The sequence below is a fragment of the Prionailurus viverrinus genome, chromosome A3 (assembly GCF_022837055.1).
Source record: "Prionailurus viverrinus isolate Anna chromosome A3, UM_Priviv_1.0, whole genome shotgun sequence".
Lineage (NCBI taxonomy): Eukaryota > Metazoa > Chordata > Mammalia > Carnivora > Felidae > Prionailurus > Prionailurus viverrinus.
Genome location: NC_062563.1, coordinates 20853461 through 21116326, shown reverse-complemented (window position 1 = coordinate 21116326; position 262866 = coordinate 20853461). Strand labels below are relative to the sequence as shown.

Below are 262866 nucleotides of genomic sequence, written 5' to 3'. Positions count from 1 at the left end.
AGAGACTGGAGTAAGGTGGCCACAAGCCAGGGAACGCCAGAAGCCACCAGAAGCTGGAAGAGGCAAGGAAGGATTCTCCCCTTTCATAGGGCGTATGGCCCGGATGACCCCTTGATCTGGGTGTCACCAGTGCAGAACTGGGAAAGGATAAATTTCTGTTGCTTTAGCCACCACGTTTGTGATCATTGGTTACAGAAACAGATGTCCAGGTTGAGTCTGGGAAGGAATCTGAATATGGGTGGGAAGTTTTTAAGCCATAAGGAAGCAGATAAGTTGCCCACAAGATAGAAGATTCCTAGAAGGAAGGGTTTGGAAAGGGCACAAGACCAGAGCTGACAGTCCTGGAGAGGATCCCCTTCTGGGGATGAGGGAGGCCCCGAGGCTGCCTGAGATGGTGTAGGGGGAAGCACAGAAGGGGCTGGCGCTCCGAGACTTACTACAGCCAACAGAGGATCAGAGGAAGCTTGACCACGCAGCCGTGCCGAGTACTGCAGAATGCCTCTCTGCAGCGCCTGGAGGGGGAGCCCCCGAGAGACTTGGAGACCCGCCCAGACCCTCTCCCTGCCCTGCTCCTTACCCGTATCCTCCAGCTGAGAGTTGTTCAGGTAAACCTAACACGCTCAACTATGAACATTAGTAACACTGTAGCATCCTAATGGGGATCTGCGAGAAAAGACCAAATCCAGAAAATTCAAAGTCAAGCTTGTTAGCAGAAAACACTGAGGGAAAAAAAGCCAGAGGAAGATTGCAATGTGTCATTCAGACATGAATTAAATAGGCAAGCACATATAGTCGGGAGGGTACCACAACAGAAATGGAAAGCTTTGGGTAGAAATGACCAGATGGATGTGAAATGGGAACTGACAGGACCCAGGAAAGAAACTGAATAAAACCGAAAAACGATCTCAGAAACCTAAATCCAAGATGCTCAAGGGGGAAGGTACTCACCCGGAAAGAAAGAAAACGAAATAACCAAATGAGAGAGAATTAAGAGAAAGTTACAGATAAGGCAAAGGAACCTGAATCAAGCTGAACATCGTTGAAGAAAATTTGACTGTGTTGAATTTTATATTGTAAAGGAAGAAGAGAAACAATGGAACGAAATTCATGTTTAAAGGGTAATTGAATAATACTTTACCCCTTAAGAGAAAATGTTCTGAATAGAAGTACTGCAGAGACATGCTGTGTACATGCTTGGGAAAACTGGCTCAGAAGTGCCAACTCTAAGAAAATCCTAGCCAAATAAGTCCTCTGGGCCTTCAGGAGAAAAGACAAAGTGATTTGCACTATAAAGGAAAATTAGGTGTCATCAGACTTTCTAAAGGCACCGTATAACACTAGGGAGTTGGCAAAAGAAATTGAATAATGATAAACGAAAATGGTAAAATATGCTTATTTGAAAAAAAACCACAATAACATTTAAGAAATACTACAAAACCTGCTAGCAAAAGACCAACAAAAATTTAGTGGAACGAATAGAGAAAGAACAAATACATGAAATAAGGACATAATACTAAAACAAGAAAAATCAGAACTGTGGGACAAGTCTTTGCAAATACATTTGAAAATATAGATAAAATCATCATGTTTTAGGCAAATATTTACCAAGACTGACCCTGATAGAGATCTATAAAGTTTGGAAAGGCCCATTTCCATACAGAAACGACCATTGTCACAGAGCTGCCCCCTCAAAAAGGCTCCTGATCCAGTTATGTTCACAGAATTCTATTAGCCTTTAAAGACCAGATCCTTCCAATGTTCCTTATTTTCAGAGCATAGAAAACAAAAGAAATTCTCTACATTATTTTTAGGCATAACTTCTATCCAAATCCGATTGCATGCACATGCACACAGACCCACCATAGCCCAGCCTCCCTTAAAAATATCAGTGAAGTAAACACAAGTCAGTTACTTACAAACGGAATCCATCAGCACATGAAAGGATAATACGTGGTGACCAGGTGGTTTTTACTCCGGGAATGCAAGCGTAGCCACCAAATACCGAAAACCTCAGAGTCTTCACACAAGGTGTATTTCGTATGCTGTGTGTCCAGTGAATGTCAGCATGTGCGTGTGGGCTGGGGGTGGGGGGCATGCACTGTCCCACAGAATCATTGCACGCCATCTTAGGATTCTGCCATCTCAATGCAAAGGAAGGAACCAGGAACATCAGGAGTCCGGTCCTGGCTCCGAAATGCTTCCACCAAGAACTGACGTTATATATAGCACACCTACTCAAGATTTCTTTCATTGGCCAGAGCACATAATTTAGCCTTGTGTGATTTAGCATTCCATTTTATCTCCTCTGGCTACTTATGTCTCTGTCATTCTTGAAAGGTGATGTAGAAGTTACAGTGTACATGCTTAGCTTATCATAGTCTGCCATTACTTAATTCTAGAACACTTCACCTACAGTGTAAGAATGTTGTCACATAGAACTCCATTTTTCACATTGGAGAGTTGCTGTTGGTATCATGTGCTTTGCTATTCACTTATGGTGTAAACCCTGTAACACATTTTTAATTTTTTAAATTTAGTCGGTAGTCTTGGAGAAATCTAGAAAGATAGGGTTTTACCTGCATGTTGACTCTTACTGGTCAAGAAAGTGATGGGGGGGGGGAGGGGAGGCTTCCTTGGCTAGAGTACTCGCACATTCTTCTCAGGAAATGCCACAGGACAGGCGGAGGCTTCCTTCTGGAAGGAAGATTTTGGAAACCATCTAGAAGAAGTGTACTGGGATTCTCCCCATAGCCATTCCCCAACCTGGACAACAAGAGTTGTCTGGAAGATGCATTCACCTGCTTGGTTCTTTCCAGCCTGAGTAACATTTTGTTGAACACTTGGCTGGGAGGGGGCTGTATTGGATCCTGCCAGCCCTCTCCCAGCCTGGACAACCATCTGGGGATTGCCCGGGAGCCAAGTTGATGGGCATTCCTCAGTCTAGACGAACCTCTGGAAACTCTTCAACTTTAGTTTGGGAGGAGGAGTTTACTTGATGATCATTCCCCACCTTGGAACACCAGCAGTTCTTTGGACTGGGTCAAATAGAAGTGTTGTTAAATCTAGAAGGCGTTATCCTTGCCAGCAAATGTCCATGCCCTCGTCAGTATTCACAGTAAAGGATGTTCCAAGAGTATGAACTGAGGAAGTCTTTTTTTTTTTTTTTTTAATTTTTTTTTTTCAACGTTTTTTTAATTTATTTTTGGGACAGAGAGAGACAGAGCATGAACAGGGGAGGGGCAGAGAGAGAGGGAGACACAGAATCGGAAACAGGCTCCAGGCTCTGAGCCATCAGCCCAGAGCCCGACGCGGGGCTCGAACCCACGGACCGCGAGATCGTGACCTGGCTGAAGTCGGACGCTTAACCGACTGCGCCACCCAGGTGCCCCTGAGGAAGTCTTTTTGTTGATAGCGGTCCTGTCAGGCTTTGTCATAGGCCTTCCTGTCAGCCATTGTGAAAAGGCACACCTAGTTGCTAAAGTACACAAATAAGAATCTGAATAAAACCAAAACATTTACAAAGACCCCCCCCCCCCGCCCCGAGGAGGAGGAGAATCTAGCCTCTTCTTGGCAGCTCTCCCCACATTCTGGGTCTGACAGTAGGGAAGCTCTTCCAAGATTATTGAGGTAGCTGGGAAGTCTGGGGACCTGCCAATTACACCCAGTTCATCCTGGCATCCCCTCTGTGTGGTGAGGCTTGGGTTTTGGACATAGGATGAGCAAACAGACCTGTGGTGCCCCCACTTTGGGGGTGCACCAAAGGTGACGTGGATGCAGAATATCCCGAAGCCTCTTTTCTGAATTTGGGACTGATGTTGGAGAAGGACCAGAATGAAAAGAGCTTCCAGAGAGTCTGCTTGGGTGAAGAAGATAAAAGCAGGGGGTGGCCGGGGAAGGTGAAGTTCCTGGGCCTTGGCCCCTTGTGAGCTCTGGGAGCAGAGTTGGCAAACTCCCCAAAGTTCTTTTCCTTTCCATCTTCTGAGTTTCCAGGCCTGCTCAAGGCTCGACCTTGGGAATGAAGATCTTCCTCATTGGCAATTTCTAGGGAAGAGACTCTCAGAAAGAAGGAGGCGGTCCCTCTTCCCCCTGAGAGTTTGGAAAAGCAGGCACTCTCCTGAGAGCAGCAGAAAGCTGTTTCAAAGAGCCCGTTCGGATAAAATGCGGGACTCTCATCCTGCTCTGATTTTGGCTGCAAATGTTATTTGTAACAAAGGACTCTCTTAAGTCATCTGGGTTTCAGAGAAATGTAATCGTGCTGTAAAAATAAATCTTCAAAAAGGTTGGTATCTTTAAAAATTAAAAAAAAAAATGTGATTGGTAGCTTTGCTTAATTATATATTGCCCAAATAATAGCATTTCATTTGACATATCTCTGCTTAAAAATGAAGGTAAAACTATTTGTCCGTTGTCTGTATTTGCAATTTCCCTCTTCTTCTTTCTCCTCTGACTATGACTTTGAATTAACAATACACGCTTTGTATATTTGGCTTTGGAACTGTGTATATGTTACATGCAGTTATAAAACAAACCAACTTTTTATTCACAATGTGAGCACAATCCTTAAAAATCAAAAGCAGAGTGGCACAAGTGAACCTCATTATCAAGTTGGCAGCTTACTTACACAGAGGGGTCTTAGTTTATGTCTTGAATGAGGTGACTTTAATTAGGTGATTTTATTTTAAGTGACTTTTTTCACAGCAATGAAGAAAAAAAGTCCAGTAAGTGAATGTACATCTTTAGTGGGATATAGTCTAAGAACAAAACAACTGTAAGCAAATCTTGCTGTTTTCAGCAATTATGTTGTTAGTAATGGCATTGGTATGGCTATTCTGAAGATATGAATATATATATATACACACATATGTATACATATATACACACATATATGTGTATATATACATATATACATATGTGTATATATATGTATACATATATATGCAAATAATTATGTTAATGTTGTTAGAAACCAACATTTCCAGCCTAACAGACCAGAGATAAAAATATAAAATCAAAAATTAAAAGTCCTATAATCCTGAATTTGGATCACAAGTATCAGAGCACATGATGTATTTTCTCTCTGAACATAGTACCGTCTTACTTGAAATAGGATCTAGAAATAATGAACAACTCAGTATCAAGGAACACCCCCAGTGTGGCTTCCCATTAAAAGGAACCAGGGCTCATTAAAAGGCACTGTTTCTTATTAAAAGGAACCAGGGCTCCTTGGAGAAATGACGGCTTCCTGTTCTGGGGCAGGAATTATACAAGATGAACCTGGAAAATCTTGTTGCATCAGAAAGCAAGGAAACTATCAAAGATTCCCAAAGACTCCCGGGTCGTCTTGAAAGAACCCAGGAGCTAACTTGAAGTGGCTCCCACTGGCCAAGGAATGAGATCGTTGGAGCATCAGAAAGAATACAGATGAAGGGTTAAAGCACATCAGATGTCGAAATCCATGAATTCATCATTGGTAATCTTTGGAGGAATCAGCTCATAATTTTGAAAAGGATATAAAGTGAAAGAAGCAGGTATTCATCTTGCCTTTCCCGTACCAAATGTACCCCATGGTAAACAGATACATGACAGGGGAATTTTTCTTTATAGAGGATTCCCAGCTAATAGAAGAAGAAGGAATGATAGAATACCACCATTTTCCAGGGCGCCCGGGTGGCTCAGTCAAACGTCCAACTCTAGATTTCAGCTCCGGTCACGATCTCATGGTTCACGGGTTTGAGCCCCGCATCGGGCTCTGCGCTGACCGCACGGAGCCTGCTTGGGATTCTCTCTCTCCGTGTCCCTCCTCCACTCTCACGCTGTCTCTCGGTCTCTCTCAACAATAAATAAACATTAAAAAAATAAAATTAAAGGGGCACCCGGGTGGTTCAGTCGGTTGAGCGTCCGACTTCGGCTCAGGTCATGATCTCGCAGTGTGTGAGTTCGAGCTCCGCGTCGGGCTCTGTGCTGACAGCTCGGAGCCTGGAGCCTGCTTCGGATTCTGTCTCCCTCTCTCTCTGCCCCTCCCCTGCTCACGTTCTGTCTCTCTCTCTCTCTCTCTCTCTGTGAAAAATAAATAAACATTAAAAAATTAAATTAAAAAGCATTAGTACTCTCATTTAGCCTTGTTTTGTTTGTCACATAGCGATATGTCTTAGATGTCATTCCACGTCGTTGCATACGGAGTGGCTTCTTTCTCATCTTTGAAAAACGTATGTATGTGTATATGTGTCACAAACATGACAACTCCATGAGAATGTGATCAGCATGTCCATGACCTATATATGCTTTCCCCACAAACAGTAGCGTGTTATGCACAGTATAACAGTATATCTTGGAAATCATACCACATCAGTACAAAGAGAACCTCCGTGTTCTTTCTTTCATCTTTGTTTTTATGTTATGTTCCATGGATAACTCATTCACAGCCTTCTGAAAAACTGCCCCCCGACCCTTTGCCCTTTTATACTAAGAACTGTGGTAAGAATTGCAAACATTTTCCTGTAATGGGTGTTTGTCATTTGACTTTTGTTGAGGTATTTTTCCATGCATAATTCTTTATGGTCTCAAATCAAGCAGTCTTTTAAAATTGCTTTTGGGGGGCGCCTGGGTGGCGCAGTCGGTTAAGCGTCCGACTTCAGCCAGGTCACGATCTCGCGGTGCGTGAGTTCGAGCCCCGCGTCGGGCTCTGGGCTGATGGCTCGGAGCCTGGAGTCTGTTTCCGATTCTGTGTCTCCCTCTCTCTCTGCCCCTCCCCTGCTCATGCTCTGTCTCTCTCTGTCCCAAAAATAAATAAACGTTGAAAAAAAAAATTAAAAAAATAAATAAATAAAATTGTTTTTGGGTTTTTTTTTTAATTTTTTTTTCCAACGTTTATTTATTTTTGGGACAGAGAGAGACAGAGCATGAACGGGGAAGGGGCAGAGAGAGAGGGAGACACAGAATCGGAAACAGGCTCCAGGCTCCGAGCCATCAGCCCAGAGCCCGATGCGGGGCTCGAACTCACGGACCGCGAGATCATGACCTGGCTGAAGTCGGACGCTTAACCGACTGTGCCACCCAGGCGCCCCTTGCTTTTGGGTTTTATCTCATCTTTAGAAAAGCTTTACTCTGAGATCATGAAAAAAAATCTTATGTGTTCTTTCCATGTATTTAGTTCTTTTAAACCTTTTAATGTAAAAAAACATAATGGCATACAATATAAATGCATATAACTTAACAACTTGTTAGAAAATGAGCACCTGTGTAATCATGGTGGTCAAGAAACTGAACATTGGCGTCCATGCCCCTCCCCGGAAACCCCCAATATGACCTTTCCTGATCAAAATCTGTCCTTTTCCCTTGTTAAGAAGCCACTGTATCAACTTCTAACATATTCTTTTTTGTGCTCTCTATAGTTTTGCCACCTAATTGTGCATCCCTAACCGTGGTCTTTAAGACGCATCCCTGTTGTGGGGCACCTGGGTGGCTCAGTCAGTTGAGTGTCGGGCTTCGGCTTAGGACACGATCTCACGGTTCGTGTGTTCGAGCCCCGCATCGGGCTCACGGCTGTCGGCACGGAGCCTGCTTCAGAACTTCTGTCCCCTTCTCTTTCTGCCCCTCCCCGGCTCATACTCTCTCAAAAATAAGCATTAAAGAAAAATTTGAGACCCATCCCTGTCGCATGTAGCCGTGGTTCGCTCATGCCCGTTGCTCTGGCGTATTTCACTGCGCGCATGCATCATGATTTATCTATCCAGTTGGAGTTGCTGTTGGGAGGTTTATGGTAGGACTCCAGCTGAATTACTTTTCGGATAACTAGCCAATTGTACCAACAATATTTATTAAGTAATCTGTCTTTTCTCCACTGATTTAAATGCCACCTTCATTATTTATTAAATGACCTTATATTTTGTGGTTTACTTCCAGACTCACTCATCTGCTCTATCCGTCTCTCTGTCTGTTCCTGAATTCATAATGAACTCTTACCTTGTTGCACCCTTTAGAACGCAGAATTCTCTCTCTTCTTTTAAGGACTTCAACATTTTTTTTTCCTGCATGATCCTTGGAATCAGTTTGTGAAGTTCCAGAAAAATCCTGTTGGAATATTTATTTGCATCCCATTAAAATTACGGCTCGAGAAATGAGAGATGGTATCTTTCCTTTATTGACTCTTCCAGCCCCAAATGGAAAAGTGCCTTTTTCCTTTGTTCAGGTCTTCATGTCATGCAGTAGGACTAGACCAGGTTTATTCATATATTTCCTGCACATTGTTTGTGAAGTCAGCTCATTCATTCGAACATTTGAATGGCATTCCATGATAGTTCATGTCACGATTTATTCAACGATTCTGCTTTTAAATAGCGTTTGAATAGCTCTGTTTCTAAACTTATTTTTTTTCATCTTTGTTTATTTTTGAGAGACAGAAAGACCCAGAGTGTGAGCGGGGGAGGGGCAGAGAGAGAGGGAGACATAGAATCCGCAGCAGGCTCCTGGCTCTGAGCCGTCAGCACAGAGCCCGATGTGGGGCTCGAACTCACGAACACGAGATCATGCATGACCTGAGCCCAAGGCAGACGCTTAACTGACTGAGCCACCCAGGCGCCCCTAAATAGCTCTGTTTCTGAATTTATTCCCTTACGGATCACGCTGCAGTGAATATCCCCGCACACGCGCATATTCGGAAAGGATACACTCTGCAAATGAAGTTGCTGGATGAGAGGATGTTTTAAATGTCGACTGGTCGGTCGGGGCGCCTGGGTGGCGCAGTCGGTTAAGCGTCCGACTTCAGCCAGGTCACGATCTCGCGGTCCGGGAGCCCAGAGCTCCGCGTCAGGCTCTGGGCTGATGGCTTGGAGCCTGTTTCCGATTCTGTGTCTCCCTCTCTCTCTGCCCCTCCCCCGTTCAAGCTCTGTCTCTCTCTGTCCCAAAAATAAATAAACGTTGAAAAAAAAATTTTTTTTTAATGTCGACTGGTACTTCAAAGCAATGTCCCAAATGATACAATTTATACTCTTTCTACAGGTAGCCACCCATTTTCCAGACTTCAACAGATCCTGCATATTTATAACTTTAAAATCTTTTTCTAATGCTCAGTACATTATATCTCACTGTGGTTTTAGTGAATAGCTCTTTGATTTCTGCTTACCTATATTTCTTCTGAGCATTCCCCATTTATATCCTTTACCTAGTTTGACATGGGACATACATATCTTTTCCGTACGGGTTTTGTATATGCTATTTATTTCACGTACGAATCTTTTATTAAAGTCTGGAACATTTAATTCTTCACTGTCCGGAGTTACAGTGTTCTAATTTTCTCCATAAAGATCTTATGTGGGTTTATTATTCCTAGACACCTCCTAGATTTCATTGCTATCGTATATGGCATCTTTTTTTTTAAAAAGTCTATTTCCTAATTGTTTGTTGCCAGCATGTAGGAATGGAATTGATTCGTATCAGTGATGCTGTGTCCACCAGCCCCACAACGCTCCCCTGTTAGTCCTCAGGACCTGAGTGAGAATCTGTTGGACTTTACTTCTATTTAAAAACACATTTTTTAAGTTTTTATTAATTTCTTTGGAGAGAAAGAGAAAGCACGAATGGGATAGAGGCAGCGAGAGAGGGGAGACAGAGAATCCCAAGCAGGCTCCGTGCTGTCAGTGCGCGGCTCGAACCCACAAACCGTGAGATCATGACCAGAGCCAAAACCGAGAGTCAGATGCTTAACTGACTGAGCCAACCCAGGCGCCCCTGGATTTTTAAACGTAAAAAATCAGACATTTCTAGTGTCATGTGAGCAACAGGTAGTTAAGCCTTGTGATGTAGAATCCAGGAAGCAGGGAGAGGGAGACAGAACTGCAGAGGCTGGGAGAAAGTGAGGAAGCAGGACAGGAAAGAGACGGTCGAGAGAGACAGGGGAACTGGGAAGACTGCAGGTGTGGGGGTAGTGGCCAGGGGGGAAACAAGGCGTTGAGTTAAGTGTTCCTGGGAAGTTCGGGTCTGCATTTCCTTTCATGGCATTTGAAAAACAAAAGCTGGGTTATTTGTAACATTTTGGGGCCTGTACTGTGCTTGTGTTAACTCCAGCAGTGCTTTGGGATTGGCTGTCACGGATCCTGGCTTATACCTGCTACGGTCATGCACGGACCGAGCCCAAGACTGTGTGCCTGGAGCAAAGGAACTAAAGAAGAAAGGAAACAGGAAGAATACTGTATGAATATAATGGAACAAACAAATGGACTGCAAGGTGGCAACATCGTGGCTATTTTTTTTAATGTTTTATTTATTTTTGAGAGAGAGACAGACAGACCGTGCGCAGGGAAGGGGCAGGGAGAGAGGGAGACACAGAATCCGAAGCAGGCCCCTGGCTCTGAGCTGTCAGCAAAGAGCCCGATGCGGGGCTTGAACTCAGGAACAGTGAGATCATGTCCTGAGCCAAAGCCGGACACTTAACCGACTGAGCCACCCAGGTGCCCCAACATCATGGCTATTCTAATTAAAGAGCAGTGTGCTATCCTGAAAATCTAAACAAGAATATGGAGATAAAAATATACCAAATAAGGTTCAAATCTATAATGTCCTTGATACTAAGCAGAGGACTATAGCAAAAAAGTAAAATTATAATAATAACATATTTATTATTATACTCCTTATCTATTTTTATGATTTTTAATTTAAATTTTATTTTACTTATTTTGTATTTTGTTATGATATTTATTAATTATTGTTATTCTTGCTGCTATTGTTGTAGCTTTCTAGATGGCCAGACCTGGGCTGGAATTCTGGGTCCTCCACTCACAGGCTGTATGAACTTGGGGAAAGAAAGTCAGTCCCTGGGGTTGAGAGGTCAGTGAAGAAGGCAAATCTGAGACGAAAACATGCACGCTGGCTATGACCATGGGCAATCCAGGCCCCAGCTGGGATTCCTGGGACAGGTAGGGCGACAGGGTCATTCTCTGCCCAAGGTCTCCCATCCTCAGGTATACTCCAGTTTTGTGCACAAGGTGGCAGTGTTCCAAGCTTGTGCAGGCGTGCTTCTGGAGCGCCTGCTCGCATCACATTTGCTGATGTCCCCCTGGCCACAACAAGTCACTGGGACAAGTCCCAAGTCCACGTGGGAGGGGGTACACAAAGGCGTCAATACTGAGAGACGTGGTTCATGGTGAACCGTCAATGTGACCGCATTACAACGTAATGGACAATGTAATGTGCAAGGCGTGCTGGGCCCTCGGCCTCCTCACAGTCTCAGGTGAGACCGTCCCTGGAGCAGCCAGAGCATAAGCCGGTAAGACCAGCAGATGGGACCAGAGCTGGTGCAGTCTGAATCATTGCAGGGGTTGATGCTTTGATAGGAGGGTTGAACCAAAGTGGGGGTGGCACAGAGGAGGCCATCAGAGGCCCCGGAGGGTAAGAAGTGACAAACACAGGCTCCGGAGCAGGCAGACCTGAGTTCAAGTCTTGACTTTGCCATTTACTTGTTCATAGCTCTGGGTTGCTGACTTCTCCGCTTTGGCCTCTTCATCTACAAAACTGACCTCGAGGGTTAAGGATTAAATGAGACCAGTAGAACTTAGCTTGGCACAAAGAAGCGGCCCATGAGTGGCAGTGGTTGTGGCCAGGCTGGCAAGAGTGGTGGTGAAGATAATGATGGTCAGCGATGACCCGGGACAGAGGTCAGGAATGCTCTGGACGAGCAGTGACTCTGGACGGGTGAATGAGGGTGGCCTATTAGAGCAGAGCGGGTGAGGGCATCCCGGGCAGGCAGAACAGTGTGTTCAAAGGCACGGGGGTAGGCTGGGTCTGATGTGCTTAACAAACTGTGATGCCTTTGGAGCCTTTGGTGCAACAAGAGGAGGCGGGGCCGTGCAGCTTGTGTTTTCCCAAGATGGCCGTAGGACTGTCTCCCATCCCACATGCTCTTCTGACAGTGTGGCTGTTATAGGCTGAATTGAGTCCCCCCAAGTTCATATGTTGAAGCCCTAACCCTAGTATCTCACAATGTGGAGATAAGGTCTTTAAAAATGTGATTAAGGGGGTGCCTAGGTGGCTCGGTTAAGCGTTGGATTTCAGCTCGGGTCATGATCTCACAGTCTGTTGAGTTCGAGCCCCACGTCGGGCCCTGTGCTGCCAGCTCAGCGCCTGGAGCCTGCTTCAGATTCTGGGTCTCCTCCTCTCTCTGCCCCTCCCCCACTCACACTCTGTCGCTCTTTCCGTCCAAAATAAATAAGCATCAGGGTGGCCCTAATCCAGTTTGACTGGTGCGCTTATAAGAGGAAATGTCGACACACAGAGACACAGGGGTGGGCACACAGAGGAAAGACCATGTGAGAACAGAGCAAGAGGGCCGCCATCTGCAAGCTAGGAAGAGAAGCCTCAGGAGAAACCAAACCCACTGACACCTCCATCTTGGACTTTTAGCCTCCCGAGGTATGGGAAGTAGATTTTTATTGTTTAAGCTGTTCAGTCTGTGGCATTTTGTTATGGCAGCCCTAGCAAATGACCACAGTGACCTTGACATTCCTCCCATCCTGTGGCAGTCCTGTTCTCTCCCCTTGAGGCTGGGTGGAGACATTCACGCTTGAAGCAAGCTGCCATGTTGCGAGGAATCCCACGCTCACATGGAAAGACCCCACGTAGATGTTCCTGTTGCGGACCTAGCTGAGGTCCCAGCTGACACCCAGCAAGGACATCACACACTGAATGACGACACCTCCAGGTGATTCCCGCTCTGAGCTGTTGAGTCACCCCCAGCCCCTGAGTCTTCCCAGCTGACACCCCAGACATGTGGAACGGAGACAAACTGTCCCTACTGTGCCCTTTTCAAATTTGAGATCCACAATTTATGAGCATAATAAAATGGTTGTCTGCCCCATTAAGGTTTTGGGGTGGGTACATAGCACCATGAATTCCCAAAGGCTCTTCTAGAGCAGCTACCGTGAGCCTGGCTCTCTCACGGAAAGGCACAGACCGCCCCTCTCCATCCAACGTTCTCCCCAGCCTTGAGGCAGAGCTGCTGCTGCCACCTGGTGGCCAATAGAGAGAATGCGAGACCTACTGTTCTCCCTCACGAGCAGCTTATTCTCACTCATTCATTCAGACATTCACAATCCCTGATGGCGGCGGGTCAAGTGTAGTTTTAAAAAGCATAATCTGGGGGCGCCTGGGTGGCGCAGTCGGTTAAGCGTCCGACTTCAGCCAGGTCACGATCTCGCGGTCCGTGAGTTCGAGCCCCACGTCAGGCTCTGGGCTGATGGCTCGGAGCCTGGAGCCTGTTTCCGATTCTGTGTCTCCCTCTCTCTCTGCCCCTCCCCCGTTCATGCTCTGTCTCTCTTTCTGTCCCAAAAATAAATAAAAAACGTTGAAAATAAATAAATAAATAAAAAGCATAATCTGGGGTGCCTGGGTGGCTCAGTCGGTTAACCATCCGACTTTGGTTTAGGTCATAATCTCACGGTCTCACGGTTTGTGACTTCGGGCCCCGCATCTGGCTCGTTGCTGTCGGCGCAGAGCCCGCTTTGGAACCTCTGTCCCCCTCTCTCTCTGCCCCTCCCCAGCTCGCCCTCTCTCTCTCAAAAATAAATTAAAAAAAAAAAAAAACATGAAAAAGCATAATCTAACACTACTGTTTCTTGTATGCGTTTGTCTTTGGTCATGAGATTTCATTTACGAGTCCCCAATCCCTTAAACTTTCCTTTAAAATCCAAAATTCTCTGAAAAGTGAAAGGTTTTCATCAGTTTGCAAAACTCGCTCAATAGCTAGACCTAATCTGAACTGACATGAGGCCATGCATCGTCTCTCACTGACATTTCACAGCAGAAATATCAGTGTTTGATTATGGGGTGCTGCCCTAGATTCCCTCTAGGGGTATTATATAATAGCCCTGGTTCTCAAGTGTGGTCCCCAGACCAGCGGCATCAGTATCGACTGGGATCTTGTCAAACATGGAACTTCTCAGGCCCCACCCCGGACCTGAATCAAAAACTCTGGGATGGAGTCCGGCCATCTGTGCTTTAACGACCCCGAAGGGTAATTCTGATTCATGTTCAAGTATGAGAATCACCGATACAGAGTATATGCACCACATTATATTTATGAAACCCCAGAGCCTGAATTCCAGAGCACATTTGGTTCCCATGGTTTCAGAGAAGAGATTCCTTGCAGACTTGTATTTTGAAACTTCAAGTCACGTTAAAGGAAGCCAGGAAACTTTTATGTGTAGGAAAGAGGGCGGGGCTTCCTTGTAGGCCTAGAGAAAGGATGATTGATAATAATAAAAGCTAACTTTCTGAGTGTTTATAACCTGGCGGGCACTGTGCCAAGTACCCGGGCTCACCAGGTCCACACAATGAACTTAGAAAGTAGGCATCGTTATCATCCCCATTTTATGAATGGGAAAACTGAGGCGAGGGGCGTGAGCAATTACCAAAGCACGGAGAGGACCCCCAAAGGAGGCCCTGGGCTTCAGCGGAGGGATACCGGCAAATCACAGGGCCTTGTTTCTTCAGTGTTCCGAAACCTGCTGGTGCCTCCCTTTGGCTAAGCTCTACGAGAAGCCAGAGAACAAGGGAATCCCTACGGCTTAGCCCACGGTGGTGCAGAGCAGAATAGATCTACGGGGGCCACTGTTTCACACTTCTGCGGCGAGTGTATGTTATCATAACTGGCTGCTGCTGTGTGTTTAAATATAAAAGTATCACATTGCAAGGATCCATTTGCAACTTGCTTTCGTTTTCACTCACATTTTTGTTTTCTGGATTTGTCTGTGTTGACACAGGTAGCTCTGTTTTAGTTCATTTTCTCTGTTGTCTAGAATTCCATCGTCATAAAAGAGCCCTTCGTAGGGGCGCCTGGGTGGCCCAGTCGGTTGAGCGACCGACTTCAGCTCAGGTCATGATCTCACGGTTTGCGAGTTCGAGCCCCGCGTCGGGCTCTGTGCTGACAGCTCAGAGCCTGCAGCCTGCTTCGGATTCTGTGTCTCCGTCTCTCTCTGTCCTCCCCTGCTCATGCTCTGTCTCTGTCTCAGAAATAAATAAACATAAAAAAAAATTTTTTTTAAATAAATAAAATAGCCCTTTGCTTATTGATCTCCAGTCCCCTGTCGGTAGATATTCAGAATGTTGCCCATCTTTTACCATTACAAATCAAACTACAATAAATATTCTTAGACCCCTCTTTTCCTACACCGGTGGGAGCCTTGCTCCAGGCCAGGTCCTCCTAAAAGTGGAGTTTCTGGGTCACAGGACACGCATATCCAACTTTTCCAAACAAGTGCAAAAGTCCTCTTCAAAGTGGCTGTACCGGTGTTGGGTTCCCCCTCACTCCAAGGGATTCCTGTGTCGTATCCCTGGCCTGTTCCTCCCTTGAGAGGAAGGACTTGCCTTGCCTTTCTGCCGGCCGGCAACCTTTCTCGCCTGGGTGTTTTGCTTGCCTTCGCTCAAGAACGCAGAAGCCGAGCCTCCTGTGTGGGGATGAGCGCTGCTTCATCTGCGGAGCCTGGATTTCTAGCATTCCGCCAGACCCTTCCTCTCTTGTCCCAGGCGTAACCCAGGACGAGCGCTTTGGCTTTCCAGCGTGGGTGTTACCACTCAGGAGTGGAGAACGACTTTGTTTGCTCCGGGTGGTCTCTGTCCTCCCCCAGAGGCAAAGAGTGCCAGCGGCCAGATGGACACAGAGCTGAGGGCCACCACGGCGACCACAAAAACACAAACCTGAAGCTGCCCGCTGTCCAAAATGTTGCCGCATCCGGGAGCTGTTTCTTGAACCCCGGAGCGAGCTGGGACCGGCGGCAGGGCCTCCGTAAACCCTTCCCACACCTTGTGAAGCAGGATCCCTTCATCTTCCCTGTGCTCCTCCTGCAGACAAAACAGACCTGGCGCCTGCTGGGGGACGCACCCCACCCATCTGTCCGCTGGGAGAGGACAGGACAGGACAGGAGACACACACTGGGGACTTAAACTGCAGAAACTCCTTTTCCCACAGTGCTGAAGGATGGAAGTCCGGGATCAAGGTGTCAGCCGGGTCCTGTCTCCAAACGCAGTCACATTCCGAGGTCCTGAGGGTCCTCCCCACATTTGAAGGGAGGGTGGGGGGGGGGGTGGAGCGGGAAACACCATTCAACCCCTCACACTGTCCAAACGGGAGAGGCAGACATGAATCCAATGGTGACAAAGAGATGTGAAATGATAGCTGTGGTCCCGGGGACCATGAGAGCCAAGGCCAGGGGGTTAAACTGAGACGCTTCCGGGAAGCCTTCACTGAGGAAGTGACATTGGGGCTGAGACCCGAAAGACGCGTGGGGTTTCAGCAGAGAACGAGGGAACAGGATGTTCCAGGAGATGGGAGTACCGTATCTGCAAGGTGTTGGGGAACTGGAGGGCAGCCAGTGGGGGGCGGGGGGGTGCTGTTAGTTGGGGGGGGGACCTCCAGGGATGGCGAGGCCCTGCGTCAGGGAAAAATCACCTGGGCACCCCTTAAAACCACAGACCCTGGGCCTCACTCCAGGCCCACGGAATCCGAACCTTCAAGGGACGGGGCTCCGGGATCTGCATTCCTTCCCAGTGTCCAGATTTTGTTATTTCGAAAAATATCAAACTCGCAGAGAAATCGAAAGCGAAGTACAAGGAACCTTTGAATACCCTTCACCTAGATTCACCGATGGTGAACACTTTGGCACATTTAGGCTTTTCTTTCTTCCTCATTCACCCTCCCCTTGGCAGGCATCCCCGAAGAATGAGGGAAGGAGCCGTCCTCCATGACCACAACACCGTGATCGCATCTCAGAGTATTAACGTTGCTTCGGTAATGGCATCTCATATACACACAAGAGCTAAATTCTCTATCGTCTACAAAATTCTTTTGTAGCCCTTCACTTCCTCAATCCAGGATCCGACCAAGGTCCACGCTTTATGTACTTTTGGTTGATGCCCCTTTACTCCCTCTTAATCTAGAATAGCTCCCCACCTTTAAATAAAAAAATTAACTTTGTAAAAGAGAGTCCAGGCTGGTGGAATGCCCCACATTCTAGATTTGTCTAAATTTTCCTCATGATTAAAATCAGGTTAAGTATTTTTGGCAAGACTATGCCATAGAAGGTGATGCGTACGTCATATTGCATCACATCAGGGCACACACACAATGTCAGGCTGTCCCATTCTTGGCGAGGCTGGGTTCCATCACTGGGCTGAGGTGGGGCCTTCTGGATCTCTCTATTGTAAAGGTGCATGTCCCCCTTTTTGAATCAGTACATAATTTGGGACGTGGTCATTTGAGCCACGTGAACATTCTGTCATCCAGCAACTTTTTACTCAGTGGCTCTAGCATCCGTTGATGACCCTTGCTTCCTCAGTTGTCATTATAGTGGTGACCGCGCGGTGACATCTGCATTTTTTTTTTAATTTTTTTTCAACGTTTTTTATTTATTTTTGGGACAGAGAGAGACAGAGCATGAACGGGGGAGGGGCAGAGAGAGGGAGACACAGAATCAGAAACAGGCTCCAGGCTCTGAGCCATCAGCCCAGAGCCTGACGCGGGGCTCGAACTCACGGACCGCGAGATCGTGACCTGGCTGAAGTCGGACGCCTAACCGACTGCGCCACCCAGGCGCCCCGACATCTGCATTTTTAATAAGTGCCCCAGGTGATTCTTTTACTCAGGAAATTTGGGAAACCCTGCTTAAGTCAAGGTAAGAGTTGCAGGAGAAGATCACTATGGCATTGGCAGCTGGAGGCATTAGCTAAGACCTGTTGTTCTTAGGGGATCAGTTAAAATGCATATTCCTAGGACTGTATTACACCAAACAACGAAAAAGCATTGCCAAAGAGAGGCCTGGGGAGCAGTGTATTAACACCCTCTTCCTCCCTGTGCCCTAGGTAATTCTGTGCTCTGTGAACTTTGAGAAACACAGACTTAGGTGGTGATCCTTAGCCTGGATGCACATTACATTAAAAAACATTTTTTTTTAATGTTTATTTATTTTTGAAAGAGACAGAGCATGAGCGGGGGAGGAGCAGAAAGAGGGAGACACGGAATCCGAAGCAGTCTCCAGGCTCTGAGCTGTCAGCACAGAGCCCGACGCACGTCTTGAACTCACAAACTGTGAGATCATGACCTGACCCAAAGTCGAACACTTAACCGACTGAACCACCCAGGCGCCCCAAGGATGCACATTGCATTTTCAAATCACCTGGGGAGTTTTTGTGATCCCTGTGTATACGTGTGTGTGTTTATTATTTTTTTTAATGTTTATTTTTGAAGAGAGAGAGAGAGCATGAGTGGGGGAGGGATAGAGAGACACACATACACACACAGAATCTGAAGCAAGCTCCAGGCTCTGAGCTGTCAGCACAGAGCCTAATGCGGGGCTCGAACTCACAAACTGTGAGATCATGATCTGAGCTGAAGTTGGACCCTTAACCACCCAGCCACCCCGATAAGTGTGTGTTTAAAAGTAGGAGCCCCATCTCCAGACTCCGATTCAAATGGCCTGGGGCATCCATCCTTTCCAGCGCTCCCTCAGTGATTCCAACGTACCGCCAAGATCGAAAGGCACCGCGTTACGAGAATTCTCTGTAAACGGAATATAAAAATGAAATCCCGCCCGCCCCCTCCCCCAGTCACCCTGAAACTCACAGTATCCCCAGCACGGAGCTCACCTGCTAGCCGAGAACATCTAGTGTTCCCTCCGCACCTCTATGGGGCTCCCACTGTGTGCAAACATTTCTGACCGTGCTCTTTGGGAAGCTTACAAAAGAGGTCGAAGAAAGGTCACTTCCCTCAAAAGCACGAGGACGTGGGAAAACACACACACACACAAACCCGTGCGAGTATCGTACAAAAGGAGTTTTACCGACCAGGAAACTGACACCCTGGAAGGGGAAATGACCACCCAGCAGGTTCACAGTGGAGCCAGGACGCTTACCCAGCATGCCTTTCTACCGCCCTGGCTCATTTTCCCCGGAGCCCACGCTGCACCCTCTGCACTCCCTGCACTCCTGCCGACACCTTCGCCAGCAGCACCTGCCTCCCAGCAAGGCTCACGGGGGGCCAGCCATCGCAGGACGTATTTGTTGAATGAATGAATGTAGCCAGCCCGGCACCTGCCCACCGGCGGGCATTAAGAACCAGTGGCTCAAATAACCTCGAAAATGAATCCCTGTGAGTGGGATGAGCTCATTCTTCCCACAGACTCAGGAGCCTCTGGGCCTTTCTTCTCCTGGACCCCTTGCTTTACCTCATAACAACCATATAATGAACGCCCGTTCTACCTCCTGTGTAATTATGTAACTGTGAGTTCACTTGAGCTGCACTTGACTAGTGGGAAGTTACGTAGATATTTAATTCTGTATTTGTAAACACCGATGTGTCAGATTTCATATGTTGGGGCCAATCCGTTTATTTTTAGGTCCTCAAAGATTTCCCGCCATCTATTAGAATGTTCCTTGGCCTTGGACTGTATCCTAATGTCTCATAGACCATAGGTGAGCTCAAAATATAAAGCAGGGCTTTCGTGCCTGGGGACAGGGGACAGGCTGGGAGACACCGTCCTCTGGTTGCTTTCAAGGGACCAGTTTAAGTTTTTTTTTTTTTTTTTGGTGAAAACTTTATTGCGATCCATATACTGCACAATTCACCCACTTAAAGTATACAATCCAGGGGTGCCTGGATGGCTCAGTCGGTTAAGCATCCGACCGGCTCAGGTCATGATCTCACGGTGCGTGAGTTCGAGCCCCGCATCAGGTTCTGTGTTGACAGCTCAGAGCCTGGAGCCTGCTTCAGATTCTGTGTCTTTCTCTCTCTCTCTCTGCCCTTCCCCTGCACACACTCTGTCTCTCTCTCAAACATTAAAAAGATTTAAAAAAAAATAAAGTGTGCAATCCAGCGGGCTCTGGTATATTCATAGTCGGGCAGCCATCACCGCATCGGTTTTAGTATTTTAATCACCCCCAAAAGAATCTAGTGCCTTTGATCAATCACGCTTCCCTTGCCCCCCAAACCCTCTCCCAATTCCAGACAACCACTGATCTACTTTCTGTCTCTATACATTTGCCTGTTCTGGACATTACCTACCGGTAGAATCGTACAACCTGTGGTCTCGTGTCTGGCTTCTTTCGAGGTGCATCCGTGTTGTGGTATGTATTGGTACCTCACTCCTCTTGATTGCCAAGTAATACTGCACTGTGTGGACATATATCGCATTTTATTTACCCATCCAACAGACGATGGACATTTGGGCTGTTTCCACTTTGGTGCTGTCGTGCGGAATGCTCTGTGAAGGTTCGTGCACAGGTTTGTGTGGAGGCATGCCTTTATTTCTCCCGGCTGTGTACCGACCAGTCGAATTTCTGGATCATCTGGTAACTCTATGTTTAACATTTTGAGCAACTGGAGGGCCGTTTTTGAAAGCAATGACCCCATCTTACATTTCTACAAGCAATGTATGAGGTGTCTAATTTCTTCACTTCCTTGCCAGCCCTTGTCGTTTTGATTACAGCCTTCCTATTAAGTTTGAAATGGGATCACATCCTAGGTTTGATTTGCATTTCCTTGATGGCTAATGACGTTGAGCGTGTCTTCGTGCACTTACGGGCCACTTATGTATCTTCTTTGCAGAACTTGTTCTGGAAGCATGCTTGTATTCCAAAGCACTTGTATATCAAAGCAAATTTCCCTGGAAGAAATAAGGGACACTCAGATGATTCATTCCACAACCCAAAAATATTCATATAAAAATGATTAAAATACAGTAATGTAAAACAAAATAATAAAGAAAATACAAAATGTGAAGAAAAATAAACAAATTAACCCGTACTTACCTTTGAAAACCTTCCTGGCTGGTGTGCGGGAGACAAGAGAGAGGAGGGTTATTGTGTAGGACGACTGTCACTATCACTAATGGAGTCACTGCTATCTGTTGGCTCAACGGAATCTTCTGCACGGGGGCCATCGTAGACACTCGCATGGATGTTGACCACAGTCATATACTGTATGTAATGTAACTGGCAATAAGGCAGCAGAGGAAAGGGTTTCTATCTGCAGGCAGCCTGACCTCGGATGAAGCAAAGCATTCCTAAGCTTACTCTTGTATGGGAAAGCAAAGGACTGTCCCTAGATGCTTTGAAGTGACAAAAAATACAGTAGTGCCTGTTGTGGGCACCTTCCAACGTTCTGAAAACTCACTGATTTCTGCCAAGCACTGAGGCGTTAAGACCAAGCATCTGAGCATGAGAGACAATCACCCAGAATCCCTCGGGGAGGGAGGGAGAGGGAGAGAAGAACCATTGGCTCAGTTGTGATCATGTGACTTTTGGCATCAGGTACTACTTGTATTGCAAGACATCGATTGTTTAATCAAGTTAAAATTTATTAGAAATGTTGGCCCATCTGGAAGAACACTCGTAGAACGAGTTACTCGCAGACCAAGGTTTTTACTGTTTGCCTTTTTATTATTGAGTTGTAAGAGCTCCTTACATATTCTAGATACAAGACCTTATCAGATGTATGATTTGCAAATCTTTCCTCCCATCTGGTGAGCTATTGTATTAGTTTGCTAGGGCTGCTGTGACAAAATGCCACATTCTGGGTGGCTTAAACAACAGAAGTTTATTTCTCACAGCTCTGGACGCTAGAAGTCCAAGATCAAGGTGTTTGCAGATTTGGTTTCTCCCAAGGTTTCTCTCCTTGGCTTGTAGATAGCCATCCGTTCCCTGTCTATGTCTTCACAAGGTCTCCCCTCTATGGGTGCATCCCAGATGTCCTTTTCTCCATTTATAAGGACACTAGTCACACTGGATTCAGGCCCTATCCTAAGGGCCTCAGTTTGACTTAATCACCTCTTTAAAGGCTTGTTTCCAAATACAGTTAATTCTGAGGTACTGGGGGTTGGGACTTAGACATGTGAATTTCGCGGGGACACAATTCGGCCCATAACAGTTACTTTCTCTTCACTTTCTTGATGGTGTCCCAAATTAAAAAAAAATTTTAATGTTTTTATTTATTTTTGAGAGAGAGAGAGAGACAGAGCGTGAGCAGGGAGAGAGAGAGGGAAACACAGAATCCGAAGCAGGCTCCAGGCTCTGAGCTTTCAGCACAGAGCCCGACGCGGGGCTCGAACTCATGAGTTGTGAGATCATGACCCGAGCCGAGCGGGACGCTCAATGAACTGAGCCACCCAGGTAGGTACCCTGATGATGTCCCAACTTTTTTTTTTTTTAATTTTTTTTAACATTTATTTTTGAGACAGAGAGAGACAGAGCATGAACGGGGGAGGGTCAGGGAGAGAGGGAGACACAGAATCGGAAGCATGTCCCAACTTTGGAAGCACAAACTTTTTTTTTTTGGTAGGACCTGACTTCTCTGTTTTTTTTTCTTTGTTGCTTGCGCTTTAGGTGCCACATCTAAGAAGCCATTACTCTGATGAGGGTTTTGCACCTTTAGCTCTTACGCGTCAGTCTGGTCTGTTTTGAGTTAATTTCTGTACACGGTGTGAGGTAGGGGTCCAGCCTCATTCTTCTGCACAAGGAAATCCATTTGTCCCAGCGTGACATCCAGTTGTGCATGAAAAGATTTGTTGAGAAGATTATCGGTTCCTCGTTAAATCGCGGTGTCACTCTTGTTGAAAATTAATTGGTCGTAGGTGGAAGGGTTTATATTTGGACTCTCAGTTTTATCCCATTGTCTGCATATCTATCCTCATACCCATACTTCACTGCCTCGATTACTGTAGCTGTGTTTTGAAATCAGGAAGCGTGAGTCCTCTACGTTATTCCAAGTGCACCGGAACTTTTGGCATCAGATACGGTGAAAGGTGTGAATGAACAATACAACATGGGAATTTGGGCCCATCCTCAAGGCTTCATGTCAGGAACTTAGGCTCCAAGTTCAATACCTGCCTTAGATGGATTCCCGCCCTCTGAGCCGACAGCTCTTCTCGACAAATCAACGGAAACATTCTGTGGAGAACAATGATCCCCTTGGGTTATTTTAAACATCGCTTTATGTCTTCTCCCCCACCTGCTCTGCTCTCTAATTGCTCCTTCTGAAACAGTGTCATTCACCACTGGATTATTAATGAACTAAGAGGGAGCAGGGGGGTGGGGTGTGAATGAGGGAGGGGGCTTTCAGAGGACTTGAGGGGCCCCAGGGCCTGGAACAAGCCCAGCCCTGAGTTTTTCACCTTCCCCAAGGAAGGTTACTGAGTTGCCTTAGCAAACAGGAAATCCCTAAACTCAGGTTCTACCCGCCACCGCAAAAGGACATTGCTAGTGTGATGGCCAAGAGGAATTCTTCCTTCAAACTGGATTGCTGGGACGTGAAAAACTGTGCATCACCCCCAAACTCCCCAAACTTAAACTTTGTCTGCACCATCACTGACTGGCCCTGGGCTGCCTGGGGCTCTAAGCTGAGGCGGAGAAAGCTCAGGAAACAAGGCCCTTTGTGGACAAGAGAATTCTATTGTTCTAAAGCCAGTGTTCAGGGAGTGTGGATTCCAGAGAATGTTTTGGTATGGGTTTTTTCCCTTTGTTAACTTTCTCTTCTCTTCCTGGGGGGTGAGGTGGGGAGTAGGGCCCTCTCAACAGCCACGTAAAAATAGTTAGATCCTGTAAAGAAAAAAAAAAAGAAAAAAAAAAGATGGTGTTCAGAGTGCTGAGGCCTTCAGCCCCGGAAAGAGGCTCGAATTCGATGATCGAAACCTCCTCGGTGTGTTTTGCTTTTCGTTTTTTCATTGTTACCACTAGATCTCCGGAGGGCAGCCCCTTTCTGGAGGCTGCACACCTCAGACAGTGACGGACGTCAGCGGAGGTACGACCACTTCCTTCCTCCTTCGCTTAGCCTCCTTTCTTTACACAAAGAGGAAATGATGAGAGTCCGTGTCGCAGGCCACAACCCCCAAGCTCCCACCGATCTCTCCTCACCCCCCACCCCCGCCCCGTCTGGGGAACCTGCCCCCACAAACCTGTCCCCAGGGCAAGGCCTAGTTGGGCTTCTTGAGGTCCCGGAAAGGCTTCAGACTCAGGCTGCGCAGGCCTTCGAGGTAGGAGACCTGGGTTTCTGGCACTGGTACTGATTCTGTATGACCTCGGGCAGGTTACTGCTCCCCTCTGGGCTTCATGATGCCCTTCCACGAAATGGGAGCAGGAATGCAGTCCTGGGCTTCCCCCTTTCCGCGTTTGGTGATGGTGAGGAGAGGGCGTGGAAAGGGGGGAAGACTGTAAGGACCACTGTTCCGAAGCCTGGCAACGTCCATGGCCCTCGACTTCCGCTGCTCAGCGGAGGGGCCCGCACCCCCAGGGTGCCGGGACCCTTCTGCGAGCTCCCAGGGCGGCGGGAGGAGCGGGGTGAGCGTGCCCACCCACTTCCCCGGAGCTCAGGCCCCGCCTAGGGGGAGGAGCCGAGGGGCGGCGCGGAGGCTGGCGGCCGGGCTCAGCCAGCTTCTGTCGCCGCACGGGCAGCTGCGGCTCGGGGACCGACTGACAGAGCCAGGGCCGGAGCCGCTCGGGGCCGGGCTAGGGAGAGCGGGTGAGTTCCCCGGCGACGCCGCCCCTCCCTGGCTGGAGCCGGCGGGGATGAGGATCGCGGCGGGGAGGTGGTCCCAGCCGCGGAAGGTCTGGTTGGGGGTGTGTGGGGCGCGTGGGCCAAGGGCCGGCGGCTGGAGGTAATTGGGGGAGGGGGCGCTGGAACGGCGGGTGCGGGGAGCGCAGGCCGGGGAGTCGGGCTAGGGTGGGGGCGTTCTACGGGTCTGGCGCGCCTACGACGAGGCTGGGGTAGGGGGCGCATCGGCAGGCTGTTGGCCGGGGCCACCCGGGCCCGCTCTTGGGGCAGCCTGTGGGATTTCGGCTGCTTCTGCAGGGGGTGGCAGTGCCGCGAAGCGGGAGCCACAACCAGCATCAAACGGCCGGGGCGCCCAGCCTCGGGGCCCGCCGTGGGGGCGCCGCCCCCTCGCGTGGCGGCGCCAGATCCCCGCAGGGAGCGCTTCTGCCCGGGCGGGAAAGGTCCCCAGGGCGGGCGCCCCCGCGTGCGGACCCGCCCCGCCGCTGGCTCCAGCTGACAGCGCCCGCCGGCCCCGGGAGACCCCGCGCGCTCCTTCCCCGCGGGAGGTGCTCCCGGCCTCTCCAAAGGGCCGCCGTGCGCGGGCTGCCGGGTCCCCGCGCCAGGAGCGCGCCTCTCCTCCCGAGTCCCGCGCCCCGACTCCGGCCCGAGGAGCGCCCCCGAGAGCCTGGGATGGGCAGAACCCGTGCAACCCGCCCCAAAGAGGTCGCGCGGAGGGGTCTGCCCAAGGTCACCCGGAGCGCCCAGGCTGAGCTGCCCAGACGGCCCGAGTGGAACGCAGGGAGGGGGAGGCGCCCGCTGCCAGCCTCCTTTCCCTGATGCAGACTCCCTCCCTCCCTCCTCCTCCCCCAGTCTGGACCCGGCTCCTCGGGAGCCGCTGCTGATGCAGCTCCCAGCCCCGAGCGGATGATTGAGCCGAGGCGAGCTTTGAATCCGGTGTTCCCGGGAGGGCCGCGCTCAAAGCCTGGGACCCGGGACTCCCGGGCACTCGGGAGCGGGGAGAGAGGTGGCTGCATAAGCGCTTCTCAGAACCGAAAGCCGAGCTGCTTGCGCGCCCATGTGATTGGATTCCACATAATGGGCCCCTGTTCTCGCTGTCAGAAGCGCTCACCAGCTCCCCGCGGCCGCGGGCACCAGGTGCCGCCTCTGAATCGCCCTCTGTGGAGGACCCAGGGCCCCGAGGTACCAGGCTCCCTTTCCCGCAGGGCTGTCTCTGGAAGGGGCCTGTCATTAGCCGCCTGAGCCCACGGGGTACTTTCCTGAGTGCCCTGCCATTTCCTGCGGCTGGTGAAACAGCGAGGGGGAAAACCCTCCATCTGGGAGGCTTCCCCCTAGGTTGGTAATAAAGCTTCTTAGCTCAGCCAGTGACTGGCGCTGGGCTGGAAGGCAAGGCACTTGGTCTCCAGGAGCCTCAGTTGCCTCTAAGACAATGGGGCTAATACTCAGGCTGTGGGCAGGGGTGGCGAGGGGACCCACGTGAAGTGCTTGGTGCAGTGGAGCCGGTTGGGAGGAATGCTCTTAGGTAAATACTGGCGCCCTTCCTAGTGGTTTTGAGTGGGGTGTGTCTCTTTTAGGCAGGAGCAGCCCGTGGAGTCCTGGAGGGTGGTTCTGCAGGGGCCGGGGGAGTTTCCACATCTTCCCCCAGCTTGGTCACAAAGCTCCAGCCTGCAGGCGGCTTGTGGGCCCTGGTGAGCGAGTCCTTTCAGCTCGCCGCCTGCTCACAGAGCCATCCCACGCAGATTTCCCCGGCCCCTTCTCTCCCCCCTGCCAGCAAGATGCTGGAGACAAGATGTCACCCAGGCCACTCTGGACGTTCGACTTTGAACCCTCTGGTCAACTGGAGCGTACCCAACAGTGTCGCCCACCCTGCAACCTTCCTGACCCGTTTCCTGGTCCCAGCCTCTGCAGTGGCTCCTTCGGGAAGACCAGTTGACCCTCCCTGTCCCTCTGTCAACCTCCTCCCACTGGGACATTCACCTGCACATTCTCTGGTTGGCGTGCGGAGGCTCCTTGCCTCCTGGAAGGACACGCGGGCGAGGCCAACGTATGCTCAGACTTCATTCTGGTCACTGGTGCTGGAGGGAAGGTTAAATCCTAATCTAGCCGCTAAGTCTGTTTGGGAGCCTGAGGGACAGGGGGAAGGGGATGCTGACACAGGAAGGTGGGATTTTCCCCAAGGCCAGAACCTTTCGGCTGAGCCCATTTGGACTCATTGGAAACTAGGGCCTCAGTTTCTTTTCAAAACCAGTCCCATCCCCAGAGGGACCTTTCTCTGGCCAACAGAGGTTGCAGCTAGCCTGGTTTTGCAGCTGGCGGAAGGCACATTCCTGGATTCCCGTGCCGTACTTGGACCCTCAAGAACCCCACCCAACCTCGCTGCCTTCCCCCAACTAGCTGCCCCAGCCTGTACCCTGCCTGCACCTCGGACTTGAACCATTTGGCGTATAGTGGGTCCCACAGGGCATTCTGCCAGCAGAGATCAGGACGACTCTTCTTTAGCCCGAGCACATCTTAGAGGCTGGGCTCAGGGAGGGCTTGGACCAGCCTGCCTCCTGCAGAAAGCTACAAAGTTTGCAGACCACGAGCACCAGGCAGGTTTAGTTCAAATGATAGCTCGATACTTAAAAGCTGTGTGATGACAGGTAAATTACTGCTCTCTCTGAGTCCTGGTTTTCTCATCTGTAACATGGGAGCAAATAGTACTGCCTACTTCGTGGGGTTGTGAGCATTCTGTGAGATAATAATGCACAGAAAGTGCTTAGTGCAGCACCTGGTGTGGGCAGGAATGCAGGAAATGATTATCGTCACCATCACCACCATTTCCTCCTCTGCCTTGGGCTGTCAAAGGTCCCACCGCCTCCAGTCTGGGGGAGTCAGACCTCTTCTGCCTCTAGCTCTCAGGACAGGGAAAGCCTCTTGGCTGGGGAGGCCTGACTCCTGGGAACTGGAGTCCAGCATGGGCCTGTCCCCAGGAAGTCTGTGAGTTAGCCTCTCACATCTGGCTGCCATTTTCCAGGATTTGTGGGTTCATTCGATAGATGTTTACTCCATTGTAGACCTTGTGCTTAGCGAGGGATTTCAAGATGAATCAAGCAGCAATCAGGGCTCCCCTCTGCGGGGGAGACGCAGGCCTGGAAACAGATAGCGAGGACACCGTGGATTAACAGCTTCACTGGTGAGAAGGGGAGGGGAGAGCCGAGCGGCGGGTGGACAGGTGGCCGGGGCTAACCAACCCAGGTTTCCCTCCTGAAGCTGCCACCTTGCTGCTGGCTGGTGATGGACAGATGCCTGGGTAAGAAACTCAGCGCAGGGCCTTTTAGATATTAATCAGAGCTTTGCACATGTTAGTTGCTATTATTACTAGTCTGTGATGACCGATGACAGGTGGGCAAGCTGCTGTGGGAGCGCGTCGCGGGTCTTCGGAGACAGTTTTCCAGGTGGCGGGTACTAGAGGGGCGGGCAGGCTGAGCAGAGGGAGCGGCTTGCGCAACAGCACAGGGGCTTGAAAGCGCTTGGTGTCTCTGGGAGCAGTGGGCAGAGGCCGCGGCTGGAGTGCCATCACCATAGGGCGTGACGGACGCTGGGGCGGCAGGCGAGGCCAGGGAGGTGGGCAGAGGCCATCCTTCCGAGGGGTCCCAAATGATTAAACACTCGCTGACCCGAAGCAGGCACCCTGCGGCCTGTGGAGGGCTGTCCGGTTGCACACCCAAGAAAGTCTAGGATTAACTTCTGCACGGGAGGGAGGGCTGGCCCCGGGCTCATCGGCCAGTATGTTAGCTGTCCCTTCCTCTTCCTTCTACTAGGAAAGCACGGAGATCCCCTCCTTCTTCCCGAGATGCTTTTACTACTTCTTCATCTGTTTCTCTCTTCCTGGGACTCAGTAGCTCATTTGAAGGAAGGGGATGTACGTGGAGGAAGTGCCGTGATCTGGCTCCTTGTTGATTATAACATCGTACCAGGGGCCGGTACGCTTCCTGGAGGCTGGTCACTGTCCAAGGTCTTTGCTTTGCATTGCCATGGAATGCTCATACTGACTTGAAGTGGATGCATTTATCCCTGTTGTACAGAAGGGGACACTGAGGCACCAAGGGTGAGGCGATTTGCTAAGGGGCCTGGGGCTCCTAAGTGGCGGGAACTCATGTCGGGGGTCTCCAAAGCTTCCACGTGCTGTCCTGTACCACTTCACTCATGCTCCTTGTAAATCGCTAAATGTTTCACTCATGCAGAACGTCTGGTTTCTTCCCCTGTGTACCCTTGGATGCTGGGCAGTAGGCACTTTGGGGATGGGTCACGGTGGGGGGTGCTCTGGCTTCCTGGACACTGCTCCCTTCTCTCCCTGCCTTGATTTTTGGGGAGGCCCCGTGGGCAGGCATTTGGCAAAGGGGAGGAGGTGTTCTTGGATGTCTCGGAATTCAGGGCCGCATCCCTTGGCCCGTAGGGTCCCACGAATGTGCCTTGAGGCAGGCAGTTTGTAACCTCATTGATGTGGCAGGTGGTGGTTGAGTTCTACCGGGACCCCCTAGGAAGGAATGAGTCTTTTAGGAGGGCTAGTCAGCACGTCGCGTGACCTTACCTGTTTTCAGAAGGCAAAGGCTCAAATTTCCTTTTCCGTAGGAGGTGGAGTTTAGGGCTGGGGTTCAAATCCAGGTTCTGCCTTCCACTGGCTTTGGGGCCTTGGGCAATTTCTTCGCTTCCTTGAGCCTCAATTTCTCCACCTGGAAATACAGATCATATATACTATATACATAATATGTATAATTCGGAGTTGTAATAAAGACTTGTAATCATACAAAGAAAACCTGGCTTCCACGTCGTAGATAACGTCGGTATAATATCCACAACATTGACCTGTGTGGTACTTATCGTAGTTGTGATCATATGGTTATTTGTGGTCATTACTTTTTGAGTCTGTCTTACTCGCTAGACCAGTGGTTCTCAGCCGGTAACCGTTCGGCCCCCAGGAGTCCTTTGGGAATGTCTGGAGACATTTTTGGTTGTCACAACTGGGGAGGTGCGGGGTGGGGGGGGTGCTACTGGCGTCTAGCGGGTACAGGCCAGGGATGCTGCTGAATTTCTTACATCACACAGGACAGCCTTTCATAGCAAAGAGTCACCCAAATGTCAACAGTGCCGAGGCTGAGAAAAGTTGCACTGGGCTATGAGCCTCATAAGGTCAGTGACTGTGTCTAATTCATTCAGCTCTGTGTCCCCGGTTGCCCAGCATGGAGCCCGGTACATGGGAGACAATCAATATGCATTAAAAGGATGAATGAGGACTTGGAAGGCCTTGTGTCCCCTGGAGTCCCAGAGGTTTGGCTTGTAGGACATTTTGAATGGGCAGGAGAGATTTAGATGAAACTGAATGATAAATGGCCAGTTGGTGATGCAGGCCAAGGAAATTCAGACCAAGCTATTTTCCTTCGCCAGCAGGTGCTGGGGGGCCCAACTGATCTGAACCATTGCTGCAGTGACCAGTGCATTTTGGTCACGTGCCCGTAGGACTCACCTTTATCTGGACGAGCCGGCCGGGGCAGGCGAACTAGGTGCCGACAAGGAACGCCCTGTCAGCGGGGCCCTTGGGATTTGCCAAGCTGGGCCACAGCTGCTGTTGCCTTCCTGTTTTTTCCCTTTCTGGTGGAATGAAGGAAACCCACTGAATGGCTATTTTTCCACTGACATTTACAGCAATGTGATAGGCTTTGGATTAATGAGGTCAAGCTCCAGTGTGAAATCTGCCCGATAACTTGAAGCTGGGCCAACAGGAAGACACGGCTTGTTTTCTTTGGGCTATTTGATGTCTTTGGATGGCTTTGGCCAGGGAAGCAGGGGTCACAACTCCGTACAAAAGAAGGGAATGTTTTTACGCCCCAGAATTCTAGAGGCTGGAGTTGTTGTCTCTTTTTCAGTTCATTGGGAAGGCTGATTTTAAATTTTTTAAAATGTTTTTATTTATTTTTGAGACAGAGAGAGACAGAGCATGAGCAGGGGAGGGGCAGAGAGAGAGGGAGACACAGAATCCGAAGCAGGCTCCAGGCTCTGAGCTGTCAGCACAGAGCCTGATGCGGGGCCCGAACTCACTGACCGTGAGATCATGACCCGAGCTGAAGTCGGACGCTTAACCGACTGAGCCACCCAGGCACACCGGGAAGGCTTATTTTAATGCCGACTTAGAAATAAGTAACTCATTTGAGCAGAGGTTCACTGTGAGCCCTAGGCTGGCTGCCGAGCATGGATCTGGGCTATGCAAAGCTGTTTTTCTGGGGCTCTCTGGGAGTCCAAAGGAAAAGATCGGCCCCAGAGGGTGCTTGGACAGGTTAGAGGTGCGCACGAGTTAGAACTTATTCTGATGGGGGACGCCTTCTTGGACAATGTGCCTCAAACTTGCTCACGAGTCATCTGGGGGTTCCTGTAAAACGCACAACCTAATTTAGTAGGTCTGGGTCCTGAGTGTCTGCATTTCTCACAGGTTCCCAAGGGGGAGCCATTCTGCTGGTTTGCCAGCTGTACTTCGAGTGGCAAGGGTCTGGGGAAGCCCACGTCTCCAGGGGAAGGGTCTCTGGTGTCACTCGCGCAAACACAGCAGCATTCAGCTCGTCACTCCTGTTGGCCCAGCCATCTGCTCTGCCGGCTGGCTTGCAGGGGCACCTGTTTCTTGCTCCCCCTTCTCCGTGTGTCCAGGCCTGGGACCAAACATGAAAACGAGGCCGCTTGCTCCCAAGGGCAGGAACAGGTGGGGACGTCTGGTGCTTCCAGAGATGTGTGTCCAGGGACATGCCGTTCCCGCGTCACTGATCACCTGGGGCTTGTTGAACATACACATCCTCAGGCCCTGCTTAGCCCAACCCGCCTGTATCAGAACTGGCCCGGCCCTGGGAATCTGTGTTTGTAAAAAGTGGGCCAGGAGATTCTGATCCACAGCCAGGCCGGCAGAGGGGAAGCCGGGAGGAAAGATGTGGAAGTGAATCGCGCAGCAGGCGTGATATGTGAGGTTGTGGACTTGTGCACTGCCCGATGGCACAGGGAGGGGGCAGAAACCTCGCCGGCCCCACTTGCTAAGCTCTGCACCCTGCAGGGTTGCATCTGCCTGGAAGGAAGGACACCTTTTTCTTAATCGTAATAATAATCGTCAACATCTGGTACGTATCACGAGGCAAGCACTGTTTATTTAACCCCTTTAGTCTCATCCTCGCAAACTGTAGAGGGGGCATTACGGCGACCTTGATTTTACTGCTGAGGAAAGCGAGGCACAGAGAGGTGCAATGACTTACGTCAGGTCACATGGCCATTAAGTGCGGGAGTCAGGATTTGAATACAGGACGTCTGGCTTCAATGTGCTGGCTTCAACGAAGCTAACGTTTGCTCGATAAACTCTATCCGCATAAATCATTATGTTCTCTGGCTTTTCTCTGGGCAAAAATGCCGTTGCGCTTCGGGGCTGTCCCGACTCCGAGGAAGTGCCTTTTTCTATTTCTTTCCCAGGTAGGGGAAAGGCTAGCGGTGGCCTTGGCCGTCCCTGGAGTCAGGGACATCAGCATCCGTCACGTCTGCCCTGGGAGCATCCCTTCAGAACAGAGGGGATAGGTGTGCAGAGTCCTGGGTCATTTACGTCCCTGGGGCCTGAGCTCACCCAGATGACTTATTTACGTCTATTACTTACTTAGGCATCCCTAGCCTTTACTTCTTGGCACTGGTCAGAGGCCCCATGTACCTTCCAGCTTGGTGAGTTCTCAGAATTTCTTGGCTCCCAGACTGATTCAGAGTCTCAATCAAAACTGGCTTTATTTTCTGTCATCCAAGAGCAACTAAAGGCACACATTCCCATATTTATTTCCTTCAGGGCTCTTGGCCCTTCTCGGTGTCTGTCCCTGTTTCCAGGTTCCTTTCTGGAACTCTGTAGACATCATTGGCGCCCCATGAACTGGACAGAGAGCCAATGTTGCTTTACAGACGTTGCCTATTGCTGTATAAAGAAATAGGGAAGATTTTCTCCAAAATTTCATTAGTTATCTTTTTTTTTTTTTAATGTTTTTATTTGTTTTTGAGACAGAGAGAGACAGAGCATGAGCAGGGGAGGAGCAGAGAGAGAGGGAGACACAGAATCCGAAGCAGGCTCCAGGCTCCGAGCTGTCAGCACAGAGCCCGATGCGGGGCTCGAACTCACGGACCACGAGATCATGACCTGAGCCGAAGTCGGACGCTTCACCGACTGACTGAGCCACCCAGGCGCCCCAGTTATCTTCTTTTACATATAAAGCCAAGCTTTCGTTTTCTTATTGCGGCATTTGATCCTGTTTAGTTATAAAAAGAATCCAAAATCATTGTTAACATCCGAATAGTACAGAAATGTGGAAAACAGAAAGTGAAATGTCCCCACCCATCATCTCCAGCCCCTCATTTCTTTTCCCCAGAAGAAATCCCTGGATGTTTTTGAAACTTTCCATAAATGTCTTATATACATATGTACAAACCCCTATTCATTTATGTGTCTGTCCTTTTCTCTTAACACACCTCTGCAGCATGCTTCTGAAACTCCCCCTTTCAGCTCATTTATCTTAGCACATGTCAACCTACCTCTGTCGCTAGGGCTATGTGGTACTCCAGGAATAAGCATTTATCGTAATGGACTTTCTAGTTCCTTGTGACAGTGAAGGTTGTTTCCAGTTTTTCTCCTACTAGAGCTGTGAAGTCACAGCATCCTTGCCGGTGCAGCATATCTCTTTGTACCCTGGCGCGATGTGATCCCTGTGGAAATTTCCCCGCAGTTTGAACTATGCTGGGCATCATCAAACTCTCCTCCCAAGAGGCCAGACCACTTTCTATCCCCTCAGCCGTGTGTGCAGATGCCTCTTCCCCACCCTCTTCCCGCAACTATGGTTTTGCCAGTCCAATAGGAATAAACTGGAACGAATGTTTCAGGGGCCACGTTAATTCTGGTTTTATAACCTTTTAGACTCTGCCTACATAAGCATTGTTAAATATTCAAGAACTACATTTTACCTGGCCTTAAGCTTGGGATTAGCGATCTAAAATTAAACGAAGCCAGTTTCTGCCCTCAGGTTGATCCCTGTCTTCTGGGGGAAGCAGACACGTGGAAAGATAAAAACCGAGCAGTGTGGTCCAAGCGTGCCAGAGGGATGCGTAAACGAAGCTAACGTTTGCTCGATAAACTCTATCCGCATGAACATCACAGACGAACTTGTAAAATACAAGTTCATTGTCCTGAGGGAAAAAGGGGTACTTGAAATCCTCAGAAGAAAATGACTTGGTTAGAAGCAGAAAAATCCTCCAGCTTACCCCCAGTGGGGGCAGCAGAAGAGGCAGGCAGCTAGGAAGGGGGGGAGATAGGAAATTTTCAGAGAGTCGTTTTGGTGGTTTCCGGGTTTGCTCATGGAAACCCATCAGTCCGGAGGAGGTGGTGCAGACTCCCCACGGAGTCTGTAGCACTCATTACTGATCACTCATGCCCCGGTAAACGAAACGTGCACATTAGTCCAGAAAGAGTGAGAGCAAAGGAGCAGAAAGCTGGATCCGAATACCCACGACCCTGGCCCTCGCAGAGGCTGGCCGTGGGTGGCAGGAATGGGCGGTTTCCCCAGGGGTTAGGAGGAGGCGAACTCCGGATGGTACCTGCCGTGGGGCAGATGCACAGAAAGGGTATTCAGTGAATGAGAGGACATCAGAGATGCCTCTGTTTTGTAAGCGGGCCTCCTACTTGAAAGGAACAGGACCATTTAGAAAGGGGTATGATCACCTAGTCTGCCCACCTGTGGGGAGCCAGGCCATAGCTGTACATTTGCTTTGGGCCACGGTCCCGATGTCTCTTCATTCACTTGGGATGGTTTAACTACGACACAAGGTGGGGAGCAGTTGAGAATATCTGAAACCACGCTGTGGGGATGAACATAAGCATCACTTTACAGCAAATCACCTAAGCGGGGGCACACAGAGCCCATGAAGCTAGGGGCAATCTTATCCCACCCTTCTGTGGCAGGGGCCCCGGGAGGGGTGTCCTGGGTCGACTCCTCAGTGTTCCCCCATTCCCCCCACCAGCCAGATCTATTTTGTCTGGTTTGATTCTCCAGCGCTGGTTCCAAACCAGGATAACTCCTTGTGACGCATGGATGGAATAATCTCTGAATTTTCAGCCTCTCGGTCTCCTGACTTCCTGTCCACTGTCCTCCCATGGAACACCTACCGCGTGCTGGGGTGGCTGTGTGGTGGGACATAAAGGGGAATGATATGTATCCCTTGTCTTTGGAGGGCATCTCGTCCAAGGGAAGAGGCAGATCTGAAACTAACAATTACTACAGAGGGTTGAGCGCCACAGGGGAGATGTGGTCACGTGCCTTGGAACTGGAGAGGAGGAGAATGAAACCCATTTGGCCCAGGGCAGATAAAGAACAATCCAGAGGGAAGAAAAGGAGCATTGAGACAATACTGTGTAAAGGAGACAAAGCGGGTGTTGAGCTTGGTGCCTGGAAAGCACTTCAGGGATGATGGATATGATCCCAGTGCTTGTAGCCGCTCTCAGAGAATGGGGAGTCTGCCAGGTGGAGGGACAGAAGGGTGATGCCACCCTGTGGAACAGAATGAAGGAAGGTGAGGAGGGGGGGTGTGGTGTAGTGAAAACTGTGCGGGCCGTGGAGCGGAGAAACCCGAGTCTGTGTTCAGATCCTAGTTCTGCCCCTTTCGAAGTGTGGCTCGGGCCATTCAAGAGTAGCCTCCATTTCCCAATTTGTCCGTTGGGGACAATCGTGTCTGTCTTTCAAGGCTGGCTGTGTGGATTGCAGTGAATCCGTGTGCGGCAGAGTCTCGAGAAGCAGAGTCTCGGCCCCTGGGGGCTACCATTGCTGAGGCATGAGGCCATCGGTGTGGTTCTGGTAGCTGGAAAATTAAGCGTTAGCAGGTTGCGGCTGGGGAGGGAGGTTGGGCTGGCCCGAGATAAATCTAAAATGCCCGGGCCAGACACCAGATGGGCTGTGAGACTGAGGCGTCTACCCAGGACTCTGGAAGCCATGGGGAGCCATGAAATGCTTCCTTACGAGGGAAGCGCTGTGGCATCGGACTTGGTTTCAGAATGACCACTCTGCCAGTGGTGTCTGTGGTGGGCCGGAGGTAAGGGAACCACTTTGGGAGATGCTGCCTTCCCCGATCCTGTCTTGGCAACCCACAGCTCACATTAGCCTGGTGAAAGTTCTGGTGAGTTCTGCAGTCAGGCACTTCCTGGAGAGACAGTCTAGAGTAGCGGTTCAGAGCATGGGCTTTGGTGTCAAGGCCAATGTGGATGTGGATCCTAGCCCTGTTGCTTTCCTGGCTGTGTAAACTTGGCAATCTCTTAACCCCCCTGAGCTGTGGTCAACCCTTCTATAAAAGGAGGGCTCACAGTACCTTCCTCATAGACTTGTTGTGATGATTACTTTTTTTTTTTAAGTAGGCTCCATGCCCAGCGTGGGGCTTGAACTCACTATATCAAGACCTGAGCTGAGACCAAGAGCCAGAAGCTCAACCCACGGAACCACCTGGGCACCCCTTGTTGTGCTAACTGAATGTGACAGTGGGGACGAAGCAAGAAAGCTAGCTCTAGGAGTTCACTAAGTGCCCAATAAAAGCTGATCATCAGAATTTTTAAAATCACATCTTTGACCATGAAACCCCGTTCCCCACGTGACACCTATTAACCATCTCTGGAGCTGCTGGTGTTACGACAGAAAACATCTTGCTTTAGACTTTTCTGGAGAAGCAGCAGCACTGTTTGCTCCAAGAAGTAGTAAGGAGGGTTGCCAAGTTCTAACACAGTGGTTCTTGGATGTACATTAGCCCAACTGGGGAGCTTTTCAAAATGTCAATGCCTGGCCGAGACCAATTAAACCAGAATCTCTCGAGGTGGGACCCACACACATCGGTATTTTTTTTTTTTTTTTTTAGTTTTAATGATTTATTTGAAGATTTTTTTTTTCAACGTTTATTTATTTTTGGGACAGAGAGAGACAGAGCATGAACAGGGGAGGGGCAGAGAGAGAGGGAGACACAGAATCGGAAACAGGCTCCAGGCTCTGAGCCATCAGCCCAGAGCCCAACGCGGGGCTCGAACTCACGGACCGCGAGATCGTGACCTGAGCTGAAGTCGGACGCTTAACCGACTGCGCCACCCAGGCGCCCCTTTAATGATTTATTAAGGTAAAACAAATATAGGAAAGTACACAACCCTGAAGTGAATGAATCGTTCACTGGCTGCCGATGCCCAGATCCTGCTCAAAAACCAGAATGTTACCAGTATTCCTGCAGCCCCTTTTAGGCCCCTTTCCAGAAGCTCCTCCACCCCAAAACCACTATGCCGATCAATTGCCTGCTGCTGAATTTCACCTAAATGGAATCGTATAGCGTGCACCGTTGTGTGTGTTTGGCTTATTTTGGTTAACGCCGTGAGAATCTTCCATACTGACGGGTGTAATTGCGGATTGCCCCCTCTCCTCACTCTACAATGGTTCCTAGGGTGACTGAGCCATTCTTCTCTAGACTACCGAGGGTGGGCATTTTGGATAGTTTACATACCTTAGGACAATCACAAGCCGCGCTATTGACATTCTTATACGTGCCTTTTGGGGAACGTATGCAGAAATTTCTGTTTGGGTATACTTCTAGGAATGAAACTGCTAGATTAAAACTGCCGAGCAGTTTTTAAAAGTGGTGGTACCAATTTATATCCCCAGTGTATAAGAATTCTTGCCAAGAGCTGCTATTTTCTGTCTTAAAAATTTTTTTGGCCGTGCTCGTGGATGTATAGCAGTCTTGCTCTGCGGTCTTAACATAAGTTCCTAGCACCTCCAGGTGATTCCAACGTGTAGCCGAGTTTGAGAACTTCTTTCCTAACAGGTTTTGAAAAAGCAGGGAGCGCCTGGGAGGCCCAGTTGGTTAAACGTCTGACTCTTGGTTTCAGCTCAGGTGATCATGATCTCACGGTTCGTGAGTTTGGGCCCCACATTGGGCTCCACAATGACAGTGCAGAGCCTGCTTGGGATTCTTTCCCTCCCTCTCTCTCTCTCTGCCCTTTGCCCGCTCACATGCTCTCTCTCTGTCTCTCTGTCTCTCAAAATAAACAGAGAAAAAGGAAAAAACCTCTTAACACAACAGGATGAAGAAGGGCCTCCCCGTCAGCTCCCTCTGATGTCTGTACGTAGAGTTTTTTACGGACCCACTGAGTGTAATCAGCCACTGGGCCATGCTTTTGCTGTGGAAGGAGACTGCGGAGGTCTGACAGCCTGCCCCTCATTCCTGTGTGTGCTTTTTGTCGGGCACATGGTGCCGTCAGGAATGATCTGGAAGCTGGAAAGAGGCCACAGTGGGACTTTACTCTCTTTTCCTACTTGAAGACCTGAAAGAGAAGGAAAAAGGAGCTGAGAAGGGGCTAGTGGTCTAAACAGATGTTGTCAGATGACCGATCTGGTCTTTGGGACCAGGGTTTAAGATTCTGTGTTGTGTTTTTGCCCCTCAAAGCTTGCCCAATACCTGGCACTTGGAAGGTACTCAAAAAAGGGTCACTGCACTCAGTATGAGAGAGAACTTCGTGATCGTCCTTAGTGGAAAGCACGAGTCAGGATGCCGAGGAAGGCGTTGGTGGGGCTTTAGCTGATCTCATGAAGAGTTTGGGTTTTCTTCTTTGCTGTGTTGATAGTTTCTATTTGCTCATGTCCTTTTACACCCTCGAGCAAAGTTACAGGTAGCTGCTTTAAATCCTTATCTGTTGACTTCCAACATCTGAGGCATCTTGGGGTAGATCTCTGTTGATTGCCTTTCCTCTTGACTTTGGGCCACATTTTCCTGTTTGTTTTTAATTTTTTTTTCTAGTAATTTTGGATGACATTCTGAACCATTGTGAGTGAGACTTGAAGAGACCGTTGATTTTATTATGTTCCCCAGAACGGTAATGATTTCCTTCGTTTGTTTTATCAGGCAGTTAACTTGACCAAACTCAAACTCTGAACTCAGTTTCCCCTGTGTGGACAACAGCTGGAATCTTTTGTCCTGTTCCTTTGGTCTTAGCTGAGCTGCTTGGAACCTCCCCCCATACGTGCGTCATTCAGAGAAACCTGGGTGGAATTTATAGTCAGAATTCGGGGCTACTGTCCTGTGGCTATTTTCTGAGACCTGTCTCCTCACTTTCCAGGTGTAGTTACTTGAATTCTGCCCTCTAATTGCTCAGACAATAAGAGCAAAGGTCTCCATCCACGTTGTAGCCACCATGAACGTTAACTGGGTTCTGTCCTTGGGGAAAACCCTATGAAAACACGGAAGTCACCATTTCCTTCTTTCGGATGTTGATTCCCCTCTATTTTCTGTATGCTTGTAATTGAACAAACCGAGTGCCTTCTGATAGATGTGTGTGTGTGTGTGTGTGTGTGTGTGCGCGCGCGCGCGCGTGTGTGGTTTATAATAATTATATGTGAGAGGCTACTCTGCCATTACCTAAAGCAGAACCTTTCTGATCAACAGTTTGGTTCATTCAGGGACTCTCAGAGCCCCCTTATTTTACTGCCTAGCACATGGCAATAAATACTTATTAATTTATTGAGTATATGCATGAGGTCTTAAGTTAAAAAACAAAAAATGAAAGTGAATCACGGGAGAAAAACCGCCAGAAGAAAATCCTGAAACCAGCTCCCCCCGGGTGACACCAGGTATAAGATGGGGAGGGTTTTCGGTAATTTGCTGGGGGCAATGTCAAGTGCAGGGTTGTGATTAGGGCCCCAGACGTCTGAGGATAGACCGAAGTGGCTCACGAAGCGAACCTGTGTTTTCATCGCGAGGAGACAGATTCAGCTGTGACAGTAACATCACTTTCAGGGCATCGCGTCTGTGGCTCACTGAGAACTGACCGTGTTCGGTGGAAATACAGCTGGTCAGAGGGGAAGCAGAGGTCTGCCTGGAGTGCTGCACGCTCCAGAGGAGCCAAGGGGAGAGAATCAGAGGGGAGGCTGGCTGGCGATCAAAGAGCAGAGGAAGGAAAGTAATGAAAGGCAGTCCAATGCGGCTTGTTCCTCGCCGCGTGCTGACCTGGGAGGTCACAGACCCAGGACAGAGGGACTTCAAAGGCTACCTAATGCACAGAAGTGTCATTTAGTGAAACCCCGGGCATCTGGAAACTTCCTGGCTAACTCTACTGAATTTCATCTCGTGGAGAGGAGAGGAGAGGGGAGGAGAGGGGAGGAGAGGAGACAGGACAGTTGCTGGTGGGAATCTGGCCCAGGAGCTGTTGGGGGAAGTAAAAATGAGAAAGTGCTCACCAAGAAAGGGAAGGCTGGGCCCACAGGGGTTTAGGAAGGCAGTTTTATGAAACTTAGGGTGAGTTTACAGTTGACCCTTGAACAGCACAGGTTTGAACTGCATGGGTCTACATAGCCGTGGATTTTTTTTCGATACAGTACAGTCCCAGAAGTGTATTTTCTCCTATGAATTTCTTTCTTTTTTTTTTTTAACCTTTATTCATTTTTGAGAGAGAGAGAGGGAGAGAGAGAGAGAGAGAGAGAGAGAGAGCATGAGCAGGGGAGGGACAGAGAGAGAGGGAGACACAGAATCTGAAGCAGGCTCCAGGCTCTGAGCTGTCAGCACAGAGCCCGACGTGGGGCTTGAACTCACAAACCGAGGGACCATGACCTGAGCCAAAGTCGGACGCCTAACCAACTGAGCCATTCAGGTGCCCCTCTTATGAGTTTCTTAATAACATTTTCTTCTCTCTAGCTTCCTTTATTGCAAGGATACGGAATATAGTACATATAACATACAAAGATGCATTAATCCATTGTTTATGTTATATTATGTTAACAGTAAGGCTTCTGGTCGACAGTGGGCTATTATTTTTTCTTTTCAAGCAGGGGAGATATTAAAATTACCTAACCATCATGGCACAGGCATAGACCAGTCAGAAGAGAGGCTAGCCACCAACAACCAGAATATCAGCCCTCCTTCCAAGTTCCTTACCTCTGAGTCTCAGTCTTCCGGTCTTTGAAATGGGAACAATACCTCCACTGCAGGGTTGGTGCAGTGGTTCCAAGGGCCATTACATGGAGAGAGCCTGATATGTGGGGAGTGCACTGTGGACAGACGCTGCCCTTGTCACTTTCCATTGTTTATCCCTGGGTTAATTTCTTCTACACATCTTATAGCTTCTCTGATGTGATACCTTAGTTTCATTAAGTCATTACATTTTACTTTCTACTGACTTCACTAAATATTTGTTTTAGTACAAACTCAGCTGTTCGTTTTCTTAGTCAAAGCGTCCTCCTGTCTCCTTGATCACTAACACTGTGGATTCTCTGAAATCTTGCATTTCATGAGGAAGGTCTTTTAAAGTTTATTTATTTATTTTTGAGAGAGAGGGGGAGAAGGGAGAGAGAGAGAGTGCGTGGGTGGAACAGAGAGAGAGAGGGAGACACAGAATCCCAAGCAGGCCTCATATTGTCAGTGCAGAGCTCGATGCAGGGCTCGAACTTTTGAACTGTGAGATCATGGCCTGAACTGAAATCAAGAGTCAGAAGCTTAACCAAGTGAGCCACCCAGGGGCCCCATGAGGAAGGTCTTTTAAGGCAGTTCAGGTTCTTGTAGGGTTTTCCCTAGTTCCTTCCTCCTCTTCTTCCTCTGCTTCTCCTCCTCTTCTTCTTCTCCCTTTATGTACATAGACTTTGGAATTAAGCAGACCTGGGTTCACATCCCAGCTCGACCACTTATTGGTTGCATGGTCAAGGTGGCCACTCTCCGCCTTGACCTTCCCTCCTCTTTCTTCCTTCCTCCATTGTGGGACTTTCTCTCTCTCTCTCTCTCTCTCTTTTGCTGTCCTCACTTCCTCGGCATCTTCTCTAAACCTCAGTGAACAAACAATATGAAAAACTCCTTAAAATTTCCATCTCTGCTACTTCCAATTGGCCGAGAACATCCCTGGCCCAAAGGGGAGGAGAGAGCTTGCTAGTTTCTGAAGTGGAACAAGAGGTCTTGTTAGGAAGCAGACCACAGTCCCCTTCTTCCTTTATGTTGGCAGTGGTGTTGGACCCGCGATGTTTGGAACGGACGAGAAAGTGATCCCGGGCTTGTAGTAGTGACTCTGCCCCTCCCCCTTCAAGAATGGACCCCATCCCGTCACCAGAATGTGTATCTCCTACTCTCCAGGGGCAGAGCTGAGAGAGGTGGCGGTCAGCTCGCAAGCTGCCCTCCTTTGCTTGAGCTGGCTCAGCATACCCTTCCTAGAATCCGGATCCAGCCAGTTTAAGGGGTTGGTTCTTCATTCTACCCCCTTGAAGTGATTAGAGAATAGAGTGAATTATTAGAGAGATTCCTACTAGAACCTAAACTGCGATTTGAGGGGCCCTTCCACTCAATCTGATAACTTTCTAGATGTTTGTGTTTAAGGATTTTGAACAACGGGGCAAAGGCGAGTGTTGAAATCCAAGGTTAGGCAAGCATGCTCCCAGGTGTGTGCTCAGTAAGCATGCAAGCCACTCCCCACTGCTTTATCCGTGGCAGACATTACTAATCGATCCCACCACTCATTTCCTCCTGTTGTCACACATGGCCCCATAAACCCTGCCTTCACAGCGCTCCAAGTAGCCATCACTAACCTGAGAGCTGGTGCAACAGAGAAAAGCTTAGCCTGGGCTGTCAAGAGAGAAAGCTTTACCGGGCAGAAAGAGGCAGGCGGAGAAGACAGAGGCCACTCTAGGCTTAGCCAGTGTGAATGGCCATCCCCTGTTGAATAAATGTGTAACCCAGGAGGGCATTTTGTGGCCACAGGTGGCCTCCTTTGGAAAAGGATCCTTCCAGCTGCAAAGGGAGCTTTTTCTCTCCCTGCAAAGAGAGGGGGTGGACCACACTCCCTGAAGCCTGGAGAAGCAGTATGTGTAATTTGACTCCTGTTTCCCCGTGCTTAGCTCTTACATAAGCTTCTTTAGAAGCCTGGCTGTTTGGTGCAGCACTGTCACTGTGACTGACTAATGTTCGTAGACATCATGTCAGCTTTGTGTGTGCCCCATCCTTGGCACCTTCCCTCTGGCCCCTGCAGCCTCCCCCACACTTGACATTCTTATCCAAAAGTACGTGGGCCTCTCTGTGGGTTCAGGTTCGCGGGGAGAAACTCAGCATGAAAGACTGATGTGTGCATGGGTTTTCCTTCACCTGTTCGAGCTGTGGTTTCCTGTGAAGCTTTCTTGGAGCTGAGCCTGTGTGAGCTGCCTCACCATCATGGGCAGGATGAATCCGAAACATCGTCAGTCAGTGTCTACTTGGAATAGTCCTTACAGACTATCTAGCCTGGTGGTTACCAAGTTCTGGGCTGCGAATGTGCATGATGGAGTACTTGCTCCTAACACAGATGATCTGCCTGCCGGGCCAGGATGGGGGCTCCCTGGGACCGTCCCACCTACCAGCCCGCATGGGTGGTGGGACCTTCCCTCTCAGCAGCCTCGTGAGTGGCCTTGGAGGGGACCCCAGCATTGTGCCATGGCTGGGCTTTGTTCAGTTGTCAACGTGAGACGATTTTTCCCCATGCCAGGCTGATCCTGCTTCTTCATTTTGCTGGTCCATGATCCCAACCCTGTCCTCTAGAGACCTGGAAAATAGCTCATGGCTTTTGTTAAGGCCTGGTCTTTTCCTGCCAATATGGCCCAGCCAGTTCAGTCAGAGGTCCACTGGGCTATTATTATCCCCGGTGCTGGGTAAGACTCTTCTCCCAAGAAAGTTCAAGCTGTGCAAGTTACTTGATCCCTCCTTGTTCTTGCTGAACTTGTGGGCTTTTGAATCCTGCCACCCTCCCTCGCCCTGGTTCCCCTCAAAGTCTTGCCAAATCGGGTCATGGTAAACGGGCTTCAAGAGACAGTGACAAGTCAGGGCCGAGCCCACGGCCGTCACTCAGAGGTCCGAATGAAGGAGCCCAGCTGGGAGAGGCAGACTTGAGGAGCAGGCCGTTGGGGACCCGAGTCCCCAGACTTAAAACCAGGATGTCTGTCTAGGATGACTGTGCTTGAAGTCTAGAAGGTACCTCCCAGCAGGGATAGGAGAGTGAGTCCATCACATCCCATGAGGATGGGGTTGAGGGTGACCAGGCTCATTTCTTTTTTTTTTTTTTTTTTTTTTTATTTTTTTTTTCAACGTTTTTTATTTATTTTTGGGACAGAGAGAGACAGAGCAAGAATGGGGGAGGGGCAGAGAGAGAGGGAGACACAGAATCGGAAACAGGCTCCAGGCTCCGAGCCATCAGCCCAGAGCCTGACGCGGGGCTCGAACTCACGGACCGCGAGATCGTGACCTGGCTGAAGTCGGACGCTTAACCGACTGCGCCACCCAGGCGCCCCGACCAGGCTCATTTCTAACTCAGGTAGTTGGAGCACCAAGGGTGCCGGAAGTCTCTTTGCTCATGAGTAAGGCATTTTTATACTGGGGCAGGGGAGCGGGGTGGGGGTGGGGTGGGGAGGGTGGGGTGGCGATGCTGTTATTCAAAGATGCGTGTTGCGGAAGGGTGGGGGCGTACATCCTTTAGGAGAGAAAGTGGGTCCCAAGTGAGATCCAAGGAGGAGGGCAAGCCAGTGCTGTTTGTTTTGTTTCCCCCTTTCCCTTGTGCTCGACAGCACAGGAAGCGCCAGGAGAAAGCACGCATGGTCTTCCTCTAGGATCCCGCCAATATTGTGTGCAGGAGAATAGCCGAAGAACAAGGAAAAGAAAAAAAAATCTTCACATTTTAACGGCGTGAACTTTGAGACGCCGTCTGACTCATGTTTTGAAGGCTCTTCAATTTGAATTCACCTGCCTCCGTGTTGTTTTTCTCAAGCGCGACTAGGCTCGGGTCCAAACAGGGGTCAGCCAGTTTCTCCCCTGGGATTAAGGACTCCCAAGGCCCGGGCCCCCTGCTCCCATCTTGGGGCGGGGGGCGGGGGGTGGGGCTGCCGATAGAACCTGATAGAACGTGGCTTTGGCCTTCCCCCTCTTCCTCGAGGCCGGCCTTCAGCGTGGGGCCCCAAGTTGAGGCCGCTGTGTCGGGCAGTGTGCCCCAGCAAGAGGCCACTCATCTTGCTTCAGACAACAGTGCCTTCTGGAAGTCCAGAAGCCCCTAAGTTAAAGGACCCTCTTTTCCCTCTTCCTACTCCCAAGTATTGGTTCCTTCCAAAGGCTGGCTTCCGGCGGCCACTGGGGTTCATGTTTCCACTTCAGGGGCAAGAGGAAAACAGAGCTCCTGACTGGGGCAGTTCAGGTCACGTGCCTACCCCCAGCCAATCACACCTGGCTGGGCTTTGGCCCTCGCTGACAGGCTCTGGCCAATCAGGGCCCAGCACAGAGTAACCCTGAGGAAGCTACAAGGACCACGAGCAAGCACACTGTGCCTTTCAAGGGACCCATGCCTTTCTTCCTTGTCTGGTTTCCCCAGAGACCCATCATTCCCCAAACGACGCTCCTGTAACGGCCGTCTTCTTATTTTCAAGGAGGAAGGGGTTCTGTAGAGTGTCCTCCCCAGCCCCCCTTCCAGCTTGCCTCCAAGCCCCAGCAAACTTCCTCACCCTTTTCCCCTCAAGGCTCAGCTTTCTGGAGTGCAGCCCCTGTTCCCGCAGGTGTATACCGACTCAGTTTCCCCCTTAGCAGACAGCAAGGGTTAGTAGAGGCTCCAAGAGAAATCAAGTTCAGATTTTGTCAGACAGGAATCAGAGGCGGAATCGAGGCTCACCCCGGATGCCTGTCCTGCCCCGCCGAGGTCAAGTGGCTTGGCCTCAGACTTCCGGCTGCCCACCCTCAGCCTCTTTTGTTTCATCCGCCCAGACCTCATACAGACACCTGTGGGAGAATTAAGTGCCTGCCCTATTTCCCCCTGCTTCTGATTTCTCTCCTTATATCACACACACACTTCCTGGGTGATCTCACCCCAACCTGGCCTCTGCAGACCGCTTCCACACCTGCCTCCCTCGCCAGCCTGGCCACGCCACTGACTTTCGGCCGCATGTGCCCAGCTCTCTGCAGGATGGCCCTTGTGGACGTTCCCGCAAAACACTGGGCTTCATATATCTCCGTGGGGCTCGTGTTCCTACAAATGAGGGCCTCCTTGGGGATCCCTTTTAAGCGCTGATGATGCCGTTGGTCTCCCAGGTCCTGACGGTTTGGGCTGCGTCCCCATCACCATCCAGGGCTTCCTCTGAGAGTGCGGACAGGTGCGCCCAGGTCTCGGAGGGGGCCGGTCCACAGCCCATAGGAGCCGGGACTTCTGTGGGCTGCCCCAGCACCCAGGCAAGTGCCCTGCCTTGGGGGCCGCCCAGCTGCTGTGTTAGCAGCACGATGGCAATTCTTTAATTAGACCAAGCAGGGTTTTCTCGGACGGGGGTGGGAGGAGGTGTGTGGGTCTATTGGGGGAAACTGGGTCACCTGAAAACCAGCAGTCAAGAGGGAGCTGTCCTGGAGCTCCAGCTCCAGGGAACCTGGAGGGGTGAGGCAGGAGGGGCTGGCAGGGAGAGCAAAGTCAGAGGAAAATGTGCTCTGGCCCCTTTTATTGGCCCTTGGGAGGCACCGTCCTCACCTTGCTGCAGGGGGCTGGGCAATTGCCCTTAATTCTGTCCTCCCGAGCACACTGCCCTAGCCAGGGAGGACACTGCAGTGAGTGCCTTCTGTCTGCCTGGGGCCTGATGCCATCTATCCAGTGGCTAAGGACTGTGCCTGTCTTTGGCCCTGCTGTACCCCTAGCCATCAGCACAGTCCTGGCACGCGATAGATACCGATACCCAGGAAATATTTGTCAGATGAAATCATGAGTTCACATGAGTGCTTCCCTTATAAAATTGTCATTGGCCATCAATAGCCCGCTGGATATCCCAAACGCCAATCACTTACGATTTTTGTCAGCATTGAGTGCCATCATTATTTCATACTTTTGGCAGCCACCTTGCTAGTTTTCCACGGAAGTGGATTCATTTCAAAAGGAAATTTTGTTTATTTATTTTATCACCACCATAAATAAACAGTAACTGCGAAAACAAATCCACAGAAAACAAAACAATGTTTTCGCGTTCTATCCCCAACGCTCTGAGCCTGAGGCCCGCCTTCTCTTTGTTTACAAGGGAGATTGACAGGGTTATAAGGATGTTTAAGGTCTATGAGTACCCCACGGACACTGTCTCCTGGAGAAAATCTGATGGATTAAAAAAGAGGCGAAGAAGAGAAGTTGCTCTTTCTCTGAGTTCCCGTGATGTTAAATCTTGTCCCATACTTTTGAAAATTTTCTTGGGGTGGATTCTCTTTCCACACTTAGGGAAACACTTGGCTAAGAAGATGGCTGGGGGTCCTTAGAAAAGGATTAAGTGCTTTAATGAACAGGATAAGTGATTGGTATGCTTCTTATCTTTAGTCTTGGCAGGCTTTGGGTACCTCTCACTTAGTGGGTGATCAGTAAACACTCAATATTGCAAAAAGGAATAAGTGTGTACAGAATGTGAGGGCCAAAAGCAATCTTGTGGAATACTCAGGCCGATCTGACCGAAGGGGAAACGGCGTTCTCCAGTGAGTGATGGAGAATCTGCCGCCTCCTGAGACCACAAGCCCCTCGCTGAATTGTTTGTTGGGCTGCTCTGAGGACAGGTGCACAGCACTGCGCCCCTGTGCCCAGTCCTGTTCTTCCCTGGGGAGATACATAGACTCTCTTTTCTTTCTTTCTGGGTATTTGGAGACTGCTGTCTCATTCTGCCTCAGACGGGGCTCGCGAACTCAGATGACCACAGGAGCCGGCAAAGTGATGCCAATTAGTGAAGGAGGTCAGGTGGGGTAATGGGTGGGAGGGTAGTGTCCCTACCTGCATGGGACAGTCCTCCTCCGCATCTGCGGGTTGTTGCCGCGTGAGCCCCGTGTGGCCGATGCTGAGATGGTCTAAGAAAACCTGAAGATCTGATTTTGGATGTTAAAGGTTCAAGTTGTAAACATTAGCAATACATTACAGCGTGATAAAACACGGTGTGGTCCAACACCCAACCAGCTGGCCAGCCAGATGCGACGTGGACCAGGGGGCTTCCCAGTGAAGTCTGGCCTCTCGCCACAAATTGCCCCCCCCCCCCGCCCCCCCCTTTCTTCTTTTTGGGCTGAGCAGCCCATTCTCCTCAAGCCGTGACTGTGGGTGTTGGTCCCTAGAAGTCCCTCCATGGTGGTCAGCCCCCCTGCATGCCTTTAAACACCGCCCAGCTTCCTCTCTGCCTGTGTCTGTCCTTTTCATCTGGCAAACTACTGTTCCTCATCATTCCCTTTTTTATTTTTTAATTTTAACGTTTATTTATTTTTGAGAGAGAAAGAGAGAGAGTGTGAAAGGGAGAGGGGCAGAGAGAGAGGGAGACACAGAGTCCGAAGCAGGCTCCAGGCTCCGAGCTGGCGGCACACAGACCGACGCGGGGCTCGAACTCATGAACCCCAAGATCATGACCTGAGCCAAAGTCGGATGCTTAACCGACTGAGCCACCCAGGTGCCCCCCCCCCCTCCTCCTTAATGGTTGTCCCCTGCTCTGGAGAGCCTTCCTCATAACCCCAGGCGGACTGGCTCTTCCATTTTTTAGCTAGGATGTGACGCTAGGTAAATTACTTAATCTCTCTGTGCCTCAATTTCCCTCTCTGTGAAACGGGGATGATGATAGTACCTACCTCATTAGATTGCCAGGAGGATGAAAAGAATCTGTAGATACACTGGTAGACAGACAGAAGACAGACAGACTGGGGTTTCCTAGAAGGTAGAGCTAGTCCGTGTTCCATCTCTGAAGCAGGGCTTGTCACAGAGCAGGTATGCGTTCAGCGTTTGATCACTTGAGGAAGTGGGGAGACGTGAATATGTGGTCCGCCAGCTCTGGCCATCACGATGAGATGATGTGGTTGTGAATACAGCGCTTCCGAACTCCCCGCTTTTGAAAAAGGCAACCAAAATATCTATCTAAATGGCTAAAATACGACACAGTGACAGCACCAAATGCTGGTGGAGGAACCGGAAGGCTCATACGTCGCTGGCGGGAATGAACAATGGTACCGTCACTCTGGGAAACAGTTTGACAGTTTTGTTTTGTTTTCACATAGAACTAATCATGTCATTACCACATGGGCCAGCAGTTGTTCTCTTGGGCATTGGCTCCAAAGAAGTGAAAACTTGTATTCACACAAAGCTCGCACATGAATGTGATAGCCCCAAGCTGGAAAGAGCCCAGACATTCTTCGGTGAGTAAAGGGTTAACACACCGCGGTACATCCGCACAATGGAACCCTACTCATTTTCGAAGTGACAAAATTCTGGAGATGGGGACCAGGTTAGTGACTGCCAAGGGCAAGGACGGGAGTGCTTTGAGAGAAGGGAGGTTAGGGATCCTCGGGTGATGGAGCTGTTCGTACCTCGACTGTGGTGGTGGACACACAAACCTACACGTCGGATGACGTTGTGTAAAACTAAACACACAAATGAGTTCATGTAAAACCAGGGATTTAAAAAAAATTTTTTTTTTAACCTTTATTTATTTTTGAGACAGAGAGAGACAGCATGAACCGGGGAGGGTCAGAGAGAGAGGGAGACACAGAATCTGAAGCAGGCTCCAGGCTCTGAGCCATCAGCCCAGAGCCCGACGCGGGGCTTGAACCCACGGACCGCAAGATCGTGACCTGAGCTGAAGTCGGACGCTTAACCGACTGAGCCACCCAGGCGCCCCTTTTTAATTTTTTTAATGTTTGTTTATGTTTTGAGAGAGACAGAGACAGAGTGTGGGAGGGTCAGAGAAAGAGGGAGACACAGAATCTGAAACAGGCTCCAGGCTCTGAGCTGTCAGCACAGAACCCGACGCGGGGCTCAAACTCACGGACTGCGAGATCACGACCTGAGCCGAAGTCGGACGCTTAACCGATTGAGCCACCCAGGCGCCCCCACGGATTTTTTTTTTAAGTTTATTTATTTATTTTGAGAGAGACAGAGAGAGCACAAACGGGGGAGGGGCAGAGAGAGTGGGAGAGAGAGAATCCCAAGCAGGCTCTGTGCTGTCAGCGTGCGGAACCTGACCCGGGGCTTGAACTCATGAAACCGTGAGCTCATGACCTGAGCAGATATCAAGAGTAGGACGGTTAACCGACTGAGGCACCCAGGCGCCCCAAGCCTATTCTGAATGGATTGCTAGGTTGTGTCAATGTCAGGGTCCCTGGTGGTGATCTTGTACTACAGTTTGGCAGGATGCTATCATAGGGATAAACTAGGTAAACGTTGCCTATTATTTGCCACAACTGCATGTGCATCTACAACATCTCAAAATAAAAATTTTAATAAATTAAAAAGCATTGCATGGGGGCCGCCTGGGGGGCTCAGCCGTTAAGCATCTGACTTCCGCTCAGGTCACGATCTCGCAGTTGGTGAGTTTGAGCCCCACATCAGGTGAGCACGAGCCCCGCGTGGGGTGGGCTCGTGCCTCCCTTCTGGTGAGCTCCAGCCCCGATTCAGGTAAAACACAAGCCCTAGGTGAGCCCCACTTCTCTCTCTCCACCCCCGCACTCCCCTCCCCTCATTCATTTGCATCTCTCTCTCTCTCTCTCTCTCTCTCTCTCTCTCTCAATAAAGAAATAAAGCATTGCATGGTATTCAAAGCAAAACGAAACAAAAAGTAACCAAAGGCTGTAGGCCTGCTGTTTGTTTTTGTTTTTTTGTTTTGTTTTGTTTTGTTTTTTTGCTGAGTCTTACCTTCAGCTTCTGTTTACATTTGAATCAAGTTTACTCGGACCCTTAGGGCTTTTGCCCTCCAACCTGGCCAAGCCAGCCCCTTCCCCATTTGCTTGTCTGCCCTCCAGACTGGGAGCTGGAAGGGACCGGAAGAACAACCTGGCCCAACCTGAGCTCCCAAGGGTCCAGGCTAAGGCTGAAGCCTGGTCTTTAGCATCTGGAGGATGGACAGTCTGGGAGCAGAGCAGGGAACCCAGAAGACCAGTGATCACTTCCTGAAGCCCAAGGCTATCCTGACCCCTTGGGACCAGCAGGCATTAAGGCATTATGCAAATGCAGACCTGCGCCAGTCTCCAGTCTAATTACCCAACAGCCCACAATCATCCACCAGCCTTGCTGTGGCTTCCCGGATGGGCTGCATTTACATGTCCCTGATCTTCTTCCTCCAAGCTGTTTCTGCTGTTAGTTGTATAACCCTTTTTGATCAGCTCTCTTTATTCCTATCAGTTCTGGGAGGTGGCTACAACATTATAAAGGCGGGAAAACAGGCTTAAAGAGGTGCGAGTGATTGTGCCAAGACCCTTTCCCTGTGTGTGAGAACCCATAGGGTCTGTGCTGAATGAGGGACAGGGACCCGCTGGAATGAGATTGAAATTTTGTCGACTTCGTGTTGTCCAGGAATCTATGAGAGCAAGAGATGTGATTTGTTTATTTATTCTTTAAAAAAAAATTTTCTTTAACCCTTATTTATTATTGAGAGACAGAGAGACAGAGCATGAGCAGGGGAGGGGCAGAGAGAGGAGGAGACACAGACTCCGAAGCAGGCTCCCAGCTGTCAGCGCAGAGCCCTACGCGGGGCTTGAACTCACAAACCGCAAGATCATGACCTGAGCGGAAGTCAGATGCTCAACTGACTGAGCCACCCAGGCGCCCCTATTGTTTATTTATTCTGAGAGAGAGAGAGAGAGCACAAGTAGGAGGAGGGCAGAGAGTGAGGGAGAGAGAGAATCTCAAGCAGGCTCCTAGCTGTTAGCATGGAGCCCAATGTGGGGCTCAAACCCACAAACTGTGAGATCGTGACCTGAGCTGAAACCAGGAGTCGAGGCATAACCGACTGGGCCACCTAGGCGACCCACAAAAGGCATGATTTAAAAGAAAAATTTAAGGTCACCCAAGGAAGAAAACTTGAACTAAGATGTTCTAGACTCCTGTAGGTAGGCAATTACCAAACTTGCCGAAAGGGGTCTTAGGACCCCTTTATGCTCTTAAAATTAAGGATCTCCAAGAGATTTTGTTTTTGTGGATTATATCTGTCAGTATTTACCATATTATAAATTAATACCGAGAAATGTAAAATATGGTATTAATTCCTTTAAAAATGACCAAAACCCTTTATGTGTTATAGCAGTATAACAAGCTCCTTATATGTTATAACACTATAACAACCTTCTGTGAAATAACAATGCAACCCCAAAAAAGCAGTAATTATGCGGCGCGACGGAGTAATCACGCAGCTAAGGCTGCAAGGGTCACCATATTGCCAATAGATAAGTGTATCAAATCAACGCTTTGCGCCCTAGACTTCCTCAGCGTTATAGGCCAATTATATCTCAATTTAAAAAAAGGAGTAAAAGAGAAAAAGCAAGTGTTCTCAACACGGGGCGAGCGACACCCTCTGATCGGTGTTTTGAGCCTGACCGGCGTGTCCATCTGTGTCTCTCTCCCCGCACAGGCCCCACCATGAGGCCCCAGTCCCGCAGGAGCCCCCGCGCTCCGCTGGCACCCGGCGCCCCGCGCTAGCGCCCCGCCGGGGAGTGGGGAGGCGCCAAGGCCATGGCCAGCCACGTGGACCTGTTGACGGAGCTGCAGCTGTTGGAGAAGGTGCCCACGCTGGAGCGGCTGCGCGCCGCCCAGAAGCGCCGGGCCCAGCAGCTCAAGAAGTGGGCGCAGTACGAGCAGGACTTGCAGCACCGCAAGCGGAAGCACGAGCGGAAGCGCAGCACGGGCGGCCGGCGGAAGAAGGTGTCCTTCGAGGCCAGCGTGGCCCTGCTGGAGGCCTCCCTGAGGAACGACGCCGAGGAAGGTAGGCCGCTCCGCCCTCGGCCCCGGGCGCCCCCCCCCACCCCCCCCCCGGGGCTGGCCTCCAGGGGCTGCGTGGCGGAGGGGTGCCGGCGGGGGTCTGGCCCCCTCCCAGGTTTGGGCAGCCCCCCGCAGGTGCTAGCAAGGGCGCTTACTTCGCGGGGCCTGAATTATCGGAGACTTTTTTTTTTTTTTTTAGCCTTTGGCTGATGAATTTCATGCTGATTTCCCTTCCTTCCGTGAATGTTTAGGCCCCCCCCCCCCCCTTGCGCATTTCTATTCCAAGTGTGGTGAACAAATTCGATCTGGTCTTGCCCCTCCAAGAGCGCCATACTCGAGGATCTTGCATTTAAGGCCCTGTTGGGCGCCCCACCAGCGCCCAGGGCGCTCTGTGTGCGGTTGAGTTTTGCCTGGCCTTGGCTGCAGAGCCGGGCGGGTGTAGAGCGGTGGTTAATAGCACAGGCCGGAAGTTAGATTGCCCTCCCTTCTGAAGCTGGCTTTGTCTTTTAGACCCGGGGTGACTCTGGCAAGTAGGCGGCTCACTTCGGCTCCCTGTGCCTTAGTTTGCCCCTCTGTAAAGTGGGGATAAATGCTAGTATCCGCTGCAAGGCCTTGCTGTGAGCATGAAATGAGGGAATACCCCCGAGTTCTTGGGCATGGATAGTCCCTCATACTGTGTGAGGAGTTATTAGTATGTTTTATTTTATTATGTTATGACTATAGTTTATTTCATTATATTTATATAATGAATATGTATATATATAACGTTTGTCTAATATACTATTTATATGTGTAATTATGTTTATACATAGAGTGTTCATAAAGTCTGGAAACGGACAAATATATACAATGTTGTCTAGGACACTTTCACTCTATAAAGCGAACAAATAAATGAGCACGAACACACATAGAACAAACAAATGAACACGAGCACATATAGATACACTCATAGAATCCGTTTCCAGATTTTATGGATACCCTGTACTTGTTACAGGCCTAAAGACACGTGTAATAGGCACCCATGTTACAGATAGGGAAACTGAGACCCAGAGAGGTTCAGAGCCTTGACCGAGGTGGCAAAGCTGGGACCAGAAAGCTCAGGATGCCAGCTGTTGTCGCTGGTCTCATGGCCTCGTGGGTTTGTTTCCCGTTATATGAATGACTGGAGGATCCATGATTTGACCAAAGCTCTCTTCTCTGAACGTGCCTGGTCCTTGTGCAGCTGAGGTTTGCGTATGTGTCCTGTGCCCCCTCCAGTCCCCTCCTTCTGTACAGGAGTCCTTTCTGGCTGTCCCTGGAGAGGCCTAGCCATGCTTCCTGGGTCCCTCTGGCCTCCTGCCTCTGCACACCCTCAGACACGTGGTGCTAAAATAGTTGTTGAAAGAGGGACGGCACTTTCTGCACTAGAGGGTGTTGGGTTTTTCGCACATTGCTCCTCAGGTTCTAGCACCTTCTGAGAAGCACAGTTCTACTGCCCCGGCTATGGTGTTCTGGGAACTGAGCAGAAGCATTCCCGGAACTACTCAGCTGGAAACCGCGCAGCTGAGAGCCTGGGGTGAGCAGCCTGGGGGGGGTGGGGGGGGAGAGAGAGAGAGAGAGAGAGAGAGGGAGAGGCTTGAAATGTCAGGCTCGGGGGACCGGCCCTGCGAGGCTCCTTCCCACACGAGATTTGCTGGGTGACTCGGCAGACCCATCCCACTCAGTGGGCGACACATCAATGATGTCTGATTTTTGTCGTGGGTGGCGGTTCATCATCTCTTCTTTTGCCGCTCGTCTTTTCCTCCCTCTTTCCCTGACAAAGCCCCACTCCCCTCCCTGAAGGGGCTCTGTGAGCTGGCTGACAGCTCAGAACAGGGGCGCCTGCCCGGCCCCAGCGTGGGCCCCACACCCTCATAGGCGCCCACGTGCCGCTGAGAAGGAGCCCTGGGCTCGGGGCCAGGACCGCGAGCCCCCTTGGCCTTGCGTGCGATCTTGAGCGGCTTGTTTCACCTCTCTGGTCCAGTTTCTGGGTCTGTAAAATGGAGTTTTGAACCTTGTCCTCAAGGGGGGGGTGTGGCAAGAATTAGACAAGATGCTGAATGTGACAGCTGTCTGAAAAGTGACGCTGAACGCAGCCCCAGGGTGGTGGGCATTTTAACCCACTTTTCCCCTCTGTGTGTGTGTGTGTGTGTGTGTGTGTGTGTGTGTGTGTTTTAACACACTTTTTAAAGAATCCAAATATCCATAAACACATTCTTCTTCTAAAACTTAACACGGAGGCATACACAGGGTCCCTCCCTCCACCCCTTCTTTCTTTCTGTTACTTTGATGTGCTTCCTTCCAGGCGTTTTTCTCATTTACCTGTGTGTTTGTAGACTTGGAGAACTCGAGAGGCCAGTTGGGGTTTTTTGTTTTTCTTTTCTTTTTTTTTAATGTTCCTATATTTTTGAGAGAAAGAGAGAGACAGAGTGCGAGTGGGGGAGGGGCAGGGAAAGAGGGAGACACAGAATCTGAAACAGGCTCCAGGCTCCGAGCCGTCAGCCCAGAGCCCGACGCGGGGCTCGAACTCATGGACCATGCGATCGTGACCGAAGTCAGACGCATTACCGACTGAGCCACCCAGGCGCCCCTGTTTTTGTTTTGTTTTTACCCAAGTGATGATACACTGGATACGTTACTCTGCAATTTGTTTTTCCACCCACGTTTTCCCAACGTGTCTTGGAGGTGTTTTCATGCTGGTACCCCGGGATAATAGATCTGTATTATTCTTTTTTTTTTTTTTTTAATTTTTTTTTTTAATGTTTATTTATTTTTGAGACAGAGAGAGACAGAGCATGAACGGGGGAGGGGCAGAGAGAGAGGGAGACACAGAATCCGAAGCAGGCTCCAGGCTCCGAGCTGTCAGCCCAGAGCCCGACGCGGGGCTCGAACTCCCGAACCGCGAGATCATGACCTGAGCCGAAGTCAGACGCTCAACCGACTGAGCCACTCAGGCGCCCCATCAGCAGAGTTTTTGAACTGGTTCCTCACTGATAGGCATGGAGGCTTCCTCAGTAGTTTTGCTTTGGCCCAAGTGAACGTTCCGTGCACACAGGCAGCTGTGTCTCAAGGACGGATGTGGGAAAATGGAAGAGCCGGAGGCAAGGACATGTGTATTCAATTTGAATGAGCAAAGTGCTGGCCCCTGGGGCCAGCCGAGCGAGGGTGGACGGCCAGCATACTGGGCGCTGTGGTGGGCCGTGGGGTGGGGTGAGCGGTCCCCCCGGGGTCCTCAGGCGGCTGGGTTTGGGCAGGGGCGTGAAGCTTCCATCAGGCAGCCGGCAGTCTGGCCGGGCTACGCTCAGCTCCCTGGCAGCATGACAGAGCCCGCTGCTCCCAGCTGGCTGCGATGGTTTCTATGTGCCGGTGGAGCTGGTGTTGGGGAGGCTGCAGGGGCGTCAGCTCGCGGCGGGATGGGAATGGGGGTGGCAGCTCCCCCGCTCCCTTCAGCTCACAGCAGTGGCTGAGTCAACCTTCTCCACCTGCCAGGGCAATGTGAGTCGACCCAGAGAAAGGCAGCGTTGGGGAGGGACTCTCTGTATTTCCTTCTCTGGCTCTGCATCGCCTTCAGGCTAACGTCCGGGCACCTCCTTGGCCTTGGACCTGCCTGAACCCCACCCTCAGGCGCCCTCTGCCCAGCATCACCCCGTCCTCTAGCCATCTCCTGCTCTTCCCATACGCCCTGCGTTCTCTTACCTCCCCGCCTTTGTATATGCAGACCCCTCTGTCTGGAACACTCTTTCCCCTGACTCCTGTAACCCTAGGGGTTGGGTCTTGAGTCTTGGGGAGCTGTCTGTGAGCCTTCTCTGTTACTAAGCAGTAACTGAATAGACAAGCTGGCGTTTACTGAGAGGCTGTGCAGTGTCGTGGCCAAGAGTAGGCACTCCAGAGCCATTTCTCCAGGATTCAGATCCCACCTCTGCTGTGTCCCAGCTGTGCAACCGTGGGAAGGTTACTAAACTTCTTGGGGCCTCAGTTTCCCCGTCTGTGAAAATGAAGATGATATAATACAGCTGCCTCAGAAAGTTGTCCTGGAGCTGGGGAGCCGGGGTGGCTCAGTTGGTTAAGCGTCCGACTTCGGCTCAGGCCATGATCTTATGGTTCGTGGATTTGAGCCCCGCGTCGGGCTCTGTGCTGGCCGCTCAGAGCCTGGAGCCTGCTTCGGATTCTGTGTCTCCCTCTCTCTTTGCCTCTTTCCTGCTTGAGCTCTGTCTCTCAAAAATAAATAAAACGTTAAAAAAAAGAAAAAAAAAGTTGTCCTGGGGTTAAATCGACTTTACAGATGTTGGGGTGGCATGCTAAGGAGTAGATAAGTGCTATAAATTGTTGCAATTCTGCATTATGCGTGGTCTCCACTTACATAATCCATTACTAGTATATACACCGATTGTCATCATTACTATTATTTATCGAGTGCTTACTTTGTATCAGACATCATCTCAGTTCATCCTCACAACAACCCTCTGAGGTAGAGAGTCAAATCCCATTGTTTAAAAACAGCTCTATTGAGTTTTAATTTACATATCGCAGAATGTGCCCATTTTAAGGGTGCGATTCAATGATTTTCAGGACGTTTACAGAGTTGTGCGCCCATCACCACAACCCGAGTTTTGAACATTTCGTCACCCCAAAAAGGCACTTTGTGCCCATTTGTAGTCACTCCTGTCCCCAGCCCCAGGCAACCACTAGTCTGTTTTCTGCCTCTGTATCTTTGCCTTTTCTGGAATGTTCCACGTACATGGACTCAGCTAATATGCGATCTTTTGCGATTGGCTTGTTTCATTTAGAGTAATGTTTTCAGGGTGCGTTCAGGTTGTGGCATGTATCAGGACTTTCTTCCTTTTATCGCCCTTTAGTATTCCATCGTGTGGATATGCCGCATTTTGTTTCTCCGTTCACCGGTTGAGGAACATTTGGATCGCTTCCACCTTGAGTTATGATGAATAATGCTGCTAAGAACAGTTGTGTGCAAGTCTTTGTGCGGATGTATGTTTTTATTTCTCTTGGGTGGTTACCTGGGAATGGAATTGCTGGGTCACATGGCAAATTTCTGTTTAGGAAACCGCTAACCTGTTTTCCAAAATGGCTGTACCATTTTGCGTTCTCCAACTTCAGTTTGGCTATGTCACTTGCCAAAGATCTCTTAAGTTTTTAGTGTCAGACCTGGAACTTGAACCCAGATCTGGTGTCTCCGAAGTCCGTGCTTTTAGCATCTCCTGCTTTGGATTTTCTTGAGAAAGGGAGAGAGCCACTCACCTGTGGTTCTGATCTGTCTCTCCCGGGGCCTTAAAGCCCTGCTGCTTCTGCTGGCCTCTTGGGCCCTTTGGATCGGAGGGGTCCCCGGATAAGCTCTTCATCCCTAGCTGTCACCTTTTCCATGGCCACATGAGCAAGCCTCTGTGGAAACCACCGAACATTTGTTAAGTTGTCAGGGCTTCTGTTCTCTCAGAATGTGCAGGATTTTCTTTATGGAAACTCTGTTCACATTCCCAAAAAAAGTTTGAGTGGTTCTTCTATAGCCTAATTTTAACTCTTCAACTGTTATTCATTCTCACGGTAAAGGTTTTCAAACTTTTTTTTTTTTTTCAAGCAGTGGAAACTTTTATGTGAAATTATGCAGAAACTCAATGTGTAACATGCGCGAAAGAGCCAGTCTGGCTGAGGTTGTTGGGGGGGGCAGGTGTTGTGGCTACTGGCCCCTCATCCACCATCTGCCCTTCGGACCTCTCCCCAGCACGCAGGTGCACCGGCAGACGTCTGGCCTCCGCATGTTGTGCTTAAACGGTCAACTCATCCAAAGGAAATACAGGTCTGACTTTCACTTTTGATGATTTTCAAAAGGCAAGTTTCTCTTCTCTTAATTATAAAGATCATTCATCCTTGTAGGAAATTGTTAAAGTACAGAAAAAAAAAAAAACCATTAAGACAGTAACATCAAGATACCCAAAACAGCAACAACTATCAGTAACATTTTGGTATTTTCCTATTACTCAGGGTCCCGATAGGAAAGAAATGGTGCCCTGACATGAGGTAGTTTGAGAAAAGTTTAATAAAGGGGCAATGGCCAAAAAGCTTAGGGCAATAGTTCTCAACCTTTTTGGTCTCAGGGCCCCTTTATATTATTAAAAACTGAGCACTCTTAAGAGCTTTTGTTTACCTGGGTTCTGTATTGATATTTACCACTAGAAATGAAAGCTGAGTAATTTAAATAAACATGTGCTCATTAAACCATAAACACCAAGTTATCTATTGTTATCTAGACGCTAGTTATTAGTTATCTATTGCTACATAGTACAGGAGCTCAAAATTTAGCAGCTTAAAACAATAAACACTTACTGTCTCACACAATTTCTGTGGATCAAGAATCTGGGGCCAACCGAGCTTGGGTGGTTCTAGCTTAGGGTCTCTCATAAGGTTGCAGACACCCCAAGGCCTAATGGAGCTGGAATAGCTGTGTCCAAGATGGCGCACTCGCATGGCTCTTGGCAGGAGGCCTCCGATTCTTGCCATATAACCCTCTTCACAGGGCTGCTTGAGTGTCTTCGGAACATGGCGGCTGGCCTTCTTCAGAGTGAGTGATCCGAGAGAGCAAGGAGGAAACCACAATGCCTTTCATGATCTAGACTTTTAAGTCACATATCATCCCTTCTGCCATATTGTGTTCATTAGAGATGAGTCACTAAATCGTTCAAAGGTAGGGGGATTAGGCTTCCCCTCTTGAAGGGAGGAGAAATGGTGGGCATGTTCCAAAACTACCACACATGTTAACATAAATGTTTTTATGAAAAATACTGATAGTTCTCAAAACAAAAAACATAGAGTAGCCTTGTTTTATGCTTTTGCAAATCTTTGTAAGGTCTGGCTTAAAAGAAGGTGGCTGGATTCTTTTTTACTCTGCTTTTGCTTCTCTCTGTTGTGATATATTATTTTGGTTAAAGTGAATGGACAAAATCTTACTTCACACAGATATGTTGGAAAATAGAGGAAATATTTTAATTGCCTTTTCAGATAATTGTGGACATTCTTTAATACTCAACTAAACTCAACAGGTGGTAGTTTTTTCTTATTTTATTTTATTTTATTTTTTATTTTTTAGTTTATTTTTATTTGAGAGAAGGATAGAGAGCAAGCAGGAGAGGGACAGAGAAGGAGACAGAATCCCAAGCAGGCTCTGCACTGCCAGCACAGAGCCCGATGTGGGGCTCGAACTCACGAATTGTGAGATCATGACCTGAGCTGAGGTCGAGTCAGACGCTTAACTGACTGAGCCACCCAGGCGTCCCAACAGGTGATAGTTTCTTGATGATTAATCTCAATGTGGAACCTGAAACCATATGAAGTTTTAGCTTTTCTTAATTTTGTTATGTTAAAATCCATTGGTGGCTTTGCGTTTTGAATGTCTCTTTTATCCATACCTATTTTTTTTTAATGTAATGTATTATCTGTTAGAAAATATTAGCTCATTTCTTGGGGGATATTACACCAAAAGTACAAGCAACAAAAGGAAAAAATAAGCAGGTGGGCCTATATCAAACCCAAAAGCTTATCCACAGCAAAAGAAACAGTCAACAAAAGAAGAAGCAAATTACGGAGTGGGAGAAAGTGTTTGCAAACTATGTATTAGATAGGGGTTAATATCCAACATATATAAAGAACTCATACAACTCAATAGCAGAAGGCCCAAACGATCCAATGAAAAACGGGCAGAGGACCTGAATAGACATTTTCCCAAAGAAGACATGTAGACGGCCAACAGACACATGATAAGATGCTCAACATCACTCCTCATTAGGCAGATGAAGATCAAAGCCACAATGAGGTATCACGTCATTTAAGACACAGAAGAACTATAATGACTTTGTGCCCATAGTAATAGCAAGGTAGATGGAGCAAAGAACCAAACCAAGAGAAAGCCCTGGGACACCTCAGATGCTATGTGCTGAGCCAAGAAGAGAAGGAAGGGGACCAGTAGTCATCTGCCAGGTGGAAGAAAGACACCTAGGGTGGTGTGGCATCTCAGAAGCCTGGGGAGGGAGGCATTTTTATTTTATTTTATATTTTATTTTATTTTATTTTAATTTTTTATTTTTATTTATTTTTTTCTTGAGGGAGGCATTTTTAGAAGAAAGGTCTGTCGGTTGACTCAGATGTTGCTTAGAGGTCGACAGTTTTTTATTGTCTTAATACGGTCTTTGCAAAGGAGATTTTTAATGACGCCCTCAATCTCCCTCATCTGAATGTACCAAAATGTACGTAACCACTCCCTATGATTGGATTTTCAGGTTGTTTCCAATTTTTGCTACTATAAATGATGCCATAGCGATTATCATTGTTTATCTTCGTATGAAAGTATCTGGTCACGAGTTTGGTTATTTACTTTGGGTAGATTCGAGGTTCATAGACTTGCGATATAAACATCTGCAAGGCTTTGGTATAAATTGCTTATTTGGTTAGTTTGCACCTCCCTCAGCCTGTGTCCAGCCTTGCCTCCCCTCTGCCTTGCTCATCGACACTGCTGGATGAACAGAAAGCTGACAGATTCAATATAGGGAAAATAGTCCTGTTGTCTTAATTTGTATATAACTAAGAAGTTTAATGTTTATTTATTTTTGAGAGTGAGAGAGAGAGAGCACGAGCAGGGGAGGGGCAGAGAGAGACACACACACACACACACAGAATCTGAAACAGGCTCCAGACTTTGAGCTATCAGCACAGAGTCTGATGTGGGGCTCGAACTCACGAAACCTGAGATCATGACCTGAGCCAAAGTCAGATGGTTAACCGACTGAGCCACCCAGGTGCCCTGAGAAGTTTAAGGTTGAATACCTATTCATAGGCTTACTGGGCATTCATTTCTTTATTTCTCCGAGTTGTCTATTTTTTTGTGTCTCCATTTGTTCTACTAGCTTGTTTCTTTTTCTTAATTGATTTCAATGACGGGGTAATGTTTGTGGGTGACAGAGGAGAGAAAGGGAGGAGAGACAGCATGAAAATGGTGGGGAGGATGTCAACCCTGTGCTGTCATGTATGATGCACACACTTTCTCAGAGTGTGTGTGTGTGTGTGTGTGTGTGTGTGTTTGCTTTAACATTTTGTGTATAGATCGTTTTTATGTAGTTAAATCTAATGATATTGGCTTTTTTTCTTCATTATTTTGTTCTTTGCTTTTATCCTTTTAAAGCAGGGGTGACAAAACTATGGCTTGAATGCCACCGTCTGTTTTTGTAAATAAAATGTTATTGGAACACGGCCACACCCAGCCATTTACATATTGTCTATGGCTGCTTTCACACGACAATGACAGTGTTAGGTGATGGCAACAGAGACCACGGGACCTGTAAAGATGAAAATATGCCCTTTACAGAAAAACGTTTGCTGACTCTTGCTGTAAAGTGTTTCTTCATCCAGTGTTGTATATTAACCTACATGCTCTTCTAGATTTTCGTGGCCTTTTGTAAATAAATTAAACACTTAATTCTTTTGGGACTCGTTACAGCGTAAAGTAGTAAATGAAAATCTGTCTATATCCATTTTGTTTCCAAGGCATTATCAATTGTCCGGCTTCCTTCCCTTGCCGGGGAGTATGTGATGCCACGCTCGTACTCTGAGCCTCGTCGGTGAAGAAGGGTGACTTTCCAAGCTGTTTATTGCGTTCCAGCAATCTGATTCTGTGCCAGTTACGCAATGTTTTGATCCTAGCTTTCTAGTGTGGCTTCATATACGAGAGAACAAGTCCTTCCTCAAATTGCTCGTCTTTTGCAAAATGTTCTCGGTTATTTTCAGTCGTACACGTCACATTTAAGAACTTTTGGTCAAGCTTTCCCACTAGAGCTCAAAAATAGATTCCTCCAACATTGATTAATATCGTAGATCGGTAGAGAGTTCCGGTTTCACGAGATGCAGAGAATTCTGGAGATCGATGGCGGTGATGGTTGTACGACATTGTGAATGTATTTAATACCACGGAACCGGACACTTGAAAATAATGAAGCCGGTAGATTTTGTGTGTATTTTACCACAATTAAACAAATGAAAAACATTAAAAAACAACCCCCCCCCCAAAATTTAGCCAGGGGCTGGAGGGAAGGGAGAAGGGGGAAGTCATTGTCTAATGGGTCCAGAGCTTCGGTTGGGGAGATGGAAAAAGTCATAGGGATGGATGGTGGTTTCGGGTGCACGGTAATGTGAATGTGATTAATGTCACTGAACCATACACTAAAAAGTGGCTGATATGATGAGTTGTATCTTCTGTATATTTTACCACAATTGAAAAAAATTCATTTGGGCCAAACTGATTCCCTTGTCATGAGTTTTGTCTAAGCAGACCAATGGCACCTGTCTCTACTGGGCAAGTATTCTTTTTTTTTTTTTTTTAATGTTTTTTTTGATGTTTATTTTTGACAGAGGAAAACAGAGCATGAGTGGGAGAGGGGCAGAGAGAGAGACACAGAACCGGAAGCAGGCTCCAGGTTCTGAGATGTCAGCACAGAGCCCGACGCGGGGCTTGAACTCAAGAGCCGTGAGGTCATGACTTGAGCTAAAGCCAGACGCTTAACCGAATGAGCCGCCCAGGCACCCCTGGGCAAGTATTCTTTTATGCCCTTTAGGAAAGCTACAGATTTTTTTTTTCTGTTACCATATAAGTCCTGCTTATTTCTTGAAAGGATGGCTTTAAGTTTTTATGTATTAATTTTGTGGAAAGCCCTTTTACGGTCTCATTTTTTTCAGTCGGTGCTTTTAGGGCTTTCGCGTAGAAAATAACCTTATTTGCAGATGATGAGGTTATCTGTTCATTCTGGTGTTTCACTGAGGCTGTCATGCCTATAACCTCTGCTCCCACCTCTTCTCTCTAGGCTAACAACCCCCTGTTCCTTTTACGGATTTTTATAAGATGTGACTTTGAGATTTGTGAACATGCTCTCCTTTGTCTATAGCTTTCCCGAGTCTGATCTGGCTCACCCTCAGGTGGATGGAACTGTCAGTTTCCTCATTCTGGTTGAGTGTGTCTATTCGTATGGCCCAAATTTCCATTGGCTTTTTGGCCAGCTGTCAACTCATATGGTGTTTATAAGAAACTAAAACCCTCAAGTGGGTGTCCCATTAGTGAAGTTACATCTTCCCCATCCTGTTGTTATGCAAGTGACTTTATTTCTGTCTTTAAAAAATGTTTATTTTATTTATTTTGAGACAGAGAGCATAAGCGGGGGGAGAGGCGTAGAGAGAGAGGAGAGGGAGAGAGAATCCCAAGCAGCCTCCACACCTCAGCACAGAGCCCAAGGAGGGACTCCGTCCCATGAACTGCAAGATCATGGTCTGAGCCGAAATCAAGGGCCACTTAACCAACTGAGCTAACACTGAGTGCTTTTTTTTAAAAAAAACTGTTTGTCGAGGTATATTTTTCATACAGAAAATGACAAAATTGGTTCCATTTTCATAAGTTGTGCGTGCCTATGTAACTCGTCCTCTCTCTGAGCAGTGGAACATCGCTGGCACTCTAGAAGCCTTGTAGGACACACAGGTGATTTTCAACACTGAAGTCGAGACTCTAAATTTATCTTGTTGAATTTTGAGCCCATTATCCACCTGCTCAAAAATTTGGACTTTGAATGATATAGTAAGACTTCTGTGCTACCAGTGACAGGAAATCCAACTCAAACTAATTTAAGCCTATGTGGCTACAGGGGGCCACCAAAAAGTGTCTCTGAATAGATCACTGTCAGCAGCTCAAAGTGTGTGTTTTGTCCTTACGGTAACCTCCTTAGGAGTAATTTCTTTTTCCAACAGTCTCCCAGGTTCAGCAAGTCCCAGAATTGAATCTCATTGGCCAAGATGCCTACCTCGGAGCCAATCACAGAGACTAGAGCACAGATACAATGCTGTGATTGGTCTGATCTAAGTCACGTGCCCACCCCTGAAGTCAGCTCCTCCCAAAACACATGGCCTGACACTTGGAGTTACGTTATACCTGCCCCAGGGAAAATTGGGATGCTGTTGCCAGCAGGAGGGAGGATGGATGATGGGCAGGCCGTAATTAAGTATGTCCACCTTAGATGAAATATTCAATGGCACTTTCTATTCCGTGCCATTCACAAACACAAGGAAATCAGCATTTGCCTTCTACCCCAGAGTTAGTTGTTCAGTAGAACTTTTTCTGATGATGAAAATGCACTGTCTGTTACGGTAGCTGCTGGTCACACGTGGCTCTTGAGCACTTAAAATGTGACTAGGAGCCTGAGGAACTGAAGTTTTGATTTTATATAATTTAAAATCATTTTAGGAGTCCGCTGTGGCTAGGCTACAGGTTACTCTGTCAGACAACACAGTCCTGGACCCGATCTAAATCCTTGTTAAAAATGTTAAGCAGGCTACAGCCAAGGAGAGCCTGGGACGCAACCAAAGACCCTGCTCCTTATTCATGTTTGGGAGCCAATCATTACCCATCAGGGATAGTTGTTTATCTGAAATGAATTTAACTATACTGTTTTTGTAGTTGGTATGTGGGAACAATAGCAGAGTCTCTACTATAAAAAAAAAAAGAGAGAGAGAGAGAGACTTCTTGTCCTATATAAACTTGGAAGAAATTTTCCTCGGAGGATTGAATTATAACAAAACATGCAATGGATCGGGGTAGAATTTCACGCACAGACATTCATGAAACACAGTCTGGACATCTCCAGACTGGCAACAGTGGTTCAGTAGTGAACAGGAGGCTGGGTCAGGCCATAATGGAGCTCAGAGTCTAGCAAAGTCAGCATTTGAAGAGTGGATTGTGTTAGAGAGCCTTGTGAAGAACAGATGCCTAGATAGAGGGGGCTAGGAGATCACCGATGAGCAAGGTGATACTGTCCAGGGGTCGGGACAATGTGACCAACAACTTTTGAAGGTCACCGCCCGTTGGGAGGGCATTGTGATTATGAAAAAGGAGACTTCAACCCGTCTGGACACAATGCCGTTAAACGTGATGATCATGTACTTCCTTGCGGCCCTCTGATTATAACTTGGCTTCGCAGCCAGGTCTGCCTACAGGCGCAGAATGAGTTGCCCATGCTTCAGTGAATTTCTGGAGTGCAAGACAATTCCTATCCTCAAGGGAGACTGTATTGTGGTTTTATTCAGCAGCCTCCTCTACTCAGATGGTAGGAGGCCACTCTTGGGCGAAAAAACCACTTGTGGTAGGCTGGTACACGTGGTCGGTCACCAAGATGAGGCCAACCCTGGGGCGCTCAGCCAACTGGCACTCTCCTGGAACCTCCTCAGACCCCAAACACTGTGACACCCGATGAGTATTTCCCCTGGATATTGACAAGGAGCTACGTGAGAGGCCGTCCGCTGCTCGCTGGAGACTAGACGCACCCTCTCTTTAACATTTCTCAGTCCAAACTGACCCTGTTGAGAAGACAGAGGAGCTATTTGGGGCATGGTTTATTCTTGTCTGGCTTCTCGGAACCACTGGTGCCTTCACAATGGAGTGAGAAAACGGTCAGTATTTCTGCCAGAGGAGCTCAGGGGCTCTTTAAGTGAGCAAATCCTAAGCCTTTCTACAACATTCACCAGAGCCAAAGTCATTCAGTAACCGTGTGGAGGAAGGCTGGGGTTTAGCAAATAGAAGAAGGTTCTAGAATCTGCTCCAAGTATTGAATCGTCCTAGTACATCCGTCCCGTGTTTGTGCCAGCAAGCAGAGCTGATCCCACCGCCCCGTCCTCTGCCCGTCCCGTTTGGTGGAGACAGTTGTGTCCGGGGCAGAGGTGAAATCTAAATGAAGAGGTAGGAAGGTTGCTACCTCGGGGAGAGGGAGGTGCTACCTTCATCACCTACACGCGGAAAGCTACCTGAAGCCCAATCTTGATGGAGGAGCCAGTGTTCCCGGTCCTTCAAGAGAAACCCGAGGACACCGGCTTTTTGGCTTAAGGATCCCCATTTCCCGGGGATCACAGAGGTAGTCGTGGCAGCTCTCCCGGTGAGTCATCAGCAAGAACTCTGCCGTCTCGGCTGCCTGTTGTTACGTAACAAACCACCCTGAAACACTCAGTGGCTTGAAACAACTTCTCAACGATCCTTTGGATCGACTGGGCGTTTCTGCCGCTCTTACCTGGGCTCCGTATGAGGTTGCAGCTGTTGGCTGGGTCGGCCAGTGTCTGGGCGCAGCTGGGATGACTGGGATTCTCTCTCCCTGCGGTCTTTATGCTGGGCTTCCCGCAGGACTCCAAGAAGGCAAGCTCCAGTGCACAAGCATGTGTCTGGCCTTTGCCTGCATCATGTTTGCTGATGTCTCGTTGGCCAAAGTAAGTCACATGGCCAAGCTCAGAGTCCGTGTGGGAGGAGTCTGTACATGTGCATAGGTACTGAAAGGCGTGATTCATTGGGGCTGTGATTGTTACAATCAACCACACACTCTAGACTTTGCTTTGCTCTACACCAGAATCCCAGCAACCCCGTGTGATAACCCTGGGCATATTGTTTTGGTCAAATGCTGTGATTGGTTGTTGATATACTGCAATGTCCGGGATGTACCAGGTGAACCAGACACTGTGCCATCCTGGACCCTGGGTTGAGCATGCCAAGTATGTGATATACATTGACTCTAAAACCATGTGGCAGTCAGGATTCAGCGCTGGGGAATGGTTCTCGTGTTTATTTAATTTTATTGCTTATTAACTACATAGCCATGACAATGATTTATGTGATTTCATAATATTATGGTGAACCCTCAGTAATTGGGGTTAAAGTCTGGATCAATGTTGAAACAGAAGCAGGAACAGAAAAATAATCATCAGCCAGATGGAACGAATTATTAGTTCACAAACGCAGCGTGCCCGAGAGATAGAATCTTTAAAAACATGGATGGCGTAGGGAAAACCGAATCGGAGGGGCTTTCGGTGGAAAGGTGGGGAAGCCTTGCAGAGATGGTAATAGGCCTTGGGAGTTATCACGGAGTCAGACAAAACTAGGTTTTAATCTCTATTTTGTGGCCTCGGGTGAATGCCTTGATCTCTTTGCGCTTGGATTCCTCATCTGTGAAATAGAGAGAATAGTGACTGTAGAGAGAATCTGTGAAGTAGAGAGAATAGTAGAGAATAGAGATGCAGTCTGGACAGTACACACAGCCACTTAGCTATTGCTGTCGTCTGCCGTTAGCCTTGGTTATCATGGGCCAGAGGCAAGGTTAACACCTCTTCTGTTTTCTTTCGGATCCTTCTTCTGCTCACCCCTACTGCCATAACTACTCCGTTGCCCCTGTCTGCACTTACTCAGTGCCAACCTCCCATTAGTCATTCATATAAGAGTATTCCGATTGTAGTCATTTACACTTTAGTGTGAAAATTAAGCCATTTTACAGCAATTCTTGTCCCAAGCCAGTGGGAAATGAAAGGTTTGGGCCACCCCACATGATGTAACACTTAAAGGATGCTTGCATCAGGGGGTCCTTTCAGACTCCCTAGAGTGGAAGGGCCTGCCCCCTGGAGAGCTTCTGTCAGACTGTTGACTGAGACTGTAGAGCCCAAGGTGCCTGGAATCTCCTGGTTTCTGTGTGTCACCTCTTAAGGCGGCCGCAGATACCTGTGTTGCTCAGCCTGAGCCATTTGAATGTTCAAAACCCGGCTGTAATTATAAAAGCTCTTTGGAGGGACCCTAATTAGCTTCTATAAACGGCTTTCTCTGACCTTTTGAAGTTAATACGATCCCTTCCCTTGTCATTAAAAAAAAAATACCCTAGATTATTTTGCAAAACTTCTCCCAAGTTCCTTGGCCCCTAACGTTTTGTCAAAGAGACATGGCGGCCAACCTTCCTGTGGATGGGCAAGGTTTCTACACAGTCATTCCTTCCGGCTCATGACTTTCTTCTTCCTTTGCTGCCCACGGATGCTGAAAATAACTTGTTTTCTGGCAAGTTTGGGATGAGATTCCTTATGATTTAATCAGATCCATAATGAAGCTCTCCTGGCTTTTAGGAGAGAGCATCTCAACCTGCAGGGAGGGTATGGGCAGGGCTCTGGTGGGGGTGGGAGCCTCTGGGCTTGCCGTCACATCTGGAACCAGGAGAGCTGCTACAGGGCCGTGCTACCCAAGCTGCCAGGGTCCCTCCCCCCTCGCTGGGACTCCTGGCTCTGCCTGGCAGCGTTCCATGCCCTGCACCATGTGGGCTTTGCCTTCCCACTCCCAGTAGCCCAGACCAAAGGCCTCACAGATAATAAGCAGGAAACATTCTGTCTCTAAACATCAGCTGCTTGGTCCAGGAAGACATAATTTCCTGCAGAGATGGGTATATATAGACCAGGACAGATTTGTCCTGACTAAAGCCAAGATTCCCTTGATTGTTCCAAACTGATGTTAACTCTAGATCATGCAAAGATGGGAGAGAAGCTGGGGAATCTGGCAGGGTAGCTGGGCGCTGAGTGATCCTCTGAGTGGCTGACGCGGAGTTGGATAGCGAAGGAACGGCTAAAGTAATGGGAAAGTAGCTGGAGAGAGGGAGTAGCTGGAGGGAGAGGGAGAGGGGGAGTAGCTGGGCCGTCAAGGGCTGGTTGGAGAACGGAAAAGTAACTGGCTAATGACGGTAAGACACAAGGTGGGAGTTCCTGCCGTGGGACCGTAGAAGAGTCCCCGACCTGGAGAAGGGACCACGCTGCCCTGCTCCAGGCACCTCCATTCTGCCACTTTCATAGGTCTTGCCGGTGAGAAACGAACTCTGTCTGAGGGTATGTCGGTTGGCTCCGATCCAGTCTGCAGTATGCTAGTGGGGCAAAGCTCTCCGGGATTCAGGCTGGTGTTCTGGCAGTGGGGTGTGGGTGCAGTGTGGAAGAAAGTACGTTTCTTCCCTTCGGGGAGGGGCTCTCTCTTCTCTCGGCCCCTCAGAGGATGGGTGAAACCGCCTGCCAAGAGGCCTCAGCAGAGCCCACGTCTGAACCCCCACTGCCCCACTGTCACCTTCGTCATTCTCTCCGCCAGTTGTCATTGGCCGCTTGAGTGTCGGGCACTGTGGTATGTCTTCGCATGCGTTATCTCGTTTCATCCTTTTGACAACTCCGTAAGATAAGTATGACCGGTAGCCCCATTTTACAGGGGGATAAACTGAGGCTTCGTAAGGTCTAGTTGCTTGCCCAGCTAAGCAGCAGAGCAAGCATTGTCTGTGCTCTGAGTCTTATGCCACAGTCACGGATTACACCCATAAGGAGCACAGTCCCTCTTCAAAAGCCCAGTTCTCCCCATTCACGTTAAAAAATTTTTTTTAATGTTTCTTTATTATTATTATTTTATTTTTGAGAGAAAGAGACAGGGTGCAAGCAGGGAAGGGGCAGAGAGAGAGGGAGACACAGAATCTGAAGCAGGCTCCGGGCTCTGACCTGGAGCCCAAGGCGGGGCTCGAACCCACGAACCGCGAGATGACGACCTGCGCTAAAGTCAGACGCTTAACCAAATGAGCCACCCAGGCGCCTCTCTCCCCATTCACTCCTTAAGAGGACTTAGCAAGGTCTGGTCCAGAAGTGAGGGCTCAGGTAGAGTGTCCTACTTGAGTGAGGAGCCTGAGAGAGAAGCCAAGCGCCCGGGGCCCCCACCTGTGGGTGGATGCAGCTGCCTGTTAGCCGTGTTCCAAAGCCATTCCCAACGAGGTCTGTTGGTTAAAGTCACAATTTAGAACCTGACTTCCCCAGGGTGTACCCACCACTGGCAATCAGACCTCATTTGCACTTAGACATTTATAGTCCATGGTGAATTTCCATCATCTGCACAGGCTGAGGCATAGGAGTAGAAAGCTCCTGGGCTTGGGAAGTTTCTCCTTCCGTCCTCTTGGGACGCATGTCTTGGGACAGATGCCATGTCAAGGGTCGTGCCCAGCTGACGTTTTCAAAAACATGTTCTGACACCAGGTGCTTGCAAAACATAGGGTGGAAATAACTTCAGGCTTCGGGAGATTGTTTTAATTCAAAAAAAAAAAAAAAAATTTACATTTGGGTCCCGAAGAGCCTGACTGTATCTCATGAAAGCAGTGCAGTCTCGTTGTCATATGTGACGTGATCCCTTATTTAATAAGCTGCGGGTTCCGAGATAAGCCGTTCACTCCCGAGGCTCTTGGTTGGCAAAACTGTTTTTCGCTAAGAGAAGCTTAAGGTTAAGCTCTAATTAATGGAGGGGGTTGGATTTTATACAGATAGATGGGTAAGTAGGTTTGAGGACATGTCAAATACACCATCGTTGTCTCTGCAGCTGAAAATATATTCATAAAGCCCACACAACGCTGTAGATTTCTTAAAACTCCATTTTTGGCAAATGTATTCTGGTCTCGGTGTGCTCTGGCTAATAAACAGCCTGTGACTCATGACACTCAATGACTGGTGATTGCATTGACCTGGGTGTCTCTCAGGGCTTAGCTCTTGCGAGCCAAAATCCCCTGAGTCTTTCCTGGGTGGCCATGGCCTGGGGACCTCAACCAGGCACTAAGATTCTGTCTTAGCTTGGGCTGTCCGAGAAAAATACTGTAGACCAGGTGGCTTAGACAATAAACATGTATTTTCTCATATTTCTGGAGGCCGAGAGTCCAAGATCAAGGTGGCAGCGTAATCAGTTTCTGGTGAGAATCATCTTCCTGGTTTTTAGATGGACGCCTTCTTACTGTGTCCTTATATGGCAGAGAGAGAGAGAGAGAGAGAGAGAGAGAGAGAGAGGAAGCTCTCCAGTGTCTCTTATGAAGCCACTAATCTCATCACAAAGGCCCCATCCTCATGACCTCATCTAAACCTAATTCCCTCCTAAAGGCACCATCTCCAAATGCCATTGCCATTGGAGGTTAGGGCTTCAGCGTATAAATTTGAGGGGGACACAGTTCAGTCCATAGCCGGCACTTTGTGTTGTCGGGCCAGAGGGCCAACTTCTTTGATATTGCGGGGGGTTCCTTGCGATCGGGAGAAGCTGGTAGGGAGTCGCCAAGGAGGACACAAAGGCAGCCTGAAGTTAGGAGGTTATTCCCAAGGGGTGGTTGTGCTGAAGCGAAGTCCACTGTTGATTGGCAGAGCTCGGGGGTCCCAGGTCCTGGCAGACCCAGAGTGTATCATTTTTGGAGGAGAATCCTGGTCTAAGAGAACTTTCAGGCAGAGAGGAAAAGAAAGGGAGGCAGAGGGAACGATCAAACCTGATTTGCTGGGTAAATGGATGGACCTACTAGCTGACATCCTGTTTGGACAATACGATTTGAGCACGGGACTACGATCCAGGTCTGCAAAACCATGCAGGGGGCAGTGAGCTTATTAACCAAATCCCTGAAGTTACTCAGAAAAGCGTAAGGAAGTAGGGATGGGGAGGGGAGCTATATTACCAGAGAGGGGTCCTGATTCTCTGTTGCCATATAAAAAAACACTCCAAAACTTAGTGGTTTATTTTATTTATTTATTTTTGTATCTATTTTATTTCTGAGAGAGAGACAGAGACAGAATGCGAGCGGACGAGGGGCAGAGAGAGAGGGAGACAGAATCCGAAGCAGGCTCCAGGCTCCAAGCTGTCAGCACAGAGCATGACGCGGGGCTCGAACTCACAGATCTTGAGAGATGATGACCTGAGCCGAAGTCGGACGCTTAACCGACTGAGCCACCCTGGTGCCCCCCACAGCTTAGTGGTTTGAAACAACCACCATTTTATCATGATCTTCCATGGGTCAGGAATTCAGATCGAGCACAGCAGGGAAATTTTGTCTCCGCTGAGACCTTAGCTAGGGTGACTTATGTAGTGGGGGTGGGGCCTCTTGGAGGTGGCTGGGCACCTCTCTGTCTCCATGTAGTCCGAGGGCTTCTCCACATGGCCTGTCCAACATGGCAGCCTTGGTATAGTCAGACTTCTTATGTGGTAGCTCAGCGCTCTCGGAGCACACGTTCTGGGATTCAGGAAGTCAGAGCTGCCTATATCTTGAGGCCTGGAACAGTTACAAAGCCCACCCAGATTTAAGGAGAAGGGGTGAAGACCCCCCCTCCTGAAGGCAGGAGTTTGATGCGCACAATTTGTGGCCATCTTTTTAATCTGCAACAAGGTGCTAATTGCTGTGACATTTTGAAGTTTATGTCTTCCTCACGTAACCATCCAGCATGGGTGTTCATGGGTTACCTAGGGCTGGAGTTGCCTAGCGAACGGGGAATGACTGCTAATGGGCATAGGGTTCCTTTTTGGGTTCTGGAATGTTCTAAAATGGATTGTGGTGATGGTTGCCCCACTCTGAAAGGCCCTCTTAGGTAACTCTCCTCCATGCCGTGACCCTGTGCCAGGATCCTTCTATCCTTAAGCTCGGCCCTCCAGGTCTGCACCATCCAGTAGAGACATAATGCAAGCCACATATGTCGTTTTAGTTTTTTTGTTATTTTTTAAATATGAAATTGTCAAGTTGGTTTCCATACAACACCCAGTGCTCATCCCAACAGGTGCCCTCCTCAATGCCCATCACCCACTTTCCCCTCCCTCCCACCCCCCATCAACCGTCAGTTTATTCTCAGTTTTTAAGAGTCTCTCTTTTTTTTTTTATTTTTTTTAACTGTTTATTTTTTATTTTTGAGACAGAAACAGAGCATGAACAGGGGAGGGGCAGAGAGAGAGAGGGAGACACAGAATCTGAAACAGGCTCCAGGCTCCGAGCTGTCAGCACAGAGCCCAAGGCAGAGCTCGAACTTGTGAACCGTGAGATCATCACCTGAGCCCAAGTCGGTCGCTTAACCACCCAGGTGGCTGGGTGCTCAGCCACCCAGGCGCCCTCATTCGGGTTTGTTTTTATAGAAGTCTTTGAAATCTGGTGAATGTGTTGACACTATATGTCAATTCAGATTGGACACATTTCAAGTGTTCGTGACTGTATGTGGCTTGTAACACCATCTTGGGCCGTAGACCCCCAGGTCCTGTCCATTCAGGCCAGGAATGGAGAACGTGTGGGGATGGCAAGGGAGGGTTCTGCGGGGTTCCACCGACGCCGTTGGTGCCCACATTCCATTGACCGGGACCCAGAGTGTGGTCCTGCCTTTACAAGGGAAATGGGGGCAGGTACTCTAGCCATATGCTCAGGAAGAGAAGGAACAGAGTTTGGGGAACACACAGCAGATTCTGCCCTAGCAGCCGAGAGTTTTCGGAGCACCTACTGTGTGCTCGTGGGCCTGGTCAGCATGCTTTGCTTAGGTTTGGAGCAGGTGGGAGGAAGCTTTGCTTTATATACTGTTTGCCCTTGACTCAGTTCATACAGCTTAAAGGGGCATCCAACGTACTGGCACCTGCTATGTGGCAGGCACTTCGAGTGCTTCATAAATATTCACCCATTGAATCCTCCTGACAGCCTTATGAGAGGTTCTGTTAATTACCCTGTTTCTGGGTAGCGGGGACATATGCACAGAGAGATAAAGTAACTTGCCCAAAGTCACACAGCTAGTTAGTGGCAGACCTGGGAACCGAACTCAGGCCTTCTGGCTTATGCCCCGGTCTCCACACTAAGCTGCCCCCCTCTGCAGCAATCAGAGGTCATGGGACAGAGGGGGTCATAAGACTTCCTCAGCCCGTAAGGACCTCCTACACCCGTCATGGGAGATCTTCTGGGACCCGGTCGGGCTGTGGGCCCGGAGCCGTGTCAGGGTTGCTGCTGCTTTTGTGGTTTCTCTGTGGGAAGGTTGCACTGACGGCTCTGTGGGGAGACAGAGGAGAGGATTATCACACAGCAGCACCTGGTCAGAGCGCCCCGTTGCCCGGCTTGGTTCCCTGTGCCAGTCTCCTGGCCTTCTCTGTCAGTCCTCGATTTCATACTCACCCTGCACCGACAGTCTCTTCGCATCTCCCCAGTTGTCCACGGGGAGCCAGCCCTACCCTTAGTTTGCCAATCCCTCAGCAAAAAGGGAGGCTTGGCCAGACAGCAGCCTCTGCCCCCAGGGCCTCCCTCCGCTGGAAGTTCCAGGGTTCCTTCAGCCAAGTTGCTCTGACTTACGAAGCCCTCCACGTCCTCCTGGGGCCTGACTCCTCTCTGTCTCCTCTGGACACATCCGTGAGGCTCACCCTCGCTGCATCCCCATTGGTCAGGCCCCTGAGTCTTGGGGTATCCATAGGTCACAGGCAGCCAGCTCTGGCAGCATGACGGTGTTGGGCACTGACCCCAGGGAGCTCGTAGGCCGGTGTGATTGGATCACATCCGAATCTAAGGCTCAGTGAAGCCCCAGCAGCTTGGCGGGCCACCACGGGTGCGCTGTGACATTTTCCCCTGAGTCAGGAAGCGGATTAGCAAATGGTGGAGGGCAAGGACTTGGCAGTCGGCCGGGTCTGGGGTCTAGCCCTGACTCTGCCGTGGCCTTGGGCAAGTCACTCCATCCCTCCGAGCCTCAGTTTTACTATCTGTAAAATGGGTACACCAACAGGATGTTGCAAAGGTTTCAATAAAGAAATGTGTCACCCGCATGGGCATACTTCCTGGCACATAGCAAGCCCCTGATAATCAAAATCTTTCATTTTTGTTAGGATATCCCCAGCATATAACTGGGTCCCGGCCGACGACTTCCGTTGAAGGCCTTGTCTGAGTTCTGCCCCTCAGCCTGGGCCTTTCGGCTGGTAATCTTTAACCCCCAAGATGCCCCTTTGCCTTTGTTTGGACTTTGTTTGGGCTGGTTCCTTCTGTTCTCATTGTGAACTCAGCGAGTTCTGCTAGGCCTTGCCCATGAGCTGGCCTTGCAGCCCCAGAGACCTTGACCCTGAACCAGCCATGATGCCTGGCCATGTCTCCCCTCTCCCCACCCCGCCACCAAGTATGACTTCAAGTTCACTCTGGACCTCCGAGCCCCGCATTGTGGAGTAGCCCGGGGACCCGCCTCTCCAGGGAGGAGTGCGGTGCCCATTAGGGTGGACAAGGCAGTGGGAGGTTAAGACCTTGGTCAGTGACCCGAACGTAGGCACCAGGGTGGGGGGTGTGTGGGGCCTAGATGCACCAGCAGAGGTGCAGGTAAGAAGTCACTGCTTCTGAATGACTCTGAGGGACTAGCAGTCTCTGACCCAGTTTGGGAGCCACCGGCCCCTCTCAGAGCTGGAACTGCAGAAATCGATTTGCAGACGGGCATACACCACTTAATTAGCGTGGCCTCCTTCTGGCTGGGAAAACACCGTTAAGTGGGCTGGGTTGGCCTGAAATCATACCAGTGGCCCCAGCCCCAGTCCCATCGGCCTCTCTGTCCCTTGGGCTCTGTCCTCTTAGCCAGGCTGGATTCAGAATGGCCCGAGTTTCTGGTTTGGAGCTGAGACAAATACTACTCTTGTCCAGGCCCGGGAAGCACCTGGCTCCCACATGGCAAGGTGAAGTTGGCCCTGGGGCCTGGGGTGTGCGGGGACCAGAAGGAGGAGAAGTAGGGGCTTCCCCCAGCGCACTCTGCCTCCCTGCGCCTTTCTGCCCGTGTGCTGCCCTGCCCCAGCTCTGACTGCTTCCTGCGTGGCGCCGGCTCCTTTCTTTGCGTCACCTGTGTGCCCCTAGCGTGGGCTCGACGTCACAGCTGAGGGGACAGGCTCAGAGAAGTTGTCCCTTGCCCAGAGTTTGCACAGCCAGGAAGTAGCGGGCAGGATTTGGTCCAGCTCTGCCAGGATCCTGTGTCTGTATCCTGGCTTCTGTGCAAACTTGGTCAGCCCCTTGCAGAGCCTGCCTCTGATTTGAGGACAGCTTTCAGCACCTGTGTTTCAGAAGCCTGTGAGGTTCGATCCCTGCCTCTGGTTTGGAGGGAGAGTCGTCACACATGCTGTGGAACAGAGGAGCCCCCATGCCCTAGGTGTTGGGTCTTCTGCGGGCTGCGTGTGTGTGTAGCCGGAAGAGGGGGGCGCCTGTGAGTTCTACCGTGGGCTTGCTAGGTGAACTTCAGCCGTGAACTTGATCTCGGAGCCTCTTTGCCTTGTCTGCGAAATGGGAGTAACAGCAGCATGTATCTCACGGTTGTCCTGAGGGCGAAATAGGGCAACATACAACGAGGGCACCTAGTGAGTATCCCACCCGAACTCCTGTTGTGGGCAGCCCCTCGGACCCGGCACAAAGGAGGCTGCTTGCTTTCCCCTCACACTGTGGACGTCTGGGGTGTGAGGCAAAGGAAGTCCTTTCCCACAGTGAGGGCACAGCTGGGCATGCTGGGGCAGCCCGGGGTGGAGGGCAGGCCTCCCTGGCCCAGACACAGCTCTCCATGCCTATGTCAGGAATCGGGGTACACCTGGGGAGTTAAAGTGCTCCGCGGTCTGGAAACTACTGGGTTTTTAAAATTTGAAAATGCGGATGGAACTAGAGTGTATTCACGCGAAGCAAAATAAGTCAGTGAAAGGAAGACAAGTATCGTCTGATTTCACTCCTATGTGAACTTTAAGAAACAAAACAGCTGAACAGGGACGGAAAGGAAAAATAAGATAAAGACAGAGAGGGAGGCAAACCAAAAGAGACTCTTAAATACAGAAAACAAACTGATCGAGGGGAGGTCGGGGGAAGGGATGGGTTATGTGGGTGACGGGCATTCAGGAGGGCACTTGTTGGGATGCACACCGGGTGTTATACGTAAGAGATGAATCACTGGGTTCTGCTCCTGAAATCAATACTACACCATATGTTAACTACCGTGAATTTAGATAAAATAAATAAATAAAAATTTGAAGTGCCATTCACATAACATAAAATTAACTGTTTCCGAGTGTATAAGTCACTGGTATTTAGTACCTTCATAGTGTTGTGCAACCATCACCCCTACCTTCTTCCAGAACCTTTTCATCATCCCCAGAGGAACCCTTGTTCTCATTAGCAGTCACTCCCCAGCGCCCTCCCCTCAACCCCTGGTAAACACCAACCTGCCTTTTTTTAAAAAATTTTTTTTTTAACGTTTATTTATTTTTGAGACAGAGCATGAAGGGGGGAGGGGCAGAGAGAGAAGGAGACACAGAATCGGAAGCAGGCTCCAGGCTCTGAGCCATCAGCCCAGAGCCCGACGCGGGGCTCGAACTCATGGACCGCGAGATCATGACCTGAGCTGAAGTCGGACGCTTAACTGACTGCGCCACCCAGGCGCCCCTAACCTGCCTTCTTAATCTAAGGATTTACCTACTCCGGACATTCCCTGTAAATGGAGTCATACAATATGTGACTTTGATGTCTGACTTCATTCGCTTAGAATAATCTTTTCAAGGTGTATCCATGTTGCAGCGTGTATCAGCATTTCTTTCCTTTTTATGGTTGGATAACAGCCCTATGAATGGATGTGCCACGTTTTGTCTATCTGTTCATTGGTTGATGGAGAACGGCTGTTTTTTCGGGTTTTTTGAAATGGCTTTTTTCTAAAAAAAATAAAAATAAAAAAAACCTGCTGGGTTGCTTTTAAAGTTTATGTATTTATTTTGAGAGAGAGAGAGTGAGCAGGAGAGGGGCAGCAAGAGCGAGGGACAGAGAATCCCAAGCAAACTCCGTGCTGTCAGCACAAAGCCCAACACAGGGCTCCGACCCGCAATCTGTGAGATCATGACCTGAGCTGAAATCAAGAGTTGGACCAACTGAACCACCCAGGCTCGCCTAAAACTGCTGTTTTTTTTTTTTTTCAGCGTTTTTATTTTATTTTTGGGACAGAGAGAGACAGAGCATGAACGGGGGAGGGGCAGAGAGAGAGGGAGACACAGAATCGGAAACAGGCTCCAGGCTCTGAGCCATCAGCCCAGAGCCTGACGTGGGGCTCGAACTCACGGACCGCGAGATCGTGACCTGGCTGAAGTCGGACGCTTAACCGACTGCGCCACCCAGGCGCCCCAAAACTGCTGTTTTTAAAAGGGGCTTGAGGAGAGGGCAAGTCTGAGCCCAGAGGGACACACACACACACACATACACACACACTCCACACACACACACTGCAGTCCAACGGAAGCCCCCCTCCCAACCCCCTCCCCCCCCCCCCCCCCGCAATGATGGGCAAAGGGCACTGCAGACGTGGTCCCTCCGGCCTCGTCAGCGCATTACTGCTCTAATATTCAACCTGGTGCTGATGGGAGTGATGGAGGGGCGGTGGTTCCAGGGGTGGGGATGGTTAAAGATCTACCAGGTACCCAGCCTGTGAGGCACCAGAGTGCACGGGGCAGCCCTAGGGCTTTGGAGTGACACCGTCTGGGCTCAAATCTGTGCTCTGCTGCTTGTTGGGTAATCTTGGGTGATTTGCATCACTCAACCTCTCTGTGCCTCGGTTTCTCTTTTGGCCAAATAGAAATACTATCACCTTCTCAAAAGGGTGGCACCAAGGACTAGATGAAGCCTTGCTTTGTTCAGCACACTGTCCAGCATAGCGGAAGGTTCCAAAGTACGTTAGCTATCGGCTGTCCTTATTCTTTGACTATATGAGTTGGCATTTGCAGGCTTGTGGCGGGTGCCGAGCCCCTGACTGCGCCTGGTCCCTGCCCGGCATCCTCATGGCATGGTTCCGTCTATTTGAGTGGTCTTCTTGTTACCATGCATCCCTGTGACCGACCCCCACCAAGGCAAGGGCTGGGTCTGGTTTGGCTCAGCCCAGTATATATGCCTGGGAAATCTGTATGAAGGCTGCATACCCACATTGCTTCTGCCTTCTGCGTCAGGAGTTCAAGTCCCTGCTCCCGTGAGCAAAACTTATGCCTTTTTATTGTGAGACAATTTTAGATTCATTTTAGATAAAAAAAATAATAGATCCCCTTTACTCTTTGCCCAGTTTACTCCAATGGTAACATCTTATAAAACTATAATATAGTATCTCAACTAGGAAATTGACATTGATACAATCCATCAACGCTACTCAGTTTGGTTTTTTTTTTTTTTTGGCCAATTTTCATACGTGTGTGTGTGTGTGCGCGCGTGTGTGTGTGTGTGTTTAGCTCTGCAGTTGTCTAAATCACAGATGGAGATTTGTGTGACGAACACCACAGTCAAGATACAGGATTTAAAAATATTTATGACATACATATTGAAATAATAATATTTTGGATATAGTGGGTTAAATAAAATGTATTATTACAATTAAAATAATACTATGATTAAAATATAGTATTAAGATTAAAATATATTATTATTAAGGGGCACCTGGGTGACTCAGTTGGGGAAGCATCCAGCTCTTGATTTCAGCTCAGGTCGTGATCTTGAGGTTTGTGAGATCGAGCCCCGTACTGGGTTCTGTGCTGACAGTGCAGAGCCTGCTTGGGATTCTCTCTCTCCTATCCCTCTTCCCTCTCCCCTCGAATTAAATAAGTAAATTTAAAAAACGTTAAAAATATATATTATTAAGACCTATCTATTTTTTTAAATATGAAATTTATTGTCAAATTGAAAACCTATCTATTTTTTAATGTTGCCACCAGAAAAAAAAAAAAATATGTGGCCCACATTGTATGTCTGTGACAGTGCCGGTCTTGAACATTACCATCCCTCCAGAAAGTTCCCTTGTGCACCTTCCTAGCCTGTCCTCTACCCGCCTCCTGGCAAGTACTGTTTTGATGGCTTTTTTTTTTTTTTTTTAACCACTACAGGTTAGATGTTTTGTTTGTTTGTCTGTTCGGGGTGAAATCCACATCACGTAAAATTAACCATTTTCAAGTATACACGCCAGTGACATTCCGTACATTCACACTGTTGTGCAACCACCACTACCACCTAGTCCCCAAGCATTTTCACGCCCCCAAAAGGAAATTCTGTACCCGGTAAACAGTCACTTCCCATGCTGTCCTCCGTCCAGCCCCTGGCAACCACCGATCTGTTTCTGTTTCTCTGGCCGTACCTTACTTATAAATGGAGTCCTGTGATATGTAACCTTTCGAGTGTGGCTTCTTTCACTTAGCATGATGTTTTCAAGGTTCACCCAGACTGAATGAATTAGTACTTCATTCCCTTTCATGACTAAAGATATGTACACACTTGGATTGTTTTACTCGTGAGCTGTTTTGTGCCTGTTGTGAATGATGCTGCTACGAACACGAGTGTGCGTGCGTTTGAGTTCCTCTTTCCGGCGATTTGGAGGCACGTACCTAGGAGCGGAATTGCTGGGTCGTACGGTAATTCTGTTTCAGCGTTTAGGGAGCTGTCAGATTGTTTTCCAAAGCAGCTTGCACCGTATTGCATTTCCCACCAGCAGTACGGGCGCGTTCCAGTTTCTCCACATCCTCGCCAACCCTTGTTTTGTCTGCTTTTTGATTGTGGCCACCCTAGTGGGTGTGAAGAGTACCGTTAGTTATGCTTGTTCTAGAACTCATTCAAAAGGAATAACGGCGTCGACTCCTGGGGGGGGGGGGGGCTTCTTCCAGCCTACCCGTGAAGATATTTGAGGTGTGTGGTTGAATGCCTGAAACACTGTGTCATGGACCATGGAGGACTTTAAAGAGGAAGAGAAGACTCTTTTAAGGCATAGGTGACAGCTCACTCCCCCCTCCCCCGAGATCACCTGCTGTGCCTTGGTCGGGACAAGAGGATGGTGGGTAGTGAAGAAGGCCAGTTGGGGAAGTTCTCTCCGAGGACTTCGGGACACCTGAAGGATGAGAGAGGAGCCAGCTGTGTAGAAAGTCAGAAGAGGGTGGGCTAGAGGAGAGCGTTCTAGCAGAAACGGTGACATAAACAAAGGCCCTGAGGCAGGGAAAGGGGGTTCAGCGCTAAGTTGGGAAGGGTGTAGAACCGGTGGGAGCATGAGGGATGTTACTGCTGGTGATGCGCCATGGGGTGGGGGCCACAACCTTGCGTTAGCTGCGAGTGGGTCCCAGGGCACGAAGGGCCACACCCCCATGCCAGCCTTCTTGCTGCCTTCCCAGCCCCAAGGGGCAGCTCATCTGAGATATTGTGGCTCATCCCAGTGTCTTGCAGCCTCTCGAACTGGAGGGCGGGGTGGTGGCGATGGGGAAGGGCGCCGTCAGGGGCACCAAGTCCGAGATTCCAGGACGCAGGCCTGGAATCCCCACAGGGACTCTTGCGCGGTTCCCAAGGCAGGCTTGTAAGCTTGAGTCTTGCCGACACACCCACACCCTCGTCCTCTCAAGTTCATAGGGGACAAGGTTGCGGGCAGTGCATGGCTCAGCCCGGTGCTCTCCCCTCCCTGGGGAGCTGGGCACTAACGAGCTCTGGCCAGCCTTCCGGAGCTTCGAGAACAATTTGTCCTGCACACAGAGCCCTGGCCCCAGGCCCCGAGTGTACCTGAGCCCCATCTACAAGAGGAAAACTGACCCCAGGTCTGCGTTACGTAAGGACATCTTTGGAATTTGGCTCCCGTTGAAATGAAATGGGAAAACTACACTCAAACAAGCAGGTGTGGGAGTTCAATAGGAGGGAAACTCCCTTGGGGTCATCTCTGGGTCGGTCTGCTTCGAGTGTTGGTTTATTCATTTAGCAAATGGTGCCGGCACCTACTTTGTGCCAGGTCTCATGGTGGCAGTGAAAGAACAGATGGCCAATAAATGCTTGTGGGGAGAAGGAGGGGAGGGGCAAAGAGAGAGAAAGCCAGCAAGGGAGGGATGGAGGGAAGGAGGAAGGAAGGAAGGAGGGACGGAGGGAAAGAGAAAGGAAGGAGGGAGGGAAGAAGGAAGGAGGGAGGGAAGGAGGGGGGAGAGGAAGGAAGGAGGGAGGGACGGAGGGAAAGAGAAAGGAAGGAGGGAGGGAGGGAGGGGGAGAGGAAGGAAGGAAGGAGGGAAGGAGGGAGGGAGGGTAGGAGGGAGGGACGGTAGGTGGGAAGGAAGGCAGGAGGGAAGGGAAGGAAGGAAAGAAAAGAAGGGGTAAGGAAGGGAGGGTAGGAAGGGAGGGAGGGAAGGAGGAAGCATAGATGGACAGAAATACCCTTGCAGAGCTCACATCTGTCCCATAGTCATGTGACTAAGTACAGTCTAGCTCAGTGTTGGTCAACAGAAGAATCATGTGAGCCACATACTTAATCTTAAATTTTGTAGTAGCCACATTCAAGTGGAAAAGAAACAGGCGAAATGAACTTGTATAACGTGTTTTCCTTCACTCACTATCTCCTTTCAACGTGCAATCAGTACAAAAAGTTACTGAGACATTTTCTGTGTCTTTTTTTGGTATAAATCTTCAAAGCCCAGTGCCTTTTACACTTACAGTGTGTCTCAGTCTGGGTGATGCTCATACGAAGTGCTCCCCAGCCCCAAAGGGCTCACGGCACCTTATGGGCCACGGTGTAGGGGGACAGGTGCCGCGGACGAGGTGCACACTGTCCACTGTGGTGGGCACGTGAATCAAGGTCAAGGAAGACTCAGCCGAGGTGGTACATTCAGTCTTGTATTCGTTCACTCATTTAGTCTTCGTCTGGTGATCGCCGAATGTCTCCTACAGTGGTGTGAGGCTGGGCAGGGATTTAGCTGGTGGGAAAAAGGGAAGAATATTCCAGACCGAGGAGAGGGCAGACTGCAAGCTGGAAGAGAATGGAGCTCTTGTCTGTCTTGTTCACTGCTGGACGCCCACACCTGCCCAGAGTTGGTGCCTGGTGAGTATTTGCGGAGGGGACGCGGGGGTGGAGGAGTAGGGTGTTTCTAGAGCCCGGGAGACACAGGAAGGAATGATGACAGAGGAGGCTGGAACATCCGCATCACCGGGAGGGCTTGTCAAACTGTGGATCACTGGGCCCTCCCCTGAGGTTCCTGATTCGGTAGGTCTGAGGGAGAATCACAGGATTTATGTGTCCAACGAATTCCCCAGTCCTGCTGTTGCTGCTGGTTCACACTGTGAGGACCTTGGGGCTAGTCCACCGACAGTGTGAAGGCAATGGGGAGCCATAGGAGGTTTTTGAGCAGGAGAGGAGCACCTTCAGGTCTGCGATTTAGGGGACGGTGGGTGGCCGCTGGGGGCAGGGGATGGCGGTGTCCTTTCCACTTGTCTCCAGCCAGGTCAGCGGCACCTTAGCTCAAGAAGGTGCCTCAGGACCCATTCCATTCTCACACAGCACGGGAGCCTGGGTTGGGCCCCTACAACAAGAAAGAGACGACTTGTTTTCGGCACTGAGGGCGGTGGGGAACCGAAGCCCTTAGTCAGCTGCAGGATTCAGCGCAGACTTTCCCTGGTCAACAGAGATCTGACTGTGCGGGAGGGCGGGGGTCAGGTTGGGGCGCTGGGGGCCTGGGCTGGTAGCTGGATGGTTCTGGCTCAGGGTTTCTCTGGAAGTTGTGGTCGGTACGTGACCCGGGCTCCCGTCATCTGAGGGTGTGAGTGGGGCTGGAGGTTCTCATTCACTGTGGCTCTCTGACTGTGGCTCTCCCACACGGCTGGTGGCAGAAGGTCTCCGTTCCTCATGACGTGGTCTTTCCACAAGGCTGCTTACGTGTCGTCCCGACATGGCAGCTGCTTCCCTGCAAGTGAGTGATCGGAGGAGCAAGACCGAGCCTTTTGCGACCCAGCCTCGGAAGCCACACTCCGTCCCATGGTGCCACACGCCGGTCAGCTCTGGTCAGTGGGAGGCCTGGGAGGAAGGGAGGCGTAAGCAGCGTTTGGAGACGGGATGCCACACCCAGGCTGCCCTTTGCTTCTATCCCGGGGTCATCCCACAAGATTGCCAAAGATGCTTTACGCCTGGAGCCACCATTAGGTGACTTAGAGCGTGAGCACTGGGTTCCACATTCCTGTGGGTGGCTTGTGTGTGTGTGTGGGGGGGGAGGGCCAACTAAATCATGTTGTCATTGCTGTTATTACTGTCATCCTCATCAATACCTTATAATCTCCCTCTCAGGTAACCCGATGAGGTTATAACTCCTCTTTTACAGATGGGGGAAACTGAGGCTCAGATAGAGGAGAAGACATGCCTGGGATCAGGTCACTGGCTGAAGGGGTCTGAATTCTTAGCCACTACCCCTGTGTTTGCATGCCAGGTGCCATGCTTGGGTGGCTTGCCTGTCCCCCCGACGGTGCATTCTGGTGTCCCCTCTCCAGGGTGCGAATGACCGTAGCAAAGGTCAGACTGGCCCTTTCATGCCTCTCAGAGCCTGGTGCCGGACGTGCTGGCAGAACAGGAAACGGGAAGGTTCCGGGCTGCAGATCCCCTGGCTCTGGAGACCTGGGGTCCAGCTTAGCTCTAAGACCTGTGTTGAAATTGTTATGGCAGAGCAAGCATGGAGTTCAAGTGTGGGGCTACTGGAGTCTCTTACCACCTGAGTGGCTCGATTAGCAAGTTGATTAGATGTGCTGTGACTCAGTATCCCTAGCTGTAAAATAGGAGTGATCAGAGAGGCTGCCCCCTTCCAGCCCGGGGCCCTGGTGGGGATCCGGTGAGCTAATTCCTACTCTGTGCCAGGCACACAAGGCAGTGCCCGGCACATGTGTGTTCTTGCTGTCGCTGGCTTGTTAGATGCTGATGTGTGTGCTCTCTGTTTCCGCATCTGGCTGAGTCCTGGGGACAGGACCGTTGGGGACAGTCCATTTTCGTCTGCTGCTGGGAGCATCAGCAAATGATCCCCAGGTCCCGGGGCTGAGGACATTCCCAAGTTCTGTATTTAACTCTGCTCCAGCAGCAGGCCGGCCCTCCCCAAGCCAGGCCTTGCTAAGAGCAGTGGGTTCCAGAAGCTCTGGAAAACCTGCAGACTTGCTCCCCTCCTGGCCCAGCCTGCTCCTCTCTGATAAAAGAGCGGGTTTTTCCATCCTGTAGCAGAAACGCGTCTGTCTCCCCCTGCCCAGCCAGGCTCTCTCGTTTCTACACGTTTCACTGGTGGTCCTGCAGCAGCCAGGGGGCGTGGGTGGGGGACAAAGGACAGGGGCCTTGGGCGGTGGGCCTGGGTGGCAGGCAGCTATCCTGTTAGGAGACGCCTCTGTTCCGCTGTGGCAAGGGTGCTGAGTCTGTACCAGAAATGACAAAACCGAACGCCAGCACACGAAACCCCCCAGCCGTCAAACAGGAAGCAGGGCCCGGATAAAAATACCCTCCTTCCTGCAGCTGCAGCCTCCACCACACCGGTTTCAGAAGGTCACGCTCTGAACAGGAAACTCGGCTGCGCTGCGTGGCTGAGTTGGGGCTCCGGGGGCTGAGCTGGTGGGGAGAGAGACGACAGCAGGCTCTCGGGGCTTTGTGCCCCCGTGTTTCTCGGCAGGTGCAGACATTGAGCCCCATCTGCCCATGGCCCGCCTGGCCACGATGCAACGGCCTACCTTCGATGTGTGTTGATTTCTTCCTCTCCTACCTGGCACCACGAGGCTTTTATTGTGGGAGGGAAATGACTGTGGTTTTCAACATGCTTTGTGAGCTAAAAAGCCCTGCACCAGGGATCAGCAAACTTTTTCTGTAAAGGGCCAGATAAGAAACACCGTCGGCCGCGTGGGCCACCCAGTCTCTGTTCTGACAGAGGAAGCAGCCAAAGGCAATGCATAAACAAACGAGCCTGTGTTCCAGTTAAACTTCATTTACGGGCACTGATTTTTGGCTTTCATGTAATTTTCCTGTGTCATAAAATATGATGCTTCTTTGATTTTATTCCCCCAACTGCCAAAAATATATATATAGAGAGAATCATTCTTAAGTTGTAAGCAGTTCAGAATTGCACGATGTTAGCCATTGGACCATAGTCTGCCGACCCCTGCACAATGCAAACAAAGGGGTTATTATTATTATTGTTTCTATTTAACATCCTACCCAACACAGGAATTTCAGCTTCAGCATTTGCTTCAAGGGGTCAGCCAGCGTGAGACCTCATTTCTGCCCTAGAAATTTCGCAGAAATGTGGTTCTTACCGCTTGGCTCTCATGGTGTGTGGAATGTATCATTTTGTGTTTTAGTGAAATTGGAACATTCTGGTTACTGGGGCGCCTGGGTGGCTCACTTGGTTGAGTCTGACTTTGGCTCAGGTCATGGTCTCACGGTTTGTGGGTTTGAGCCTCGCGTCAGGCTCTGGGCTGACAGCTCAGAGCCTGGAGCCTGCTTTGGATTCTGTGTCCCCCCTCTCTCTCTGCTCCTCCCCACTCACGCTCTGTCTCAAACACATTTTTTTTTTGAAAAGAAAATTCTGGTTATGAAAGTAGTGCATATGTACTTTCAAATGCTAGGACAATTCTGGCCACCATAAAATAAAAGTCACTGATAACCACCGTTCGTATCTTAATTGTTTTTCCAATAAGCAGCGTGTGCCTGTGTGGAAGGCATTTTTCCTTTCTAATTGAGATTGCATTGAATGTACAGTTTTGGTCTCTCACTATATATCAAGCAATTTCCCACATCCTTAAAAATTCCTCAAAGATACGAGCTGCAGAATATTCCATCATATGAATGTTCCATAATTTACCTAATCAGTCTCTAATTGTTTAGATGTTGGGTTGCTTCCGGTAATTCTTTATTATAAACAATGTATATAAACAGTGCTGCTGTGAACGTCCTTGTCCATAAATCTTTTTCCGCCACCCCTCCTCTTATCTTTAGCATGTGTATGTGCTGGAGATTCCTCGCAAAAAAACCACATCGTTTTGACTTATATATGGACGATTTTTGTTTTACTGGATTTTGCTTGGTATGTTATGCGATTCACAGGCTTTCTTAACTGATAATTGCTTCGTTCTCCCCACCCCACCGCTGACCCAGGCAGCCACTAATCTGCTTTCTGTTTATGATTTCATTTTGAAATATCTTTTTAAAAAACCACCCTAAGGGGCGCCTGGGTGGCTCTGTCAGTTAAGCGACCGACTCTTGGTTTTATGGACCGACTCAGGTCCATGATCTCACGGCTCGTGAGTTCAAGTCCCACATCCAGCTCTGCACTGACACCACAGAGCCTGCCTCGGATTTTCTCTCTTGCTGTCTCTCCGCCCCTCCCCTGCTCTCTCTGTCTCTCTCTCTCTCTCAAAAAAAAAAAAAAATAAATAAACTGAAAAAAAAAATTAAATCCATTCTGCACCATAGTAATGTTGCCACCCCCACTTTCTTTGTTTTCGCATTTGGTGGTTTATTTTTGAGCATTCCTTTATTTTTACGCTCTCTGTTATTTTGTTGGGATGTATCTCTTGTAAGCAACACACAGATGAATGGTTTTTTTTTTTCTCTTTTTGACAACCAAATCTTCACTGCTTTATAGGGGAGGGTAGATGATTTCAACTAGTAGATAGTTGGTTTTTGGTCATCTTGCCTTAGGCCTTGTGACATTTATGTTTCTATGTTCTTTCATTCTGTGACTTTAATGAATACTATGTTTTCTTTTATCTTTCCCATTGGTATAGAAGACAAAATCCCAGTTTTAGTTTCTCTGGTGGTTCCCTTTACAATTTCAAAAGTCTTGTTTAATTTCCTCAGCAAGACAGGTGGAAGCCCAGAGTGGGATTTGCTGGTGTTCTGTGTGACACAGCACTGAGAGACAGACGCAAGATGCATCGTCTTTAGGAGAAAATTGAGAGCCAGGCAGACAGACGGGGGGTGGGAAGGATGTGGTTATGGGACAGGAGAGTGGAACCAGGGAAAACAGACAGAAGGTTCCAAGTGGACGGGTGGGAGCTGGAGGAATATCCCCCTTCATAGGCAACTTGTTTCCTCTTACTAAATATCGATAGGAATGGGTTTTATTCTTAGTTATATATGGGTGAGTCTCTCCTGTCACTAGTTACGCCTGAAACACCAGCTGTACCTGGAATCAACCACACTAATATTGGTTCTCAACACTTATTAGCTAAGTGAGTTTGAGCAAATCATGGACGTTCCCTGTTGAACGAGCTGATGATAGCACCTAAGTCATAGGATTGTTGTCATAGTTAACTGGGATGAGACATGTAACATTTGGGTATTCTTCTGGGTATTCTTCACGCTTGGAAAATATTCAGTAAACGTTAGATATTATTATGATGGCTGTGAAGCCATTTTCGTTTTTATGTATATGCAGCTCCTGCGTGTAGAGCTGGGAATATTTTTATCTGTTACTTGCATGGAGATATGAAATAATTATTTTTTTTAAATTTTTAACGTTTATTTATTTTTGAGACAGGGAGAGACAGAGCATGAACGGGGGAGGGTCAGAGAGAGAGAGAGGGAGACACAGAATCAGAACCAGGCTCCAGGCTCTGAGCTGTCAGCACAGAGCCCGACGCAGGGCTCGAACGCACAGACAGTGAGATCATGACCTGAGCCAAAGTCGGACGCTTAACCAACTGAGCCACCCAGGCGCCCCTGAAATAATTACTTTTAAAAATGAGGAACAATAAGTAGACAGAGAAGAGAGGTGATAGAGCGATGGGATTGGGGCAGCAGCAGGGGGAAGTCCCGAAGAGGAGTGCAGGGAGTTTGGGGAGAGAGGGCGGTTGGGGAAAAAAAAAAAGAACAGGTACCTTGGAGAGTTCCCAGGAGGCCAAGGCTCTGGAGGGCAGAAGGGAGATCAGGTTCCCAGATCCCCAGAGAAGCTGCAGGGAGAGGTACCGGGAAAATTCTGGAAGCAGAATTAGTGAAGAACAGGGACCTGGCACAGTTGGGGTCCAGGATGTTCATGAATGGAATGGGGGAAGTTCCAGGGTCACGTTTCCGGACTGGCGGTACCCTCACTTTGAGTCTGAGGTGTTAACAGGCACAGGTGCACCTGGGTGGCTCAGTTGGTTAAGCGTCCAACTCTTGATTTCAGCTCAGGTCATGATCTCACGGCTTTGTGAGTTCGAGCCCTACATCGGGCTCTGCGCTTTAAGCTGCGGAGCCTGCTTAGGATTCTGTCCCCATCTTTCTCTCTGCCCCACCCCCACTTGCTCTCTCTCTCTCTCTCTCTCTCTCTCTCTCAAAATAAATAAAAAATAAATAAACATTGAAAAGAAAACAGTAAATCGGCACAGCCTTTATAGCTTTGGTGGAGAAACCTTACAGACCCACGTCTTCTCTTATGAGTTAAATTCAGTTCTTTCTCCCTTTGAGGAAATCTAGTAAAATATCCGCTGCTACATTAGGAAGTTATTCTTCTCCCACCCCCACGTTTCAGAAAGACTCTGCGTTTGTCACGAGCATTGACTGTAGCTTATTTTGCATCAAGGTTTCCCTGGTTGCCTTCTGTTTATTTATTTATTTGGACTGAATTTTCCGAGAACAGTTGTAGGCGCACAGCAAAAATGAGGAGGGTAGGTACAGAGATTTTCCATATACCCCTTGGAACTACACATGCGTAGTCTCCTCCATCATCAACAACCCCCACCAGTGTGCTACTTTGGTTACCATTGATGAGCCTACACTGACCTATCATTAGCCCACAAAGACCCCGGTTTACATTAGGGTTCACTCTTGGTGTTGTGCATTCTGTGGGTTTGGACAAATGTATAATGTATAATGATGTGTATCCATCATTATGGTAGCATACAGACTGTTTTCAGTGTCCTGAAAATCCCCTGTGTTTTGCCTATTCATCCCTCCCCCCTCCCCAACTCCTAGCAACCACTGATTTTTTTTTTTTTTTTTGCTGTCTCCATAGTTCTGTCTTTTCTAGAACATCATATAGTTGGAATCATACAGTATGCAGCCTTTTCACATTGGCTTCTTTCACTTAGCGATATGCATTTAAGGTTCTCCCATGTCTTGTCACGACTGGACAGCTCATTTCTTCTTAGCACTGGATAAATATTCCATTGTCTGGATGTACCATGGTTTGCCCGCTTACCTGCTGAAGGACCTCTGGGTTACTTCCAAGTGTTGGTGATTATGACTAAAGCCGTTATAAATTTTTGTGTGCAGGCTTTTGTGGATATAGTTTTCAACTTCTTAGAGTAGATACTAGGGAGTGTGACTACTGGATTATGCGGTAAGGGTATGTTTAGTTTTGTAAGAAACCGTCAAAAGTTGCTGTACCATTTTGCATTCCCACCAGCAATGGATGAACGTTGACTATCTTCATGTGGGTCTATTTCTGGGCCCTCTATTCTGTTCCGTTGATCTGTCTGTCTCTTCTTCCACCAATACCACACTTTCTTGATTACGGTAGCTTTAGGGGTAAGTCTTGAGGTCAACTGGTGCCAGTACACCAACTTTGTTCTTCTTCAACATAGTGTCGGGGCTTTTGTCTTTTTCTATAAATCTTAGAATCGATGTGTCAGTATTAATAAAATCACTGACTGAGATTTTGGTTGGCATTGAATCTATAGATCAAGTTGGAAAGAACTAACATTTTGACAATATTGAATCTTCCTGTCCGTGACCATAGACTATTTCTCCATCTATTTTTCTTTGATTTCATTCATTAGAGTTTTGTAGTTTTGCTCATATGGATCATATACATATTTTTCTTAGATTTTCCTGGTATCTTTAGTTTTATTTTCTTAGGAGAATTTTTTTTATTTGTTAATTCTCTCAACAACTACTTGTTGAGCTCTTACTCTAAGTGCTGGATATTCCAGATAAGAAGACAGACAGGATTTGCCTGCACAGAGTTGGCATTCTAAAGGGTCTGCAATCCCTTTTCCTGCGCACATCTAATACTAGATACAAGTGACACATGTGCAGAGGCTTCTGGGTAGCTGATGCGAGTCCCTGTCAACAACTTCTGTCCAGCATGACCATGTGTCTTGGGCATGGAGGTTCTAGAAAAGAAAATATTATAGCTACATGCCTGACATGCCCTTGGCCATCTTGCCTTCCTAGTTTTGAAGGTATCGGGGATGCTAAGAGAGAAACCAGCCTCTTTGTATAAGTCAAGGAATGAAGATTCTCTCTGAGATTAAAATGTCTACGGCCTGGCCTGGGAGCATTTTTGTTCAGAGCACGAAGTATAGACCAGCCCAGGAGAGGATGCTCTGGCCAGTTCTGAGGCTTGGGTAGAGACCGAGCAGGCTCTCTTTACCACCGCAGTCATCAGATACTGACTGGGATCCCAAACCATCTCATAGTAGCTAAAAAGTTTACGGTTCCTACTCTCCTACCCCGCCAGCCCTTTCACTAGACCTCCTGGTCTAGTAAAAACACAGACAAATTGGGGCGCCTGGGTGGCGCAGTCGGTTAAGCGTCCGACTTCAGCCAGGTCACGATCTCGCGGTCCGGGAGTTCGAGCCTCGCGTCGGGCTCTGGGCTGATGGCTCAGAGCCTGGAGCCTGTTTCCGATTCTGTGTCTCCCTCTCTCTCTGCCCCTCCCCCGTTCATGCTCTGTCTCTCTCTGTCCCCAAAATAAATAAACGTTGAAAAAAAATTAAAAAAAAAAAAACACAGACAAATGCATGCACAAATACATCATAGTGTTAAGTGTTTGGGCGAGGGAACAGGAAGCGCATGAGAAGGTGCCTCCCCTAGCCTCGGTGTCAGCTTCACAGAGGAAGTGACATTTAAGCTGAGACATTTAACCTGAAACCCGGTTAAGAATTAACCATGAAGTGAAGGCTGAGAAAGTCAGGCAGAGGGATAGCCCATGAGAAGGGCACGAGAGTCAAGAGAGAGGGTGGTACATGGTGGTCCTGGAAGGGTCCGGGTGGTTAGGAGGGAAGATGCGAGCAGAGGTGGGCAGAGGCCAGATCATGCAGGGCCCTGGAGGGATCAAGTGGCCAGTGGCCTCCTTCTTTCTTTCCCTGTTTTAAGTAAGAATCAAACACCTATTGTTTACCAGGTACTGTCCTAGGCACCGTGGGTACAGTAATGGATGAGGCAGATACTGTCCTCACCTCGGGGAACCCCCAGGCTGGCAGGGGAACGAGCTCTCAGCAGGGTGCTTAAGGCCACCGTAGAGCCCCTTCCTCTTTTTTTTTTTTAATGTTTATTTATTTTTGAGAGAGAGAGAGAGAGAGAGAGAGAGAGAGAGAACATGAGCAGGGGAGGGCAGAGAGAGAGAGGGAGACACAGAATCTGAAACAGGCTCCGGGCTCTGAGCCATCAGCAGAGAGCCCGACGTGGGGCTCGAACTCACGAACCATGAGATCATGACCTGAGCTGAAGTCGGGCGCTTAACCGACTGAGCCACCCAGGCGCCCCCTCTCCCTATTTTTTTTTTTAATTGAAATATCACTCACATACCACAAAACTTACCTGTTTAAAGTGTGCAAAGGATGCCTGGGCGGCTCAGTCGGCTAAACGTCTGACTCTTGATTTTGGCTCGGGTCATGATCTGTGGTTCGTGAGATCGAGCCCCGCGTCGGGCTCTGTGGTGATAACTTGGGATTCTGTCTCTCTCCCTCTCTCTCTTCCCCTCCCCTGCTCACGCTCCCCCCCGCCACCCGCCCAATTCAAAATAAATAAATAAACATTAAAGTGTGCAATCTGTGGTCTTTAGTATATTCATAAGGTTGTGCAACCATTACCACTGTCTAATTCCAGAAAATTGTTATCATCCCAAATGAAACCCCGTACCATTAGCCGGTCACATCCCAGGGCCCCTTGCCCTCAGCCCTTGGCAGCCACTGATCTATTTTCTGTCGTTATGGGTTTGCCTACTCTGAAAATCTCATACAAATGGATTCATACAACACGCGGCCTTTTGCGTCTGGCTTCCTTCCCTTGGTGTGATGTTCTCAGGATTCATCCATGCTGTGGCATGTGTCAGCATTTCATTCTTTTTCATAGCCGCGTAATATTCCACTATGAACAAACCCATTTTACTTATTTCCTTATCCATTGCTGGACATCTGCGTGTTTTCACTCTTGGGCAATTATAAATACTGTTCCTAATAAACGTTTGTGGGCAAGTTTTTGTGGGGACACTTGTGTTTATTGCTCCTGGGTCTATACCCAGGATTGGAATCACTGGATCACTTGGCGACTCTGTATTTACTTTCTGAGCCACTGCCAGACTTCTCGGCGGCCGCCCCATTTCACATTCCCACCAGCAACATACAAGGGTTCCGGAGTCCCTTCCTCCTTGCCAACCCTGTTATCGTCTGCCCTTTTTTCTTCCCAGATGGGTCCTGGAGAGAGGCTCCCTGGGGAAGAACAAGGCCTGGCTCCTGGGGCCTGCACTTGGGGATGTGGCTTTGAGGGAAGCCCGGGTCTGCCTTGCCCACCCTCCACTGCGGCTGAGTCACCGTCCGGCATCTTGGGGTGAACCGGCCAGCAATGGGACGGGCTGCACCAGCCCCTGCAGAAGCCACCATTAAACTTGACTGAATCTCTACCCCCAGCCTTGGGGCGGCTGGGCTTCCCTGGAAGCATCTATCTCTGGCTGTTTCTGCACCAGGGAGAGGGGGCAGTGGTGGGTGGAGAGGTTGCAGTCGAGTGATTTTGGAGGCGTGGCGCATTGAGGGCCCAGGACAACCTTTCTGAGAGCGCTGGTCCTCCTGGCAGTGTCTGAGCAGCAGGCTGGGCGCCCGGCCACCCCAACAGCACCCTGGGAAGGGGGGGACCGGGAGGGCAGGTGGAGGAGCTGGTTGGACCAGGCTGCACGTGCTGGACCCGGGAGACTCTGTGGAGGGGGAGCAGCCCAGTGGGTTGGCGTCGCAGCTGGCCGTGTGCCTCCCGCGTGCCTGGCATCGGGTGGGGAGGTCTGCCTAGAACGGAGGTGCACAGAGAGATGGACAGAGGATGCATTGGAGCTCAGGCTTCTGTGTCTACCCCAGAGCTGCCACTCACCTGTCACGGGACCTCAGGCTAAGTGTTAACCTCTGTGCCACCGCGTCCCCGTCTGCAGGCTGCACTAAGAGAGTCGCTGTGATGACTATCACGGATCACTGTCTTCATTAACCAGAGTACTGAACACTGAATGATCGGCGATGGTCCCGGCCCTTCTGGCTTTTCATCCTGTCTGTGGCTCTCTGTTGCCTTCACCCTGCTCCTCTCTCTGCTGTCCACGATCCTGCCCGGGCCCTTGTGTGGCCACAATTTTAGCCAAGCGGTGAAGTGTTCAGATTTTGGAGGCAGCCAGCCGAGGTCAGAAGTCCGAGCTCTGCCGTTCCCAGACACGTGCCCTTGGACAAGTCCTTTCCCTTGCTCAAGACTGAGCCTCAGTTTTCCCATCTGTGAATTGGGGGCAATAATAGCAGGCAGGTGATACTAGCCGGTCGTTAATCCTCATACTGGATCAGGAGGACTAACGGATTGAAAGACAAAGTGCTTAACGCCGTGTCCGGCACGGTTAGGGCTGGCTGCACAAAGAGCAACGGAAGGTGTCAGGCAGAGGGCGTGAGGTCTGGGACCCTGGGCAGGAGGGGACTGATGGGTGTCCGTGCCCGGCCTGGGAGTGGCCTGAAGGACGCCTGCAGTCAGCTGCCGGGTCCGGCTGCATTGCCAGTGGAGGCTCAGGGAGGGATATTTGCTGCTTCATTTCTGTATAAAATCCGTATTGTGACTTTTCAGTTCCTGAGTCACACGCCCTGTGGTGTGTGCAGGGCTGTACGCATGTCCCCAGGGTTCCCTGGTCCCAGGGGCAAGCAGCTCTGTGGGCCCTCCCCTCCCCCCCTCCCCCCTCCCCCCCGAGCAATCTTCCCTTCCTCCCTCTCTTCCTTCCTTCGTCCATTCACACAATAGACTTGCTTTTTAAAATTTTTATTTTTAAATAAAAATTGAATATATGTAAGATATACCACAGGATGTTGATCTAGAGAGAGAAATGATTAATAGAGTGAAGCTAATTCACATACCCATCTCCCTATATAGTTACCTTTTTTTTTTTTTTTTTTTAGATATTGGCCAAAGGGCACAAAGTTTCAGTTCGTTATATGGGATCTAATGCACAGCATAGCGACTATAGTGAATGCTTTATTGGGGCGCCTGGGTGGCTGAGTTGGTTGAGTGTCCGACTCTTGATTTCAGCTCAGGTCATGATCTCACGGTTCCTGAGATCGAGCCCTCCGTCGGGCTCTGTGCTGACAGCATGGAGCCTGCTTGGGATTCTCTCTGCCTCCCCCTCTCTCTCCGCCCCCCGCCTGCTCTCTCTTTCTCTCTCTCTCTCAAGATAAATAAATAAACATTTAAAAAATAATAATCGAAAACTAGAAATTTGCTGAGGGAGCGGATTTCTGGTGCTTTTGCTACAATAATTTCTGGAGCCCCTGCTAGGAGCCGGGCTCCCTCGCAGAGCCCAAAAAACTAAAGAAAGAGTTGTATAATCATTGTAGACTAATCAGCCTGTATTCACAAACCGGGAGAGGCACTGCTGTGGAGCTGAAATGCAGAAATGCAAGGTACTATGGGAGTGGGTAACTCAGGCAACTTGCCCGAGACTGGGGTGATCAGGGAAGGCCTCTCAGAGGAGGTGACGTTTCAGCTGGAATCTGAGGTTTGAAGAAGAGTTCGCTGGCCCAAGAGTGAGAAGAAGGAGGGCTCCAGCCACAGGAACCTGCACGTGTAAAAGCCGGGAGGAGCTCTGTTTTTGTTTTCTTTCATTTTGATTTGGTAAATGAAAGAAGCCAGCGGCCACTGAATCGGTCACCGAGGGATTCGGGGAGGGGCAGAGACTGCATCACGCGGTGCCTCGGAGGCCGTGGAAGGATGTGGCCTCGTTGCTGGGCGCTGGGTGGAAAAGGAGGTGAGAGGGGGCGGGGAAGGGGGAGGAGGGCCGGTGAGTGGGTGCCCCACAGACATGACTGTGCAAGTCACATGGCCGGGCGGCAGCTGCTCAGCCCCAGAGCGCCCCCCCGCAAGTGTGGATTGCCCAAGGTCCGCCTCGGTGGACAGACACCTCTGTCCTTCCGTCCAGGGCCGGGAGCAGGTGCCACACAGACCAGCTCGAGGTCAGGCCGTCTGCTCTGTGGGGTAGAGTGGGTCAGGTGGCAGAAAAACCACCAGCTCATCAGCAGTGATTTCTCCCGGCAAAGGCGGCCGCCACCAGCTTCCTGCCGAGATGGGTCCCTTCAGCCTCACTCGCTACAGCTGGAGATGGAGGGGAGCAGACGGCCCTGCTTGGCCCAGATTCCAGCCAGATTGCCAGGGAGGTGTGGGCGGAGCAACAGGGTGGATGCCAGGAGCAGGAATACAGGAGAGGAGGGTGGGAGCCACCTCCTTGCCATCTCAGGGGGACCTTGCTTGCATGGGGGGCGGTGGGGACCACCTCACTGTGGTCCTTGAGCCAGCAGAGGCTTGGAGCTCCCTCGAGAGAGATGCTTCTGTCTTTTACAGCCAGGCCAGGAGCTTTTGAGAAATGCGAGATGTTGACGGTTTCATCCCCAGCGCCCGGCGCCTGGCGGGACCAGGCGGGAGCTTAGTGGTTGTTTTTTATTTGTGTTTTAAAAATAAGGGGCGCCTGGGTGGCTCAGCCGGTTGAGCGTCCGACTTGGGCTCAGGTCATGATCTCACGTCCCGTGAGTTCTAGCCCCGCGTTGGGCTCTGTGCTGACAGCTCGGAGCCTAGAGCCTGCTTCAGATTCTATGTCTCCTTCTCTCTCTGCACCTCCCCTGCTCACCCTCTGTCTCTCTCTCTCTCAAAAATAAATAAACATTAAAAAAATTTAAAAAAATGGTGGTAGTAGCTTTCGGGAGATGAGCCTGGAGGGGTAGGGAGACAGGACTGCCGGGTACAGCTGAGCAAGCTGCACACTGCACAACTCCAGAGGAAGCCATTCCCATAGACCGTGATGAGAGGAATGCAGCCTGGGAATTGTGCAAGGTGGTAGCCCTGTAGGCGGGACCCCACCATGCAGGACCTTGAAGCCCAGCAAACATTTTCTGCAAAGGGCTAGAGAGTAAATATTTTAGACTGTGTGGTCCATACAGTCTCCGCTCTGCGACTCAACTGTGCTGTTTCAGGATGAAAGCAGTCATTGGCGATATGCAGATAAATGTTTCTTGTTCCAATAAACAACCTGATCTACAGAAACAGGCTGCCTGCCAGATTTGGCCCGTGTGCCCACCCCGGTGAAGGCCACGAAAGGATTTTGAACTTCATTCTAAGAGCCGTGGGGAGCCATGAGAGGGTTTAAACAGGAAGTGAGAGGTGCAAGTTCGCAGTTAACATGGTTCTGAAAGACCTGACTGTGCCCCCAGGACCTGCAGTGTTTCTTCCGTCCTGTGTGTGGATCACTCTGTTAGTGCTGGTTCCCACTGGCCTCAGGGGCAGAGGGGAGCAGCCCCGTGGTCAACAGTCAGGGCCTCGGAGTCGGAGGACCTGCTTTCCTCTGCTTGGTCTCCTGTGACTATGACCCTTTGTCTCTTCTTCTCCACGAGGGGAATCGTTACAGACAGGAGCCCCATGAAGGAAGGTGGTTCTGCACGGACCTGGGGGCACAGGAAGAGCTCAGTAAGGAGGCACTGTGGATGTAAGAATCCTTTTTCTTGCTGAACCGGAGGCAGGACAGCCCGGTCGCGCCCTGGGCGCGGGCCGTGGGCTCTTTGCTCCCGTGAGCTGTGCCCAGAGCCAGGCTCCCAGCTGGGGCAGAGCACACTTCCAAGGACACCGTGGCTCATACATGCGAAGGGCTCCGTGGAGATGGGGGTGATGCTTCGTACCTCTTGGGCTGAAAATAACTGCCCGCCATGGGAGTGATTCCTCATCTTGGGTTCCCAATAATTCCTCCACACGGACGCTGTTTTTGGTAGCTGGTGTTTCATTTCTGTCTCCAAGAGTGTCTTCTGGACAGGGAGCCTGGTCCCCCCCACCCCCACCCCGGCGCTCCCCGCGGGACTTGATGGCTTGCCTCGTATAAGCAGAACCTTCCCAGAATCCGTCCTGTACAGGGGCACCATGGCCACTTCTGCTCTCCCAAAGGCCACCAGCCAGCCCCACGGGCTCTCCACTGGCCCCTGGATCGGCAGGCTGGGCCTCGGTGATCAGTGATCTTGCCGTAACTCTTACCTGCCCCGAGGCTGTGGGGGTCACCACTGCAGGGTGGTCTGATTTGCTCAGAGCCGGAGAGGCTGTGTCCTTGGGCTGAGCTAGGGGGCTGCCGATTAGGCCACGGTCCAGGAAGAGTGGCTGAGGACTTACCGTGTGCCAGGCCTCGGGGAAGGAACAGTAAGTGCCAGGTCACCGTCCTGCCCTTTTGGGGCTTAGTGTCCTACGGCAGACAGACCCAAAGCCCCTAATGACCCAGATAGTTATGTAATTTCGGTCGTGAAAGGCTATAAACTAGATTCAGAGGAATGTGGGTGTATGTTAACAGGGGAGTGCCTCGTCTGGGGAGTTTGAGCTGAGACCTGAAGGTTGAGGAGTGAGGCAGATTGTGTGTGTGTGTGTGTGTGTGTGTGTGTGTGTGTGTGTGTGGGCGTGCGTGTTAGGGGCAGATGTATGAATGAAGCTGGATGGATGGATAGCGGATGGGTGGATGAATGAAGGGACGCGTGGATGGATGAGTGAGTGTTCCAGGCAGTGGGAACAGGCTATGCAGAAGCTCAGAGACCAGAGGATGCAAGGTGACCCTGTAACTGATGAGAGACCATTGTGGAAGGTGTTTGGAGTTTAAGGAATGAGACTGGAGAGGTAGGTAGGTAGGAGCACCATGTACCGCTGAGCAAGTTGCGCACTGCTCCAGGGGGTGCCGGTCTTATAGATGGCGGTATGAACGGTGCCCCCTGGGCTGTGCAAGATGGAGGCCTGCAGGAGGGAGCCCATCATGCGAACACCGTATGTCTTAGGAGGGGTTTTGGACTTTGTTCCCAGAGCACTGGGGAGCTACGGAAGGCTTTTAACAGTTGGCGATGGGGCTCATTTCCATTTATAGTGCCCCAAACCGGCGCTGTCCAGTAGAACTTTCTGTGAGGATGGAAACGTTCTATTTCGGCACTTTCTAATACGGTAGCCACGTGTGGCTTTTGAGCACTTGAAATGTGGCCAGAGTGACCAAGGACGTGACTTTTGAATCCTTACGAGTGTAAGTTTAAAAGGCTGTAATAGCCAGATGCGGCTGCTGGCTCCATAGTGGACAGGCAGCTCCAGAGACTGAGACCATATCCCCCCCCAGACTCCTGCCCTGCTGGAGACGTCGCCGCTTGCCAGAAGGCTGGGCGGAGGCCTCAGACTCCCCCCTTCTGTGGACCTCAGTTCACCCTCGGGCCAGGGAGGCCACAGGCCTGTGGTTCTAGGAACTGGGCCTGGTGAGCGTAGAGCTGAGGGGCCGCGTCCATCCCCTCTGCGCCTGAGACCTCGTCTCTTCCCCTGCTCCCACCCCCCCGGGGGTGCTGAGCCGGTATCCGTCCTGCAGAAGCAGCGGCCGTGTCCCTGCCCTTCCCGGATCCCCCCTAGGTTCCCCACAGCAGCTCCTCATCTGTATGGTGGAGAGCTGGTCACACTTGCGTCCTGTGCCCAGGATGTTCGCATCAGGACCTGGGCGCGGTGGGTCTTACCTGGGCCCCCCGCACACCTGCTCACTCCTCTGCCCTCCGTTGCAGTGCGCTATTTCCTGAAGAACAAGGTCAGCCCTGATCTGTGCAATGAGGATGGTCTCACAGCCCTGCACCAGGTAAGGCCAGGTCCTTGGACCTGGGGTCCCTGGATCCCTGCGCCCCAGCGGAACGGTCACGCCATCTCCCGGCCTTTTCCTGCCCAGAACCCCCAGGGCGGAGGGGAGGAAGGGCAGCCTCAGCTGTCTCGTCTGAAAGGCTCTTGTCTACTTGGGAGATGTGCGTGTCTGTCACCGCCACGCCCACGGAGCCCCTGGGCACACGTGCGTGCGGCACACGCACAGCCTCCCGGCACAGGGAGCCTTTGTCACCGCGTCCTCTCTGCCCAGCGAAGGGCTCGACAGACAAAGCAAGTTTGTTCTGAGCTTGAGGTTTACGGAGCATGTTTGTTCGCACCCACCGAGGCCTCCGTCCACCCTGGTGGGAAGGGTGATTGACAGGAGGCCACGTGAGCCGCCTGGGGTCGCACAGCCGTGGTCCATGGCCGTGAACCAGGTGCCCTCGTGGCCCACATCCTTTCCGGGGCGGCGCGATGGGCCAGCCCCCCCTTGGCCCGAGAGGGGCCGTTCTCGCTGTCATCACTCAGCTGGGTGCTGCCAGAGCCTCCTAGCTGGGCCCCGGCATTCAGTTGCCCTGCCGTGTTTCGTTCTTCCCGCGGTGGCCTCGGGGACGCTCGGGCCAAAAGTCTGATGTTACTCAAAGCACTCTTGGTGTCCTCCCACATGGTGCCTCGAGGCCTGGCCCCTGACCAGTGCTCCATGCTCCCTGCCTCTCCTGGCTCCAGCCGCATGGCTTTTCTGTTCCTTCCACACACTGGCTCCTCCCACCACGTTTCCCATGGCGTGTGGGGGTGTGCCCTGATTAGCCCCCGTGTGCAGCAAGAGCCTGAGAGCTGTGCTATCGTATAGTGTCCTTTTCTTCTGAGCACCTGCTCCGGTAGCCATTTTAGCCATTCGATGCTGGCCTCCCTCTATCCAGACAGAGCCCGTGTCTCCTGCCCATTGGTACGTCCTACCATCTTTCCCCGTGCTGGTATACAGTCAGTGCTCGATATGTGCGTGCTGACTTGAACACACGGAAGTCTCCCGGTGCTCTGGCCCAAGTTTCTGAGCAGGTGGACTTGCACGCAGTCTGGCAGGTGGGAGCCCAGGCTGCCTGAACCCCAAGCTCTCTCCCCGAGAGCGTCTCCATGAGCTCACGAGGGCAGGCAGGGATGGACGGAGACTGGCCGCTGCCCTACCCGTGAGCCCCAGGGGCAAGCCCCACCCCCAGCCATCAGCCCAGTGGCTTCCTATCTGTCCTTTTGGCTTCTCTTCCGCTCCGCAGGGCTTCATTCACCCACTAATTCTAGCTGTGTGATCTTGGGCAAGTTACATAAGCTCTCTGTGCCTCACTTTCCTCATCCGTAAAATAGTAAGTACCCACCTCACTGGGCCGTTGCGAGGATTAAACGAATACGCATGACAGCCCTTCAAGCGTCTCCTGACGCTGCATAAATATTAGACGGCATTATCGTTATTGAAATTTGTCACCTCGTTCGCTTCTGTACAGAGCCACTTATGTGAAGTGTAGTTGATCCTCTCAACAGCCCTTTGAAATATTATGGTTCCCATTTTATAGCCCAGGAAGCCGAGGCTCAGGGCCGGCACTGTCTAGTAGAATTTTCTAGGGTGATGGGATGTCCTGTGCATCTGCACTGTGCAGGACGCTAGCCTCGCGGGGCTGTGCGGCACTCGGAGTATTGCTCTGAGGATTGAATGAGGTCGTCTGTGGCCAAAAGTTAGCGAGGTGGCCCTAGCGGCACCTCAGAAAGCACCAGCCGGGGTTATTTGATAACGTGACAGGCTGTTATTGCCACTGCCCGGCTGTCATTGCTGTGTCACTGCGGCTGCATCCAACACAGGCTGGAAGCGCCTTCGCACGCCTGGTAAAGGCGTGTGGCTCTCCTCCCCTTGGCAACAGGGAACCTTCGAGGCTTGTAAACTGGGACTCATGGATTGACGAGGAGGAGCTCTGTGGGTTGAGGGTGTGGGAAGGGGGGCGACGGGGAGGCAGGGAGAGATGATGAAGCCGCATCAGGGCAGTGGGGCTGGGGGCAGTGATTTAGAAGGCGGCATCCACACCCCATGAGAGATTGGATGTGGGCAGTGAGGGGGCGGGAGGAGTCATCCAACCGCAGGTGCCATTTCCCACCTTGGGGAATGTAGGGGAGGAGGCCTGCCCACCCCACCACCTACCGCCCCAGCGTGCACCCCAAACCCAGCCCTTCGTCTGGCCGAGCCTCGGAGGTGCAGGCTGGTCCAGTCCCTGGGCATCCCCCTCGTAAGGCTGCAATTCTGGGTGCGCAGTCCCTTCCCCTTTCAACCTGAGCTCCTCCGCTACCCCGTCCTCACGTTTTCTGTAGCCCTAAGGGCGGGTTCTCTGGCCCGGCTGTCCCCAGACACCAGGGGCTGACCTGCTCCTGCTGTGGACAGGAACTCCCCAGACCCAGCTCCCAGCGACAGGGGCCCCTTGTAGGTCCCCACTGCCTCCCTCCAGTGCCTTTGGCTCCCTCTGCTGGCCGTGCTGTGCCACTGCATGGTTCTCTCCACCACCTGAGGCACACCCCTCTGGGGTCACACCTCTGCCCCACTTGTCTGGAGAGATGCCCTCAGACCCAGCCAACTCTAGACAGGCTGGAAAGAGATCTCTGGCATTAATCTGCACAAACGGTTGCTCTTTTCCCACACGTCCTTCTGGCACTGAACCCTGGCTCTGCCGGGGATGGGGTGGGGGGCCATGGTACCACCCTATCCCCAGCCCCATCGCCACGTAGGGCCATGGGCTCCCAAAAGTGCCCCTGATTCTTCTGCTGGCATCCAGTCACTTCTCCCCATGTCCACAGATAGTCCTGTCGGCCCAGCCACCATCGTCTCTTAACTGGATGATTTTGCCATAGCTTCTCCCTGTCCCTCTCCTCCTCAAAAAGTGCTCACATGCAGTCTGTTCTCCACATGCACCGAGAGGAAGGGTTTTTTTTTTTAAAACAAGTCTGATTATGTTGCTCCTCTGAGTATAACTCTGCCACGTCTCCCATTGCACGGGGACCAAGCCCTTCCCTGGATGGGGCAGCACTGAGCACAGATGCCTGCTTTGTCCCCTGCTGGCTTCTCCATCCCGGTCTATAGAGTGACTCCCTGTCTTCTTCCTCCTCTATCCTCGCCTCTGTCCTCTCAGGGCCCTGGCTTGAGGCCCCCCCTGTCCCCTTGGAATCGTTCACTCTCTGTCCCTGGAGTTTGAGGGCTCTGGTGGCTGTCAGAGGTCTTTGTCTCCCTGGGGGGCTACGGGTTCCTGAGCCTTCCCTGTCCCCAGGGCTGACCTAAACGTGGACAGGCCAGAGCATAAACCTGGCTGTGTCCTTTCAGGGACTCTGTCAGGGTCCACAGAGCCCTGATGTGGAGGAGGGTTCTTTGCGGGGGTGGGGGGAAGGCTTGGTTACTTGGGGCTTAAAAAAGAACAAGATTTTGAAGCCTCATTCAAAATTTTGTTTCGTTTCCACCACTCACAAAATATTGTCTCGCTGCCCCTTGGATTTTTTATATTTCACTTATATTTTTATCTTGAATGTTATTAACTTTCTCGTGGGGAAACCGAGGCTCAGAGAGGCTATGTGGCTTGCCCAACGTCACACAGTGTGTGAGTAATGCAACTTGATTCAAATGCAGACAGTTTGGCTGTACTGTCCTTCTTGTGGCCTCTCGAGGGGAACCCCGCAAGGGCCGGGGCCCCGCTGAAGCTGACCCCGTGTCCCCCCTCACCCCCCGCAGTGCTGCATCGACAACTTTGAGGAAATTGTCAAGCTGCTCCTTTCCCATGGTGCCAACGTGAATGCCAAGGACAACGAGCTGTGGACGCCCCTGCATGCCGCGGCCACCTGCGGTCACATCAACCTGGTGAAGATCCTCGTTCAGTAGTACGTGACCCTCTCTTCCCCAGGGACAGCCTCCCCTCTGCCTTTGGTGGTTTTCTATTTGTTTTGTTTCTGCCTTCCACCCCTTCCCCCCCCCCCCCCCCCCCCGCCTCTCCATCTTTCCTTTTCCTCCTGCGGTGCCATTTTCTCTGTCTCTTGTGGTGCCTCGTGTATCTCTCTTTCTCCCCATGCCCTCCCTTCACCTCTGTCTCTGTTTCTCTCTCTCTTCCTCTGGCCCCCAGTTCCCTTCCTCCCTCCACCTCTGTGTTCCTTTCCCACTCTTGTCTCTCTCTCTCTCTCTTTTTAATATAATTTATTGTCACATGGGTTTCCATACAACACCCAGTGCTCATCCCAACAAGTGCCCTCCTCCCTGCCCGTCACCCACTGTCCCCTCTCCCCCACCTGCTCTTGTCCCTTTTCAATCTGTCTCTCCCTGCGGTTTCCCCCCCAAAACATTAGCACACGACATAAAAGCTCACCTTTCTTGCATTGTAGGAACAATCCCGATCAGTCTTGGTGTGAATCCTTTTAACAGGCTGCTGAGTGGGGGTTGCTAGTATTTTGTTGAGGATTTTTGCATCCGTGTTCACAAGGGATATGGGTCTGTAGTTTCCATTTCCTGGAGGGTCTTGGTCTGGCTTTGTATCAGGGTAGCATTCTCTTTTTTTAAATCTCTTTTTTTTCTGTCTCTGTGGGTCCATGAGTTTACATTCATCTCCTCTACTCTCTTTGGGTTTCGTTGCCGTTTTTGGTTTCTTTTGCTATTAAAAAAAAAAAAGCATACTTGCTTCCTTGGCCCTGCCTCTCAACTGTTATTTACATGCTTTTCTTCAGGACAGAACCTGCTTTGAGGGGCACCACGTGGCCGTGTTTTTCCTAGGAATATGGCCATTTCTCTATATGCTCTTCTGAGGGTTCTTTCCTGCCCTGGAAGGCTTTCCAGTCCGCTCAGGTTCTGTAGACACACAGAAAAGACAACGTTCAATTTTAAATTATCGCACATCTGACTGAGCCGCGGGGAACATCGAGTGGCCACAGCCTGATCAGTGATGGTGCCCAGAGGAGAAGGGAGTGCCAGCCGAGTACAGTGGGTCCCCAGCGCTGATCTGTACCAGAATCACATGGGGCGTGGGTTCAGAATACATAATCCAAAGCCGCACGCCCAGAGACTGTGTTTCAGGAGGTCTGGAGCGGAGCCCAGGAAGCTGCAATGTATGTCGGTGATTCCCCGGGTAATTCTGCAGGGCATCTCAAGATCGCGTGTGGGAACCACTGGGCCAAAAACCAGATTCTGCCAGAGAGCCCCAGGGCTCTGTCCTGCCCCTGTCCTGTCAGCCTTTCGGGCCAGGACTTGGGAGAAGGTCGGGGGGAGCCGGTGGACAAGGACTGAAATAGAGCCGGGGTTTGAACCTTGACTCTCCCGCATGCTTGCTGGGTGACCTTGGACAAGTGACTGTTTCCCCTTGAGTGAGATGGGTCCACAATAACAACTCAAAAGGACTAGCACGAAGAGTCACTCAGACGATGTGTGTATAGGGCTTAGATCAAGCCTGGCTCTAAGCAGATGTGTGATAATTTGTGCCGTTAGTGTTATTTGTACTATCGTCACCAAGGAAGACTTTGACATCTGTCCTCAAGCGCCTGTCTGCTGGCCCAACAGAGCAGCAAGCTGGGGGTGGTCTGCTTGGGACGGCTTTCCTGGGAGCTCCCGTCAGAGGCCCCCGGGGATCCTGAAGCTGCTGTCCTGGCTGGGGTGCCCCAGCGAGGCGGAGGGGTAGTGGGTGCTGGGGTGCCCAGTGGGGTTGCGGGGGAGAGGCTGGGGGCGGCGGGGGCGAGGCAGCCAGACCAGCCCTAGCCACCCCTCCCCGGCCCTCACACTCACTCTTTTTCTGCAGTGGGGCCGACTTGCTCGCCGTCAACTCGGATGGAAACATGCCCTACGACCTCTGTGAGGATGAGCCCACCCTGGATGTCATCGAGACGTGCATGGCGTACCAGGGTAAGGGCGGAGTACCAGGGATGGGCACAGGTGAACGCGTTAGCTGGCTGCAGGCCCGCCTCATGCTCCCCGCTCAGGAAGTAAGATAGGTCCTCGTCGTGGTTGTTATCCGGGTGACTAACAGGACGAGGCCACAAGAGGCCCCTGGAAAACGTGCTGTGCAGGAGGGAGGCACTGTTCTCATCACGTCACCCACACGCGCGGGCGGCCTCAGCTGGCCTCGTCTCCTCTTCGTCAGCTGTGACAATTCAATTCAATAAACACTCACAATAAAGATATATTCCCCTTTGGAAACATAATCGAGAGTCAAGAACATTCGCGGGTGCCCGCTCTGTGCCAGGCACCACGCTGGCTGCCAGGGGCCGGGATAAACAAGATGTGGGCTGTTCTCAGCTCACAAATGAGCCGCAGAGAGGAAACAAATGTGGCAATCAGAGACCTGCCCGCCCCCACCACCCCGCACGCATATTTCTGAAGGCCTCCTTGCAAAGAAGTCTCAAATCCAGACCCTTGACTGCAGTCTGAGGTCCGGCCGGGACCCTGCCGTTGAGTCTCCTTCCGGGTTGGGGCAGTAGCCACCGATGTGGTCGCTGGCCCGGGCTCTCCCTATTCCTCTGCTGCAGGGGTCCTTCACTTTTGTACAGTCTGGTGAATCCGGGGGCACCTCTTCAGGAATAGTGCTTTTAAATGCGGTTCTCAAATTCCCAGCATCATAGCGGAGATCAGTCATGTGAAAACATGGCTACCAAAACATTTTTAAATGTGTTACGTAGAAACTTCGTTAATTCACGAAACAGTATGAAAATACCTGCAGGTTTCTGTTGGTGACGGTCACGGGCACCTGCTAATTCTGTGGGTTTTCCCCACGTCCCCGGTGGAAGGAAATAACTGTATTTCACTTCGTGGTTGGTGATAATAAACGTGTAATTTTTTTCCCCTCCTTTCGAGTTTATAGACCTCCCCTCAGTTCTGCCCAAGAATGTTTGATTTGAGGGACATTTCTGTGGAACACGTCACTTTCGCCTTTTTTAAACACCATGAAGTAACTGTCGGTAACGCTTAGACTTTTAGTCGGAGATGCAGGCTATCGAATGTTTTTGTCCGGGTCCTTCCACTCCAGTTTATTCAGCTTGCCATTCAGAAGTTACATGGTCGCTAATTCATCCATGCCCGTAACAGAAATTCATTAAGCATTGAGCCCTCGTGCTACAGAAACAGACATGGGAGAGATGAAGGGAACTAACAGAGAGACTCTGGTCAGACAGGTGGTCGAGGCGGGGGGGGGGGGGGGGGTGCGTCAGCAAGGGAGGTGATCCCGGCCAGACCTGCAGGATAAGACAGGGCCAGCCGACTGAGCGGTTGCAGGCAGGCAGGTGGATGTAGGGATTTCTGGTGTAGAGAGACGGAATATGTTGCAGTAACCAGTCCTATTTAAGTGCCTCCTGGGCTCCAGGCAGGCATGGCCCTTGATCTTTGGGCCAGTGCACGGTGTGCGTGTTCACTGGGCCTGGGAGACAATGACCCATGGGCATGTCTGTCTTCTCCCTTGCCCGGCAGACCTCGGGGAGCAGGAGCCGTGCCTCGCCCTTGTGCCCCGCCACCCCTCCCCGCTCGGGGCCTAGGCCCGGGGTGCTGACTCAGTCCCCCCCACCCCCATGCAGGCATCACCCAAGAGAAAATCAACGAGATGCGGGCAGCCCCTGAGCAGCAGATGATTGCGGACATCCACTGTATGATCGCAGCGGGCCAGGACCTTGACTGGATAGATGCCCAGGGTGCCACACTGGTGAGCAGATGGGCCCCGCGGGTTTGGGCTGGGGCGGGGGGCGTCAGCACCGGAACCAAGACCAGCTGTGGCCGAAGTGGGCCAGCACCTGGTGGAGGTTAAGCTTATACAGTTGGGGCCTTGAACCTCTTCCAGACGGCTTTGGGGCCAGAGTTGGCTCTGGAATATGGAGCGTCAGCAGAGCGGGGGGCTCACCCCCTTTGAGAATCTGGCCACTTTCAGCTGGGGCTGGGAGTCAGGAGCCCTGCTGTCCGCCCGTTCTGTGTCCAAGTTCCTCCTCTACTTCGAGCTCCAGGTGTCCATCCTGAGCTCATGATTTCCCCCTCCTCCAGGGGTGGCTGGTGCCATCATTCATCCATCTAGTCGACACAGACCTCCGTGCCACGTGCTTTACTAGACTTTGGAGAGCTAGAACAGTGAACCTACTCTCTCAGATCTGCCTGATTGGCTCCATTCATCCTTTTGGCTCGAGTGTCACCTTGACCTCTCTCCATAGGCTTTCATAGGACGATGCAGCCTAGTACTGGGGAGGGCCTGCTTCTGAGGCTCTAAACTGAAAACAAGAGCAGGGCCTGGGAAGCCCGGATGCCCCCCTGCCGCCCCGCAACCCTTGCTGATGGCTGGGCCCTGGCCTGGGCTTGGGGTCCTTGCTGGTCGTAAGCACTCAGGAGTCCCAGAATCTTCAGCTGACCAGCTGGGGTTCACCAGCAAGACCCCTCAGTGCCCCTCAGGCCTGACCTGGTGGCCCAGGTGTGGTTACTGGGCTTCCCCCACCCGGTTCCTGAGCCCCACCCTCTGCCTTATGCCTTTTCCTGTTCACTGGGTCCCTGCTCAGCCCAGCGCTAAAAGATAGAGTTAGGTAGTGAGACCAAACACGGCAGTATGAAATCAAAGCTAAGCTGTCCCAGGGCATGGCCCACCCTGGCTGGAGCTCCTTTGGGTGTGTGGCTGGGCCCTTTAGACACATGGGTCTTCTCTTGGGCTGAGGGCTGGCCTCAGGGTGGCCCAGACCACATGGGCCAGGCCCCTACTGGGTCTCAGGTCGTCCCAGTAAAGTGGGGATATGAATAGCACCTTCCTCACCAGGTTGTTGGGAGGAATAAGTGAGATTCTGCATGTAGGTGCTTAGCACAGAGTCTATAAACTCGCAGTGGATGTTAGTGATTAACATCTTTTTAAGTTTATTTACGTGTGTGTGTGCGCACGTGTGTGTCTGTGACAGACAGAGAGAGAGAGAGTGAGCGAGCTCAGGGGACAGGGGGAGAGAGGGAGAGAGAATCCAAAGCAGGCCCACGCTGTCAGCGTGGAGCCTGATGTGGGGCTCGAACCCACGAACTGTGAGATCATGACCTGAGCTGAGAGCAAGAGTCAGACACCTAACCAGCCGAGCCGCCCAGGCGCCCCAGTGTTATGGTTATTCTAGCAATATCACTCTCCCGGTCGTGCCGTTTTCTTCCCAGCCAAGTATGAGGCCCCACGGTTTGTAATGTCTGGCTGGCCTGCTCGGTGTCCTTCTCCACAGCTGGCAAACCACGCGTTTGTAAATCAGATGATTGTTCTAATTTTCATGTATGCCTGTACCGGATCACACCCCGGGTTTATTCTGAAAATTAAAAAAATAAAGGAAAACCTCTATTTGCCGGAACCTCATAGCAACCTTACCCCGGGATGGGGCAGCGTCTGACCATCAGGGCTGTGTTCTGAAGGGCCACTTCCTGGGTTCATGCCTTCTCTGTCCCACTGACCGGAGCTCTGTGGCTGCAGACCTCAGCCCCGCCAGAGCTCTGGTGTCCTTGGGATCTCAGCTCTATCTCTCACCTTGGCTGGGCAGTTGGTTTCTCTTTGCCTCATCTCCTTACTCCTTCCTTTCTTCCCAGGGTGCACCTTACCATCACTCACGGCCCTCCAAGACAATCACTTATTGTTTGTCATGCGCTAAGCACTTTATATATTTTCTGGAGGTCAAGCAGATGGGATATTTGTGGTCTGCAAGGCGGCATCCGTCCCCAGAGGCCTTGAATGGTGCTGGGTAGAAGAGTTGTGGCCTCAACATGAAGCTTTCCCTTGTTGGATGTGTTGGTTACCTATCGTTGTGTGACAAGTGACCCCAACACTTAGCATCTTAGAACAACAGTAAATATTTGTTATCTCACATGGTTTCTGTGGGTAGGGAATTGGGAACAGCTTAGCTGGGTAGCTCTGGTTGGGGCCTCTCACGAGGTTGTGGCCATCTGAAGGCTTGACTGGGGCTGGAAGATCCACTTCCAAGATGGCGCACTCACATGGCTAAGAAGTTAGTGCTGGCTGTTGGCCGGAGGCCTCAGTTTTTCACCTCCTTACAACCTCTCCTTGTGGCTGCTTAAGGGTCTGCACTACACGATGGCTGATTCCTAGAGTGATTGATCCAAGAGAGCCTAAGGTAGAACCAGCAATGCCTCGTATGACCTCACCTCAAATCACACACCACCACCTCACAATGTCTTGTTTGTTAGAAGCGGGTCACTTGTTCTGGCCCACATTCGAGGGGAGAGGAATGAAACTTCATCTCTCAAGGGAGGTGTGTCAAAGAATTTGTAGACATTTTAAAACCACCATGTTGGGCCTCTGAAACCCCTTCCTCAGAGCTCAGCACGTAGTAGGGACTCAGTAAGTGCTGTTGCCTTAACCATAGGGGCTCTCAGACCCACCACAGGATGGAGAGTGGCCTTAAGAATGCTTTGTAATGTGGCTGGATTTCCGACTCATTCTCTTCCATTCACTGCCCCCCGGAATGAGCTGGGATTTGGGAAGAAGTGGGACTGATGGCCGTAGGGAATGCTCACTTTCCTTCTCTCCTTCAGCTGCACATAGCTGGAGCCAACGGGTACCTGCGGGCAGCCGAGCTCCTCCTGGACCATGGAGTGCGTGTGGACGTGAAGGACTGGGATGGCTGGGAGCCCCTGCACGCGGCCGCCTTCTGGGGACAGGTAACTCTCCGCCGTCGGGCTGGGAGGGAGGGCACGCAGGACCAGCCCGCTGTCCTTTGGGCTGGCAGAGGGTTCACAAGACCCCCCGAAGGGGTTGACCACAGCTAGTTTGTGGGATAGGAAAGGACCTTGAGAGTTTGCAAAACCATTTGACAGGTTGTGTCCTGAGAAGATGATGATCACATTTGCCAAATTAGAAAATTCCTCACATTTTTGATTTGAGTAGTTTCTCCTTTTGTTTCCCAGATACAAAACTCTGATTACAGCTGTTGCCGTCCCTCCTTGGATTCCTGACAGCTCTAGATTTACAGCTGACTCCTTCTTCTTCTGTCCCTTGGCATGGCCCAGGCATGCTGGAGGAGGTGTCAAGCCCATTGTGTGGACAGGATTCCTGGCTCCAGGGTGCAGAGCCTTCCCTGCGAACCCGCTCTGCCCCATCATTTTTTATGTCATATCCTGAGAAACATTGGGCACTCTTACTGCCTCCCAGGCTTTTTGAGCCGAAGGGGAACGTGGGCTTCTTCCTGTTTCAGATGCAGATGGCAGAGCTATTGGTGTCCCATGGGGCCAGTCTCAGTGCTAGGACATCCATGGATGAGATGCCAATAGGTGAGTCCAGCATAAAAACTAATATACACATAGGTACTCATTAATTATTTGATGGATAGTGGAATAATTGGATAAATATATAGTTGGCTAGATGGTGGATTCGTGTGTGGATGGATAGGATGAATGAATAAATTAATGAAGGGTAGTTTAATGTGCAGATGCACAGCTGGATAGGTGGATAGATACGTGTATGGGTAAGTGGATGAATGTATGGATGGAAGGTTGGATGGACAGATGGATGGGTGGATGGACGGATGGCTAGATGGCTGGCTGGCTGGCCGGATGGATGGATGGACAGCTGGATGGCTGGATGGTTGGATAGATGGATGAATAAGTGGATGAGAGGGTAGGGGATGAATCTGTGGATGGATGGCTGGGTCAGTGAACAAGAAGACAGATGAATGAAATGATTAGGTGGATTGAATGGGTAGGTATATATGGATGGATGGATGGATGGATGGATGGATGGATGTGAGGATGGGTGGATGGACAGCTGGATGGATGGATGGATGGATGGATGGATGGATGGACGGATGGCTAGATGGCTGGCTGGCTGGCCGGATGGATGGATGGACAACTGGATGGCTGGATGGTTGGATAGATGGATGAATAAGTGGATGGGAGGGTAGGGGATGAATCTGTGGATGGATGGCTGGGTCAGTGAACAAGAAGACAGATGAATGAAATGATTAGGTGGATTGAATGGGTAGGTATATATGATTTGATATACATGTAATTTGGGGCTTGGACTACATAGAGTACTTGCTTGTTTCTCTTGATGTGTCTTATATCGCTGGAGAGTTGATGACTCCTGTTGGAAACTACCAAAGGGGGATGGCTCTTCCCATAGCTGGGAACCTTAGGAGCTGTGACTGTACAGATCCTGGGGTTCCTGTTCTTATCCTCTAAGGATTGGGGTGTAGCCCAGGAAGTAAGGCTGGCATTGTTTTTTTTCCTCCCTGGATGATGCCCCAAAAGATGCTGGGAGTTCTCAGGGTGTTGGGATGGCAGCTGCCGTGGCCTGGAGGGCCCTCAGGGGCCACTGGCCCCTGTACTGCTCCCCACAACAGTCTCCTTTGCCCCTTCAGACCTGTGTGAGGAGGAGGAGTTCAAAGTCCTGCTGCTGGAGCTAAAACACAAGCATGACGTGATCATGAAGTCACAGCTGAGACACAAATCGTCCTTGAGCCGGAGGACATCCAGCGCCGGGAGCCGTGGGTGAGCCAGGGCCGGCCAGCCTTGGCCCCTGGGGATGCTCCTGCCCGTGGCACCTGGGCACAGCCCTCTAGCACCTCCTCTCTCCCCTCAGGAAGGTGGTGCGGCGAGCCAGCCTGTCGGACAGGACCAACCTGTACCGGAAGGAATATGAGGGAGAGGCCATACTGTGGCAGCAGCGGAGTGCGGCCGAGGATCAGCGGACCTCCGCCTACAACGGGGACATCAGGGAGACCAGAACAGACCAAGAGAATAAGGACCCGGTGAGTGGCTTCATGCCCCTGCCTCGGTGTCAGCCCCGACTTGGGAGGTGGCCAGGACCCCAGCCCGGTCTTGCCTCTTCTTCTCGGGGCCTTCCAAGGGAGGGTGGCCGGGCAGTGCCCTTCAACCAGCAGGACCCCATCTGATGCTGGTGGCTCCTGTGGTTAATGAGGCGATCCTGGGGGTTGTGAGAGTCAGAGCCAGGAGCTTCGGCACACAGTAGGGTCTCATAACAGACAGGAGGTAACTGCCATGCGCCTGCCTGTGCTCCCGCAAACCTAGTTCTGGGCTTCCCAGAAGGGAGGTCCAGTGCAGCAGCCACCCTGGGAGCTAAAGGCACTAAAACTTTTTGGCCGTGGGAGGGGGGGGAATAACAAGATGCTGACCATTGTGTTTGCAGAACACGTCGGTTGGAAGACATTTTTTCAAAAACTGAGGAGGGTAGTGAGAGGACCTCCAAGAAGCCTGCTCGAGGAGTAGCCAGGGGTCTGGGCATTAAACTTTCTTTCTTTTTTTTAGTATCTATCTATCTATCTATCTATCTATGTATTTATTTAGAGAGTGAGCAGGGGAGGAGCAGAGAGAGAGAGGGAGACAGAGGATCTGAAGTGGCCTCTATGCTGACAGCAGAGATCCCAATGCGGGGCTCAAACTCACGAACCGTGAGATCGTGACCTAAGCCGAAGCTGGAGGCCTAACTGACTGAGCCACCCAGGTGCCCCATGGGCGTTCAACTTTCTTAAGGGAATGATGCTGTGTTGGTTTCCTAGGATTGCTGTATGTATCACATTACCGTCAACTTGGTGGCTCAGAGCAGTAGAGATTTATTCTCTCATGGTTCCGGAGGCCAGAAGTCTACTATCAAAGTGTCCACGGGGTTGGTTTCTTCTGGGGGTTCTGAAAGGGTATCTTTCCACGCCTCTCTCCTAGCTTCCGGTGGCTCGGGCATTCCATGACTCCAGTCTCTGCTTCTGTCTTCACATGGCCTTCTTCCTTGTGTGTGTCTGTGTTTCTGTTTTCTCTTCGTAGAAAGACGGCAGTTGTTGGATTAGGGCCCAGCCTAACTCAGTGTGACTTCACCTTATTTTAATGTATTACATCTGCAAAGACCCTACCTCCAACTAAGGTCACATTCGGAGGTGTGGGTAGGCCATGACTTTTGGGAGGACACTACTGGACTCAGGTTCCATGCATGGCTGCTGTCTCGCTTCGTGGGGCCAGCAAGTTTGGGGCCAGAGCAGAATTGCTGGGGACAAAAAAGGGAGGGGCTGACCATCCCAGCAGTGGTCTGCCTTTTTTGGTTCTTCTACCGACCATGAGCAGCTGAACACATCTCTAGACGGTGTGGCTTTGGTGGGATGCGAAATGATTAGCTGCCCAGAGTGCCCACCTGTCGCAGTGGGACCCTGCTTCCCAGCTGGAGCAGAGAGGTCATGTGCAGCCTTGTCTCACCCGCAGGGGAAGGTGCCCACTGAAGGGAATCCAGTGGAGCCTTGGCTGGGGACAGAGAGGGCACCTCGGAGGCTTTGTTCTGCCTGGTCCCTAAGCTTGGGGGTTGGGGAGAAAACAGCTCTAGACTGAAATCAAATCACATTTCAGATGTCTTCCACTACACATTATTTACTTTTCCTTCGTGAGTTGGATTTACGTATGGTAAAGTACACAAATCTTTTTTTTTAATTTTTTTTAACATTTATTTATTTTTGAGACAGAGAGAGACAGAGCATGAATGGGGGAGGGGCAGAGAGAGAGGGAGACACAGAACCCGAAGCAGGCTCCAGGCTCTGAGCTGTCAGCACAGAGCCCGACGCAGGGCTCGAACTCACGGACCGCGAGATCATGACCTGAGCCGAAGTCAGACACTCAACCGACTGAGCCACCCAGATGCCCCAGTACACAAATCTTAAATGGATTTTTCAATGGACTTTTATAAATGCGTACCCTCAGGCGAATGCATAGAACGTTTCAATCACCCCCAGGAAGTTCCCATGTTCTCTCTTCCAGTGGTCCTTCCTCCCCACCTCCCCAAAGAGAGACGCTACTTAACTTGGACCGGTAGAGGTTAGTTTTGTGTACACATCTGCATACGAATGGATCCAGGTAGTAGGTGGTCTTTTGCATCTGACTTCATTCTTGACTATGAGACTCGTCCATGTACAGGCACGTAGCGGCAGAGTTCATTCGTTTTCATTGCTCTGGAAAGTTCTGTCGTTTAGCTAGGCTACGACGCACGAGTCCATTCTCCTGCTGGTGGAGGAGCAGGTTGTTCCTGCTTTGGGTTGTTTCAAGTTTGGGGCTATTTTGAATAAAGCTGCTCAAAACATTCTCATCCATGTCTTTTGGTGGGCATCAGCACTATTTTCTGTAGGCTCTATACCCAGAAATGCAGGATGAGTCATGGGGAGGCTACGCAAGATACCGCCAAGCACTTTGCCAGGGTGATAATACCCGTCTACTCTCCCAACAGTGCTCAAGAAATGTGAGAGCTTCTTGCCAATCCTTGGCGTACCCATTCCTTTCCATCCGAGCCATCCTGGTGGGGTTACTGTGGTAGCTCGCATTTTATTTTATTTTATTTTATTTTATTTTATTTTATTTTATTTTATTTTATTTTATTTCGTTTCACTTTATTTTATTTTATTTCATTTCATTTCATTTCATTTTGTTATTTTCTATTTTAGTTATTTCATTTCATTTCATTTTTAAATGTTTATTTTGAGAGAGAGAGAGAGTTGGAGAGAGAGAGAGAGACAGAGACAGAGAGTGGGGGAGGGACAGAGGGAGACAGAGAGAGAATCCCAAACAGTCTCCACTCTGTCAGTGCAGAGCCTGATGTGGGGCTTGAACTCACGAACCAGGGGATCATGACCTGGGCCGAAATCAAGGGTTGGATGCTTGACCGACTGAGCCACCCAGGCGTCCCTTGCATTTTAAATTGGTATTTGCCTGATGGTGGTTGGTGGTGAACACATTTTCATGTGCTTATTGGCCGTCTGGTTATCTTTTTTTGTGCCACGTCTGTTCTTCTGCCCCCCCCTTTTTTTTTTTTTTAATTTTTTTTTTTTAACGTTTATTTATTTTTGAGACAGAGAGAGGCAGAGCATGAACGGGGGAGGGTCAGAGAGAGAGGGAGACACAGAATCGGAAGCAGGCTCCAGGCTCTGGGCCATCATCAGCCCAGAGCCCGACGCGGGGCTCGAACTCACGGACCGTGAGATCGTGACCTGAGCTGAAGTCGGACGCCTAAACGACTGAGCCACCCAGGCGCCCCTCTTCTGCCCCTTTTTGTTGGGCTGCTTATCTTTTCCTTATTGATGGGTGGGAGAGAGACCGAGATTCTTAAATCCTCATGGAAGTGGCTCCTCCTTCACACCTACTGTGTTTGTTCAGATCTCCCAGGCCAGGGACTCTGCCACAAGTGCTCAGTTGGCGTGGAGCTGTGTAAATCATTAGCCCTGCAGGGAATTAGGGTGGGAGGGGGGTGGCCCGAGTCTGTTGATAATTTCTACGGCTTCCTCGTCAGACTGCAGTTTATTTAGGGGTTTGTTGAAGGCAAAAGAATGGGCCATTTTGCCTCTGGGGCTGGGGTTTCAGGCCTGGGGAGAGATGGCAGCTTGAATTTTTGTATTTGTTTTCTTTACTTCCAGAATGGTCCTGGAAAGAGACCATTCCGAAGATGGCTGTCTTCCCGCCAGTTGCCCAGCCATCCAGCGTCAAGGGCAGCTGTCAGGGTCCAGGGCCCCAGATATCAGTCCCAGCCCCCGGGGTAAACCAAGGAGATGGCAGGGCACAGCTACAAAGCCCACAGCTCCTTCCTTTTTCTTACCTCCCCCTTTCAAGGCTGTAGGTACTGACAGGGCTGCGATGGTCTCTAAGACAGACATTCTCCAAGTGTGGTCCCTGGACCAGCAGCAGCGGCATCACCTGGGAACTTGTTGGAAATACAGATTCCCAGGGGCGCCTGGCTGGCTTAGTCAGTTAAGCATCTGACTTCGGCTCAGGTCACCATCTTGCAGTCTGTGAACTCGAGCCCCACGTCGGGCTCTGTGCTGACAGCTCAGAGCCTGGAGCCTGCTTCACATTCTGTGTCTCCCTCCCTCTCTGCACCTCCTCAGCTCGTGTTCTGTTTGTATCTCTCTCAAAAAGTAAATACACATTAAAAAAAAATTTAGAAATGCAAATTCTCTGGCCTCGCCCCAGAGGTACTGAATCATAAACACTGGGCTCTGGGTTTAACTAGCAATCTGTGTTTTCACCAGGCCTCCAGGGGATTCTGGGGCACACAAGAGTTTGAGGACCATGCATCTGGGGGGGAGTATTTGCTCAGCTTGACCCGCAAGTCAGGTTTCTGCCAAGACTCTATCCGGTTAACCCCCAGGGCTGGCTTTGGCACACGCTTTTGGCAGAGCTGAATCCCTGGAACTCAGGAGTGATGGGACAATCCCATCTCTTAAGTTCACAAACTTAACTGTTTGTTAAGTTAAGTTCACAAACTTAACTGTACGAGAAAATCACCTGGGGCGGTGTTTTTGGGTTTGTTTTCAAAAAATTCTGATGTCTAGGTTGCAACCCAGACAAATGAAATCTGAATCTTTGGGCCTGGTGTCCAGGCATTGTATTGATGTATTTAAAAATTTTTTTAATGTTTATTTATTATTGAGAGACCCAGAGAGGGACAGAGCATGGGCATGGGAGGGGCAGAGACAGGAGAAGACACAGAATCTGAAGCAGGCTTCAGGCTCTGAGCTGTCAGCACAGAACCCGACGTGGGGCTCGACCTCACGAACTGTGAGATCCTGAACGGTGCTGAAGTCGGACGCTCAACTGACTGAGCCACCCAGGCGCCCCTGTACTGATGTATTTAAAAAGAAACTAATAGACTTGATTTTTTGGAGCAGTTGTAGTTTATAGAAAACATATGTAGAAAGTACATAAAGTTTCCACACACACCCCTCATCATGTCCCCTGATATCCACTGGTATTAACATCTTATATTAGTGTAGTAGGTACGTTATCCTTGATGAGCCAATATGGATATATGATGATTAGCTGAAGTCTATTGTTTATGTTAGGGTTTACCCTGGATGTTGTACATTCTGTGGATTTTGACAAATGTGTAATGTCACATATCCATCGTTAAACTTTTATACAGAATACTTTCACTGCCCTAAAAATCCCTGGTGTACCTGTTCGTCCCTCCCCAACCCCCTGGCGACCACTGATCTTTTTACCATCTCCGTGGTTTTGCCTTTTCCAGAATGTCATAAAGTTGGAATCACACTATGTAGCCTTTTCAGGTTGGCATGGATATGTGTTTTTAACTCCCCAGGTGATGCCATTGTGCATCCCGGTTTTAGATCCCTGCTACTCAAAGCGTCAGTCTGGAATTTTCTTAGAAAAATGCTGAAATTCAAGTCCCAACCCGGATCTGGTGACTCAGCATGTGCATTTTAACGAGAGCCCCAGGTGACTCATATGCACATGAAGTTAGAGAAGCACTTATTTAGACAATGAAGAATGGTCTTTTTCCAGGACCATTCCGGAAGCAAAGAAAATAGATACAAAAATTCAAGCTGCAAAAAAAAAAAAAACCGCCTCAAATGTGGCTTCAATCTGCCTGTGTAGCTCGGAAGGAGCCGTTAAAAACAAAAAGAATATACACACATTCGTGGAAGCTGACTGTAGAAAAGGCCCCTCCCCTTACCATGATTTAGCCCAATTGTATATTTCTTGGAGGTCTTTCCAAGAAATGGAAATTCTTGGAATCACAAGTCAGCGCATGAAGATTGCTTTCATTCTTTTTACCAGATGCAGAACGTTCCAGCACAGCTACTTGCCAGAATTTCCCCACTGCCTAATGGTGACTTCCAGGCTTTTCTCCCCTAAGGGAGCATACATCTGTGAAATGAAGTCCTAGAAATGGGCTTGCTGGTGTAGAGTATGCATTCTTCCTTAAAAACCAATTTTTTTGGTGGGGTGCATGTGGGGGGGGGGGGTGATGTGATATTATCCCCCAAAGAGGTGTGGTGGCAGAGTTTATATACCTGCCAGTTTTCCCACACTCTTGCCGACCCTGAGGCATAACAGAGTTTTAAAATATTTGTTGGGGCGCCTGGGTGGCTCAGTCGGTTAAGCCTCCGACTTCAGCTCAGGTCACGATCTCGCGGTCCGTGAGTTTGAGCCCCGTGTCGGGCTCTGGGCTGATGGCCTGGAGCCTGGAGCCTGCTTCCGATTCTGTGTCTCCCTCTCTCTCTGCCCCTCCCCCATTCATGCTCTGTCTCTCTCTGTCTCAAAAATAAATAAACGTTAAAAAAAAAATTTAAAAAAATATTTGTTAATGTGATAGGTAAAAATATTCTGTTGCTTTTATTTTTATGTCATTAGTTGTTAGTGAGACTGAATATTGTCTCCTGTGTTTATATGCTATGAATATTATTATTATTGTTGGGAGCTGCACATTAGTGTCCTTTGTTGTTGTTTTTCTGTTGTTTTTCTGTTGGCCTTATATATATATATTTTTCAATTTTTAAAGTTTTTAAAAGTTTTTATTTATTTTGAGAGAGAGATAGACAGCAAGTGGGGAGGGTCATTGAGAGAGAGAGAGAGAGAGGGGTGCCTGGGTGGCTCAGTCGGTTAAGCGTCCGACTTCAGCTCAGGTCACGATCTCGCGGTCCGTGAGTTCGAGCCCCGCGTCGGGCTCTGGGCTGATGGCTCAGAGCCTGGAGCCTGCTTCCGATTCTGTGTCTCCCTCTCTCTCTGCCCCTCCCCCGTTCATGCTCTGTCTCTCTCTGTCTCAAAAATAAACATTAAAAAGAGAGAGAGAGAGAGAGAGAGAGAGAGAGAGAGAGAGGAGGCAGAATCCCAAGCAGGCTCTGCCCTGACAGCAGATGCAAGGCTTGAACTCACAAACTATGAGATCATGACCTGAGCCGGAATCAAGAGTCGGACGCTTAACCAGCGGAGCCACCCAGGTGCCCCTGGGTAGTTGGGCTTTTTAAAATGGGCTTTTAAGAGCTCTTATTTATATGGGAAATTAGTCCCTTTTCTGTCATATGCGTTGCAAATATTTTTATGTGCCTTTTGACTTTATTTATGGTGAGTTTTGCTCTGCTTTTTGTTGTCACCAAATACAGCCACCTTTTAGTTTCTAGTTTATAGGCAGCAGCTTCTTTCAAAGCTCTCGCTATCCAGGGGTTTCTGGGTTAGAATTTCTGCTGTTTGGAGTGGATACTTGCTGGGAATACAGAAGGAAGATGACAAGTGGCCAAAAACTCAGCTAGAAATGGCTTACACAAAACAAGACTTCGTGTCACCGCAAAGTCTGGGGCCGACTGGACACTGGGGCTGAAGGTGCACCCCTTCAGCCTCCCTTTATGTCAGCGGCACTGTCGAGTGGACCCTTTGACATGCCGTCTCCCCCAGGCCCCCAGCTTCCGTCACTGTGGCCACCCTCGAGTTCTGCATAAACAGAACTTCTGTTTCCCAGTTGTTCTGACACAGATCCCAGGGATGAGTTTTGTGCGACCAGTTTCAGCCAAGAACCAATTCCTGCAGTGAATCTGCCGACTGGCCATGCCTGGGGTCATGGTCCAGTCCTCACGGCAAGGATGGGGATTGGCCAGCTCTGTCAAAACGCATAGATCGGCGAGTCCCCTGAAGCAGAACGGAGGTCCTGTGAGCTCGGTTGGGAACATGGAGTGAGGACAGGTCCAGGCAATAGGCCCTCAGCAGAGGTGCAAGCAGGGAGTGGGTTTGGATCCTCTACCCGGCTGGTAATGTTGTCCTTCTCCCCCTCAGAACCCCCGGCTGGAGAAGCCCGTGCTGCTCTCCGAGTTTTCTACCAAGATCCCACGAAGTGAAATGGACGGGCCTGTTGAGAATGGCCTCCGGGCTCCAGTCAGCACCTACCAGTATGCACTGTCCAACGGGGATGTCTGGAAAGTGCACGAGGTGCCTGACTACAACATGGCCTATGGCAGCCCCGGCGTGGCCGATGCCACCTCGCCCTGGAGTGGCTACAAGGAACAGAGTCCCCAGACGCTTCTGGAGCTGAAGCGGCAGCGGGCTGCGGCCAAGCTGCTCAGCCACCCCTTCCTGAGCACTCACCTGGGCAGCAGCATGGGCAGGACGGGCGAGAGCAGCAGCGAAGGCAAGGCCCCCTTGATCGGAGGCAGAACTTCACCCTACAGCAGCAATGGAACCTCGGTATATTACACGGTCACCAGCGGAGATCCCCCGCTCTTGAAGTTCAAGGCCCCCATGGAGGAGATGGAGGAGAAGGTCCACGGCTGCTGCCGCATCTCCTAGTCTCTGTGTGACGGAGGAGAGAGATGCTTCGGGGAGGGGTCTCTGGAATCCACCCACCCGGCAGCCCTGGCTGGGGAGACATCAGAGGGCAGCTTGCGGGGAGGTGGGCTTTGCTTTCCAGAGCTGAGCTCACCTCTCACCCAGCGGCCCATAGCATCACCACTTCCCACGGCTCTGCTTCCGCTGCATTGTCTGCCGTCAGAAACAAGGCCCCATCGTGGCTTCCTGACTCACCTCGCTGTCAGATTTTGGGGGGGGGGCGCTGGGATTCCATTCCAGTTCTGTTGTCGGTTAAGGCTTCTCTGGACCGGGACTCGCATATCCCATATCGGTGCGCACGTGCACGCGCACACACACACACACACACACACACGCTCAACCCTGTGTAGGAATGACACAGCTGGGCTCATGGGAAGCAGGTGGGACTGAGAATTTGTGGGTTCTTCCCAAGAGGATTGAGGCTAAGACTCCGTTTCATCACCACTGCCAACGTGGCTTTAGTAGGGGAGGGGGGCTGCGAAGCTGAGACCCACGGTCCTGCCCAGGGTCACGTGGGGGGGGGGGCTGGGCTACCATCCACATCTAGCAGGAGAGGAGGTCCACTCTGTTCAGAGGAAGCTCTGAATCCACGTGGGGTCAATGAGACGGGCAATGGCCTTCTCCCCACAGCCTTGCCCATGCCGGAGGCCAGCTGTGTGACCACCCAGAGGCCGAGGTAGAAAACCAGGCTAATGCCTGGGATATTCCATGCCTGGGATAATCCAAATCCTATTCTACTTTTGGATGGAAGTGTCAAAAATTGGAGGCAAGGGGGAATAAGGTTAGTGTTTCCGAAAGTGCGTTGGATAAAAGGATTCTTTTAGGCTGTAAGACTACAGGTGGGAGAGAACTGAATTTGCTTTCTTGCTTTCTTTCGTGGATAGCATCATGCTCACTGGGTTTTACTGACTGGTGTTGGAAGAATGAAGCTAAGTGAGGAGCTTCGGTTGCAAGGGCTTTCCAGGGCGAGGAGTGAGTTTGTGTTGTTAATTTCTACAACCCTCTCTGGTGACCTGAGAGAGCCCAGTGCCCTGGCCAATCTTTGTGAATATCCAGGTGATTTCGGTCCAGCCTCTGTCAACCAGACTCCCTCAGGCTGAGTGAGCCATCGGAGTGAACAGTGAGAAACTGCTGGGAGCCCCCACCCCTCCCGGGGTAAATGCCCAGGACCCCCAGCCCAGATTTGCCTTTTCTGAAATGCTCGTTGAGACAAGTTTTCCAGTTGGCCCTTGTGAGGTCCTGCTTGGCCCAGGGTCTCCCAGCCTGCTCTCGTGGGAGTGGTGACACCCCAGGGCTGCAAATCCAAGGCGTCCATGGCCAACACCCTGCACTGCATTCAGGACAGCGGTGATGGGGCTAGAGAGGGGCCTCACTGCAGCCCAACAGTCTCAAAGCCCTGATCTCCCTGATGCTGGGGAGGGAAAACCAAGCTGCCCACCGTCTCTCGACTGCATTTTCTTAAGAGCCCCTTTGAAATTGCTGCCCACGAGTTGGGTACTATTCACAGGCTCAGCCAAAACCTACTGGTGTACTTCATAAGCCGCAGGTTTGTTCCCTGCTCTGTGCGCCTTTTATTTATCCTACAACTACCTCCTTAGAGCTCTGAAGGGGCTCCCTAGGTCCAAATTCTGGGATTTGGGGGACAAATCTGGGTTCCCTTTAAACTTCTTTCTGAGCCTGTGAGAAATTCTCCCTGAGGGGCCCCTGGGCCAGGGAGCCGGGGCTGGAGGAGCCCCCCTGTGCCACAATTTCAGTAAGGGGGTCTGCTGTTTATCAGCCCCAGTCCCCACTGTGGCCTCCATGGCCCCATAGCCCAGAGAGGGAGCTGGATCCCAGGGGCCTGGCTGATGCTTTTCCAGGAGCAGGGCAGCTGGACCAGAGAGCAGAGGGCTCAGTGGAGTCACTGTGCACCTGGTGGCTCCTGGGAGCAGGGAGGGTCACAGCAGCAGGCCAGCCCCACCCCAAGTCCAGGATAGATCCAGTGGAGGGTGGAGGGGCAGCTCAGGAGACTGCAGGCAGGGATGTGTGATGCCTCGCGTGCTCCTGGCCTCTGCTGCGGTCTCTCCGTCACGTCAGCCCATGGCTGGAGCGGGGCAAGAATGATCAGAACACACATACCTTTGACTTTAAAACAGTGTTCAGATTAGACTGACCCTGAACTCCTTTTGAGCCAACTTAAGCTGCAAGCAGAAGAATGCCAAGGGAAGCCACACCCTCCCAGGAGAGGGCTGTGCAGGTTTTCGGATCTGCTGGCTCAGGGGCCAGAGACTGAAGGCATTCGTTGCCCACTCCGAGCCCTTCTGGCTGCTCCCTCTGTCCCCTCACTTCCTGCCTCCTGGGCCACTCCTCTCCCAGCTGGAAAGAAGGCCGGGAATCCCAGCTGATTCCCCGACAGCAGCCAAGCGCAGACTCATGGGCATTTTAGCTCTTGTTTTCAGTCCGGGTAAGCCGTTCCTTGCTAGGGCTTCGAGTACCTGGGAACTCAACCTACGGGTCTCCGTGGTGTTGAGGGACAAGGCGGGGTCAGGGTCATTCATTTATTCGCTCATGTTGTTTATTGAGTAGCTGAGACTTGCCAGGCACTAGGGTTAGGCTCTGGGGGTAAAGGAGGAGCAAGACAAGGCGAGGAGACTTCGTTTTACAGTTTTTATCCCTTGACGACCAGCATCTGATACCTTGAGGTCTCAGGAGCCCCTCTGAAGTTCACCTGAGACAGAGGGACAGCATCCTGGTGTAGCTTCACCTTGGTTTCTAGCTCTGGAGTCTCTAGAGTGGGAAACCCATCCGCAGCCAAACTGCCGTCCTGGCCATCCCCGGATAACATTTGCCACTAAACGCAGATGCTGGCTCTTGAGTTCCACGGAGACAGCATTCCAAGTCTGTCTGGGACTTTCAGGGAGAGCTGCCTTCAGGCCAGCATCTTTGGGGCATCGTAGACTGGCAGATTTGAGGTCAGTATGTGGAAGAACAGAGAGTCTGGAATTTGCTGCTGCTTGCGCCTCGGGTTCTGAAACTCACTGTCTCTTCTCATTTTTGCTCCTTTGTTATGGAGTCCCCCTGCCCCACCAATGGATAATGGGAGGTGAGGAACTTCTCCTTTAACACTGAAGCCTTTCCTCATGCATCTGCCTCCTCCTGGCAGGTGTGGATCAAGGAGCGGGGAGAACGCTAGCAAGGTATACCAGATGCTCAGCTCACTCCTGAGCCCCAGGTCCGGTGGTAGTTCCTGGCTGATTAAAGGAGGCTACTCACAAATCACGTGCCACGTGGCTCACTGTGAGCTCTGGCCTTTGCTCCCACCCTGTGCCCCCGGACCACTGAAAACTGTGGCTGTCACCAGATAGTTCCTGGCCAGGAGCTCAGGGAAGTGGAATAAACCTTAGACCCAGGTTCAGGATGTTAATTCGCCACCAAATATGCAGCTGCGATTGAACTGCTCCACACTGTTGGATCAGGGTCAGTGGGCTTAGGAAAGCAAACAAGGGGGTAACCCTGTTCTACACCGCCATGGTTTGCTGGCTCTGTAATAACGAGACCGTTTTCGGCAATTGGTACCAGATACCTTTTGGTGTTGAGCTCTCTCTCCCACTTGCCTTCCCAGAGTAGGTTTTGCTGGGGCACTTTCCAGAAGGGCAGTTTTTACAAGATGCTCAGAGGGACTGCATTTAACTCTTGCTATTGTAGCCTGGGGACAGCCTCCGCCATCCCAGTGCATGTAAGAGCGAAGGGTCATGCGGTCAGTGGTTGACTCTCCAGAAGTGACCCCCTTTGCCAGAAGCTGTAGACCTCTCCTTGATAGGAGTCTCTTGTTGGCCAGTCGGCCAGAGGGCCTGCTTCCCGTGAACATTGCAAGTGCCACAGTGCGGGGCCTGGCTCTGTGCACCGAGGAAAAGTCTGCAGACACCCAGCCCTCCGCAATAATTCACCAGACCAGAAGCCACTGATGTACAGAGAACACTGAAGAAAAATGTATTTTATGTGAAAAAACGTTAAAACTCTGTATACTGTATCAGCAGCTTTGTGTAAAAAATGGCAATCAAGAGAGTCTAATATATTTAAAACTTTTTTTAAAAAAAAATCCTCGCGGATCTTTGATATTGTATTGAAGTAACTTCCGGGTAGCTCCTCGCCACGTGGCAGTGGTGGGCCTCGATCCAAGACCGTGGCTCGACCACACCCCGAAGGGGCGTGACCCTGGGGTTGCTTCCAGCTGCCGAGGCCTGTGACAGAATTCACTGTTGAGAGTTTTTAATTAAGATTATTAAAATTCCTTTTAATAACACCTGCTAGTGTGGCTGTGGTCATTGCGGCGAGCTCACTTGGATTATGCTGAGTTGAATTCACAAAGAGATGCTCTCTGGGATGGAGGGCAGGGGAGGGCTCCTGGTCCCCATCCCCACGAGGGCTCAGACACGGAGTAGATGTCTTTCTAGATTGGGGGATGGTGAAATCCAATGCATCGGGGGATGGTGAAATCCAAGGAAGGGTGGTTGGGAATGACCTTCACTTTGTCATATGTTCCCTTTGGAATAACATGGAACCCTGTAATAACTCATAAGTATATGAGGTTTTCCCCCCCTACTTTCAAAGGTTTATCTGGTACATGTATAAATAACGGGGCTGCCTTTCTAGTTTTGGAGTGCACCTGCCGACCTGCCTTACCGTCTTTCACCCCTCCACCCTGGTCCTTCTGCTGGTAAAATACTCTATACTACTTTACATTACTACAACACGACAGCAGGGGAGACCCTGGTTATTCTCACTTTTTATTTCCAGCAATAGGGGCATTGACGAGCTATGTGGCTGCACAGCCCCAGACTGTGGTCCTTGTCTTTGTCATCAGCAGAAGTTTGTTGGTGTCTTGAAAGAGGGTAGAGAACCGTGCTCTCTTGGATCCTCCTGGGTCACATTTATGAAGAAGCACTTTACAGTTGTGTACTTACTTTCTCATTTACACAAAGAAAATGTGGCCTGAGAGCTGACTATTGGATTTAGTGCTGTGGAGCTCCTCATGACCTTGACAAGAGGCTTTGGTCGAGCAGGGGAGGCACAGCCCCTTCGACTAGTTCAAGAAAGAATGGGAGGAAAACCGGAGACGGCAAGTAGAGACAACTGATTTCAGGTTTTATGCTATAAAAATAAGCAGAGAAATGGAGAGGAAACTCTAGAGGAAGGTCAAGAGAAGGTTGATTTAAGATGAAAAATACTCCAATATCAGTATGCTGAGAGGCATGAAGCAGTAAAAGAAGGGAAATTGATGATCCGGGAAAGAGCATTGCTGTAGGGATATAGGTTAGTAGCAGAGGGGCTGGAAGCTAATGCCCCAATGGAAGGATCGGTGTTAGGCTCAGGGACAGTTCATTGGTAGTAACAGAAGTCCCAGCAAGTGGGAGGAGATGTAGACGGGTAGGTAGATGTGGTGGCAGCATGTGGAAGAAGTTCTCTCTGGTTGCTTCTATTTTCTCAGTGAAATACGAAGCAAACGCTAAGAGTAAGAACGAAAGGAAAAGGTAGGGTGACTGAGGGAAATGTAGGCTAGCAGTCAATCTTAAGGATCCACTTGAGACTGAATTTAAGGCACAGACAGCTTGGGTAAGTAGTCTTTCCCCCAGGACCGTAGGGCTGCCCAGGTGCGGGGGGAAAGTAGGTGAAGAGTGGGGTTGAACCAGGGTTGGGATTTTGCCAGGACAATAACTTGATGGGCCGAGAAAAGGAAAAGCTACCTGAAGGTGTAATCAAAGCCAGTATTTTTTGAACGGATTTACGAATGATTTAAATGCAGGGGATTACGGAGACAGGACTGGTCAGTCACACCCAAGCCCGGCGTGAGAGCCCGGGAGCAGCGCGGCCAGCAGGGGGCGCGCTAGGATGGAGGGGGCCGGACTCTCAGGCTTCAGTTCGGGATCCGCTACCTGCGCCGCGGCCGGGTCCCTGGGGCTCGTTACTCCCTCTCTCTAGCTGACCCTTAAGAGCTCGGCTACCCGCAGGCCCGGAGCAGGAGCAACTCATCAGCGCAGCCGTGGAGCCGCCACGTTGAAACTCCACGGAGCGACCCCAGAGTTTGGACTCGGCCGCCGCCGGCAGCCAATGCGGAGGCGCGGGGCGGGGCCGGGCCGCGGAGCAGCCAATAGCACATCAGGGGGAGGGGCCGTGGTGGCGTTCGCAGCGCCTGGATTCCGCCGTTAGAGGTGGCAGCCAATGAGAGGGCCGGGACGCGGGCCGGTTAGATTCAAAGGTGCGTATAAAGCTGCCGGCACGCCCGCGCTTCGCCGACTCTGCAGCGGTCCTGTTCTGTCCGGACTTCGCAATGGCTCTGCGCCTCGAGGGTCCGGACGAGCTGCTCGCCGCCTGCCTGTCGCCGTGCGGGCCGCCCAACCCGGCCGAACTGTACAGCGAGGCACGGCGCCTGGCGCTCGAGGAGCTGGTGGCGGGCGGCCCCTGTGCCTTCGAGGCCTTCCTGCGAAGAGAGCGCCTGGGCCGCTTCCTGAACCCGGACGAGGTGCGCGCCATCCTGCGGGCGGCCCAGAGGCCCGGTCAGGAGGGCGCGGCGGCAGGGGCCGAGGACTCCTTCGGCTCGTCGCACGACTGCTCGTCCGGCACCTACTTCCCCGAGCAGTCGGACCTGGAGCCGCCGCTGCTGGAGCTCGGCTGGCCCGCCTTCTACCAGGGCGCCTACCGCGGCGCCACGCGCGTCGAGGCGCACTTCCAGCCCCGCGGCGCGGGCGCCGGCGGCCCCTACGGCTGCAAGGACGCGCTGCGCCAGCAGCTCCGCTCCGCGCGGGAGGTGAGCGCCCCGCCTCGGGGCCCGGGGCGGACGGGAGGCCCTCGGAAGAATGGAGCGCGGGGCCGGGTGGTCCCGGGGGCCCCCGACTCGCCCCTTCTGCGTGGCTTCGCTCGGATCACTGATCACTCGGCCGCTCGTTGTGTCAGGGACGTGGGGGGAAGCTGCAGTCCTCAAGGAGGAGCATTGTGGCCGAGGTCCAACTCCTGACATTCACATCCCCTGGGGGAGGGGACCAGAAATACTTCTAGTTCCACATTTTAGTTAAAAGCAAACGAGAGTGCTAATTTTCCTGGCTGCCAGCCAACACTGGATCCCATCTCCTAAGAAGTAAGTGCGTTACCTAGGGAAAAATTCCAGAAAGATTGTACCCAGCGACAACTTTGGGGCTTAGGAGTCTGTTAATTGCTAGTCACCGCCGCGTGTCTTATCTTGTAGAAAGCCAATACATTCCAGTGGTAAACTGAGAATCCTGCCTCTTTCCGTCCTGCCATTGACCAGAGAAATTGCTCTCTCTCTCTCTCTCTTTTTAATGCTTATTTGTGTGTGTGTGTGTGTGTGTGTGAGAGAGAGAGAGAGAGAGACAGCGACAGCGAGTTGGGGGAGGGGCAGAGAGAGAGGGAGACAACAGAATCCAAGCAGGCTGCGCCGGCTCTGAGCTGCCGGCACAGAGCCTGATGGTGCTGGAACCCTCCGACCGGGAGATCATGGACCTGAGCGGAAGTCAGACACCCAACCTCCTGAGCCACCTAGGGCGCCCCAGGAAATTGCTCTTTCTGTGAATGAGACGGGCAGATACCCCTGCTTTGGGTCATCTCTCTTCCCAGTGGGTTTTGGTGCTGTTGTCTTGACTCTTAGAATGGGTGGGGTGGGAAATCTCGACTGCAGCAGGGTGCTGGGTACCTAGGGGTCTGCGAGAACGTAGCACCAGGTGAGTGGGGTCGGAGCCGTAGTTAGCTGCCTTAGTCTAGAGCCGTAGTTAGCTGCCACCTTGCTTGCTGACTGGCATAGTGCCCATCTTCCTAGCGGCCACCCGTGCCAGGAACATGGCAGGTGAAACCCCAGGCCATGGTTAGACTCAGGAGGGCTGGTACCTGAGTGTGTCTGTGGCTTATGATATCTGCATCATTCTGGCGGAGACAGTCAAGCCCAGGAACAAGCCCGGATTCTCACCAGTGTTCTTGATGCTGCCTGTTCCTTTCCTGCTGGTGGGGTTGCAGTGGGTAGAGGGTAGTGTGGGCTAGGGCTTTGCTTTTGGGGGAGTAGGTGCAGGCTCCAGCTATGCTGGTATCAGCCGTGCAGTGCTTTGGGTGTGCTGACGGTCCTTTTGAGGGAGCAGACACTCGAGGAGAGTAAGAGGATGGAAAAAGGCCTGATGGTGGGGTGCATTTCCAGGCTTGCCTCCAGGAGGGAATTTGGGCACTTGCAACTTGAGAAAAAGCAACGAATAGGTCTCCGTGAAAGAGAGGAGAATTGCCCTAACCTCTTGCCCAGCTCCACTTCTTAGTGGTAGTGAAGGGATTCTGGAGCTAAGGCCAGAGGGAAAGCTGCCTGTCGACTCATGTGCTGGCCTTAGAAGGGGCTCGAGGCTGGCCCTCAGCCACCCTTTTGTCCTGGGGGCATTCTGTAATACTGGCATTCCAGGGTAGAATGTCCTGCCCTGTTCTGTGCCCCAGTCCAGCCACACACTCACATCTTTGAGATGCTGTATTTGGAACCTGGGTGATTTTAATGGTGAAAGGTGGTACATTACCTTTAGATCGGATTAATATTTTCAGTGTCTCTGCCGGATGCCAGATTGCTCGCTCATTTGGCACCTACCACGTATTGGATGCTGTGCCAGGGGCTAGGGGCCACAGGTGAAGGGCATGATGCTTGCCGGACACTTGAGCGTTGACAGTCTGCTGGTGGAATGGGTGGGGAGGTTGCTACAGATAGAGACATTGGAGGAAGAAAGAAAGCAAGCCTCAGGAGAGGTGGTGACCTTGGATCTGGGTCCAGGAGAATGCGTGGGACTTGCCAGGCCAGAGGGTAGAGACTGGCCCAGAAGTGTGAAAGAACGTGGCATGTTTGGAGGCAACCAAGTTCCTCACAGCTTGAACAACGAGTAGGCAGGGTTAGTGGTAGAAGAGGAGGCTGAAGGGGAGGCTGGAGCCGTGCTTTGCCCGCTAAAGAGCACTGGGGAGCCATTGAAGGTTTTGAAGGAGGAGCATGATCAAATTGGCATTCCTGAGCAGTCATTCTGGTGGGAGCACAAGGGAGCCCGGGTTAGAGAGGGCCGAGGCTGGTGTGTGGGGTGCTTGTAAGGAGGATGCCATAGGGATCTAGCGACCAGAAGAGGGTGTGTGCTAAGGCAGTGCTGGGGAGTTGGGCAGGGGAAGTTTTAATGGCAGGACTCGGTCATTCGTTGGCCTGGGAGGGAACAGGAGAATGAGCAAGGCCAAGGAGAACACGGGAGAGGCAGGGTTGGGGAGGACAGAGGTTTTTTTTTTTTTAGCTTGGTGGGCAGTGAAGCTACCAAATTAGGAGGAAGAACAAGGCCGAGAGTGGGGACCCGGAGATGGGTTGGATTTGAGACATGCTGACCTTGAGGCCTCATCCCCTTTACTTTAAAGAATACGATAATGCTCTGCGAAGCAGGTAGTCCCGAGGTAGGTGCGGTTATCCCCACTCCGCAGGTGATGGAGCTGAGGCACAGAGAAGTTAAGTTGCCCCGAGGTCACATAGCTGGGGAAAGACAGAGCCAGGACTCCCAACTGAAGTACGGCGGCCCTCAGCCCCCGACAGCCCCAGCGCTCGGCCTGGTGCCGTGTAAGGATAAGGCTCTGTCTCCGTCCTCAGGTGGACAGGGCCTTATGGGGGTGATATCATAGGGAGCTCACCGGGTGGCCCCACCAGAGCTGCGGCTCGGGGTAGAGTTGCGCCTTGTGTGCACAGGAGTGGCTGCGTCACTCTGGCTGCGTCCTTTGAAGTTCAGTCCCTGTGACAGCAAGGACGCTGACGGTGCCGGTCCCGGGCTGTCTCAGGATGAGATGAAAAGCTCTTACGCATCTGTGTCCTGATGGTATGCTTGAGCCCCTGCAGTGGGTCAATTTCTGTGCTGCACCCTTTACCTGGAGTCTCCCATTGAACCCTCCCACTGTTAGGAGGAGGCCACAGGTAAGAAAAGACCAGGCCCAGAGAGGTTAAGTAACTTGCCCAAGATCACAGAGGTAGCCCGTCTGCCTAGCTTCCAAGCCCATGCTCGCAATCTCTGCTTCCCGTGGATTCCCTGGCATGAGGGAGGATTGGCACCTTGGCAGTTTTCAGCGACAGGCTGAAGGTTTTTAACAGTTTCTGAAGATTGGGACTTTTTATTTCCTCCTTGCATAGCCTATAAACAGGAAAATGACTAGGACGGGACGAATACTTCCTGTCCGTTTCGGGAAGATTGGAGTGGTCAGGATACAGGCCCAAGAAACCGGGGTCACCTGGGAAATGGAGGTGTCTGATCCTAGCTTCGCAGCCTGGATGGAGGGTTTTCGGACAGGTTTCATCCTCACCTGGGACCTGGGCCGCATGCAGGGTGTCTGGTGCGGTTGGCCGGGAGAGGAGAGGCGGGGCAGAAGTGACAAAATGGTCTGAGCGATTCCGCCTGCCTTTCCAGCGAGTTCTTGTCCCAGAGTAGGTGTGACTGGGGCTGTGAGTCTGTCAGGCCCTCCGCTGGCTCAGTTTCTGAGCGCCTTTCAAAGCGTGGGCATCCTGCCTCGTGAGTGAGGGACGGCGTTGAAAACACACATGATGTATGTGCGGCCTGGCTTCTGAATGCAGGCTGACTGCTGACCTGGTCGAGCTCCACCAAAGCTGGAGGAAATACTGCTTTGGACCCGAGAGCCAAGATGTTGGCTTCCCGAGGGAATTCTAGAATAATTTTGAACCGAACAGGATTTTTCCCTGACACACCTACTCTGGAGTCTTTCCCTACATTACTGAATTTGTCGAGGAGTCATTTTTCTCTTTGCCTCTGCTGCCCTGTGAATCAGCGTGTGGCTGGGCCCCGCCTCCCCAGGGGTCCGGTGGGAGTGGAGACCTTCCCTGGACGTGCTGCGTGCCCTCACTGGTGATGGGTTTTTGTGCTGGCCCTTGGGGTATCTCTGGGTTTTGAATGGGAGTTCATGGGCAGAGCCCATTCTGGAGGTTCCACACTCCTCAGGCATCCTTCTTACCAGCTGCCCGTGTTCCAGAGAGATACCTGCGCTATGACGCGCCCTGGGGCATCCATTTGATAACCTGAGCATTGGGAGAAGCGTCACTGTGTTGACGAAGAGTCCTGCCAGGAGTGGCTGCGGAGAAATCTGGCCGAGGCCCCTGATGTGCATGTGGATGCATCAAGAGAACTAAGGTGCTCCTGATCTTGTTTAACGCTCCTCTGGGTTTCAGTAGAATCTGTGCAGTGATCAGTTCCTGCTCCGGATGCCCCAGTCAGCCCCGGGGCGGGCTTTCTCAGCATCACTCTGCCGTGGATGTTTTGGACCAGATCACGCTCTGTCTTGGAGGGCTGTCCTGTGCCTTGGGTGCCCAGCAGCCTCCCCGGGCCCCGCCCACCAGACGCCAGAAACACCATCCTCGGCCAAGAGTCATGATGTTCAAAAAAGTCTCCCGAGAGGGGTTGGGGAGGATAGGGAGCTATCGCTTAAAGGTTATAGAGTTTCTATTTGGGGTGATGAAAACCTCTTGGAAACAGATAGTGGTGATGATCGCACAACGCGGTGAACGTAATTCATGCCGCTGAAAATACACTTGAAAATGATGAAGATGGCAGGTTTATTATCTATTTTACCACAATTTAAAGAAATTGCCAGATGTCCCCTGGGGAAGAAAATTGAGAAGCGCTGGCCTAGAAAGCCTGTCTGATGCACAACTTTTAGGCTGTGCCTCACCAGACAGGGTGGCTGCTTTTTATCTCTTCCTTTTGGTTTTATGAGTCAGGTGAAGGAGTTTGGAATTGTTAGCCACTTCATTTCTTTCTTTCTTTTTATTTATTTTTTATTTTTTTTAAGTTTACTTATTTTGAGAGAGAGAGAGAGAGCATGAGCAGGGGAGGAGGAGGAGGAGGAAGAGAGAGAGAGGGAGAGAGAGATTCCCAAGCAGGCTCTGCACTGTCAGTGCACAGCCCAATGTGGGGCTCAAACTCACGAACTGTGAGATCCGACCTGAGTGGAAACCAAAAGTCAGCTTAACCCATTAGGCCGCCCAGGTGCCCCTATTTTTTATTTTATATTTTTTCAAGTAGGCTCCACGCCCAGTGTGGAGCCCAGTGTGGGGCTTGAACTCGTGACCCTGAGATCAAGACCTGAGTTGAGATCAAGAGTCAGACACTTAACTGACTGAGTCGCCCAGGTGCCCCTCTTTTTTTTTTTTTTTTTAAATTACAGTAAAATACACGCAAGTCGATTTGCCATTTTATTTTATTTATTTATTTTTTTTCAACGTTTATTTATTTTTGGGACAGAGAGAGACAGAGCATGAACGGGGGAGGGGCAGAGGCAGAGGGAGACACAGAATCGGAAACAGGCTCCAGGCTCCGAGCCATCAGCCCAGAGCCTGACGCGGGGCTCGAACTCCCGGACCGCGAGATCGTGACCTGGCTGAAGTCGGACGCTTAACCGACTGCGCCACCCAGGCGCCCCTCGATTTGCCATTTTAACCATTAACTGGCCTTGAGCACATTCACATCGTGTATCCGTCTCCACCATCTGTCCGCAGAATGGTTTCGTGTTCCCTGACTGAAGCTCTGCCCCCGGGGAACAGCCACTCCCACTCCCTCCTGCTCCCGGTCCTGTAGCCACCTTCTCTGTCGGCCTGTTCCTTCCTTCACTGTTTCCAGCTGGCGTCCATCAGGCAGCAGGGAAGCCACAGGATCGTCCGGATTCCTTTACAGATACAGGATTATCCGGATTCCTTTACAGATACAGGATCCGTTTGCTCGCCAAAAAAGTACTGGGTATGCGGGCTTTCTAAAGACACTGATGCAAACGATGTAGCCTCTGGAGGGGAATTTGGCCATATGGGGCAACACTTCAGTTGTATTTACGCATCAGCCTAGCAACTCCACGTGCGTGTGTCTGTCCCAACGATAACACTGGCAAAAACACGCATAGACTCGTGTAGCAGGCTGTTTGCGGCACTACTTACCATAGCGAGAGGCTGGGGGAGCTGAGATGTCCTTCAGTAGAACGGATGCGTCCCCAGAGTGGAGTCCTCTGAGGCTCTGAGAAAGCAGTGACTAAGTGTCTAGGGCCGCACCGACCAGTGAAGTCACCGTTAGCCACCAGTGGCAATTTCAATTTATATGCATTCAAATGAAATGTGAAAAACTCAGTTCCTCTGCCTCACGAGCTACATTTCAGGTGTTCAGTCTCCACTGGTGGCTAGCGGCTGCTGTGTGGATGGCACAGACCTAGCACGTTTTCCTTCCTCTCAGAAGCTTGCATTGATGAGCACTGCTCTAGAACAGCGTGCATCACATTCTGCCTTGTAATCTACAGGGGGATGTGAACACACACACACACACACACACACACACGTACATAATACACATTCTTGTTTATAGCAAACAAGTATGTACATACATGGGCCTAAGGCAGATTTCTTTATATTCAAGAAAATGGAAGAGGAACCAAAAATGGATTGAAATGATTGTAATGCAGAAGGAGGAAGGGAAAGGAGAAAAAGGGAAGGGACAAGGACGGAAGCTAGGTGTCTCTGAAAGCACCTGTTTTGTAAATCGGACGTCGGAGCCAGGTAAATGTTTTACGTAATTATCAATAACTCAGAATGATAGCCCCCTAAGTCCCCCAAGCCCCTCTGGATGCTTTTCTTTTTCTTTCTGAAAGCCCAGCAGGCATGCGTACTTCACGCTGGAACACGACAGCAGCCATGTGGCTGCCACCGTGGCCCGCGAGCTGTTGGCGCGCCTTCCCGCCTCCCGGGAGAGCCGCTGTGCCAGGCTGCGGACGGAGGCCACGCCAGCACCTTAGTCCGGCACTTAAATGGTTAATCGTACACTGACAGCCCATGAAACCGAGAGAAACCAACTCACACAGGCAAGATTAGGATTAACTGTGGACATTTGCTTTGTTTCTAAATCCGGAAGATAATGCCAAGTTAACTTAAAATTTTTTTAAGACATTTCAAGGAGATCGTTTCTGTTCTATTTAAAACCTGTAATGAATGGGGACAAAAGAGGTCTCTTGTTTTTGAGCGAGACCATCTCCAGAAGAGTAGGTGGGAGAGCACGGGGGACCTGGAGGAAATGGGTTTGAGAGCCATGTGGTCCGTGCGAAGAATCCAGTTGCTGGGCTGGCACTGGCCAACCACCCCCCCCCCCCCCCCCCGGGCAGGTTGACGCATCATTGAATGTGCGCAGACCTCTGGCAGAATTCCAAGCGTGTTGCACACGTGTCCTTGCTTTGTGGCTGTGGGCGGGAAGGGAGGGAGACCGTGGCGGACTTGGGGCTAAGACACACAGGCTGCCTTGTGAGGGCTTCCTGTGTGCCAGGAGCCGTCGGGTGCCCTCTCTGGACTGAACCCACTGCAGCCACTACTGGATCGGCAGTAGTATTTGCAGGCGACAGGAGGCAGCGACACTTAGGTACCGCGCCAGCGGGCACGGGGTGTTCGAAAGCGGAGGAGCTGGCTTCCGCATCAGGTCCACCTCTACGGCCTGTGCTCCCAAGGTTTCCCGATTTAGTCCGTTCTGGGTTAGTCGGCGGGACCACCTGCAGAGAGAAGGTGCCCATGTGCTACGGCACTCCAAACTTCCTGAACGTTCGTTCTGTGAGCTGTTTCGTGTTATTAGTAATCATCCTCTGACGGGCTCCATCCCATGTCCTTTGCGAAATATTCCACTGGTCCCTTCAGGATGTATTCCAAGCTCTGTCCCTTGAACACTGAACCTCAGGCTTGTTTGGAATAATATTTAACCCTCTTCTAATAGGTGGCTCTAGAGTCGCTCAGGCCGGGGTTGAGACACCAGCTCCTGCATTTGTTTAAGAATATCCCTACGAATGAGTCACCTAGCCCCTCCAAGCTTTATTTTCCTTATCCGTAAATCAGAGATAACAATTACTGGTGTTTTGAAATCTCTAGATCTCTCTTTAGAGCTTTTGTGCAAGAAAGCAAATGGAAAAGCTCCTAGGTCACGTAAAAAATGAACGTGAGTAGAGTCTCTGCTTGTCCCCAATACACAATAGTGCAGTGGTTGCTACTGTGTAACTGTGTGTGTCATTCGGTCCCTTGGTTTAAATCATCAAGGAGTAGTTGCAGTGACTGTGGCGGTGGTGGGGGGCACCTGTGAGGATGGTGTGGGGCTTGACACAGTCACGGCTGCTCTAGATGTGGCTGGAGGTGTGCAGGAACTATGGGGTACCGGGCTGGCCAGAAGCCAGCTGGGCTTCTGGAGGCTAGATGTTTCCTCCTGTAATGACTGATTTGCACAGAGTTGCAGATGGGGGTTGACCTGGAATAGACTCTCAAAAGTCACCTCTTGCAGAGCTTTCTAGCCCTTAGAGATCGGGCAGGCTCTTTGCAGCACAAGCTGGGGTAGGCAGTGCCCACAGTGGCCGTGTGGGGGCTTGATGGGCACAGGATGCCCGCTTTCCAGATGCGTCTCTCCTTTGTCCATCCCGCATGATATCTCAGGGAGTGACAGCAGGGACCGGTTCCAAGTCTGGGCATCCTTGCAGGGCCCGGAGACCTGTAGCAGGAGCCCCAGCACCTGGGAGACGGGTCCGGCCTTGGAAAGCAGACACTTGGCTGGCCAGCGAATGAGTCCAGGCCATTGCTGAGCTCAGTGAGGAGACTGTCCCTTGAGAGATTGGAGAAGCCCCAGGTCTCGTTGAGTCTGCAGGACTTGGTTGCACGGGGCTGGAGTGGGGAGAGTACAGGAAAGCGGGGTAGGGTCTTGAAGGAGGGAAGGTCTTTGTGCTCCTTGCTTTCCTGCGCAGGGCTGTGCCTCCGTCACAAACCTTTCAAGAGTCCCGCTCTAGTAAGAGAGGGAGGGGATGTTGGGTACAGGGGGAAGTTAGGGAGGGAAGCACTTGCACCCACCTTCTTAACACCTCGCGTTCAGATCCAGTTATTTTCAACACCCACAGGAAAGGCTGGGGCTTTAACACCAACTAGTGAAACCAATAACAAATTAGAGACTTACTCACCACCTAACAAAGGTGGCGTTTGTATTGTTTGGTTCAGTGGTGAATCAAAGCCCAGTTTGGCAGGCCCTGCTCCTGGGTCCCTGCCTCCAGCAACCCTCCAGCCCTCTCTAAGCCAGCCAGCTGGGCAGGGTTTTCTGTCCCTCCCACGGGGAGTCTGGGTGCACGTCCATGCGCCGCCTCTGCCCCCATTGGCCTGGGTTTCTTGAGGACAGGGACGGACCCTGGATGTGTCTTCCTCCAGCTTTCTCTCGTGAGCGCTGCACTCATTCCTACACGAGTGTGTTCAAAACCTCTGTGGAGGTGTCACCGCCTGGTTTCACCGCCTGGCTCACCCGTCTGTCTCTCAGTCCTGTCCCGCTGCTCCCCGTCACGCACACTCTCCGTTCCGGCCACACTGGCCCCTGCCCCATCATTCCCTGTCTCTTCTGCCGCCACGTGGCTTCAAGACCCTCCCCATCACTTCTCCCCTGTCAAGACTGCGCCCTTCTTCGTGACTCAGCTCAAAGGCCCTCCCCGCCAGGAATCCTTCTCTGCTCTTGTAAACATTTGAGTGCCTGGAGCGCGTCTACCGCAGCTTGACCGTCTCCTGCCTACCTCCAAGTTCCCGTGATGTGATTGCCTCGTCCGGTGTGTATCATTCGGCCCCCCTGCGTGCGTGTCTTCCTTTTGAGGACAAGTCCGGTGTCTGTCACATTCTGTAGAGCTGTCTTTTCTGCCTGGCCCAGGCTTCGGCCCGCCATAGACTCTGAAGAGGCGTGCCGGCCGCAAAATGGAACGCCCGTTTCATGCCCGAGCTAGGCCCTTTCTGTCTTTGTCCCCTGCAATCCTGACAGCAGCCCCTTATGTAGATGCTGTTACTGTCCATCTCTTCCAGAGAAGGAAACTGAGGCTCCGCAGCATGCCTCGGGTCACACGGTGGTGAGCTGCAGAGCTGACATCTGTGACCAGGCCTCTCTGCCTTTTGCCTACGATGCTGTGTGACCTGGGGGTGGATACAACTCCAAATAAGATGCATAAAAGCACGTGGGAGGCCGTGAACTTCTCGAGGTGCACCAGTTCAGAAAAATCACGTGTCTGGGGGGGTTGAGGCAAACCCTTCCCCGGGGAATAGCTCGACAGCTGGGGCTTCATCAACACTGGGGGTGGGGGGCGGGGATAAGTAGCCAGAGAGAAATGGATCTTCCCAGACTCCTCATAGCAGTGACTTACCAGGAGCTGGCCTTTCAAGGTCTCTCCAAGGTCGCCTCCTGGTAGGCGAGACTTGGGGTGTTGGAGACAGAGCACGGGATCTCCTGTTTGTCTCCGTTTGCTTCTTGAACACCCACGTCCTTGAGGGGTCATGACTGTCGGGTACCGTCTTGAGTCCTCTAGGGTCACAGAGATGAGTCTATCCCATTCCAGGGCCTCCGTCCCCATAGAGGAAGTGAGACCCATAAATAAATTACCTTAATGTTCGAAAAGGAGTTAATGTGGTCCTAAGAGACACTAGTTTTCACTGTTGAAGTGAGGAGGAGGGAGACCCCCTTCCGGCCCAGGCTGCTGCAAACCGTGGCCCAGGGAGCCGTGGCCTTAGCTCGGGGCCTCAGCTCTGGCTTGGTGTGCAGGGACTTGTACTGAGCCTGCACATTCTGACACCCCACATCCTTGGAGGGATTTCGCTGAGGGCCCCACTCTTAAACTTGCAAAGGGTGTCATGAGAGGCTTGGCGGCTGGAGCGGTGCCTCCCTGTGGTGAGCTGTCTGGACTGGCGAAGGGAACCCGCGAACAGACACTTGAGGGAGTTTTGTACCTTGTGCTTCATGTAACGTAGTCACTCAGTTCTGACCACATGCCTATTTTGCAGACGCAGGACCAGACCTTGGGAACGACTGTAATTTGCTTAGGGCCGCATGGCTGAGGCATCTCGGAACTGTAGTCTGATGCCGAGTGTGGAAGATTGAGCAGCAGGCATGAATGGAGTGCTGCCGGGGAGGAAAAAGGACTGGTCCGAGGAAGCGTGGAGGACAGTGGCTAGGAGGCGATCGGGAGGGTCAGCTGGGCCAAACCAGATGTGGCCTGAGTGTCTTTGGAGAAGGAGGTGTCTGCGGCTGGGGGCAAACCGATAGTGCAGAAGGAGAAGGGAGGAAGGATCCCGTAGGGTGGGGATCCTTTCCCGGCTCGGAGATGGGCTCCAGAGTCTGGACGGTGCACCGTAAACTGGTGTTCCCGTGAGCCAACGGCTTGCTCTTCCCTCTGCCTCACGCCATAGGTGATCGCGGTGGTGATGGATGTTTTCACGGACATCGACATCTTCAGGGACCTACAGGAAATATGTCGGAAACAGGGAGTCGCCGTCTACATCCTCCTGGACCAGGCTCTGCTCTCGCAGTTTTTGGATATGTGCATGGACCTGAAAGTGCATCCTGAAAAGGAGGAGGTTTGTGTTCCATGTTTCCAGTTTCTCCTTAATCAGCAGTAAGACTGAGCATCTGTAACCTACATGATCTACATGATGGTGCGGGGTGGGGCGGGGGTTGGATCCCCATGACACGAGAGGCAGCGGAGGCTGTGGCCAAAGCCATTTGTCTGAAATCTCACAGAAAAGAAACCACACAGCCAGGTTTCAAACCTTGGCCTCCCCTGAACAGCCGGGAGGTCGGCTGTTGGCCGCACGGGGCTGCCTTGGAGGCGCTGCTTTTGACAGTAGCGCCGGCCCGGCCACCGTTGACGGAGCCCCTGCTCCGTCCTTGGCACTGTCCTGGGCTCCTGACAAGTGTTAGGCAACTCCGTCCTCACCGCAGCCCTGCCGGGTAAGTACCTGTTTCAGCGCAGACGTGGTGGCACAGAGAGCCCGGGGTCTGCTGCTGGAAAGGAGCGGGGGTGTGCCTCCCTCGCGGTGGGCCTGCCTCCAGCCCCGTGTTCCTGATCACTGTCACATGCTGCCTCTCTGTTCTCGCTGCTGTAAAATTAGGCTTTTCATGTCCTTTGCTCTGAGCATGACAGTAATGCAAACTGAAGTCTTTAAATGTACGGTTACATAACTCAGCCAGCTTGTTCTCTGTAGCAGAAAGAGGCAAGCAGCATCGTCGTATTTGTTTTTCATCTTTTTCAATTAAGCAGCTTAATGTGAGCTGTGAGCTTTGGAACTTAATTCATCCACTTGGCTCATCACCTATGTGAGCACCTTCTCTGAGCCACTTAACTGTTCCAGGCGCTGGAAATAAAGCAGTCAGCAAACCGAACAATGCATTGGGCTTCGGTACTATAGGCTGCTTGCAGAGTGGACATCAGCGCATCCCCCCCCCCTCCCCCCCCCGTTGTCAAGTAATTTGGTTTACAAAATTTGGCTATTCGACTTCCCCCACAGAGTTCTTGGTGGTCGTTTTCCCGAATGGGGAAACCGAGGATCAGGTTGTTGCTAACTTATCACAGCCGCTACAAAGCAAATTCCTGGTGGAGGTAGAATCGGAGGTTGGAGCCAGGATGAAATGAGCCAGCCGTGTGACCCGCACTCGGTTAAAGTACGAGGTCAGGGGGACCCAAGGCAAATGCATGTTAGGCGTGGAAAAGCACGTTGTCACCTGAGCAGACATTCAGCCTGTGACTGCTTTTACACAGAGCCAGGGGAAGCGATGGAAGATGTGCTGTTTGACTCTGAGGCTCTCTCTGCAACGAGGGCTGTGTGCCAGCAGCAGGAGAATCACAGAGTGGCTCTGGCCACAGCTCTGATCGTGAGATTGGCTTAGAGACGATCCAGTTATCGAATCCAGCATTATTTACCGACTCGCTTGCACAGTGTTGGTTGTTGCCTCGAGGAGGAGTCGAAAGGAAGTCTGTACCTTTGGCCTCAGCAGTTCTTGTAGTGTCTTTTTTTTTTAAGATTTTAGTTTTTTTTAAGTAATCTCTGCACCCAACACGGGGCTCGAACTCATAACCCTGAGATGAAGAGTCGCATGCTGTACTGACGGAGCCAGCCAGGCGCCCCAATTTTTGTAGTGCCTTGACTTCTTCCTAGAGCAGCACCGTCTTCCCTGGCGGCTTCTCTCACCAGGACGTGTCTGTTGGTGAGTCTGTACCCTCCCCCAGTGGGGGCTGACATCTGCCATGCCCTCGCTCTGTGGCTAGTTCTGGACGCTGGGTGTCCTGTCTGTGGGCACTTGGTCATGTGTTTGTGCGTAGGCCCTCAAAAGCCCTTTGACTGCAGTCACAGAGGCCTGTACGACATTTGGGTAAGCACCGACGGAAAAGATGCAGAAAACTACACCTAAATGTGCCCACAGTGACATTTTTGAATGCTTGCTATTATATGTGGATCCTTTGAAACCTGGGTCAGGAATCTGTATCTCCTCCAGGAACCCCCTGCCCCACCTTGCTCCGGGTGCACCTCTATGGAAGGTCCTAGTTTCTTTGTTTGTTTAATTTTATTTTGAAATAGTGGGATTCTCAAAGGAATTAGCGGTATAATATAAGGAGTTCCTGAATACTCTGCCCAAATTATCTAAATGTTAACGTCTTATAAACCTCTGTGCAAATTTCAAAATTGAAAAATAAATTTGATATAATACCATAATCTACAGACCTTCTAAGTCTCACTGATCATTCCACGAATGCCCTTTTTCTTATTCAGGATCCAACCCAGGACCGAATCTTGCATTGAGTTGTCCTATCTCCTTAGCGTCTTCTCATTTGGAGCTGCTCCTCTGTCTTTGTCTTTTAGGGTGTTGGTGCTTGGAAGAACATTAGCCAGTTTTCTGTAGGATTTGGGTTGGTCTGATGCTTCCTCATGGCTAAATTCAGATCATGTTTTGGTAAGACCACGGAAGTGATGTTATGTCATGCCATGGTGTTTTTGTTTTGTTTTATGTTTTTATTTTAAAGGAACAGTAGGTTCAGGGCGCCTGGGTGGCTCAGTCGGTTAAGCGTCCGACTTCGGCTCAGGTCATGATCTCGTGGTTTGTGAGTTCGAGCCTTGCGTCGGGCTCTGCTGACAGCTCAGAGCCTGGATCCTGCTTTGGATTCTGTGTCTCCTTCTCTCTCTCCCCTCCCCGCTCATGCTCCGTCTCTCTCTCAATTCTTTTTTTTTTTTTTTTTTTAAATAAAAAGGGAACAACAGATTCACAGAAGTTGCAAAGGTCATACATAGAGGTTTCCATGTGTCCCTCGCCCGGTTTCCCCAATGGTTACATCCTATGTGACTTCTAGTACAAAATCACAGCCTGGAATCTGGGGTTGGCACAACATGTGTTGACAGTTCTATGCCATTTTATCACATGTGTACACCTATGGAACCCCCCCTGCCATCAGGATCCAGAACTGTCCCACCACTGTCGGGATACAGGACTATTCTATCACCACAACCATCTCCTTGCTCCCATTATGGTCCCATCTATGCTCCTCTCTGTGCCCTCCTCCTCGTTTTTAACCCCTGGAAACCAGTAATTTATTCCCCATCTCTATAATTTTGTCATCTAGAGAACGTTCTATAAATGGAATCATATAGTATATGACCTATTGAGATTGGCTTTTTTTCATTCTGCATAACGCGCTTGAGATCCATCCAAATTATTGTATCAATTGTTAGTTCTTTTTTGCTGCTAAGGAGTGTCATGTGGTGTGGTTGTGCCACAGTTGAACTGTTCACCCGCTGAAGGACTTTAGGATAGTTTCCAGTTTCTTACTATGATGAATAAAGTTGCTGTATTTGTGCACAGGTTTTTGTGTGGATGTAGGTTTTCACTTCTCTGGATGATGTCATACCTTGTTTTTTGAATCACGCATTACTTTTCTCTCCCTTAGTCCCTAAAGGTAAGGAACATGCCTGATCCCCCTATTGTCTCAAGGCTCAGCACACGGTAGGGACTTTCTTTGCTTATGGAATGAATGAGAGAATCAAACAAAAATCTTAAGCATTTAATTTGAATTGTGTAAGGTTTCTAAAGGCATAAAGCTGACGCTGTCCTGATTTGCTCCAAATAATGCAGATCGTCTTAGTGTTTTACATACCATCGGATATACATTTATGCGGGTCATTTTACAAGGATGATTACGCACTGTGGGGCCCCAGCGTATTACCGGAGTACCTTTTTGATAAATTCGTAGGAGATGTGACATTGTTGGTGAAGCCACATGTGATGTGTGCCAGCCTCAGAAGTCCCGTGTTAGAGAAGGCTCGTCCTGTTCCCCATACTGAGGATGGCATGGGGGTAAGTGAGGGTGGGCTGTTAGTCATTACTGATGCAGTCAAATAAGAAAGTAGGAGAAATATCAGCTTAGCTTCCTTAAGCCTTCGTTAAAATGCTATTTATTATTAGTGTGTTTTCTTTGCTGATTTTATCCCCCACATTCTGTTTCAATGTCATTTCTTGGATTCTGTCCTGTCAAAGAACGAGTGGCTCTTCTTTGAGAGCACATGTACCCGTGAACCAAGAGTCTCACAAGTCCGTGTGAGAACAGGGCACACGAGAAGATGGACCAAGTGAAGTGACATTCGTCGAGTTCCGAGAACTGCTGGCTAGTGTGCGTGTGTGCCGTTACCGAAGGGGACGGGGGACCGCTCCTTTGCCACCTAGTGCGTCTTTTCGGGAACTGTAGATCAAGCCCTCTGTCGTTTGCTCACTGGCCTGTGTGTTTCTTTTTCCCCCATTCCCCGCCGACAGCTGATGACCGTCCGGACTATTACCGGAAACACTTACTATGCGAGGTCGGGGACTAAGATAGTTGGGCAGGTTCACGAGAAGTTCACACTGATTGATGGCATTCGCGTGGCTACAGGCTCCTATAGGTAAGTCTCTAGCCTGCCCGTGCTTGTGACTCTGAACTTTGCAGTGGGTGCATGCTGGATAAAGGAAAAGCTGCTTTTCCTCTCAACGTGAGCCTCCGTGGCCGGGCGTTCTGGTAGGTGTGCATCTGTGCGTGTGAGGATGTCAGTCCGAGTGGCCTTTTGCAGGAGGTGGTTGGGGGGCGGGTCACCTCCCCTGCCCTGGGGGGCCACGAAACTAAGGCGTGGATGTTGAAACTTGCCTGGAGCCCCTGCCAGGCCTGCGGTGGCCAAACTGGGGTTACCGGTGACAGGAGCAGTCTCAATTCCTGTTCCTTGGTCCCCCCCGCCCCTTGTCCCTGTTCACTTGCAGGTAAGGGTCATCACAGGTCTCAGCGTCAGTGTGGAGGGCAGAGCCGAAGCTGTTACCTTATGCTTAAATCCTTCACCTTCCGTCAAGCCTTGTAACTTAGTGCTTTAGTCTAGAAAGTACTGATCCAGGTTTCTAGCCCCACCTTTGAAGTCTTAACTTGGCAGTGGTATCTTACAGTAGAGTGTCGTCGAATAGAGGGTGCAGATGATTGGATCATTGATTTTCACGAATCTCCAGAAGTTAAGATGCACCGTGTTTACTTACGTGGCTCCAATGGCAGTGTGTCTGTGCATTCGATCGTCTGACGGTGTGCGTGAGGCATGTCTTGAGTTTAAAAAAGAAAAACTCATTTTTGGAGAAACGCGCATTCCCGAGTGATGATTGTGTCAGCCCTGGCAGATGTGCAAAAGGTTGTGGAAGCTGAGGGGGTCAGATCAAGAAACTCTTGGTGCCTTTCTTTTCGGACAGTACCATCATTGCTCAGAACAAAATTCACACTTCCTCGAGACTTCCTTTCATAAGACGTTTATAAATAACAGGAGGAGACTAGATTTTCACCCGAAGCAAGCTTTATCTGCGTAAACAAACTTAGTCCCAAATGGTTTTTGGCCATCCTGAAATATCAAATATAAAAATTACCCTCTGCAAATGAGGATGATGATGATGATAGGTTGTTTTTTTTTTAAGTCTATTTATTTATTTTGAGTGAGTGAGACAGAGAGACAGAGAGATTAAGTGGGGGGAGGGGCAGAGAGAGAGGGAGACAGAATCCCAAGCAGGCTCCGCATTGTCCGCATGGAGCTTGATGCAGGGCTCGAACTCACAAACCATGAGATCGTGACTTGAGATGAACCCAAGAGCTGGTTAACCAACTGAGTCACCCAGATGCCCCGAGGATTATAGCTTCTATTTGTTGACGGTATTTCATACTCCTGGTGTTGGATAGGTGTCTTGTTTGCATGATCTCATTGAAGGTTTTCAGAATCTTTCTTCTGGGGCTTTGAAGGCAGTTCTCAAGGTAGAGACAGAGCTGACACTATGTTTCATGATCTCTCATTTAAAACATACTATTCCTTTTTAAAAATTTATTTAATGTTTATTAGTTATTTTTGAGAGAGAGGGAGATGGAGTGTAAGCGGAGGGGGGGGGGGGTAGAGAGAGGGAGTTACAGAATGCGAAGCAGGCTCCAGGCTCTGAGCTGTCAGCCCAGAGCCTGACACGGGGCTCGAACCCACAGATGGGAGATCACGACCTGAGCTGAAGTCGGGCTAAAGTCGGATGCTTAACCCACTGAGCCACCCAGGTGCCCATAAAACATCCTATTCCTGATACAAACTTCTTTATCAGTGGGGTGATCGGGAGTGCAGAAAGCTAGCTCAAACTACTTTATGCAAAATAGAATTTATTGAGTTCCATAACTTGGGAGTGTAGTAAGGTGCAGTTGGTTTTCAGTTCAACTTGACCTGGAGGGCATACATTGATCAGAATATTGTCCCCTGGTCCTGCTTTTTTTCTAGTTGATCTTTATTCTCAGTCACACTCTCCCTTTGAAGGCAAGGTCCAGGCTTATTTACGTAGCCTTTAGTATCTCTCCCAAGGAGAGAGACTTTCTTTCTGCCTGCACTGGCATTAGTCCTTGAAGAATTACTTGGTCCTAGCTAGGTCACGTGCCCATCCTGGGTAGGTCCCCGACCCAAGTGGGTGGGATACTCTGGTCAGCTTGGGTCATATGTCCACCCCATTGTGATTGCAGGAAGTGCCTAAGAAGAAGGCTGGGGTGGATGGGGTTCTATTACTAGAGGAAGAAGGATGCCTGACAGGCAGGGCACATGGCCACTAATCAGCCCTGAATGTGCTACTGTCCCCCATTGAAAATGGCAGCACTGGCAGCACCTGGGTGGCTCGGTTAAGTGTCTGACTTTGGCTCAGGTCACGATCTCACTGTTTGTGAGTTGGAGCCTCGCGTCAGGCTCGCCGCTGTCAGCACAGAACCCACTTCGAATCCTCTGCCTCCCTCTCTCTCTGCCCCTCCCCCGTTTGCTCTTTCTCTCTCAAAAATAAATAAATAAACATTAAAAAAAAAGGAAAAGAAAAAGAAGGGGCACCTGGGTGGCTCATTTGGTTGAGCTTTCAACTTCAGCTCAGGTCACGATCTCACGGTTCCTGAGTTCAAGCCCCACATTGGGCTCCGTGCTGGCAGTGCAGACCCTGCTTCGCATTCTGTCTCTGCCCTTCCCCTGCTTGCATTTTCTCTCTCAAAGTAAATAAATAAAAATCTTAAAAAAGAAAGGAAGAAAATGGCAGCATGGGAGCAGGTAGTAAGGAGCACTGCACTAACAGTCCTTACGTCCTGGGGTCTAGTCTGCAGTCTAGACCAGCTTCCCGCTGGGACATCACTAGCTAGTTTCATCACTTCTAAAATCAGGGTGCTTGCCTAAATCTTTTTGAAGCCCTTTCTAGTTTGTAGAAACGCTGAGGCTGTGGATGTCTAAGTCTCAGTGTGTTGGTTAAACAGTTGGCCTTTTTCTTTCTGTTACCGCATACATACGTTATGTATGGGGTTGGGGTGTTGAATTTACACTGAATGGTGGGTATGCTGTCACCAGAGTTGTGACTCCTGGAGCAGGATATCTAGGCTTTATTGTTCATTTTGACAGTGAGTAAACTAAGAGTGCTCATGCTTACCAGCTTCTCTTTGTTTGTTTGTTTTTAATCCTTAAGTTTTACGTGGACAGATGGCAAATTAAATAGCAGTAACTTGGTCATTCTGTCTGGCCAAGTGGTTGAACACTTTGATCTGGAGTTCCGAATCCTGTATGCACAGTCGAAGCCCATCAGCTCCAAGCTGCTGTCTGACTTCCAGATCAGCGGCAAGTTTGACCATCTAGTGGACAGTAAACCCCTGTCTAAGGAGCTCACGTTGGGCGGCCTGCTGCGCCTGCGGCTGTCCCGGCTCTCGAGCACCCCCAAGAAGGCTGAGCTGGGGTGTGAGGCTCCCGCTGAGGGCAGGGCAGAGGCCAGGCACCAGAACTGCGAGTCCTCCACCGTCGGCGATGAGGACGATGTCATCAGCTGCCAGGACAGACCACAGGGCGGGAGGAGGACGACCAATGCGGCCACCCAGACGGAGCCAGGAGAGGAGGTTCCAGCAGTGAGCACGAGCGACGCGGGGACACAAGCCAGCGTCACCACGGCATGTGCCGGGACCCAGACCGCGGTCACCACCAGGGTCGCGAGCTCCCAAGCTGCGGTTCGGTCCACGTCGGCCACCACCCAGACTGACGTGGACGAGAATGTTCTCTTTTCTCAGGGCACCCAGTCTAAAGAAGGGTCACCAGTGTCCAGGATGTCTGTGTCCAGTTCTCCCAGTTTGAGGTCTTCCTCCTCTCTGTCTTCCCAGGGCTCTGTGGCGAGCTCCCTGGGCTCCCAGACGTCCAGCAGAGCCCCTGACTTTGTCCCCGCTGGACACGCCAAGTACTGGGGCGCCCCCCACTTGGATCTGTGCTTGCGAGACTCCTTTAGGAACTTGAATCAAGAGCGCCAGTTTCACTTTGCTGGTATCAGGTCCCGGCTCAACCACATGCTGGCCATGCTCTCCAGGAGAACATTCCTTGCTGAGAACTACCTCGGTTTTCATTCCGGAAACGTTGCCAGAGCATCAGTGAATCTCCTGGCTGTGAGAGACACCGCGCTGTATCCCTCCTACCAGTGACTGCTCGGCGTTCAGCGCCTCCTGGTTCCATCAGGCGCGTGGTGCTGATCCACCGAGCACCCTGCTTTACAGTTTGTTCACCTGATCTTTGGTCCCCTGCTCGTCTCTGAATTCTATAAACTGCACATTATTTTATGTGCTTTTATCCTGTTCTTGTCATGTATAAACCAGGTGTTGGTTTTATGGTCGAAACACTATGGGTACAATTTCTTTGCACGACTTTAACATTGATATCTCTTAAAGAGAGTGTTTAGGGGTTCTCAGGTTCATTCAGGTAAGAGATAAAATGGGTGCTGTGCTTTTTTAGATTTGTGTGCTCTTCTGTTTTAGAGATTTGAACACTAGGTCTTATCAAAATCCTGTTTAGAAAAAACTTTCTTATTGTCTGTCTCTTCTTCAGGGTATCTGTGTTCTTAGGATTAAATAAATACAACCAACTTGTGTTTGGTGATGGCTTGAGTGTTATTTTTCCCCGCTGACACTTTTCTTTTTAACCCTAGGAGTGTGTCACAAGTAAATGCACATAACAGCAATTTCTGCAGAATTTTTTAATAGTGTTGGGGTGGGGAAGAAGTAGATGACCCAGATTGTTAAGAGAAAATACCCACTTAAAAGTTAGAAGACCTAAAATAAGTTTCAGGGTCATGCCTTCCTTAGGGATAGGAATGTTGGTGTTACTAGCCGTATAGTTTGAATGAGGGAACTTGCCAGGACCTGCAGGTCTTTTCATGTGCTCTGCTTGTCTTTTCTTGAAAGAAAAAGCTTGAGCCCTTTAGACAAGGACCTTGGTTCTTTGCTTCTCTGCCAAAGGCGGCCTTAGTGTGCATTCCCGGATTCATCCCTGATAATAACTCTAGTGGCCCCATGGGCCCCATTTCATCAGATGGGTGTACTGACATTGATTTAGCAATCTAATATCCTGGAGTAGGGGCAGAAGAGGACACTGACAATTATCCCAGATTCCTAGTTCAGTGGCAGGCGATGCAACTGGTTTCTACACCCTGCTAATCAGGATTGGTATGGCTGTGGAATCCTGTTTTTGTCCAGTCTCATTTGTGTGGACAGACCAGAGGAAGAGAATTCAGAGGTGGCTTCCTCCTTCTGATTTGGTCAAAGCAGCAGAGATCTGTAATAAGGGAGGGCGTTGTCTGCCACGTCGGCACGTTGCCGATGCAGCCGGTCATGAGCGTTCCTGCAGGTTTTCATGCATGCACCAGGCCTCCCTTATGCTCACCAGGTTATTTGCTGGATTCGTGCCTTAATCTGGGCCGTGAAGCCAGCCAGACAACCGGTTCCCGTCTGATTGTAAACAACTCGGGCCCGAGCCTCACACAGACATAGTGCTGGTTGAAACCATTTGCAGATTGAGAGAATTTCCTATATGCTTTGACCCTCGCAACCAAGTCGTGGCTGGACAGCTGTTATTCCCAATAAACAGGCAAAGAAACTGAAGCTCAGGTAAAGTGGCGTATTCTAGGTCACAAGGCTGATAAAGGCAATGAACACAGGTTTTCAGATTCTGAGTCTGGTATTCGGTTGTACCACTGTCTGCAGGGAGCGTAGAGGCATTACAGGGTGTACCTTGGGAAATGCAGTTAATACCCTGATGAGTTCAGAGTTAAAATTTAACCTGAGTAACAAATGTAGGCACATTTGAAATTTCAACTCAGTGTGTTCTAAGGAACTGCTGATAGGCGTTCATAAAAAAGGCTGTGCATCGGGATAATTGATGATAACTGAGTTTGGGAAATGATGGATCAAATAAATTTACATGGGATGACTCGAGAGTTTTGAGAGAGGTGATGATCCCAGTGATTTTCTCAGAGGAGGGCAGGTATGTGGCCCATGACAAACTTATTTGCCCACAGAGTCCTCTTTCTGTGGAGTCGGACCCCAAACCATTATTCTCTGGAGGTGTTGCCAATGATTAGAAATTAGAACAAGAGAAATATGGGATCCCAAGAAAATGGCCAGGTTTCTTGGAGTAAAGCTTTTCTGGCACTTGAGCGTGGAAAGATCATTCCAGGGCAGAGCGTGTCAGGGTGAGGTCTGAGGACCACCTGCATCAGAGTGAGCTGGGTCCTTGTTCCCAATGTCCATTATTGGCCCTGCTCCCAGGGGAGGGGAGGGTGACTAGGGCAGACTTTTGGTACAAAATATTTGTTGCCCCTTCTGTTGAAAGAATTATTTCCTCATCTAATGGCAGACTTAGCCATTGCAAATTTGGCTGTAAATATTTCAGAATATCTGTCTAAAAGGTCAAAACAAAAAACAGCTCCCTTTTAAAAACCACAATACCATCAAGATCGTACCTGAACAACTTTAAAAATTTCCCGGTATCATCAAACGGTGTTGAAATTCAGTTGTCTTATTTTCTCCTTGCTGATTTGTTTGAAATTAGAGATCCATACAATTTTAAGGTCAACCCAATTGGATTGCAGGGTCGACATTTCTTTTGAAAAACTTAAGCAGTCAACTGGAGAGCTGGCCACCCCACCCCTGTAGGCAGTTGGGTTGGGGAGTATTTATCTTTTACTAAGGGAACTTGAGGTTACTCAGAAGAAAACCTAGGGTACAGATCATGTAAAAGAAAAATTACATGAAGAAGCCCCAGGGTGGATGGGAATGAGGTTACATGTGCGTGCCATAATGACCAGCACACTCCCTTTGGCAGGCCACATGTTTACCTTTAAGCTTCTCGATAGCTGAGGCAGAGAGAGAAACCTGGTCAGATCCACCATTCACAGCGTCCGTAAGATTAAATTCGAGTTCAGGAATAATTCTTGCGACTAAGATAAGGTAAGAATTTTTCACAAGGACACTTCTATAAAGATGATACTGGGGGAGGCACCTGGCTGGTCCCGGGCTCATGATCTTAGGGTCGTGAGTGAAGTCCCACGTTGGATATAGAGATTACTTAAATAAATAAGTAAACTTAAGAAAAATGATACTGTGGGGACACCTGGATGGCTCAAGTCAGTTAAGTGTCTGACTTCAGCTCGGGTCATGATCTCACGGTCTGTTGAGTTCGAGCCCCATGTCGGGCTCTGTGCTGACAGCTCAGAGCCTGGAGCCCGCTTCGGATTCTGTGTCTCCCTCTCTCTCTGCCCCTCCCCCACTCACACTCTGTCTTTCTCAAAAATAAAAAAAAAACATTAAAAAAATTTTTTCTAAATGATACTGTGAAGAATTTGGATAATAATGCCCCGATGATAAACCCCACGACAGTACTTTTGAGGCGTGCCCAGACACTGAACGCACCAGGGCAGTTGCCAAAAGCTTTAGTGACTTGAATGTATTCAGACACACTCTATGAGAATATGCCCCAGTTTGCTTGGCAGAGTTCCAGTTTATGTCTGTAGATCCCCATCCCCTTTCAGTCCCAGAAGTGTCCCAGCTTGTACAATAAAGCATACGCTCTTCCTATCTTGAAAGCACCTGGTAGGTCTAAGGAGGCCTTCCCCAGCGCATCCAACTGCATAGATGTGCACCGTCCCTCAGGCCAATGTGACAGTCACTCCCCTGATAGCTGAATCTCTTTCCTAGTGGATCTCCACACCTCTGTACCCAAATCCTCGGAGCTAAGTAGCACTTTTGCTTATGCTAATATGTGTGTGAACTCGTTCATTTGTGTGCAAGCCAACAAACCAGACAGATTTACATAAGTTACAAATTGCAGAGGGCTGCACTGAGACCCAGGGGGAAATCCCAGTACCATGCAATTCTGCAAAGAACCTCTTTTCGGGCTGGAGCAAAGCTCTTTCTGATCTGGCTTTGGGGAGGAGACCCAGGGCAGTTAGGACTTTTTCTCAGAAGCCAAGAGTTCTAACACACGAATGCATGGATGGTGTAATGGACATCTGTTATTTTTGCTTCCTTCAATCCACCTCTGATAATTTCATCCTGAGATTTCCCTCTGAGGAACCATTCTGCTTCCAACTCTCAGTCCATGTGGTTCTGGTGAAGCTGACCACAGCCATAGCTGACTTGGGGTGGAGCTAATGACCGAGGTTCAAGCCACTCAGAACATCATATTCCGTGGTCCTGGTGATTGGTTCAGGGATGGAAACACAGTCAGATAATATTTTTTTATTTGAGAGAGCGGGGGAGAGAGAGACAGTGCAAGCAGGAAGGGGGAAAGGGGACAGAGGAAGGGAGGAACAGAATCGTTAGCTGGCTCTATGCTAAGCATGGAGCCCAACTGAGGGATTGATTCTAGGACCTGGAATCATGACCTGAGCCAAAATCAACAGTCGGATACTTAACGGGCTGAGCCATCCAGGCGCCCTGGCACAGAGAAACTTCTTAACATATCCATGACATGTGGTTTTGAAGAATATTATCTTTCTGGAAAAGCAATTATTCACAAGTTACACAATATACTATGTAACAAAATGACCAACTTTCATGGAATTGTTGGCAATGAACTAAATTCTGGATGCCATCTCAAGAAGCAAGTTTTAATTTTAGAGTGGTTATTTTAAGGCCAATCTTTCTGAAAATAGTTAAGAAGAATAAGATAGTCTATTAAAACACTCCTAGTTTGTGACAATAAAACCACACCATCGGCATCTAGGTTATTACTTAGAGGTGTTTCCTCTAAAAGAAGTTTGTGAAAGCAAAACAACCCATTAGGGACAGTCGGGCTTTGAGAACTTTCTGAGGCCGATGAACTAATTCTCACCTAGGAGAGCTAAGCTCTAATGGTTTTAAATGGCCCATGTGGGTGAAAAACCACTGGCTTGGGAATTAGAAAGCCTGAATTCTAGTTTCAGTTCTGATGCTAAAATTAGCTCATTGGGTCTGACCAAGTCCTTTTAATCTCCAAGAGCCAAGGTTTTTTTTTTCTTCAATAAAACAAAGAATTTAGGCTAGATGTCTCCTCTAGCTTTAAGATTATGATCCAGTAATTTGGGAATGGCCAATCCACTGCCTCTTTGTAAACAGAAGACTTCTTCATGTAAGTCAGAGTGATTTCTAAAATATAGAAATAATAAAAAGTGGCTTTTATTTCATTTTCCCTTGTATTCACGTATAAACCCCTCCTTCTATACTTTGGCCCTTAGTGAAAATAAAAGAAGGAAGGATCAATGACATGAAGAATTAAAACTAAGTATAAATGTGACAGGATCTTTATGAAGCTCTCCATGTTAATAGTGGAGGCAAATTATAGTTCAACTAAATAAGTGTTAACACAATAGCGAACACACTGGTTCTGAGTCCAGAGGAGGAAGGCTTAAGCCAGTGAATTTATTCTTAGAGCTGGCCTGTATATTTTTATTTTATTTTTTAAAAGTTTGTTTATTTAGAGAGAGAGAGAGAGAGAGAGAGACGGAAGAGGCAGGGAGACAGAGAGAACCCCAGGCGGGCTCTGCACTGTCAGCACAGAGCCTGATGCAGGGCTCAAACTCAGAAACAATGAGATCCAAACCAAGAGACTGATGCTCAAACTCAGAAACCAGGAGACTGATGCTCAATTGACTGAACCATCCAGGTGCCCGTATATTTTAAAGATGAATAAAGAGTTCTTGGCAGAGAGATTATCATGTATTGAACCCTATTTTTATTACTGTGGAAATAAATCAAAGGGGATATTTGGAAAATGAATATAGGTATGTAAATTCTGATGTATTTTCTCCCCCTGGTGGATTTGCTCTATTTGAGTTAATGAGAACCAACATTGAATGCTTATGTCTTACACTGTTAGGTATTTTACATGTTATGTCATTTAGCAGAACCTTTAAATAACTCATTTTACATGATTAGATTATATTACAGCTAGGCTGGAGCAAATGGCAAAATTAGGATTCCAAATCATATCTACTATCTCCAAAGCTCTTGGTCTTTCCATGACTCTGCCATTTCTCATAAATGCAGAATTTTCTTCACAGCTCTAAAAATGCATAAATTCTGAGGCCTATCCCTTCCTATTAGTTGCCAACCCATAAAATATTTCTTCTCTTCTTTGGGCTAGCGGAATCCTTTTCAAGCTTGTTGACTGAAAGAATCATCTGGGGGGGTTCCTAAAATTCAGGTTCCCAGGGCATACCCCTGAGATTCTGACTCAGGATTGGATCAGGGCCTACAATCTGTATTTTTATTTAAAAAAATTTTTTTTAATGTTTTATTTATTTTTGAGATAGAGAGAGACAGTGTGAGCAGGGGAGGGGCAGAGAGAGAGAGAGGGAGACATAGAATCCAAAGCAGGCTCCAGGCTCCGAGCTGTCAGCACAGAGCCCCACGCGGGGGCTCGAACTCACACACCGGGAGATCATGACCTGAGCCGAAGTCGGACGCTCAACCGACTGAGCCACCCAGGCACGCCTAACGCTCAACCGACTGAGCCACCCAGGCACGCCTACAATCTGTATTTTTAACCAGCGCTGGAATCCTATGAGCAGTCAAATTGGAGGAAGTACTGGGTTAGTACCCTAGCCTAACTTATCTGCCCATTTCTAAGGCTCTTATTTCAACCCATTTCCCCCCCACTGTTTTTCGAGCATTACTTAAGAGCATTACTCTTAAGGCTCCGGAAAATTTCCATACCATTTCCGATGGCTTTATTCACTAATAATAAGTACTACGGTTTATCGAGCATTTTTTTCATTCACTATTCACCCTCCCCACCGCCTTGGACAGAAACTGCAAACAAGGGGCGGAAACCGCAGTACCTGGGCGTACAGTGGGTTCCCAAGAATTATTTACTAGACCGGCAAACTCACGAGGTAGTTACTATGAACCTTCATTTGAAACTACGGAGGAAACTTAAAAAAACCCAGTAGGTCTGGGACGGCTTGTAACATAATCAGCACGTAACACCTAATTCGGGATGGATTATCTCCGTGCCCACCGCGTGCCGCCGGTAGCCGCAAGACTCTCGTGCCGGCGGTTTTCTCCCAAAGCTCGTCCTTCCGGAGGGTACGGCGGCCACGCAGTCCACGCCAAGCTCATGGGCAGGGCATCCAGAATCTTCACACATCGCACTAAAGAGCACGGAAAACGGCGTCCTTTCCCTCAATATGGCGGGCCCGGTCACGTGGGCCAGGGGGCGGGCCGGGGCGGTCTTAGAGAACCGCTGTAGGTCACGTGGCTCGTGGGTGGTGGTGACCACGGGGGCGTGGCCGTAACTCCGCCGGCCCCTCCTGGGCCGAGGCTCCTCGCGGGCCACGCCCCCCGGCCCCTCCGGGGGCTCACGCGCAACGGAGGGGTGGAGTCTCCCTCGTGACCTTTCACCCCAGCATGGCTGCGCCCGTGGGACCGGTGAAGTTCTGGCGACCCGGTAAGGCCCTTGGAGGAACGCTGGGCAGATGCGGCGGCCTGACTTTGGTCTTGGCTCCGCAGACGGCGTCCTGGGGCCTGCGGACCTGCTCGCGGGCCTGACCTCGGTGGGCTGGCCACCGCCGCCGCGGAGCTGGTGGGTTCTGTGGCTCTGGCGCTCACCGTGGTCCGGACGGATTCGGGGGTCCGCCCCCAGGCTGGGCAGAAAGTCTCTGTGTCACCTTGTTCGAGTCTCAGCTTCCCCGGGCCTCGTTTTCCTCGCTCCTGATGCGTGTCTTGCCCAACGCTGGAAAAGCGCTGAAGCGCCCACGCGTGTCCTGTTACCGTCCTGGGGCTACGCTGGGGCGGGACGGGCGGTGCTGCTCAGGGCTTAGGAGCTCAAGCTTTGGAGTCGCGCTGCCGGGGTCAGACTTCTCGGCTCTGCCCTGGGGTAGCAGAGTTCCTTGGGGCAAGTCACTTAAATTTTTTGAGTCGCCTTGACCTCTTCACCTGCAAAATGGGTAGAATAATAACTATCCTGTGGGATTGAATAATGAGCACAGCGCCTTGCCTGACGTAGAGTAAGTCCTCATAAAAAGGGAACGAAGCCTTGTTTTGTTTTAGGGTAATTCTTGCCCATCCCGAGTGGCTACCAGAAAGTGACCATCGTCCTTCGTATTGGCGACCACCGCTTTCTCTCTTGCAGGCAAACACGAATCTTAGTCACAAAATGCGTGGCCTGATTTGGTTTCATTTCTTCATTAATCAGGATTTTATAGAATGTGTACTTGCCAGATCCTGCTAGATACATTAGTTCCTCCCCTTCCATCAATTTCTTGTAAAAAGCAAAAGTTTCTTAACAATTACCAGTTTGGTTTTTTTCCGCCACTTGCACCTCTGCATGTCCGGATGTGCAAAGTAGATTGCGGCAAAAAATGAAATGAGACAGAGTTAGATGGAATTCTAACCTTGCATACAAGTGATGTAGGAGAGAAGCCCAAGCAAGGGATGTGTTAATTCTTTTTTAAAAAATATGTAGTTTGTCACTTAGCGACAGTTTTATTCAGTATTTAAAATCGTCAGCCAGTTATCCATCATGAATTTTATTTGTAGCCAGAAATTAGATCTCATTAGGTAATGAGAGAGCCTGCATTTTATTTATTCAAGCCTTTATTAACAGGTCAAAGTGTTAAGTATGATAAAGGCCTGAATGAAAGGTTGAAAATCAGAACAGGATACTATTTTGGCTAAAGAACATGTGGTTATTCCAAGCATTCTATACTGTTATTTAGCTCATTTGTTGAGGGTATACTTATTGAACACCTAACCTTGTGGTCAGGAGACAGGTGACCAGGCTGCTGCTCTGCTCTCAAGATTTATTCTTTTTCTCTCAGTTAGAATATGAAGTTGGGTATCCTTTAATTTTTTTTTATTAGTTTGTTTATTTTTTGAGGTGGGGGAGGGGCAGAGAGAGAGAGGGAGAGAGAGAATCCTAAGTAGTCTCCACACTGTCAGCGCAGAGCCCGATGCAGGGCTTGAACTCACTAACTGTGAGATTATGACCTGAGCTGAAATCCAGAGTCGGATGCTCATTCGGCTGAGCCACCCAGGCGCCTCTAGGAGAGATACTAAAATGAGGCAGAAAAAGGTGATGGTAAGGAAGATAGTCTCCACAAGTCAGTCTGTAGAGCTATCCTTGACTGCCATATACTAAACTGGTGATTTGGCAAAGTCACTTAAGTGCTCTGAGTCTCAGTGAGCCTCATCTGTAAATTGGGCATAACACCTACCAAAGGATTCTTTTGAGGATTAAATGAGAATACATGTAAAGCTTTTAGCACTAGATACACATTAAGTATTATAATTACATAAAAGTATAGAAGAGAGGGAAAGATTGGGTGGATAGGAAGTACTTCATAAAGATAGTGACATTTTTGAGGTGAACATTGAAGCACAAATAAGGTTTATTTCATGGAGAGGTAGGAGTACAGAGCTGGGCAAAGGGCGCACCATGAACAAGGCAAAATGGGATGTGTGCCTCAAGCGTGTCCTAAAAACCAAGAAAATTGAGTAGCAAGATGATGTTGTGATAGGATAGGTTATATTTGGGGTCGAGGCAGGAGATGATGGTATTCTATTTCTAGTTCGTTATTGGAAAAAAATGCTGGGACGCCTGGGTGGCTCGGTCGGTTGAGCGTCCGACTTCGGCTCAGGTCATGATCTCACAGCTCTTGAGTTCGAGCCCCGTGTCGGGCTCTGTGCTGACAGCTCGGAGCCTGGAGCCTGCTTTGGATTCTGTGTCTCCCTCCCTCTCTGCCCCTAACCCACGCACATTCTGTCTCTGTCTCTCTCAAAAATAAATAAACATTAAAAAAAAAAAAATTAAGAAAAAAAATGCTGGTCGTGACCCACTACATGCTTTCCATAATCCACTAATTGGGCACCACTCAAATTAAAAAACTGGTTTAGAGGGAATGCCAGATGGGAGGGTGTGGGTGCTGTTGTCATCCTTGTTTTGTAGATGGAGAAATGAAGGCATGTGTGGTTTGCAGGATTACAGACGTGTACTCTTGTAAGTAAAGAGAATGCTCCCAAGGGAAAGGCAGCCATAGGCGGTCAGAATGGGAGGTGGAATATACATAGAAGGAAGCAGTTCTGATTTGGTCAAATGAAGTCTGTCTGTCTTTCTTTCTTTCTTTCTTTCTTTCTTTCTTTCTTTCTTTCTTTCTTTCTTTCTTTTTTTAAGTTTATTTATTTTGAGAGAGACAGAGAGAACTCCAGCCAGGGAGGGGCAGAGAGAGAGGGAGAATCCCAGGCAAGGCTCCACAAGGTCAGTATGCAGAACCCAACGCAGAGCTCAGGCTCCCGAAACTCTGAGATCATGACCTGAGCCAAAAATCAAGAGCCAGGTGTTTAACCAGCTGAGCCACCCAGACTCCCCTGAATGAAGTCTTTTGTCAGGAGGAGACATGTTCCTTATTGATTGGCAGTAGCTCTTGTAAAACATCTCATAACAATATACTTGGATGTACGTTAGAGACAGGGAGGGGTGGGGTAGTGAAGATACCTGGGTGGATTGGACCCTGGGGGGGGGGGGGAGGAAGAGACCTTGCGGGAGCAATGCTAGCATGTTCTAGACATGCTGTAAAAGTTTTAAATGTGTTCTGAAAAGGAGGGAATTTGCGACAAAAACAGAGCTGGTGAGGCTAAGGTATTCTTGGCAGATTTTTCGTGGGTAAAGTCTACAAGAAGTTATTAAGATGTAGCGGTAATAAGAGACAAAAGGAAAGGAAACCTGCTTCTTTGAGCCCAGGCTTTGTTCCAGGTCCTTTTCTATCTTTTATCTTGTTGAAAGGAAGGTCAGCGTTTTGGCAAAAAACAATACAGCAGTGCCCCACTTACCCGATTGTTGGCAATCTTGGACCTCTGGAACACAACTGTGTTCCTCGAAATAAATGGAAAAGGGATTAAAGATCTGTGGCAATGATTCTAAACTTAGCTCTAGGGGGCTTATGGACCACGAGCATTTCGTCTCCTGACCAATTACATGCTGGTGTATTTTTCAGGAGAGAGAGTCCATAGCCTTTTCTAGATTGTCGAAGGGATATGGGACCTCCAAAAAATGTAAAAATAAATCGGTGGCTAAATGTGCTTGTCACAAAGCCCCTGTGTTTCCACATAGCATTATCATCTCCATGAGTTCAGAAGGCCTGGGGGATGATAGTTTTGGATAAGCATCTCTGTAGCGCCCCCCAACAGAAGGCGGTGGGGCACGTCGTTGAACTTCCAGGGAGGGTTTTTATGACTCCCAAAGACATTGCACCCCAGTGCTGACCAGCTCTAGCTTTTGAAAATTGCTTCCTTATGTCGCGTTATGTGTCACTTACCACTTCCAGTTTCTGTTCGAGGGCTACACAAATGAATCCCCGTGAAAAGTTACAGAAGCTGATCATAAAAATTGGACCCATGTTCCTTGTAAGGCATTTTCCTTCTCAGGCTAAAATCCACGGTACCTTGAACAGTGTTTCATGGTGGGATATGGCTTCCCTACTCTTCACCATCCTGAGCACCAGTTTGTCATTGTTCTTACCAAGCAGCTGTCGTGGGAAGCTGTTGTTTAATCTGCTGAGCACAGTGGTTTCTTGGAACAGCGCTTTGCACCCAGCCACCCCGGTTCTGTGATTCACAACGGGGGCTGCCGTCTAGCGCATCCCGCCCCACTGGCCTTGGTTGATCGGATCAGGCTGGGCTTTGGACCTGACCTGGGAGGAGAGGCTCCCCACCCTCCAGACCACACACACCTGGGACTCCCGATCCCCTTTACCTAGTCTCTTATTTTCTCCTTAGCACTTAGAACCACTTCGTGCACTAAGTTACATTCTCTTGGGAGGCAGAATAAAAGAAGCAAGCAAGCTGCAGAGGGGAGGGCCTGCCTCTGTAGTGTTCGCTGCGGTATCTCTTGCCCTCCTGTCCTTGTCGGGTGAGCGAACGGGTGATCGGTGAGGGAGGGTGAGCCTGAGCTCTGGCCCTGTCAGCAGCCTTGATTCCAGCTGGTACAAGAAGCCAAACTTAGCGACAGAAAGGAGCTGATTGAGAGGCTCTGAGATGAGAGAAAGAAAGCCAGCGCAGCTTTGGAGTACCCGGTCCCTGGCGTCCCCAGGCCTTGCTGCTGGAGTCCTGCGGTAGTGCCGCCCCTCCTTCGCCTCTGCCAATTCCCATTGGGTTTCTGCCACTTTCAGTAATTAGTAGTAATATGTGGAGGCCGGGCCTGAAAGCATATTGTCCTCTGTGACATACAGTTACGTGCGGCCAGTTTGGAGCCCAGTGGGACTCTCATCTCTGTTCTTGACGCTTTTAGGGAAGATTTTTGTATTTTCCTAGGTCCTTTCCTAGATGCTTTCCTCAAGTTAAAGTTGATTCTCTTTTAGTAGTTTGAGATAAAGCGCATTGCTGGTGTTGTTTACCTTCGTCTTTGAATTTGCAACGTCTGCACATTTTTCTGTTCGTTGGTTGCATCAGAGCATCTGAAAAAAGCATTTCTGTTGCAGGTACAGAGGGACCCGGCGTCAGCATCTCTGAAGAGAGACAGAGTCTAGCCGAAAATTCTGCAACAACCGTTGTTTACAATCCTTACGCTGCCCTTTCCATAGAGCAGCAGAGGCAGAAGCTGCCAGTGTTCAAGGTACACTGAATAAGAATGCGCAGTCTGTTGGTCCAAAGCAGCGTGCAGTGGCTCCGTACTTGGTACTGAAGTGGACTCCTAATGATTCTTTAGAGGGGCGACTCTTAATGATTCTTTAGAGGGGCGCCTGGGTGGCTCAGTCAGTTGAGCGTCCGACTTCGGCTCAGGTCATGATCTCACGGTTCGTGAGTCCGAGCCCCGCGTCGGGCTCTGTGCTGACAGCTCGGAGCCTGGAGCCTGCTTCGGATTCTGTGTCTCCTTCTCCCTCTGCCCCTTCCCCACTCATGTGCTCTGTCTCTCAAAAATGAGTAAACATTAAAAAAAAAATTAAAAAAAAAAAAGATTCTTCAGAACACAGTGAGCTCAGAGCTACCCTTATGTAAGGGGACTAGCTTTTCAAAATATGTGTGTGTTAGTTAACCATATCAATCTTGAAAGTCCTTAAGGTTTTTTTTAGTTAAATCTTATGTATTGAAAAACTTTGCTTTCAGTCGTGGACAAATTAAAATATAAAGAAGAGTAGAGAAAATAGCACAACGAACTTCTATGCCTCCAGCTTCAACAAATTAACCAACGTATGGCCAGTTTTAGCTTCATTAAAACATTTTTTTTTAATGTTTATTTATTGTTGAGAGAGACATAGACAGAATGCAAGTGGGTTAGGGGTAGAGAGGGAGGGAGACATAGAATCCGAAGGAGACTCCAGGCTCCGAGCTGTCAGCACAGAGCTCGACGTGGGGCTCAAACTCACGAACCGCGAGATCATAACCTCAGCCAGTCAGATGCTCAACCAACTGAGCCACCCGGGCGCCCCTTAGCTTTATTTTTAAAGGCAAATTAAAAAAAATTTTTTTTTTCAACATTTATTTATTTTTGGGACAGAGAGAGACAGAGCATGATCGGGGGAGGGGCAGAGAGAGAGGGAGACACAGAATCGGAAATAGGCTCCAGGCTCTGAGCCATCAGCCCAGAGCCCGACGCGGGGCTCGAACTCACAGGCCGCGAGATCGTGACCTGGCTGAAGTCGGACGCTTAACCGACTGCGCCACCCAGGCGCCCCTTAAAGGCAAATTTTAAACAAGACTAGTTGGGAATGTGAGGTTGTTTCGGTGGAAGAGGTCAACTCCAACTGACCCAGTGACAGGATGTGGGTGGTTGTTATGGGCTGTGTGCACATCCAGACACTTGATTTTATTGGTCTCATGAAGTGGACATATTTATCTCAAGAGGCCAGAGCATAAACTAGAATTCAGAATATGTTCATTTAGGGGCACCTGGGTGGCGCAGTCGGTTAAGCGTCCGACTTCAGCCAGGTCACGATCTCGCGGTCCGTGAGTTCGAGCCCCGCGTCAGGCTCTGGGCTGACGGCTCGGAGCCTGGAGCCTGTTTCCGATTCTGTGTCTCCCTCTCTCTCTGCCCCTCCCCCGTTCATGCTCTGTCTCTCTCTGTCCCAAAAATAAATAATAAAACGTTGAAAAAAAAAAAATTTAAAATTGACTTGCCTTTGGCCGACAGCTCATTTCATAATGTTTAAAAGTCTTTGTTTCGTTCTTTTGAGGAAATGTATGGCTTTTTACAACGTAGGGTTGTGTTTTTCAGCTTCGGAATCATATATTATACTTGGTCGAAAACTATCAGACAGTGGTGATTGTCGGAGAGACGGGATGTGGAAAGAGCACACAGATCCCACAAGTGAGTATACGCTTCGCTGTGTCTTTGCACTTATATTTGGCTGCAAGGGTTTTGCAACTTGAGAACTCTCTTTACTATGTTTCGCATTTTTAAGATCTGCCATCAGAGAGAAAATATCAACCCAACTGGATGTTTTTTATTCAACTTCTGGCTCTTGTGGTTTCTTTGATTAGTGTCAAAGTAACACTCGTCTTGGATTTGATATAATTCCACGGTAACGATTGAATAGCCATACTCTGAAAGGAACGGTGGGGGCTCCTTCAAAGAGGTGTAATGTGTAGTTTTGGCCTTCGAATAGTTACAGGTGAAGAGGAAAGTAAAAGGAATACTGCTATCGTTGTAAATAAAAATGGACGACTAAAGAAATACCCCCCGTGGGAGTGGAAGGAACCCCCCGTGCAGGGCAAAGCCCTATCTAGCGTGGACACAAGTTGACAGAAGGATCGGGAAAGGCCTTATAAGAGAAATGGCATTTAGAGTAGACATTGAACACCCATGGCAGCTGGTGGGAAGACGTTCTCCTCCAGGGAATATTGTGCTCAGCGCTGCTGGGGTGTGAGAAGTGTTTGGGACTCAGCAAGAGTTCCCAGTTAGGGTGAGATCAAAGTATGTCTTATGAGAGTGAAGACTGATGTGTAAGTAAGTGGTCAGGGATGGGGGTTGTTGCAGGTCTTTCTTTCCTTTTTAATGTAGATTTTTATTGAAGTATAAAACGCATGTTGAGAAGTTCTAATGTCATAATTGTACAGCTTGATAAATTTTCACAAGTGAATACACCTGTGTTACTAGCACCCAGATCAAGAAGCAGAACACTATTACCAGAGCCCCAGAAGTCCCCTTGTGTCCCCTTCTGGTCTCCTGGCCTCTCCTCCTGTTCCTGCAACACAAGGGTATTTCTTATTCTGGCTTCTCATACCACAGATTTGTTCTGCCTTTTTTATTTTAAATTAAAAAAAATTATGTATTTTTGATAGAGAGAGGCAGAACACAAGTGGGGGAGGGGAGGAGACACAGAATCTGAAGCGGCCTCCAGGCTCCGAGCTGTCAAGACAGAGCCCGACGCGGGGCACGAACTCACAAACTGCGAGAGCATGCCCTGAGCCAAAGTCGGCCGCTTAACCGACTGAGCCACCCAGGCGCCCCTGTTCTGCCTATTTTTGAACTTGTATAAAGAGATAATATAACTTCTTTTACCCGACCCAATAATGGGTTTAGGATGTGACCCAGACATAGGTATTTCTTAAAAGGTCCCCCGGTGATTAACGTGTAGCCCGGGAAAGACAGGCGGAAGGGAATGGACAGCAGTAGAGGAAGGACGGCAGGGCACGTGGCGAGCTGCAAGGAAGACAGGTGCACGTGGTATCAAGCCCTTAGCAAATTACTTGCTTCCTGCAGAGAGCCACGGGAGAAGGGCCACGCCAGGTTACCAAGAGACTACCAGAGAGTCGTGATAATCCCAGCCATCATCATCATGAAACAAGTAATGAGTGGTAAACAAGTGCTACATAAAGTGGTCACTTTGCACACGTTACTCTGTTTAATTCCCAGTGACCCTGCCAGGCAGGTACTGTTATTATTACCTTCATGTTACAGATGAGGACATTAGCAGTGATGTGGAGGAGGGAGCAAGGGTGAAAGATGGGCCACGTGAGTTGAGGTGGTCTCAGTTTGTTTTGGAATCAGTCTGTATGCTTCTTTAGTCATCTCAGCGTAACTGTGCTATGTTAACAAAGAACCTGAAAATCTCGGTGGCTTAAGAACACAAAGGTGTATTTCTTCTTTACGCCGTGTGGTCTTGGGTCGATAACCCAAGATGGCTGCTCCACATGGTCAGTGGGACCTAGGATGCTGGCCCAGTTCTTGTCTGGGCCTTGGGAGTCTTCACAGTAGATGGCGGAATTGTGAGATGGCTCAGGTGTCAGGACTCGTGACTGGTTGTGGCACTCCTCACGTTGCCTTGGAGAAAGCAAGTTTCACGGCCAGGCCCGATAGCAGTAGGGTGGCGGTATATGTAATCCTCCTATCAGGTGGGTGGCAGATATTTGGATCCATAGTACAGTACAGCACAACGATCCGGTCATTTCCCCCAGCAAGGCTTGGCTGCCAGGTAACAGAGAGAGGGCCTGCTGAGCAGCGAGTCCAGGGAAAGAGTGGCCTGGAGGCCAGAGAGCGGGGTCTGAGGATCCAGCCTGGGCAGTGTGGCAGCGAACGAAGGTAATTGGTTTTAAATTTTAAGGTTTATTTTAACGTTTACTTTATTTTCATCTTTTTAATTTTGGAGGAATATTTAATAGGTTCACGTCGTTTAAAATTCAAAGGCATGGAAGAACATCAAAAGAAAGGATTTCTCTTTTGCCCTATCTTCTGATCCTCCTTTCCTTTATACAGATACAACGGATGTTAGTAGTTTCGCAGATAGAGATTTTCTTATTGTGTTTACAGAAAAGTGTGCGTGTACCTCTTTTTAAAGCACAAATGGTGGCACGTATCCATGCTTTAATATACCTGGTCCTTTTTTCCACTTAATGTGTCATTTTTCAGTTGCATAGATTCTCCATAATTTATTTTACCAGTTCCCGGTTGAGAGGCATTTAGGTTGTTTCCAGTTTTGTATTATCGCAGTGATGAAGTGAGTCAATTTTCATATGTATCATTTTGTACGCATATGGGTATACTTACAGAATAAATAGAGGAGTTATGGAGGTAATGGATCCAAGGGCACGTACATGTGAATTTAATTACTTTTAAGGAACTGTATTTTCTTACAGGCACTGTGTTTTTTTAATGCATTCTTCTGGTACACAGTTGAAAAAAGCACAAAAGAGTAAATGGTAAAGCGTGAGTCTCCTAAGCTTTGCTGGTGAAATTGGCTAGGTCATTGTGATAGATGATTATATTGTTGGTCCGAATATCTGCTACCCCTCGTGTGGACGGATCATCTCCCTTTCCTCACCACGGAGTTTCTCTTCTCCGAGATTACCACAACTTCTTCTTGGGGCCTAGGAAAATTGGACAGTGAGGAGCTGAAGGTCATGGCAAGAATATGGAGCAGGTTTTCTTAACAAACCGTCTTGCTGGATTTATATAATATCTTTCTTTGGAAAAGTACTGAATGCTGAAGCACCAAACACCAGTTTTGAAATTTCACAAACTATATGTAGAACCCAGATGATATTTTTTCCCAGAGCTCTGTCAAAACAATGGATTATGCAAACAAGCTTCCTTACTACAATTTTTATTAGTGCTGTTTCTGATGGAGTGCTTCCTAATCCCACTCCTTAACAAGGGGACCGGATTTGGTGACCCTTAAAAAGAGCGGAGATGGAATTCAGCGTGACATAACACTGCCTTTTGATAGCAACACTATACCTGCTTTCGCAGCAGCTTTTCATTTCCATCTGTCAGTGGTCATTAGCATGCAGAAGTCTGAATCACAGGTGTATTGAGGAGACTGGCTTCGTGGACAGGTTGTTTGTTATTATGGAAATTCTTTTTCTTTCGCTTACCACTGTTATTAAGAGATTGACTACACTTATGTATGTTTTATTTTGGATGGGAGAATTGTGTCCCAGTTTTGTGACAGGGCTGTGGTTTGCAGAGCTTAAATTCCAGGGCTTAGATTTTTAATCTGTCTCGGGACAAGTTATGTGATCTCTGTTTGCTTATCTCTACATTGTTGATGATGATGCTGTTAACCTTCCTTACAGGATTTGTTGCGAGGATTAAATGGGCTTGTGTGTGCAAGGTGCTCAGCACGGTTCTGGCACTTAATAATGTAGTCCTTGAATCTTGGCTGTTGTTTCATTTTTTTCTTAAGTTTTTTTTTTTTTTCTTTATTTTAGAGAGAGCATGCAGGGGAGAGTGGCAGAGGGGGAGAGAGAGAGAGAGATGGGGGGGCAGAGAGGGAGGGAAAATCTCAAGCAGGCTTCACACCCAGTGAGAAGCCCGACGCAGGACTTGATCCCATGACTCTGGGATCATGACCTGAGCCAAAATCAAGAGTCAGATGCTCCATGGACCGAGCCACCCAGGCGCCCTGTAGCTATTGTTTCTTGTGGCTCTGGTTTTGCGTTTGTGTTGTTTGGTGTGGTTGGTAGTGTCTTGTGTATGTATTTAATGTTTAATACAAGAGAGAGAAACTTGACAGTTTTTATAGCAAAAAACCTACATTTGTTGTTCCTTAGTCATTTTTTTTTTTTTAAACTGTTATTTCCAGCTAATTCTGGACGAATGGAACGGTTGCAAAAACAATGCAGAATTCCCTTAAACCTCTCACCCCACCTCCCCTAGTACAGTAATCAAAAGCGGGACATCACTGTTGGTATGGTGCAACAGCTGGGCTGGAAATCGTACCCAGTCTCTTCAGTTTTCTCACCAGTGTCCTTTTCCAGTTCCAAGATCCAGGACCCCAGGTTGCAGTTAGTTGTTATTTCTGCCTAGTCTTCTCTAGGCTGGCACAGTGTCCTAGCCTGGAGTCTCTTTCTCATCTTTCGTGACCTTGACATTTTTGAAGAGTACTGAGCATTTATTTTCTGGAATCCCTCTCAGTTTGGATTTGCATGATGTTTTCCCATGATTAGAATGGGCTGATGCATTGATGCATTTTGGGAAAGAATACCACAGAATTGCTGTATCCTTCTCAGTGCGTCATATCACGGGGTTTGAGATGCTAATGTCTGATCACTGGCGAGGTTCATCTTGGTTAAGGTGCCAGGGTTTGCGTATAAAGTTACTGTCTTTCCCTTTGTAGTTGGTAAATATCCTTGGGGGGAGGTATTTTTAGACTGCAGATACTCCCCTTCCCTTCAGGATTTGCCTCCTAATGTTAGCATCCTTCAGTGGATCTTTTGTTTTTTTCTTTTAATTAATTAATTAATTTTGAGAGAGAGAGAGAGAGCGAGCACAAGCAGGAGAAGGGCAGAGAGAGAGGGAGAGAGAGAGAGAATCCCAAGCCAGCTCCACACTGTCAGTGCGAGGAGCCCGATGCAAGGCTCGAACTCACGAACTGCAGGACCATGTGTGACCTGAACTGGAATCAAACATTTAACTGACTGGGCCACTCAGATGCCCCTCGCTCAGTGGATCTTGTCTGCAGCAGTTACTCAGGTGTTTGCTTAATACTTTTCTCTTTTCTCTTTTTTTTCCTTCATTAAATGGAATCTTCTGTAAGGAAGAACTGTCTTTTCTCGCTCATTTATTTATTTATTCAATTATTTATGTACATCAGTGTGGATTCATGGCTCTATATTTTGTTCTGTGGGTTAAAATCCAGTGCTATCCTTTTTAGTTTGTTAGTTTGATCATCAGGAGCTCCTTTACTTAGGCCCTGTGTTCTTTCTAAAAGCCTCCGTCCTTTTTTTTTGAACCTTTCCTTACCTTCTGGTACCGTAGGATGTTCCAGGCTTGTCTAAGGTTTTCCCTGCACTAGACCTGGAATCCAACACTCTGCAAGGAGCCCTGGTTCCTTTATTGGAGAACGGTGTTTAGAAATCAAGATTTGGGTGCTAGGGTGCCCATTGCTACTGAGGTGACATTGCTGTGAGTCTTCAGTGGGTCGATTTAGGAAATCTTTATGTGACTACCACTCCCCACATACAAGAGCATCTGTATATCTATGTCAATCTGTATATGTATTAAAAACCTTGAACTTATGCCGATACTTCTGATTCCAGTCCCACACCACAGGGCTCATTTTAGCCTTTCTTGATTTGTAACTTTTCCCCAACAGGGAGAAACTCAGACCTCATTGTTTACAGTATGTTAACTTATGTGTTAGATTCTAGTATAAACATAAAGCACTTTTAGAATTGCTAACCCATATGCCCATTTGCTTATTTACTAACATTTACTAACTGGGTCACAGTCCTCTTTGTCTTTGGCTTTACAGCATCCAGTCCAGACATTGTTCTCCAGTTGCTTAGGTCAGGTCTTTTCCACTGGCTTCGTTGTGATCGCGTTGTTCATTTGCACTACAGAAAGGGCCATGTGTTAGCGTTTGTATTTCCTTCTGATTTCTCTTCACTTACATCTCGGTCAGTTTGTTTATTTTTTGGGTACTTGAAGAGCACGTGAAACATGACTGGCTCTAAGAGTCAGAGCTCCACAAAATCATCTACTCAGAACATTGTCACTCCCTCTTCGTCCCCTGCTGCCCTGTTTCTATTTCTCCCTTTTTCCTGCCAATCCTTCGTAGACCAGCATTCTCTCTAGTTCCTTCCCTTATTTCTTTTGAACAAGTGAGCAGGTACGTTTTTATGTGGTGGCATTTTTGTTCTTTTTTTCCTACTGTAGAATATGTACTCCTGGTGAAACAATGTCGATGTTATAAAAATATATAACTGATAACCACTGTTATCCACCTTAGGCTTTAAAAATGTAAACGATAAAATAAATATATAACAAATGAATACATAAAGCAAATAAATGTGTAAATAAATCAGATAAGTACACATAATCAAATTTTTTGTGTACTGATGTAATGGCATATGTACACGGACAAAACTCAGTTATTTTTATTTAATCTGACTAAATATGTTTTGTATGGTTGATATTTACATTGAGTTGGCTCGGCGTGTACTTTAAAATTCTTTGTTCTGTGGATTCAGCAGCGTTCTGTGTGACTCACGGATAGCTGTTTATTCCTCCAGGCAGCACTGGTACCTGGAAATTAGTAAGATCGGAGCGTCAGAATGTTGACCGTGTGCCTTGGTTCTTCTGATTATTAGCTCTGATGTGAACGCAGGCAAATTACCTAACATTTCCAAGCCTCAGATCCCTCATTTGTGAAATAATTTCCAAAATGTCTGCTGGGATAAGAACCCTCTGTTACTAACTTTGTCAGCGATTTTGACACAAGACGAGGTTACCTTGGGGGAAGCGGGTTCTGGAGAAGTGGTGTCGCGTGCAAACTGAGGTGTGCTTTTTTCTGCAGTACCTTGCAGAAGCTGGCTGGACGGCCGAAGGAAGAGTCGTGGGAGTGACCCAGCCCCGAAGAGTGGCAGCTGTCACAGTGAGTCTCTTTTCCGTGTTGCAAAAACTCCATCTGCATCTTCTGTTTTCAGTGGCTTATTTTGTTTTCTTGTTTCCTGAGAGCTCCAAGTGAATACGAAGTGGCTCCTTAAGTATTTTAATTCTTCAGTTTAAAAAGAGCTGTGACCTGCTTATTTTTGCAAAGTTGGTGCTTGTATGAGCTTGACGAATTTTTAAAGTAGTAATAAAGTACAGAGGAAATCACAACAAACAAAAAATAATGAAAAAACGAAAGTCTCATCGCCCAGTGAAAACCTTTTGAACATTTGTGAACATCGTTCCAAGCTCTGCTTTTATGTTCACGTAAAGATGAATCGGTTGGATGGACGGGAGTAGTTCTGCAAACATGGGGTCCCGGCTGTGCATTTGCCTTTGTTGGATTTAACAAAAGGGGAAACTGGAGTGAAGCAGGAGTCGGTGCTGAACGCGGGAGAGGTGGGTGTTCGCCACAGGAAAACGTATGAGAGCTTAAAAACTAAGAGAAAAGATCCCAAAGAGCTTGACGATGTTACTTGTTTTTGAAACCACGTTCGGTAGTTTCCTGTGACAGACGAACAAATGCACACTTACTCTCTGTATATTTTCTCCCTCCGTTTGTTATAGATGCAGTGCTAGGATTTTTAATTTCAAGGGTTATAAATACATGTTCTTTTCCTGTAATCACCAATCGCTCCCACAGCTGATGAACTTTAATTCTAGTTTAAATAGAGCCAGTGTTCATCGCCAGTTCTCTTCCGTGGTTTTGCTAACCTCGAATGGTTCATTTTGCCTTATTTCTTCATTGGCTGAATTTTCTGTGCCTGAGAACGTTTGATTGTGGTCTTTGTTACGAAATTCTTGGTTCACACTCTCTTTCCCTAGGAACTGTGCAGACACTGTGCACTGCCCTTGGCCTGGAGGATCACTGTGTAGATGCCTGAGTTCCAGCGGGTTCTCTCCGCTGCCCTCCTGGCTCACTTTCCCTGCTTGTAAGCCTGTTTTTGTGCCGGGATACGTCTCGATGCTGATTGTTCTGTCTCATTTTTTCTTAAATGTGGAAGAACTTTCCGCCTTCAGGTTCAAATCTCAGGTTTTCTTCTGTTAGATGTTGGCAAACTTCCGTTCCATATATGTTTTCTTTTGTGTAAGGGCATCAATTCAGTGATATTAGATATCCTTTGTTTGCTTTTAGTGTTTATCACCATCTCTGGAATCATCTGCTCTTTTGCGGTTTCTTTTGTAAGATTTCTCCAAGCCTGTCCGCAATGTTTGTGATTGTTTTTAGTCAAATGTATTCTGTTTGGGTTCCTTTATATCTCTACTTGGGTCTCATAATCACTTCTTTGAAGGTTTTTTTCATTTTGTTTTGTTTTGTTATTTGTTTTGCTTTAAAAGAGAACTGAGGGGCGCCTGGGTAGCCCAGTTGTCTGACTCTTGGTTTCAGCTCAGGTGGTGATCTCATGGTTCACGAGTTTGAGCCCTGCATTGGGATTCTCTCTCTCCCCTCCCCCGCCTGTGCACGCACACTGTCTCTCTCTCTCTCTCTCTCTCTCTCTCTCTCTCTCTCTCTCTCTCTTTCTCCCTCAAAATAAATGTCTAAAATGGGAGGAGATATTACAATACATTACAAATTTTAAAGGTGATAATATTACAATTTTTTTTAAAAATCCAGAAAAATAACACAGTGTTATTATTAACTGCCTGACACATTTCTGTAAATCCTTTTGGCCGGCAGTTGTTGACTGCCTTGCCATGGATCGCCTCTTCACACCACAGTGATTTCCTATTCTTTTTTTTACAGAGGGAGTAGAGCAACATTTTCGTGTTTCCCTGGAACAGTCGATTCACATTTGCTTTTTATTATTGCCACTGTGGAAAAGTTTCTTTAATTTTGTAAGTGGTTGTTTGTAGCATTGTATACGTTTGGGGAATTGTTCTCAAATTTGAGAAAAGCCTCTCAAGAGTCTGTCCTATGGAAGCTGTGAGATTTGGGGACCTCCACAGACTGACTTGTGACCTGCCCGTTTAAAACCTTAATCCTGCTTGTTTCTTGGGAAGATCCCTTTTTCGTGTGTGCCAGAACCTAGGATTGAACCGTGGAAAAGACTTTTAGAATTTCTTTTTAATTGCTTTTTTGCTTGTGTTCCTGCCTTTCTTTCCTTCCTGGTCGGCTTCGCTGCGGCGGGCTGGCGTTAGTACTTTGATGATAATTGCTCATCCTTGCAGTGGGCCACCGACGGCCGCAGAATGTTGAGGCTCCGCTGGGCTGGATAACGCACAGCCTCCCCCCACATCTCTTCTCCTCCTTTGCTGGGCCAAGGTGGGGCTGCGGAGCTCGAGGCGCACGCCGTAGGGATTGCAGAGGTCTGTCAAGGCTCATGACAAAATTCTTTGGGCTCTCTGGCTTAGGATTCGATACTTGCTGCCTGACTGCATGCCTCTCCTTCAGTCCTCTCCCCCTTGTGATTGTCTGCTATCAAAATGGATTTCCACTGAGACATGTCCTAGGTCTTCTGGACCCGAACACGCTGCTGTTTCTTGTCTTCCTAAAATAAGGATTGTCCGTCCTGACTGTTGGGGCCGTGGCACCACATTAAGCCGTAGTCGGCCATGGTTGACCTTGGAGCCTCTCTAGAGTCAGGCCTCAGGGCATCTGGCAGCTGTGCTTCCCAGTTTGTTGTCTGGCCTTGTGGCTCTTTCCTCCTGTATCATCGGAGATACAGGTTGTGGCTGATAATATGTTTTATTTCTTTTATTGTTTTAAATTAGCTCTTCAGAGGAGTGCCTCTATTTTGCCATCTTTACCTGGACAAGAAACTAATCCTGTTGCCTTGAGTTACTTGTGCTCTGTACTGCGTTTTAATTATTGTGTCATCCTTTTTTTCCCCAAAGTCCATTTTATGATTGTCTTCAAGGCAGAAATTATTGATAAACATTTTTTCTGAGCCTGTGTAAGTAAAAACAAGAGATAACAGTTGGGAAACCACTAGACTTAGTAACCTTCTATGTCACTGAAAGATGACTCAGTTACTTAGGAATTAGAGCAATTTTTCCTGTATGTAGTTCGGACTCCCAGCTCTTAATCACTCCGCGTTTTGCTCCAAATTTGTAGCTATGGATAATTTCCACGAAGCCCCATGCCTTCTCTTGAAAGGGCAAAGAATGTATAAATCAACGGGGTAGTGTTAACAGAGCTGTGAAGTTGGGAATGCTACATCTCAAAAAGTACTTTGTGTGCAGACTAAACTCTGAAAACCATCTCAGAGCCTGAGAACAGATCGCGCAAGCCTTTGCTCGATCTCCGTGAGAGGCGGTCCGCCTAATGAGGATATCTGTTGGACTGCTAGGGTCTGGGTTCGCCTTCAAGACCAGGCCCTGCCTTGACCTGTGATTCAGGACAAGCCCTAACCCTGTCCTACTTCGGTTTCTTCCTCTGGGAAAACAAGGGTACCTCGCCCACCTCGTGGGCCGTGCGCGTATTTAGCGAGATACAGTTTTTGGAAACTTGGAGCACAGCACGGGCCGGTGGTTAGTGCTCGGTGACTGGGTTCTCCTTTTTGTTTCCTTTTCCCTGTGTTTGTTTGCCTGTGTCAAAAACATAGTATTTACCCAGTCCGGTTGATGCAGTCATTGGGAGTGAAACTTAAATAGTAGAGGTAAAAATCTGTCAGAAAGCCTTTTCAATGTCCAGTGATGTGATCATACATGAAAGACTAAAATAAAAAGTTTGAAAATAAAATATCTTGGATAGCAGATGCGTCCGAATCATGAAGTAATAAGGCTTGGCCCGAGGGCTGAGTGCAGGGAGGCTCCGGGCTCCTGCCCCTGGGGCCGCCGCAGCCCAGCGGCACTGGCAGGAAGCCCTGCCTGCAGACACCTCCTGTGCCGGCCCACGTCCCCGACCCAGGACTCGGAGACTCCGTGGAGAGGTCGCCTCACCTGTGGGAGCGGGCGCCCGGCTGCCTGCCTCGCGTGGGGGGCGGTGTGCCAGGTCCCCGGGAAGCCTCTCTACTACCGTTTGCCTGTAGTTCTTTTCAGTTAGGTAGTTTATACGGTGAACATTAAACTCTTTATTTTCTTTTTATTGCTCTCCCACTTTGATATTTATCTATTATTTCAAATATTCTCCATTAATAAGTTGACGGCCTTTGCCTTCGAGGGGTGGTGGGAGTTCTTGCCGTTGGGTTTTGTCTTCTCTTTCCTGTGTTCACCTCTCATTTGTCATGTGTTGGTAAGTGAAGAAGAAATCTATAGATTGGGGTCTTTCTTTTTTTTTTTAACTTTTTTTTCAACGTTTATTTATTTTTGGGACAGAGAGAGACAGAGCATGAACAGGGGAGGGGCAGAGAGAGAGGGAGACACAGCATCGGAAACAGGCTCCAGGCTCCGAGCCGTCAGCCCAGAGCCCGACGCGGGGCTCGAACTCACGGACCGCGAGATCGTGACCTGGCTGAAGTCGGACGCTTAACCGACTGCGCCACCCAGGCGCCCCTAGATTGGGGTCTTTCTAATATATTGTTATGTGTCTTGTTTTCTACTCTTACTTTATTAAGGTAACTTGGATCCTTCATTAACCTTCTCACCTGCTTATCCACCCTGTTCCTTTTTTTCATCTTTTAACCTACGTTCTTCTTTTTTGTTTCCCCTTTTACTGCTTTTTTGGTAGCTGGGGCACTGTTGCAAATTGTTTTAGGTTATCTGCCCCTGGAAACGTCATTGCTTTGCCTCCAAAGGGAAAATGAACTTGGCCCAGTGTTGAATGGGATCATTCCCGTTCTCCTGCCTTCACGGTCCAGTGGAAGGTACTTTATTTCGAGGCGTGAAGACGTGAAAATTTGTCCTTAGTCCGTGTGCTAAAGAAAGCTTTACTAGGGTGTAATCTTGTCACTTCTTCAACTTTTTGCTTCGGCCGCCAGGAAATGCCGAGCCGAATTTGTGGCTCAACTGAAATCATGTTGGCACATCCATGTTTTAAAATTCTCTCATTGGCTTTGGTCTTTTGAAATTTATCTGCCATTTCTTTGCTCTGTAACACCTTTATGCGATTCCATTGTGCGGCTTATTGTTACACGGTAGTTAATTATAAGCTGCCTCAAGTTGGGTGTAGAATAAATCACATGCTTGCTCTCTGATGACCTGCCCCTTTTCTTCTCATTCTCCATGGTGTTCACGTACTATTCAAAAAATAAGGGACCTTTAGATTTTCCACAGGATGTGCTCTGTGCAGTAATTTCTGCGTCTCTGTTTTCAGCATGATCTTTCTTCCCAAAGGTTGCAGGGAGAGTAGCTGAGGAAAGGGGTGCGCTGCTGGGCCACGAGGTGGGCTACTGCATCCGCTTTGATGACTGCACCGACCCACTGGCCACGAGAATTAAGGTGAAGTGCTCACACTGCTTTTCGTGCTGTGAACCAAGAAGATTATTGGGGGGAAATTACGAACGTGCAGCCTCACTGCTGACGGGGACCTTGATGCCATGGCAGAAAGTGTATGAAATCACCCTGCCCTCAGGGAGATGAGTCCGCGGGAGGTGCGGCGCTCTCCCAGAGAGTCCTTGAATCATAGCCCAGAAGGGACCTTGGAAGGAAGGTTAAGCCCTTGGTTCGACAGATGAAGAGGTTGAGGGTCCGGGAGGTTGAATGGCTTGTCTGAGGTCTGTGCCCGTTGGTGATGGAACCAGGACTCGAGGCTGTCCTTTCTTCCGTGTGTTTTATTGTTTTTCCACCAATTCACACAGCTGTCAAAACAAAGAGACTTGCCTGCGAAAGACTTAACAACAGGGACAAGGCAGTATCAGTTGATACGCATGGAATTCCCAAAGTTAGAACTTGGCCATTTTTACAGGATGACAGATTTTACTTGTGTGTTCTTTGACTAGTTGCTACTGTTGAAACAATCAGCATCCGTGGTAATCAGTATACAGTCACCGGGGCGTCTGCTCCTCAGGGCAGTGCTGGAGTCGTTCTCATCAGACAGTACTGCAGAACAATGAAAATGCCCTGATGAAATGGAAATTGGTTATAAGAATCTCCATTACCTCTCAATTTGCAGCAGAGGAAAGTTGAAAATAATCAGATGAACCAAACAAGGTGGTGATTTATAAAAATAGGGATCTTATTTTCTAGATTTCTGTATTTTGTTACCTTTGAGATTTTGCCAGGTCAAGGGGACATTCTTCTGTACCATCAAATATATTTAAAGTAGGTAATTTAGCAAATTGTTCAATTAAAACGGTCGTTTCTGAGTCTTTGACGAGAAGCTTCTGTATTCCATTTGGCCATCATTTTTAAGGTGCTCTGCTCCTACCTGCTGCCTGTCGTCGGTGGTGGGTCCTCCTCCTCACTGCTCTGCGTATTTGTGGCAGAGCCTGTACCAGGCTCAGGATGGAAGCGCATCCTGTTCTTAAACACGAAACAAAAAGTAGAAACACTAAGCTATAGCATGCGAGGGAGATGGTTAGCCTGGTTAAAGTACTGAGCTGTTTTAGACGACATTAATAACGTAGTTACTACTGCATGTTTTTGAAGCATTTTAGAAACATTCGTTAATCCGAAATAATAATAGCTGATATTCTTGAACACTGTGTGCCAGGTCCCGTGCTGAACACTTTACGTGTACTGTCTCTCTTAGTTATACCACAGTAACCCTCCGAGGTACATCCCTTTATTATCTCCGTTTTACAAATGAGGAATCAGGCTCAGAGAGGGTAGGTGACTTGCCCAAGGTTCACACAGCTCGTGAGAGGCGGAAAGAGGATCCGGGCTCCCAGCCCACGGACACCACAGCCTTTCTTAACCACCGCCCTATCCGGCCTCCCTAAGATAATAGCAGGCGAAGCCCAAGTTAGCAACCTCAGAGCTGCAAGTCTGAGTTGGAACATTTTTTAAAAAATTCTTTTAATGTTTATTTATTTTTGAGAGAGGGAGAGACAGAGTGCAAGCTGGGGAGGGACAGAGAGAGAGAGGGAGACCCAGAATCCGAAGCAGGCCCCGGGCTCCGAGCTGTCCGCACAGAGCCCAACGCAGGGCTCAAACTCGGGGACCGTGAGATCATGACCTGAGCCGAAGTCAGACGCTCAACCGACTGAGCCACCCAGGGGCCCCTGGAACATCTTAAGAACAACGGCCTCAGATTCATGGCCTTCCTTTGCGCAGACAGGGTTTGTCTTCACGGCCATTCATCCACAGTACCGGGAGTGCAGGCCCGGAGGAAGCGGGGTTGAGCCGATGTCAGATAGTAAATGCGGGTGGGATTCTGCTGGAAGATTTGCAGGCCCCAGCCGCGGACCCCGTGATTGAAGTCTTGTTTGTGAACAGTCCCATGGCTTGATAACAAAAATGTCGGGGCATTTCCTCAGTCCTCTGTGGGAATTACCTTGTACGCATACTGGCAAAGAGGCTGTGTGCATTTGGTTACACTTGAGCTTTGAAAAAAAATCATGAACGTACAGCGTAAATGAATTATTTCTAAAACTTTGTGTCTCTGTTTTTTAGTTTCTGACTGATGGAATGTTGGTCAGGGAAATGATGGTTGATCCGTTGTTAACAAAATATAGGTAAATGTGTTTTTCCTATGATAACTTCCCTGAAGTTTGAAAGGCACACAAGTAGATTGAGAAGCAGTTGTGTCAATAGCTGGGATTTGCAACTGCCTTCAGTTGGCCCAAAGCTTTCCCTCCTTACCTGGGCTGTTTTGACCTTTGACGCTTTCTCAGAGTTTACTGACAGTAAAAAATGGGCACTTTAAAAGCCCTAGCATTATTTGAATAATCTGTTGACTCGTCATACTTATCTTGGCCACTGTTACATCCCCGGCTTGATGGTGACTGTGGATGCCAGCACAGAAATGGGCGATGTTGGTTGGATGTTATATGCAGAGTCCAAATAATTACTTACACTCTGTGTGTCTTTGTCCATTACTCATTAACGTGCCAACGTTGTCCTACACAGGCTCTGGGGTATGTTGGGGAAGGATGTCGCATTTGACACCCGTGTATACATGTGACCCATCTGTGCTCACGTGTCTCTGTGCTGTTATCTGCAGCCTAACAGTCTTCGGGTAGTGGGGCCTTGCTCTTAATTCTATGTGCTTTGTGGGGTTATGTGTTATATTGTGATTTAAAAGTCAGGTATTAGGTCCTATGAGAATCCAGTGTGGGTTATACAACTCTTTAAAGATAGCAAAAAAATATGCACCGTTCTTCACCAAGATATGTCAGTGTCACCATTCTTGTTAGCTGAATAGTCGTCTCCTTGACAAAGACGAGTTACTTAGCTCTCCTTTCGATACAAGGTGATTGCATGGGGACTAGATACCCAGAAGTCCCTTGGATGGTCTGGGTGGGATTATGCAGGTGGTTTGTTTGATGCTCACTGAGGTCTTCCCTTTGATCCTTAGTGCCATCATGCTGGATGAAGCCCACGAGAGGACCTTGTACACAGACATTGCCATTGGCTTGCTGAAAAAGGTGTGATTTCGCCGCCAGACTTTTGTTTTTCTGTTTCTGTTTTATTTTATTGCTTGGTTAGGAAAGTAATTGTAGCAATTTGGGAAATCCAGTAAAATATGAAGGAAAGACATTCAAATGATCCATACTTCTGCTCACTCAGAGAAAATTACTGGTAGAATGTTGATACGGTTCTTTCTATCCTTGTGTGTATCTGTGTGTGTACCTGAATCTGTGTTGGCATCAGAGGCATTGGATTGTATGTGCTAACTTGTATCTCGCACATCTCTCTTAATATCACATCGAGATCGTTTCTCTGTGTCATTAAATAGTCCCCGAAGACATTATTTTTAATAATGGCTATATAATCACATGTCTCTCTCTTGCCTTACTGTTAGGCATTTGAATGGCTTCCAGATTTGAAGTATTTTCAACAATACTGCAGTGAGCACCTTTGTAATGAAATCTGTTGCATTTGTTTCTTTTCCTTTTTTAACTTTTTACTGTAGCAGGTTTCAGGTATACCACGGAGTAAAGAGAGGGGTTTAATGACCCCTCTGTGCCCATCATCCGGATTCACCTATTACAACCCATTGCCAGTCTTGTTTCAGTTTTACCTCGCCTCCCTTCCCCGTACTTTCCGATTGTTGTCTTTGGACGCAGTCCTAATCGCAGGAGTCTAGAGAGAGGTAGGTGGTAGAACAGGGTGATTAAAAGCATGGACTCCGGGTCAGACCGCCTGGGTTCAGATTCTGACTCTGCTGGGTTTACGTATCTCTCAAACGGGGATAGTAGAAGTCTCCATCTGTGCTAGTACGCTTTCCCATATGGCCACTAGCCACCCGTGGCTAGTCGGATTTAAATTAGCGAAAGTAGAATTAAAAATTTAAACGCAGTTCCTCTGTCACATTGACTACATTTCAAGAGCTCTGCAAGCATGCGTGGCCAGGGGCTACTGCACTGGACGGAACCTCTCTGTCACTGGAGAGAGCTCTCTGGGACAGAGCTGCTCTGTATCATAATTTATTGTGAGGCTCAAGTAAGATCGTGTACAATTCGTAGGACGGTACCCGGCACGGAGTCACAAATAGACTGTGAGGTCCCACCTTTGTGCAAATTAGAAAAAGATGCCCACCCTAAGAGTCTGTCCACAGGTAGGTGCGGGGAGGGTGGTCTGGACTTCAGATGCCCCTAGCCGCCTCAGCCAGGCATCTCTGTGCAGCACATAGGCCACACGGCTGTACGCAGGGACCCTGGAATAGCGCGTGACTTAGTTTACGTTAGTTCTGTTAGTTGCCATTGTTCCTGTTATCTTTGTTATTTTTATTCTTTGGCCAGAGATTTATACTTCTGATACTTATGAGGGATTATCCCACCTGCTTGTATCCTCTTGGGAACAGTCTAATAAGAGGCTTATGTCACTGCATCTTTGCCAATCCTGAGTAATTAGCCTTAAATAGATTTTTGCCAGTGTGGTAGATGAAAGAAATGTCATTGTTACTGTGTATTTTTGCGACAGTTTATATGATCGTTGCTTCTCTGCCTGTTGACCGTTTCTTTCTCTGAAGACCTTAAGATCTTTTGTCCATATTTCTGTCTTGGTGTTAATGTTTATTGTTTGTTTGCTTTTAATGAATTTTTTTATGCTTTAACTGTGTATACTCTCTGGCTATCCAGAGACCCAAGTATCAGGAAAAAATGGTTTTACCTTTGGTAAATTCAAATTCAGTTCTTAAAGCTCCTTTATGCTTTTCTATAGACATTTTTTTTAGCTTTTTATTTTGGAAAATTTTACTACTTACACAGTTAGCGTAGTATATTGAGCCACCTTTTTACCTGTCACTCTAACACCAACTTATAACTGTAAGCTCCCCCCAGGCCCCCCCCAAAATAGACGCACTGAATTATTCTGAAGTAAATTTCAGGGACCAGAGTATTGCACTGTATCATTGTTTCTTAATGCCTTCTTTTTTAGATTCAGAGAAAGCGAGGGGATCTTCGATTGATTGTGGCTTCAGCCACTCTGGATGCAGAGGTACAAGCATTTCCCCCACCCCCCGCTGTCCCCTGTAAGCCCTGGGATTGTTGGACGTGTCCATGGGAAGTTACCTGTAACGAGAGCTGATCTCTGGTGGAATGGCCTACCTTCCCTGTGGGGCCCTCCGATGTCCTAGATTCCGTTTGATCAGAGGATACTCCTTTTTCGCTTGTGGGTGGAAATTAGCCTGTAATCAAGTGAGTTCATAATTACCTACTTGTCTTGTTTCTCTACATACTGTGTTTCTCCCCACGCAGGCAGTTTCTTTGTTACTTTTCTCGGGATGAGGTTATATTTCTTGGATTTATTTATGACTGCGGCACTTATGTTTAGATTTTTTTTGCACGTGCAGTTGAAGTTTTCCCTGTATGTATAACAATTTCCACGTTATTGCTTTGACAGCTCAGCTTACATTATTTTTCTCTCTTACCAAGTAATATTTTAGTTCTAACAGCAGTTCAACTTAGATAATTGTGATCACTTCCTATATGTAAATATGTAAATAAATATAAGTATAAATATATACTAATAAAGTAAGTATATAAGTATATACTAATATACTGTGCTAAATAAGCACAGTGCTGACTACGGGTGATTGATACCCTCCCTGAACTTCTTGGGAAGCTGACACATAAATAGATGTTTACAGATCAGTATGTCAAGGTGCTGAGACGGCTAAAGCGAGGGCTGCTTAAGTCTAGCTGGCTGGAGGACGTCCAGAAGCTTTCACAGAAGTCAGACATCCCATTTGGGTTCAAAAGATGCGCAGAAGTCTGCCAGATGGGCAGGGGTGGGGAAGGACATTCTAAGCAAGCATAGAACCATGGGCGCATGATGCCATGTGTCCAGGGGGCTGTGAGGCAAGTGGAGGTGGGAGTCTTCCCTTGCCTCCAGGGCCTATGGGGTACGATCTGCCCCCAGTCCCCTCTCTTGTCACCTCTTTGACTTCCTCTCCGTCCACAGTCTCTCCTATGCACCTCACACCCGGCCTCATCTTGCCCAGATCAGACAAACCCAAGGATGCTTTTACTCTGGTGGGACCCTCTCTCTAGACGGTGCTCCCACACGTTCTCGTGGCTCCCTCACTTCATCCCGGGTTTGACCGTGTATTAGTCTCTCTGAGAGGCCTTTTCTCACTACCCTGACTGAAACCGCGCCTTGCTGCTCTCCATTATCGTACTCTGCTCAGTTCTTCTGTTTAGCATTTGTTAGTACCCAGCATTGTATGCATAGCCAAGTGTTCGTTTATTGCGTGTCTCCCGTCAGTGAAATAAAAGTTCCGCGAAGATTGGGACTTGGAATGTCTTAGTATTTTATCCCTTTCACCTGAAACAGTGTCTGGCACAGAGTAGATGCTTTTAGGTTTAGGGAATTTTGACAGAATGGGAAGCCCTGGGAATTAAAATGGAGAGGTTGGGAGGGGTCAGATGATGGAAGGTCTTATAGGCCAAGCAGAGGAGGAAGGATCCACCCCATACCTGGTTGGGAGCCCTGGGATAGTGTGAGGAGGGGCAGTGCCTTGATCACATTTAAGTTCTAGAAAGATCACTCTGGGTGCCCTGTAGAAGAGGCAGGAGTAGATGTGGAGAGAGATACCAGTCAGCAGGCCAGTTCTTTCATCCAGCTGAGATGTGAAAGGGGCCTGGCCCCTGGCTCCTGGCCTCCCCGTGGCTTCAGGGATTCAGAGAAACTTGGAGAGAGAAAAAACTCAGTGTGTCTAAGAGGGGTGTCTGCGTGTGTAGCCTGGCTGATTTCTCGGACCTTCTCAAGGCCGTCTCTTGTCTTTAGTTGGCTCTTGATAACCTTTGGGTCAAAGCTCTTTGTTGCCCTCTTGAATTACTTCTCACCCCATGGCCTATGGCTCCTGCCGGCACACGGGTTAGAGGGCTCTGCCCCACCTCACCTCCCGTCACTGCCTCCGTGCCCACGTTGCACAGAGCATCTGCTTCTGTTTGACCTCTTAGCTTCGTCTCCCCTTCTCTTTTAAAAATGATTGCCAACAGTTTTTATTGTGTTTGAAAATGATGACGTCCCAGTGTTTTCTTAGAATTGTTGTGGAAATTTATTGCTTCCAGTATCCTTTCCTTGTCTTTTGGTGTGGCCCAGAGACTTAAAAAAAACGCCGCCTTTCCATTCTGCCTATAGTAGTTGATATAGGTGGACTTTCTGGAAGTAGGTTTTTTTAAGTGGGAGAGTGGAGTGTAGGAAGCTTGGCGTGGCCTGGGGGTGCTTTATGATGCAAGGCATGCTGGGCCTTCGCTCCTTCACCCACCCTTGCTCAGCTTCTCCCCTGCCAGGGGGAGGAGCCTGTGTGTGTGTGAGCGGAGATCTCGCGGGCAGGAGTCAGTCCTATGTGACTGAGGGCGTCGGAGGGTGGGAGTGGGTGCGCGTGGGGCGTGGGGTGGGAGTCCCTACGTGAGAGGAAGAGGGTGAGAGAAATCAGTGTACTGGAGTGAGGGAGTGGGGAGAGTGAGGGTCGAGGTGGCAGGATGTGGCTATAACAGCGTTTGCCCTGGAGGCCCAGGCGTGCCAGACCCTCTCCCCTGGCTTCTCAGCTCCTGGCTCTGTGGGCGACGGACTAATTCCAGGCCCCACTGTCTGGAGGGGTAGATGCCATCTGCTCTGGTTTCAGGGCCTGGGGACACCTAGCCTGGCAGCGAAGACACCGGTGACTGCGGCCTGGGGGGGCAGAGGCAGGCGGAGTACGATTGGGCCCATCGGATCGTGGCTTTGATTGGGTTAGCTGCTTTGTTAATGGAAGCTTAATTGTGCGAGCAATTCTAGAACATGACCAGGTATAATTAGGAAGTATTAATTGACCATTGTATCACAGGCTATTGTTTTTCTTTTATGTGCTTCCATCCACATGGCAGGAAATCTGGTTGCTGGCAATGCCGAGGTTTTTTGTCACTGGTCCAGCTGCTTGCAGAAGACTGATTTGTCTTTCCAGATTCCTAGAGAAGGAACTGAGGGTCAGCTGGGGTCAGGTACCCCCTCGGGACCAATCTGCATTGACCAAGGGCTGTGGGCGTGTGGTGTAGCCATGGCCGCTGGGAGCCCACTTCTGTGGGTCAGGTCTGGGCAGCTGTCGGGGAGGGGCATGTGGTGAGCTGGGAAGACAGCCCAGCAGATGTCCTCGTCATTTACACTCTGTTCCAGAGACCGTCCTCTTTTTGTCATTTGATGTTCCGGGCCGTGTGTCTGTGTTGGTCCGAGCCCACCTCTTTGAGACCTGACTCACACGCTCCTTTTCCTGGAGCTCCTTCCTCACCTCCTCGCTCTCGCCGCTCCTTCATTCGGCCTCACGCTGTATTTATTTGCTCTCTAGCCTGTAGCTCTATGTAGTATACTTATGTGTGTATACTATGTAGTAACTTTATGTCTCCAGATGAAGATGAAAGGTAATTATCCTGAGGCTAAAAATCTTGTGCCTCCTCAGTAACACTGAGTTTCATTTCCTGAAAGAGCAAGTCCCTGTCCGTTCTCTTCGGCACCACATGTTCGGAATGAGGTGTAGCCATCCTCCTTGTTCTGCTTGCCTTTTCGGTAACATTCGGTTCTCTTCACCAGGCCCCCCCCCCCCCGCTTTTTTTTTTCTAATGTTTATTGATTTATTTTGAGAGAGAGCATGAGCAGGGGAGGGGCCGAGAGAGTGAGAGAGAGAGAATCCCAAGCAGGCACCTCACTGTCTGCGCAGAGCCATCAGCTCAGAGCCCAACGTGGGGCTTGAACTCCCAAACCGTGAGGCCTTGACCCGAGCCGAAGTCAGGAGTCAGCCGCTTGACCCACTGAGCCACCCAGGCACCCCCACCAAACCCTTCTTAAAATCTTCCTTCTCAGTCTGCTACTTCCGGATCCCCGCCGTCTCCCCTCTCTCCTGCCTCCCTGCGGCTTCCCCTCAGACTCCTTTGCCGGCTGCTGTTCCTCCCCAGGGCTGCCCGCCTCCGCGGCCTCTGGTTCAGCCGACACTTTGTGCTTGTGGCCGTCTCGACCGCCGTTCCTGTGCTCCCGCTGAGTTGTTCGCAGCTGGCTGGTCACCGGCCACCTGAACTCACAGCCCCGTGACTGTTGGCTTCTCTGTGGTACTCTCTCATCGTAGTTGTTCAGGCTCAAGACTTGCATTGCTTCAGGGAGTGTTATCCCTGACCAAGAAGTAATTCCGTCCTCTCCACTCCCCGGCTGCCGGGCCCCGTCAGTCTTACCTCTGGCATATGCTTCGCTTTCACCCGGCCCCTGCCCAGCGTACGCCTCATTCTCTCCTCTGAGCTCTTCCGATAGCTTCCTGAATTCGTCGGCTGGCCTCCAACCTCTTCTTGCCCCTGCCCGCCTTCACAATGGCCACCGGAGCCAGGCATCCAGAAGGCAGGTCTGACGACGTCACGCCTGTCCTCACCGCTCTCGCCTTGTGCCTCAGGTGAAGTGCCTGTGCGGCCTGACGTTTGGCCTTTCAGAGCGGTAATCCGATCGCTTACAGATGATACATACTTTAGGCCAGATCTGTGGACTATAGTCACGTACACGTACAGTCACGACTACAGTCATGTATGCTTTATGTGGCCTGTGTGGCGGCCTTGCAGGGGAGATAGCAGTTTGTCTCTTTTGTAGACAAGAGGACTAGTTCCGAACAGGGCTGGCCTGCCCTAGACCTTGGGCCCTCTCCTCTGTCGGGGGCCCCTTTATGTCTTAGTCTGCACTCTGCTCTCATCCTGGGGGCGGGGGGGGGGGGTGGTGTCTGATCTCCTTCGCAGCCAGTGATCACCTTCCTCATCCGTTCAGGCTCAGCCAGGGGTGCTGCTGCCTCTCTGAAGCCTTCCCTGAAAGCCACTCAGCGTTGACCTTTCGTTCTCTCCCAGTCGCTGGCAGCTTTGTTCTGGTCGCGTAGTCATTCTGCCTCGCTTTGTGTTGTGACTGGTTCTCTGCGCGCCCGTCCCCTGGAGTATTCAGTCTTTCTAGTGTGGAGGAGCCGTCCCTGCTCGGTTGTTTGGGCGTCGCTTGCAGCCTGCCTGTGCTACATGCACATCAACGGACACAGGAGGGCTGAAGTCCCTTGAAGGGAATTTATCCAAAAGGGGAGCGAAGAATGGTGCCCTGTGGTTCTTCATAGCAAAACATGGTCCTTTGCTGGCATGAGGCACTTGTATGTCTGTGCCGACTCTTCTCAGACACAACTTTGAGGTCAGCGTATAGCATCCCATTTTCTGTAGTTCAGTCCGGTCGACTGTAGAAGTATTCCTCCACGTCCATTCACTCGGTACTCGATGCCGTCCTCCATGCGCCCCCGGCTCCCGGGCACCAGGAGCGGGCCGCGGCATGGTTGGCAAAGATAGGTGGGGAAGTAAAGGAGGCAGGACTTGTGATCACGTAGGCAGACCTCCCAGGATAATAGAAAGGGATGCCCAGCCAGGCCTCGGGGGGACTGGGATATCACCGGCGGGAATCAGATGACACACTCCACCCAGCAGGGTTTCCGTGTTCCTCTGCCGTCGGCACAGCCACTTCCTGTCTGGCACTCGCTCCCCTGCCAGCTTCTCTGTGTATCTTGGGTCGTGTTCTCCGAGGGGGGATCTTCAGTGGTGCCTCCCTGCTGCATCTTTGGCCAGAGCTCTCGGGCCAGTCCTCCCTATAGACTGCCGGTCTGGTGGTCAAGTGCCCCCAAGGAGGACATAGCCGCTTTTCCCAGAGAAACTGCCAGGAGCTACTTCTGTCCGCTGGGTGCTGTGGGAGGGCTCAGGTGTGTAGCGCGTGACCTCCCCCGTACGCAGTGTTGTGCCCGCTCCCACGGGGCATGGAAAGACGGAGGAGACACCGTCCCTGCTTAAAGTCTGAGAAGGTTATCGTAAATAGGTATCCGTAACCATGGTGCCAGGACCATACCTGGTGTTCACGGAAGTGTAAGTTTCCTCTATTAATTGATAACCTGTGTGATCACATATGTGCTTTCCAGATCGGCCCGACTTAATCTGTGTTTAATTTGCATCACACCTTTTGACCCAGTTTTCTGTTAAATAAAATACAGAGGATGAAAATAAGATAAGTAATATCATAGCTACATGTTGACCCAGATCCATTAGTGAATAGTTTTGAAATCTTCATTATTTTTTATCAAACCTTAGTAGAGTCAGTCCGTCATTGAAATGTCACTCCTCAAAATTGCAGTAATAAAAACACAATTTTTAGTAGTTATTTTATAACCCATAGGCCATGTAATATATATCCAGTCTCTTCTACCCAGCCCCTGCTCTTCCAGTTTTATATTATTTTCTTTCTTTCTGTGAGTTACTGTGAATCATTTTTTTTTTTTTTTAGAGAAATTAAGTTTTGTTTTGTTTTGTTTTGTTTTGTTTTGTTGTTTTAATAGAAATTCCGGGATTTCTTTAATCAAAATGAGACCAGTGACCCAACGAGGGATACGTGCGTGATCCTTACAGTAGAAGGGCGAACATTTCCAGTGGACATCTTTTATCTACAAAGGTTTGATGACCCTTGCCTTTTTAATGATGGTCGTCAGCAGACCTGGCCTGTGTTGTGGAACGAGAAGCAATTGCATCCGCTCCCAGCCCCAAGGGCAGTATGCCAGGCCGGGGAGAGGGGCATGTTTCGTGTCTCCTGTCACTGGCAGGATGTCCTGGAGCCCTGCTCGGTGTCGCTGCTCGATGCGTTTGAACTCTTGACACCGGTGGGCGGATTTCTGGGCGTCTGTGGTCACGGTCTCAGTGGGAAAGAGCCAAGGGGTAACGAGATTACAGGGAGGAGGCCTGGTGGTCTTCAGAACGGGGGTTTCCCAGGCTGCCTGTCTGCGAGAGCAGCAGTAATGATTTGAATCATTTGCTTCTTCGCTCTCTTCATCTTTGCAAGAAGGCCTGGTTGACATGGTTGGGAGGAGCCCCCTTGGATAGGAAGGGTCCATCCTAATTCCTACACCTAGTCACTGCACAGACGAACACCAGGAGCCTGCCGCAGTGGTTGATAAGGCCAGAGCTGGGAGTCCGACTTCTGAGTTGTTCTCGCCGGACAGCACATCCATTAGCTTCGAGTACCCCACTCAGACTTGCTGCCAGTGATCAGGAGGGAAAATAGAAAGAGTGTGGAATTTAGCACCGGAACCATAGCCCTCAGTTTTCACTGACCAGCCATCTTTGCATGCTAAAGATAGCACATTTATTTGCATGAGTTTTTATTTCTTTGCAGGTAAAGCTAAGAATCATGGTATACATGTAATTATGGGTTACTTTTTTTTTTTAATGTTTATTTTGAGAGAGTGAGAGCATGCATGTGTGTGTGGGGGGGGGGGGAGAGAGGGAAGGAGGGAGGGAGGGAGAATCCCAAGCAGGCACCACACTGTCAGCACAGAGCCGACACGGGGCTGGATTTTAGGAACCGTGAGATCATGACCTGAGCTGAAATAATGAGAGTTGGGCACTTTACCTGACGAGCCACCCAGGCGCCCCTATGGATTACTTTTGAATGCTGCCTTTAAAAAAAAAAAAGGAAAAAAGTGAATGACTATTTTATTTATTCACATACTGTTCACCTGCCAGGCAGGCCCAAACTAACTTTCATGAGGCTTTGCTGCTGGATTATTAGGCTAATTAATCTGTAATTGATGAGCGTGTCCTAGCGATGAATTCATCTCCTACGTCTTTTCAGTCCTGTTCCAGATTATATCAAATCAACTGTAGAGACTGTGATGAAAATTCACCAGACAGAGGGAGATGGAGACATACTAGCATTTCTTACTGGCCAGGTAATTCCACTGGAATTTTCTCTGATAAACAGACATGTTAAGGCAACACCAAAATTAACACAGGGGCGTGTTCCTTTACTTAACTATTCATTTCAGATTTTATTGTATCTTGTGATTAATTAATTGCATATAAAATTGTTTGGATTGATGTCATTCATCTACCGACTGGATTGTCAGGGAATCATTAGCTCCCGCCTGTTCTATCTGCAGAGGGTTCAGTGTATTTTAAATTTATTAGTTGGTTCCAAAGTAAACGAGGCAGTCAGCGGGCTGTTGTGCTAACCGTGGTGAAATGCTGTGTTAGGGACCCTTTGTGCATGTGCTTTGGCTGCTGTATGCCTCTTTCCCGGCGACACCACCCCTCCTGGGGTGGTGAGCGGGCACATCCCTGGAAAATCACCTGAACAAGCCCCACTGCTCACTCAGGGTTGGAGCACTGTTCAGAACCACCCTCCAGCCGTCGTCTTTTCCACTGTCGAACACTTTCCACAGTACGGTAGTCCTTTCTGGGGAAAGCCTGTAGTGATTTTATGTGTCACAGCTTGTCCACAGGTAGGACGTGCTTTGTTTACCACAGTACGTGAAAGCTGAGTAAAATAGTCATTGTTTTTGTTGATTGGGAGCTCTTGTATTCACTGCAGATAGTATAGATGTCAGTAATGAACCTGACAGTTGCAAATTTTCACCCCATAGGCACCACTGTTCAGTAGCATTTGATTAAAAACCGCCCCAGAGCAGAGTGTGCTCGCCCTGGGAATCGTGAATCCTACCACAGTTAAAATTCTGGTCCTGAATTAACATTTTCTTTCAAAAATGACGTGCTTCAAACTGATCTCGGGTTCTTTGGTTCCTGGTTCGATGTTTTTAGGAAGAGGTGGAAACGGTCGTGTCTATGCTAATCGAGCAGGCTCGGGCGCTAGGGCGAACTGGGATGAAGAGACACCTCCGAGTCCTGCCCATGTACGCAGGACTGCCTTCCTTTGAGCAAATGAAAGTGTTTGAAAGGGTGTCACGCAGCGTCAGAAAGGTGAGACTAACCCGCTGACCAGGGCCTTGGCAGCCATCTGTGATGGCTGGGAAGGTTTTTTGTTTGTTTGTTTGCTTGTTTTTTAATGGAAGTGAAACTTGGTAAGACTTTTAGGTCCAGGTTTCTGTGCAGTAGATCTAAACGCACACAATAAATCACAATGAATACGGTGTTCAGAAATCTCTAAAGCTGCCCCACAGAAGGATCACTGTGACAGCAGTGATCAGAACAAGTGACTCCTCTCTGCCTCTTTTCTGTCTGCTTAATATTGTTCCCTATGGCACGATACTGGCTTGCCTGACGTGAGTGTCTTAGTGAATTGTGTAGATGAGTTACTACAAATGGTTTCTAAACCATTTTAGGCATCAGTTAGCCTATGGAGCCAAGTTCAGATCAGTTAATTCAAAGTGTGGTTTTAAAAATATTTAGCCTGGAAATTGGGGTGGGGAAGGGTGTGGTGAGAAACATGAGTTGGAAGGAATGAGCAGGCGGCCAGCCTGTGTCCCGCTCGTTGTCCCCGGGCCTGGCTCAGCTTTCCTTCCCAGAGGACGAGGAAGGCCCAGACCTGGCCTGAAGCTGGCTTGTTGTAGCTGTTTATCAGCAAGCGGATGGTAGAGAACACGGTGGGTGAGGGCCGGTCTGAGGATCCACTCCCGATTCTGATCACTTGGGAGAAGTTGCCCAGCCTCCTGGTCGTTGGGGTGGAGCACCTCAAGCCTGTGAGTCCGTGGACTGTGGCCAACCAGTCAGGAGACCTGGACTCTGTGCCTGAGCTACTCGGAGCCTGGATGGGTTTCTCAACCTCAAGGCCCAGTTTTCTTAGCTGCGAAGCATAAATAACAAGTTTGGATAGGTGGGTCTCTAGTATAAACTAGTAAATGTGTATTTTTACAAAATGATAGATGGAGAAGTGCCTTTGAAAGGTTCTGAGTGCTGTTTTGCATGCTCCTTGCTGCTTCACGTCTTCCAGGGGCAGTGCCTGGTGCACTTAGAATAAAATGCCAGGCCTCCTGGTGGCCCAGAGACCGTACGCGATCTGGTCCTGGCTGTCCTCCACCCTCCTCTTGTACTTACCCTGGATTCTAGCCTCCCTGGCGGTTTCCGCTTCGAACTGTTTCTTCTGCCTGCGTCTCTAGCAGGTTGACTGTTTCTCGTTACTCAGGCCTCAGCCCAAAATCTTCTAGAGAGACTTTCCTTGGCCATCCACAGTAGCGTACCACATTATTCTTATTTAACACATAATGAGCACTGCACCCAGTAATGTTGTGTTATTACTCTGTTGCATTTTCTTCATAGTATTTGTCACTCTCTGAGGTTGTCTGCTTGTTCATGCTCACTGCTTCTTCACCCAGACTCTCACATGAGGATGCAGACTCTGGGAGAACAGGGGCCCTGACTTTCTTGTTCCCCGTACATCCCTGGCACCTTGAGCAGTACCTGCAAAGCACAGACAGATTCTCAGAAATGGTTCGAATGTGAGCAAATAAATGAATAGGGATGTACAAGGTGGTCATTTCCTTCAGTTGTGCAAAAGGCAAAAACTAACATTCGTTGAGTATTTATTATGGGCCGGGCGCCAGGCTGTAAGTACTTTATGTATATAGTTCACACTTGATCCCCTCCACAGCCCAGGAGGGGTGGATATTACATAGGTGAGGGACTGTGCAGGAGGTTAAGTAACTTGTCCAAAGTCACACCTTAGGCAGATTTCAAGCCCAGGGCACACTGACCCTAAAACTCATGTCCTTTCCAGTCTATTAAACTGCCGCGTACAGATTCTACACTGTTGGAAATATCTTCAGTAAATCTTGTAGGATTTTGAGTAGTTTCTTAACAGTGAAAAGATCTAAGCAGCTCTTTTTGACTCTTCTTCCTGTGGGGACCCAGGTGATCGTAGCCACCAATGTGGCTGAAACCTCCATTACAATCAGCGGGATTGTGTATGTGATCGACTGTGGCTTTGTGAAACTCCGAGCCTACAATCCCAGGACAGCCATCGAGTGCTTGGTGGTGGTCCCAGTGTCCCAGGCATCAGCCAACCAACGCGCAGGACGTGGCGGCCGCAGCCGTTCGGGAAAATGTTACCGCCTTTATACAGGTTAGTGTGGCTTTTCTTAAGGGTTTTTGACTTTCTCATAGTGAAGCCTGAGCACTAAGAGAAGATCACGCGTTTTCCCTAATGGGCAGAACTTCGCGTAAAATCCAGACCCCCCTCACAAGGCCCTCTGCCCTCGGCCCCTGCTGCTTTCTTGACTCCCCCTTGTTCAGTCCTTGATGTTATGCTTTCTTGTAGCGAATGTTTACGGGGGACCTGCTGTATGCCAGCCATCGTGCCAGGGTATGGAGATCCAGGCCTAGACGAGTCGTGGGCTGCGGGCACGTGGCGGACAGCCAGGGGGTAGAGGCAGCCCCCGACACAGATTGGCACGTCGCGGTGTGATAGGGCTGCCGTAACGGGATGAGCCTTGGAAGCAGAGAGCAGGGAGTTATCCCGCTGGGGAGGGCTTCACGACTGAGTATTTGCACCTGATCTCACTGGCTGCCCAGTGGTTATCCAGGTGAAGGGATAAGCACCAGGCAGAGGGAATGGAAGGTGCAGGTACTTGGTGTGGAGGAAGCGAGTAAGGAGTGTTCATGGGACGTGGGGAGGCAGAGCCTGAGGCCAAAGTGGAGGGGTCTTCCACCACTGAAGGCACGAAGGAGAGGTTGGAGAGGAGAGCACTGAGCCTGAAAGGATCTGGAAAGTTAGGAGAAGAGAAAGTTCCAAGATACTTGAAAATAAATGTATTGAGGTGGAATTCATATTACATAAAATTAAGCATTTTAAATCGAACGGTTCAGTGGGATTTGTTACATTTATAGTGTGCCCCACTGACTCTGTCTGATGTCCGAATATGTCCATCGCTCCATACCCATCAAGCACTTTCTTCTCATTCCTCCCTGCCTGCTGGCAACCACCAGTCTGTTCTGTCTCAGTGGATATTTCTGTGCGGGATATTTCATATAAAAGGGGTCATACGATATTGACCTTTTGTGTCTGGCTTCTTTCAGTTTAGCATAATGAATGCTAAATGTTTTCTGGGTTCATCTCTGTTGTATTCATACTTCATTCTTCTTCTTTTTTTTTTTTAATTTTTATTTATTTTTGAGAGAGAGAGAGAGAGAGAGAGAGGGAGAGCGCACGCGCATAAGTGGGAGAGGGGCAGAGAGAGAGGGAGACAAAGAATCCGAAGCAGGCTCCAGGCTCTGAGCTGACAGCTCAGTGTGGGGCTTGAACTTACAAACCGTGAGATCGTGACCTGAGCTGAAGTTGGACCCTTAACTGACTGAGCCACCCAGGCGCCCCAGCACTTCCCTCTTTTTTGATGGCTGAATAATATTCCATTGGATGGATATATCACAGTTTGTTTATCCATTCATCAGTTGATTATTTCTGCCTTTTGGCTTTTGTGAATAGTTGCTGCTATGAAAATGTGTGTTTTGAGTACCTGTTTTTAATTCTTTTGGACATAAACCTGGGAGTGGAATTGTGGGGTCATATGATAATTCTATGTTGAACTTTTTGAGGAACTCTTGTTATTTTTAAAGAAGAAATGGCCCGCATTATCTCGTGCTCCAAAGAAGTGAAATCGTAGAATGCGGACTGAAGATAGGCAGGTAGATTTGGTTGAAAGGTCACTGACTTCCTTAGCAGGAACAGTTTCAGTGGAGTGGGGTTGGGTAGGGTTCACCCGACAGAAATGGGGTGCGTTAGCATCCAGCCTCTAGGCTTTTTTGGCTAACCGGCTTCCAGATGCGAGCTTTCACAGAATGTAGCCCCGAGCAGAGTGCTCTCTGCTGAGACCCTTCACTGTTTCCCAGAGCCCTCCAGAACTTGCCCTCACTTATGTTCTGCCACGACCCACGTACCCTGCTCTGCCCTGCATCCGAGCTGAACCGTGCTCTTCCCGAACATACCTTCTGTCTGTCCACACCCATTTCTCATACTTTTGATACCTTCCTTGGGTTGTTTCCTCTGCCCGGCAGATCCCCCTTATCCTTCAGATCCTTTCTCAAGTGGCAGCTTCCTCATGAAGTGACCTCAGATGCTTCCTCTAATGACCGTGCTTCCTCCTTCCCTGAGCCTCCATTTTCCTTCAGGAGGACCATTCACTGGGACCCAGCCTTGGAGTTTACTGTTTCCGGTCTCGGTGCCAGCCCTTTCATATCAATGAAGCGTCTCACAGCTGCTCCCGCAGCTCCTGGCCCACGGCCTTGTGTAGTCGAGTCCTCAGTGGAATTTGATTGAGTGTCCTTGAACTCTTGGGAAGCACTGCTTCCTGAGAGTGGTATCTCAGCAGGGCTGTCTCGTATCTGATAACTTTGCTCTCCCTTGGCCAGCAGTGTGCTTGGAAAATGTGGTTATCCTACCAAAAGCTGTCCCCAAATACTCTTGAAACCCAGAGGGAGGATCCCATTTGGAACTTCCCGTTGTCGCCTGTTATTCTGAACCTTCCAGCTAGACCTGTGCATTTGGCAATCTGCATCCATCAGTCCTCAGAATATTGGTTGTTTCTGAAAACATTTTTGAAGTTCTTCAGGGATAGTGCTGTTTCTTCATGATACCTTTTGTTGTTTTCTTTCCTTAGTTAACCAAAACCTTATGATCTGCATGGAGGTTGGGTGAGCCTTGTGTTAAAGAGGGTGTGCATAGTTAAAATGTAGACTGATTAGAGGGATTTGTGGGTGGAGCATGCTGTGTATAATCCAGAAGCTTACTGAATATATACAGAAGTGATTTAATCCCTTCCTCCCTCTTTTTCCTCCACCCTGTTTGTCAGGCTTTTATTAAAAGGCCTCCCAAAGTCTCTTCCTCACTACCCCTCTCCTGTGGCCTCCCATCTTGGCATCACCTTGTGGTGCTTTTTCCTGTCGGTCACCTTTTGTCCCTGATGGGGCGTGTCAGCATTCCTTGATCTGTTTGGGGCAGCATCAGATTCTGAGTGTGACGCATGCCTGGCCCGTTGGTTTTAAAAGATAGATTTGGACGATTTTTGCCCTTTGTAAGATTTGGTCATTTGCTCTATTGTGGTTACCGTTTTGGTGATTTGCATTGAGATTGTTCTTGGCTGATATGTACAGTTCTTGCTTTCTAGACTTGATGCAGCCCAGGCAGAGGGTAATGGTGCCTGGGCACCAGTAGGGATTCAGCAAGTACTTGTTGCTTTGATTAATGTTTTACTGGCAAAAAGCACATTAAAAAAGGCTCTTAAAGTAAAAGGACAGACTTTTATAAAGATACTCTCTCTCTCTCAAAAATAAGAAAGAGGGAGGGGGTCTCCTGGGTGGCTCAGTCGGTTAAGCATCCAACTTTGGCTCAGGTCAGGATCTCACGGTTTGTGAGTTTGAGCCCCGCATCGGACTCTGCTGTCAGCACAGAGCCTGCTTCGGATCCTCTGTCCCTCTCTCTCCCTCTGCCCCTCCCCAACTCGTGTTCACACATTCTCTCTCTCTCTCTCTCCCTCTCCCCCCCTCCCTCCCTCTCCCCCTTTCTCTCTCTTTCAATAAAAGGTATATTGTTTATAAAGATATAAACAGCTAAGGTATTTTTATATAGAGTGGTCTTTTCTAAATGTGAAACAACTTTGTTGTGTGACATCCTAGGCATCCGATCCTAGAATCTTAAAGCCTCTTGTCAGAGACGAAAACCTGTGCCTTGGGCACAACGATTGCATTTGACTGTGGCATTTGACCCCAAACAGTTCTGATTTCCTATCCTCAGAGGAAGCCTTTGACAAGCTGCCTCAATGCACTGTCCCTGAGATGCAGCGTAGCAACTTGGCACCTGTCATCCTCCAGCTGAAAGCACTAGGGATCGACAACGTCCTCAGGTTCCACTTCATGTCGGTAAGTCCTGCTCTCTGTCTGCATGCCCACTGGTGAATGTCAGGACATCAGATAGAGCAGAGCACGTCACTTTTCTTTTTTATTTCCACTTAGCTCATGTGTCGTGTGTCACTTTGCACCAGGCCCTCGCAGGGTATGGGGGAGTGGAGGCAGACAGCAGACGCAACGTCCTGTACTTGTCTGCCGGGGGGGAGACAAGTAACTGATTGCAGTGCGTGGGCCCGGTGCTCTGAGAGACCAAGGAAGGCCCCCACCCTGGTTAGTCGTGTGTGAAGTGAGACCTGAAAGGCAAGAAGGATCTCAGCACGTGGGAGGGGCGGGAGAGCCAGGACAGCCAGCGTGTGTGGGCCTGCGTGAGGGAGCTTGACAGCTGGGGGAGAGCTGCAGGGACGTCCTTGTGGCCGATCTCATTCCGGATTATTTCCTGAGACAGGTTTCCAGGAGTGAAATTATTGCGTCCAACGGCCATAGCCATTTTGTACATCCTTGACGTGTGGCCAGATTGCTTTTAAATGCTTGAAGTCTGGTATTGCACGATGCCCACTCGTGGTGCCTTCATCACGCCGTTTTGTTTTCTGGTAGAGCTTTGCTGATTGCATTGGTGGCAGGGAGGGAGGAAGGAAAAATAGCTGTACCTTAATATTTGATTTCTTAAAAGACAGTTAAAAAAAATTTATTGTCCGCTCTATATTTCTTCCAAATCGTTAAGGCGTTTCTCTGTTAGAATTAGTGTCTGTGGTGATTTTTAGGAGTCCTTTAATAAAGACATTAACCTTTGTCTGTTGCATTTCTTGGAAATGGTTTTTCCAGTTATTTGTATTTTACTCTTTTTTTTAATTTGTTTCTTAAATGTGCAGACATTATAAATATTTCCACAGTCAAGTCTTTCTGTCTTTGTCTCTATGATTTGTTTTGTCGTTCCCTTGCTTATGACACACTTCCCCGTATCTAGGTCAGTTAATAAACATTCAGTCATGTTTTCTTCCTGAATTTTTATGATTTGAAGACTTGAATTTTAACTCTGTTCTGCCCCGACTGCATTGTTGTGTGACAAGCCTGGGTTCCCGGATGATAAAGTCCCTGATGGCATATGCATGTCATGATGAACTAGGTGAATGAAGGAATAGAAAACGTCAGCCTGTGTCCAAAGAAAACAATTGTGTGTTCACCATAAATATGGAAAAAACGCACGCTTTGATTACTGGTGTGTGCAAGAAGTTATAAAGAAAAGATAACAGTACATGCAAATTAGAAGCTTAAGAAGAACCTCACATCTAGGATGAAAGGAATATGTATTATGGCAGAAATGACCTATCAGCACTTGAGAAAGTGCAAAGAGTTTTCAGGCGTCCTTTGGAACTTGTGAGCTACCTGCTGGGGAAGGAGCCGAAGGAAAGGAGGCAGCAGAGTGCGTGGACAGTGGAAGCTTACCCATGCTTCTGTGGGAGACAGATATGTGCGGACTGAAAGAGCTATAAGGCACCGCTTTACGTTAGTTAAATGATCCCATGAAGCAAAATGGTAAAATCCAAAGCTGGCACGGTTTGGGACGGCAGTTATATTCTCCCGTTTGAGCCCCTGAGGGCTCTCCGACATTATCTAAGGAGCCGTAGAAATGCCTGGTATTTCTTCTCAGGGAAATTTCTCCTGAAAAAATAATTCAGAAGAAGAAAAAGCACTTCGGTGTATGATCATGTTTATAGTATCATTGTGTATCAAATTTTTAAGTAGAATAATGAAAATCATAAACTTGTGGACAGTTGAAGAATGAGGAACATACGTATAAATTCATCTTTGTTGATTTCCCTCTGGTTGTTTTCTCCTGAAACTGTGTTGTTCTTTTTTTTTTTTTTTTTTTTTTTTAACAATTGAAATCACAGGGTACATGTAACTTTGTATATTTAGCAGTGTTAATTATGTAGCAAAGAACTGGAAACAAGTCAGTTGCGCAGGACTAAGACAATTGCTTACTTTACAGAGTATGACCTTGTTGGAATATTATGCAGCCATCCAAATAATCACGGTGAAGTTTCTATGGGTGAAAAAACACAAAATCATACAGTGAGAAAAACAAACTAAAATTATACATAAGCAGTCCTTCCAGCTATCTTAAAACATAGTGTTCACATACGGTCCCAAATCAGATGAGGCCAGAGAGAAATACTAGGTGTGTGTGGTTAGGTGAAAATACTAGGGACGTGATTTGGATTCAGAGAATCAGACTGAAGGTCACAATAGCAGCTTTGCTTAACTTCAGATTGCCTCGCATTCTCTGTTGTTTTCAGCAATTCAGATCCCACCTCTGTCATTTGCCCTCTGTAGGCAAGGCCTGGAGCCGGGCTCTGGGTGGTCCGGGGTCGGCCACCGGGGCTGCTGGAATGGAAGGTGGAGACTATGAAGTAAAAACATCAGAAATGTCCGATGGGAGTGGAGAAAAACAGGGAGGTTGTTCAAGATAGGGAGCCATCACTCCTGATGGAGGGGAGAGTGGGGAGCGCTTCAAGGGGCAATGTTTAATCAAGCTGAGGTTGAAGACCGATTAGCACTAAGGATGCTGAGGAGAGAAAGGACACCTCAGGGGGCGCTGACATGAATAGAGGCCCGGAGGCCGGGAAGTATGGGGCACGTAAGAGGGAAGAGTGGCTTTGAGCAGGAAATAGTCACATTTTGTGTCTGGTACCCGAAAAAATTAACTTAGGAGGATTTTTATGTTTTTACAGCCCCCTCCAGCACAGTCGATGGTTCAAGCATTGGAGTTACTCTATGCTCTGGGAGGTATGCCTGTCTCATCCGTGTTCTGTAATCTGTTTACTAATAGATGATATTAGGTAGGTTGTATTCACACTAGGGCTCTTGGTGTCTTTAGGAGTGGGATTGGTTCTCCCCACATATACAATCCTTTTAATAACCCTTAAGCTTTATTGAAATAAAAAAGGTGGGATCATAATTAATAGATGAAGTCCACTTATGACAATGAATACCTAAAGCATGTCAGTACATCAGAAGCTATTAGTAACCATCATTGGAGCCACACTCCTGAAAGACATCTAGAAGATTGCCTACCAGTATTTCAGGTGTTACCTCTCCAGACCTTTTTCTCAGTCCCTCCACTGCATCCTGAAATCTCAGGCTCACTATTGTCTCCCTCTTCCCCATCATTCCATTCTTGGAGTTCCCCGTGGAGAATTGGGTTGATGACCAGCCTGTGGAATTCTTTGGGGGCAAGGAAACACCAGGTTATCGAGAAACCTCTATTCTCTTCGTTTAAAAATGTAGTGTTGGAGCCCGAATGGCTCAGTTGGTTAAGCTCTTCGTCTCGGCTCAGGTCTTGATCTCAGGGTCGTGAGTTCAAGCCCCATGTTGGGCTCTGCGCTGGATGGGAAGCCTGCTTTAAAAAAATTAATGAAAAATAAATAAATAAAAAGGTAGTGTTTATCTTAAGATAGAGAAAACTGTAGCCTGAATTCATCTGTTCAGGAAGTACCTATCTTTTCTATGAATGTTGCCCCAAGTGAGCATAATGTCTGGTGTGGTAGTGAGTTTCAGTAGAGGTTTTGTCCTTTGAGATTGTTTTGTTTTTAACATCTTTATTGAAGTATAATTCACATACTGTGGAATTTACCCATTTAAAATGTCCAGTTCTGTGGTTTTAGTATATTCACAGGGTTGTGCAGCCATCACCCCACGTTTAGAACATTTGGAACAGTTTTATCACCTAAGAAAGAAACCCTGTACCCGCTCGTGCTCACTCCCACTCCCTGTCCCCTCCTCCTCGCAACCGTCCTAGGCAACTGCTAATCGAATCTCTGTCTCTGTAGATTTGCCTGTTCTGGACATTTCACAGAAGTGGAGTCACATATATGTGGTCTTTTGCGATTGGCTTCTTTCATTCAGCACGATGTTTTCACGGTTCGTGTATGTTGTAGTGTGTGTTGATAATTCATTCCCTTTTACGGCTGAATAACAGCATCGTGTGGGTTGGATATACCAGATAGTATCCTTATCCACTGAGCAGTGGATTTGGGTTGTTTCCCCTTTTTGGCTAATACAAATAATGCTGCTGTAAACATTTGTGTGCTAGTTTTTGGTGGACATTCCTACCGGCTGTGTATGAAGATTCCACTTGCTTCACATAACATTCGAGCAAGTTGCCAACACCTGTTAGCTGTGTTTTGTGTTATAGTCATCCTCGTGGATATGAAGTGGTATCTTGTGGTTTTGATTTGCATTTCCCTAGTGACTAATGACGTTAAGCACTTTTTCCTGTGCTTATTGGCCATTCGTAGAACTTTGGAGAAATGTCCATTCAAATCCTTTGCCCATTTTCCCTTGGGTTGTTGTCTTTTTATTATTGAGTTGGAGGAGTTCTTTATGTATTCTGGGTATACGTTTCTTATCAGATCTGTGATTTGTAAATACTTCTCCCACTCAGTGGGTTAGCTTTTCACTTTTCTTGATGGTATCATTGGTAATACAAAAGCTTTAAGTTTTCACGCAGTTCAGTATACGTATTTCTAATTCTGTTGCTTGTGCTTTTGGTGTGTTAACCTAAGAAACCATTGCCCGACCCATGGGCATGGGTATCTCTTGGGTTTTCTTTGAAAGGTTTTTATAGTTTCTAGCTCTTACATTTAGTACATCTGTGACCCCCCCCTTTTTTTTTAATGTTTATTTATTTTTTTGAGAGAGATAGCGCAAGCCGGGGAGGGGCAGAGAGAGGGGAGGACAGAGGATCTGAAGTCGGCTCCGTGCTGACAGCAGAGAGCCCGATGCGGGGCTCGAACTCACCAACTGCGAGATCGTGACCTGAGCAGAACAACCGACTGAGCCACTGCGGTGACCCTGTGATCCGTTTATGGGTTAATTTTTTTGTATGGGGTCCATCTGTATCCATTACCTTTATGATACTTCTCTGGGAAGGAATAGCCAATGACTGATTTAAAAGATCGTCGGTGATTTAAAAGGCCTTCGGGTTGGTCTTCCTCGCGTCAGCCCAGGGAGAGTGTGAGCTGGAGCGGGTTTCCATCCCTTGTTCTCAGGCGTGTAGTAGGAACCCGAGAGTCGGCTTTCCTGGGATGGTCTGTAACGAGTATAAGGGAACACTGACTACATAGTTTTTCATTTGGCTTGATTTTCCTCCAGTCCAACAGAATGGAAGTTAAAGTTATTTTCTCTTTCTTCACCTCCCTGAATAAGCTGGAGAAGGCAGGGGGAACCACCTGACTTAATTAACAGTTACCAGCCGAATTACCACCTTTCAAGAGATGATTACATGGGAACAGAAGAGAAATTGCCTTTTCTGTCTTAACTCTGAGCTCTGCAGCTCACTCTCTCTCTGGGCCGGCACACCTCGGGAACAGTCTAAACGGTAGTAAAATAAAAGTCACCGTCTCAGGAATCCAGTCCCTGTATATTGGCTAGTGGTGAAGAGGCAAGGAGGGATGCGGGGAACTGGGACCCGCCCAATTCAGTAGACTGCCCAGGAGGCAGTTGGATAAACACTTCCGGCGCTGGCATCCAAGAGAGATGTGGGCAAGTGTTCAGCTTCGGAGGCGCTGGCCTTGTACTGGCCCTCTTACCGCGGGAGGAACAGAGGGTGCAGGATGCCATTCTGGGACATCTGCACTTGAAAAGAGCAGGCTCTGGGGTGGGTGAGGGGAGCGGGAAGGAGGGGAGGCTGCAGGGCCCTTTCCTTGTAATTCAGTCCTTGAATAGAAGCTGTTAGAAGTCTCCCTTTTTCAAAATTGGGTATTCAGGAGCCCAGAGGGGATCTTTTCTTCTTTTACTGTAACAGCCCCCCCCGGTGTCAGATGGAGTTCGGTAGCATGATTCATCCTTTGGGTATCTTTTTTAGCATATATTGCCTTTTATTCTCTCGATAACTACATCTTCCAACACAATGGTACGTGCCTTCTGATTTTCCTTGTTGTTCTTCTTCTGGCAGGTCTGGACAAAGACTGTCGCCTCACTGAACCGCTCGGCATGAGAATAGCCGAGTTTCCTTTGAATCCCATGTTTGCAAAAATGCTGCTTGAATCAGGTAGGTGGAGATGGACAGTTCTCATTGATTTTGTCACCAACTTCTTCGACTTTTGTGCACCCTGGGGAAGAGGGCACGGAATCTTCTGAGGAGCGAAGGAGCTTTCCCATAATGCTGTGTGATGTGGGGCCTGTTGTTAACCTGGGATTCAGTGTCCGTCATCATTAATTCGGCAAAAACTTTTGTTTCTTTTCTGGGAGCCTAGACCTAACACCTGACCTGTTTAAAAAAAAAAAAAAAAAAAAAAGAACAAAAACAGGGAAGTTTTTTTCCTTTTTTTTTTCATTATGGTAAAAAATGCATAAAATTTACCATTTTAACCATTTTTAAGTGTGCAGTTTTGAGGCATTGAGTACGTTCACATTGTTGCTCAGCCCCTATCACATTCCGCTTCCAGACCTGCCAGAAGAAGTTTTTCATCTTTTCAGACCGAAACTCTGTACCCCTTAAATACCAACTCCCTATTCCCTCCCCTCCAGCCCCTGCAACCACCTTTCTCCTCTCTGTCTCTATGAATTTGACTATTCTGGGAACCTCACTTCCGTGGAACCCTACAGCGTCCGTCCTTCTGTGACTGATTTAGTTCACTTGATGTACTGTCTTCCAAGGTTCATTCATGTTGTAGCATCTGTCAGAATGTCCTCCTTCAAGGCTGAATAATATTCCATTGTGTGTATGTACCATTCATCTGCAGAGGGACACTTAGATGGCTTCCACCTTTTGGCTGTTGTGAATAGTGCTGCTGTGAACACGGGCACGCGAGCGTCTGTTTGAGTCCCTGCTTTCACTTTTTTGGGGTATATACTTTACAGTGGAATTGCTGGGCCATCCAGTAACTCTGTAATTTTTTTGAGGAGGCACCATACCGTTTTCCCCAGAGGCTCCACCGTTTTGTATTCCCTCTCCCAGCACACGAGGGCCCCAACTTCTCTGACGCCTTCAGATTTTTGTGAGATTATGAGTTGAGTTCATAAGTCAGAGATCTTCTCATTGTACGTCAGAATCTTCTGGAGACTATAGTTTATGTGTTTCTCCCCCCAGCCACCACCCCTGGTGGGAAAGGAAGTAAGAATTTTTTCTTGCCTTTGGCTAGCTTGTGTACTCTCTAGGAATTTGCAAAGCTGTATTTCAGACTAAGCCAGACTAAGCATGGTGGGAGTTAGCTATACTTGTGTTTAGGAGTGCCCGGATGACCTCGGGCTTACACTGAGAAGCGGGACTCTTAAGTTTGGGGTGGCGGGGGGCATATCAGTCGTGAGGTAGGGAGCTGTGGGAAGGGGGCCGGGCAGTGCAGTTTGCTCTCACTGTCCAGTGCCCTGAGGCATTGATTGCCACAGACCCAGTTTCCAGGGCAGGGTGCTGCCCTGGTCTACGTGTGCCTTGAGCTTGCCAGATGGGGTGGGCCCTAGCGAGAGGGAGGCCACCCCAGAGGAGGGTACAGGAGGAGAGAAATCACAGAGGGGACACAGCCCACACACTCCCTGCTGCCCCTCTGTTCCCTCTTGGGTTTTGGCCAGGATCCTCTGTCCACATGGGAGTAGGGAACCGGTGTGGAGCGGACCTGCCCCGAGTGATGCGGCCCCCTGCCCTCCCGCCCCCGTCAGCTGCCGAGCCCGGAGGCTATGCTTTCTCAGAATCCTCCCAGGCCTGCGTTCACCAGGGCCACATATGGGGACGTTACGTTCAGCAGGGGAAAGTGTTCCTGTGGTAATCAGACGATTTACAAATGTATGACTTTGGTGACACTGTGGTGTAAGGAAAATAACAAGATGTCTTTCACTTCTCAACGACACAATATGTGTTTGAAATCAAACGTGCTTTTTTTGTTTTATAGGAAATTTTGGCTGTTCTCAGGAAATTCTAAGCATTGCAGCCATGATGCAAATCCAGAATATCTTTGTGGTCCCCTCAAACCAGAAGTCTCAGGCAGTAAGTTCAGCCTTTTCCCCAAGCCATTCCTACCTAAGTCTTTATTCTGGGCTTTCCCTGTTGAAAGGACCCGGGAGCCACCGATGACAGGGCTGTGCAGATGGAGTCTGTGTGCATCCTCAGTGTTTGCCTGACATTGTGCCTCATTCCGTCGTATCTTCGTAAACCTGGAAGGTAGACACCGTCCTCACCATTTTTAGAGGTGGAGGCCCAGAAAGGTTAGGTAACAACTCGTCTGTGATTGCACAGCCATGGGGCAGTTGCCTTTCACAGTCCAGAGACCCAGGTCTTACCTGTGTCCCGCTGACTTCCCCATAAGGGAGACGGGCCTTCAGGCTGCTCCGGGACAAGCTGGGTGGCACACACTAGTGACATAATGAGTCGTGCCTAGGCACAGCAGGCTGCTTTTGGTGGAGGGGCGCTCCGAGCCCAGGAGGCGGCAGGACCCCCCGCCTGAGGCCCCGGCACCAGACAGCACTGCAGGAGTGGGTGCTGGGGAGACTGGAGAAGTCAGCCCCTGGGGGTGAGGCGGGCCAGGTGAGGTTGGGATGGTTCCTGCGGGAAGAGGCCGAGAAGCGGCCGCCCTGCACACACGGGAACTCAGCTTGGGTGTGTGCCGGGGAGGAGAGACTTTCTTACGGGCTGGTGTCCCCTTCCCTGACAGTCGTGTCATATGTTGCAAAGTTTGCCTGTCCCTGTGCCTGGTGGTTATGTCCATTTCCTCCATTGTTTTTTTGTTTGTTTGTTTGCTTTTCTATTATCTTTTTTTTCCTTTTTTTCTTTTTATTTATTTTTTTAATGTTAATTTCAAAGGACAGAGAGACAGAGCGTGAGCAGGGGAGGGGCAGAGAGAGGGAGACACAGAATCCCAAGCAGGCTCCAGGCTCTGAGCTGTCAGGATAGAGCCCGATGCGGGGCTCAAACCCACAGACCACGAGATCATGACCTGAGCTGAAGTCGGATGCTTAACCGACTGAGCCACCCAGGCTCAGGCTCCCCTGTTTGCTTTTCTGTTAATCTAACGCTCCTCCTTCAGAACAGGCAGACTCATTTCCAAGGTGAGGAACCTGAGGTCCTGACCGCCATATGTCTGAAATGGCAGCACGTCCCCGTGGCCGTGCACCCCCTCCGCGGCCCTGCTCTCCTCCAACGCTTCTTACCACCTGCTCTACTATATGTTTGGCTCGTTAACCTGTTGGGTTTTTGCTCCCACCCCTGTTTTATTCACTGTTACATTCCAAGTGCTTAGAACAGTGCCTGACCTCTGGTCATGCTCAGGAAATACCAGTTAATGAAGGAATGGATGGAAGGCAGGCGGGTAGGTAGGTCGGTTAATTATGTGGTATTTGAGGCAAGGAGAAAATTGTGCCGATAAGTGTATTTGCGAACTCAAATCTGTATCGTACGTGCTGCTTGAACTCCCGGGAGCAGGGTGGTGTTGCCCAGGAGGTAACAGAAAGGAAAATTGAGAGATGGGGTCTGAAAGGATCGTGCAGCTGGTGATAGCCCACGAATACAGTGTCTACCACGCGCCAGACAGCTGCCCCCGCCCAGCCCCCTAGAATTTACGCTCTACTGGGGGCTGGAGGGGTTCTTCTGGAAGAGGTGGTGTTGACTGCACAGAGGAGGAGAGAGACGAGAACGTTGACATCTGTCTGACATCTGTGGCCGGTGTTACAGTAAATCACCTTAATCCTACAACAGTCTCGATGGGTTTGATGCCCTGATTTGACAGATGAGGAAGTTGAGGAAGAGAAAGGTTACGTCACTAGGCAGGTTTTCAGGGAAGGCAGAGCTAGCGTCGGTGCAGGCCAGGTCTTTCTGACTACGCAGGCCATGAGCTGCTCACCGCGTGATGTTAGCTCCCGGTACAGGAGGCTCACAGGAGTCAATTCTGTTCTTTCCAGATGCGAGTGCACCGAAAATTTGCTGTGGAGGAGGGTGATCATCTCACTATGCTCAACGTGTATGAAGCGTTTATCAAAGTAAGCAGAGCTCCCACCCGAAAGGCCCCTCCACCCCACTCGAGGTGAGCTAGGAGTGGGGAGTCCAGAGGTTCAGTTTATAAAGGAATGACCGAGAGACCTCCTATCTTCCTATTAGATTATTGCCAGGACTTCTGATCCATGGGCGGGGCCCCTGCCAGAGTCCGTGGTGCGCTTTTGCCTGGAAGAACGCACGAGTCGCCCTGGCTTTCCCCTGCCTAGAGACGTGGCCGGCCGGCCGTGCCCCTCCAGGGCCCGCGCTCTCCCTACCGCCTCACACCCGCCAGTGATGCTGGTTCGCACTAGCCGGCATCTGAATACCAAGCCCTGTTCTATTTTCTGCCAAATAAGCGAGGCCCTGAGTGGCATCTCCAGAGCTGTCTCTGGGCGTGTGAGATGGCGTGACAGGCCGTGGGAGGGGCGTGTGGTGAGGACCCGTGTCTGTTCACACGCCGTACCCATATTTAGCCGTAGGTACTGTTCATTTTTATTGTGTTTTTCTGGAATATTCTTAACATTTTGTAAAACTCAGCAAATAATGCGGCTTGAAATTGTCACTAAAAACCGCTGAAAAGCTGTCCTGACAGCTCTAAAGCTGATGAAAACCATAAGAAACCTCTTATGTATAGGAATGGGTGGGAGGGGGAAATTAGATGCTTCAGGTTTTCAGTATCTTGTATCATTTTCTTTTTAAAAAAATTTTTTTTTTCAACATTTATTTATTTTTGGGACAGAGAGAGACAGGGCATGAATGGGGGAGGGGCAGAGAGAGAGGGAGACACAGAATCGGAAACAGGCTCCAGGCTCTGAGCCATCAGCCCAGAGCCTGACGCGGGGCTCGAACTCGCGGACCGCGAGATCGTGACCTGGCTGAAGTCTGACGCTTAACCGACTGCGCCACCCAGGCGCCCCCCTTGTATCATTTTCTTAAATACTTTCTTAGAAGAGGAGAAGTACTGAATTTTTATTTTGCCAGGGATCTAAGGGAGATTATTCAGTTAATGAACAGTCTTCAGAAAAGCCCCATCTCTTAACTGAGATCACGAATTAGGAGTTACTTCAGTTAGAATTCGTTTGTACCGGCACAGCATGCCGTCTGCAGTCTGAGGCTCCCTCCTCCAGGGGAGGGCGGGCACAGGTCTACACCACCGTTGTGCGGAGTTGCCTCCGAAAGTCTGTGAATTACATCTTCTTACGTGAAACATCGTCCTTTCTGGCTTACGGCATAATTTCAGACATAACATGCCCACGGCAGTAACTCAGTGTAAGACATAATGATCACGCTTAGGAATGTAGAATAAAATTAAGCACTGTTGATAGAAAAATCATACTTTGGGGATAAATAATAATAACTTGCACATTATTTCTAGATTGGCAAGTGCTGCTCACCTGTAGTCTTGCAGATTGATAAACTCGGAGAAAGTTGACTTACAAAGTTAATTGACAAAGACCCACAGGGAAGTGGTTCTTTCTGATAATTCGCCACCCGGGTGGGTATTTCAGATAGGAAACAACTGCTTGTCAGCACGTTCTCCTTTGCCCTTAAGCACAGGGACTGAGCTGGAAGAGCAGTCACACGGTGCACGGTGGTCAGCGCCCGTTTAGGGAGGTGGGGTCGAAAGGGGCCCATCGGCACCGGAAGCTCTTGTCCCCATGAGGAAGCGGTGCGCCTCGCAGCTTAGCCGTGGTCGAGAACTTGTCTGTGTGTCTCTCACTCACCCTCTGTCTCGGTCACCCTGCAGCACAATAAAAACTCTCAGTGGTGCCAGGAGCATTTCCTGAATTACAAGGGTCTTGTCAGAGCTGCGACAGTGCGCGAGCAGTTGAAGAAGCTTCTTGTCAAGTTTCAAGTGCCCAAGAAATCTAGCGAAGGTAAGAGCAGGCCACCTCGCCCGGGGACGCCCCCTTCTCTGCTGCTCACTCACACCCCTGGACATGCCGGTGTGGTGCTGATGTGCGGCACCGGGCTCACAGGCATGTGTCGGTGAAAGGCTGAGCGTGTAAAAGTAGCCTGTTTTTTCTAAGAAGGTCCATTTTTATTTCTGAGGGTTATTCTTTTTTTTTTTTTTTTTTTAAGTTTATTTATTTGTTTTGAGAGAGAGAGAGAGAGAGAGAGAGGGAGAGAACATGAACGGGGGAGGGGCAGAGAGAGAGGGAAAGAGAGAGAATCCCAAGCAGGCTCCGCACTTGTCACACTCAGGGCTTGAACCCACAAACCGTGAAATCATTACCTGAGCTGAAACCAAGAGCCGCCTGAAGTTAGTTGATCTAGCGCCTGTCACTTAGCAGACAGAGGACAGCCTTACTTCTACATCTGTGTTTCCTAACCTGTTTTTCATTATCAACCCCTCGGTCAGGAGAAAAGTTACATTAAATTAAAACTCTTCCTGGTGGCGCCTGGGTGGCTCAGTCGGTTGGGTGTCCGACTTCGGCCCAGGTCATGATCTCACAGTTCGTGAGTTTGAGCCCCACATCGGGCTCTGTGCTGACAGCTTGGAGCCTGGAGCCTGCTTCAAGTTCTGTGTCTCCCTCTCTCTCTCTGCCCCTCCCCAGCTCCTGCTCACACTCTGTCTCTGTCAAAAATAAACAAACTTAAAAAAAAAAATTTTTTTTTTTTAAATAAAATAAAATTCTTCCTAACGAGAGAAGTTAAATACGAAGGAGAATAAGATTCTGTAAGGTAGGGTTGAGCCTTGGTGGGCCATAGCCATTGTAATATCTAAGATTTTCCCCCTTCCCTGCCCCCAAGAGCCCATTTTCATCCCTTTGGAAGTGACGTCACCCTAATAATGATAAGAGTGTATGGTCTACATAGAAATTTCTTTTGGGCAGCAGTTGGAGAGAAGAGACTGAATCTTGGGTCAGATTGTGGTTAGAAATGTCGATTTGAGATTTATCAGTTCTGTGCTGAGGAACAATAGAGAAAATCATGGAAACACAGTAAATTACACATTTGAAACTTCTAGATGTTAAAGAAAATGCAAATAATGAAAATATTTTCAGCAGATCTAAGAGGTAAAAAATTAAAAAGCTTATCATAGAATGAGTTCCTTTAACATGCTCCAAAAAAACGCTAGTTTCCAAGTTGATAAATGGGCACAAGAACAGAAAACTCACAAAAGAAGAACTACGGATAGTAATTGATAAACATACAATAAAAGAAGGGGTGCCTTTTTGCCAAAACATTGCCGGTAAGAATGCAGTGAAACTGACATTGTTCTGCACCGTTGATGGCTCTGTAAATTATACCACCTTTTGGGAACTTATTTACGGACATACTGTATTTCATTGGCTCTAAGATGCCGTCATTTGTAAGGCATGCTGTTATTTTATGTACCACTAAGAAAGAAAAAAGTACTGTCACTTATAATTACAAAATGCTGTCCTGATTTCAGTGAGTTAAAGGGGAAAAAAAGAGTGAACCTTAGAATGAATGAAATACCATATGTCATAAGCCACCTCCGTGACCTTATGCTTTGCATAATAATTTGGAATGCGTCCCGTGGATATCATCTCGTAAATGGTCAGGCTGTATCCTTGGAAGATGATCACTGTAGCGATACAGATACAATCAAAATGGAACATTTGAAAACTTGCAAAGAATTACGTGCAGTAGCTCATAACCACAGAAATAACGTTGTGTCCTACGGAAGAAACGTTATTCGCACAAGATTGTCTCCTAAAAAGGAGTTTTTGGTCACTGGCCAGCCTGTGGTGTGCTCTCTTGGGTTCTGGTGCCCAGACTTGGTTGGGTCATCCTGTGGCCTAGGAAGGTTGGGGCATCCCAAGTTAAAGGGACAGTTCAGCGTGCTTCCCTCAACAGCCAGTTGTGGGCGGGTGGGGCCTCCATGGATACTGCCAGGGCAGGCATCCAGCACCGGGAGGCACGGGGCTGGGGCTGGTTCAGGACGGGGTTTCAAGGAGGCTCGAAACAGCCTTGGGCGGAGCCTCACAGCCCAGGCCTGAGCGCGCAGAGTATAGGGCAGGCCGGGGGCTCACGCGTCACTCTGTTTGCCACCTTGTACAGGTGATCCGGATCCCGTCCTGAGGTGCCTTGTTTCGGGATTCTTTGCCAATGCAGCAAGGTTTCATTCCACCGGAGCTTATAGGTAACTGGTACCTTGCAAAGTCATTTGTTAAAGGAGAAATCTTAAAAATGACCCAGCCCCCTTAGAAAGCTGACGTGCCGGGAAAGTACAGAAATTAAGTTAAATAAGTTGTCTTTATCTGCCTGCTTCCAGAGGTCAGTTGAGATTAACTACATAGCTTTAAGCATAATATCTTAACTTCACGGAAATAATTAAATATTTAGCCCATCCATATGTTGTAGAAGGATGATAATTACAAGCCTGGAGGCTGGAAATGTTTCCATTCTAATAACAGAATAATACAACCAGAAGGGACTATTAGAGACTGTCTTTCCAGGAGAAGCTCCCTTGGCCGTCGGCACTTGGTCTCTAGCGATCTGGGGGACCGAGACCCCGGCCTGCCCTGATGTGCCGTAACTTTGGTCTGTGGGTGTTGGCAGGTGTTTCTTCCGGCGCTGGATCTGCCTGTTGCCCCGGATCACATCCCGTTGCTTGCAGTTCCCCTTTCTGGGCAGAAAATCACTGGTCACCGACACCCTCCTAATAACCTCAGAACCTCGGCCCTTCTGCTCCAGAACTTCACCGGAGCCTGTTCAAAGTGCATCTGTTCTTTCAAACGGGAGCAATCCAAAGGCTTTCTCTCCGACTTTTCTTTGCATTTCCTCCTCATACTATTTTGTCATTATCCTTCTTCCCTCAGAAAATACTCTGTTCCCATTCCCTGGGGGGAGGTCAGCCACGATGTTCCCTCCCACACACCGGGCTTTGTGAGCGAGCCCAGAGTTGCTCTGAGCTCTGGCAGCCAGGTCTCTTACATCTGCTTTCCTAGTAGCTGACTGAGCCCCTGCCCTTGACATTTACCTCTGGTATGTTCTATACCAGTTCCATACTGGTATGGCCAAGTTTTCTAGCCCGTGATCAGTGTCCTGATTCTGTTGCCCGTCATGATGAGCTCCCCCTCCCGGCACTGAGTTGTCCATGTTGGAGGCAACTCTGGGGAGGCCTGTGAGCTTCTCCAGTGAGGCCTGTCATTTTGTTGTCATTTTGATTGTCCCACCTGCCTCAAGGGTATTAATAAGCAATTTCTACCAGTATTGAAAAAATTCTTGCACTGGAGTCCTCAACTAAGGGCTTCATAACAGGGTTTAGTGGTCAGTCAGTTCCTCTGAGACAAAAGTTCAGTGTCAGTGAGCTCAGGCCACCTGGTGGCACAGCCAGGACCCCAGCATGTTGGTTTATTACAGATCTGGAGAGGAGCTCACCCATGGTGCTCGAACTGCTTGCCTGGCACCCACAGAAACACTCCATAATTAGGGTTTGGGTGGCAGCATTCTAACGTGTTCATGCTCTCTTGTGATCGGATCTTACTGTTGTGTTTCTGTCGTTATTTTTTTAGTTAAATTGAATCAAATCCGAGTTGGAATTTGAAATACTGTCTCAGAGAAATGGATGGTCCCATACTTAACCTTCTTCTTCCCCTATTTTTATGTCCCCCATGGTCTTTATCTTTACTGCTTTGTGGAATAGAAAAGTTTATAGAGGTAACCATGTATGTTATTTCTCTCCCTGAGGAGATTGTTGTGAAAAAGAACGTGTGTAAGATGAACATAAACGTGGGCAGAGCAGTATGATTCTCATGTTTTTCCCCGAATGGCCACATGCTGTTTTTTTCTCCTCTTCCCTTTTTTGCGTGATTTCTTCCTGACTTCCGGGGGGCAGTGGGCAAGGGGTCAGTCAGGGCTCTAGAGAAGATACAGAGAACAATCGGCCGAGTCAAGTATGATCTGCATACATTTGTTGATAATATGAACCATCTGTGGGAGAGTCCTGCTGTAAGTATTTCAAACTGACTTCCGATTACATTCTTCTGTTCGCAAGGACTATCCGTGACGACCATGAATTACATATCCACCCTGCCTCGGTCCTCTACGCAGAGAAGCCGCCTCGCTGGTGAGCACCCCCCTACTCCTTAGCCTAGTAACGGCTCAGAAGGCCAGGCCTGGTTCCCGTTCACCCCTGGGCCCCCGGGCCTGGCACTGTGCCAGGAGTACACATTTGTTGACTTTGTTTTGCTGAGTCGTCCACAGGATTCTGCCCTGTCACAGATTTCCTTATGCAAATGGTGATGTTCCTCTGCTCATTCGTGGACTCAGCAAATGTTCATTTTCACCCACAGACTAGATGCCAAACCCTGCACTGGGCACAGCAGTGTGGAGGCGAATTTGGGTTCTGGGCCACAGGCCTGAGCATCCAGCACCTCAGGACAAGGGCCCGGGGGAGGGGTAGAAAGCACGGAGGTTGGCACCTCATGTGCCAGGGAGAGTGACGGCCGGTTTCGTGGAGGAATCGACATTTGCTCTGGGGCCTGCAGATAGGAGTTGTTGGGCAGAAAAGGATGAGAAGGGAATACAGACTGAGGAAGCAAAGTCATGGGAACGTGAAAGAACCCCCTTTCTGAGAAGTGGGGAGTCATCGGGGCGGCCTGCCCCAAAGTGGTCTGGGAGGCGGTGCGAGTCTGCGACGTGTCTGGAGGAAGAGACACACGCTCGAGTTAAAAGGAGGCAGTTAGACTTTTTTTTTTTAACGTGTATTTATTTTTGAGAGAGAGGCAGCGTGTGAGCAGAGGAGGGGCAGAGAGAGAGGGAGACACAGGATCCGAAGCAGGCTCTAGGCTCCGAGCTGGCAGCGCAGAGCCCGACGCGGGGCTCAAACCCACGAACCGTGAGATCGTGACCTGAGCCGAAGTCGGATGCTTAACCGACTGAGCCATCTAGGCGCTTCACGTTTAGGTTAAGTTTTTGTCTGCCCAATTTAATAATAGAGAACTGGAGCCTACCTTTCGTATGTCTTTTTCAAATCTCATTTTTCTAGTAATTCATTTGTATTGTGTTTTACAAAAATATTTCTCTCCCAACGGATGGGAAAATTTTACAATAACAGCTGGTTCTTCACCACAGCTAGGTGGAGAAGCCTAGGCAAGAGCGTGCCATGTGTGGAGAGGGGAGAGGGGATCACGGCAGGAGAAAGTAGAGGGTAAGAAGGCCCATTGTAAGGTACTTGGCACCCCAGAGTAGTGGTTTCCAAAGTCTCATCTCCAGGTAAGCATCCGATTCACCTGGAAGCCTGTTAGAAAGGAAGATTTTCAGGCCTTGCCCAGCCTTTCTGAATCAGAAGCTGGGGCGGGGGGGGGGGGGAGGGTGTCCAGCAGCCAGTTTTAACAAGCCCTCCAGGTGATCTGATGAGGGGTCAAGTTTGAGATCCTATCCCCAAGACCAAGGAATCAGACTCTGTCCTGTAACCAGTGCAGGTCCAAAAGCTGCTGAGCCAGCACAGGGCTTGGTCAGTCAGTTCGGGGTTTAGAGTTGTTACCCGAAGTCGAGGCGCCAGGGTGGCTCAGATGATTGGGCATCTGACTTGGTCTCACGTCATGATCTTGCAGTTCGTGGGTTCAAGCCCCACATCGGGTTGTCTGCTGTCAGCATAGGGCCTACTTCAGATCTTCTCTTTGTCTCTCTCTTGCTCGCTCGCTCTCTCAAAAATAAACAAACATTAAAAAAAATTTTTTTTTTAATGGATTAAAATACTCTGTCCATTAGCGTGCAGGATGAGTTGAAGAGGGAAGCGAATCTCCGTTCTAGATCCTTCCCCAAGGGTCTGCTGACTTCGGGATGACTAATTTGGGAGTTGCTTAATTTGGGAGACTTCTTTTTCCTGCTTCATTCCCAAGGAGCCCTGAAGGGCAAAGGGAGCGTGGCTGAATAGGGCCCGTCCTGAGGCAGCCCCGTAACCTTAGGGTGGCCGAGGAAGCACCCCTCCCCTCCTGCTTCTGCAGACGGCCCCCCTTCACTGGATCCGCCCTTCAACAGCCGATTATTTGCCGGCTTCAAAGGGCGCACGGTGGCAGTGTGGCTGGGTGATTATAGTTGTTAGGGGAGCCCTGAATCAGCAGTTCGGGTGCTCAGAAACGGTATCTTATCTAAAAATGCATTCTAAAATCTGGGGATTTGAAGTGATCTTCTTGGCTCTTGGTGTCTTTTACCTCAGCCTCAGGCCAACCCACCCCCCCCACCTCCTTTTTTCTCTTAAGTAGAGGTGTAATTTATGTACAGTGAGCTCATTGGCACCTGTGCACACCCATGTAAGCCACACTCCAAATAGGATGGAGAATGTTTTCATCTCTAAGAACCTCCCTGTGTCTCTTTACAGTTAATTTCCATCCCCTTCAGAATCAGGTAGGTCTTTGCTTCTATTTCTACATCTTCTGATAGAGTCAGGTGTTCTGTTGAGAGTTCTGTAAATGCAGACCTGGAATCCGGAAAGGTCCTGTGCTGATAACAGATGCTCAGACATGAGTCTGAGCAGACTTGATGTGTCGGACAACAGTCATGTCAGACCGAGTCTCACCTGTAAAGTGGACGCACTTACCCACCCCTCGGGTCATGAGGCGCGAGCGAGCAGCGCGGACGCGTCTGTGTGTGGTCTCTGGTGCACGTGATGGGTCCCTGGTAAACGGGAGGGAACCCGCCGTCTCTGATTGCCGTGGTGCTTGATTTTCATTGTAAGACACAGGAAATCCATGTTTTCTGCTGGTTGCAGGGTCATCTACAATGAAGTCATACAGACCTCCAAGTACTACATGAGGGACGTGACCGCCATTGAGTCTGCTTGGCTGTTGGAGCTGGCTCCGCACTTCTATCAACAAGGAACGGTAGGGGTGAATAGAGACCGTCCCTCAAAACCACCCGTTAGCTGCCTCTCCATATGTTGAAGTACAGATCGGTGCTCCGCGCCCGTTTAGTGCCCTGAGTTTGTTCCCCCTCAAAAGTGCATGGGGTGAAAAGGTCACTACCATATCTCTGCCCCATCCTGGGTAAAAGCACTGTACCATTTGCTCATCGTGAAGTGCACTTAGAGGTATTTCCTTAGAAATAATCCCTCCAACCTAAAAGACAACAAAGAGAACGTATCTTCAGCTCTTCCTCTCCCCCTCTGCTTTTTTTCTTCGAAAAATTATATCACACTTTGGACCATGTTCACAAGGAGTGGCACAAATATTCTCTGGTGGAGATTGCCTCACAAAGAACACAAACAGGTGTGCGAGCTTAAACCCGGCGTGGTTCACACAGTGGTGGGTGATGCTGAGCGCTGGCATTACCGTGAACGTCTGTCCTTCTTCCCTGCCAGGCCCACGCGCAGGGCCCGCAGGGTGGTGAGCCTTGCAGAGGGGACCCATGGTGCTGTTTTCTTTATTTTCACCAAAAAACGGTCTGTTTGTCGGGCGAGGGGGGAAGGCCATACATTCTTCTAATAAGATCTTTAATTGAGTGGTGGTTCTGTCTGGAAGGCTGGCGTGAAAACAGGTAAACCAGCGTCCACAAACTTCCGTTGACTCATGCTGTTTGGTCTGCGTCCTGTATTTCACTGGATGGTTCAGCGTAATCACACGTCGTGCAGTTATCGGAATGGTTAGAGTGAAGTCCGCCATCTTGCTGGTGGTTTTCTGTCGTCTGAATTAGTTTGGTTTTGTTTTTCGTTTTCTCTTTTTTCCTGCCTTGCTATCTGTTGCCCAGTGCCCAAAGACAGTTGCTTCGGATACTTTTTCAGTTTTACCACTGTGTGCCCCAGAAAGGAAAGTCCAAAACCTGTTATGTCATCAGGGTTGTAACCAGACTGCAGTGTCCTCAACCCAAAACTTGGATTGACGGGCGCATCTAAAAATGGGGAGATTTCACGATGAATATGGATTTCAAGTTTCTCTCGAAATGTTAAGTCTGCCGGCACTGGGCCCGCATGACCCGTCGGCAGCAATCAGCAGGGGTGAGGAGCGGCTGCGCGCTGTGACTGTCACTGTCCCAGGGCCGCAGTCCTGCTTCACTTGTGTATTAATTCACTTGCTCAACTCTGGGACACATTTGAGTTGTGGCCCCATAAATGGAAAGCTCTTCTCATCCCTTCCCCTCCAGCAATGTCAGGGGACATTGTTCTTCCAGAACTTTCTTACACTATTTAAATCTTATCCAGTCAAAGGAAAACTATCTCAAGCCTGTATAGTTCTTCACATGTCCTCATACGGATACTTCAGCTGGGAACGAGATCAGCCGCAGGCACTGATCAGAATTCAGAGTGTGTTGCCCGTGCTGGGTCCGGCTGGCAAGAACACACCTGGAGTGAGGGAGTGTCTGCCCCTGAGAACCTTTCGGGTGGGAAACAGCAGAGTTCCGAGGTCCAGGAGACGTGGGCAGAGCCGCCGGCTGGGAGCTGAGAGCGACACGCTAGGGAAGGGCTGATTCAGGTCGTAGCGTGCGGGGGCTCGAGGGGAGAACCCGGAGCCGTCTTGGACTCGTTCTTTGAGGAGCAGGATTGACCTAGAGGCTGGGTCCTTTTCCCCCTCTCAACTCAGAACCACAGTTGGAGCCCAGCAGGTTAAAGGGCAGAGAGCCCCCAGGAGTTTGAAGACAATGACAATCGCAGGTTTCTGCACTGGCCTCTTCTCTCCAGATGCCTGTGGTCCACTCATCAGTCCGTTCAGATCACTGCCTGCGATCGGAGTATCTTTAGAGATGCCTGGGCCTCTACAGGTCATCCGGTGCCACACCTTCACTGTACAGGCAAAGGCCCTGAAACCCCCCAAGAACCTCGGTCCCTTCTTACCCAGACGGTTCAGAGGTCCTTCTGTATGAACTTGCCTGGAATGAACGGACTTCTCCAGGAGCCCCGCAGGTCCCAGTGGCTGCCCATGTGTGGTGGATGCTCCTTCGTGGAACACAGCGCCCTGCGCCCCCCCCCCCCCCCCACCTGTGATCCCCGGCTCTATTCCTGGCACCTGTGGTGACTTTCCATCGCTGTTGTCTTCAGAGTGTCACTCTCACCCTGTGTAGGGGCCTGAAATGGTCCAGAGTCGGCTGTGTTCATACTCAGCATTCTTGTCGGAAAAGAGCACCAAAAATGGTCCCACAGGCGTGATGACGTCATCCTCACCCCCAAGCTAAGGGCTGTGAGCGTCTCATGTTAGTTGGAGGGGTCACACTGGGTAAAGTGCGAGGAGGAGAGAAATGATTCCCAGCTGGAGGCAGCAGGGTGACCCGTTCAGAGATTCGCCTTCTTGTCCTTAAATTGTATGTCCTGATTCTCAGAGATGCCCTTGGGATCTAGGAAGAACCCTAACCAGGGCCTTTGCAAGAGCCCGTATGGGTCCTTTCTCCAGCTTACGCGGTTAGGAGGAGACTTCTTGTGACTCCCTTAGACTTGTGTCCCACTCCGTCAACTGGTGCATCGTGCTCGGTGGTGTGTGGCGTCTTTTGCACCCCGCGCTCTTCCAGGGCCTGCAACTCCCCTTCAGCAGTGGCGCGGCCGCCTCCGCCCACGTGGGTGTGCGGCCATCGGGTGCTGGGCGTGAGCGTGCTGGGGACTGGTGGTCCGATTGGGAGTTGCTCGTGTGAAGGTCCCTTGGCTGCTTGTTTGTGACTGTCGAGGGGGTAACCAGGGATACCTCAGATGGTAAATAGAGGTCCTTTATCAAAAGCGTATGTTTACATACTCTGCCTTAAACGCATATTTCACAGTTTCCGGCACTTCTGACTTTACTTTAGAACATCAAGTCTGATGGAAACCCTAAATCTATCATCCGAAGCCCATGATGATGTCGTACATCGTACGTTGTACTGGTGGGGAGCAACGTTTCTGAAAGGAAGAAAAGGTGTCCTTTTCCTGTGTGCCTTTCCTGCACGCACACTTGCAAGGGGGTGCACGGGGGTCAGTGCCCCGAGCACACGCACTTGCACACGGAGATGCTTGGTGAAATGATGGATCTCCTTGTTCCTGAGGGGAGGAGGAATGGTTCCTCCATTTCCTGGTTCCTTGACCATTTGCAAGAAATTCCTGGAAACGTGAAGTGACCTGCAGCCTGAGCCCAGTCCCCTGAGCACGGAAGGTGTGGCTGCAGTGCTGTCCCAGGGGCTGGGGCAGAGGGGGAGCGTGTTCCATCGACACCTTCCCGCAGAGCCCTCGGTGAGCAGGCTCGGCCGTGGCGGGCTGGGCCTCGGGCTGCTGTGCCTTCCCAAAGCCGGTCCATCGCCTTTGTCCGTCACTTGGGCTTTTCCCCTCCAGACTGTTGCCCGAGGGGCATGGCGTCTGCTGAGAAGGTGTGAGCCAGAGGGTGGCTTTGGTTGTGTATGTGGGCGTTGTGAAGTCCGGTCTCTGAGCACCCCTAACTCTGGTGTTTCTTTTCTCTTGCAGCACCTGTCCCTGAAAGCCAAAAGGGCCAAGGTCCAGGACCAGTGAGCAGAGCTCAGCCGCAGGGGCCTCGGTGCCCTCTCCTCCACACTGTGGTCCCCCAGCCCTGGGTAGTGAGCAGGCCCCGGCTCACATGGAATCTTCCGCTGTCCTGCAGTGGGCCGCAGCCCGTCCGTTAGCTCCTTCCTTCCCGCTGCCCTCCACGTTTGCGTTCCTTGCTGGGATCCCGGGGGAGTCTGTGCATGAGCAGGCATCCCGCTGTGCCGCACCCAGGCCGAGTGGGGGTGGGAGGGCCGTGCTCTCTGCTCACTCAGCACCCTCGCTGACCCAGCATGCCATTTCCAGCAGGCACAGAGTTCTGGCCCAGCTTCCTGGGGAACCAGGAGGAAAGCTAGCCACCACAGGCAGAAGTGCTGTGCAGGGTGGATGAGGGTTGCTGGGCTGGCTTCGCTTTCCCTGGCGGGGCCACGGCTGTGCTGACCAACGAAGTCCGCTGCCAGGTGTGACAAGCATGCATCTACAAAGGGAGGAGACCGCACTGCAGTTTCTGCTGGAGTCACTGAGGCGCGTGTCTGGAAGGCACAGGGGCTCCCCAGGTGAGCAGCTTCTGTTCTCCCTCTGTGCCGTGTCCCTGTCTGTATGCGGCAGGAGATGCGCAAGGCTTGGTGATCGGCAGGCGGGACTCGTGCGCACTGTCCTTTGTTAGCAGAGAAGATTTCTCTCTCTCACAAGTGGGCTTAGCTTTCTGTCTGCGTACAACACCACGTCCTGATGCCATCAGCTGAGCACCGGTGAGCTCGTCAGCTCAAACCCCGTCGGGAACCCTCTGTCGCAGAAATTCACAACCGTTTAGAGGCTCTAAGCTTCTGTAGCTCAGGAATACAACTTGTATATTTGGTTTTTGTTTGCTTGGGTTCTGTGAGAACACCGGGGCAGTCCCTCCAGCAGGCCCTGGTCTCGGTGCTGCCCCGGGGCTTCTTTGCCGTGATGACGTTTGCGTTTCAGCACATGCCGATGCAGGTGTTTTTCCCCTTACTGTTTCAATGACCTTTATTTTAAAAACATGTAGCTTGAAAATTTATTTTTGTACCGATCTTAGTTTGGATGTGCCACTTTTGGCACCAAATATGTATGTCATTTTTATTTCCATTTTGTAAACATGTAAATAATAGTGATAACTTGTTAATAACAGTAAACCTTTCTACCTAAAGTAAACATGTTCCCTCCCGCCCATGGTACTCGTGGTCTGTATTTTAACGAGGGGCTGACATTCGCTAAGACACCTGATGATCTGGTGCACAGTAGCCTTTGAGGCCCCGTGGACACGGGAAGCCTCATAAAACGAGGTCGATGCAGCCATGTGCCCTCAGGAGCTCATTAGAGCAAACCATGAGATGTTGTTTAAATAAAGCGTGAAAGAGGTGCTAATTTTTGCCAGTTTCTGATTGGGATCATTCCGTAGAAAGGTCAGTAAGGTCTGAATTTAGGACCAGGGCTGATCGCAACAAACCGCTGTGTGAGGCGGGAGGAAGAAAAGGCACCAGATCCGAACCCTCTGGGGTGAGGCTGGGGATCCAGAATGGGAGAGTGAATAGGTAGTGGGGGTGGGGCAGTGCACAGACTGGTTGGAGCACGGCGTCACTGGCCACCTCTCCCTGGGTGTCACTGGCTCCGGACACATCTGCCCCTGTACCTCCGCCTCTCAGGGCAGCCCTCAGCAGGGCGGCTGTTACAGGCGGAGAGGGATCGTCACTGTCCGGGGCACAGCCACAAAGGCCCGACCTGGCTGAAGGCCCCCTTCCTGTGTATGAACAAGAATGTAGCCTGTCTGTCAGCCACGTCCCTGCCTGAAGGAGAAAGTGGGGACTGTGGCCCTCGTGGCCGCATTGCCTGGCACCCCAAGACTGTCCCCGTGTAGTTTCACGACAGCCAGTTCCCTGGGGCTCATCAGAGGTTTTCAGGTGTTTTTAGTGACGTTTCTACGGCACTGAGTGTCTCCCTTTGAAGGCAGGTGCTCAGGTGAGAGGGTGGAGGGGAGTTTGTGCTGGAAGCATCATAGAGGCGGTGGTGTCCTGTACCCCCGAGATGGAGTTTTCTTTGCTGGTGGCTCTTTTCCTGTCGCCGGTCTCCCCGAGGGTGCCGTCACAGGAGCCCTGGCCCAGCGCCGCTCACCCAGTCCATCAGCACAGCCTGGGCACGTGGGCTGTGTGCTGTTGACAAGCGACTGGGCCGGTGGGCGGGCGAGAGCTACCCCGTGGGAGGGACCGCAGAGGCCAAGGTGGCACTTAGAGGCCAGGGCAGCACCCAGAAGAGGCTTCCCCACGACAAGACCCTTTCCTTGTGAACGTAGATCGTGCTCGTGTCCCGCCCTGTCTGTGCCGTCCCAGCTGAACGTTTCACTTCGACTGTGAACTTGGCGGATGCAGGGCCCCAGCTCCGTGCTCGTCTACTGTTGTCCGACGTCGGGGCAGCCTGTGACCGGCGCTGCTTGCTCTCGGTGGCCCCGGGTGCTGCCATTCAGTCGGGGCCCCCTCGGGCCTTCTGCCCTGTTCTCAGCTGCGCTTTGCGGGCCCCAGTGCCGATGGGCTGGCTGGTCCTTCGGGGGGTCACGTGGTGCCGGCCCCACACTTTTACCAGCTGCCCTTCCAGAATGAGGGGCATGGAGTAATGAGCATTCTGAAAAGCTGAAGTGAGTCTGTAAGAGACCTTTTAGTCTTTTTTTTTCTTTTCTTTTTCGGTGCTACACGTTCCTTTTAGAGAATGATGGCGACAATTACATGGTAGTTTGAAAGTCTGTTCCTTGGAAAAGTAAAATCCCAACAGCCTTACATCGGTCTCCCCGTTCAAAACGAATTCAAAACAAACACGAAAACTGGTTGATGAAATCCGCAAGGCAGGGACCCCTTGGATTGTGGGCCAAGCAGATTTGGGGCCCTATGGTGACATCAGCACTGGGCAGCGCAGCCCTGGGAGAGCAACCTTCCTGGCGAGCAGCTGACTCTCCGGTGAATCTTGGGAGCCGCTGGGAGGTTCCCTTGTCTTGATGTAATTGGAAGGATTCGAATTAGCGGGACTCGGCCCCCACATCCCTTACCTCATCTTTAGATAAGATCAGATATTTTCCACTCTCATGACTCACCTGGAATCTTCCTCAGGCTTCTAACTCGTGCTGAAACAGGATGGTGGAACTCTGCATTTCAGTTTAATCCTTCTGTCTTTGAAACTGGAAATAGCCAATCAAATCATTTTCCACACCGCTGGCCACTTCGGATAAGTAGCTGGACCCTGCATGGCAGGGCTCCTAAAGACGGTCCTCAAGGTCATTGCTCCCTCTGGCAAGCCAAGATGACGTTCCACTGTCTCTGGCGGATCACGGAGGTGCTACCTTGTGCTCTTGGGTGGTATTGAGCTTGTTCCAACAGGCCGTCTCCCCGCTCACAGCAATGATCCCAGTGTGGCACCTGCCCCCGGCCCTGGAGCATACGCGGCCTCAGCCTCCGCCTGGGTTCTGCTGAAGGCAGTGAGCCAGCCAAGGAGGCCGGGAGGTTCGCAAGGGAGCCAGTGTGGTGGTGCCCAAGACTTGTCTGTTAACCGTGGCCCTGAATCCGGAGGTCCAGGCTGGGCTCTTCGCTGGCCCCGGACTCGGGACAAACACTTACATGATCCAAAAGGAGCGCAGGCTCCCTGCCTCCGGCCCTCACCCCTGGACCCCAGGAGCCCTGAGGGCAGGATTGGCTGATAAGGGCTTACCTGTCTGCCCTCAACTGGTTTATTTTAGCCTTTTCTTTCCGTCCTGCTTGCTTTCGGTTCTGTTCTGTTGTTACTGTGTTTACTCTTAGCACCTGTTGCTTGACTTCCACTGGGGCAGATGCTTTGTCCCTTTAGTGTTTACCTCTCTGACTTCTGCATTGTTTCCCTTTTTACCATGAAACTTGAAAGTGAATATGGATGTGTGGGATTTGCTTCATTTGTCTACTTTTTTCAAGAAGTATTTTTACCTTGGGGCGCCTGGGTGGCTCAGTCGGTTAAGCGTCCAACTTCGGCTCAGGTCATGATCTCGCGGTTTGTGAACTTGAGCCCCATGTCGGGCTCTGTGCCGACAGCTCAGAGCCTAGAGCCTCCTTTGGATTCCGTGTCTCCCTCTTTGCCCCTTCCCCGCTCGCACTCTGTCTGTGTCTCTCAAAAAATGAATAAACATTAAAAAAAAAAAAGAAGAAAAAAAGTATTTTTACCTTAGCCTATATTCTAACTTTTTAAAAAAGTTTTTAATGTTTATTTTTGAGAGACAGCATGAGCTGAAGTCCGATTCTCAACCAGCTGAGCCACGCAGGCGTCCCTAACTTCTTGATCTTGTTTTTATACTTTATTTGTTTCTAACTTTTATTTTGTACTTTTAGGTACAAAAAGAAATCTCATTTACTTAGGTTTTTGTTTTTGTTCTGTAAATATTTCCTAACATTATTTTCATTTTAATATTACCAGTTATTTTTTTTAAACACTCATTTAAATATTTAAATGGGGCTGGAGCCCACGAACTGCGAGATCATGACCTCAGACCCTTAACCGACGGAGCCACCCAGGCGCCCCTGTTACTAGTTATTTTTAATGTTTGTTGTTTTTTTTTTTAATTTTTTTTTTCAACGTTTATTTATTTTTGGGACAGAGAGAGACAGAGCATGAACGGGGGAGGGGCAGAGAGAGAGGGAGACACAGAATCGGAAACAGGCTCCAGGCTCTGAGCCATCAGCCCAGAGCCTGATGCGGGGCTCGAACTCACAGACCGCGAGATCGTGACCTGGCTGAAGTCGGACGCTTAACCGACTGCGCCACCCAGGCGCCCCTAATGTTTGTTTTGAGAGAGAGAGAGATGGAGCACAAGCAGGGGAGCAGCAGAGAGAGAGAGAGAGAGAAAATTCCAAGCAGGTGCCATGCTCAGCACAGAGCCTCACGCTGGGCTCAAACTCACAGGCGGAAACTCACGATCATGACCTGAGCTGAAACCAAGAGTCGGACGCTCAACCAACTGAGCCACCCAAGCGCCCCTTAATATTACTATTTTTTGAAGTCACCTGTACAACTTACTTTCCATTTCATTTCCCCTCCATTACCCGCCTTCTGCTATATCTTAGTCAGCTTCGTTTGTTTTCATGGTTGGCGACAGGCCTAACTGGTAGGTGTGGGAGCTGAGCGAAGAGGTTTGCAGTGGTTGAAATGGGCAAAGGATTCACTGCCAAGAGTAGACAAGGAACTCCTAGAAATCAACCATCAAAAGACAATAGAAAAAACAGAAAAATAGCATGGGCAAGGGGAACGAACAGTTGAGAAAAACAGACCCTAAAGTCTACCCCGCCTATGGAGAGATGTTTCAATCATCTAAACCAAAGCAACTATTAGCTCTTTGCACCTGTTGGATTAGTAAAAAGTGCAAAGGTGGGTAATGCCAAGCATTGGCAGAGATGTGGGGACCCCAGTGGAATGTTGGTGTGGCCATGCTAGAGGGCACCGTGCCCCACAGTCCAGAAATTCCACATCTGGGTAAACGTTCCCAACAAAATGATCACCTGGGCGCATAAGGAGGCACGCGGGAGGCTGCTTAACCCAATGGGAGTGTGGTAGGAGGGACCGTAGTAGTTGGGAGGGGATGAGTCACGTCCATCGGCAGGAGGACGTTTAGGGAAAAGTCTGGATGACACCGACTACAGAGTACTACAGAGCAGTCTCAAGGCACAGACAGCATACAACACGTGCCTCAAGAATAGCTGAGCGAGAAAGTAAGAAATAGACACGACAGTATCATTTACAGACGCTAAAAACAATGTGCAAAAGATACAATACAGCATTTGCAGAACGTACAGATGTGCATTGTAAGGGTTGCCTGTTGGAGGCGGGAGAAGGATGGGGGTGAGAGGAAATTGACACACAGGACAGGACGGAAGAAGGAGCCTCAGATATTCAAGAGACTTGGCTCTTAGGGCATATATGCTTTCCCTATTCAGGGTTTTAGACAGGTTTACCTGTGGCCCAGACAGGCGGGGGTTACGTGAGGTTGATCTCGGTGAGCCTGGGGCTGGCCTGCCGGCTCACATCCCTGCAGGAGCCACTTCTGTCCCGGATGTGATGTTCTGATGAACACCATGGAAGGTCTTAATGCTTACATTCCTCATCACAGCGTGTTTCTGCTCAGACATCTGCTCTCATGATGCCTGTGTAGCTAATACTAACCCTCCCCCCACCCCCGCACGCGGAGCTCACTGGCAATCGAAAAACCAGCAACAGCCACAGGCCTTGTATGGCCACCGAGGGGTGAGAAGCATGCGGCCCCGTGGTCCCTTTCAGTAGCGGGGAACGAATTCGCTGGAAAAGCCCTCCCCAGACTTATGCACGGACAGACTGTGGCAGTGGATGGTAGCTTGTGTGATTTATCTGGGCAAAGGGCATCCGTATGTCTGAGACAGGAACCCGTAGAATGCATGACATCATTGTGAGGCCTTCCTGCTGGTCTGCATCCTTAAGATGAAATTTATGCCTTCAACCCCCGGGGCCTCTTGTCCCTCCACTGCAGCTCTTGTCCCTCCTTGCTCTCAGAGCTGGCCTCGATCATGATGAGGCTGACAAGAACAGGATATGCCATGGCTCTGAAGATCCCTTGACGATCCTTTATCATCCAAGCAGTGTGTAAACTTGAGCCGTGTTTGCTGCCCCGAGGTGTGGCTCCTCTCCCCTTGCCATCGGCTTGCTCGTCATTTAGGACCAGTTCAATTATCGCTGGCGTCTGGTTTTCCAAGAATTGCCTTGGAAGAGAAATCTGGGCCAGGTTAGAGAGGCAACATGCAAACTGGAAGAGGCCACTGGGGAACTTATTAAATTTAAGTCTTACTCTAAACTTTTTATTGCTTGGCGAAAGGGTGTTAGAAATCATCCTGGCCTGGACTGCAGACTCAGAAGGAGGGCAGATTCTGGAACAGCTGCCTGTCCCAGCGGTGAGTGGGGTCATGGAAACCCAGCTTCTAGGGGAACGGGGAATGGAAAGGTTTCCCGTTCCGGGATTTATAAATCAAGGTCAGCTCTCCTGAACTGTGACGATGCCTGGCCCAGTTCTGAGTGGGTTCAGATGGGATAAAATTTTAAATTTGGTTTTTGCCAATTGATTAGTGCATCGTTGCAGCCAGAATTGGGGTTAAAGGCTCTGCTTCCTGGTGACCTCTCCTGAGGGCTCTCCTGCCTCCTGTGCAGGTTGGGGGGGGTGGTCTGACAGCCATTGGGTGCGGGGATAACTCATGCTGGCCTCAAGGACACACACCAGTGAGCACCACTGGACGCCTCCCGAGCGATGGGGGTGAGAGCACTGAAACCTGAGTCAGGAGACCCGGATTTAAAGAGCAAAGGCCAGAAATCTTTATTAAAGTATAATTTACATTTGATGAATGCACTCATCTTAATTGGATAGTTCAATGAGTTTTGACAAATATACGCACCACAACTGACCACCTCCATCAAGTGTACAACATTTCCATCCAAAAACCTTCCTCGTGACCCACAATCTTCTGTCGTCATCTCCCATCCCCAGCCCCCGGCTTAAGGCATTGCTATTCTGCATTCTATCACTACGAATTACTTTTTTTTTTATTATTTATTTTGAGAGAGAGAGAGAGAGAACAGGGGAGGGGCAGAGAGAGAGGGAGGAAGAGAGAAATCCCGAGCAGTTTCCTCACTGTCAGCACAGACCCCTCCAGACTCCATACCACCAACTGTGAGATCATGACCTGAGCTGAAATCAAGAGTCAGACGTTTAACGGACTGCGGCACCCAGGGGGCCCCACTATTAATTACTTTTGCCTTTTCTAGAATTTCATATCGATGGAATCAATCGTGTCTGGAGAAGACCCGGGTTGAAGCCTCAGTCCCACAAAAAGATAACTACGGGGCCCTTGGCAGGATGGGGTTTCTGTCTTGAGCTCAGTTTCCTTACCTGTAAATTGATAACAGTAACTTACAACATTCACTCGCTCACATGCGCACTGGTGCCGAGGTAGTTCTGGGCTGGGGGCCACTGGATGATGGGGCTTCCGCTCTTTCAGTCCCACTGGATCCCTGCCCCATCCTGCCACACCTATCACAGCCTCCCACGATCTCAGGTCCTGCCCCCCCCAAAGGAGGATCATTTTATTTAAGTAAGAGGTACATGGGGTGGTGCAGTTGGTTAAGCATCCAACTCTTGATCTCAGCTCGGGCCGTGATGTCACAGTTTGTGAGTTCGAACCCCACATCGAGCATTGTGCTGACAATACGGAGTCTGCTTAGGATTCTCTCTCTCCTTCTCTCTGCCCCTCCCCTGCTTGTGTGCTATTTCTCTCTCTCTCTCTCTCAAAATAAATACATTTAAGAATAAATAAACGAGAGGTATGGGGACACCTCAGGAAGACTGGGATGAAGGGATGAGGCCCCCAGATGGGCAGGGGTGGCCAGGCATGAGTGGGGGAGAAGGATATGTCTGGAGGCATCTACAGAGGCCTGGACTGGGGCCTCCCTGGCCTTGGGGACACCGGGCCTTCCCTGGGAGAGTGAGCAAAGGCATGAGGGGCTTCAGGACATTCCAGGTGAGCGGTGGCTAGTGGAATCCCCCCCCCCCCCAGACCCTACATGATAAGACACACTCACATCTGACACACCCAGACAAACTTTGCGATCGGAGACCTGCACACACGCAGGCACACCCCTACATTCAAATACGGATTGATCATCTGCGTCCCAGGCTCCGGGAGATGCAGCCCCGAACACGGCCAAGCCCGTGCTTCCCTGAAGCTCACACTGAGAGACTAGGATCCCACGTTTAGGCTGCACTTCCTTAGCCAGGAGTATGGAAGGTCCTCAGTGTGGCCTTGAGTTCCATCTGGTAAAAATCCGTCTTGCGCCTCTGCTCAGCTTTGGAAGCCGCAGAATGGGGCTGCACCGCCCTCTGCTGGCCATATGGTGGTAGTGACTCAAGACTGGGCGGGCCGTTCCCGACAATGGGCTGCGGGAAAGGGGATGGTGCTTTTGGTCCCTTGCTTCTGGCACCCGGCAGAGCAACTGGAGGGGGCAGGGGCAGTGAAGACCTCTTCCCCTGTGGCCTGAGCTCCTTGTTATTTCCTGCATTACCCACATCCCCCTGTGAGTACTGTAGCCAGGGCGCAGGGGTGCAAGGGCACTGGCTCTGGCGGGGGGGGGGGGGGGGGGGGGGTCCCAAACAGACCAGGTTCAGCCCCTCGCCGCTCACAAAGTCCAAAGGCCGAGAAATGAGTGGAGGTGAAACAAGAAAGGAATTTCGGTGAGGCCGACACCAGGAAGACGGTGCACTAATGTCTCAAAGACTGCAAAGTGCCAAAAATACTTCCAGGGACCTGCTGGACCCCTGTTTATTCTAATGGGGAAGCCATGCTTTGTGCGACAAGCATTTTGCCTGCAGGGTCTTAAGCACAGGAATGGGCACACTGCGACCGGGAATGATACAGTGTCAGGCACATAGCGGAGTAATGGTGGGATTGGAGATGGACCCGAGGAAAGGCAGGGACCCCGACGAGGATGAGGTGTCAGGAACACTGAGGAGGAGGCAGCTCGCCGGGGGCGCACTCCAGGGGCTTGCCTTGGCTCCCAGGGGAGCCGAGTCCTGGCGGAAGATGCCAGAGCGCAGCGTCCCGCGCGCCCACAGCGCAGGTAGAGGCGGTGCTGCGCACAGCAGCCGGCAGGGGGCGCTGGCGCCCTGCGTTTGCGCCGCCAGGACAAACCGACCTGGCCCTGGGTCCTGCGTGCGCGCTGGTGCCCAGAGCCGCCCAGACCCGTGTCCCTACCCGGCGCGCGCTCGCCACCCGGCCACCCGGCACGCTCCCCGCTGCCCTGGTCCCGGTGTGAGCGCCTGGGAATGGAGGACACCGCCCAGGACAGTCCCTTGCTCTGCCCACCCTGCTTAGGGCTGGACATGACCCACCAGATCCTTCAATCGCGACAACCTCCTGGAGGAAGGCATGAATCTTCCCAGTTTACAGGTCTGGCTTATGATAACAATGATCAACAACAGAAATCAAATTATACCAGCTAAGCTTTATGGAGTTCTGATTACTCACTTGGCTGGCCAGGCACCTTCAGAGTGGAGTCAGGGCAGGCAGGGGAGGGGTGTAAAGCCGGCCCCCAGGAAGTGGCCATCCTCATAGACCCCTGCTCTACCGCCAGGGTCCTTGCGGACCTGAGGACCTGGCAAGAGGAACAGATGTGCCAGAGTAAATCTGAAGGTCCGGGGGGATGTCCGAACCATCCAAGGCCCCCCTGTATCTGGATTTCTGTCCATTGCAACCATCTTTCCTGTGGCCTTGAGTGGCCAGAACGCCCGGGTCACCGCCCAGGAACAGGAGGCCTAGCACCTACTAGGAAGCAAAGGCCAAGGTCATGGTTCTCAGAGCTAAAGCCTGATCCCAGAGCTGTGTCCTTCTGTGCCAAGGCCATGTGGTTGAGGTCACGGCCATGGCTTGGCCTCACCCCAGTCCAGGCCCTGGGCTATTGGACACCAGCCAGCGAGCAGCCCCCTATGTGGGGGGAAAGTCCCCGGCAGAAGGTAGGGTGGCAACAGGGTTAAGTGCCTGGTTTTTGTAGCCGCGAGGCTTGGGTTCAAGTCCTGTGTCACCAACCTATCAGCTGTGGGCCTCGGGCAGGCTTCTTAACACTCCTGCCTCGATTTCCTCATCTTTAAAATGAAAATGAGAGTCATAGTACGCCGTATCTGTGTCAATCACGCTTTAGCCTGGCGCCTGCAAAATTCTTCAGACTAACCAATCCTGACCTGCTTACCTTGCCTTGCCCGTGCCTCCTGTGAAAACTACAACCGCGCCTCTGGGCTGGGCTCTCCCCCGGTGCCCGCCGCCTGTGGATCTGCTCTTCCCCCCACCAGGGCCCTGCCAGGTGTCCTCTGCCCACCCCCCTTGGGGACTGTCACAGGTTCTTCTTTCAAGGCCCTTGTCTTCGTCATCTTATCCCGCCGGATGCCGACAAAGTCCCAGGTACGTTTTAGAACAACGGCGTAGGACTGTTGCAGGAATTAAAAGACTTTCCTAAGCCGCTAAGCAAGAGGTACCTTTTATTATTGCATAATAATAAAGTAAGATGTGCTGTTTGTAGCAAGAGCGTCCCTCTGGGTGACTCGGAGGGTGAATGCGGCGCGAGGAGTGGCCAGTGGCGGGGGGGGGGGGGGGGGGTGGGGGGAGGGCGGCCAGGTGCTCACTTCCCTTGACAATGGCACTGAACGCCCAGGCCGCCAGTGAGTGCCGGGCGAGGAGGGCTCTAGAAGTCAGTAGAGGGAACGGCCCCCACCCCATTTGGCTGCAGGGACTAAATCCCCAGTCAGGGGCCCTGGCAACTCCCCCCACCCCAGAACCCTCTGCCCAAGTGGGGAAATCGCCCATCGATGGTTCTGTTTAATGCGAATTTACTGAGTCCTTTCAGTGACCAGGCACTGTGTGGTTAGCCTCTTCTATCAGCAACGCTCAAACATTTTAGTCTCAAGAGCTCCTCATACTCTTAAAAATTACCGGGGAGCTCTAAGAACTCTGGCTAGTAGGGGTCGAATGTGTCACTACGGAGTTAAAACTGAGAAGTTATAACCACATTTGCCTATTTGTTTAAGACGGCAATAATAAACGCATTACTTGTTAATGTGAATACTTTATGAGAAGTAACTACATTTCCTAACACAAAAAACTTAGGGAGAAGGCAGCGTGGTGGTGGTGTTTTACCGTTTTGCAAATCTCTATCGGGTCAAGCTTCACAGAAAACAGCTGGGCTTTCATAGCTGTGTCTGCATTCAGGTTTCTGAGACATCACATGCCATGTAGTCTCTGGAACCCTCCGCTGAGAGTTAAAAGAAATCTTTAATTGGGAGCAGAAAAAAAACACATAGCATCTTCGTATTATGAGCATAGGTTTCATGATAATGGGCACGCTGGAAGGGTCTCAGGGAACCACAGAGGTCCCCAGATCATACTTTGGAAACTGCTGCCTTATATACTCAGGGGTAGGTTCTAATATGTCACACAAATGATGGAACTGAGGCACAGGGGGTTGACGCAAGGTCACACAGCTGGGGTTCAAAGCCAGGCCGCCCGGAGAAGGGAAAGACCTTGACTTTGGTGTCTGTGGCCCTAGCGCTCAGCCCCGAGAGTCGAGAGTTGGGGCAGGGGCTGGACACAGACAAATGGAGACAGGCAGGATGAGCCAGCGGAAAGGGGAGCTGGGTCTGTAGTTGAGGGGAAGGGGGTTGGGAGGGGCCCGGAGGGATCAGTTAGTCACCAAGTGGTCTCGGTGACAGGGCTGGAGACGGCAGCTGGCCGCGGATGCAGCCTCGGGCTGGAAAAATCAATAGGTGATCAGCGGTCCAGGGGCACCGCTGTTCATCAGGTGCGTGGAGAGGCGGGGGCGGGGGTGGGGGGCCTGGAGGAAATATCACTGACCCCCGGCAGGATTGATCAAACAGCCAGACACCCAAGGCCAAACTCACTAATAAAGTGAGACGTTCAGCTCAGCCAGGCGACTGCTGGCTGAAGGTCTTAAAAAAACCGCTTAGCTGGGGAGTTCTTGCTAAACTGTCTTTGTTTCTTGAGGCCAGTGGGAGGGAGGACTGGCTGGGGGCAGGGTGGGGGGGAGGTGCGGCGTGGCCGGGCTGCTGTGGGGCCAGCGTTTTGCGGCTTGAGGCAGGGCCCGGACCGCAGACCCCGGGAGCCCGCGTGGCCCGTGTGCATGGGCATGTGCGGCCACTGCAACGCGCACCGTTTACACGCAGCTTGTGTGTGCACGCAGGTGCACGTGCTGCAGCCAGCACGGTAAGCACCTACCGTGCTCTCACGACACGCTCACACATGCCTGCACGGTCCGCACAAGGGTGCCTTGCAAGTGCACACGCAGATGCACGTGCTACATACAGCACACACTCCGTTTGCATTTGACCGATGAGCACGTGTGCTTGTGGCTTAAACCCTTTCTTCTTTTTTTCACCAATATCACCACTTCCTCCAAGGTGCCAGGTTTGTTTGTTTGTGTTTTGAGAGAGGGAGAGGGAGGGTGCTAGTGAAGGAGGGGCAGAGAGAGGGAGGGAGAGAAAGGGCGGGGTGGGGGGGGGGGAGAGCGAACTGGGAGATCATGACCTGAGCCGAAGTCAGATGCGTAACACCCGAGCCACCCACGTTTGTAATGACAGTCATGGTCATTACCGGGCGACTGGAGGGACAAGTAGAGATGGGAAAGCAGTATCTAAACAGCTTAGATGTACCGTAGAGACTGTGGATGTGAAATGGGAGTTAAGGAATGTTTTGGCCAGGAGTTGAGAGAGAAGAACCTGGGGAGGGGGAGAGGGGCCAGGGTCGCTGGGATGGGAGAGAAAGTCGAAGAAGAAGAAAAGGACGTGTCAAGAAGTGGTGTGATGGGTGATGACTTTGGCATCCTCGTCTCCCTCTGAGGGATCCGGGCAGAGAAAGAGTAGACGGGTCCTTAGTAACTTTCTGAGCGTTCGACTGTGTGACTTGTTAAATGTGCCGCCATACAGAGCCTGGGCTTATGGGCACACCGAATTTATTTGGGTTAAATAATGGAGTTATTCACATTATGGGTTACGTTTTACGGCATGCTCTTGTGGACCAGAGACTGTGCCAAGAGCTTTCCGTGTCTCATCTCCTACTAGCCCTCGGGGGCAGGTATTACTTTTATTTCCATTTTGGATGGGTTCTTTGGAGCTCAGAGGAGTAATCGCTTGCTTAAGTCATGTGGCCAATAAGGGACCTGCAGCCCTGGTCATTATTTCAGAGTCCTTGAGGGGTGCAGTGTGGGTGCTGGGGGACCCGGTAGGTAGACCGAGCCTACATCTGGATGGAGGAGGGGACATTTCCCATCATTGTACCTTGCCCTGAATTTGGGGAGCAGTGCCCTGGTGTGAGGGGCTGAGCATCTGACCTGCACACCTTTCAGATCCTTCCCCCCACCAGCAATTACAGCCTCTCCCATCCTCCGCCCCCTCACCCAAGAGCCCCCGACGGGCCCCATGTTCTGTCGGTATTGACGAAGGCCGTGTGGGTGCGTAGGAAGGTGTTGGGCGGATCCTCTGTGCTCTGGTCGCTGACTTTAACTAGAGTGTGTAGGTCTGAAACGCTGAAGCTGTTGGGGTTTTATAAAAGCATAGGACAGGGGCGCCTGGGTGGCGCAGTCGGTTAAGCGTCCGACTTCAGCCAGGTCACGATCTCGCGGCCCGTGAGTTCGAGCCCCGCGTCAGGCTCTGGGCTGATGGCTCAGAGCCTGGAGCCTGCTTCCGATTCTGTGTCTCCCTCTCTCTCTGCCCCTCCCCGTTCATGCTGTCTCTCTCTGTCTTAAAAATAAATAAACGATGAAAAAAAAAAAAATAAAGTCTTAAAAAAAAAAGCATAGGACAGATTCACTGAGAATGATTGAGGATCTCAACCAGGGGAGAAATGTAAAACCATGTTTCTCAAAATATGGTCCTTGGACCACCCGTATTGATGAAAATGGGGGTAACTGGGTCCCTCCCAGTCTTACTAAGCCAGAATTTCTGTGGCGGGGACCAGGGATCTGCATTTAAAAGACCGTCTTGAGTAATTGCTCTGAACATGCTCATTTGGCCCTTTGTATTTGCTGTTCCCTCAGTGCGGCGTGCCCTGCCCCGGGTCCCCTGTGGTCATGGACTCCTTCAGATCTCTGTGTGATGTGATCTTCTCAGAGACGTCTCCCCTGCCCTCCTTACCTAAAATAACACCGTTCATTCTCAACCCCCTTCCCCTGCTTTATGATTTCTTATTTATTTTCACTGCATGGATCACTAGCTAAATATATATATATATGTATATATATATAAGCTAAAAATATATATAAAATATAAATTTAAAAATATATAATATATAATATAAATATATAAAAATATAATATAAAAAATAAAATATATATATATAAATATAAATATATTTTATTAGCTAAAAATACATATATATAGCTATATATTAGCTAAAATGTATATATATATATATATATAATATGAATTACACACAGCAGTATGTGTCATGCATTATGTTCTATATATCATGTGCTATATATCACATATATGATCTTTTCATCCGTCCTCACTTGTCAAGGTTTGGGGAATGGGAAGGGCTACAAATGAACTACGTGTGACCACATTTTCCAAAGGCAAATCTCACGGAATTCTAAAATGGTAAAACAGACTTAGTTCAGAGTCTCAGGTTTTGGCTTGCTTAAGGCCAGGGTATACAGAAATGGAGAGGTAAAGAAAGAAAACCGTGTTCTGCCTGTTTGTCTGGTTTTCTGACATTTGTCTGTGTTTGTTTGTTTTTGTTTTTGTAGGTTTTGACTGGATCATGATTTCCAAATATAACTATAGATACAGATTATGAATTCAGAGAGAAAACGATAGTGACAATTTTGTGAAAAACGTGTATGCATATACACATATGTACATACAGGTTTCACCTCATCTTATTCCAAAGGGAATAGAATAGGCTTGACCTTCTGCCGTCTGAAGAATGTCAGGGAGACAGGCTGTTTTGTCTGCAGAATGAAGAGCTGAGAGGGTGTATTGGCTTGAGTAATGGAGCCCCCAAAGATATGTGTGCCTGGAACCTGGGAATGTGATCTGCTATGGTCTAAATGTTTATATCTGCCCCCCTATTCATGTTGAAGTCCTAACCCCCAAAGGTGATCGCATGAGGAGGTGGGGCCCTTGGGAGGTGATTCAGGTGTAGCCTTCTAGAACAAGGTCAGTGCCCTTATAAAAGAGCCTGCACAGAGCTCCCCAGCCCCTCCTACCGCGTGAGGACCCAGCAAAAAGATGCTGGCTATGAACTCGGGGAGAGGGCCCTCACATGGCTTTGCTTAGCACCCTGATCTCGGACTTTCAGTCTCCCAAACTGTGGCAAACAAATTTCTGTTGTGTATAAGCTACTCGGTCTGTAGTATTGTGTTAATGGCAGCATGAACGGAAGAAGGGTCTTTGGCGATGTAGGATCTTAAAGTAAGATCATTCTGGATTATCTGCATGTGCCCGAAATCCCATGACCAGTGTCTTTAGAAGAAGGGGAAAACAGAGGAGAAGAAACACAGAGAAGAAGGGGACGTGAAAACAGTGCTGCAGATTGTAATGCTGCCTCCAGAAGCCAACGAATGCTGCAGATTCCCGGCAGCTGCTAGAAGCTTGGACAGAGGTATGGAACAAATTCTCCCTCAGACCCTCCAGAAGGAGCCAATCCTGCTGACATCTTGATTTTGGACTCGCCTCCAGAACTGAGAGAGAATGCTTTTCTGTAGTTTTAAGCCATCACGTTTTGGGGAATTTGTTATGCCAGCACTAGGAAACTGACATAGTGGGGTGGGAGGGGGGCTGGTAAGATGCCCTTCTGGAGAAGATGAGCCTTGGCGTGTGAAAGGGGGTTGCGTTCACTCTGTGTGTTCCTGCAGGAGCATGGAAATCACAGGTACCCAGCTCCCAATGGCGAGGACTTTCTACAGGCAGGGTATTCAGGATGGAATGGATGCTGTTGGGAAGGAAGGAGCTCTCCATCACTGATGGGGCCATGGGAGAGTTAAGGCATCTGTTATGTAGTTGAACTTGACAACTTTGAGGCCTCCCCCAGCCTTAAGAACCTATGCACTAGTGCAAAGAAAGAGGTAAAAGTCTGATGGATGACAGAGGACTGAGACTGGATGCCCAGGTTGGTGCCCAGAGGCCTGGGAGATGGTGACGGTGGCTGGGAGAGAAATGGGTCTGTGGCAGGGGAAAATGCTGAGCTTGGCTGCTGGGCGGGCAGGGGCATCTCCCGGGCTCTGGAGCGTCTGCAGGGCTCTGTCCTCGGTGAGCCTCGTAGACCATCCCACAATGCTCCCTCCCGGCTATCTTCTGATAAGCTTGTCTCCATGTGGATGCTGCCTTGGACGCGATGTTCACAAGCCCTCGAGGAACAACATCTCTCAACAAGCCCCAGTATTTCCCAGCCAAGAACTCGTTTCCAAGTTCATTAACACTGGTTTGGTATTCTCTTCCCATTGTGTGCCAGGAGCTGGTGTGGACAGATTTGGTAACATCACGGACCGGTGCGTGTTAATGACTGATTGTTCCGTCAGAAAGGAGTGAACTTAATTTTGTTTTTAAGTGTACCTTTTGGATTGGCAGTGGATGTTGGCATGGGCCCAGCTCTTACGGAGAATGGTTTGAAAATGCCATTGAGATACAAACTGTGAGCGGTGGTTTGGGGTTCTCAGCCTTCAAAACTCAGCTGGGCAAGAAAAGCAGGTGTTTAGATTATTTCGTGGTTGCATTTGGTTTCTGTCTCAGTACCGCCCCCTCCCTTCCGAATGCACGTACCCTTTCACCATCTGGCAGATAATGAAATCTAGTTAATTCGAGATAAACTCACTGCTTATGGGGTTTCTCTTACCCCCTTCTTCCTGAGGGCTCACTGTCTTTGGGGGTGGTGGGTGCTTATGTAGTAGGTCCTCGCTGGGTGGTGAGCCCTCACCCCCAAGATGGCATCCATGGGGGTGTCTGCGGACCAGCCCTGGATTGGTTGGTGACATTTGCTCATTGCCACAGGACGCTGAGACTCCCTGTAGGGTCTCAGTTCACTTCTCTGACGTTCTCAGAAGCACAGAGACAGTGAAATGTTGCAGACTGAGGCTGTGTATCCCCCTCGGCCATCGCGGCTGACATGACGAGGACTATAGACAGGAAGTGGGTCCAGGTCACTGCCACCTTCAGATGCCAGTCTCATCCAAGGCACTACTGCTCCTTCCCCATCCTGTACTTAGCACTAACCCTGAGCAGGTGCCCCGTGAGACCTTTCCCTGGAGGCCATCAGGATCAGCTTCTTACTCCCCACCTTCCTTACTCCTCTAAGTTTTCTTGGTTTCAATTCTTTCTTTGCAGGAAGCAAAGCTCCTTCAGGATGCTTCCAAATATTACGTCCTAAACCCCAAAGCCAGAATTTCCTGCTCTGTTCTCTTCTGCTGCACTCGCCCCTGATGGCAGGCTGGTGCCTGAATGGGGAGAGCCTCCGGGGGCAAAAAGCAACAGGGCTGACGTGACGTTTGTCCTGTGTATTCCACTGTTCGGCGACATCCAGAAGAGGCACAATCACAGAGACAAAAGGTGGACTAGGGGTTGGGGCTGGGGGAGGGGAATGGGGAGTTCCTGCTTAATGGGTACAGAATGCTGTTTGGGGGGCAAAAAACACTTTTGGGGATGGATATTGGTGATAGTGACACGGCGATGCCAATGTTCTTAACACGACTGACCTGTAACTTAGAAACGGTCCGCATGGTACATGTTACCTGATACATATTTCTTTCCTTTTTTTAAATATAATTTATTGTCAAATCAGCTAACATACGGTGTATACACAGTGTGCTCTTAGTTTCGGGGGTAGATTCCTGTGACCTGATACATATTTCACAATAAAAATAAGTAAAACAAACAAACAAAGAAAGAAACAGGGCAGGAAAATCCCATCTTGATGAATGCTGGACAACAGCTTTCTGACATTGCCCAGAGAGATGCTCCACTTGGGGAAACGGAGGCTATGGAAACCCCTTGCTGAGGTGTACAGGGTTGTGGGCGAGGAGGCGGTTGCAGCCTGGTCTGTGACAGTGGGACCCTGGGGGACAGCTTGCGTATCCATCGGGGGGGTGTGGGGACTGAATCATGGTGGAGCCACACTCGGAGAGGAACGAGCCCGGCTCTGAGCAGGTGTCCGAGTGGAAGATGTCCACGGCAGAGTGTCTCGGGAGCAGAAGAGTCGGGCTCGTGCAGAAACACCTCTGTGTATGGGACGGGATGAACTTGCTGGATGTTTGAGGTAAAGGGGGTGTTATCTCCCCGCTGCTCTCTCTTTCCTCTCTCTTTACCAGATAAATGTTTTATTTTGCCTGCAGTAAAGAGGCGTTTTCCTCTTTCACTAAGCTGGGAGGCTTCTATTCTCCATCTCTGCTGTGCATGGTGATCTCTTGTCTTTTTTTTTTTTTTTTTTAACATTTAACAACTTGCGAGAAATAGCTAATATACAGAAAAGTGCATAAAGTGTAAATGTCCAGCTTAAAGCAAACAGCCTGGGACCCAACACCCAGAATTAAGAAATCGAGCCTTGCTAACACCCCCGTGTTCTTCTCTTGAGTCAGTTCCTCCAGGAGGTAACTGTTATGCCTAATGTTATAGTAATCATCATTGCTTTTTTATCTAAGTGTTTATTTATTTTTGAGAGAGAGAGAGAGAGTGTGTGTGTGCCAGTGGGGGAGGGGCAGAGAGAGGAAAAGATATTGTGCCGACAGTAGAGAGCCCGATGCAGGGCTCGAGCCCATGAACCTTGAGCTCATGACCTGAGCTGAGGTCAGACGCTTAACCCACTGAGCCACCCAGGCGCCCCTCATCATTGCTTTTTGAAAAAAAAAAAATCTTTTTTGGGGAATGATTTTATTTTGATTATTATATATTTTCAAAGTTTAATTTAAATTCCCGTTGGTTAAAATATTGTGTAATATTAGTTTCAGGTGCACAATCTAGCGATTCAGCACTTCTGTACGTCACCTGGTTCTCGTCACGACAGGGGCACTCCTTAATCCCCATCACGTGTTTCCCCACCCACCCCCCCTTCCAGGTTGTTCTCTATAGTTAAGAGTCTGTTTCTTGGTTTGCCTTTCTCTCTCTCTCTTTTTCTTCCCCCCTTTCCTTGTTTGTTTTTTGTTTCTTAAATTCCACATATGAGTTAAATTATATGATATTTGTCTTTCTCTGACATTTTGCTCTCTGGCTCCATCCACGCTGCTGCAAATGGCAAGATTTCATTTTCTTTTATGGCTGAGTATTATTCCACTGTGTGTGTGTGTGTGTGCGTGTGTGTGTGTACCACATCTTCCTTATCCATTTATTATCGATGGATATTTGGGCTACTTCCGTATCTTGGCCATTGGAGATAATGCTGCAATAAACATAGGGGTGCATGTGCCCCCCCCCCATTTTTAAAGTAGGCTTCACGATCAGTGCAGAGCCCAGCTCAGGGCATGAATCACAACCCTGAGATCAAGACCTGAGCTGAGATCAAAGGTAGAGGCTCAACCAACCGATTGAGACGCCCAGGCGTCCCCCATGTGCCCCTCTGAATTAGTATTTTTGTATTCTTTGGGTAAATACCTAGTACTGCCATTGCTGGATCGTAGCGTGGTCCTATTTTTAACTTTTCGAGGCACCTCCTTACTGTTTCCCGCAGTGGCTGCCCCGGTTTGCATTCCCACCAACAGTGCCAAGAGGGTTTGGGCAATAATTTTAGATTGACAAAATCATTGCCAAAAGAATATCGAGAGTTCCTTCACACCCTCTCCCAGCTTCCTCTGTTGAAAACATCTTCCATAGCCACAGCACGTCGACCCAACGGAGAGATTCACATCCGTACAATGCTGTTAACTGAGTTAACTGAGCTACAGATGTTATGTGGGTTTTATCGGTTTTTCCACCAACGCTCTTTTTTCGGTTCCAGGATTCAGCCTAGGATCCTGCGTTTGTCCAGTGGTGGTGTTCCCTCGGTCTCCTCCAGTCTGTGACAGATTCTCGGTCTTTCCTTGTGCTTCGTGACCTTGACCCTTGTGAAGAGAACTGGTCAGAAATTTTGTAGGACCCTTGCTTTTCTTTATAGCCTTCCTCTCCTGAGTAGGTATCCTTGAACATCGTAGTTGAGTTTTGGCTTTTTTTGAATTTTATGTGAGTGGAATTGCATCATAGGTATTCTGTGTCCTACCTTTTTTATTTAACAGTATGTTTGGGGGGACTACTCATCCATGCTTTTGATGCACAGTCAGGGTTCGTTTTCTGTGCTGAATATTCTTCCGTTGTCTGGCCATACCGTATTATGATCGTAACAATACAATGGCTCTATTTGAACCTTTTACATTTTATAGGCCTGCTTGATAGGGTTATTTCCAGTCCCAGGCTATCGCAAACAATTCTACGAGGAACCTTGTTATTACAGGTACCTCCTGAGGTACCCAGACCACACTTCTCTGGGGCAAATTTCCAGGGCGGAAAGGACTCCCGGATCACACTGTCTAACGTATCTTCCACTTGACGAGGCGAAGCCACACCGTTTTCCAAAGTGGTCGCACACCTTCCAGCCCCGCCTGCAGTCTCTGAGGGTTCCCTATGCGCCACACGGCTGGTTTCTGAAACTGAATTGAGTGAGTCAAGGCCCTGGCAGGAACGAGTGTACATCCGGAGCTTAGAAGAGCGGCAGGGTTTGATTTCAGAGAAGTTAATGAAGAGACCAGAGGTGCGTGGGCCGGATTAAAGGGGCCATAAAGGCTGTCGAGGTGCCAGGCACCAGAGACAACAGGGAGCTGTCACGCCTGGGGCTGATGCCCCCCCGGGAGACAGGAGAGGAAACGGGCCCCCCACCCCCGCCCCAGGAGCTGTGGGCACAGAGCCTCGCTTCTCAGCTGGTTTCCTCACTGCCCGGTTGTAGGTTGATTTGTGTCCCTCTGCTCCCCCAGATCTGTCCAAGCCCACCTTATTGGAAATAAGTGTGACCTTATTTGGAAATAGGGTCTTTGGCAGATGCAACCCAGTTAAGATGGGAGCTGTCTGAGTCAGCTCGGGCTGCTGTCACAAAATACCACAGACATGGGGCTTAAACATCCATTTCTCACAGTAATGGAGGTTAAGAGCCCAAGATCAAGGCGCTGGAAGATGTGGTGCGTGGTGAGGAACCACTTCTGGGTTGTAGACGGCAGGCTTCTTGCTGTGTGCACACACGGCCTTTCCTTGTGGAGAGACAGGGAGAGATTGCTCAGGCTTCCTCGTCTGGTACGGGACACTAACCCCATGGTGACCTAATCCAGACCCAAATAGTCCCCAGAGGCCTCGCTGCCTGCCACCATCACGTTGAAGGTGGGGCTTCCGTGTGCGAATTGTTGGGCGACGCAAACATTCGGTCCATGCCCAGGCACGTTGGATTCGAGTGGGTCCTTGTCCAGTGACTGGGTGACTGGTGTCCTATTGAGTGATTGATTGATTGATTGGTAGGTTGATTCCTTTATTTATTTATTATTCTGAATCGTATTTAAACCCAAGTTAGTTAACGTGTAATGGTTTCAGGAGCGGAATTTAGTGGTTCGTTACGCACCCATAACACCCAGTGCTCATCCCAACAGTGTCCTCTTTAATGCCCACTCACCCACTTAGCCCATCCCCCCACCACCTCCCCTCCAGCAGCCCTCAGTTTGTTCTTTTATGGTTTGTTTCCCCTCTCAGTTTTTGTCTTATTTTTCCTTCCCTGCCCCCTGTTCATCTGTTTTGTTTCTTCAATTCCACATGAGTGAAACCATATGGTATCTGTCTTTCTCCGCCTGCCCCATTTCACTTAGCATAATACCCTCTAGTTCCATCCGTGTTGTTGCAAAGGGCAACATTTCATTCTTTTTGATGGCCGAGTAACACTCCATTGCATATATATATATGCCACATCTTCTTTATCCATTCATCCATCGATGGACATTTGGGCTCTTTCCATCCTTTGGCAGTAGTCGGTAGGGCTGCCATGAACGTGGGGGTGCACGTGTCCCTTCGAATCAGCACGCCTGTATCCTTTGGATAAATACCTAGTAGTGCAATTGCTGGGTCGTAGGGTAATTCTGTTTTTCATTTTTTGAGGAACCTGCATACGGCTTTGCAGAGTGGCTGAATTCCCACCAGCACGACGACTGGTGTCCTTATAAGGCTACAGGGACAAAGGCAAGGAGGCCTCGTGATGATGGACCAGGGGCTGGAGGGGTCTCGCCACCAGCCAAGGAGCGCCAGGAGAGGCAAGGAGGGAGCCTTCCCTAGAGCCCTCAGAGGGAGCACGGCCCTGCCGACACCTCGATTCGAGACTCCCGGCCTCCAGAACTGAGAGAGTTGTTCCAAGCCACCCTGTTTATGCTGCTGTTATAGCAACCCTGGGAAATAAGTCCACCCCCTCCCAGCAAGGAGACTTTTGAGACATACCCCCACCCCCACCCCGTTACTCCCTCCTTGCCCCTGGGACATGTCAATGCCATGGATGTACCATATGTCTGTTTTTGTGCTGTGGCTCTTTGTGGGGGCCACAGTCCATTGTCACATGTCAGGTTTGTACTCCCTGAGTGTGGTCAGTTCTATCACGGCAAGGATTGCATACAGAAATGCAGAGAACAGGTTGGAGGTTGGTGTCTTAGGGATTACACGGGGCAGTAGGGTATCGTAGATGAAAGTTTGGATTCTGGGCCAGACTTCCCGGGTTCTGATCCTGGTTGTGCTACTCACTGGACTCTGTGCCTCAACTTTCTTATCGGAAAAGTGGGGATACAATAGTATCTACCTTATAGGGTTATTGGGAGTATTAAGTGAGTTCATGGACACAGAGTGCTTAGAACACTGTGTGGCATGTTGTAAGTGCAGTGTGAGGTCTGTTATTACTCTGTAGGGTGTATCTAGATTTGTATGTGCCCACAGAAAGTTCTAGAGTACCCGTGCTACCCCAGGGGAGTAGAGCTGGGCTTACAGGAGAAACGCGTTATATTTCATATTCTTTCATGTACTTTCTGTTTTTAAAAACAAGCGTCCAGCCCATGTACTCGTCGGTTAAAATACTTTTCTCAAAAATTTTAACTCCTTGGAAGGAAAAGATAAGCTTTTGGAAAAAATGATAAGATTTGCACCATTTAATGTGGAATATAAGACGTGACAGACCTTCATCAATCTCTTTTTCACTGCATGTGTGGCTTCAAAAGAAAAATTTATGAGCGTGCCTGGGATTGGAGTTTGACACGCCTCGTCCCCTAGAGTCAGGGTTCTCCAAAGTTCTGCTGGATAGGTGCAGGGACTGAGCTCTGGCCCGCAGCTCCCCACACCCACCCCTTGTGGGCCTCCTAGGCCGCCCCCCCCCCCCCCACTCCCCACCTCCCAGCACCTGCCCTGGTTGCCAGGGAAACGGTCCTTTATTGAGTGGAGCCATCCCCAACTCAGCCCAGTGATTTGTCCTTGTCTAATTATTATTACTCTCTGCATTTTGCCTTTGGATGAGTAATGGGGGAGGGTCGGGGGGTGGGAGGGCACAGGAGCCGAGGAGCAGTGATTTGTGGGGTCAGCAGCTCATCTTTGAGAGGAGGATATTTATCTTTCTGGGAGCAGAAAACAGCCCAGTGGAGACCAATTCAACAGTTCCCGTGTGGGTCTGTTTGTGCGTTCACGCGCGCCGGTGGGGAGTCCCCCACCCGGAACGTGTGTGCACGTGAACCCGTGCAGGAAGGTGTGCACGGTGCGTGCCGAGCCAGCAGACCCCCGATAGCCACGAAGCCTGTGTACGTCCACATGTGTGTGCACACCGCATCCGTGCTTTCCAACCTGGGTGTGGCTGCTTGCGTGCATTCGCGGGGTAGCCTGCGGGGGTGCGCGCTGTAGACGAAGCAAGGGCAGCCCGCCTATGTGTGTCCATCCGCGTGCATACACGTGGGCTACGTCGCTATCAAACCTGTGTGCTTCTGTGTGTACACGACTACCTTCTGTTTTCAAGCAGGGCGTGTCCTCGTAGACGAGGGCTGGGTGCTTGTCTGTGTGTGAACACATTGCAGACGTCGTTACGAAAACCAGAGAACCGACCCTGAAGTCGGAGTGCCCCCCCCCCCCCCCCCCCGGAGTCACAGACCCCTGAGATGCAGACCTAGAGGTTAAATAGCTTTGCACACCTCACAGAGTGGCGGCTGGGATAGATTGCAAAAATGTTCTGACTCCTTCGCTTCTGCTTGAACGCATGCCCTTCGGACGTGACTTTGCAATAGAAGGCGAAATGTAGGGGCACCCGGGTGGCTCAGTCGGTTAAGCGTCTGACTTCCGCCCGGGGTCATGATCTCATGGTTTGTGAGTTCGAGCCCTGCGCTGACGGTGTGGAACCTGCTTGGGATTCTCTCCCTCCCTTTCGCTGTCTGCCCCTCCCCTATTCTTTCTCTCTCAAAATAAATAAATAACTTAAAAAAAAAAAAAAGGTGAGGTGTATTTCCTCACCCCCTTGAACTGGGCTGGACTTGAGACTCTTGGAGCGATTTGTTATGTAGCCTCGTTGTGGCAAAATACACACCCGATGCTGCATAAAACCCTGCCTGGGCACGGAGATGCCTACACACAGTGAAAGCGTGCACAACACATGTGCACGTAGGAAGGGGTAGCTCAGGGTACTAGGGTTACTAGTCAGGTCTCTCTTGCTGCGCAAAAAATTATCCCCTGATTAGGAAATTTAACTCAACAGTTATCTCAGAGTCCCCGTGGGTCAGAAATCAGGGAGGGGCTCAGCCGCCGCCTCTGGCTTAAGATCTCTCCTGAGCTCACCGTCAAGCTCCTGGGGCTTCGTCTGCGCTAAACCCTCCTCCTCTCCGGGAAGCTGAGGATTCCTGTCCCTCCTCAAGCTTCAGGATCCCCTGCCTGGAACCCTAGTTCAGAGGTCCAAATGGAGGGCTTCCTTTCCAGGCCAAATAGCCCCAGCCCAGTGCCAGGACCAGGGCTCGGGAGAAATGAACGCGTCCGTCTGTCAAAAGCAGACACGTACGCGGGGGTGTCCACAGCAGCTTTATTCACAATAACCCAAACTGGAAAACGTCCTCTCGTGTCTGTCAGCCGTAGAATGGAGACACTGGGGCCTGTTCCTTCACTGGAATGCGCTGTGGCAGTGAAAAAAATAAAGTACTGCCCCGCACAACACGGTGAGTCTCCTGGGCATAATGTTGAGCCAAATAGGCCTATACCGCACGAGTCCCTTTATATCAGCTTCCAGAAGCAGGCGACGTAATCTGCGGCCAGAAGGTGGGAGAGCGTTCACTCTGGAGGGGTAGGGCTGGAAGAGGATGTGAAGGGTTTGGGGTACGGATACTGTTCTGTCTCCCCGCCCCCCTCTCCCCCCCACTCTTAAATCTGGCTGCTGGTTTCAAGGACGGGTCAGTTTGTGAAACTCCACACAGAGCTTTTGCCTTTTTCCATGCATACGCTGTGCTGGAATAAAAAGTGCACTGAACAAAAAGCCACACTACGGAAAATAAAACAGCGGGGTGCTGGGTGCCGGGGCGTGGTGGGGGAGGGGAAGGTGAGTTACTCCAGGTTGCTCTGGAGCATCAGCAGGGACTAGGTCATGCTGGGACTGTCAAGGCAAATTCAAGATGCCGAATGTTCCCCGGGGAGCCCTGGGGGTGGGGGTGGGGTGTAACAAGCAAATACCGTGTTTCGACTTTTGTTTCAGAAAGCTCGCCCTGGAGCTGGGGCGCCCAAAGATACCAGGGGCCGGAGTGGAAGCTGGAGGCGGGTTAGGTCCTTGACATGGTCCCGGGGCAGATGGCAGAGGCTTGGGCTCCCGGGAGGCAGGCGGGGACCCGGAGAAGCGCGGGAGTCTGGGAGACATCTGGGAAGTTGAGGGGACAGAGCTGGAGGACGTGACGTGGGGGCTGGGCGAGGGGACAGCGCAGGAGGAATTAAGAGACGGCATCTCTTGTGCAGAGTTTACTGAGGATAACGAGCACCGCTGGCATTTGACTAACGAGCGTAGTGGCTTTAGTGCCGGGTCTGGGGTTGGAGGCTGGCTCCCAGGCGCTATTGATGGGCGCAAGCTGAGCTTCCAGAAGGGCAGGCTTGGAGAGGAGGCTTTTGGGAAGAGTGGTGGGGTGCGTGCCCTGCACGCTGTCTCTGGGAAGTTGGATGCCGCGCATCCTGAGACTCGGGGGGTGGGGGGAACTGTCCGGGTTCCACCCTTCTCCCCAAGTCCTTACCCATTCAGATCGTCTCTCAGGACTGACCGCCTCCTCTGTGCCCCTCACCTCTACCCTTTGCTTCATTCCTGTTCCCGCTTCGCTCCCCGAGCTCTGAACTCTGTTATTTGTGAGGATTTTGGTGACTTGCATAAATGAGATATCCAGCATCTGCCTTCGGGAAGAGCCGGATCCAGGGATGTGACCAGCGACACCAGGGATCTGCTCTGCTTCACCTCTCAGCGCGTCTTTCCTGTTCTTAATTCTCAAAGCGGCTACTACAGCCCTCGACTCACACCTTCGCTGTTCGGGAACCCAGAGCTGAGGAGGGTTTTAAATTTTCAGGGGTGCCTGGGTGGCTCAGTCGGTTGGGCGTCCGACTTCGGCTCAGGTCATGATCTCACGGTCCATGAGTTCGAGCCCCGCGTCGGGCTCTGTGCCGACAGCTCAGAGCCTGGAGCCTGCTTCTGCTTCTGTGTCTCCCTCTCTCTCTGACCCTCCCCCGTTCATGCTCTGTCTCTCTCTGTCTCAAAAATAAATAAACATTTAAAAAAAATTAAAAATAAATAAATAAATAAATTTTCAAGGTGGTTCCAGCAACTATCCCAGGACTGACTCCCAACTCTCATTGCTGTGAACCAGCCACAGGTCGGGCAGAATGGGCATTTTGCCTGGCCGGGCAGGTATGGGTGTTCACTAGGAGGGCAGGCTGGGTCGGCCTAACTCAAACCACATGACACGGAGCCAGAGTGAAGAAGAATGGACATGGGCAGGCGGGACCTGTAGACACGGACCCCAGACCTCGCCTCATCCCTGCCTCCCGCTGGATCCCTGACTTCCAGGATTGGAAACTTGCCTTCTTACACGGCCTCATGGTTGGCCCTGACACCTTCCTTTGGTTGTTTGGAGCAGGAAACTTTGCACTAACCTTATCAAGCCCTGTTCCCATCCTGATTACCCAGGAGCACTGTATGAGGGTTCGCTCCGGGGAAACAGGGGTGGGATGCATGGGTATGACTGATTTACAGAGAATAAATATACACATGCAATATGTAAAGAGATATATTATAAGGAATTGGTTCACGCTGTCGTGGAGGCTGACAAGTTTTAAGATCTGCAAGGTGAATTTGTAAGCTGGAGCCCCGGGAGAGCCCACGGTGTAGTTTCAGTCTGAAGATTAGCAGACTCAACCTCCAGGAAGAGCCAATATTTCAGTTTGAGTCTGAAGGCCAGGGTTGGGGGTGGGCGGGGACAGGCAACTGATGCCCCAGTCCGGAGGCCATCAGGCAGGAAGAATTCTCTCTTACTTAGGGGAAAGTTATCCTTTTGGCTCTGTTCAGGCCTTCACCTGATTGCACGAGACCCACCCACATTAGGGAGGTCAATCAGCTCTACTGGGCTCACCAGTGCAAATGTTAATCTCATTGAAAAACATCCAGAATACTATTTGGCCAGGTGTCTGGGCACTCTGTGGCTCAGTCCGGTTAACACGTAGAATTAACCGCTGAGGGTACCGAAAGGGTTAGCTCTGACTCTACAAGGCTAGGTCAGAGAGCTGACCAGAGGGCTGGGCTGAGGTGGGGCCCTGGCAGAACATCCTCTCCGTGCCCAGAACAACCTTTACACCCACCTCTGAGCAGGCTGTGTGGCTCGTCTGCCTGTAGCTCACCCCTAAATATCGTCTCTATTTTCATCAAGGCCTAGGTGGAGAGCTGGGAGCCCCAGGGAAGGCCTGTTTCCAGATTTTCTGCACAGACCCCAGCCCTGTCATCCATTCCCACCCTGTTCTGTGCTCCACGGAGGGCTGATCCCCGTGAGCTGTGACTCCGGGGCTCCGTGTGCCCTGACGTCGAGGAGATGGTAGGAGCCCCGGCAGGGTGGGAGGGCCTCACCTCCTCGTGGAGGTATGCACCGGTCCCTGCTCTGACCGCTTCTCACCCTGCAGGCCCAGGGGCGGGAATGGCTCCTGCAGGCTCCTCTGTCCTGCCGACAGGCCCCTCATTATGTCTCCTCAGAATCCCAGCGGGGTGTGCAGGTGACCGCCCAGCCCTGAGAGTCTTCAGCCAGCTGTTCCCTTCCTGCCCCCTCCCCCCGCCCCCAGGCACAGGCAAGAGTGTGTGTTAGTGCCCTGTGTTCTTCTTGTTTAATGTTTATTTATTTATTTTAAAAGAGAGAGAGAGTGTGTGGACGAGGGTCAGAGAGAGAAGGAGAGAGAGAATCGCAAGCGGGCTCCACGCTGTCGGTGCAGAGTCCGAGGTGGGGGCTCGAACTCATGAACTGCGAGATCATGACCTGAGCTGACATCGAGAGTCGCCCTGAGTGCTTTGTGTTCTGAGAAGGCTCCAATCGGCCCCGCTTAGCTTGGTTTGCTCTAAACTAATCTCCTCCCTACTTCATTGTGACAATGAATTGGGGCGCTTGGCTGAGCCAGGGTCGCTTTCGTTCACTGCCTCTTATTAGTTGCGTGACCTGTGGCAAGTCAAGGGGGGCGGATCTTTCTGAGCCTCAGCTGCCTCGTCGGTGACGTGGCTGTAACAAAACCTTCCCAGAGGCCCCGCTCCACAGCTTACTTTCTCTTGAACAGTAGACTCTGTTTGGGGGGAGAATTAAGTTTGGCCCCTCATTCATTCATTCATTCATTCACTCATTCAGTGGACTCTCCGGGCTTCACAATGTGCCACAAGGTGTGTTTGACCATATTATCCATCAGGTTAGAAGCAATTTCCTTCCCTTTTCCCTGTCTTCCAGTCTAAGGGCTTAAAAAAAACCCAACAACTCTGTTGAGGTATGGTGAACATATAATAAAACTCATGCATTTTATGTTTATAGGTCAATGACTTTTTTATTTTTTTAAATTTTTTTTTCAACGTTTTTTATTTAGTTTTGGGACAGAGAGAGACAGAGCATGAACGGGGGAGGGGCAGAGAGAGAGGGAGACACAGAATCGGAAACAGGCTCCAGGCTCCGAGCCATCAGCCCAGAGCCTGACGCGGGGCTCGAACTCACGGAGCGCGAGATCGTGACCTGGCTGAAGTCGGACGCTTAACCGACTGCGCCACCCAGGCGCCCCTCAATGACTTTTTTAAAGTTTATTTTGACAGAGAGAGAGAAAGAGGGAGAGCATGATGGGGGGAAGGGCAGAGAGAGAGAGGGAGAGAGAGAATCCCAAGCAGGGTTCACACCGTCAGCAAAGAGCCTGATGTGGGGCTGGAACTCATGAACTGTGAGATCATGAACAGAGTCAAAACCAAGATTTAGACACTTACCCACTGAGCCACCCAGGCTCCCCTAGGTCAGGGACCTTTGACAAACATATACACCTGTGTAACTCCCACCCCAGTCACGACAGAGAACATCTCCGGGACTCTGGCAGGTTCCCTCCACCCCTTTGTGCAATCCCACCCACCCCCTCGCCCTCAAACAACCACTGATCCGATTTCAATCACTTTCCCTCAGCTTTAAGTTTTCCATTTGCTTTCACTGTTGCTAGTATGTTTCTTTTCCCTTTTTCTTTAGGGCGCATATCTCCTTGGTAAAAACAATATTCTTTTTTCTACCATCTACCTTTTCAAACCGTGGCCGATCACGGGCAGATACAACAACATTGTACACAGACACACATCCATGGTATACCTTCACACACACATACATGCAATACACACATCCACACATATACACGTATATTTTAGACTCAGGAAATTTTTTGAGGCTCGGAGAGACATATACCAAGCTAAGGCAAAAACCACAGTTTTGTTTTTATCGAAACCCCTCACGTTAGTGCACGCGCGCACACACACACACACACACACACACACACACACTCACAGCCCCTGAAGCCAAGGACCATTTGCTACCACCTTCTGCTCCCCTGTCAGAGTCAGAGCAAGAAGAGAAAAATCGGAATTCTTGCCCTGTCTCAAAAGTAAAAGGGACAAATTAGTTTCTTGTCAGTGCACTGCAATAAATACGTTGTCATTTTTATCCCCCAGTGAATCATAGTCTCCATTTCTCCCGTAACTATTATACAGTCTGCTGGCACTATATCATTTTTTGGTAATTTTATTTTCACCAATTGTTTTATGAAATTTTTGAGTTTTATGGACACTAAAACAAATCTAGCCTGCGAGTGTTATAGCCCTTTAAATCATCGGCAGGAAATCTCAAGGTTCCTCCAGACTGTGGCGGAAGGAGGCTTTAGGGAAGAAAGATTGCCCCTAGCTTATAAACTGAGCAAAAACCCAGAGATAAGTTTGTAAAAGGGACATAGATCACGACGGGTGAGAACTGGGGTGTAAAACATCTCCCTGCTCAGCTCCTGGAAGAATAAAAATGGACTTTTATTTAGCAGAAACGCTAAAGTAGGTAGGAGGGAAGGAACACACAGTTCTGCCCCTGTTTCTCGGCCATGATGGCCGAGTGTGAGCCCCACATCACCTCTTCACTGCGGGCTGGGGGGGAGAACGGCCAAGTTAGGGACCCCCTAGGGGGACGCCGAGTGCGTCCCTGCCACTCTCCCCTTGCAAATCTCAAAGTCACATCCCCGTGGTGACCAGTGAGAAAAGCGATGGAAGCAGATTCTAAAACGAGTGGTGAAAAAGAAAAAAAAAAAAACCTCCACGAGAGGAGAATAGCTAAATCGATTTGGAAAAAGGCTTGCCTTACCAAGTATTAAAATGCATTATAAAGCTACAATAATAAAACCAGTATGTTACCGGCATAAGACTAGACGGACAGGGGCGCCTGGGTGGCGCAGTCGGTTAAGCGTCCGACTTCAGCCAGGTCACGATCTCGAGGTCCGTGAGTTCGAGGCCCGCGTCGGGCTCTGGGCTGATGGCTCAGAGCCTGGAGCCTGTTTCCGATTCTGTGTCTCCCTCTCTCTCTGCCCCTCCCCCGTTCATGCTCTGTCTCTCTCTGTCCCAAAAATAAATAAACGTTGAAAAAAAAGACTAGACGGACAAATCAATGGAGTGAAATTGACAGCCCTGACTGAGAATTGGGTCCGTGAAAAATGAAGGATCGCGTATCAGCAGAGGAGGGATGGATTATTCAGTAAATGCTACCCGTAAATCTGGTTATTTGGAAGGCAGTCCATTTAGATCTTCATCTCCTTGCAGAGCCCCCCCAAAATAAAAACTAGGTGGGTGAGATGGTTAAAAGTAAAAAATAAAACAATAAAAGTCTAGAAGAAAGTATAAAAAGAGAATTATTTGATCTCTAGCTGAAGAGTGTTTTATCCTTGACCTTGGATAGAACTGCCAAGGGAAATGATGGACGCGTTTATCTTTGCAGATGCTTACACGCCTGTATTTTCAAGACATATGCCCCAAATAAGGTCAAAAGTCAAAGTTACAAGATTAATTTTTGACATACGTGACAGCAAAGGTTAATGTCCATAAGTTCATAGAGAATCACTGGCGTTTAATAGAATGGACAAAGGATAAAACCGTATAATTCATTGAACAACGTATATAAATACCTCTCAAGCATAGGAAAACATTTCCAACCACACTTGTTGTAACGGTTCATTTTAGGTGTCAACTTGACTGGGCCAGGGGGTGCCCGGACATGGTCAGACATTATTCTGGAATGTGTCTGTGACGGTGTTTCTGGATGAGATTGCCTTTCCCCAATGTGGGTGGGCCTCATCCAATCAGTTGAAGGCCTGGCTAGAACGAAAAGCCTGACCCTCCCATGAGTAGGAGAGAACTCCTGCCTGACAGCCTTTGAGCTGGGAAATATCGGCGCTTCTTAGCTCTTGAGCCTGCTGGCTTTCAGACTAGAACTACCCTATCTGTTCTCCGCACATCCTGGGACCTGTCAGCCTCCATAATCACGTGAGCCAATCCCTTATAATAAATCTTGTGTTATATATGTCTCTCCATATCCCATTGGCTCCATGGTTCTCTGGACAACGCTGCCCAGTAAACTAGTCGTCAAAGAAGTCCAAACTAAAATCCCCATGATTTGCTAGTTTTTCTCGCGCCTCTGGATTTATCAAGGATTCGCTGGGATCCTCCCCTTCAGCATCTAGACATTCTCAAGACCCTCGCGACGTAACGAAAGCCTCTCTTGAGTCTCTCTCCAGCCCTCCCCAGCCACTAGGCTCTCCCTCGGGTCCCTCTCACAATCCACTGTCTTTAGCTGCTCTCAAGGTGTGAACTCCCCCCTGTGCCGTCCAGTTGTCCAGTCGTGACGCATGTAGGCCTGGCTTCCCTGCCCCCTTCTTCCACTGGAACTGGCCTTACCGGCAGCTCTGGGTCCAGCCACGCAACTCCAGGGGGCGCCATCCGCGTGGGCTTCCCTGAGAATGATGTGCCGGGAGGCGGGGCAGAGATGAGATTCTGCAGGAGAGATGAGAAGAGCCCCCGGAGACAAAGACCCTTCAGGCGGGTTTGGAAGCAGCCGTTCTGCTCCTCGGTTTGTAGGTAAATGAGCACCTGTCTTCAAAAAGGCTATTTCTGGCAGCCTCGTCTCAGGTGGGAAACAGAGCCTCCAAGGAGTCAGGCTTTTCGATTTCGTTTAACTTTGCATTTAAAAAAACGTGGCAGATAGTCCGGGGAGCCTTTGAAAACGCAAACACAGGGCGCCTGGGTGGCGCAGTCGGTTAAGCGTCCGACTTCAGCCAAGTCACGATCTCGCGGTCCGTGAGTTCGAGCCCGGCGTCGGGCTCTGGGCTGATGGCTCGGAGCCTGGAGCCTGTTTCCGATTCTGTGTCTCCCTCTCTCTCTGCCCCTCCCCCGTTCATGCTCTGTCTCTCTCTGTCCCAAAAATAAATAAACGTTGAAAAAAAAAATTAAAAAAAAAAAAAAGAAAACGCAAACACATTGGCCCCCCTTCTCCTCCACCGCCTGCTGGGCTCGGCCCCGATGCGCGCATCACTGCATCCTGCGCACTGGAAGGCCACCCGCACCCAGGTGGTCTCCCTCTAAAGTTTGCCACTTCTCCCCTGCTCGGTGCCTGCCTCCAGCCCCCTCCCCGCCCCCCCTTCTCTCCCCCACGGCAGCCGAAAGGAGCTTTCTGAGACATTACTTAGTAAAGCCCAAGGGCTCCCCCAAATGTAAGCCTTCAGAGGCTTCCATTTGCATTTATGATAAAATCTTGACTCCTCCCAGGCCTTGTTTCTTGCCCCGGTCTCCAATCTTGCCGTCCCCTGCCCCCATGGATCACTCCGGGTCAGCCTCCTTGGCCTTGTTCATGTTTCCAGAACACCCCACGCTGTCCCTGCCCCCCTGCCTCCACTGCTCGTCCCCTGTGCTCCATAGGCTGGTTCCTGCTCGTGGTGGGGTTACGCAGGACCTTCCCTCACCTCCCCAGAGCCACCCCAGCCGGCCGCTGTCTCAGGGGCTGCGAGTGCCCTTTCTGGTCATTAAAAATGTACTTCTCCGAACTTGTGATTTTTTTTTTAATTTTTTTTCAACGTTTTTTATTTTTGGGACAGAGAGAGACAGAGCATGAACGGGGGAGGGGCAGAGAGAGAGGGAGACACAGAGTCGGAAACAGGCTCCAGGCTCCGAGCCATCAGCCCAGAGCCCGACGCGGGGCTCGAACTCACGCACCGCGAGATCGTGACCTGGCTGAAGTCGGACGCTTAACCGACTGCGCCACCCAGGCGCCCCTCCGAACTTGTGATTTTTAAACAGTCGATTTGATTGCTCACCTGTTTTGCCTCAGTGTCCATGGGAGGGTAAGCACCTTGAGGACAGGCGTATCTGTCCGTGGCGCACCCAGCACCTAGCACAGCACTTGGTAGGTAGAAGACACTCTTTACAGATTTCTGGACAAACTGAGGGAGAGTAAATGATGGAGATACAATGGCTAGAGAATGCCATAGCTTTTGGAAAGCACACCTCCTCCCCACCCCCAAGTTTCTATGACTCGTGGTCCCCAAACAGCACATTTCCAGGATGCAGTCGGGGAGGATGACAAGTGGAGAACTTGAACTGGCAGGAGCTGTTGGTGGCCGGAGGTCTGCGGAGAAGGGGGGAGATGTGTCTTTTCTAACCAGCTCCTCCGGTGATACTGATGCCGTTAGCCCAGGGGCCACACTTAAAACAGCACCTTCTTGAATGTGGACCTACCCTGAGTCATCTGAAGTGGCTTTAACAATACCTAGGGGTTCTGATGCATTGATCTGGCAGGTGGCCTGGGTGCCAGGGTCTTCTTAAAACCAGGTGATGCTCGGGGCGCCTGGGTGGCGCAGTCGGTTAAGCGTCCGACTTCAGCCAGGTCACGATCTCGCGGCCCGTGAGTTCGAGCCCCGCGTCGGGCTCTGGGCTGATGGCTCAGAGCCTGGAGCCTGTTTCCGATTCTGTGTCTCCCTCTCTCTCTGCCCCTCCCCCGTTCATGCTCTATCTCTCTCTGTCCCAAAAATAAATAAACGTTGAAAAAAAAAATTTAAAAAAAACACCAGGTGATGCTCAAGTGCAACCAAGTTTGAGGACCTCCGTTCTGCACAGTGTTTTACTGTAGAAGTAATTGTGACAAAATGAAGAAGTTTGACTTGTCAGAACTCTTTTCAGGAAGAGCACTGCCTTTTTATGGAAAAAGAAACCTCCCTGACAAGCCTGTGACAGACCCTGGGTCTGGGAGGGGTGAACACTTCGGCAGGATGAGGCGCAGCGGACATCTTCCTTCCCCGGGGGGAGAAGGGGAGGTGGAAACAGGTGTGAGCCTGTGGATTCCAGAGATGGAGGAAGATTCCTGCTCCTGTTCGTGAACAAATTTTTTTTGTTCAGAAAAATTAATCAAGTAGTGAAATGCTTGGAAAGAATGGCATTTATTTCAAAGGATGCCAGTGAAGGCTTACCTGCTCATTGAAATCTCTTGGCGATCTTTGAGACACTCCAGATTAACTCATTGGGATGGGACGCAGGCACCAGAACTTTCTGAAGCTCCCCGGGGTATTCCAACATGCAGACACATTTGGGAACCACCGGGTTCAGGTGATGAGTCTCCACCAACCCTTCACCAGGGCACAAAGGCAGGGAGAAACCAAGCTGGGTCAGCTCTGGGGGGGAGGGGATCCCCCAAAGGCTGGGAGGTTTCTGGACTCTCAGAATTTGCGGGGGGCTCAAATGCAACCAGGATTTCAAGTCCAGGAACGCTCCAGCCCTTGGTTTGAGAAGAAAACTACTCCTTTAAGCCTCAGTTTCCTCCTCTGTACAATGGGAGTAATAACTCCCGCACATTGGAAATGTCAAAGAAACATAGGAGAGGACGGGGGAGGATGGTGTAATATGCTGTATGAAGAGGAAACTCCACATAGGTAATTTTGAGTATGGTTTGCTATTTTACAAGGCATGGCTTTTGATAGAAAAGCATAACGGAGAAGAATTTAATTTAGGCTCAGAATTATCCACCAGTATAGAGACGTGCTAGCTCAAGCGCCACCTTGTGGTATAAACTTGAATTGCAGGAGTGGGAGCTGGAGGCTTCTTTTGGTAGATGGACCAGTTTAAATAGTCTCAACTCCAGAAGTTTTTCAACCTCTGCACTACTGACATTTTAGGCCTATCATTCTTTTGAGGGGAGGGGATATCTTTTGCAAACTAGGATGTTGAGCGACATCCATGGCCTCTGCTCGCTAGGTAGCACCCCTCCCTGCAGGCATGACAACCACAAATGTCTCCAGACTTTGCCAAATGTCCCTCGAGGGGCTGAACGGCCCCCGGTTGGAAACCACTGAGCTACGGCAAAAGGCAAACGACAAGGTAACAATAATAATATCCGCTAACGGTATTTCCAGCAGGTTGCCTAAATGTGGGCGAAGGCAGCAGCCTTGTGGGGAGGGGACACTGACCTCTCCACCCCAGCCACAGGGAAGGCACCTGAGTCCTGCAGCTGGCAGGACGGCGCCCCTGGTGGCTGGCGGGCTGTGCACGTGCGCGTGAGGGTCTGCCCTCGCCTAGCCAGGGTCCCTGTGCCTGAAGGAGCACGACATTAAATAGCAAATCACAACACCACGACAGATGGAGGCACAAAAAGAGACCACGGGAGACCACGGAAGAAAGGAAAAAAAAATTTCTTAATGTTTATTTATTTTTCAGACAGAAACAGAGCATGAACGGGGGGGGGGGGGGGGAGGGTCAGAGAGAGCGAGACACAGAATCTGAAACAGGCTCCAGGGGGTCAGCACAGAGCCTGACTCGGGACTCGAACTCGTGACCACAAGATCATGACCTGAGCCGAAGCCGGACGCCTAACCGACTGAGCCACCCAGGCGCCCCGGGAGGAGAAAATTTTATGTTCTAGTTCTTCAGTGGCACATTTTTCATGCTTTTTGAACCAGGGCCACATATTTTCATTTTGCGCCGGGCTCCGCGGAGTCCGTAGCTGGCCCTGGTGACAGAGACGGGTGAAGGGTCGCAAGCGTGCGGGGACGTTGACATGACGGCGGAGGAGTGGTAGAGCTCGGGAGCAGCTTTGCGGGCTAAGGAGGAGGTTGGCCCAACCAATGACCCTGGACAGGCCGACTCTGTAGGGCCTGGGGCAAGAGGACACATGGAACCGTGAAAGTGTTATTTGCATGTGGAGGCCCCAGCTCCAAATCTGACCTCCGTCTCAACCCCGACTGCTGCTCAGGGGCCACCCCCAGGCGAGTGGCCTGTTCGTCTTGGGACAATGGACCTGGGACACCCTGGAAGTGAGCTTGAAACCACTTGGGCGGAGGGACAGGAACCGGGAGCATGGGAGGCCCGGGGGTCCTAGCGGCGCGTGCACTACCCTCCGTGGTCTGGAGAAGAGGGGGAGGGGGTCCGTTGCAGGGGGTGGGGAGGCAGCAGGTTCCGCCGCAGCGCCCCCTTCCGTTCCCGACGGGACTGTCCTCTCTCCTTCCCAGCAAAATCTTTTCTTCCTTAGCAGCTCCTTTTCTAACGCGGCCAGGCATACTTTTATACCTACTGCAAGGTGGGGCAGGCGTGCCGAGCGGAGGGCAGGGCAGAGCAAAGGCCCCGGGGCAGGAGAACGTGTGGGCAAAAAAGGAGAGGCGGTACAGAGAAGGGCGGAGGGGCGTGGGCCGCCTGGAGAAGGTCTCTCCGTGTGGGTGAGAAGGGACACGCGCTGTGTGGGTGTCAGGGCAGTGCTGCAGCAGATGGGGTGGTGGCTGAACGTGGGGCTGCGTGGGGGCACAGGGGAGGGGTGCTGGAACTTGGGGAGCGGCCTTGAGAAGGGGGACAGGTGGAGAACGAAGGCGTGGGGAGGAGATGGGGGGATTGGAGTGGAGGGTGGGGGAGGGAGCGTCCGGGAGCAGCCCCGGGTTTGGGGTTAAGAGAGAGCAAAGGGTAGGTGTAGGAATCGCTCTGCCCAGGACCCCGAGGCATTTTCACACCAGTTAGCAGAGAGCAGTTTGATGAACGGGCCATTTGCATGCAGGCTGAGGGAGCCATGGGGTAGTTTGGTGCCCATCCCCAGCCTGGGAGGGAGCCAGGGGAAGTGGTTATGGCGGGGGAGCTCCATGGAGAGGGCTCCTTGGCCTTGGGTGGACCCACGGTTACCCGCAGGGATCCTGCAGGGCAGGGGCCTGGGAATAAATACCCCAACCTCTTTCCTCTTTCATCTCCCAGTCCGAATCCAGCCAGAAGCCAGAGGGCAGGAGTCCCTACAGTTCACACTCCTTGGTTACCTAGTGGGGGAAGTGGGGGCTGGTGAGAGGACCTGGGGATCCAGGGGGCTTCTGGAAGGAATCCCAAGGAGGGTCAGGTGGCCAGGGTGAACCATGTTGAGATCGCGGCTTGCCATTTAAGGCAGATGGAGAAGCCCGGGAAGAGCTGGACTGGGGAGGGGAGGGCTCTCAACACTTTGGGTCCCCCCACCCCACCCCCACCCCCGACTGGCAGACCCAGATGCGGAAGGGGAGGCAGGGGCCTCTGCAAGCCCGACCCGTGGAACCGACATTCCACTTCACCCTGGCGGTCTCTGAATAGCAGCGTCTGGCTGGGGAGGGCTTACCCAGACCCTCCGGCCTGCCCCTCCCAGCTGGGCCCTGGCCTTAGCCCCAGTCTGGGGTTGGGGGGGGGGGCGCAGTCTCATCGCTCCCTTGGCCTCAGGCTGGCCCGGCCAGCAACAGCTCTGTCTCCTGCTGTCAGGGCTGCCGTCATGTGACAAGCGGCAGATGGGCCTCTGATCAATGGAGCCCGTCCCTGAGCAAGGACGGTGGGGCTGGGGGCAAGACGGGGGAGCGGCCGCTAATGGATGGGCCCGGGAGCAGTGATGGATGGGCAGGAAGAAGCTGCCATTTGTCTTGGGAAGTGAGTGGCTCCAGGGAGGAGGAGAAGGGAGGGTGGCCAGTGGGCTGGAGGGTGGGTGGGGGGTGGTGGCTGGGAGCCCAGTGGGACTGGGGAGGTGGGCGCTCTCTCCTGTCTTAGCACCCCCCCCACCCCGCCCAGCCCTGGCCAGGGGGACCCGCACACAGCATGGAAGGACCAGAAGAGTCCTGTGAAGATGGAAGTCAGATCATGCCCTCACCTTGCTCGTTCAGGGTAAGTCAAGTCCCCGCAAGGCTTTCCTTGAAGACCCTCGTGATTTTCCCCGCCTCCGCCGTCTCCCCTCTGACCTCGCCCCCCACCAGGGCCCCTGCTCATGCTCCCCTCTAGCCAACTTGCTTGCTCTTTCTCAGAGGCCTCTGGGCCTTTGCCCCGGCTGGACAACCCCCCCCCCCCCCCCCGGACCGCCCTTTCCCAGATACCCGCTCGACAGACTCCCTCCCTGCGGGTCAGATATCAGAGAGGCCTCCCCTGGGCACTTGTAAAACAGTAACGCCCCTGCGCGCATGTCTGTGCCCCTGCCCAGCACACGCGGTCACCCTTACTCTGCCTTATTATTATTGTTTTTTCCGTACCAGTCACCTTCTGACAACCCATTTATTTGTTTACTTGCTGCGGTCTGTCTCCCTCACTGGACTGTGGCCACCACGAGGGCAGGGAGTTGTCACTTCTGTTCGCCCCTGCAGTGCCAGTGCCTAAAACGGCACTCCGGAGGGGCTCAACGAATACTTCTTCTCGGTCTAAGCGAAAGGGTTCAAACCCCAGCTCTGGTGCCTGCCGGCTTTGTGAGCTTGGACCATCTCGCTGAGCCTCAGCGTCCTCCCCTGCACAATGAGGGTGACTGACTGTCCCTCTTCCAGAAGCCCCGTGGAGATTCCACCGGACAGGTGCATCCGCGGGGGGCTGGCAGTGGCCAATGCCTCTAACGCGGAGCTGGACGTTACCAGCATCCTCCCAGGACCCTGATCACGGGGTCGTCCCTCTGTTCAACCCAAGTCTCCGCCCCTCACTTTGGATCCCCCCCTGGAAAGCTGGCCTCCCCTGCTCCCCCAGCCATCTCTGAAGGAGATGCTGTGACCTCGTTCCTCAAACCACCGTCTCCCCTGAGGGTCAGCCCTGGTCCTGGTGGCTCCCAGCCCTCCCCTGCCAGACTAGAAACTTCCATGTCCCAATAGCGTGGTCCAGATGGAGCACTTTGAAGGCCGGAAGAGCCAGGTTCGGATCCTTGGTCCACCCTAGCTGATCGATGCGTGCAAGTCACTTTGTGAGTGCAGTAGATGGTCCTGACCCCTCTCCTATTCTCTCCTAATAATATTTACCTTTATAGATCAAAGGCTGCTTTCTGCAAACACCTGATACAGCCTGCGGGCATTTTTCTGGCCTTGGGGTGCTCGGGGTACAGGAGAAGCCAAAAGTAGCCTATAAGACTACTATAGGACTAGCCCCCCAGCCCCCCCCCCCCCGGCCTTCTGGGTGGGTCGCGTCTTTGAGGTGTGGCAAGACTCAGTGGTCCACACTGCAATCTGCTCAATAATTCTCTTTCCCGGTTTCCTTTCCTTCTCTCGTTCACCTCCTCCCTCGCCCGGTAGTGTTTCCAGGAATCACCGCCCACGTCAGTCAGTCACCTGCACTTGGATCCTGTTTCGTGGTCTGCTTCGGGGGGACCCCAAACCGGGAAGATGTGGCGCCTCGGTCTTTTCACCCTTCACAAGAAGGTAACAGAGTTCCAACCTCCTAAGCTTGTGGTTAATTTTGTGCTGGCTTGATTGGCCCCCGGGGCCCGGATTAAACGTTCCTTCTGGGTGTGTCTGTGGGGAGGTCTCTGGATGAGGTGAGCTTTGGAACTGGGGGACCGAGCAAAGCGGAGGGCTGTCCCCAGTGTAGACGGGTGCAGGCCAATCCACTGAAGGGCTGAGCAGAACAAAAGGTAGAGGAAGAAGGAATTTCCCTCTTTTCTTCCTGCCTCGCTGTCGGGGCCTGGAGATCCCGCCTCATTTTCTCCTGCCCTTGGACTGGGGTTCACACCATCAGCCCCGCTGGCCCTCAGGCCTTCAGATGCAGACTGAATTAGGCCATTGCCCCCAGCTTGCAGATTATAGATTGTGAGATTTCTCAGTTTCCATAATTGAGCCTGTACCTCACACTAAATCTCCATAGGGATACGCATCCTACTGGTTGTGTTTCTCCGCAGAACCCTTATAACCTCCCAACCAATCTCTGCCATTTGGTCCTCCCTGGATGGCATTCTCTCTCCTCTCCAGTCCCTAGTCCTCAGATATGGCCAAGTACTTCTTCAAGTTTGGGGTCTAAGTTCTAGGTGAGGCCAAGAGGAGCATAGAGCCAGCCTGTCACCTCCTTGCCTTATACCTCTGTTGATGAGTCCCTCTGTTAATGAATCTCCCAACATCAGATTCCGTTAGCCCCAGTGGTTCTTACTGCATTAATGAGGGAACTTAGAGCGCTTGTCTTTTTTTTTTTTTTTTTTTTCTTGCTGTGCTATATTTAGTCCCAGGGGCCAAGTTTCTCTTGTCCCCGGGCACATTGGTAGACTGATGGTGAGGCTTAGAGCTCCAGGCTGCCAGGGTTCTTACAGAGTCAGAGTCTATCAGCCCAGACAAGACCACCAGCCAAAGAATCTGTCAAGCTGTAGAACTGTGAGAAATAATAAGTCATTATTATTTTAGACCACTCAGTTTTTTTTTTTTTTTTAAATTTTCTTTTTCAACGTTTTTTTTTTATTTTTGGGACAGAGAGAGACAGAGCATGAACGGGGGAGGGGCAGAGAGAGAGGGAGACACAGAATCGGAAACAGGCTCCAGGCTCTGAGCCATCAGCCCAGAGCCCGATGCGGGGCTCGAACTCCCGGACCGCGAGATCGTGACCTGGTTGAAGTCGGATGCTTAACCGACTGCGCCACCCAGGCGCCCCTAGACCACTCAGTTTTGAGATGACTCGTCACACGGCATTGGATAATGGGCACGGAAGTTGATATGGGGAGTAAAGCGTTGCTGTAACGAAACCCCCGAATCTCTGGGGCCTTGACTTAGGGACTGGGTGGCGGGCAGACTTTGTGGAGTTAGTGAGGGGCTGTTAGAGGCTCTGGGGAAAGGGCAGCGTGTGTTGTCGCGGGTGGGGGACAACAGGCAGATCTGGTGCCCGTGGAGCTTGGGAGGTAGAAAACGTACTTGCGCACTTGTGGGTCTGCCCAAGGAGACCTCTGGATCTGTCCGCGAAGATCGCGCAGGGTTGACGGCCTTCTCCCAGCGGTATCTGATAAAGCGTGAGAAGAGAGACGAGAACTCAATAGGGAGCAATTTGGTTCGCAAGCAGGTTTTAGGGAAATACGGAAGGTCGGGGACTTGTTAGGGTTGAAAGCCCCCTGGTCTCCCCAGTGGGTAAAAAAATTCTTTAAGCGAGACGAGAGCTGACCTAGAGATAGAGTCAATGATGTTATTGTAAGACCCCTCGTGAAGGTGTCTGGGAGATTGAAGGTGGTGCTGATAAACCCTCTTGGCGAGACGAAACGGCTTCTAAGAATCTTCAGGACCCCAAAGGAGAGGGAAGGAGAGAGGGGAGGAGAGAGAGGAAGGACGGGAGGGAGGGTGAGAGAGAGGGGAGAGAAACTGGTCTCAGCTGGAGCGAACCCCAGCAGATACACGGGGAAACCCATCAAGGTTTCAAGAGAGCGGATCTGGATCCGTGAAAACACCGCATGCTTGAACTTCAAGGGGCTACCGTTGTTCCAAGAGAAAATAGCCCACCTTTCTATGAGCATGCTGAGAAAACTATTCAGAGGCAAACACCAGCCATTTCTAGAGGGATGATAAGGAGGGAGAGCCTCCAGAGTTCAGAGAGGAAAGCCAAGAGCCATGGAGATTTCTTGATTCTCCCAACTCTTGGTTTTGGCTCAGGTCGTGATCTCGTGGTTCACGAGTTCAAGCCCCACATCGGGCTCTGTGCTGACGATGCGGAGCCTGCTTGGGATTCTGTCTCTCTCCCTCTCTCTCTGCCCCTCCCCTGCTCATGCTTTCTCTCTCTCTCAAAATAAATTTAAAAACTTTATAAAAAAAAATCACACAAAAAAGTTAAAAGCTAAGGAAAAAATTATCCAATAACAACCCAGAATCTGGCCCAGGATAAGACGCGTTTGTCCCCGGCCCGTGGTTAGTGGAAAGCACAGTGTCTCTTGGAGGGCACTTCTCGGGGGCTTGGAACATTCCTTCTCTGACCCTGGGGACTGTCATCCACCCTTCCCGCCATCCTGGCTGTCGGTTCCCTCCCCCCAGCACCCGTGTCCCCTCTGCAGCGGGAAGATCACTATCTCGCACAGAAGGCACAGAAGCTCCCAGGCTGGGCTGAGCTCCTGGTGCCTGCCATCCATCATTGGCACGGCTTCGGCCCCAGCCCTGGCCTCCCCCTTCCCCTGGAGCTTCTTGCCCTCCTGTCACTAAAACATCGTATTGTGTCGTCCTGAGCAGAGTTTATGGGGCACCGGAGTGATGAGGGGGGAACCAGAATAATGGGGGCTGGCTTTTCACAAGGCCCCAACAGCTAGTTGTGCAACCTTGGGCCAGCCACTTAAAACCTCCCTGCGGAATGTGCCTTTTGTGAAATGGGGCGACGGGAGTGTCTCGCTCCTGGGACGGGCAAAAGGGGTGATGCGGGTAAAGGGCCCCATGCCATGGCTGGCACAGTCCGCGTGCTTATTAAGGACTTGCCCGAATTCTAGCCCTGGTTGTGAATCCCTCCGCAGCTGTGTGACTTTAGGCAAACCCCTTAACCTCTCTGAGCCATTCCTTTCAACGTTTATTTATTTTTGGGACAGAGAGAGACAGAGCATGAACGGGGGAGGGGCAGAGAGAGAGAAGGAGACACAGAATCGGAAACAGGCTCCAGGCTCTGAGCCATCCGCCCAGAGCCCGACGCGGGGCTCGAACTCACGGACCGCGAGATCGTGACCTGGCTGAAGTCGGACGCTTAACCGACTGCGCCACCCAGGCGCCCCACTGAGCCATTCCTTTCAAATGGCAATAGTAACACCTACCCCAGAGGGTTTGTTCCTTGATTTAGCAAATGTTTATCCCAGACCTTCTATAGGTCCTGCACTTTGCTAAGTATTGGGGATACAGTGACGGGCAGGACAAAGTCTATGGTCTTATGTTGTCGATTGTCTATCGGCAAAGACAGAAATAAAATGCATAACTGGGCTGATAGTTGTCATGAGAAGCAAGAAAATCCCTGGCACCTAGAAGGTTCTTAAGGGAGGCAGCCTCCCATGACCCACAGCCCCCCCGGCCACGTCTGAGCCTCAGTCTGAGCCTCATGAAACGGTTACCTGCCTCCGTCCGAGTACAAAGCTAACTCCCACCATCTAGGTGCTGGCTCATCACTGCCCCGGGGAATCTTCTGTATTGTCCTGAGTGACCTTTTGGAAGCTGTGGCTTCTCCCCTGGGCCAGAGCACTGCTGTTCTGAGCCACCAAGATCCTGAGCCTTCATCCCAGACTTTCATTGCCCTTTGCTGTGGGCTGTCTGGTTTCTTGTGACACAGTCCCTCTATTCTCTAGGAAAATTTCCCCTTCTTTGCTGATGCGGAGCGTGGTGAGGTCCCCAAGGACCCCTTCTCCTTGTCTACGGAGTAATAACCATCCATTGAGCATTGTGGCATGCTAGGGCACTTAATATTCATTATCTCTAATCTCACAGCAACCCTGGGTGATATCATAATTCTCTTTTTACAGAGGAGGAAATGGAAGCTCAGAAGGGTTGAGTAAATTGCCTGTGGTCACACAGCTGGTTAGTGGCTGTGTTGAACTCAAACCCAGTCACTCTGTGCCAGTCTGAGGATGATCAGGAAAAATATGATGGGATCAGAGTTGGAGAGGGTCAGGATGGGGTCAGGACACAGGAGAGAAAAGTCCAGAAGCTGGGTAGGAAGTCTGGAGGTGGGATCCTGGCATTCATGTCCTCTGTCCCTTTGGGAAGGTATCTTCATGCCCTGGGAAGGACAGGAGGGGATGGAGAGGAGAACAAATGAGACATTCTTTAAACACGTTGGTTCCAAGACAGCATCTGAACAGTTGCAAAGGTTGTACACTGCACAACTCTAGATAGCAGCATTCACACTAGTCCATGAGAATGGTATCACGTAGGGATATGTGGCTCACATCCTATGTTATAGGAGGACTTCTAGGCAGTCCTGGTTATGAAGCCATGGAGGCAGAGAGAGTCTTTCTCTCCCTGGAACAGCACCCCTGGGCTCCTGCAGAAGAGAGAGATCAGAGAGGGTCAGCTCATAGCAGCCATTGAGCATCTCAGGAAGAATGAGATGGAGGTGTGGGCCCTTTCTCCCCCAGCAAGCTGTCTTGGGTCTCTCCTTCACCACAGTTACCTGCTCGTAAGGACCTGGTAGTCTCACCCTCAGCTACCCAGAGTCTGAGGTCCCCACATGCCCGACCCTCCCTGCAGGGTTGCTGGCTTTCTGGGCCTTGTCCCCAACCCAGCGGGATCTCTCCAGGCAAATTCTCCACAGCTACAGAGTCTACCTCCCCTTTGCCCCAGGATAGCCTCGGGGGCTAACCTGCCTTTTTTTTTTTTTTTTTTTTTTTTTCCAGAAACCCTTCCTGCAGCCAACCTGGGAGTTCGGGAGGCCAGGGCGGGTTGAGGGAGGGACTGAGGTGTCAGCCCAGCCATTCATCTGCCTCCCATCGACTCAGCTCTAAGAGTTTACCTCTTTAAAATGCAGGGGAGGCTTGAGGCAGTCTCACTGCCCTGTGGCCTCACCCACCCATTCCCCCTGCTGTGTAAATCCCCAGGCCCCCTCCCCTCCCTGTCAGGGACTGATTTCAGCCCACAATGGTGATGCTTTATTACAGCTCACTTCCTGCTGTGAGTAAATAAGTTTGTCTCCTTTATATTCCCTGGGCAATTAGGAGAATGAAAGACTGAGCTTTGGATTAGCATTTATTTCCTCCAAACGTTTATATGAGGCCATTTTCCCACTGACAAATTGTGGGGCAAATTGTTCTCGAGAAAGTCTGTCTGCGGCAAAGGTGCTATGATTAAACGGCTGGTGTAAATTTGGGGCCATAAATCCTTTCCCTGGGTTAACGGGATTTATTTGCAGCAACTGCCATTATGGGCTCAAAGAAATAATAATAAACGAGGTTGATTTTGCACCTGTTTCAAGGTAATTAATATGCACACTAAAGGGAAAAGAGATTATTTTTACAAACTGCCCGGTTTGTGGCTCAAAATCTGGAGTCGTTCTGGGTCCCCCAGCTCGGCGGACAGCCTCTTTCAGGACGACTGGGCTTTCAGGACCGACGGCTGGAGCTCCGAGGTGAGTGGGGGGGGCATCTGGATCTGACCCAGAGCTCTTGTGTTGTAGGTAGGAGAGCCCTCGAGTCAGCCTGAGGCGTGGGGGGTTGTTGGAAGGCCCAGGGCCAGAGCAGGACATCTGCGAAACTCGAGTGCGGAGTGCTGGACCCAGCTCAGTGGCTGCAAGTGACAGAACCTCATGGTAACATCTCCCAGGACTGGAGGAGGCTGCAGGACGCCGGGCCCTAGGGATGGAGATGGAGACTCAGGACCAGTGGGTCTCTCTCTCTCTCTCTCTCTGCCACTCTGCTCTGTGGACATTCAGGGACCTTGTCCATCATGCATTGACCTCCCCCCGGCACCACTGTCATGCCTGTCCCCATGCCTAAGTGCCCTGCCTTTTGCTTACAGACCTCATCCTGCTCTCCAGCCCAGGCCTGCTCAGATCCCTCCCCGGGAACTCTGAGCCTACACTCCAGCCACTGCCTGCATTACTGCTCCCGACAGACTCATCCCGAATCCTGCGATCTGAGCCCCTCCCAGGTGGGGGCTTCCTTGGGGGGGAGTCTGGACCCCGGACTTCGGGCTGGGAACAGGAGCAGCTCT

The 262866-nt window shown here is 50.0% G+C and overlaps 3 protein-coding genes and 1 long non-coding RNA gene across 6 annotated transcripts; all 4 read left to right on the top strand.

The window, feature by feature from the left end:
- The first annotated feature begins 23962 nt into the window (after positions 1 to 23962).
- PPP1R16B (protein phosphatase 1 regulatory subunit 16B) lies at positions 23963 to 124801 on the top strand. Of its 2 annotated transcripts, none has more exons than XM_047853027.1 (11): positions 23963 to 24005; positions 51922 to 52272; positions 99374 to 99444; positions 103192 to 103337; positions 105233 to 105336; positions 106998 to 107122; positions 109963 to 110088; positions 110622 to 110697; positions 111786 to 111915; positions 112007 to 112175; positions 119971 to 124801. In XM_047853027.1, exons 2-11 carry the CDS (start codon positions 52023 to 52025, stop codon positions 120478 to 120480), a joined length of 1707 nt encoding a protein of 568 aa, XP_047708983.1. In that variant the 5' UTR covers positions 23963 to 24005; positions 51922 to 52022; the 3' UTR covers positions 120481 to 124801. The 2 variants fall into 2 exon arrangements, with proteins under 2 accessions (XP_047708983.1, XP_047708982.1); XM_047853026.1 differs by lacking the exon at positions 23963 to 24005 and adding an exon at positions 24375 to 24490.
- A 1992-nt stretch (positions 124802 to 126793) lies between these two features.
- On the top strand, positions 126794 to 147759 carry FAM83D (family with sequence similarity 83 member D). The gene is made up of 4 exons (XM_047852580.1): positions 126794 to 127303; positions 138746 to 138913; positions 143133 to 143257; positions 146328 to 147759. The coding sequence occupies exons 1-4, from the start codon at positions 126827 to 126829 to the stop codon at positions 147316 to 147318; spliced, it is 1761 nt and encodes a 586-aa protein (XP_047708536.1). The 5' UTR covers positions 126794 to 126826; the 3' UTR covers positions 147319 to 147759.
- Positions 132970 to 138688, top strand: LOC125162040 (uncharacterized). The gene is made up of 3 exons (XR_007150870.1): positions 132970 to 133283; positions 133944 to 134083; positions 138341 to 138688. It is a non-coding gene; the product is annotated as an uncharacterized LOC125162040 (long non-coding RNA).
- A 6762-nt stretch (positions 147760 to 154521) lies between the features above and the next one.
- DHX35 (DEAH-box helicase 35) lies at positions 154522 to 217101 on the top strand. 2 transcript variants are annotated; one of them, XM_047852578.1, is made up of 22 exons: positions 154522 to 154597; positions 159624 to 159757; positions 161357 to 161449; positions 168381 to 168458; positions 173729 to 173833; positions 175949 to 176010; positions 176853 to 176922; positions 178877 to 178936; positions 185298 to 185410; positions 186587 to 186683; positions 187552 to 187710; positions 189598 to 189808; positions 193472 to 193596; positions 196317 to 196371; positions 199541 to 199636; positions 201471 to 201565; positions 203473 to 203550; positions 205293 to 205422; positions 207578 to 207659; positions 209517 to 209588; positions 212235 to 212346; positions 215874 to 217101. In XM_047852578.1, exons 1-22 carry the CDS (start codon positions 154558 to 154560, stop codon positions 215916 to 215918), a joined length of 2112 nt encoding a protein of 703 aa, XP_047708534.1. In that variant the 5' UTR covers positions 154522 to 154557; the 3' UTR covers positions 215919 to 217101. The 2 variants fall into 2 exon arrangements, with proteins under 2 accessions (XP_047708534.1, XP_047708535.1); XM_047852579.1 differs by lacking the exons at positions 173729 to 173833; positions 175949 to 176010; positions 176853 to 176922; positions 178877 to 178936.
- Positions 217102 to 262866: the final 45765 nt, after the last annotated feature.

What these genes read in the sequence shown, in the direction of transcription:
- PPP1R16B (XM_047853027.1), top strand. Translation starts at nt 52,023, where the DNA reads ATGGCCAGCCACGTGGACCTGTTGACGGAGCTGCAGCTGTTGGAGAAG. An exon ending in ATGCCCAGGGTGCCACACTG is followed by an intron (nt 107,123 to 109,962) that starts GTGAGCAGATGG and finishes TCTCTCCTTCAG; the next exon opens with CTGCACATAGCTGGAGCCAA. An exon ending in ACCAAGAGAATAAGGACCCG is followed by an intron (nt 112,176 to 119,970) that starts GTGAGTGGCTTC and finishes TCTCCCCCTCAG; the next exon opens with AACCCCCGGCTGGAGAAGCC.
- FAM83D (XM_047852580.1), top strand. Translation starts at nt 126,827, where the DNA reads ATGGCTCTGCGCCTCGAGGGTCCGGACGAGCTGCTCGCCGCCTGCCTG. An exon ending in TGCATCCTGAAAAGGAGGAG is followed by an intron (nt 138,914 to 143,132) that starts GTTTGTGTTCCA and finishes CCCCGCCGACAG; the next exon opens with CTGATGACCGTCCGGACTAT. An exon ending in GTGGCTACAGGCTCCTATAG is followed by an intron (nt 143,258 to 146,327) that starts GTAAGTCTCTAG and finishes TTAATCCTTAAG; the next exon opens with TTTTACGTGGACAGATGGCA.
- DHX35 (XM_047852578.1), top strand. Translation starts at nt 154,558, where the DNA reads ATGGCTGCGCCCGTGGGACCGGTGAAGTTCTGGCGACCCG. An exon ending in AGAAGCTGCCAGTGTTCAAG is followed by an intron (nt 159,758 to 161,356) that starts GTACACTGAATA and finishes TGTGTTTTTCAG; the next exon opens with CTTCGGAATCATATATTATA. An exon ending in GACATCTTTTATCTACAAAG is followed by an intron (nt 185,411 to 186,586) that starts GTTTGATGACCC and finishes ACGTCTTTTCAG; the next exon opens with TCCTGTTCCAGATTATATCA.